The 288,358-nt window shown below is 44.5% G+C and overlaps 1 protein-coding gene and 1 non-coding gene across 2 annotated transcripts; both read left to right on the top strand.

Moving 5' to 3' along the window:
- The first annotated feature begins 80,537 nt into the window (after positions 1-80,537).
- On the top strand, positions 80,538-273,881 carry LOC124716877 (ATP-binding cassette subfamily C member 4-like). Its single transcript, XM_047243429.1, has 23 exons — positions 80,538-80,689; positions 81,359-81,493; positions 95,916-95,986; positions 111,158-111,589; positions 122,781-122,937; positions 132,260-132,398; positions 149,073-149,183; positions 159,819-160,028; positions 161,784-162,088; positions 167,594-167,777; positions 171,557-171,694; positions 173,199-173,383; positions 185,041-185,332; positions 196,770-196,920; positions 213,104-213,210; positions 224,589-224,712; positions 238,942-239,115; positions 242,698-242,822; positions 245,214-245,462; positions 258,841-259,007; positions 264,035-264,164; positions 267,715-267,825; positions 273,592-273,881. The coding sequence occupies exons 1-23, from the start codon at positions 80,538-80,540 to the stop codon at positions 273,640-273,642; spliced, it is 3,900 nt and encodes a 1,299-aa protein (XP_047099385.1). The 3' UTR covers positions 273,643-273,881.
- On the top strand, positions 257,134-257,208 carry Trnap-cgg. Its single transcript has one exon. It is a non-coding gene; the product is annotated as a tRNA-Pro (tRNA).
- Positions 273,882-288,358: the final 14,477 nt, after the last annotated feature.

The following is a 288,358-nucleotide window of genomic DNA, read 5'->3' as shown; positions in this document are numbered from 1 at the left end:
GTCAAACTTATGTTTTGATGATCAGTCAGTTCTTAAACGAGTGAACTGTACACGATTATTCGTGGGAAGAAGTAAGATTTTTCAGAGTTAGAGGAGTTGAACGTTTTCAAAACAGTCCACGTTATGTTATTATATAAATAACTTCCGACACCCGACATTTTCTGTAATTGATTTAGAAGATATTTATCAGTTATTTATTTCCAAGGTTTATTTTATTTTCCCACGAAGGCTCTCTCAATTTCGGTTCCCATTTGAGGCTCAAGGCAGTTTCCGCCTAACACAACATTTTGTTTTTCTTTTCTTCCCTGGCGCAATGAGTCGCTGTAAAGCACTTTCTATAAGGGAAATTGTAAATGATCCCAATATGTTAGATTCTTCTGTGGTGAGGGTGAAATGAAAGAGACTGTTGACACTGTTGCGCTCCCTCCAGATGGCGAGTGTGAGGATAACACACCTGTAGATACCCTTCCCCCCCATGAACCATGGACCTTGCCGTTGGTGGGGGAGGCTTGCGTGCCTCAGCGATACAGATGGCTGTACCGTAGGTGCAACCACAACGGAGGGGTATCTGTTGAGAGGCCAGACAAACATGTGGTTCCTGAAGAGGGGCAGCAGCCTTTTCAGTAGTTGCAGGGGCAACAGTCTGGATGATTGACTGATCTGGCCTTGCAACATTAACCAAAACGGCCTTGCTGTGCTGGTACTGCGAATGGCTGAAAGTAAGGGGAAACTACAGCCGTAATTTTTCCCGAGGACATGCAGCTTTACTGTATGATTAAATGATGATGGCGTCCTCTTGGGTAAAATATTCCGGAGGTAAAATAGTCCCCCATTCGGATCTCAGGGCGGGGACTACTCAAGAGGACGTCGTTATCAGGAGAAAGAAAACTGGCATTCTACGGATCGGAGCGTGGAATGTCAGATCCCTTAATCGGGCAGGTAGGTTAGAAAATTTAAAAAGGGAAATGGATAGGTTAAAGTTAGATATAGTGGGAATTAGTGAAGTTCGGTGGCAGGAGGAACAAGACTTCTGGTCAGGTGATTACAGGGTTATAAATACAAAATCAAATAGGGGTAATGCAGGAGTAGGTTTAATAATGAATAAAAAAATAGGAGTGCGGGTTAGCTACTACAAACAGCATAGTGAACGCATTATTGTGGCCAAGGAGAAAATATAAAAATGCAGCAGGCAAAAAGGAATACAAACGTCTCAAAAATGAGATCGACAGGAAGTGCAAAATGGCTAAGAAGGGATGGCTAGAGGACAAATGTAAGGATGTAGAGGCTTGTCTCACTAGGGGTAAGATAGACACTGCCTACAGGAAAATTAAAGAGACCTTTGGAGAGACGAGAACCACTTGTATGAATATCAAGAGCTCAGATGGCAACCCAGTTCTAAGCAAAGAAGGGAAGGCAGAAAGGTGGAAGGAGTATATAGAGGGTTTATACAAGGGCGATGTACTTGAGGACAATATTATGGAAATGGAAGAGGATGTAGATGAAGACGAAATGGGAGATAAGATACTGCGTGAAGAGTTTGACAGAGCACTGAAAGACCTGAGTCGAAACAAGGCCCCGGGAGAAGACAACATTCCATTAGAACTACTGATGGCCTTGGGGGAGCCAGTCATGACAAAACTCTACCATCTGGTGAGCAAGATGTATGAGACAGGCGAAATACCCTCAGACTTCAAGAAGAATATAATAATTCCAATCCCAAAGAAAGCAGGTGTTGACAGATGTGAAAATTACCGAACTATCAGTTTAATAAGTCACAGCTGCAAAATACTAACGCGAATTCTTTACAGACGAATGGAAAAACTGGTAGAAGCGGACCTCGGGGAAGATCAGTTTGGATTCCGTAGAAATGTTGGAACACGTGAGGCAATACTAACCTTACGACTTATCTTAGAACAAAGATTAAGAAAAGGCAAACCTACGTTTCTAGCATTTGTAGACTTACAGAGAGCTTTTGACAATGTTAACTGGAATACTCTCTTCCAAATTCTGAAGGTGGCAGGTATAAAATACAGGGAGCGATAGGCTATTTACAATTTGTACAGCAATCAGATGGCAGTTATAATAGTCGAGGGGCATGAAAGGGAAGCAGTGGTTGGGAAAGGAGTGAGACAGGGTTGTAGCCTCCCCCCGATGTTATTCAATCTGTATATTGAGCAAGCAGTAAAGGAAACAAAAGACAAATTCGGAGTAGGTGTTAAAATTCATGGAGAATAAGTTAAAACTTTGAGGTTCGCCGATGACATTGTAATTCTGTCAGAGACAGCAAAGGACTTGGAAGAGCAGTTGAACGGAATGGACAGTGTCTTGAAAGGAGGATATAAGATGAACATCAACAAAAGCAAAACGAGGATAATGGAATGTAGTCAAATTAAGTCGGGTGATGCTGAGGGAATTAGATTAGGAAATGAGACACTTAAAGTAGTAAAGGCGTTTTGCTATTTACGGAGTAAAATAGCTGATGATGGTCGAAGTAGAGAGGATATAAAATGTAGACTGGCAATGGCAAGGAAATTGTTTCTGAAGAAGAGAAATTTGTTAACATCGAGTATAGATTTAAGTGTCAGGAAGTCGTTTCTGAAAGTATTTGTATGGAGTGTAGCCATGTATGGAAGTGAAACATGGACGATAACTAGTTTGGAAAAGAAGAGAATAGAAGCTTTCGAAATGTGCTGCTACAGAAGAATGCTGAAGATAAGGTGGGTAGATCACGTAACTAATGAGGAGGTATTGAATAGGATTGGGGAGAAGAGAAGTTTGTGGCACAACTTGACTAGAAGAAGGGATCGGTTGGTAGGACATGTTTTGAGGCATCAAGGGATCACAAATTTAGCATTGGAGGGCAGCATGGAGGGTAAAAATGGTAGAGGGAGACCAAGAGATGAATACACTAAGCAGATTCAGAAGGATGTAGGTTGCAGTAGGTACTGGGAGATGAAGAAGCTTGCACAGTATAGAGTAGCATGGAGAGCTGCATCAAACCAGTCTCAGGACTGAAGACCACAACAACAACAACAGATACCCTTCCAGCTGATGTGCCACGTACTTTGGAAGTTCATACTAATGAGGAAGGTCTAGAGAGAAAAATGAAGGCCATCGTAAGAAGAAAATGAAAGCTAATTTCACGCAACAAATGATATAACTTACTGTAAAATCTATCCAATCTAGCAGAAAATGAACCAAGCAACTAACAGCGCTAAAAGGAGAATCTGCAATTGTTTGCTTTGTAAAATTTTTTTATGAACTAGAACACAGCTTAGGTGCAGTGAAAGTGTCCAATATGCTAGACAGAAGAATAATCACAGATGGAGTTATACAGTAAACGCATAAATAAGCTCTTAGATTTACTGCTCTCCACTGGACAACATGCTCTTCCACATGAACAGTTATATTGGGATGAAGATGATTACATTGACGCAAGGTGTGAGGGGCAACAGATCTCTGGAAATGAACTGCCACTTTCACTTCCATGATAACACACATCTGAACACAATATCAGCTGACGAACGGGATAAGTTTTCAAAATTCGTCGAATGGTGGACTTGCTGAATAAGAATTTCATGAAATTTCAGTGTTTTCTGAGAGCCTGATCACTTATAATCAAATAGTTCGAAATTATTGACACCATTATTTAAAAGAATTTTTTCGTGGGAAACCAAAGAGATTGGGATTCAGTGCGCCATGTGCTGTTCCCGTTTCTATTGCCTCACGAATGAACATATTCTACTGTTCCAATTCAGAAGGATGGTGACAAGGCGCACATCTTAGTCAGTCAGCCGCTCCTTATGACCCAAAATGGGCAGGACGTCCATCATACCCGAAAGCATCTACTTCACGTGCAACAGTTGATGTAAGGAGTTCTGGAAATGGATCCGCGACTGAACACACGACATTTGGGAAACAAAATAAACCTGTTAATTTTGCAAGAAAAATGCAAGGAAGCAGCGATCTGTGTACAATGTGGCACTCCATTTGGCATACTTTATTTGGCACAAAAATAGAAGAAAATTTAAAAAGAGACTGGCAGGGGCCATGAATCCCATCTGGAGATCGAATGAAATACATTATTTCAAGCTTATTTCATGTTTTGACTTTAGATTCTTTTGCCCAGTGTCTATGTTCATCAGGTAGCCCAGAAATAAATGTAGATCGAGAAAAAAATGGGTTAGTAAAAATCTGAAACCAAGAATAAACAGCAAGATACAAGTCGAATACATTCAGTGCACAAAGAATCTAGTGCAAAATTTTACTTTTATGTTCAAAGTAGCATGTAGCACTTACATACAGGGTGACAATTTTTGAACTATATGAAAAAATGTAAATTAACTGCAACTACGGCGTACACACCCTTTATTCGACATGTAAACGTCACAACAGATATTCAGATTTAGGTTATGACATGTTCGATATGCCTGCCATCATTGGCGATGATGTGGCGCAGACGAATAGCGAAATTCTGCATGACCCGCTGAAGCGTCGGAACATCGATGCTGTCGATGATCTCCTGAATGGCTGTTCTGCCGAGCACTGTCTTTAATACAGCCCCACAAAAAGGAGTCGCATGTGTTCAGATCCGGAGAATATGGCGCGCAAATTAAGGCCCATGGCAGTGGCCTCTGGGTACCCCAGAGCCACAATGCGGTCCCCAAAGTGCTCCTCCAGGACATCAGTCTCCTGCTTCGACGGGGTCGAGCTCCGTCTCGAATGAACCACATCTTGTAGAAATCGGGGTCACTTTGGATAAAGGGGACGAAGTCATGTTCCAAAACATGTGGGTACCGGTCGGTAGTCCCCGTGCCATCAAGGAATTTCGCACCGATTATTCCGCGACTGGTCACTGCACATCACACAGTCACCCGTAGAGGGTGAAGGGACTTCTCGATTGCGAAATGCGGATTCTCAGTCCCCCAAATACCTCAATTTTGCTTACTGACGAACCCATCCAAATGAGAGTGGGCTTCGTCGCTAAAATAAACCATACTAATTCCCCTCGCGGCCAGACGTGCAGTTTGAACGCCCTAGCGCAAACCGATCAGAAATTACGACGATTTTATTTCATATAGTCCAATAATTGTGAACCTGTATATTCTTCTTCAATATGTGAATATATTATCAGGGCTGCCACAGGTTTCACTGATTTCCAGACAAGTTTTAGTATTTTTCCCTGAAAAATTCTGAGATCTGAAGGGTAAATAAAAACATAAGTTGACAAAAAATATGACTTTCTTATTTCTCATCCGTGTGAGCAAAAATCTCAAATACTAACATCAATGTCTTTTGTAATGAACCGTTTTTAGATTGAGAAAGGAAGCCGGATGGTAGATGTGTATCATTAAGACAATTGTTGTTATTGCATATCAAGAAAACAAAACACGATTGGTGACAAAAATACTCATTTCGTTGGAGTCGCAAGACGGATTAAAAATACCGTCACCGATTTCAGAAATAGCCCCTGAAAAAAGTAGACCTCTTGAAAGAAGTGTATAAGGCAGTGAAGGGTTGCGTAAACCAACACTATGGGTGACTAACAATGAAATGTTGGTTCTACTACGTTCGTTATTGTCGGTCAATAGTCACTGTGTTATGTCTATTATTTTAGAGGTATTGTGTGATTTTTCTTCCGACTACCACCATTTTCTTCTTCTTATCGTGGATACTTTCTAATATATAAATTATTAAGTGCCAAAATGTACTAGAATAAATGAAATGTCTATAAAACCCCGCACTGTACAACGTACGTGCAGTGAGTCACAGTTCCTGAAATCCATTGCCCGTGGCCCCTTGCCCTTTCAAGGAGCCCGCAGTCCTGCGTCCACGAAAATCCGCCGCATCACGCCACACAAAAACAGACGCTGCCTACGGGCAGATCGGCAGGCCAGATCCGTTAGAGATATCCGCAGAAATGGCTCGCGGTTTTGGCTCGCCATGGAAGTCCACTCTTGTGGCCAGCTATCAAGGCGTCACAGACACCATGTTGATGAAATGAGACTGAGTGGTCACATACGGAACAGAAAAAATGCGCAAATACTCAGAGAAATAATACTAATGAGGATAGGTAGCAGCTCACCGTGAAGAGGACCACTGAGTCGCAGACAGGCACTTAGCAAAGACAATCACACTCTCACAACTAAATTTTCGGCCATGGTCTTTGTCTGAAAACGAGAACACACACACACACACACACACACACACACACACACACACACACACACAGTCACAACTCACGCACACGTGACCGCCTCCCCTGGCCGCTGCGTCTACAGTCTCTGGGAATCAGATCCAAACAAACCACTCCTCACGGCTTCCTGCCTCTCGTCGGCAGCTGCTATTTTATAGGCTAGCGGCAACAACTGATGTCAGCGCTGACTGCAATCTAAGGGGAATGTTAAGGAGGGGAGAAGCGGTAAGAATGAGGGAATAGGGAAGCGGAGCACGTACTCAGATTTGCCCAGCCACTGACGATCCGTGACATCTCAGTAAACAAACAAATTCATCTACAGACACAAAAAGCGAGATTCTCCCAGTGTTTTTCTTCAAATTCCCATATATTTCTCTGATTTCGCAGACACGTTTGAAATTCCCTGATTTCCAGAACTTGTGGCAACCCTGAAAATACTTGTATCATTGAAGCAATGCACACTACTGGCCATTGAAACTGCTACACAACGAAGATGACGTGCTACAGACGCGAAATTTAACCGACAGGAAGAACATGCTGTGATATGCAAATGATTAGCTTTTCAGAGCATTCACACAAGGTTGGCGCCGGTGGCGACACCTACAACGTGCTGACATGAGGAAAGTTTCCAACCGATTTCCCATACACAGACAGGAGTTGACCGACGTTGCTTGATGAAACGTTGTTCTGATGCCTCGAGTAAGGCGGAGAAATCCGTACCATCACGTTTCCGATTTTGATTAACGTCGGACTGTAGCCTATCGCGATTGCGATTTATCGTATCGCAACATTGCTGCTCGCGTTGGTCGAGATCCAATGACTGTTAGCAGAATATGTAATCGGTGGGTTCAGGAGGGTAATACGGAACGCCGTGCTGGTCCCAACGGCTTCGAATCGCTAGCAGTCGAGATGACAAGTATCCGCATGGCTGTAACGGATCGTGCAGCCACGTCTCGATCCCTGAGTCATCAGGTGGGGACGTTTGCAAGACAACAACAACCTGCACGAACAGTTCGACGACGTTTGCAGCAGCACGGACTATCAGCCGGGGACCACGGTTGCAGTTACCCTTGACGCTGCATCACAGACAGGAGCGCCTGCGATGGTGTACTCGACGACGAATCTGGGTGCACGAATGGCAAAACGTCATTTTTTCGGTTGAATCCAGGTTCTGTTTACAGCATCTTGATGGTGGCACCCGAGTTTGGCGACATAGCGGTGAACGCACACTGGAAGCGTGTATTCGTCATCGCCATACTGGCGTATCACCCGGCGTGATGGTGTGGTGTGCCATTGGTTACGTCTCGGTCCCCTCTTGTTCGCACTGACGGCACTTTGAACAGTGGACGTTACATTTCAGATGTGTTACGACCCGTGGCTCTACCCTTCATTCGATCCCTGCGAAACCCTACATTTGAGCAGGATAATGCACGACCGCATGTTGCAGGACGGGCGTTTCTGGATACAGAAAATGTTCGACTGCTGCCCTGGCCAGCACATTCTCCAGATCTCTTACCAATTGAAAACGTCTGGTGAATGGTGGCCAAGCAACTGGCTCGTCACGATACGCCTTGATGAACTGGGGTATCGTGTTGAGGCTACATATGCATCTGTACCTGTACTCGCCATCCAAGCTCTGTTTGACTCAATGCCCAGGGGTATTAAGGCCGTTATTACGGCCAGAGGTGGTCGTTCTGGGTACTGATTTCTCAGGATGTATGCACCCAAATTGGGTGAAAATGTAACCACATGTCAGTTGTAGGACAATATATTTGTCCAATGAATACCCGTTTATCATCTGCATTTGTTCTTGGTGTAGCAATTGAATGTTCGAACAACTTACGGGTTTGCTGCCGAGTGACGTCGTCGGTCACCGCCGATATTTCGACAGGAGCACACCCTGCCATTCTCAAGGCACAACTGCAAGGAGGAAGAAATGTGCAAGGAAATTTAATACTTCGGTTCACAGAGGAGATACAAGGAAGATACCACACACAGAACAAGTGTCAACACAAATAAAGATGACCAACACCAGAAATATCGATAGTGACTAATCAACAGGTGAGGTAGCAGTAATTCTGTCCCTCTGTTTTTTGATGAGAGACAGAGCCGGATTCCAAGCAGCATTTAAACAAAATGGACGATCTCTGTTAATAAGGTTGGTTGTTAGTTTGATTTCAAGAGCTTCCTTAATAACACTGTCCCAATAGGTGGATGTGCAAGCCAGATTCTCCGTGTTGTGGTATTCCATAGGATGACCGGTGTCAAGGCAGTGTTCTGCAATAGCGGATTTGCTCGGCTGTTGTAAGCGTGTGTGACGCTTATGTTCAATACACGGGTCTTCCACAGTCCTGATTGTCTGACCAATATATGACATGCCACAGCTGGAAGGAATACGATAGACCCCAGCCTTACGCGAACCAAGATCATCTTTTACGGACGCCAACAGGGCCTTAATCTTGGAAGGTGGTCGAGAAACGCATTTCACATCATATTTCTGCAAAAGACGGCCAATCCTGTTGGAGATGCTTCCTGCGTGAGGCAAAAAGGCCGTAGGCTTGGGTGCCACTTCGTTGCTATCGTCACTCACCCGTTGCACAGAAGGCTGATGGCGCAACGCACGTTTGATCTGCCTCTCACTATAACCATTCTGACGAAAGGTGACTTTAAGATGTGATAGCTGTTGGGATAGTGTTATTAAGGAAGCTATTGAAATCAAACTATCAAGCAACCTTATTAACAGAGATCGTCCATTTTGTTTAAATGCTGCTTGGGATCCGGCTCTGTCTCACATAAAAAAAACAGAGGGACAGAATTAGTGCTACCTCACCTGTTGATTAGTCACTATCGATATTTCTGGTGTTGGTGATCTTTGTTTGTGTTGACACTTGTTCTGTGTGTGGTATCTTCCTTGTTTCTCCTCTGTGAACCGAGGTATTAAATTTCCTCGCACATTTCTTCCTCCTTGCATTTGTGTCTTGAGAATGGCAGGGTGTGCTCCTGTCGAAATATCGGCGGTGGTCGACGACGTCACCCGGCAGCAAACCCGTAAGTTGTTCGAACTTTGGGGGGAAATTTTTTCACGTAAGTAACTATTCGGCAAAAGCTTTGCACCGGACGGCGCAAACGAGCGTTACTAAGAGAGCGGCCGCGCCGCGCCACCTACCGATCCTGCAGGCGGCGTGTAGGAAGCTGAGCAGCGTGAGCGCGAGGGCGAGGCAGAGCGGGGTGTGGTGTCCGCGCGGCACGAACGCCCGCAGCACGCAGCAGGCGGCCAGCAGCGGCAGCAGCGCGCGCCACAGCCCCGCCTCCACGCAGGCGTCGCGACGCTCACAGGCGCCGCCCCCGCAGCGCCGCCACCCGCACGCGTTCACCACGGTCACCAGCACCAGCGCCACCACCTGCTCCGCGTCCATGGCCCGCACTGCTGCACACTCTGCTCCCACGGCTGTCTCGCAGTGCCGCGCGTCTGTCAACTGTCTCGCAGCGTCGAGCCTCCCTACCGAACGGAGAGCAGCCCACCAATCACAGGCGCTCCTGCCCTCCCCTCCCCTCCCCACCACCGGCCCAAGTGCGTGGAAACTAGAGATGGGCAAACTGAAACACGTAACTGTTTCGAAACAGATGAAACAGTACAGTGTAATGTTTCGATACGCTGTTTCGATACAGTGAAACAGTTTGTGTTTTGTAATCTAATAAACCTACACATTTTATCATCTTGAATGTCTACTGTGTAAGTATGTCCATATACAGTAAATACAAATGAGGTGCGAGAGCGCTAATCATTTCGCAGAAAGTATGAAACTACCACTTGGGCGTCTCTGCAGTTTCGTATTTCCTGCAGCAAATGCGCTGCTTTCCTGTTGTGTGACTGTCATACTTTTCAATTGGCTGAGGACAGCCATAGCTGAAGACAGAAGAACCACCACGAACGGAACTGGAGGTGGGAGCAAACTGCAGAAACAACGGATATGCTACTGGGATTCCCACATTCCGTTAGTATGGGTAATATACCCATCCTGCTAATTTCGATGCACACAAAGGGAATCATTGTGGATAATAGGCACAGTGACTATAGACTCACAAATAACGCCAAATAATTCGAATAAATAGCAAAATATAACAGAAAAACATTTTGTCTTTCAAGGTGTTTCGAACCGTTTCTATAAAGTGACCATGCTTCCCAGCCCTTCCCGTTCACCATTACACTATCAGTGATATGTCAAACAGATTGCTTGCAATTATACCTACATCAAATTTATGTATATGTCTAATAACTGTGACTCTACGCCTTACTTGTAGGCTTACTTGCGTTTCTTAATACGATTACTGTACATGAAAAGAGAAGCGTACGTTATCAAAAAAAGTGTAATTTAACTGAATGATTTTCACATATTTATTATTTTGAATGTGAATAGTATGCGTTGCTTTATTGTTTGGTTAGTGTTTATAAAGCAGATTTTACGCCATTTCGTAATAGGACAGTCAGCTAGAAACGAAGCTTTATTTTCGGATATCTTAAGCTTCATTCTATTGCCTGTCAAAAAGATTTCGAAACTCTTGAAAGTGATTCATGAGGTGTTATGTTGTGTTTCAGTATCTGTGCCGAGCCCGAATCTCGTACGACACAGACCGGAATGAAACATCACTGTTTCGTTCCAAGCACAGGTGGACTGAAACAGCCTTATTTTGAAACAACGATATAGTTTCTGTGTCTGGCTCGAGATTGAATCTGGTCCGGTCATCCGAGACAGGGGCGGAATGAAACGCCACAGTTTCGAAACAGTGAACCACAGCCGTTCCGAAACAATGAAACAGTTCCACGTATCGATACAATGTATCGAAACATAGGAACAGTGGCCAAGTCTAGTGGAGGCGTTAGGTTCCGCGTTCAACAAACGCCCCCGCACATTGTTCCAAAACGCAGAGAACAGCCTCCTACGTTTTCACGTGTGCAACGCCGATTTTTTTTTAACAAAATCAGACAAGGATTACAGTCAACACATTGTTCTGGGTTTGTGACCGCATTGTCAGCGTGTAGGACGTCAGAGTTTCGGTCACTTGCAACAGTGACCGAAACTCGGACGTTTTACACACCGACAATGCAGTCACTAACAAGACAGATAATAACATACTGTTACTACCACATAACTCATTTGTTATACTCGTATGTATAAATATGTATGTATTACAGGCCACTGAAGATGCTTCGCAAATAAAAGAAGTGAAATGCATATGGCAATAAACAAACTGCCTTTTATTTTCTTAGACGGGACACACCACCATAGACGGAACGTACCTAAACGAAAAATGAAATTCAACCTCTAAGAGGCTGAAATAGCAGACGACATGTTTTGTGAAAATATTTCACTGTGAAAGCACTTTTAAAGCTAGATCTTTGAAAAGTGGAATTCGCTTCTCAGTTAGACATGAAAACATACGTGTTTAACTATCTTTAGAAACTCAACCTCTAAGGCTGGTATTACACTATCATATTTCTTCGTCAAAGTGGGTACGTCAAATATTTATGTCAAAGGGTGTTTTTGTTTACAGTGACCAAAAACACGGTGAAGAAGTTCACTTGCAACAGTAGCCGAAACTCGGACGTTTTACACGCTGACAATGCGGTCACAAACCCAGAACAATTGTGTTGACAGTGACAATGGCCGCGGAAGCCTACGTTTATATTTACTTTAGCCAGAATTTGTGTGGCTGCAAACAGTAAGCAAAAACACCCTGGTAGAGGTTACTTACAACAATGTCAGAATCGACGGTAGTTTTACATACTGACAATGCGGCCACAAACCCAGAAGAATTTTATTGTCTGTGAATTGGCCGCGGAAGCCTACGTTTGCATCAAACAAGGATTAGTTTTAAAAAATTGTGCAGCTGCGAGTAGGGGCCACGCACTGAGGGTTCCGTACAGACTTAATCTCTGTGTAACGCGAGGCACTGACCCACTCACTGACTCACCGTCACCGAGCCCGAACCACCAACCATAGAAACTTGAAATTTCCGGAGGGCGTTGATTTTATACTGTAGCCGTCTTTTAAGAACGAATTTTTCCAAATTCCATCCCTATAAGGATGAAATAGGAGATCCAACGTCTTTTGAAAAATGTTGCTATTAAGGCAATTTTGAAGCTACACCTACGAAAACTGGCATTAGCTTTCTCCGTCAGAAGTAAAGAAACACGTGTTTCAGCATTTTTGAAAATTTAACCACTTTGGGGGGCGGGGGGGGAGGCCAAGGGGAAATAGCAGATGAAAGTTGTTTTTGAAAATAATACATTATTAAAGAATTACTAAAGTATTTTATACCTACTTCTATGAAAACTGGTATTTGACTTCCTGGTTCCAAATAAAAAATACGTTACGCCTTTTTTCTGTTTTCCGTCCTTCCTTAGGTGCTTCAAAATTCATGGCGATGTGTGCAGTCTGTGCAACAAAATGAAAGGCAGTTTGTTTATTGCCATACGCATTTCGCTTCAGTGACCAATAATACAGGGTGATTCAAAAAGAATACCACAACTTTAAAAATGTGTATTTAATGAAAGAAACATAATATAACCTTCTGTTATACATCATTACAAAGAGTATTTAAAAAGGTTTTTTTTCACTCACAGACAAGTTCAGAGATGTTCAATATGGCCCCCTCCAGACACTCGAGCAATATCAACCCGATACTCCAACTCGTTCCACACTCTCTGTAGCATATCAGGCGTAACAGTTTGGATAGCTGCTGTTATTTCTCGTTTCAAATCATCAATGGTGGCTGGGAGAGGTGGCCGAAACACCATATCCTTAACATACCCCCATAAGAAAAAATCGCAGGTGGTAAGATCAGGGCTTCTTGGAGGCCAGTGATGAAGTGCTCTGTCACGGGCTGCCTGGCGGCCGATCCATCACCTCAGGTAGTTGACCTTTTTCGTAGGACTCTCCATATAGTTGATTGCGGAATTTGCAGCTCTCTGCTAGCTCTGCGAGTCGATTTTCCTGGGCTGCGAACAAATGCTTGCTGGATGCGTGCTACATTTTCATCACTCGTTCTCGGCCGTCCAGAACTTTTCCCTTTGCACAAACACCCATTCTCTGTAAACTGTTTATACCAACGTTTAATACACCACCTATCAGGAGGTTTAACACCATACTTCGTTCGAAATGCACGCTGAACAACTGTCGTCGATTCACTTCTGCCGTACTCAATAACACAAAAAGCTTTCTGTTGAGCGGTCGCCATCTTAGCATCAACTGACGCTGACGCCTAGTCAACAGCGCCTCAAGCGAACAAATGTACAGCTAAATGAAACTTTATAGCTCCCTTAATTCGCCGACAGATAGTGCTTAACTCTGCCTTTTGTCGTTGCAGAGTTTTAAATTCCTAAAGTTGTGGTATTCTTTTTGAATCACCCTGTACATGTTTCTCGTATCATATATAATAAATATATATTATGGGGCAGTTACGATGTGCTACTGTGTTACATTTTGCCATGCTTATTTCTTGTTGATTCTAATCTGAAAAAAAAACAAGAGAAAACGATGGGAAATGTAACATAGTGACATATTGTTACTACCACATAATACATTTATTATATGTATAAATATGTGTGTATTACAGGCCACTGAAGATGCTTCACTAACAAAAGAAGCGAAATGCATATGGCAATAAACAAACTTTCATTTTCTTGCTTAGACGGAACATATCTCCATGAAAAATGAAATTCAACCTCTAAGAGGCTGAAATGAGAGATTGAATGTTTTATGAAAATATTTCTTCGTCAAAGTTGGAGTGTCAAATATTTATGTCAAAGAAATTTGATGGTGTAATAGGGAAATTCGTCAAATCTCACCTGTTGTCAAATAAATGTGATCAAATCTAGGGCCACAGATTGACCAGCGAAGTCGTTCGTCTTCTGTTCACTGCAATGTGCAATATAACCGCTTGGAGCGCTGGCGTCGCTAATCCACCTGGACACATCCAGGCAGCTTTTCAGGAAGCCAGAGTAGAGGATGTGGTCACATTCTAAAATAAAAAATTGTTTGTTAGCTTTCCATTCTACTTTGTCTATTTTTAAACTGTGGGTGCCACAAGTTAAAAAGCGCTTCATCTGTTTCGTACGCTTTATTAATTTTGTAGTTGTTGGAGCACTAATTCCATTAATTAAATTATTCAAAATTAAAAATATTTCTTATTGCCCGCACGGTGCACTAACCATTTATCTATTTTTATTTCCCCTTTAGAGCTTTCTAAATCGCTTCACACATTTTTGGAATTATTTTGGTTAATTTACAATGTGACATTCGAATGCTGTGCTGTAGACGAGAGTAGCTCTGTCACGTATCAAGAAATCGCAGTGACACAGTTTGCCTGTCTTCCACACGAATAGCAGAATACTCTCGTGAGTATTCTGTTTCCTAATATGAGAAGCCACTTTACTGAGCAAATATTGAAATACACTCTCATCCATTCGTAAGTAATTTATATATAAGACTTAACGTCCTCCACTTGTAGCTCTCGTAACAAATTTTCTGAAAGTTTTCGCTATCTCAACGTAATACCTATGGCTTCATCCAAGTATGTTTCCTTTTTGCCGCCACTTTTCTTCCAGTTGTGGTACTAACAACTGCAGCGCATAATAACCAGTTGTTATTCGCCATCTTGATATTTGACGAAAAATATACCGACAGTGTACGACCCCTTTTTAGCACCACTTCAAAGATCTTGTCAAAGAAATATTATAGTGTAATACCGGCCTAAGGAGTGAAATAGGTCCATCGTCGCCTAGCCGAATCTGCTTAGGATAGAAACGTGAAATTTGGAGACGGTGCTGATCTTATACTGTAGGTATCGTTTAACTAGTGATTGTTCGAAATTCCACTCCTAAGGGGGACCAACAGAGGATGAAAAGTTTTATAAAATTATTTCGTTATAAATGCATTTTCCAAGTTAACCCTACGAAAATTTGTAATTCGCTTTCCTGTTACAAATAAAATAATATGTGTTTCACCGTTTTAGGAAATTCAACCCCCTAGGGGATGAAATAGTGGATGAAAAATTTTAACAACATATTCTGTTATATTAAAAAAGCTAAACCTATGAAAATTAGTATTTCATTTCTCCGTTAGATGTAAAGAAAATGTGTGTTAGGGGATGAAAGTTTCTACGGAAATATCACCACAAGAACGCAAAAGCCATGATTAACAAAAACCTCCAGCTACCAGAATCGCTTTTCGACCAGAAGCACATTCGGAAAAGACGATGCTTAATTAGTGTGAAAAGTCTGGAAGATGTTGTAATTTGCGAACAACAGGAAAGTTTTATTAAAAAAAGAATCTTTGGAGACCATACAGTCCACGAGAGCGACGCAGCAGGTGCTAAGCTAGTTACGTATGTACACCATCCATTCCGGCAATCGAGAATCGAGACGATTTTTGCCTGTTGTCGACATTTATACTCGCAAGGTTTCGGTCCCATGGATTTCAACATTTTTCAGAATTTTTTAATTTTAATCTTGAAGTCGGATAACAAATGACGAAAAACATAGTTTTTCGTGTGATATCATTAAAAAATTAACAATTTACTCATTTTTTTCTTTATTTGTATTGTGAAACCTTGCTTCTTGCCTAATTCCATGATTCCAGGTCAACAGAAAGTACGCTATAAGTTTTGAGCAGTAAGTTTTCGCGTATCAAAATAATGACATAAATGGCCAAATCCTTTGATTCCGTTGACTCAGACACTTAAAAAACTTTTAGAGTTTTTCACCGCCAAGGAAACCTACTCCTTAATATGTGATGTAAATTTCAAATTCATGCCTGTAACCATGTTGAGAAAATGGGATCTCAACAGTCTGACAGACAGAGACAGACAGATTGGCAACCAAATAGACCTATGAGGGATCCGTTTCCACCGATTGAGGTACGGAACCGAAAAAATTTAAATTATTTTCTTGTTTTCCAAAATATTCCCTTTTAACAGCAACACATTTTTGCATTCAACGAAACCAGTGCTTAAGAGCAATGGTATCGCCTTTCCTGAGTAATTACAGAAAGTGGGTTTTTGTAATGATCTTCATCTCATTACGAAAACGTGATTTCACGCATTCCATCTTTAATTTTTCGAAACGAAAGGAAATCACAAAGTGCTAGGTTAGGGCCGTACGGTGGAGGATACACCGTGCTGGTCTTTACAGCCTCCAGATGCTCGGCTGTTAGTTTTGCGGTATGCAACGACGCGTTGCGTCGTGAAATTGTTTTTCCGTTCGGTGTTTTTCACTATCAGTGGCAAGAAATAGAGTAACGAGCTCTGTGATGAGATTAAAAGACACAAGCGAGGAAAGTCGAAGCGACCACAGTGTAACAGATGTTGACCTGATGTAATTCTCTTTGATCTTATGTGAACGTTATGTGAACATCCAGATAATATTGTCGATATGTGACTCTCTTATACTAATAGGTGACGATGTTGTGCAACGAGAAAATGTAATGGACAGGAATTACTGAAACAGCCTCTATATGTGCACAAGATACTAGTGAATCGACACCAGTGAAAGCATTTCTTTTAATTTTTTTTTTTTTAAGAGAACAGACATTTACTTCGCATTAGTATCAAACAGACTCATCAGTAGCCTGAAGTAATACTGAAATATTTATGGCTCAAACTGTACTGCGGAACCACATTCTTTTGTAATAAACAGGTATACAAAGACTTCAGTTGGAAAACAACACAGTTACGAAAGAATACGCTGTCCAGTATAAAAACAAAGAAGTAAATATATCTTATTCGAGGTCATGAGGGCTCTTAGGAAACGTATGACAGAAAAGTACGCATTATTGCATAGTATTCTATATTCCATTGGTTCACCGCAGCAGATGTTGATATCAGAAAAAGGTAAGTGGTTATGACGAAATAAAAAAAAGTAAGAGTAATTTACAAAGGTGGTAACACACAGTGTTAGGGCTAGTACATTGTCTCGTGCCCATTAAAAAGTGAAGGTTGTGTTAAGTATGAACAATAGTGTGCTGTTATATATAGGGTTTATTAGGCCACCTGTGTGTTGCCAACGTCTTGTTAGGTTGATGTTTACAGGCAAAGAATGGTCCTGCCAATGATATTTATGGGGTACTGAAAGATTTATTAGGCGATAAAGAGAAAGAGAAGCTGTATTTGTGGAGATTATTTGAGGCGACGTGGAAGTCGGACAATTAATTACCGGAGATTGAGACATGAAGAGATATGACGCGCCGTCGTTCTCGCCAAAGAACTAGCGCAGTATTAGGGAGCAGATATACAACTGGTAAGTACGAGCTAGAACATTAGCAATATGAAGGCCACACGCAGGTCAAAGTAAAACATATATAGACGATTTATTACGATTTTTTGTAAAACTCTGTGATATACTGTAGCATTAATGTGACTTGTTAGGCAAATAATGCAAACAACAATCGCGACGTGGGATGTGGTTACGATTTACGGTACGGTGCAATGTCGTTAGAAATTGTTATGATTTATTTCAGGCTTTGACTGTGTGAAACCAGGTTAGTAATTAGAACGCTTTGCCTGTATTTTCATGTAAATGTAAGCTGTCGGTGGAGACTAGAGGAGGGAGAAAGAGTGCTCATTCCTGTAAGCAAGTTGGGTCACGCAGCTGGCGGCTGATTCACGTCCAGACACCACTGACTCATCTTAGCCACGCCCCAGTCATCTGTCAAGTTAAGGAAATCCTTCAACTCGCGTACAAAAATCCTACTGTGTACTGCAATGTTTAATGAAAGAGAGCGTCAATGCGACCTCTGAAAAGAGAACGTCAACGAGACGACAGTAAAAGTCCATAAGAGTAAATGGTTTAAGTGTACTGCTGCGAAAGAGAACGTCCGAGTAATGAGTTTTACCTGTGTTAGAGTGACAAGACGGCACTGAGCCGAGGAAAAATGCTTTGGAGTAAATGATATTTGTGTTAGAGGTAAAATTTTCGATATGTATGACTGCAGGACTGCTGTATTGAAATTCCAGCAGAAACATAATTTGTACGAGGTTGGTTCAAGTGTTAGCTGTAACGTTTCTGCAGTACAAATAAACTTTCTTATGAAGCACTCCAGTCTTGAAAATTATTTTAAAAAAGAGTGATTCATCAATGCACTAGCGCAAAGTTGCTGGCTGATAAGGCACTCTAATCCTGAAAGTTCTCCATTGAAATAATAACCCGCTGGTATTAGAGTGATTTATCATGATTAATTACTTAAATTTATAAAAAGTTGAATTTCAGCGTTAACCATGATCTCGTGTTTCCTGAACGAATTGCTTCCATTTTGACTACGTGTAAGGAGAAAGCAAAAATGTTCAACGAAATCTTGCTTCAAGGTATAACGCATGTGTAATTGATTAATTAACAACAATTAGTAATTTCAGTGCCTTATGGACAGTGTCTTGAAAGGAGGGTATAAGATGAACATCAAGAAAAGCAAAACGAGGATAATGGAATGTAGCCGAATCAAGTCGGGTGATGCTGAGGGAATTAGATTAGGAAATGAGACACTTAAAGTAGTGAAGGAGTTTTGCTATTTGGGGGGGCAAAATAACTGATGATGGTCGAAGTAGAGAGGATATAAAATGTAGACTGGCAATGGCAAGGAAAGCGTTTCTGAAGAAGAAAAATTTGTTAACATCGAGTATAGATTTAAATGTCAGGAAGTCGTTTCTGAAAGTATTTTTATGGAGTGTAGCCATGTATGGAAGTGAAACGTGGACTATAAAGAGTTTAGACAAGAAGAGAATGGAAGCTTCCGAAATGTGGTGCTACAGAAGAATGCTGAAGATTAGATGGGTAGATCACATAACTAATGAGGAAGTGTTGAATAGGATTGGGGAGAAGTTCGTGGCACAACTTGACTAGAAGAAGGGATCGGTTGGTAGGACATGTTCTGAGGCATCAAGGGATCACCAATTTAGTACTGGAGGGCAGCGTGGAGGGTAAAAATCGTAGAGGGAGACTAAGAGATGAATACACTGACCAGATTCAGAAGGATGTAGGTTGCAGTAGGTACTGGGAGATGAAGCAGCTCGCACAGGATAGAGTAGCATGGAGAGCTGCATCAACCCAGTCTCAGCACTGAAGACCACAACAACAACAATTTCTATATTGTTTAACTATTTGATTATCATTTTCAGCAGTTTTGTGTTATCTTTGCATACTGATTAACTAATTTCATTATTGTTTTCTTAGAACTATTTGTTTTGTTGAAACATTTTGCAATTAAATTTTGGGGATCAGTTAGGGGCATTTTCTAACTGTTATAAAACTGCTATTAAGACTTTTTTCTTACCTTTAGTTCATTTTGTCTTAGCACACCTTATTTTCAAAATTGTCTATTGTGTATGAGAACACTCCCATTTTGGATATCTCGTAAAGGTGGAGATGCGTAGCATTTCTGGCTCTGTGAGCCACAGCATTCACTCCCAAATCTCAGTTAGCCGTTATGAACGATACTGTCAGTTCACGTATGACATAAAGCAGGGGTGTCCAACCCGCGGCCCGCAAGTGGTCCAAAGCAAATCAGTGTGGCACAAGAGGTGAGCACCTATCCTACGATCGGTGAAAAAAAAAATCTATAAAATACGTTTATGTAAATTTATGATAAATTGAATACTTTTATTTTGGAACTCCAGCCACACGATGGCATTCTCCGGTTGGTCATTGGTAGATTACGTGTTTTTTTTTTAACTATTGTTAAGACGGTGACAAAAATTAAGCCAACCAGTACATTCTAATGTACCATCACGTGATGCAACAAGGCCAACTTCTTCTGAAGAAGATATCATTAAAAATATCGAAACCTAGGTCAAGAGCTAAAAATCTTTGCCATGTTTAAGATTTCCAGCTATTATTGTTGGTGTTAAGTATGCTAAGTGCGGGCCAAAAATATTCGATTTCTTCCTATGTGGCCCTGTAAGATAATAGATACGACGCCCCTGACGTAAAAGAAGGGGGGGGGGGCTCACATACAGACATACTTTAATTTGTTAACGTTTCTTTATAGCCCAATCAACGAAGACCATAAAAGGTCGATCAACAGAAAAATCGTGTAGTCGCAAATTTCTGCACTGTTGTAGTGTCATGAACAATATCCTACAAATCGCCACCGGTGGGTGTGACTCTGGAGTTGGTGAGGGGGCGGGGGGGGGGGGGGGGTCTTTAAAGATCACTTTTAGTGTTTTTCGTAACTAACCCGAAAATTGCATCTCGTAGCTAAAATGTTTCCCAGTGCAAAATCAAACTACATTAAAATAGCTACTACAAAAATGCTATTCATTTTTTTTGTCTAGGACTAGTATTTTTTGCGTTGCTGGGGTTGGAAAAATTTTGAAGATTACAAAGAATAGAGTTTTAACGGTATAAAATTAATGTTTACTATTAAATGAAGTGTGTTAAGAACGAACATTAACTATGTGTGTACCACAGCAGAGCGGTATTAAGGGATAAATAGTGTTCTGTGGTGTAACACCGAAGGGGGGGGGGAGGAGGGTGGGAGGAGGGGGGACGAGTGGAAGCTTGAAGTGCGAGCGAAGGTCGGTCTCCGGATTGTGATGATGTAATTCCCTACTCCACAGGCCCGCAACTTGAAGCAGGGCACGTGACTCCCCTACTCTTCTGCCCCACTACGTCACAGGAAGCATTTCACAAAGCTATACCGACACTCCACAGCGCGCCTTATCGATGAATCACTGGCGACACATTGGGCAGGCACGCTCGGGAGATACTGACTTTCCACATGGAATGCAGATATGAGTTCCTAATAAAACTAACCCAAGAAATGTATATCGACAGTATCTACGTAAATGTCTGCACACTGTTAGAGGGGACACTGTTTCTTGGTCGTCGCGTACGGCAGGCGTAGCGCTCTTCCGGAAAAGGCAACTTTCCCCCACAACGAACGCTGTTCTCTTTTCATTTTGTAGAGAAACTATTTCTTCCCGGCATTTCCTGTCCAGTTTTGTTATTTAAGCAGACAAAATAATTTCACTGAGCTTGTGGTTATATAGTGGGTTTGTTTTCACTCTATTAAATGAAAATTCAGTTGCATTGTAGAGAGACATATTGTAAAGAAATCTTGTGCCTGAGCTCAAAACAAGTGGAAACACAAAGCAGATGCAAAAACAGCACTGGCTGAGCTACATCATCACCAACTTTAATTAAAACGAATAGCTGTCACATTTTTGGAGCGTTCTGGTTGCCCAATTGTTTCGCTCAGCGGGGTATCTCAATAAACGATTTTTAGGCGATCTTCGCTAACAGTCTGAAGCAAATATTCTCTGTCGACAATATGGTGGGGCAAGTTCGTGGGACTTCACAGCTGACCATGGTGCAAAAGAGCATGTAAATAAATCTCTTGTGGCAATCTATTGCACGTATAAAGTGGTTTAAGGGGGGTAGGACGTCAAACGGGGCCGACTTGGAGCAGAAGAGGCATCACAGGACATTTTAATAACCAGTGTCTATACTTATACAAATAAATTCATAAAACTTTGTGAGCATCACCAGGAAGGATTCAAGATTCACACTCATTGTAGTGAAAGTTCGAAAACATAACGAAATAAATTTTTTTACTTGCTAATTTTTTCACTTGCTAATGGCAGCATTTGTTGCTATAGGTACACTTTTATTCGTAAGTTAGAGAGATTGTTCGATGAATTTTGCGCAGCATACATACCATACTTACAGGTGTATGAAACTCTAGAATTTATTTAATTTATGAAAAAACGAATGAGCTGTTATATTTTAAACTTAATGTTTAGAAAAAACACAAATTTTGTAACTAATTACCTCAATTTTTACCGCACTTTTTAATAGATTTTGAAAATCCTAGAGTTTCATACACCTTTAAGTATGGTTTGTACGCTGTGCAAAATTCATCGAAGAATCTCTCTTACTTATGAAGAAAAGTGTTCCTATAGCAACACATGCTGCCATTAGTAAGTGAAAAAAATGATTAAATTTCACACGTAAATAAAATTATTTCGTTATATTTTCGAACTTCCACTGCTATGAGTGTGAATTCTGAATCCTTCCTGGTGATGCTGACAAAGTTATATGAATTTATTTGTAAAAGTATAGACAGTGGAAATTAAAATATCCTATGGTGCCTCTCCTGCTCCAAGTCGGCCCGTTTGACGTCCTACCCCCTTAACGAAGTATAAGTGCGTCGAAAATACATACAATTTTATGTCAGTACTGTGTCATTTCCAGTGTTTTAAAAGTGCTGCATAACCATACATACACAATCCTAAACAGTCTTATTATTTTAAATTTAAAACTGCTAACGGTTAATTTTACCGCAAGAAAATGGACAATATCGGTGCTGTATGAGTAAACCGTGAAACATCCCCTTTGAAAAATTATACATGACTGTGCTTAAACTGACACACAATATTTTTTAGCGCAACGCAATCTGACTTTCAATAATCCCTACAAAAGAATGGTCCTGACTAACATTAACCTATACCTTTCTCAAATCACTTACCTCATAAAAATCTTCGCTACTCAAGCTACAGCAATACAGCGAGCACCACTACTGCCAGCTAAATAGAAGATTCAAACTACGGAAGGCACTAACTACTGATAGGCATAGTTAGCAAATGAAAGATTTTAATAGGGAACAAACAATGTATTTACCTTAATAGTGTTGAAAAATCATAATATACATAGCAGTTCATGACATCCAGTCCTACAAATTTCAAAACTCCGCCATCTCTCTCCCCACATCCACCACTGCTGGCGGCTCACCAACTGCGCAACGCTACGCGCTGTTCACATCCAGCTGCCCAACACTACAATGGCCAACAGCAATGCAAACCAGCCACAGACTGCACACAGCACAGCCAGTGATTTTTCATACAGAGCGCTACGTGGCGTTACCAATAAGAAAACCTAAACAGCCTACTTACATAGCCCCCATGCTCCCCACAAAAAATTTTACAAATTGTTTTGGGCTCTGGCCAATACATATTTGTTAAAATTTTTTCACAATTACAGTAAGAAAGATATCAAATGCACACACTTATTAATACAATGTTGGTCAAAAGCTAAAATTTTCTCACAGTCCATAAAGACAGTCCTGATCATTCATCACAGTAAAACTGCCGTTTCTTTTCTCAAAGTCTGAGCAGTAAAAGACAATGCACACGGAAGTAGTGGATTTCCATGCAGTCTTGAAGAAGTAGTGTTGTCCTTGCAACGGAAAGACAGTGCTGACTCTTGACATGCAGACAACAGAGCAAACCCACAGCCGAGTCAGTCGAAGTTTTGAAGAATATTGGTAGGTAGGTCATCACAGAGTACACCCACTGTAGTCCTGGTAGAGATTACGTTATTGGTGGGCCATCAATGATGCAGACCCATTGCAGTCCTTGTAGAAATAATGGTATTGGTGGGTCACCAATGGTGCAGACCCACTGCAGTCCTTGTAGAGACGGCCAGCAGCCATCTGTTGCACAATCACCATCAAAGAGTCTTGCGAAGAATATAGCAAGTCCACAAACCACCACTTGTCCACTCACAAAAAATTTGTTTGAAATGTCCTTAGAACCAGCAATGCTGTTATCCAGTCCCTTGCTGAATTACCAACACAAGTGCAAACCCTAACAGTCCCTACTTCTCACATATTGTCCATATACTATGACCAACAGAAACGTGTGCAGTGAAATGTAACTTACAAGTTACTTAATTTGATGAACTGGTGTCAATTACAATTTTATAACATAAAAATACAATAACAAAGGTACAAAATACATCATGAACATAACAATACAGATAACATTTGTAGTACAGGCTTTACAAAAGAATCGAAATAACATGTACAAAAATAATGACATAAGTACATACATAAAGATCAGAATAACTTTTGAAACATCAACTTCACACATGAGCAACAAAACAGAATAAATAGTGTCTAAATATCTTTACAAAGAAAATAACATATTAGAAAAATTCTACAACATAACTCTCATCAGAGAAACACATGAAGACAGGAAGAACACAAATACCCAAGGGTACACAAACACATAGTGGGATAACACAAGGTAAGGACAGGGTTTGCTTTACTGCAGTATTTTGCAAACAAAACTTTCTTTACTTCTCGGAGATCTCCCTTCGTTCTTCATTATTTCCAAAAAGTCCTATCTATACCTGCTTTCTGTACTTTTTCGTATAACTTCTCAATGCATTTCTTCCAATTCATCGCAACTCATTCCCTTATATAGTCTACCCCCTCTTAAGCTAACTTAAATCTACTGAGCTCAGATGCTAAACTAAGGGACAAGGCAATGCAGCAGCATAAAACAATTAATACAAACAGCAATGAAAAAAAATGGAAATTGTCAAAGCAAGCTACAGTAAATCTAAATTACCAAGCAAATGCAACATTACAACTAATATGAGCCAATGTGCAGCAACAAGAAAAATAAATCAGTAGTAAAACTGGCTTAACAGAGTAATACAAAGTGAACTTCAGTAGCACTATGCATGGCAAACAGCAGCAGCAAATGCAATAACTTATATCTAATCATGAAAAAGCTCAAGCAGAAAAAATATTACAATAAAGATGGCCATGTCTAATACCTATGTCACATCTTAACACTAGAGTGATGCATCACTGTAACTTGCTCTAGCAGACAAGTTACCAAGTCACTGACAAAAATTATGTATGCAATTCCTGTGAAGTGGAAATGTTTTTTTGTGCTCCCTTATTTTTTGGAGTACATCCATCATAAAGTTATTTTTTTACTGGATCTGTAGGCATAAAATATTTATATTAGTGCATCTATAAAGTTTTATTTTAACCAATGCCTCAGTGCAGCTAGGAACTAGATATTAAACAAAATAGGCAAAACAAGGCGTGATACGTCATTCACTAGCCATATGGCATTTCATAATGCAGTAAACAATCTTTCAACTAGCAAGACAATAGACATGAAATGTTTCTCATCATTTCATTTCAATAAATATCATAAATTAAGAACTCTACAGTGTAATCATATGTTTTCAAGTTCGACCGTGTCGTTTTTGCGATGCTTTCTACAAAGGAATGTCAATAGCGAGGATAATGGCCTCTTTTTTTCTCCACCTGTCCCTCTGAAAGGCACTCACTAATGACTTCTTTCCAGGCGACTGTCGCCCATCTGGGTGCCTACGACGCATTACGTGAAGGTCACTTAACTTTCTTACCGAAATATTTACGACACCAGTTTGCACAACAGTGACAGTCTCACACAAAAAATTTCACAGGTCGAGAATTTGCGTTGCAAATGTGTATAAACAAAATCCTATGAGTATAACGGTGTCCAAAAAATTTTCAGTGGCATTGTGATACATTCACACATGTACACACATTTCATAATTCTAAAGTAAGCTTCTTGGTTTCCAACATCCTTTTCCACAAATCAGAGTCGCTAACCACTACTCATTATTCCTTACCTCATTATACATATACGTATTTGTCACACTTCTTCAATATTTCATCATGAGAAATACATAGCATAATCAAATTCCTCATATACGGTATCATTATCTTATTGATCATAAACATACCTCAACAGCATAATACATATTGTCATCATAATAATATCATAACGTCTCAGTCAATTCTCAAAATCGTCGTAGCTTCCTCCAATAATTTGAAAACCTAAAAAAAATTCTCTGCTCATTTCAATAGTGTCATCTACCTCAAACGTACTTTAAAATCATGATCCCATACCAAATACATCATTCAACACTCTCATAGTATCACAATGGTTCCGAAAAATATGAAAGGTTCACACAGTACAGACAAAATACAATTTCATAAGTGTGAAGTTATCCAGCTGTGTAATTGCGTAAACATCTGTCACTGATGTAGAAAAAAAAATGTTTGTCTCTCTCAGTTAAATGATCAGATAGCTGTGTAATTCTGTCTTAGAGAAATATGGTACCGATGTGCAAAGTTGTATAAGCAAATACCATATTAGCTAGGGCTCCTTGTGCTTGCCAAACACATGATACACAAAGTAAGCGTGTACCCCCCTGAGGGTTAATGTAATATACCCTCAGGTGTTACAGATTACAGCAATGGAGTGAAATGTATCACGGAAAGCCTTTGTATCATTGTACTTCAAATATCTTTAAAAATAAATGATTTAAGTGCAAAATTAATCACTCAAATACGTGTCCTGTAGCGCTAAATGTGCGTCTTGTTGTAAGATAATCTCTGTGGAAGTGTCGTAGTTATTGTCCTCCAAAAGCTAAGTTCTGCAGAAGCCAATGTACTTACCTCATGATAAACAAAAGTGAAATGCTTTGCGTATAGATATCTTAGTTATTACGCTTATTGCTGTGATGAAGAAAGTACTGTGCTGTAACGTATTGTTGTGCTACAGAAAAGGCAGTCTCATTGTAGCTATACCACAAAAGTTACTACTAAAACATGTTTTACTTTCCAGAATAATACAGAAAAACTGTGCAGATATAAAACAGATACACCGCAAAAGCAACAATGTAAATCGTGTCACATATCAGTAGCGTCGTGATATAATCGTGTAGCTGTCAAAGAAACCAAATGCTAAGTCATCTTTAATCTCACAGAAAGTACTTCAAATCCAAAACGTATTTTCAAGTAAACCAAAATGTTGCATTAAAATCCTATTAGCAGTACCAGTATATGTTCTAAGTATGTAAGCCTTATAGTCGTTACGTAATCGTGCAACTAACAAGCAAGAATGTACACACACAATAACACTGTGACGTCTGTTCACTATAACAATGCATTCGTAATTTCTGTTTAAATACGTTCTCTTGGTTCTTGATTGGATAGTTAACTTCAAACATTGTTGCATGGTAACAGTTTCTAAGTCTGACAATGCATACTATAAATGTGAAGTGAAAAGTTTTATGGCAAAGACAAAGTTAAAAAGCAGATTATCTTTTAATAAACGGTTTTACATGTGAAATGTTGTGTAAACCTTTACTCTTCCTAGTACGCAGAGTTTCAACCTGAACACAATTATCATGCGGTATACGTCGATAAAGAATACTGGAATTTTTCTCAAGGTTAGCGTCTATGTTATTTTTCCCTGAGCCAGCCGGCTCACGCGGCTGCCTGCGGTGCGAGTCATTGTCTGTTTCTTTGTTGGCGCGCGTCGTTATTGGGATTAGGAGACCTAACTTCTACACATTCAGCTTGGCGAGAAGGCCCTGCCCTGTTTGAAGCTCGCCAGTTCTGATGGAATTCAGGTCTGTCGTTTTGTCGGTAGTTTACATAGTTTCTTTCTTGTCGGTCACGTGGTGGAGAATTTCTCCCTGAATCGTAACTGCGCGCTGGACCGTTGCATCTAAAGTTATTCTGTCTCCCTTGATAAGAATTATTTTGGTTTCCATATTGTCTGCTTCTCTGATTGTCTGTGATAGTCATTACCGCGGAGAGGTGATCTTTCCCTGTAATTATTACTACTGTGCCAACGGTTGTCATACGGGTGGTGTCTCTTTTGGTCACAATTTGTGTTGTGAGAATAGCCTTGTCGCGTCCAGTTATTATTTCTTTCATCGCGGAATTGCGACGGATGTGACCTTTAATTGTTGTGTTTCCAATTCTTGTAAGAGTCCCTGAAAAGCTTCAATGTTGTCTTTGCAACGTCCTGCCAAAATAATATGTCGTAAATGTTCAGGCAGTTTGATTAAGCAAATGCGGATGAGTTCTGAGGGGCTGTATGGGTTTGACAGGTACTGATTCTTGTGCAACATATCTTCAAAATATTTCACAAGACTGGAAAATTCAGATTGTTCGAAATGTTTCATCATTATGATGCCATGTTTTACTCGGTCTTGTGTGGCTTGAGACCAATATGCTGAGAGGAAGGCATGGTAAAACTCTCCTTCACTGTGGCAATCGTGAATGACCGATCGCATTCTTACAGCTGGTTCATTCTCTAAGTAGCCACACATAAATTCTAATCTGTGTTCTAATGACCAGGTGGGAGGAAATCAATGAGAGAATTGATGAAGCCATGCTTGTGGATGAATGTCGTTGCCAGAATTCTTAGATGTTTTGAATTTACGTGTAGTAATGAACAGCTTATAGTCAAAATCATCATGTCGGCGAGTCGCATGTCGGTCATTGTTACGTCGTTTCGGCGGTTCCACCTCAAAATTCGGTGTACCTTGCCAATTTCTTTCATAATTTCCAAAGTGCTCTGTGTTATTATTTTGTGGCTGTTCCGTATTTCTATGTCCCTCTTCCTGTATTGGAGCGCAAATGTCCTCTGAAATACGTAATTGTTGTATTACCAGTGTCCGCTGATCTTGTACTTCCTGGATTTCTCTTTGGTGTTGTGTATTAATTTGATTCTGATTTTGTTTGAATTTCCTAATTTGTTCGCACTCTTCTGTGTCATTAAAGACTACCGGTTTTGTGTCATTCAGATTATCATCTACCTTCGTAGATAAATTATTTAGCTGATCCGAAAGTTCAGCTACTTTCTCTGATAATGAACTAATTTCCTCCATGTGTCTTTCTGAACCAATTTTCAGAGTATCTACTGTGTCCTTTTAAGTTTTCTTGAGTTTTTGCAAGTTGCGTAACCGAATCGGTAGATGCAACTGAGTCAATTTTAGCTTGCAAGGTCTCATGATTTTCATGAACAATAGTTTGCAGTTCTTTTATGGCTGCTTCGTGATTCTGTAATGCATTTCCATGACGCGAAAAAATAGGTTGGAAATGCTCACAAATTTGTGTTTTTACGTCGTTACAGACTTTTTGACATTTCGATTCAATGTTATGTAACTCAGTAATTAAATCTTCACGTGTTTGTTCAAGTGTGGTGTCTAACTTCCGAAGATTTTGTTCCATTGTGTCTAACTGTTGCTGTGTTTGTCTCTGGTATTGTTCCATTGTGTCTAACTTTTGAAGATTTTGTTCCATTGTGTCTAACTTTTGAAGCTTTTGCTGTGTTTGTCTCTGATTTTGTTCCATTGTGTCTAACTTTTGAAGCTTTTGTCCCATTTGTTGCATTAATTGTAATAACAATGCACTGGTGTCTGAAACATGTTCCTCAGTGCTTTTCGGCAGTGAATTTGCACCGGCAACATTCACATTTTGACAAGCGGAAAATATGTCTTGACTCATTTGAGAAAACGGTGAGAACCCAAAACCTGAGTCTACAGTATTTGCAATATTGCGTTCTGTCATTCCCGATTCCTGAGGCGAGCTGTTGCCGACCGATCGATCGATAATGCTTCCCTGTTCACTACCTGTTTCACTGTCTACACCATTATTTGCCGCCCGCTCCATTTCCCTATGCACAGTTACCAAATTACTGCTTTGAATGTCTGTTAATTCATTACACAGTGATGCTGATAAGCTACGCTCGTCGTCACTATTATTTCTCAGTTTACTTAGGAGCCTAGTGTTACGTTTTTCACACGCCATTATTGTCACAATATTTCACACGATAACACACAAAAGCACAATTTGAAGAGCAAAAATAAGAGAACACATTAACATAGAGCTGAAAATAGTATCTAGTTCATTGCAAGCGCAGCTGTGAAATACTTGGTGCAAATCTACATGGATGCCACACCTGTTTTACTGTACAACAATGAAAGACTGAAACTACAAAGGAGATTCTCTCTACAATTACGCACTAGCAATAAACAAAATCTACACTAATTACACAAACTACAAGAAAAAATCAGAAGATTCCAGTGAGGTATCCTCGGCTAAGGGTCGACATATGAAACGTCCCCTTAGAAAAATTATACATGACTGTGCTTAAACTGACACACAATATTTTTTAGCACAACGCAATCTGACTTTCAATAATCCCTACAAAAGAATGGCCCTGACTAATATTAACCTATACCTGTCACAAATCACTTACCTCACAAAAATCTTCGTTACTCTAGCTACAGCAATACAGCGAGCACTACTGCCAGCTAAATAAAAGATTCAAACTACGGAAGGCACTAACAACTGATAGGCATAGTTAGCAAATGAAAGATTTTAATAGAGAACAAACAATGTATTTACCTTAATAGTGACGAAAAATCATAATATACATAGCAGTTCATGATATCCAGTCTTACAAATTTCAAAACTCCGCCATCTCTCTCCCTACATCCACCACTGCTGGCGGCTCACCTTCTACTGCGCAACGCTACGCGCTGTTCACATCCAGCTGCCCAACACTACAATGACCAACAACAATGCAAACCAGCCTCAGACTGCACACAGCACAGCCAGTGATTTTTCATACAGAGCGCTACGTGGCGTTACCAATAAGAAAACCTAAACAGCCTACTTACAAGCGTTTCTGGTTTTGTTTCTTTTAAAATAAATAAAAGAGCATGTTGCAAATTGCTGTGTGCTTGTTGAGAACAAGTGGAATTAGACTATTAACTTCCATACACTTGTGATGTAGCCTTAGCATCTTCTGGTGCTTGACACGCACTGGCCTGGTCTAGACTCTCCCATAAATTATGTTCTTCATCTGGTCCCGTGTTTCCACGTTGGATCAGATTGTCATCTTTTCCCTCAAAGGCCTTCCTCGTGGGTTTCCCGTGGGATTCATGCATCGCCTACCTCCATCCCGTTTTCGTTACAGTCATCATGACACCGTCCCCGCCAGTCTGCCCACTGATCCACGACTCAAGAGGTCATTAGAGACGTAGCATAGGCTTAGATTATGGAAGGATGGAGCTGGAAGTCGGCCGTGCCCTTTCGAAGGAACCGTCCCGGCGTTTGCGTCAAGCGATTTGGGGAAATCACGGGAAACCTGAATCAGGATGGCCGGACGCGGGTTTGAACCGTCGTCTCCAGAATTCAAGTCCAGTGTGCTAACCTGTACGGTCCACTACTCGGGACTGTCAACACATTCCGACTGTCAACGTTCTTTTCCGTCAGATCGGAAGCTTTGTGTTAAAAACTGTAATTTGTTTAGACAGAGCCTTGCAGACTAATTTTACTCTCCTGCTGATTTACATCTGTATCTACATACGAACTATGCGAACCGTCGTATGGTGTATGGCGCAGGGCACCTTGCACCACTAAAGTCATATCCCTTCCTGTTCCAGTCGCAAACGGAGTGATAAGACACACAGCTGTCTGTATTCTCCCATACAAGCCCTAGTCTCTCTTATATCCTCTTCTCAGTACTTACACAAAATGTGCGTTTGCGACAGCTGAGTCGTTGTGCAGTCAGCTGCAAACACCTGTTATCGAAAATTTGCTCAATAGTGTATCCCAAAGAGGACGTTGTCTTCCCTCCACGGATTGCCATTAGACTTCAAGGAGCATCACTGTTAAACTCGCATGCCGATCGAACCTGCCGGTAATAAATGTGCGAATTGTTTCACTGTCTCTCTTTAATCCGACCTGGTGGGTATCCGAAACACAAGAGCAAAACACTCAAGAGTGGTACGCACTGATGTGCTATACATCGTCTCCTTCACAGATGAGCTACATTGTCCAGGAATTCTCCCAATACACTGATGTGAAGCATTCTCCTTCCCTACTGCCGATCTAACGTGCTGTTTCGATTTCATATCGCTTTGCAATGTTATGCGAATGGGTTTGATAGAAGTCACTGTGTCAAGTAGCACACAACTAGTACTGTATTCGAACATCACAGGATTGTTTTTGCTACTCATTTGCGTTAACTTACGTTTTTCTACACTTAGATCTAGTTGCCTTCATCACACCAAATAGGAATTTTCCTGTATTCTTTCGTAGTCATTCAGCTACGACACCTTCCACTACACCACAGCATCATCAACAAACAGTCCCGAATTGTTACGTACCCTGTGTGTCTGATCATTTGCGTGTATAGAAAATAATAGCGATCCTATCACACGTCCCTCGTGCACTCCTGACGATACCGTTGTCTCTGATGAACACTCGCCGTCGAGGTTCTGTTACTCAAGAATTCTTCCAGCCACTGGGGTAACTTCCCTTGTCCATCCCGTCATAGTCTTCGACTACTTTGTACACAAAACTCATCCTCTCTTTCTATCACAACGTTGTCAATTTCTAATACATTTTTAATCGTTGGTAATGCATTATCGTAGTCTTAGTCTGTTTGAATCCAAAGTCTACTTTCAAACTTGCTCTATTACATTCCTTCATTCGCTGTTACAGTCAGCCCTAAGGTGTTTCAGATGTGTTCCAATACACGTATCGTATATCTCTAGTTTTCTTAGTTAAACCATCTGAAAACTTCCTCTGCTCAGAACACGTCTGGTGAAACCAAATCTCCTTTCTAACTCTTCTTTCGGTTCTGTCCTTCTGAAGTTTAATAGGAGCTGTAGCATGGCCTGCATACTCCTGAGAATACGAGAAATACCGAGTAACTGTATCGTCCCTAAACAGCTGTCCGCGCACGATTCCTCTAAACAGAGCCAACATCTTCTCTGAAAATACAAATCACAGACAAAGTGACAATTACAAGCAATATGAGAGTTTTTACAACTAAGAAGCAAATCACATTCATAGCTGATGTCTATAGTTTCGTTTATGGGTTTCAGCAGGTCCACCGTGTAAGGTGTCAGGCAAATCCAACACCTTCCATGAAAACCCTGACAAGATAAGCAAATCCAGCAGTATGTCACATAGCTCCGAATAAATCGTGACATTAAATTAACCAAAGTAATACGAGTAACGAGTGATCAAATGGAATACCACAGACTAACACAAGAATGCCTAAATGCATGTCATACCTTCCCACCGTGAGACAGACGCAGTTCCGAGGGGAGAAACGAGAACAGAAGCCGAGAGCAGAACCGTATTAAGCTAGAAGGCCCTACGATAAGGGGCGGACACCCACGTCGCCAGCCAACCGTCAGGACCACCTCCCAGCCCATGTTAAAAGATACAGCCCTCCAGAAGAACAGTATAGATCTTACGATAACACTAAAAGGGCCACACCAGCTGCAAGTTTTACCGTGAGACTTTTTCGCGTCTCTGTTACGTTGCAAACGTTAAAAACATTACCCCACCACGAAAAGTATAACGTTCGTCATTGGATAGACAGAATTTTTGTAGGCGGATTTTAAGGTTAACATTGAGACCCTGATTGGTCAGTTGAAAACACAGCCAGGTAGGTTTTTTTTTAAACCAACTTCGGTAAATTGTAGTAAGGAGAGGTTAGGACAGAGTTGCTTCCGAGACGGCGAGCTGGATGGAGCTGCGCCGACCGCCGCCCCCTGACACTGCCTGAACACCGACAAGGTAATGAACGCACACGATGCCGCTCAGAACTGCAGAAGTCTCATCTGTTACAACCCCTTTTTGCGTAATACTAGTGTCGATCGTCAATTAAAGCTCATGGTATTCACATTTGCTACGTAAGTTAAAATCTGAAACGCGATGATTTTTCTGTTATATTATTATTGAGAAGCCACATCAGCCACTGTAATTTACGACAAGTTAGATAAGTAATTAAAGATAATTGAGGGTCACTGTAGACCATTTTGATAGTTTTCTCTCTTGTGAAACTTAATTTAAACCTAGATTATAGATGTGATATGGCGTAGGTCATCCTTCGATCCATTGTAGAACTTGGAAACCCATTCAGGGAACATTCGTTAACATTTTTGTTGAACGCAGTTGGTTTTTATCATCCTATAGTAAAACATTTCCTTTTATCAATAGTGCAATTTATAAACAATGTTTTGTGAGTAGAATAAAATTTCCAATGATAAACTTAACTGCTTTTTCGACGTTATTTTACCAGATAACTAAAAATAGGAAAGCATTGAACCCCTTCCACTAAATTTAGTTAGTATTAAGATTTTTTTACAGAGAGTGCAGTGGAGCTGACGCTGAAATCATTAAGTATTTGGTTATATCATCGCTAGTCTCACTGAACTCTTCTGAACTCTACATGTCATGTGTGGTCTGGCGTCTCCTTACCAGCAACAAGTCCCAGGTTCAAACTAGTCAATTCCCTGAAAAACACGCTCAGATCGTCATTGTGCGAAAGTGGTAGGGAGACACGACTTAGAACAAACAGACACCACGCAGAATGTTAGAACCGTGCTTTTTCCACGTGAAAAGCTACCTCTTAATCCTTGCTATGTCTTTAGAAATATGTAGGACAATTCACCTAAAACTTTCACCGCAAATATTTTGAAAATCATAACTGCTGCTGATGAGCAGTTCTCATAGAATGGATTGATAGTCAGGGACTCGTATTCTTCGTAAATAGATAATAATTATAATAATATTGGGAAGTGTATTTTTGTGCAAATATACACTTCTTTTTAAATGGAACACTGCCTAACAAACGAAAAGTAGGATAAATTACAATGTCAGTGGTGTTTGTTGCAGGATTCTAGTCTGAGTCGTTTCGAGATCGCATTTTGAAAAGTTACCACACGGACAATTGTTTGTGCCATTCGACCTGCGTAGTTGGTAGGTACGATGTTCTTATGTTTGCTTACAGTGTACTTGGGTGTTCTTCAAAATGGTTCAAACGGCTCTGAGCACTACGGGACTTAACTTCTTTGGTCATCAGTCCCCTAGAACTTAGAACTACTTAAACCTAACTAACCTAGGACATCACACACATCCATGCCCGAGGCGGGATTCGAACCTGCGCGGCTCCAGACTGTAGCGCCTAGAACCGCTCGGCCACTTCGGCCGGCGGTGTTCTTCCAGTTCGTTGCTACTTGGTAGTTAGTGTGTGATGGTCCAAGCAGTAGGTCGCTAGTCATCGATGGGATTTACCAATGCAGAAAAAGCCGACATGCACTTGATTGTTTGGAGAATGTAGGGAGAATGCAGTCCGTTCTAGTACGGCGTATGCGGCAAGATATCCCAACAGACATCAACCATCTCAGCAGTTATTTGTCATCCTTTTCAATCAGTTATGTAAAACGTAATGGAACATCTTGACAACGTAGCAGAGGAAACAAGTGCCAAAGCAGAAGAGGGGGAAATCAATGGCCTTGCTCTTGCTGTTGTTGCAGTTGATCTGCACGTTAGCTCCTGCGCAATAGCACAAGGAGGTGGCATGAGTCAGGCAAGTGTCCCACGCAATCTCCATAGACATAGGTTCCATTCCTATCACGTCTCACACATTAGGACCGATTACGAGAATCGAATTAACTTCTGTACTTGGGCATTAAGACAGGATACTTCACATGTTTTTAAGTGATGAAGCCACATTTACCAACCACGGCCACATAAATCGCTGAAATATGCACAGTCGGTCTATTCACAATCCAAGCTGACATCGTCAGGTGGAACGTCAGGGTCCATGGAATGGTGGTGGTGGTGGTGGTCATCGGTTCCTAGGCTTACACACTACTTAATCCAACTTACGCTTCGAACAGCACACACACCTATACCAGAGGGAGGACTCGAACCTGTGACGGTGGGAGCCGCGTGAACCGTGACAATGCGCCTTGGACCACGTGGCTCCACGGAGTGTAAACGTGTAGTGGGGGATAGTGAACCATCAGCTCATAGGTCAGATTTCATAAACAGAACACCAAACGAGCACAGCTATCGCAACCTCCTAACAGACCACCTTCCACGGATGCTAGAAGAAGTTCCTCTGCAGACTAACAAGAACCTTTGGTACCAACGTGATGGCTGTCCAGACCATACCGCAGCACGTCTTCAGAGTCGTTTCCATCGCTGGACTGGACGCAGAGGTTCTGCACCTTGGCCAGTCTGTTCCTTGGATTTCACGTCAGCCTTTTTTCCTGTGGGGGAAGCCGAAAGACGCTGTCTACAAGGACATACCAACTTCATCCGATGATATGCAACGAGATATTGTTGCAGCCTGCTCGGACATCTCCAATGAAATGCTAGCACGCGTGCGCTAGTTGTTCCATACCTGACTGCCGATGATCATTTTGAACACAACCTTTGCTGGTCAATTGTCTCGTTACTGGTCAGAATACACATAACTAGTGTATGCATTTGTGTGGTTCTTTAGTGTGTGCTACCGCTTGTATTTTCGGTGCGGGAACGTATCAAAATACGGTATCTCGTGAACGACTCGCACTAGAATCCTGCAACAAACACCACTGACATTCTTATTTACCCTACTTTTAGTCTTTTTAATGTCAATAGGCGTTGTTCCATATCAAGAAAGTTTATATTTGCACAGAAAACACACACTCGACATGTTACTACAATCTGTTTATTGGCTAGCAGTACGGGCTCCTGACTACCACGCCATTACGTGAAAAACCGCACATCAGTAGCCCTCTCCATTCCCGGAATATCTGCGGTGCAGGTTTTGCGTGATTCGTCTTGATTGTTAGTAATTAAGAAAACGTCCCTTTCAGTAGCAGTGGTTGGTTAATATATAGACTCGTAAACATAAAATAGGAGTAATTCAACAATCGATATTGATGAAACTATGAAATGAGAACAATACTAATCTTTTACTTTTGGTTTACTATCGTAACTTGATGGCGCAGTTTAAGTATTATTGAAAACTGAAATAATAAAGTCAAGGATCTAATACCAGATGGTTTCGATGTAATAAAAAAAAAAAACAATCCTAGGCGTAGCAGCCAGATTTCTGCCGCCCGTCTACCAGATGACAGATGACTGAAGAATTACTTTACAACCAGCTATATAATAATGGTTCAAATGGCTCTGAGCACTATGGGACTTAACATCTGTGGTCATCAGTCCCCTAGAACTTAGAACTACTTAAACCTAACTAACCATGCCCAAGGCAGGATTCGAACCTGTGACCGTAGCGGTCGCGCGGTTCCGCACGGAGCGCCTAGAACCGCTAAGACTCTCGATCTTAATCAAAGAGATATAATGTCGTCATACAATTCAGCAAGCAAAATTATTTGCGCAGAAACGGGTACTACATTCTTTCCTTGACTGAAATCTGCTTTTATTTGTCTGGTCACCGATGACTTTAGTGGGTGTCTTGTACATCTTGTGGACAGGAGAGTGGTAGGCTGTCCTTTGTTGGGAACAAGAGTATTTACACAGCACTGTTGCAGTTTTTGGGAAACCGTCTTCTTCGGGGCATGACATGCATCGTGCTGATCTAAAATGGAAATTCGATTGTGAGTGACGGCGGATTTTTTCTTCATACTTTACGAACAAAAATAAACACTTTCATAATTATGATGAAGATTAATTACCGACTGTCTGCAGAACCGCTCCAAATAGAACGTATGTTTATTCAACGCTTTCTGCTTCATGTGAGCCTTCAGTTATTGGGTTGGTTGGTTAGTTGTATATTCATCCAAAGATGTACATGTCAGATTAATACAACAATAAAACAGAATTAAAACTTTTGCCCTCTTAGGCGAAAAACTAGTAAGAGGTTTACTTAATTAAAAAATTGATTTTATACTGATTGTTAAGACGCCATCACGGGTCACTGGACACATTGTTGAATGACCAAGTACACATGCCAAGCAAGTCTTTATTTACACTAATAGATAAAATAATAGAATAACGCCGCACGGGATTAGCCGAGCGGTTTGGGGCGCTGCAGTCATGGAATGTGCGGCTGGTCCCGGCGGATGTTCGAGTCCTCCCTCGGGCATGGGCGTGTGTGTTTGTCCTTAGGATAATTTAGGTTAAGTAGTGTGTAAGCTAAGGGACTGATGACCTTAGCAGATAAGTCCCATAAGATTTCACACACACAATAGAATAACGTTAGCAAAAAGTATTAATATAATAATACTACAGTCCAATGTAATAATAATAGCCGGCCGCGGTGGTCTCGCGGTTCCAGGCGCGCAGTCCGGAGCCGCGCGACTGCTACGGTCGCAGGTTCGAATCCTGCCTCGGGCATGGATGTGTGTGATGTCCTTAGGTTGGTTAGGTTTAAGCAGTTCTAAGTTCTAGGGGACTGATGACCACAGCTGTTAAGTCCCATAGTGCTCAGAGCCATTTGAACCATTTGTAATAATAATAATAGAACCCAACATCTTTACAGTCACTCATCCATGAACCGCTCCACAGAATATTGAAACGAAAAGTCAAATCAGCTTTCACCAAAGTTTTCAACCACTCGCTAACAGCTAGTAGACCCCCCCCTCCCAAAAAAGAAAAAAAAAAAACACTCGTCGGCTCTATCCCCCCCCTCTCTCTTTCACTCATACACACACACGCGGTGTAAACATCATAAATACAAATTAGTCTCGAACATATACTTCGTTCGGTTGGCAACAAATAGGTAAACATGTCAAAGAAGGTGAAACACGTAATGGAGTCGCCATATTTACGTTGAGAAAAACAGTATACGACGAAATAGTTCTATCGAGTGACAAAAGAACAATACTACTGCACAAAAAAAGAGTGAGAAACATGATGAGCAGTGTGAGGAAGGCCAAAACACAAAGTTGTGATTATATGGCAGTAATAAAAGTGACAGTGTGACCTCCAGACCAGATGCGAGGAATGCAGATCATCAAATCGTAAGTAATTACTTCTTTTTACAAAAAATCGCAAAGTGAACTGTTTGATAATCTATAACTAACAAAACTGTATCGTTATAGACCCCATTGATGATGTCTTAGAACCGGAGAAGGCGAAACGAGTATGGGATAAATAAAATAACTAGCAGCAGGAAAAGGCAGTTTTATTGAAAAAGAAGTATTTATATACTTGCTGCGGAGGATGGCCACACAAACGAACTTGTTGGACACGCTTCCCTTCTACTGACATGAGGTCCTGGTAATGGCCCTGTCTCTCCATTACGTTGTGTGTGTGTGTGTGTGTGTGTGTGTGTGTGTGTGTGTGTGATTTCCCATTGGTCTCTGAGTCGGCGTTCCCCCGTGACGAATAACACGTTGGACTCAGGAACATACAGGTACATGTCGTGTGACTGGGGCCTCCCGTCTGGTAGACCGTTCGCCGGGTGCAAGCCTTTCGATTTGACGCCACTGCGGCAACTTGCGCGTCGATGGGGATGAAATGAAGATGACTAGGACAACAGAACACCCAGCGGAAAATAAAAGGACGTTGGCATTTTCCATCGCACATCTTGGTCATCAAATTCTCCAATAATAAGTATTATGTTCTCGAAGTGGATGACATGTATTATTTCTAGAATTGTTGCCAAACCTAATTGTGCCACCAACATTTCGTGTTATTTAAGTAATCATTTACTGAATAACATGCATTACCTAAGTGACATAATTTAACTGTCTATTTAAACGTGCTGGTGTTAGCTTTACCTATCATTTCCTTGAGCAGTTTATTCAGCATACCGATTCCCTGCTAGTAAGTACTGTTTTGAATGTTCTGTTCAGTACGATCAAAGACATACTGACCATTTCTCGTACCTTTGTACTGCAAGTATGAGAGTTGCCAAAATTTTTACAATGAACCAGCAGATGGCTCTATTGAGAAGTGGCTACTAGAGAGCCTGTATAGGGAAAGAGGCCAACCGGACGATACGGCGGCCATTTTTCTGCCAAACTGCGGGCGGGACTTTTGAATGGCCAGTAGTGGAGTACACACCGAATCAAAAGCACAAGACAATATGGCGAAATCATTCGTTAAATGCCTTTCTTTATAAGAATAATGTTTTATAATAATTTTCACAGAGCCAATTTACAGGTCTGTTTTCAAACTTAACTATGTATATTGCAAGTTGTTTTATATGCAGTAAAAAGCAAAAACGACTTCCTTCGCATAGATAAGAGTACTTGGTTGGTTTCCACGAGGCTCCTGTTTGATTTATGTCAGCCCTGTTGACTGCAACTGCCCGCTGCTTTCGTCTTTCTCCATTGCGTGGAAATGCTAACATGCGAAATCCACCTTCGCCTCTATTGGAACAACCAAATGCAGCACAACCTGGCATCGTTTACGAACGTCTGCAGAACGAATTACAGATGTCAAAAACAATACTGTACAATTGCTAACGTGTTTACTTCAAACATGTAGGCCTACCGACTTCATCACAAAACGCTTCATTATTTCAACTCGTATTTAAGATCGCAAAATAAAAACGATATACAACTAAATCGAACATGCATGCACAACGCATAACAAGTCTCTCAATAATACAAATACCTTTTAATCGTTTCCAAAAGTCCTCTGAACTTCAAGTCAACTCAAAAGCACGGAGAACATAGGAAGCGGGGGAGACGTTTGGTGCCATTTTTCTGCCAAAGCTAATCAACCAATCAGGGGTAACTTCACCTATGGCCACTCTCTCTGTACAGAGGCTCTCTACTGGCCACGCCTCGCATACAAGCGCGCGGGAGGTAACGCTCGGGCATTGTTTAACAGACAGTGAGACAATGACTGCTGGTGGGAAATGCGGGCTTAGCTCCGAATGTTGCAGAGACCCTGCTATGCATAAAGGGGATCTCTAACGCGCTCAGTATTTATTGCGCAATAATAAAGTGTTAATGCATTGCGCAAAAGTGCGGAGTCAAATGCCGTACAATATTACTACGCAATATTTACACTCGGGACGCGTCAGTTAGAGCTGTGTCTTCGTAGCGAATATGTCGACGTTCCACGATGTGAAACTGTTATATGTATTACGTTACTTGGCTTGCGAAATACGAGCAGAATTTATGCAGAACGGACGAAATGTCTGAAAAGCTTCCAGTATATTTCAGTGGACCGTGGGCTCATTCACTGGAGCATAGATTCGTAAACCACAATAGCAACTACTTACAAATCAAGCACGTGAACTCCGTAATTTACCGTGTACATGTGCTGTTTTCTGTGTACACTATAAGACAAGAAATAACAAACGACGCCCCGCGAAGGAATTATGCGAAAGTGACGGAAATCGAGCCGGCCACTGTGGCCGAGCAGTTCTACGCACTTCTGTCGGGAACCGTGCTGCTGCTCCGGTCGCAGGTTCGAATCCTCCCTCGGGCATGGATCTGTGTGCTATCCTTAGGTTAGTTAGGTTCCATTACTTCTAAGTCTAGGGGACTGATGGACTGATGACCTCAGATATTAAGACCCACAGTGGTTAGAGCCATGTGAACGATTTTTTCTTTTTTTTTTTGCGGAAATCGATAGATACGATGAACTTGTACAGACAAACAAATGATGGCTTATTCAATAGAAAGAGTTTCACAAATTGAGTAAGTCGATAACACCTTGTCCAACCTGTGGTCCTTATGCAAGCAGTGATTCGGCTCTGCATTGACGGACAGAGTTGTTAGATGTCCTCCTGAGGGAAACTGTGCAAAATTCTGTCCAATTGGTGCATTAGATCGTTAAGAACGCGTGCTGGGTGTAGGCCCCTGCCCAGGAGGGAGATCCGGCAACCTTGCTGGCCAAGGTAGGTTTCGACAAGCACAAAGACAGTCACTGTGTGTGGGCGGCGGTAGGATGGCTCGTCATGAAGGGCGACAAAACAGGATGTAGAATTACGCCGACGTACCGCCGTGCTGTAAGGATACCGCAGATGACTACCAAGGGGGCGCTGCTGTTAGAAGAAACGGTACGTCAGACCATCACTCCCGACTGCCGCACCGAACGGCGGGCGACAGCCCCGTTAGTATCCCACCGCTGTTCCAGGTCGCCTCTGGACACCTCTTCGGCTGGAATTCCACTGACTGGAGTAGAATTGTCTTCAGTGACTAGTGTCGCTTCGAACCGACTCCCGACGGGCAGTGCAGAAGTGTGTGGAGACGCCACAGAGCCCCGGTGGGACACCAACCTGACTCTCGCCCACCACACAGCCCCAGTATGCAGGAGTGGTGGTCGGGGCTTCCATTTCTTTTCAACCTCTGGTTGTCATCCGCGGCACCTTTCAGCGCAGCGGTACGCCTACACCCCGTTTCCTTGCCCTTCATGGCAAGCCATCCTGGGCACACATTTCAGCAAGATAATGCCCGCCCACACTCGGCGAGAGTGTCTACTGCTTCTTTTAGTGCTTGCTAAAGCCTACCTTGGCAAGCAAAGGTCGCCGAATCTCCTCCAAATTGAGAACGTTCGCAGCATTATTGTCAGGGCCTCCAACAAGCTCGTGGTTTTGACATTGTAACGTGCCAGTTGGACAAAATGTAGCGCGACATCCCTCAGCACAACATCCAACAGCCCTGTCAGCAAATGCACGCATAAGGGTCAGAGGTGGACCAATGAGTTACTGACTTGCTCACTTTGTGAAACACTTTCTCTTGAATAAATCACCCAGTTTTTCTGCTATTGTAATCATTTATTGGCGCAGACATGTACGTCACATCTACACCGATTTTAATCGCATTCGTACAAATCCTTCGTGGTGCTCAGTTTCTTTCTTTTAGTTTTTGTTTCAGTTATTTATTTTTGTACAGTGTATTTCTCTACCGTAACACCGGTTGCAGACGAAATAAAACAATTATTTACTGATTACTGATCGAAAGCTTATGTGATATTTCCATGGTCAGGCAACTATTGACTATATATGCGAGGGTTGGAACTTAAATAGTGGCAACTATTTATTCACAACCAAAACAAAAGACTTACACGTTTGCACCTGTTACTGTCCTTCAAAGTAGTCACCAGCGTTGTGTGCAACCCGTTGACAGAGATATGGAAGGCGCAGTATACCGTTAGCAGAGCCTGTTCTGTTGATGGTGCGAAAGGAACACATTACTGCCTGGAACAGTCCTGAAGCGAGTGCCACGAAGTGGTTCCTTCATCTTCGGAATCAAATCAAAGTCAAAGGAGTTAAGACCGGGCCGGCCAGAGTGGCCGAGCGGCTTTAGGCGCTACAGTCTGGAACCGCGCGACCGCTACGGTCGCAGGTTCGAATCCTGCCTCGGGCATGGATGCGTGTGATGTCCTTAGGTTAGTTAGGTTTAAGTAATACGTTCTAGGGGACTGATGACCACAGCTGTTAAGTCCCATAGTGCTCAGAGCCATTTGAACCATTTTGAAGACCGGGGAGTATGGTGGATGGTACAGTACTTCCCAGTCCAATCGACCGAACAGAGCAGCCACAGCTTGCGCTGTATGCGCCCGCGCATTGTCGGGCAAAATGATGGGTGGGTTGCGCAGAAAGTGTCGGCCGCTTCTTTCGCAAAGCTGGTCGCAGGCGATGCTCCAAAAACGAACAGCAATACTGTGCATTGACGGTCTGCCGTGGAGGAACGTAATGCGTTAGGGTAACACCATCACAGTCGTACACGAGAATCACCATAACTTTCACCATACTGGGGCTCTGACGCACTTTCGACGTTCACGGCGACCCATAATGACCCCATTCGTTGGACTGGCGATTCAGGTTTGGCTCGCTCGGTGGCCCGCGTGTCATCCAGTGTTACGATACGGCGTAAGAAAGCCTCTCCTTCGCTCTCATAGCGCTCCAATTGCGTCTGAGCAGCGTCGTAACGCATCCATTTCTGCAATTCATGCGGAACCCATCGTGATGCAATTTTTTGCATGCCCAGGTGTTCCTTGAGAATGCGAAGCACAACCATATGCACTAATCCGGTTTCGTGGGCGAGCTCACGAATCGTATGGCGTCGATCACTGTCCACTAGCGCGGAAACAGCATGAACTTCTTCAGAGACGCTAGGACGGCCTGTCTGCCACAGTTTGCCGACCTTCGTTGAAGGCTTTTACCCAACGTACCACTGTTATGTGCGGCAATGCCGATTCCCCGCACGCCTCTTGAAGGCCTTGAAGACACTGTCGTGCTGTACGACCTCTGGCACATTCAGTCTTGATCCAACTCCGTTATTCCTGATTCGAAAACATAGTGACGCCGTTACGTTAGATCGCTCGCTCGCAAGTGACTCTGTTTCCCTCGATTGCGACGTGGGACGGGCGAGTCCATTTGCTCGGAGGTAAGGTAGGTATGTAAACAACGTGTGCTATCAGCGACAATAGTAGATTCCATTGCATAGTGTCTGCACAGCAGTGTTGCCACTATTTAAGTTCCAACCTACGTATATCCCCACTGGGCAGGAGACCTGATCAAATTTGCCAATTCTAAAACTGCTACAAGGAAAATAAACATCTCTACTTACTGTTCTGACAGCATCATCCTGTGTTTCCTCTCCTATTTTGTACAAATGGGTATCTGGCGTTTCTTAAAGAGGTCAGGAATTTCATTTCTGAATCTACTGCATGGTGCTTTAACATACAGGGTACGCGTGAAGTTACCGTAGCCTCGTGTATCGAACGCTAATTGATGCATTTGTCTTAGCGCAATTACTTACTTTCTTGTTAAGTGTACAATATATCAGTGTGTTCCCCGTCTGCTGCAAACACATTTCCACACCCCTCTGTGTTATTTTTGACATATTTTTGAGCGTGTTCGGTGTCACAGTGAAAAATGCATCCTCAACAGGACTGCGCAGTTCTTCGTTTGTAGCATAACGACGTGCAGATACAGCCACCTTAATTACTCCTCATGACGATACGTCAGGGACAGGGTGGTGTCAGGGAGCCGGTGTTGCTGGTGATAAGCAACTTGTCCACCGTCCTGGAAAACGTCCATTTGCAACTCGCGTACTCCGAGGGCTTGGTGAGGAGGCAGTCCGTCTTGGTGCAACCATATGCCTCTGTGGGGCCCATTTCCTGAAGCTGAGCTCTTAACCATGGTTGTAACATGTGTAAACAATCTGCGCCATTCACAGAATTTTCAACGAAGTACGGTCCATGCAGATGATGTGATGTCATCGGTGCGTACGTTATTACGCCACTGTGAAATGAGGAATCTGTTTGGCCCAAACAACAGTATGTCTAGTCCGTGAGCTGTGATAAATGGCACAGCCATCTGAAAACATAACGTTGGCACGGCTGACCGCATTTGGGAATTAACAAAGCACGGCGTGCTAAAACGCCCTGATGCGGTAACTCGTTTACGAACATCGGTCGAAAAGCTCTGACCTTAGGGTCTTTTTTTTTTTTCATGTGATCTCGCATTGGTATGCCGACTTCCGAAGCACATCTACGTGTTGACTACATAGCAGATAGTTCACGGGAATCAGAGACTCCGGTTCATGTTTCTCCTCGTGTCTTCGTCCTTCCACACCTCGGCCCGTCTTTAACAGTGGCAAACGCAAAGGCACGTCTTTCCCGATCCAGGAGTTTTGCCTTTCCCGGTGGAGCTTCATCAAATCTTTCCCACAATGCTCCCATAACCTGTCTCACTCTCTGCCCTGTGTGTTGTCGTTCGTCCACCATAAACTTGTCACTAAACGCTCATCAGTGGCGTAGCTATAGCCGTGGCCACAAATTAAAACTCGACTGCCACTTCGAAAGCAAGTAAACATGAATTCCAACAGTTGATTCCAGCAATTCATAAGAAGTAACATAGCTACCAACCAGCATAATAACATTTGATACTAAACAGGGGTTGCATTATACGGGGACTTCTCGCCCACCCCGTACATCGTCCAGCGCACTCTCCAATCTTTTCTCGTTTCCTTTTACAGTTCTTCGCCGAAATTCGTTCAGACCGAATAGAATTCTTCTCGTTCTCGGCTGGACCTGCCGTTATTTGCGCATTACTATCCTTACAAGGCAAATACGAGGGTTGGAAGTTTAATAGGTCCAACTACTTACTTACAGCTCGTACAAAATAGATACGAGTTTCAAAGTTTTACTGCCCTTCAAAGTAGTCACCAGTATTGTGTATAACCCGTTACCAGCGATGTGGAAGTCGTAGGATACTCTTAGCAGTGCCAGTTGTGTTGGCAGTTCGAGCGGCACTGTCTATTGCCCGACGAATTTCTAGCAGTTCTAAAGGGAATGCCGTGAAGTGTTTCGTTCAGTTTAGAAATCGAGTTGAACTCACGAGGGCTTAAGTCAGGGGAGTGCAGTAGGTGGTACAGCACTTAGCAGCCCCATCAGTCAAACAAATCAGTAACAGCTTGCACTGTACGTGCTTGAGCATTGTCCTGCAAAATGATGCTCAGGTCCTGCAGAAAGTGTCATCACTTCTTTCTCTATGCTCTTCGTTTTTGAAACACAGCCTACGACCAGCTACAGAACTGCTACAAATTCGTCGGGCAATAGACCGCGCCGCTTGAACTGTCAACACAACTGGCACTGTTAAAAGTATCCTACGACTACCACATCGCTGGCAACGGGTTATACACAATGGTGGTGACTACTCTGAAGATCAGTAAGACTCTGAAACACGTATCTATTTTGTGTGAGCTGTAAATAAATAGCTGCCACTATTAAAGTTCCAACTCTCAGATCCAGTATTTCGAAATATACACTACTGGCCATTAAAATTGCTACACCACGAAGATGACGTGTGCTACGAAATTTAACCGACAGGAAGAAGATGCTGTGATATGCAAATGATCAGCTTTTCAGAGCATTCACACAAGGTTGACGCCGGTGGTGAAACCTACAACGTGCTGACATGAGGAAAGTTTCCAACCGATTTCTCATACACAAACAACAGTTGACCGGCGTTGCTTGGTGAAACGTTGTTGTGATGCCTCTTGTAGGGAGGAGAAATGCGTACCATCGTGTTTCCGACTTTGATTAAGGTCGGATTGTAGCCTATCGGAATTGCGGTTTATCGTATCGCGATATTGCTGCTCGCGTTGGTCGAGATCCAATGACTGTTAGCAGAATATGGAATCGGTGGGTTCAGGAGGATAATGCATACTGAACGCCGTGCTGGATCCCAACGGCCTCGTATCACTAGCAGTCGACACGACAGGCATCTTGTCCGCATGGCTGTAACGGATCGTGCAGCCACGTCTGGATCCCTGAGTCAACAGATGGGGACGTTTGCAAGACGACAACCATCTGTACGAAGAGTTAGACGACGTTTGCAGCAGCACGGAGTATCAGCTCGGAGACCATGGCTGCGGTTACCCTTGACACTGCATCACAGACAGGGTACACCTGCGATGGTGTACTCAACGACGAACCAGGGTGCACGAACGGCAAAACGTCATTTTTTCGGATGAATCCAGGTTTTGTTTACAGCATCATGATGGTGGCAACCGTGTTTGGTGACATCGCGGTGAACGCACATTGGAAGCGTGTATTCGTCATAGCCATACTGGCGTATCACCCGGCGTGATGGTATGGGGTGCCATTGGTTACACGTCTCGGGCACCTCTCGTTCGCATTGACGGCACTTTTAACAGTGGACGTTACATTTCAGATGTGTTACGACCCGTGGCTCTACCCTTCATTGGATCCCGGCGAAACCCTACATTTCAGCAGGATAATGCACATTCTCCAGGTCTCTCACCAATTCAAAACGTCTGGTCAATGGCGGCCGAGGAACTGGCTCGTCGCAATACGCCTGTCACTACTCTTGTTGAACGGTGGTATCGTGTTGAAGCTGGATGGGCAGCTGTACCTGTACACGCCGTCCAAGCTCTGTTTGGCTCAATGCCCAGGCTTATCCAGGCCGTTATTACGGCCAGAGGTGGTTGTTGTGAGTACTGATTTCTCAGGATCTATGCACCCAAATTGCGTGAAAATGTAATCATATGTGAGTTCTAATATAATATATTTGTCCAATGAATACCCGTTTATCATCTGCATTTCTTCTTGGTGTAGCAATGTTAATGGCCAATAGTGTATTAAGCGAGCGTCAATATTTTTGAAGCTCAGCAGTCTCGTTCAGTATATTGCGCAAGCCGTCAACACTGCTCTCAGAAGGTGAAAATTTTTGAACAATACTCTGAACTGAGCGATAAATATTGAGCGTGTGAAGGTCCCCTAACGGATAAGACCGGCTGCGCCGTAGCGCTGTTCTTGTCAGCAGGAGGTCGTAAGTGGACCGAATACGATAGCGGGAGCCAAAGCACAGCAGTTACACAGAGACGAAATTTTGAGCACACCACAGGAGACGTCGGTGGGCAACATAAAAACTGCCGGAACACTGCTGTCGTAGATAAATACTGAAATACAGGGACCCAAGTAGGTTAAAGTGATAAGGAAAAGCCAACGAAAATTTTTCAATAGTAATGCGATTGTGTTATCGCCATGCGACCCTGGAGATTCCGGTTCTTGTTAGGGGAGAGCTCTGGCACGAAAAAGAAAAAAATCGCGACAGCACGGCAGATATCGTGAGTGGGGCCGGAGCAGGTGCTAGCTGGCGGTGATAGCGGCTGGCCGGGTCTGCAGACTTCACAGTGCGGCCAGGCAGCTCAGTCACGGAGGGCTGGCTTACTCCCACACAGCGGCCGTGTCTGTGTGCCCAGTCCAGGAGCGAGCGCCTGGCTGTGCGTAGTTCTGAACGGCCGACGTCACGAGCGACTGCCACCTACTGCTGCGCTGGCGCTGCCTGCCGAGGTACGTAGGTAACTCCAGGCTGGCCAGCATCTCGTCACTGTGTTAAGGGGGGTGGGACGTGAAACGGGCAGACTTGGAGCAGGAGAGGCACCACAGGACATTTTAATTTACACTGTCTATACTTTTACAAGTAAATTCATAAAGGAAGGATTCAGGATTCACACTCGTAGCAGAGGAAGTTCAAAAACATAATAAACCAATTTTTTTTTTTACATGTGAAATTTCATCATTTTTTCATTTGGTATTAGCTGCATTTGTTGCCGTAGGTACACTTTTCTTCATAAGTAAGAGAGATTCTTCGATGAATTTTGCACAGCATACAAACCATACTTACAGGTGTATGAGGCTCTAGAATTTCCCAAATCTGTTAAAAACTGTGGTAGAAATTGAGATAATTAACTATAAAATTCGAGTTTTCTCTAAACACGAAGTTTAAAACGTAACAGCCCATTCATTTTTCCACAGATTAAATAAATTCTAGAGTTTCGTACACCTGTAAGTATGGTTTGTAAGCTGTGCAAAATTCATCGAAGAATCTCTCTTACTTATGAAGAAAAGTGTACCTACGGCAACAAAAGCAGCCAACAGTAAGTGAAAAAAATAATGAAATTTCACATTTAAAAAATATTATTTTTTTGTATTTTTGAACTTCCACTGCTATGAGTATGAATCCTGAATCTTTGCTGGTCATACTGACAAAGTTTTATGAATTTATTTGTAAAAGTATAGACAGTGCAAATTAAAATGGCCTGTGGTGCCTCTCCTTCTCGAAGTCGGCCCGTTTGACGTCCTACCCCCCTTAAAGGAGGCGACCGACATCTGACCACGATTTTAAGGGGTCCTGGACGTGACGAGGGCCCAAAAAATGCGATTTTTTTATTCACTAAAGTTGTGTGATTCTTCCTGATTCTAAAAATATGCACATTGTACAGGGTGATTTTTTTCCACCGTGTGCGCCGCACGGGGTAGCCGCCTGGGTTATAGAGTCTTGTCACTGTTCGCGCGGTTCCTCGCGTCGGAGGTTCGAGTCCTCCCTCGGGCATGGGTGTGTGTGTGTCGTCCTTAGCGTAAGTTTCTTTAAGTTGGATTAATTAGTGTGTAAGCCAAGGGACCGATGGCCTCAGCAGTTTGGTCCCATACTCCTCACCACAAATTTCCAAATTTCCACCATGTGCAAACTCTAGAGACTGATCGATGAGAGGATATGGAAGAAAAACAGTCTAATGAACTTATGTCCAGAAATGCGTTGTTTCCAGGCTAGAGACCTTCTATTCAGTCATACTTTGTTATAAACACTGTAGTCTAATATGCGCTGCACCACACAGCCGCAGTTACAGTACGTGTTGAAAATGGTTTCCATGTACCTCAACGCATGGGTGTACGCGACGTAGCATGTTCTGTCTCATAAGTTCACATCGGCCAGGCTGCATCCGAACACTGTCAAAGACAACATGAATACTCTGCTCGAAAGTCTCCACATCTGGAATTGGCTCTCCATACACACTTTTGAGATGGCCCCATAACCAAAAATCGCACGGGTTGAGATCCAGTGAACGAGAATGGCATGCAACTGGACCCCTTCGTCCGACCCGTCGACCAGGGAAGACACGACTGAGATGCATCCGGACGTTAACGGCGAAGTGGGCTGGACCACCATCATGTAGCAGCCACATCAACGGCTCTTCTTCCAGTAGGGGAGACGAAAGTCACCCGCAACAGACGTCGATAGTTCCGGCCTGTTAGGCGACGTGAAAGGAAGACCGGTCCCAAAATACGGTCGCCAATTTCCCGGCCCAAACACGCCGGCTGCACCGATGCTGCTGACTCGCTGTCACCATACCGCGGGGGTTCTGCAAGCTACTCCACAGATGACTGTCACGGAAGCTGAACGTACCACATAGCCGCGCAGGATTAGCCGAGCGGTCTAGGGCGCTGCAGTCATGGACTGTGCGGCTGGTCCCGGCGGAGGTTCGAGTCCACCCTCCGGCATGGGTGTGCGTATTTGTCCTTAGGGTAATTTAGGTTAAGTAGTGTGTAAGCTTAGGGGCTGATGACCTTAGCAGTCAAGTCCCAGAAGATTTAACACACATTTTTGAACATACCACTCCGTGCAAATGTCGCCTCGTCAGTGAACAGGGTGGATGACGCAAACCGCGGAATTGTGGTGGCCTGGTGAATAAGCCAGTTGCAAAACTGCTCCCGATGAGGAAAGTCTGTCGCTAGTAAGTCCTGCACACGCTGTAAGTGATTAGGGTGGTAAAAATTGTGATGGAGAACGTTCCACACGGTCCTCTGTCTTACCCTGTACTGGCGGGCCAACTGCCTGGTACTGACACAGCGGTCGCCTTCCACAGTCTCATTCACAGCCGACCGCGGTGGTCTAGCGGTTCTAGGCGCTCAGTCAGGAACCGCGCGACTGCTACGGTCGCAGGTTCGAATCCTGCCTCGGGCATGGATGTGTGTGATGTCCTTAGGTTAGTTAGGTTTAAGTAGTTCTAAGTTCTAGGGGACTGATGACCTCAGATGTTAAGTCCCATAGCGCTCAGAGCCATTTGAACCATTTTCTCAATCACATTTCCCTCCAAGTCTGTTGTCCGAACATTTCGGGTAGGTCCTTCACGATTACCTGCCTCCTGAAACGATCCTGTCTCAGACAAACGGCGAAACACTGTTGCAAACACTGAACACTGTGGTTGTTGTTGTGGGGGATAGGTCTCCTAATACAACCTTGCTGCCTGACGCCCGCTGCTGTTTGCCTTTCCGTAAGTAAACACAATGTCGGCAAGCTCTGGATTCGCATACGGATCGATCCTGTACAAAGCTGTATCACATCCTCTACAAGGTGAGTCAGCAAGAGAAGTGAATCTACCACAACGTTATCTATTACTACGGCAGGAAATGGCTCTAAGGCATGACGTATGAGCAACAATACCACCCTCTTCGGCCTCCACACAGGCTACTGCATGCTTGACAGCCACGCTTGCGCAAGCGTGCATGCTCCGGCGTGCACAAATTCCTCACGCCTCCACTCGGCTCAAGCACGCACGTACGAGCATCAGTTTGTTTACCACAGAACATGTCTGTAAAGTTCGTCTGCTGTAGCCCCTGATTTGTAAGTTCTGTCACGCTTCCTTTTTTCTCGTCTGTAATTCGTTCGTAATGTATTAATTTTCTTAATAACAGTATATTTAGTCGCTGATGGCTCTGTTTCTTCGGACTTTGTGAGAAGCACCTCATATGCCGCGTCTCTTTTCATTTTATCGTGATATTCTTTACTTTTAATGTTCCATAAACATGGGATTTTTCGTAGCACCTAATAAAATCCTCGAACATTTCCCGGTCCGACATCAGAACGAAGAAGGAAACGACGCAAAATCTAAATTAACGAGCGCTCTCCACAGTCTGTGTCCGAATGACAGATGTGTGCTTGTTCAAGCCTGCCTACTCTAGACACACACGAGCAAGCATGGACACGCTTTGAGGTTTGCACAAGCACGCATATTCGAAATTCGGTCAAGCGTCAAGCTGCTTGTGCAAGCCTGATGCTTGCGCTAATTTACCCCACACACGGTCAATCAAGCTTGCACAAGCACGCTTGCGCAAGCGTGACTGTCAAGCGTGCAGTAGCGTGTGTGGGGGCCTTTGGACCGCAGTACCTGTAACAAAGTATGATGGAATAAATGGTTGCTAGCATGGAAGGTATGCATTTCTGGAAATACGTAAATTAGACCTTTTTTGTCCGTATCCTCTCATCGATCAGTCCCTAGAGTCTGTAGACGGTGGAAAATATCACCCTGCGTACAGTACCTCGTCATTTTCGTGTTTAAATGCATTTCTAAAATAGATGCGTGCCAACAGCCTTGCCGCAGTGGTAACACCGACGTTAAGAGCGCTGTCGGGCTTGGCTAGCAGTTCGATGGGTGACCATCCGGTCTGCCAAGCGCTATTGGCAAGCGGGATGCACTCAGCTCTTGTCAGACCAATGGAGAAGCTACTTGACTGAGAAGTAGCGGCTCCGGTCACGAAAACGACAACGGCCGGGAGTGCGGTGTGCTGACCACACGTCCCTCCATATGTGTATCCAGTGACGCGTACTGCCTGAGGATGACACGGCGGCCGGTCGACAGTGTTGGGCCTTCCGACGCCTTTTTGGACGGACTAAAGTACATGGCGGCGCGTGAACGCCTAGCTCTTTTACACTACCGTCAACCACAATTAATTCGTTATTTAACTTTGGCGCTGCTCTTTCCATAGGAACTCGTCTGTGTAATATCCTTGAAAAACATGCTGACTGCACTATGAGCAGGTATTCATTGGAATCGATCTTTCTCTCAATACAAATAGCTTACTTGAGTTTACTTACGTTCTTCGCGTGCGTCTGTGTTGCTGTGAGTCCGTATTTCGCCCATTTTACAATCCTAAAATGACAAAAAGAAAGAAGTTTATTTGCAGTCGTAATTTTTACGGTAATCATGAGCAGAGTAGGCATCAAAACTGGGGACAGCGCGAAAGATCGACTGCTGCGAGTAGACAGGCAACGTGTAACTGAAGCTGAAAAAGCTGTTGAAAGCGTGACAAAGGAGTCTCGAATAACAAATAAAAGAAAGAAAACTGAACAAGATGAAAAGGATATCCTGAATGAGCAAGATTATGGAGCTGGAATGTTTTGACACGTTATCATCTTCAGTTTCCAATTTCCCGTAACCGACAGTTTTCCATACTTAGTTATCAATATCCCATGCAGTATTAAAGCTACAATACAATTTTTTTGTGAATAATAATGCAGTACTTGCCTACACAAAAAATGGTTCAAATGGCTCTGAGCACTATGGGACTTAACATCTGAGGTCATCAGTCCCCTAGAACTTAGAACTAATTAAACCCAACTAACCTAAGGACATCACACACATCCATACCCGAGGCAGGATTCGAACCTGCGACCGTAGCGGTCGCGCGGTTCCAGACTGTAGCGCCTAGAACCGCTCGGCCACCCTGGCCGGTTTGCCTACACAGTGAACCACATTATTCAACAATGTAATAAATATTTCAAGCTGGACCACATCAAATCTTCTTAAATTATTAAGAGAAAAATTAACTTCTAGCCGGCCGATTGGCCAAGCGGTTCTAGGCGCTTCAGTCTGGAACCGCGCCACCGCTATGGTCGCAGGTTTGAGTCCTGCCTTGGGCATGGGTGTGTGTGATGTGATGTCCTTAGGTTAGTTAGGTTTAAGTAGTTCTAAGTTGTAGGGGACTGATAACCTCAGATGTTTAGTCCGATAGGGCTCAGAGCCATTTGAACTACTTGAGCCAACTTCTAAAAAATATTTTTTAAAAACACACAAAACAATAAGTTGGCAAATATTCCTCGTTTACTGTTTCAAAAAGGTAATAATTAAAAGAATAAAATTTGGTTCGACTTTTTATTTTGAATTGTGTGGAAGTACACAGTACTTAAAATAGAAATTACACGTAAATCAAACATAGGATAAAAATCAATATTCACTCCACTCTGTACTCCAGTTTTTCTTTTCACCCAGAGGTCAGAATATACTAGTTACTTGATTAGAGTTTCGTTCCAATAACCTATTAAAGCTGTTGAGTTGTTAAAATTCAAAATACTAGTAAAAACTATAGGGACGACGTCCAGATCCCTTTCAGGGAGGCTTAAGGGAGATTTAATAACAATAAATGTGAGCGGCACAAATACATCGTATTTTGTTAGAATGGGTGACAACAAAGAAATAAATATAAAAGAAACTGGCATACTTCGCTTACGTTTACACTGTTGTGTCATACAGTATCATATTTTGTGAGTAACTCCACAATCCGCTTATGACCTTGTACGAGGTGCATTCAAGTTCTAAGGCACCCAAAATCTATGAAACTGGCGTTACTTCTCGACGTAATCGCCCTGCAGACGTACACATTTTTCACAACGCTGACGCCATGATTCCATGGCAGTGGCGAAGACTTCTTTAGGAGTCTGTTTTGACCACTGGAAAATCGCTGAGGCAATAGCAGCACGGCTGGTGAATGTGCGGCCACGAAGAGTGTCTTTCATTGTTGGAAAAAGCCAAAAGTCACTAGGAGCCAGGTCAGGTGAGTAGGGAGCATGAAGAATCACTTCAAAGTTGTTATCACGAAGAAACTGTTGCGTAACGTTAGCTCGATGTGCGGGTGCGTTGTCTCGGTGAAACAGTACATGCGCAGCCCTTCCCGGACGTTTTTGTTGCAGTGCAGGAAGGAATTTGTTCTTCAAAACATTTTCGTAGGATGCACCTGTTACCGTAGTGTCCTTTGGAACGCAATGGGTAAGGATTACACCCTCGCTGTCCCAGAACATGGACACCATCATTTTTTCAGCACTGGCGGTTACCCGAAATTTTTTTGGTGGCGGTGAATCTGTGTGCTTCCATTGAGCTGACTGGCGATTTGTTTCTGGATTGAAAAATGGCATCCACGTCTCATCCATTGTCACAACCGACGAAAAGAAAGTCCCATTCGTGCTGTCGTTGCGCGTCAACATTGCTTGGCAACATGCCACACGGGCAGCCATGTGGTCGTCTGTCAGCATTCGTCGCACCCTCCTGGATGACACTTTTCGCATTTTCAGGTCGTCATGCAGGATTGTGTGCACAGAACCCACAGAAATGCCAACTCTGGAGGCGATCTGTTCAACAGTCATTCGGCGATCCCCCAAAACAATTCTCTCCACTTTCTCGATCGTGTCGTCAGACCGGCTTGTGCGAGCCCGAGGTTGTTTCGGTTTGTTGTCACACGATGTTCTGCCTTCATTAAACTGTTGCAGCCACGAACGCACTTTCGACACATCGATAACTCCATCACCACATGTCTCCTTCAACTGTCGATGAATTTCAATTGGTTTCACACCACGCAAATTCAGAAAACGAATGATTGCACGCTGTTCAAGTAAGGAAAACGTCGCCATTTTAAGTATTTAAAACAGTTCTCATTCTCGCCGCTGGCGGTAAAATTCCATCTGCCGTACGGTGCTGCCATCTTTGGGACGTATTGAAAATGAACGCGGCCTCATTTTAAAACAATGCTCATGTTTCTATCTCTTTCCAGTCCAGAGAAAAAAAATCGGCGGCCTTAGAACTTGAATGCACCTCGTATATAAGAATGTTGACAATGGTCAGCACTACCCCTTCGAGTGAGGCCCAAGTCACGCTTACATAGCAAGCACTACGGTCGGTAAACGTTGGAGGCTGTGGGCTTTAACCAGTAATACTCTTCCTCCCACTTCTAGACGAGTTTTTAATCGTCTTGCTTCGCATCTGAATTTTCACTGGAAGAGCATGTAATGAAAACTGATTCACTTTAGAAGCAAATGAAGACGCAAGTGAACGCAGAACAGCACAGTACGTACGGTTACGGAAAGAAGACCACACAAATCGAAACATTTCGTGTTGATTGTCCTCTGTTCTCGACTGCCGCCAACTTAAGCGATCTGTTAGTACTGTCTCGTTGTGAAACGTTGTTGCGCCGTGTGGCTCAATCAGAAGTAAACAGTGTACCGAGTGTGTTTAAACATAACGTCAGTGTAATTCGATTTCCCGACTTCTTGTTACTGCCGTGTGTTATTTACACCACAGCTCCTGATCGCTATGAGACGAACGCATCCGTGGGTTGCCAGTGCTGGCGGAGAAACAAGTGAACACGGCGCCTGTCACGATGCCTCTAGGCGAGTACGCTATGTAATGTTATCTCTGCTGATCGCACATCCTCGAATCAATTTTTTTTTTTTTTGCTCCGTCGAAGCACGTAACTGAAAAGGGACTTCAAGTCGACAACAGTATCAAGTACTATCCGAAAACTTATCGAGATTGTCCGCCGGGAACCTTGAACGTTCGACAGTACTTCGCGACGTTAATAGCAGTGGTCATTGAAGAAATATAAGGGAGAAACAGGCGGTCAGTAACAGAGCCAGGAGAATAAAAAAATATCCTATAATACGGGAGCTCGCGGAAAATATGGGACAGTTCGTCACCCACGTAGCTGCTACATTGCATTAACTAAACTAACTAAATTAATCTAACTTAAACTAACTTACGTTAAGGGCAACACATACACAGACACACCCATGCCGGAGGGAGGACTCGAACCTCCGACAAGAAAGTCACGCGAACCGTTGCAACGCGCCTGAGACCGCGCGGCCCAATTTAATATAATATTTATTTACACAGTCTTTCCTTGTTCGTGCATTTCAACCTGTTTATGACAGTTTGGCAGTTTGTACGTAGTTTAGATACTTCACCTAATATCTCCATGCCTTCATCTACATCTACATGTACATGATTACTCTGCAATTCACAATTAAGTGCCTGGCAGAGGGTTCATCCAACAAGCTTCTTAGAATTTCTCTTCTGTTTCACTTTCGAACGGCGCGCGGGAAAAAACGAGCACTTTCAAATTGGTTCAAATGGCTCTGAGCACTATGGGACTTAACTTCTGAGGTCATCAGTCCTCTAGAACTTAGAACTACTTAAACCTATCTAAGGACAGCACACACATCCATGCCCGAGGCAGGGTTCGAACCTGCGACCGTAGCGGTCGCGCGATTCCAGACTGTAGCGCCTAGAACCGCTCGGCCACCCCGGCTGGCAAACGAGCACTTTAATATTTCTTTCCTTTTAAATCATGATAATCATTTCATCTTATGTATTTGGGCACTAGCTGAATATTTTCTAAATATGAGCAAAAAGTTGGTGAGTTATAAAAAAAATGGTTCAAATGGCACTAAGCACAATGGGACATCTACATCTACACACATACTCCGCAATCCACCATACGGTGCGTGGCGGAGGGTACCTCGTACCACTACTAGCATCTTCTCTCCTTGTTCCACTCCCAAACAGAACGAGGGAAAAATGACTGCCTATATGCCTCTGTACGAGCCCTAATCTCTCTTATCTTATCTTTGTGGTCTTTCCGCGAAATGTAAGTTGGCGGTAGTAAAATTGTACTGCAGTCAACCTGAAATGCTGGTTCTCTAAATTTCCTCAGGTGCGATTCACGAAAAGAACGCCTCCTTTCCTCCAGACACTCCCACCCGAGTTCCTGAAGCATTTCTGTAACACTCCCGTGATGATCAAACCTACCAGTAACAAATATAGCAGCCCGCCTCTGGATTGCTTCTTTGTCCTCCCTCAATCCGACCTCATAGGGATCCCAAACGCTCGAGCAGTACTCAAGAATAGGTTGTATAGTGTTTTATAAACGGTCTCCTTTACAGATGAACCACATCTTCCCAAAATTCTACCAATGAACCGAAGACGACTATCCGCCTTCCCCACAACTGCCATTACACGCTTGTCCCACTTCATATCGCTCTGCAATGTTACACCCAAATATTTAATAGACGTGACTGTGTCAAGCGCTACACTACTAATGGAGTATTCAAACAGGATTCTTTTTCCTATTCATCTGCGTTAATTTACATTTATCTATATTTAGAGTTAGCTGCCATTCTTTACACCAATCACAAATCCTGTCCAAGTCATCTCGTATCCTCCTACAGTCACTCAACGACGACACCTTCCCGTACACCACAGCATCATCAGCAAACAGCCGCACATTGCTCTCCACCCTATCCAAAAGATCATTTATGTAGATAGAAAACAGCATACTTACCACACTTCCTTGGGGCACTCCAGATGATACCCTCACCTCTGACGAACTCACCATCGAGGACAACGTACTGGGTTCTATTACTTAAGAAGTCTTCGAGCCATTCACATATTTGGGAACATCTGAGGTCATCAGTCGCCTAGACTTAGAACTACTTAAACCTAACTAGCCTAAGGACATCACACACAACCATGCCCGAGGCAGGATTCGAACCTGCGTCCGTAGCAGCCGCGTGGTTCCGGACTGAAGCGCCTAGAACCGCTCGGCCACAGCTGCCGGCTGGTGAGTGAAACTTGTGTAATAGAATACATTTACTTCAAATACTGGATCTAGAGATTTATGGTTACATCATTACATTACATTAATACTTGTTCCATAGATCATGAATGCGACATTTAGTAATAATGTGGAAAACACTGAATACATCACTGCGTCGTATTTGCTGTTTTGTGTCCACGTCAAATGGGAGCACTGCGATTTGTATTTTTCGTATCGATGCATAGCCTACAGCCCGTTACATATCTTCGGAAGTAATAGTCTTTGTACAGCCAGGAGCTCTCGCTCATTTGTCGACTGCCTGTTCGATCATAAGTTGTCAGGTGGTGGCCTAGAACTCCCAAAGCCGGTTCATAAATAAGCACAAAATAAATGTCGCTGTGGAACGTTAACTCTGTGTGTTTCAGTTTTTAATATGTCTGTGTTCCTAGAGGTAGCGGTGGGACATTCCATGACTGAAGAGAAAAATTTATGCCATTTACGATCAGGGACGGAGGTTGAAAGCAGAAAAGCAGCGGTTCCGGTGCGGCGTGGCCCTGACCTTGAGAGAATGTGAGAATGCTAAAACTGAAACGTATCGGAACTCGTTTGCAATTTTATCATATTTTTTAGGGAACGAATGTCAGGAGGCTTGGCTGAAAAGGAAAATGTCCAGAAAACTTTCGTTCACACAAATGAGCTGATAAAACAAGTATGTGGCCGTGGCTAATTACATACAGCATGTTCACTTTGGAGAAGGTAAACTATGGAACGTACCTTTGGCACAGATGAGCGGTTGCGGTCACCTACCATTGGGTTGGTTTGCTGCACTTGTTCATTCGTGTCGGTCACCAGCTATCCTCTCGTAAACTCCAGCTCAGATTCTCTCTCCCACGTCATGTATACACTGTATGATCAAAAGTATCCGAACACCTGCTGGTGGACGTTAATATCGGCAGCGTCCACCCGTCACGTTTACGTCGGCCTGCACGCTGCTGGGGTCTTTCAGTGAGGTGTCTGAATGTGTGTGGAGGTGTGGCAACACATTCCTCCTTGAGAGCCGAGACCAGACAAGGGGTGTGTGTGTGTGTGTGTGTGTGTGTGTGTGTGTGTGTGTGTGTGTGTGAGAGAGAGAGAGTGTATGTGTTGGGGCGTATGGGCGCTCAACGTCGAGGTCATCAGCGCCCTGACACACAGTAAAGGGAACGAATGGGGACAGACCAAATAAAACCGAAGCACACACGCAAAGAAAGCAGGAAAAGAAGGAAAATGCTACATAAGAAAGTAAAACGTAAGGAAAGCGAAAACGCAGTAGCAAGAATGCCACAGGAAAGTCTCATTGGCTGGCCACTTACATAAAATATGGGCGAGCTTGTCACACAGTGAGAAAATTAAGACCCTCTCCCTAAAATCTTTGTAAAAACATTTGACAAGGCACAGCACTTTAAAACTTTAACCACATTCGTCCGAGTGTTTCCTAAAAGAGATGGGAGATCCGCTGGTAAGGCAGCCGCGGCCTGCTAGTCAGAAAATAAAACTCAGTCCAATAAAACGTGGCGTACAGTGACCTGGACGCCACAAGTACCAAGCATTGGAGGGTCATCTCGCCGGAGCAGGAAGCCATGCGTCATAGGGCTGTGGCCTATCCGAAGCCGAGTGAAGAGAACCTCGTCTCGTCTACGGGGCTGGAAGGAAGTACACCAGACACGCGTTGTGGGCTTGACTAAACGGAGCTTATTGTCAGTCACTTCCAGCCACTCATCCTCCCACCGACGCATGAGCTCAACAGCGAGGTGAGTGCGTGCAAGGGGATAGCACACTGAGATACTTGTGGGGCGAGACACGCCTCCTTGGCTGCGAGATCTGCCCTTTCGTTCCCAGCAATGCCGATGTGCCCCGGAACCCAGCAGAAAGCTACAACCTTCCCCAGTCGCTGTAGTTGGAAGAGGGCACCCTGGATGGGCTGGACCATTTTATCTGCTGGATACAAACGTTGCAATGAGTGAAGGGCACTTACCAGGCAAGGTAGGGATGTTGCGCGCTCGGGTCTGGAGCGAAGCCGACGTTCTAACTCATCCCAAAGACTCCACTGGCTTCACGTCAGGAACCTGGTCGGCCTGTCCATGACAGAAGTGTTACTGTCCACAAACGACTGCCTCACAGGTGCTGCCACATGACAGGCTGCACTGTCACGCTCATACAATCACCTTCTCCGCACTGTTCCTCTACTGTAGGCATAACACGATGCTGTAGAAGTTGCTCGTATCCTTTAGCATTTAGCGTTTTCTTGAGCGCTACAAGAAGACCACGATGAAAAACAAACCCATACCGTAACACCACGCAATTCACTCATGGCACATAACATTCTCCAGGGATTTCCACGGATTGTCGCAGGGTATAGTGTAATTCATGACTCCAGATCACTTGTTTCCTGTTACCTACTGTCCAGTGGCGTCGCTCTTTAACCTCTCAAACATCGCTTAGTACTAACTGCGGACCATTTTATACCCTCCATTTTAACACCCGATGCACAGTCGTCGTGCCAGCTGCACTACTGTCAGCACTTCGGAACTCGTGAGTGATTCCTTCCCCTGATTTCAGGCGATTTTTTATTTACAGCTAGACTCTGCAGTGCTCGACGGTACCTGTCAGGTGGTGCGTGAGGTCTATTTGGTCTCGGTTTGCCTGCGTTTGTCGCTTCGCGTTTCCATAGCGCAGTCACATCAGCCACAGTCGACTCGGGCAGTTTTAGAAGGGTTGAAATGTCCCTGATGGATTCGTTACTCGATGACATCCAGTGACTGGTCCACGATCCAAGTCACTGAGGTCTCCTCACCGACCCATCACGCTGCTTCTGTACATACAGCAGAATACTGCCCCCACCTCCTTTTATAACTGGTGGGTCCGCCCCGGCCAATACCACGTTACACAACAGTGTCCGGATACTTTTGATTAGACACCCGTATCTAGGACTGCCTCGGCCGTTCTTCCGTGCCTTCAGGTACAGTCTACAGCAATCACTTACGTCGTAATACATGCCCCACCGTTCTCTCTCTTCTAGTCATTGCAACACTTATTAGACATTTTTTAGTAGCTGACTCGTTGCATCCCATTTTTCTTCCTTTCTCGATCAATTTTTTTTTGTTGGCAACAGTCCTCTGTTACACCAGCCTCTAGTCGCGTCATTCCTGTTTTTCCTGTTGTCTGCCAAGGGGCTTCAAACGAACCTTGTCATGAATGTTTTTATGGTCTCGAGGTACAGGGTTTTGGTTGTCAGCAGCTGCTTATTTTCACACAAAGTCATTTTGTCGTGTCCATTCCTCACTACTGCACATTTCTTGCAATTTCCTCCTGTATCTACCCGCCTTGCGAACTACCAAAATTCCTCCGTCTTGTCAAGAGCCTCTTACCTAAGCTTAACATTTAACCACCGAGAACGGCCACTTCCTGTCCACAACAGTGCCGCAGTTCCTCCCTTTGGTTAAGTGCGTACTGAAGCCACCAGCTGTCGCAGACTTCATTTCATTAGCCACCTTCTGCGACCAGGTCTGTGTGGTCACTGGACTGTATCATGCTCATTTTCTGTCCGTGACTTCCCAAATCGAGAAAGTGCTTAGCGTCCCTCACCGCTTTTACAATACACCATTTTAGTATCAGGGTTTATTTTGGCCTCTCGTGTAAGTGCGTCAGTGCTAGCTACTTCAAAAGATACTGGATTGTACTACTTGCCCTGTACTTCGTATCACACTGACTGACAGCGGGAAACAAATTGTTGTATCCCACATTATCGAAAGCCTTGTCCATTCTACGAATACAATGTATGTAACATCTGTCGTCTGTTACTGCCCGAATTTCTAAAATCGTTTGACAGGTGTCCTTGCTTTTACTAAACCAAACCTGTTGGTCTCCTAATTTAGTTCCAATTTTCCCTTCCATTCTTCGACGTAATAGAATTGCGAGTCTTCAGTTGAAACATCCGGGCTGAGAGGCCGTGGTCGATGTATAAAATTCCCTCCTGACGTTTCATCTCCATCTGCGGGAGACATCTTCTGAGGTCGTCCGGCTACTGCCACTGACGCTCCAGGTACTCTCGCTTTTATAGAACGCATTCCATTTACTCAACATTTATCGTCGCAACAGTGCATACGGAGTACATGAAATGATTACACTTACAGATCAGATCAGTAGCACAGGCGGTTCAGAGGTGCCAGGTATTGACCCGTGCTGAAACACCCATATTAGTACGTGGTGTAGCCTCCATGGGCGGCAATGCAGGCGCTGAGTCTGGCATCCAGGCGACCGTACGGATGGCGAGTACTGTCCTGGAGTAGCCGGCCGGTGTGGCCGAGCGGTTCTAGGCACTACAGTCTGGAACCGCGCGACCGCTACGGTCGCAGGTTCGAATCCTGCCTCGGGCATGGATGTGTGTGATGTCCTTAGGTTAGTTAGGTTTAAGTAGTTCTAAGTTCTAGGGGACTGATGACCTTAGAAGTTAAGTCGCATAGCGCTCAGAGCCATTTGTCCTGGAATAAGTTATGCCACGCCTCCTCGACCTGTCCACGTAGGTATGTAAGATTTGTTGGCTGACAAGTCGCACGAGTCACTTCTTCTCCCATTATATCCGACAAATCCGTGATTAGGAGGAAGTCCTGAGGTCTTGGTGGACAGGGCAGTTGATGCGCGTCTTGCAGAGCACGCCCACTTTCACGGGCAGTGTGCGCATGAGCGTTATCCTGTTGGAACAACATATCACCTTCTTGTTGCAACAGCAACAAAATAACGGGTATAAGAACGCTGTGCACGCCCCGAGCGGAGGTTAGCGCCCCACAGGTGTCGCTTACAGCACCCCTCACCGTAAAGCCTGTGGTGGGGCCAGCGTGTTTCGGACGGATCCACTCTACGAGCCAGTGCTCACCAGGTCTACGTCGTACGCGCAAACGACCATCAGCTGTGTGCAGGCAGAATCTGCTTTCATCGCTGAAGACCAGAGCGCGCCCTTCCATCTTCCAAGTGACCCTCTGACGGCATCAGTCCAGCCGTGCACGTCGATGCTGTTTCGTGAGTGGAATATGGGTTAGATAGGTGTGCTTGCCACTAGTCCCACCGCTAATAAGTAGCGAGTTGCACAATGCTTCCAGATACTTCGCTCCCTACTGGCGCTCGAAACTTTGTAAGTGCACTTTCGCGAAATAGTCGACGCCTGTCCGATAAACTTTTATTTATTTTTTTTTTATTTTTTATAGGACCACTACTCACTCACAGAGACCTTGAGTCAACAGAACAGAATATATAAAGCGAATAATGCCGATGGAGGTAACGGCAGTAAAGGAATTTTGAAATGCTACAGCATTCCTGTCAAGAATAATTGAAACAGAGTGGCACGTATCATGGATTCTACAGAGAGAATCTGGAAGGAGAAGAAGAATAAGGGTGCCGCGGTATGTCCCAGCCTCATTAACTGGTAAGTAAGGCAGAGCTCCTGTGCAGAATTATAATTTGCGTGTTGGCTGTAATATGCTTATAAACAATCAGATTATTTAATGACGCTCTAAAAGTAGTAGACGAGCTTTCACGATTGGGTATGAAAATAACTGACTGTGGCAGAAATAAAGAGAGTATACAAATGAGACTAGCAATAGCAAGAAAAGCATTTTTACATAACAAAATAAATCTATATAAACAAAAATTTAAATGATCGTTTGTTCAAAATCGAGTGCCTCCGAAAGTTCTTGACCGATTGGTTCGAAATTTTGACGCAACGTTGGATTCTAACTCAGACATGTTTCTGGGTGTGTATGTACACTACTGGCCATTAAAATGCTACACCAAGAAGAAATGCAGATGATAAACGGATATTCATTGGACTAATGTATTACACTAGAACTGACATGTGATTACATTTTCACGCAATTTGGGTGCATAGATCCTGAGATATCAGTAGCCAGAACAACCACCTCTGGCCGTCATAACGGCTTAATACGCCTGAGTATTGAGTCAAACAGAGCTTGGATGGCGTGTACAGGTACAGCTGCCCATGCAACATCAACACGATACCATAGTTCATCTAGAGTAGTGACTGGCGTATTGTGACGAGCCAGTTGCTCGACCACCATTGACCAGACGTTTTCAATTGGGGAGAGATCTGGAGAATGTGCTGGCCAGGGCAGCAGTCGAACATTTTCTGTATCCAGAAAGGCTCGTACGGGACCTGCAACATGCGGTCGTGCATTATGCTGATGAAATGTAGGGTTTCACAAGGATCGAATGAAGGGTAGAGCCACGGGTCGCAACACATCTCAAATGTAACGTCCACTGTTCAAAGTGCCGTCAATGCGAACAAGAGGTGACCGAGGTGTGTAACCGATGCGCCCCCCCCCCCCCCCCATATCATCAAGCCGGGTGATACGCCAGTATGGCGATGGCGAATACACGCTTCCAATGTGCGTTCACCGCGATGTCGCCAAACACGGATGCGACCATTATAATGCTGTATAGAGAACCTGGATTCATCCAAAAAAATGACATGTTACCATTTGTCGTTGAGTACACCACCGCAGGCGCTCCTGTCTGTGATGCAGCGTCAAGGGTAACCGCAGCCATGGTCTTCGAGATGATAGTCCATGCTGCTGCAAACGTCGTCGAACTGTTCGCGCAGATGGTTGTTCTCTTGCAAACGTCCCCATCTGTCGACTCACGGATCGAGAAGTGGCTGCACGAACCATGCGGATAAGTTGCCTGTCATCTGGACTGCTACTGATACGAGGCCGTTGGGATCCAGCACGACGTTGCGTATTACCCTCCTGCACCCACCGATTCCATATTCTGCTAACAGTCATTGGATCTCGACCAACGCGAGCAGCAGTGTCGCGATACGATAAACCGCAATCGCGATAGGCTACAAGTCGGAAAGGTGATGATACGCATTTCCCCTCCTTACACGAGGCATTGCAACAACGTTTCACCAGGCAACGCCGGTCAGCTGCTGTTTGTGTATGAGATATCCGTTGGAAACTTTCATCATGTCAGCACGTTGTAGGTGTCGCCACCGGCGCCAACCTTGTGTGAATGCTCTGAAAAGCTAATCATTTGCATATCACAGCATCTTCTTCCTGTCGGTTAAATTTCGCGTCTGTAACACGTCATCTTCGTGGTGTAGCAATTTTAATGGCCAGTAGTGTGTATACACTTTGAGATTATGTTTGTAACAACGTTTGCCTGTTGTTAAATTTATGAAAACGCCGGTCCCCAGGTCCTCCGCTGATACGCTTACACCGCCTCTTAGTGCGGCTACTGAAACAATTAACTTTGTCACTCAGACAATCGGTTTTTCACTTAATGACGTCACTGACGAGCAGAACTAATATAAAATATAATATAGTAAAAGACAATGTACCGTATAAGATTCTGTACTATATTTGCCGTATAAAACTGACGGTAATTTAAGAAAAATGTTTTGTGGTTGTATGTAGATGACGATTTTGCGACGTGTCTTTCAGACCTATGAAACATTTATTCTTTCAATAAATTTCTTGCAGGTAATAAAAACTTATTAATAACAACTATAAGAAAGCTGCTTCCACGCAAAGTGCTTCCCCGACAGCACTTGTCCACCTAATCGTTAATGCCCTTCCTGTTTCATTTTCTGGGAAAACACTGATACGCTACGTATTTATGATTAGCTTCCCTGTCGACGCAAAGCACCCTGTGGTGTTAGCACGGTGCGAAATTCCTGCTCCTAACAAGGGAACCTCCCCATCGCACCCCCCTCAGATTTAGTTATAAGTTAGCACATTGGATAGGCCTTGAAAAACTGAACACAGATCAATCGAGAAAACAGGAAGAAGTTGTGTGGAACTATAAAAAAATAAGCAAAATATACAAACTGAGTAGTCCATGCGCAACATAGGCAATATCAAGGATAAGGTGAGCTAGGGAGCGCCGTGGTCACGTGGTTAGCGTGAGCAGCTGCGGAACGAGAGGTTTTTGGTTCAACTCTTCCCTCGAGTGAAAATTTTAGTTTTTTATTTTCAGACCTGTCCGTCCGTCCGTCCGATGCGAGGAAACTGCGCTGTAGAATGGGGACGCTACACCGAAACAAACATCGAAACACACGACGTCAGTCGACTACAGCGCACGGAAGAGAGAGAATTCCTGCTAACGAGGCTCCCTGGCTGGCTGGCTGTTTGGACGAGAGTGCATTAAATACGTGAGATGTATTCCGTGGGCAATATGAATCCAGCAAATATAGCTCGCGACTACAATAACAAGGTTCCCATCGCAAAACAGAGACACTAAACTTATTACAATGAACAGGGACGTCTATGAACGAACGGATAGATCATAACTTTGCGAAAATGAAGAAAATAAACTTTTCACTCGAGGGAAGATTTGAACCACGAACCTCTCGCTCCGCAGCTGCTCACGCTAACCACGGGACCACGGCGCTCCTTAGCTCACATAGTCCTTGATGTTGCCTATGTTGCGCATGGACTACTCAGTTTGTATATTTTGCTTATTTTTTCATAGTTCCACACAACTTCTTCCTGTTTTCTCGATTGATCTATGTTCAGTTTTTCAAGGCCTATCCACTGTGCCAACATACAACTAAATCTGAGGGAGGTGCGATAGGGAGGTTCCCTTGTAAGTAGTAACCCCGGCTTTACTCCGAAACGTTTATTGGCCGACACGGATTTGTTCTCCGCACTGCCACACTATCGAGCCAGTAAATATAAGGGTCAAAAGCTACTCTTTGTCCAGCGAGACAGGACTAGAACGTTCTGTACTCATTACCGCTATTTGGTGCCCTCTAGCTATGCAACTACGCGGGCAGGCTGAAAAGTTATACCTCCGAATTTTTATGTTAACACCTTATTAACATTCTACAACTTTATTCTTCATATCTACATATTTACACTACTGGCCATTAAAATTACTACACCACGAAGATGACGTGCTACAGACGCGAAATTTAACCGACTGTGATATCCAAATGACTAACTTTTCAGAGCATTCACACAATTTTGGCGCCGGTTCCGACAGCTACAACGCGCTGATATGAGGAACCTTTCCAACAGATTTCTCATACACAAACAGCAGTTGACCGGCGTTGCCTGGTGAAACGTTGTTGTGATGCCTCGTGTAAGGAGGATAAATGCGTACCATCAACTTTCCGACTTTCATAAACGTAGGATTGTAGCCTACCGTGATTGCGGTTTATCGTATCGCGACACTGGTGCTCGCGTTGGTCGAGATCCAATGAGTGTTAGCAGAATATGGAATCGGTGAGTTCAGGAGGGTAATACGGAACGCCGTTCTGGATCCCAACGGCCTCCTATCACTAGCAGTCGAGACGACAGGCATCTTATCCGCATGGCTGTAACGGATCGTGCAGCCACGTCTCGATCCCTGAGTCAACAGAGGGGGACGTTTGCAAGACAACAACCATGTTCACGAACAGTGCGACGACGTTTGCAGCAGCACGGACAATCAGCTCGGAGACCGTGGCTGCGGTTTCCCTTGACGCTGCATCACAGACAGGAGCGCCTGCGATGGTGTACTCGATGACGAACCTGGGTGCACGAATGGCAAAACGTCATTTTTTCGGATGAATCCCGGTTCTGTTTACAGAATCATGACGGTCGCATCCGTATTTGGCGAAATCGTGGTCACCTCTTGTTCGCATTGACGGCACTTTTAACAGTGGACATTACATTTCAGATGTGTTACGACCCGTGCCTCTACCCTTCATTCGATCCCTGCGAAACCCTACATTTCAGCAGGATAATGCACGACGGCATGTTGCAGGTCTTCTACGGGCCTTTCTGGATACAGAAAATGTTCTACTGCTGCCCTGGCCAGCACATTCTCCAGATCTCTCACCAACTGAAAACGTCTGGTGAATATTGGCCGAGCAACTGGCTCGTCACAATACGGCAGTCACTACTCTAGATGAACTGTGGTATCGTGTTGCACGGACAGCTGTACCTGTACACGCCATCCAATCTCTGTGTGACTCAATGCCCAGGTGTATCAAGGCAGTTATTACGGCCAGAGGTGGTTGCTCGGGGTACTGATTTCTCATGATCTACGCACCAAAATTGCGTGAAAATGTAATCACATGTCAGTTCTAGTATAATATATTTGTCCAATGAATACCCGTTTATCATCTGCATTTTTTCTTGGCGTAGCAATTAAATGGCCAGTAGTGTATTTCTCAACACAGTCACCCTGGCGACACACACATGTCTCCCAACGAGAGTCCACTTTTTGATACGATTACAGTGGAATATTTTGAGTTTCTTGATGGAGCCACAACCTCGCTTCTGCTTGCACGGCTTCATCACCTTCAAAGTGACGTTCTTGAAGGTGTTCTTTGTTTTCCATTGATTCTCACTGGTTTTCGGTGCCCAGCTTTCACCACCTGTCAAAAAGCTGTTAAAGAATCCACCTTCACCACGCTCGAAGCACAATGAAGTTGTTGACAGGCGTCCAACCTCCCCTGTCTGTTATAATTCTTCATGCTTTCCCGGCGTTCGGTTGACGGATATTCGGGAATCCAGCCGCATGTTGGCGTCGTTCTCGCACGATATTTCAACAGCGTGCACCCCTGTCTTCTTCAGGTGCTACCTCAGACTGGTGCTTGGTCCGATCGAGTCCAGTACTGATGCCTGGAAGAAGCTGGGCGTTCCCTAATCGGTCCGCGCAGGGTCGAGTGTTCCATTCTCAAGTGCTCAAAACACTGGTCCACGTAGGAAAAACTATGCAGATCCTGATAGTTTGGCCACAGAAATAGAACACTTACGATCTGTGTTCATCAGGAATGGGTACTCCTCTGGAGATATCCAGAAGGCACTTCAACCCGCCAATCAGCCAAAGTATCCAGAAGAAGAACCAGAAGAGGCAAAGAAGGTGGCATACTTGCCATACGCCGCACCTATCTCTGCCACAACCAGCAGGATTCTCCAGAAATATATCAAGAGCATATTTTGCCCGCCCATCAAAATCGGATCTATGCTGGGAAAAGTAAAAGATGGTTCAAATGGCTCTGAGGACTATTAGACTTAACTTCGGAGGTCATCAATCCCCTAGAACTTAGAACTACTTAAACCAGACTAACCTAAGGACATCACCCACATCCATACCCGAGGGAGGATTCGAACCTGCGACCGTAGCGGTCACGCGGTTCCAGACTGACGCGCCTAGAACCGCACGGTTCCACTGGCCGGCCAGTAAAAGATGACTTGGGGCTACCCAAGCCAGGTATTTACAACATACCGTGCCAGTGTGGGATGTCATACATTGGCCAGACCACCAGAACTGTGGACGTCAGGTGTAAAGAACACCAGAGACACACCAGACTCAGACAGGCAACTAAATCAACGATAGCAGAGCATTGTCTGGAACTTGGTCACTCAATGGATTACAATGACACCAAGATTGTGTCACAGACCTCAAGAGTTTGGGACAGTGTCATTAAAGAAGCCATTGAGATTAAGGTCACAGACAATCTAATCAACCGTGACTTGGGATAATAAATCAGCACTGCCTGGAATCCAGCGCTTGAGCTCGTGAAAACTCAAAGCAGGACACTCCGGGGTTCTACAAGAAAAAGAAGTGGAGACCGAGAGAACAGCCGTGAGACAAGTTGTCGGACATTAGAGACCAGATCTGACACAGCCCAGACCATGAACTCGATTTCAGAAGACGGCCAGGCCAGGCTCGGACGGCTGTTGGAACAGAGGCGACCAGAGAGGGCCAATGTAGCCGCGTCTGGCGGGCGCGGACCGCAGACGGAACACACGACGCGGCGCGGACCGATTATGGAGCGCCCAGCACGAAACAGAAGTGGAAATAATAGTAACAGTCATGAGACAGAGTACCCAGCGTCTCAGATCGGGTCTGATACACCTCAGATGACGACCACAACCGTCGAGGACGGCCAAAACGGGCGCGGACGGCAGTCGGAACATCCGCGACTGGAGGGGTCCATTGAAGCCGAGTCTGGCGGGCACGGACCACAGACGGAACACTCGACTCGGCGCGGACCGATTAGGGAACGCCCAGCATCTTCCAGGCATAAATACCGGACTCGATCGACCCGTACAACGAAAGACACAGACCTGCCTACAAAGACTGGAAACCTGGCTGGAAAAATGGAGAATCCGTCCAAACCCAACCAAAACCCAAATGGTTTTATTCAGACACAGACAGCTGACCAAAAAACGACAACAAAACACAAATGACATAGAACTGACGTTGTGGGACAGAGCACTAAGACTTAACGACACTGCCAGGTACCTAGGAGTGTACCTAGCCAAGTAGTTAAACTGGAAACACACATAACTTACCTGCTAAATAAGACGAGAAAAAGACAATGCCCTAATCAGACAAGTACAAGAGCGATTCCATGGATGTGACGACCAAACGGCGATCCACACCTACAAGACGCACATTAGACCAGTGATAGAATACGCAGCAGCCCCCTTAGGAGGCTTGCACAAACCGGTAGCAGAACGACTTTACTCGACCGAAAGACGACTTTTACGCAGCATCTGTAGACTGCCAAGGCTCGCGCCCAGTGACGATGTATATGACATCACAGGCGTGGAGCCGCTACAAAACAGACTGACCAAACTCAGAGCAAACTACGGGAGACACAACGAAACGCCCAGAGATGGAAGACATTCTGACAACAAGACCACGAGTGAACAGACGACCAAAATTTAAATATACCCAACCAGCGCGTACAGTAGCACACAACATGAGGCAAGAATACCCAGACCTCGCCCCCATCGTGGAACCACTAACACAAGACATCCCACTTCCCCCACACCTGACCCAAAGACACGGGAACTAACTCCCAGGAGATGCAAACACACACACACACACACACACACACACACACACACACACCTAAGTTGGACTGTTGTGTACATAGTTCCGCGTAGTCAGCGCGTACACAACTTTCCCACTAGAGCGCATCCCGCTAAGCACAACAGCGCAGGCGCAGCGCTCGTCCGTCTCTGCACTATGAGGTGGCGCTGCCTTAGAGACGGACCAAATTCCGGTTCCGCCGATCCGCGTATTAATATGTAACGCAGCCAATGAGATTGCTGCTAACGTAGAACCTTTTCTCCTCGCGGATCACACTCACGCGGTGATACCTGAACACGCGAGGTATTAAAACGAATGTATAGACCTCCGATTAGGCAGTCTGCATTAGTCTGTAGTGAAGTTTCAGTCTGCGCCTAATGAGATTATCATATTCCTGTACATAGCCATGAAGAGAAATGTATATACACTTTGTCAAGTATCAGAGATATGTGAGAATAAGATTAACGTACCAAGACCAAAGGAACTTCAGATTGTCAATTGTAAACAGCATCCAGAATCAAGTTACGTTATGTATATGTTATTTATTATTTTAATAAATGTGTGTGAAAATAAATCAAGTTCTGTTTAAAGTTGGTCACCGTCAATCTGCTACTCTAAGCGTGCAAGTGGCATTTCTATCGTCTGACCCAACGGCAGAAGATAAACACGCCACGATAAGACCACGAGACATATTGCTGACTCTCGCCTACTTCGTTAGAACGACAAGTCGAATAATCTGATGGTGTGTGTACCAAAGGTCTTACAGTACGCACACCATGTGGACATAAAAAACTAGTATAGAAATAATAAGTTAGACATAAAAAGTAGCACACCCATCAAAATAAATGTATTACTATCGTATGCTACAAACTCTTTGTATTCTAAAGCATTCAAAGAGAATTTATGGAATAATCATAACGGAAAATATTGTATAATCTATAAAATGTACACTTCATTTCAATATGAGTTAAAATCTTTAATCTTTAAACTTCAATTTCTAACTTAATTTATTTTTGATATACCTTATTTTATATAAAAATTTTGTATATATTTTATATTTTTGTAGACTCTATGCTGTAAATATGATCAAATGCACTTTTGCAAGAAATATTGAAATAATAAATAAATGAATGTACTTGTACAGCAATAGGCTGAAAAAGCAGATTCAGAAGGATTTAGGTTGCAGTAGGTACTGGGAGATGAAGAACCTTGCACAGGATAGAGTAGCATGGAGAGCTGCATCAAACCAGTCTCAGGACTGAAGACCACAACAACAACAACAACAAGAGATGTTGGTCGATCACGATACACTTCCGACTTCAGGTAACCCCAAAGCCAATAATCGCACGGACTGAGGTCTGGGGACCTGGGAGGCCAAGCATGACGAAAGTGGCGGCTGAGCACACGATCATCTTCAAAAGACGCGCGCAAGAGATCTTTCACGCGTCTAGCAATATCGGGTGGAGCGCCATCCTGCATAAACATCGTACGTTCCAGCAGGTGTTTATCAGACAGGCTGGGGATGATGCGATTCTGTAACATATCGGAGTACCTCTCACCCGTCACTGTAGCAGTTACAAAACCAGAATCAAGCATTTCCTCGAAGATAAAAGGCCCGATAACGGTAGATGTGGTACATCAAACCCATACCGTGACTTTCTCGTCGTGCAATGGAGTTTCAACGACAGTTCTAGGATTTTCGGTAACCCAAATTCTGCAGTTGTGGGCGTTGACAGACCCTCGGAGCATGAAATGAGCTTCGTCGGTCCACAACACGTTACTCAACCATCTTCCGCCATCTTTTGAAACGCCCACTCCGCAAACGCCCTCCGCTTCACTAAATCGCCAGGTAACAGTTCATGATGCCAATGGATTTTGTACGGATAGCATCGGAGGGTACGCCAAAGTGCCAACCAAACAGTAGTGTATGGAATGCCGGAGCGACGTGCGACTGTACGAGCGCTGACTTCCCCGTTGATAGACGAACCCGCTACAGTCTCCATTTCTTCCTTCAACTGTTTCAGCAGCATTACGCCTTGTGCTCGGTCGGCCACTACGGGGTCTATCGTCTAAACAACCCGTGGCTTCGAACTTCGAAATCATTCTCGCCACAGCTGCATTTGTCAATGGACCTTTACCCGTTCGAATCCTCTTCCTGTGGCGATAGGATCGTAACGCTGAACTAGGACATTCCCCATTCTGATAATACAGCTTCACTAAAAGCGCCTTTTCAGGTTACGTCAACATGCTGCGACTGCTGGCGCATCTGATTCTCTCTCTCATTAGAGCTCCTTTTATACACGATTGTCATGTGCGGTCACTGACTTTTCCTGTCCAGCGCCATCTGTTGGACATTTTGCGAACTTTTTTTGGTTCTTATAAAACCCCATGTCATTCCAAGCATGTGTGTCAATTTTTACCTCTCTATCTAAGTTATTCCGTGGTTTATTAAATTTTCAAATTTATACTGACTTTTTGATCACCCGGTATGTCTGCGATCCCGATTATTAAAAATCCACAGTTTTAACGCAGCAGATTGCCTATCTTCAAAACTGACCTTAGGCACTCCTTTACACGATCGCATAGATTTCGGGAAACCGTGCGGTTCTAGGCGCTGCAGTCTGGAACCGCGAGACCGCTACGGTCGCAGGTTCGAATCCTGCCTCGGGCATGGATGTGTGTGATGTCCTTAGGTTAGTTAGGTTTAACTAGTTCTAAGTTCTAGGGGACTGATGACCTCAGAAGTTGAGTCCCATAGTGCTCAGAGCCAGATTTCGGGAAAGCAGAACTGCGTCTCAGGAATAGAATTCAAAAGTTTCCTTTTGTCTCTCCAACGGCTTCTTCCTAGCGTATCCCGGAACTTGGACCCTGGCTTATACAGTAGCGACTGGACCCCGGGAAAAAGGTGCCACCATGAAACGGTGCGTCACATACTCTGTTGCGTAACGAATCAAAAATCAATAAAGATGTGTTCAAAGAAAACATTGAAAATTAAACTAAAGTCATCAACAAATGACACTGTTCTAGAGAAACGGCTAAACAGTTCACCCGTATCACGGTAAAGTCTTAACATAGCCCAGACTTCCAAAAATACGAAAATCTCATTGGATTACGCAGCAAAAGCAACAATAAAAGTATTATAAGACACACAACCGATAGAACGGAACCGCCAAATAAATCTGGAATATATGAATTTGGATGTGACAGCTGTGACAGAATATTCATTGCACAAACCGGAAACATTTTTCGGATTGGACTCACAGGACACAGGAAATCTAACTAAAATAATCAACGTGCATTCGCAATGCCTCTCATACACAACAAACACACGTTACGAAAAATTTCCGATGAACTCCAAAGATTATATCACGCAAAGAAAGGCAAGCGAATGAATATTATGTAACAAATCAAAATTTTTATTCATTTTAAAAATCAACCAGATACACGTATCAACGATCAAATTGAACTACAGGTCAGAAGGTACTCGGTAATTTTACTTGTATTCCACTTACACCTAATATAATCCAAAGTAGCAATTCTGCGCGTGTTCTCACGTCGTCATATAGAATTAGTCAATGTAGTTTTCCACACTAACGGTAAAGCTTATTCACACAAACTGAAATTTTACAGTTTCCATCTTCCTATTTTCTCTATCTTTTCGATAGCTCTACGTTTATTAGCTCATTTGTCTTTGCACACACGCGGAAGCGTGCAAACACACACACACACACACACACACACACACACACACACACACACACACACAGACACACATACATACAATTGCTACACCAAGAACAAATGCAGATGATACATCGGTATTCATTGTACAAATATATTATAGTAGAACTGACATGTGATTACATTTTCACGCAGTTTGGGTGCATAGATCCTGAGAAATCAGTACCCAGAACAACCACCTCTGGCTGTAATAACGGCATTGATACGCTGGCCGTTGAGTCAAACAGAGCTCGGATGGCGTGTACAGGTACAGCTGCCCATGCACCTTCAACACGATACCACAGTTCATCAAGAGTACTGACTGGCGTATTGTGACGAGCCAGTTGCTCGGCCACCATTGACCAGACGTTTTCAATTGGTGTGAGATCTGGAGAATGTGCTGGTCAGGACAGCAGTCGAACATTTTCTGTATCCAGAAAGGCCCGTACAGGACCTGCAACATGCGGTCGTGCGTTATCCTGCTGAAATGTAGGGTTTCGCAGGGATCGAATGAAGGGTAGAGCCACGGGTCGTAACACATCTGAAATGTAACGTCCACTGTTCAAAGTGCCGTCAATGCGAATAAGAGGTGGTCGCGACGTGTAACCAATGCCACCCCATACCATCACGCCGGGTGATACCGCAGTATGGCAATGACGAATACACGCTTCCAATGTGCGTTCACCGCGATGTCGCCAAACACGGATGCGACCATCATGATGCTGTAAACAGAACCTGGATTCATCCGAAAAAATGACGTTTTGCCATTCATGCACCCAGGTTCGTCGTTGAGTACACCATCGCAGGCGCTCCTGTCTATGATGCAGCGTCAAGGGTAACCGCAGCCATGGTCTCCGAGCTGATAGTCCATGCTGCTACAAACGTCGTCAAACTGTTCGCGCAGATGGTTGTTGTCTTGCAAACGTCCCCATCTGTTGACTCAGACGTGGCTGCAAGATCCGTTACAGCCATGCGGATAAGATGCCTGTCATCTCGACTGCTAATGATGCGAGGCCGTTGGGTTCCAGCACGGCGTTCCGTATTACCCTCCTGAACCCAGCGATTCGATATTCTGCTAACAGTCATTGGATCTTGACCAACGCGAGCAGCAATGTCGCGATACGATAAACCGCAATCGCGATAGGCTACAATCCGACCTTTATCAAAGTCGGAAACGTGATGGTACGCATTTATCCTCCTTACACGAGGCATCACAACAACGTTTCACCAGGCAACGCCGGTCAAATGCTGTTTGTGTATGAGAAATCGGTTGGAAACTTTATTCATGTCAGGACGCTGTAGGTGTCGCTACCGGCGCCAAACTTGTGCGAATGCTCTGAAAAGCTAATCATTTGCATATCACAGCATGTTCTTCCTGTCGGTTATATTTCGCGTCTGTAACACGTCATCTTCGTGGTGTAGCAATTTTAATGGCCAGTAGGGGGATATATATATTGTAACTGTTATACGCTCTCACTTTGGCTCTTTCCACACATCCTGTTTTATTTGCAAAAACTGTCGAAAGATCAAGAACCATTACACCTCAGTAAACCTAAACGAATAAAGTAGAAACAAAAAATCTCAAAAAAAATTGTCATTTTTACAAGCATGGCAACTTGTACAATTTTTATAGGTAACTATTCCTCCCTTAAAATACTTTGACATCATTGTATTCCTATTTGATAGCGGTAATGCAGTGTGTTTTTCAATACATCTGATCACTAGATAAAGGTTCAAAAAGTCGGAACCAGTGTAATTGATCCCTTGTTTGTAGATAAGAGCGCATTTTACTTTATTTCCAGTTTTGCTATTCCGCATACGTGAAGTGACTGCATCAGCGCTGCAGTATATCGTGACGTCAGCAAAGAGATATATAGCGAAAGTCCATATATTCTGGCGCAATCAAGTAATTGTTATTAATAAATATTTGCTAACAAAAGTTCCGTTTTGACACACAGGCATTAGGAGGAGTCTACGCGTAGTAAATTTTATTAATAAATAAATGAATAAGTTTCGCATAACCGAAGATTTACGATCTTAAACGAATTACACCGATTGCACGCTCAAACTACAGACTGTGCCCCATAGTCGGAAGTTGTAGAGAGGATGCCTTTCGATTTAGTCATAGACCATACTCTCGTATTGTTAACAGTTAACTTATAACCAGTGTGAACAAGTCCATTTTACGATGTTGCATAACTAAACGCACTATAATGGTATCCCGTGTAAAAATTATTTGCACAAAAAAAGAAACTTCTTCCCGCTTCATTACGTAAAACTTAGATAGTAATACTGCCATTTTCAGAATCCAACGGCGCTGCTACAGCTCAGCTATTAATTACGAGGAAGAATTCCTAGGCGGCGGCTCACTAAGGCAGTTCGAGGACGGACTGACTTAAATATCGCAAAATTCGGATGGGTAAACGTGCCAGTTATACTGTACGTCCCTTGTATCACCATCTACGGACTCACCGACTAAACTGAGACATTTCTGGAGGTTTAGTACGAGTGTGGAGAGGGGGGGGGGGGAGGGGGTGGGGGCTTCTTGGACCAGTTGTGAAACGAATAAGACGTTTAAATGAACAACAGCCTTATAGGAGAAAAAGGCGGCATCCTTCAGTAAGTACACTTGTAAGTAGGCTGTATAGGTTTTTTTATTGGTAACGCCACGTAGCGCTCTCTATGAAAATCACTGGCTGTGCTGTGCAGTCTGTGGCTGGTTTGCAATGTTGTTGGCTATTGTAGTGTTGGGCAGTTGGCTGTTAACAGCGCGTAGCGTTGTGCAGTTTGAGGTGAGCCGCCAGCAGTGGTGGATGTGGGGAGAGAAATGGCGGAGTTTTGAGAGTGAATGATCTGGACGTGTGTCCTGTCATTTCTGAATCCTGAGGCGAGCTGTTGCTGACCGATCGATCGATAATGCTTCCCTGTTCACTATTTGTTTCACTGTCTACGCTATTATTTGCCGCCCGCTCCATTTCCCTATGCAGAATTACCAAATTACTGCTTTGAATGTCTGTTAATTCATTACACAGCGGTGCTGATAAGCTACGCTCGTCGTCACTATTATTTCTCAGTTTACTTTGGAGCCTAGTGTTACGTTTTTCACACGCCATTATTGTCACAATATTTCACACGATAACACACAAAAGCACAATTTGAAGAGCAAAATAAGAAAACACATTAACATAGCACTGAAAATAATATCTAGTTAATTGCAAGCGCAGCTGCGAAATACTTGGTGCAAATCTACATGCATGCCACAACTGTTTTACTGTACAACAATGAAAGACTGGAACTACAAAGGAAATTCTCTCTATAAATACGCGCTAGCAATAAACAAAAGCTACACTAATTACACAAACTACAAGAAAAAATCAGAAGATTCCAGTGATGTATCCTCGGCTAAGGGTCGACATATGAAATGTCCCCTTAGAAAAATTAATGAATTATTGTGCTGATAAACCTCTTACATTATTTGATTTTCAAACAGCTGAGCAGAACTGATCGTACTCAGACATTTCGCTCTTTACCTAATCTGATCAACACTAAACTGACACACAATATTTTTAGCGCAACGCAATCTGACTTTCAAAAATACCTACAATAGAATGGCCCTGACTAACAATAACCTATACCTTTCACAAATCACTTACCTCACAAAAATCTTGGTTACTCGAACTACTGCAATACAGCGAGCGCCAATACTGCCAGCTAAATAAATGATTCTAACTACTGAAGTCACTAACTACTGATAGGCATAGTTAGCAAATGCGAGATTTTGATAGAGAACAAACAATATATTTACCTTAATAATGTTCAAAAATCATGATATATATGTATCAGTTCATGATATACAGTAATAAAAATTTACTGTCTCTGACGGGCACACGTCCTGATCGTCCGCTCTCAAAACTCCGCCATTACTCTCCCCACATCCACCACTGCTGGCGGCTCACCTCAAACTGCGCAACGCTACGCGCTGTTAACAGCCAACTGCCCAACACTACAATAGCCAACAACAACGCAAACCAGCCACAGACTGCACACAGCACAGCTAGTGATTTTCATACAGAGCGCTACGTGGCGTTACCAATAAAAAACCTATACAGCCTACTTACACACTGTTGTGGGGAAACTTAAGGACGATAGTAACTTGCACAAGACGTGTCATGGTCAAGCAACATATCTCGATGAAACTTGGGCAATACATTGAAAGAACTGCTACAGTATTGTACAGGAGGTAATACAAAAAAATAACAACGCAATGAGACGAGCAGAAATGACACTTTTATTCCAAGACAATGATTACACGGAAGTCACCGCGATTTGTGATGGTTCCTGGACAGTACAAAAGGCGGGACAGAGTGTGTGATCACGGAAATGCATGCTCTGCAACACGCTCCCATGCTGGTCGTTAAGGAGTTCTTCTGGAGTGACTTCCCATTTCGCCACAGCACCGGCCACACATGTGTATACTTTGTATAATGGTTCAAATGGCTCTGAGCACTATGGGACTTAACATCTGTGGTCATCAGTCCCCTAGAACTTAGAACTACTTAAACCTAACTAACCTAAGGACATCACACACATCCATGCCCGAAGCAGGATTCGAACCTGTGACCGTAGCGGTCACGCGGTTCCGGACTGAGCGCCTAGAACCGCGAGACCACTGCGGCCGGCATACTTTGCATATCTTGGATGTTGCGTACCTTATATGGTGCGCTGAAAAGGCGTCAGTTCCCATCCTGTTCACACGTACCAAGCCACACCGACGGATACATGGAGATCCCTGTCACGAACTGATGTGGATATTTATTGTGTCAGTTACTAAGCTGTAACTGCGTAACCCCTTTGATTTATGACCGTCGTTCAGTTGTATTGGCTACAAACGATGAAAATCTGTTTATGTACGGATGTCGTTATGTTAAGAAAGATTTTAACGGTGTGTAAAGTCATAATGGCACCAACACCAATCAAGAATCTTTTACGATTTGAAGATGGCTACATTGTTAGCCGAAACTAGTAATCAATCCAGATGAAGATTTCATGCGCGAGCTTGACTTGGTGGGTTTTTAGCCCCTAACATAAATTAAAAAAAAATTAAGTATAGTTATTATATCTGAATAAATGTGTCATTTCTGTTCGGCTCATTGCGTATTTCTTTCAGTTACCCCCTGCACTATACTGCAGCAGTTCTTTCTATGTATACTACAAGTTTCAACGAGTTATGTTTCTCGCCACTGACATACAATGGCAAGTTAATTTCGTCCTTAAGGTTTGCACAACAATGCGTATTGCTCCCGTACTCTCAACGAAGAAGATTCTGCGAGGAACTTAAAAGTGAAGGAATCAAACGTATTCCACTTCATTCGATACCAGAGTATCTCATTCTGAAGTTTTATTCAAAGACAGTGATAATTATGGGTGTATGAGGTGTGTAAAAGGTTATGCGGCTGCACAGGGCAGTTATAATTAATTCCTCTTTGTTTACTTTTTCAAAACATCAAAAATATTTGCAGTTACTCAGTTTATTAATTGATAAACTAACCATTCTCCCATTCTAAAATAAATTTCAGTATTGAAAGTTAATTATTTACTACTTTGACAGTAAAATAACTTTATATTACATCATATGTACGATGATCGTGGACTTCATAATGGTGTTACATTTTCATGTGAGGCGCCTCAAAAAACTAGTGTGGAAAGGATATAAAAACACCCTCACCGAAGATGACTTACGGAACACCGAAACTGCAGAAGGAACCAAGGAGATCGGGGAAGAGTTACAAAGGTAAGTCAACTAAGTAGAATAGTTTACTTTGCTGTCTCTGACAGAATTACAATGTCATCTGCGAACCTCAAAGTTTTTATTTCTTCTCCATGGATTTTAATACCTATTCCGAATTTTTCTTTTGTTTCCTTTAGTGCTCGCTCAAAATACAGATTGAATAACATCGGGGAGAGGCTACAACCCTGTCTCACTCCCTTCCCAACCACTGCTTCCCTTTCATGTCCCTCGACTCTTATAACTGCCATGTGGTTTCTGTACAAATTGTAAATACCCTTTCGCTCCCTGTATTTTACATCTGCCACCTTCAGAATTTGAAAGAGAGTATTCCAGTCAACATTGTCAAAAGCTTTTTCTAAGTCTACAAATGCTAGAAACGTAGGTTTGCGTTTCCTTAATCTATTTTCTAAGATAAGTCGTAGGGTCAGTATTGCCTCACGTGTTCCAACATTTCTACGGAATCCAAACTGATCTTCCCCGAGGTCGGCTTCTACCAGTTTTTCCATTCGTCTGTAAAGAATGTATTCGTGGATATTTTCTCGCCATGCATATTGTTCATCTCATTCAGACCATTTGTTTTAACAGCTACCTTTTTTCTACTTTATTGTTACATGAGAAGTTCTAGAGATTAATTCAGTAGGCAGAAATGTGTTGGTTGTCGGCTGTCTGAAGGAACTGGTCCGCGGAGGTGTCGGCGTCGCAGACCTCCGGCAGGGAACCCAGCCTAGCTCGGGCCGTGGCCAGGACGTACGCCCGAGACTTCTGCCTGCTGGCCGTACCACTCGTCATAGAGGCGGTCTTCCTAAGGTAAGTACCAGCACCAGAAGATCCGCAAGGCCCCAAATCGTGAAATAGACTACGCGAGACTCACAGAAGTAGCTTACAGTCGTAACAGATTGTCATCACGTGTCTGATGACTAGTGGATCGAGTGAAATCACACATAAAGGATCTGAAAGACGCTGCAAGAGATGTCAAGAGATCACATAATCTACTATTTCTCCGGACGTCAAGAGCGTACGAAGAGCGACTGTTGTTACAATTAACAATTTTTATAGGCATATGGCTGAATCCCTAGGTGTGATAAATTTCTAGTTGAGTAAACTACCAGCAGAAGTCCTATATTGACTATCATTCAGCTGCCAGACTCGTAGTCTAGCGTCAGGTGGTTTCCTGCAGCCTATTCCACTATTCCACTAAATACAGGGTGACAATTATTGAACTATATTAAATAAAATCGTCGTAAGTTCTGAACGGTTTGCGTTGTGGCGTTCAAACTCCACTGTTGGGGGCGGGGGACGATCGGAATTAGTATGCGCTGTACCGTTGGTTTAGCGACGAAGTCCGATTTCATTTGGATGGGTTCGATAGTAAGCAAAACTGGCGCATTCGGGGGACCCAGAATCCGCACAGGTGACTGTGCGGTGTGCAGTGTCCAGTCACGGAACAATCGGTGCGATATTCCTTGATGGCACAGTGACTACCGATCGGTAGCTATTGGATAATGATTTCATCCCAATTATCCAAAGTGTACAATTACAAATTTGTACAGAAACCAGATGGCAGTTATAAGAGTCGATGGGCATGAAAGCGAAGCAATGGTTGGGGATGGAGTGAGACAGGGTTGTGCCCTCTCCTCGATGTTATTCAATCTGTATATTGAGCAAGCAGTAAAGGAAACAAAAGAAAAATTCGGAGTTGATATTAAAATCCATGGAGAAGAAATAAAAACTTTGAGGTTCGCCGATGACACTGTAATTCTGTCAGAGACAGCAAAGGACTTGGAAGAGCAGTTGAACGGAATGGACAGTGTCTTGAAAGGAGGATATAAGATGAACATCAACTAAAGCAAAACGAGGATAACGGAATGTAGTCGAATTAAGTCGGGTGATGCTGAGGGAATCAGATTAGGAAATGAGACACTTAAAGTAGTAAAGGAGTTTTGCTATTTGGGGAGCAAAATAACTGATGATGGTCGAAGTAGAGAGGATATAAAAAGTAGACTGGCATTGGCAAGGAAAGCGTTTCTGAAGAAGAGAAATTTGTTAACATCGAGTATAGATTTAAGTGTCAGGAAGCCGTTTCTGAAAGTATTTGTATGGAGTGTAGCCATGTATGGAAGTGAAACATAGACGATAACTAGTTTGGACAAGAAGAGAATAGAAGCTTTCGAAATGTGGTGCTACAGAAGAATGCTGAAGATTAGATGGGTATATCACATAACTAATGTGGAGGTATTGAATAGAATTGCGGAGAAGAGGCGTTTGTGTCACAGCTTGACTAGAAGAAGGGGATGGTTGGTAGGACATGTTCTGAGGCACCAAGGGATCACAAATTTAGCATTGGAGGGCAGCGTGGAGTGTAAAAGTGGTAGAGGGAGACCGAGAGATGAATACACTAAGCAGATTCAGAAGCATGTAGGTTCCAGTAAGTACTGGGAGATTAAGAAGCTTGCACAGGATACAGTAGCATTGAGAGCTGCATCAAACCAGTCTCATCACTGAAGACCACAACAACAACAACAACATCCAAAGTGACCCTGATTTCGACAAGATGTGGTTCATGCAAGACAGAGCTCGACCACATCGAAGCAGGAGACTGTTTGATGTCCTGGAGGAGGAATTTGGAAATCGCATTTAAGCTCTGGGGTACCCAGAGGCCACTGGCATATTGGACGCCATATTCTCCGATCTGAACACATGCGACGCCCTTTTGTGGTGCTGTGTTAAAGACGAGATGTACAGAAATAACCCCAAAACCATTGCTGAGCTGGAAACAGCAATTAAGGAGGTCATCGACAGCATCGATGGTCCGACACTTCAGCGGGTCATGTAGAATTTCGCTATCCGTGCGCATCGCATCATCGCCAATGATGGCAGGCATAGCGAACAAGTCATAACCTAAATCCAAATATCTGTAGTGGCGTTTACATGTTGAATAAAGTGTCTGGCGGCCGTAGTTTCTAAGTAACGTATCTTTTTCTCGCATAGTTCAATAACTGTCACCCTGTACATGCTGGTCGTTAATACTGATAGAAGAGCACGGATAAAAAAATTATGAAATTTTACTTTGTCTATTGGGTGCGTGCAGTATAACAGGAAGAATACACGATTGAATTTCTGGACTATTTTGCGATAGACAGGCTGAGGAATGTAGTGCACAGTCTGAGTTAACGAGCACTTCGCTCTCTATTAAGTATGTGGCCGAAAGAGGCTGCCTTCCAGGAATTGTGAAACGAATCCTGTCGCCCAGGACCGCGTGCCACAATGAGATCAGATTCGCCACGAGATGGGGAAAGTCCACATGTTTCTATTGTGCTGAATGAGGCAGGCTGATGAAGCCTAAGCTCTGTAGTGAGCGAGTGAGACAGGCGAGAACGTACACCATAGGGAAACTCCGTAGGAGCTGTTTGTGCCCACGGAGACGTTGTTGTTGTTGTGGTCTTCAGTCCTGAGACTGGTTTGATGCAGCTCTCCATGCTACTCTATCCTGTGCAAGCTTCTTCATCTCCCAGTACCTACTGCAACCTACATCCTTCTGAATCTGCTTAGTGTATTCATCTCTTGGTCTCCCTCTACGATTTTTACCCTCCATGCTGCCCTCCAACGCTAAATTTGTGATCCCTTGATGCCTCAAAACATGCCCTACCAACCGATCCCTTCTTCTAGTCAAGTTGTGCCACAAACTTCTCTTCTCCCCAATTCTATTCAACACCTCCTCGTTAGTTATGTGATCTACCCATCTAATCTTCAGCATTCTTCTGTAGCACCACATTTTGAAAGCTTCTATTCTCTTCTTGTCCAAACTATTTATCGTCCATGTTTCACTTCCATACATGGCTACACTCCATACAAATACTTTCAGAAACGACTTCCTGACACTTAAATCTATACTCGATGTTAACAAATTTCTCTTCTTCAGAAATGATTTCCTTGCCATTGCCAGTCTACATTTTATATCCTCTCTACTTCGACCATCATCAGTTATTTTGCTCCCCAAAGAGCAAAACTCCTTTACTACTTTAAGTGTCTCATTTCCTAATCTAATTCCCTCAGCATCATCCGATTTAATTTGACTACATTCCAGGGAGACGCAGCAGTGTTAAATATGGCGGACCTAAGATCGGCCATAAACGGGAACATTTATGAAAGCTATTTAACTCTGTAGTAATGCAGGGAATGAAGCCATAGTAATTTTAATCTGTCATCCTCCATAAATTTTCATCATGATCCCAATAAAACTTGAATATTGATCATATCTATAATAGTTTAGGATTTACTGTTAAAGTGAAATTAACAAGTTTTGTAACAAAGACCTGAATGCTAAAATCTGAACGCTTTGGCCAATCTTAACGATCGACATTTCACATAAAAGGGCATCATTAAAATGACAAATGTCATAAATATCAACTCTGTAACTTCATTTGTTTAAAAGATATATTAAATTTAAATTATCGGTATTTCCAGTTAAGTATGAGATCATCATTTCCTTCGCACACAACACATTGAACGATGACAGCGTGACACCTTATTGAAGCATTAGGTAATAGGATATTTGTTGTAAAGTTTAGTGCATAATAGTTACTTTTGTTCTTTGTTTATCTATCAGAAAGCACATTGGTGCAAGGCTACTGGGCGTGACATTCAAAGTTAAGAAGGAAATTGTTTGGTTTTATGTAAAAAGAATTTAACGTTTCTTATGTACATCTACATCTACATCCATAGTCCGCAAGCCACCTGGCGGTGTGTGGCGGAGGGTACTTTGAGTACCCCTACCGGTTCTCCTATTCCAGTCTCGTATTGTTCGTGGAAAGAAAGATTGTCGGTATGCCTCTGTGTGGGCTCTAATCTCTCTGATTTTATCCTCATGGTCTCTTAGCGAGATATATGTAGGAGGGAGCAATATACTGCTTGACTCCTCCGTGAAGGTATGTTCTCGAAACTTCACCAAAAGCTCGTACCGAGCTACTGAGCGTCTCTCCTGCAGAGTCTTCCACTGGAGTTTATCTATCATCTTCGTAACGCTTTCGCGATTACTAAATGATCCTGTAACGAAGCGCGCTTCTCTCCGTTGGATCTTCTCTATCTCTTCTATCAACCCTATCTGGTACGTAACCCAAACTGGTGAGCAGTATTCAAACAGTGGGGGAACAAGTGTACTGTAACCTACTTCCTTTTTTTCCGGATTGCATCTCCTTAGGATTCTTCCAATGAATCTCAGTCTGGCATCTGCTTTACCGACGATAAAATTTATATGGTCATTCCATTTCAGATCACTCCTAATGCCTACTCCCAGATAATTTATGGAATTAACTGCTTCCAGTTGCTGACCTGCTATATTGTAGCTAAGTGATAAATTATCTTTCTTTCTATGTATTCGCAGCACATTACACTTGTCTACATTGAAATTCAATTGTCATTCCCTGCACCATGCGTCAATTCGTTGCAGATCCTCCTGCATTTCAGTACAATTTTCCATTGTTACAACCTCTCGATATACTACAGCATCATCCGCAAAAATCCTCAGTGAACTTCCGATGTTATCCATAAGGTCATTTATGTATATCTTGAATAGCAACGGTCCTACGACACTCCCCTGCGGCACACCTGAAATCACTCTTACTTCGGAAGACTTCTCTCCACTGAGAATGACATGCTGCGTTCTGTTATCTAGGAACCCTTCAATCCAATCACACAATTGGTCTGATAGTCCATAAGCTCTTACTTTGTTCATTAAACGACTGTGGGGAACGGTATCGAATTGATATTATTGTTACTTCACTTAGAACGTGGAAGTTGTCAAGCTTTGATTATTTAAACATGTTAAAATGTAAAATAACGTAAAATAAGCTGTAGCCAATCAGATGGACGGCTTCAGGGAAGGGAACTGCACTAGTCAGTTGAGCGACGATGTTCGGCACGCGGCCAAAGTGAACAGTGGTGGTGCAGACGCGAAAGCGGACAGTTCTGGTCTAGACCCCAAAGGGTACAGTTCACACAGTGACGCGAAAGCGAACCGTCGGTCTTTAGGTAGCTAGGAAGTGAAACGACTTACAGTGCGTTTAAAAGTAGTTGCGACTTTTGACGTTTGACACAGCGGCGGGGATGTAATGCCGTTGCCCAGGTAACACCAATGGCGAGCCGGCTTTCCCTACCAGCTGTTCAGTTGTTGAAGCGCAGATGTTGCCACGCCGTGGGTAAACAGTACGATTTTGTGTTGCGAATCAGAGACACGTACGTTCATTAGCTCTCGTTGTACAGTGGTATTTTCTGCCCTTGAAGTGCTCTGCAGTGGTCGGGTATTGTGAACGAGCGTTTCGTGTTGGCGCTGCATTAATAACAAACAGTGCAGTACGTCTGAAAACACAAGATTCACAATAAAAGTGAACGTTCAGGAACACAATCACTGGCTCTGAAAATAATGTTTTTCTGCAAAATATTCCTCTAAATTCGACAATAATAATGGACATTGTGCCGAACCACTCTGCTGTGATGGATAAAGCTACAACAATGCAGGGGATGAAAGCGGATATTTGTTTCTGGGTACAAGGAAATAAAATTGAAAGTAGCATGTATAAGGCGAAGTCAATAGAACATCAAGTGCTGTACAAGCTGAAAACGACACGGTACCAGATCGACAAACTGGCTGACGCTAAACGACAGTTTAAACAGGTTTAGTCCGTATCGCGCTGATTTAAATCCGACTGCGATACGCACAGTGAAGCTAAAATGCCGAAAGAAGAAGCCATTGGAAATGTTGCACCACAGGACGGATCTCGAGTTATCTGCCATACCAAGAAGGTAGTGAAGCGAGATGGATTCACCAAGGACTATGACAAGTTTTGTGTAATACGTACACTACTGGCCAATAAAATTGCTACAGGAAGAACAAATGCAGATGATAAACGGGTATTCATTGGACAAATACATTATACTAGAACTGACTTGTGATTCCATTTTCAAGCGATTTGGATGCATAGATCATGAGAAATCAGTACCCAGAACAACCACCTCTGGCCGTAATAACGGCCTTGATATGCCTGGGCATTGAGTCAAACAGAGCTTGGATGGCGTGTTACAGGAACAGCTGCCCATGCAGCTTCAACACGATACCACAGTTCATCAAGAGTAGTGACTGGCGTATTGTGACGAGCCAGTTGCTCGGCCACCATTGACCAGAAGTATTCAATTGGTGAGAGATCTGGAGAATGCGCTGGCTAGGGCAGCAGTTGAACATTTTCTATATCCAGAAAGGGCCGTACAGGACCCGCAACATGCGGTCGTGCATTATCCTGATGAAATGTAGGGTTTCGCAGGGATCGAATGAAGGGTAGAGCAACGGGTCGTAACACATCTGAAATGTAACGACCACTGATCAAAGTGCCGTCAATGCAAACAAGAGGTGACCGAGACGTGTAACCTATGGCACCCCATACCATCATGTCGAGTGACACGCCAGTATGGCGATGACGAATACACGCTTCCAATGTGCATTCACTGCGATGTTGCCAAACACGGATGCGACCAATGATTTGCATATCACAGCATCTTCTTCCTGTCAGTTAAATTTCGCGTCTGTAGCACGTCATCTTCGTGGTGTAGCAATTTTAATGGCCAGTAGTGTATTATAATTACTGTTGCTATATGTTATATTAACGTTGTATGTTTCGTTCAATTTCACAATCTTGCCATCAGCCAGACAATTTGACCAAAGGGTCACAAGTGTCTAATTTAAGGCGTGTAATGCGAGAAGTGCGGTTCAACCCCTAGACGAGTTTGAGCCAAGACGCTTTGACGAAGAGGAACCGATTGTGAGCCCGAACATCTTTGGGATGTTAACTCGCAGCAGGGCTGCCAACTCCAGTGAAAAGAACGCTCAGACACAGCTTGAAGTCGAGACGAACTGAGTTTGGACGACAGAGACAGGTACATTCCATGCTGCTCCTACTCTGTCCCAGCGTTTATAACGCGGTCGTCCGGACCTAATGTTTAAATACCCTAATTTACTAAAATTTTGACCGTGAATACATCGGACTACCCAACGCCGTGTTATGTTGAGCTGGTGCATAAGTTCGTAGCTTTTCCCTGTACTTTTAATAAATACAACAGATACGCATATCAGCAATAATATACCCTCCTTTACTATTTATAACAGTCTTCTAACGCTGCGTACCTTTTCGATTCAGCGACTGTAGAAATCACGTGATTTTGAGGCGAAGAACCCGTCTAGAAATGTTTGGAGCTCTTGTTCATCTGGAAAGCAAGTTCGTTCAAGCTTGTTCAATAAGAGCGGAAAAGGTGGAAATCTGAGAGCGCAAAACTAGACGAATAAGGTGGGTGCGGAATGACTTCCCAACCAAGCTTCCGTATATGTTATAGATAAAGAACAATTGGTTGATTGTTTTGTGGGGGTTGAAGGGACCAGACTACAAAGACCATCGGTCCCTTTTTCCACGATCATGAAACACCCACAAGGAAAAAAATGGTTCAAATGGCTCTGAGCACTATGGGACTTCGGAGGTCATCAGTCCCCTAGAACTTAGAACTACTTAAACCTAACTAACCTAAGGACATCACACACATCTATGCCCGAGGCAGGACTGTAGCGCCAGACTGTAGCGCCTAGAACCGCTCGGCCACTCCGGCCGGCACCCAGAAGGAACAAAAACAAGCAATGGAGATGACAAGGGATGACACAGAACAAGAAAGACATAGACAGAGACTAGAAAAGAGGAATTAAAAACACAAAGAATGTTACAGTGATTGGCCGACCATGGAAAAAAAGAAAAAAAAAGCCAACCACCAAGAGACACACTAAAAAGCCCAATCTAAAACCGTAGACCAAAAACCTGACTCAACACAAAAGAAACAGAAAAACCCTCAGATCGAGCGATAAAAGCCCCCTGCACGAATACAACTCAAAACTAAGCCTGCCACGGCAGCATCATCCGTTAAAAGCGCAGGGAGCGAACCAGGCAGCGCAAATATCTGCCTGAGCGCAGTTGAAAGCGGACAGTCCAACAAAATGTGGAGCACTGTCAATGCTGAACCACAGCGACAGAGATGTGGGTCCTCGTGTCGCAATAAATACCGTGCGTCATGCGGTGTGGCCAATACACAGCCGGCAGGGTACAACAGAGAGGACCGCCACACACCGGTAGTCTCCTTAACGATCCGAAGTTTGTTGGATGAAGGCAGGGTGCGCCATTCATCACCGCAGGTGCCAAGAACCCTCTGTTGCAAAACTGAATGGAGACCACACTCTGAAAAGTCAATCTCCAAAGCCAGTGCACTGACAGCCCGTTTGGCTAGCATGTCAACACGTTCATTACCCGGGATGCCGACATGACCCATGGTCCACATAAAAACCACAAAGCAGCCGCAACGGGCAAGAGTATGGATGGACTCTTGGATAGCCATCACCAGACAAGAGCGAGGAAAACGCTGGTCGATAGCTCGTAAACCGCTCAGGGAGTCACTATAGATAATGAAGGACTCACCTGAGCAGGAGCGGATATACTCTAGTGCGCGAGAGATGGAGACCAGCTCGGCAGTGAAAACACTGCAGCCAGCCGGCAATGAGCGTTGTTCAGAATGATCCCCAAGAGTAATAGTATAATCAACTCGACCAGCAACCATGTAACCGTCGGTGTAGACCACGTCAGAGTTGTGAAACGCGGCAAGGATGGAAAGAAAGCGGCGGCAGATGGCCTCAGGAGGGACTGAGTCATTCAGGTCCTGTGCCAAATACAGCCGAAGGCATGGGCGGGGCATACACCATGGGGGTATACGTATATGGGCCCGGAAAAGAGGTGGGAGAGGGAAAAATCTCAAGCCCAGAGAGAAGAGCCTGGACACGAACTGCGATCATACACCCTAACCAGGGCCGCCATTCTGGAAGATGGATGACCGAGTTGGGAAACAGGAGACAGTAATTTGGATGCCCAGGCAAGCTACAAACATGTGTAGCATAAGCGGCCAGTAGTCGTTGGCGCAGGATCTGCAATGGAGGGACAACAGCCTCCACAGCCTCTGCACAGGGCTTGTGCAGAAAGTTCCAGTTGTGAGTCAGATCCTGCAGTGAGTGGTCAAGCAACTGCAACTTGGAAGGTGATGCCGAAGTGTAGGTCAGGCTCCCATTAACGAGACAGGACTGAATCAACGCCTGGTACAGCCGTAGAAGGGCAGACCGATCGGCACACCAGCTGGTGTGGCTCAAGCAAAGAAGAGTGTTAAGATGGCGCCACAGCGTTTGTTTAAGCTGCCAAATAAGAGGGAGCCAAGTCAACCGGGCATCAAAAAGGAAGCCCAAAGACCGATGCTTCTCCACCATAGCAAGAGGTTTGCCGTCAAGATAAAGCCGTGGCTCAGGGTGGACAGTGCAGCACTCGCAGAAATGCTGAAGCAGGTCTTGGGAGCCGAGAACTGGAAGCATTGCGTCACAGCCCACGACTGCACCCTGCGGATAGCACCCTGTACCTGCCATTCAGCAACTGCAATGCCAGTGGTGCTATAGTACAGACAAAAGTCATCAGCATAAAAAAAAGCCGATACAGACGTTCCCACAGCTGCAGCTGGCCCATTGATAGGAACTAAAAAGAGGCAGACACTCAAGACAGAGCCCTGCCAGACCCGATTCTCCTGGACTCGGGAGGAACTATGAGAGGAATCAACTTGCACATAGAAGGAACAAAGTTACAGGAAATTTTGAATAAAAAGAAGGAGCGGGCCCCTAAGACCCCACCCATGAAGCGTGGTGAGGATATGATGTTGCCACGTCGTATCATATGCCTTCCACATGTCAAAAAAAATGGCAACCAGACGTGGACGGTGGGCAAAATTCCATGTGAATTGTAGACTCCAGGCAGATCACATTATCAGTGGCAGAGCAGTCCTTATGGAACCCACCCTGGGATGGAGCCAGAAGGCCCTGAGACTCAAGTAGCCAACTCAACCTCCAGCTCACCATGCATTCGAGCAACTTGCACATAACGTTGGTGAGGCTAATGGGGTGGTAGCTGTCCACACCCATGGTGTTCTTGCCAGGCTTCAACACTGGGATGATAATGCTTTCCTGCCATTGAGAGGGGAACTCACTCTAAACCCAGATACAGTTGAAAAGGTGTAGGTGGTGTCACTGGCAGTCCACCGAGAGGTATTTGAACATCTGACAGTAGATGCAATCTGGCCTGGGGGCCGTATCAGGGCAAGCCGTTAGGGCACAGTGGAATTCCCACTCACTGAATGGAGCATTTTACGATTCGGGCTGGCGCATATGGAATGTGAGGTACTGACTTTCCAGTCACACATTCAGGTAGCAGAAGGCCAGTGAGCAATTCATAGAAGCGGAACTCTGAGCATAATGCTCTGCTAAGAGTTCTGCAATTGTGTCTGCTCCATTCAGGGAAAGCCAAGGTATGCTGATGGGTGTCTGATACCCATAGAGTCGCCTACTCTTGCACCAAACTTGCGATGGAGAGATACAGGTGCCAAAGGTGGAGACATACCATTCCCAACACTCCTGCTTCCATCAGAGAATAATGCATCGGGCTCAGACACGAAGCCATTTAAAGGTAATGAGGTGTTCCAATGCTTGGTGCCACTTATGACTCTGGAGGGCCCACCTGCGATCTCTAATCGCCTCAGTGATCTCCGGTGACCACCAAGGCTCAGTCCTCCACCGAGGGGTCCCGGAAGAACAGGGAATTGCAGATTCCATGGCAGAAACGATGACAGTGGTAATCGTGTGAACCACCACGTAAATAGTGCCATGAGAAAAAGGCTCAAGAGTGGAATTAGAGGTGAATGGGTCCCAGTCAGCCTTATTCAAAGCCCATCTGGAAAGGCGCTCAGGTGAGTGACTGGAGCAGTGACAGAAAGATCAGAAAGTGGCCACTACCGCACAAATCGTCATGCACACTCCAATGGACAAACGGTAGAAGGCCAGGGCTGCACACTGAAAGGCCAATGGCTGAGTACGTGCCATGTGCCACAGTGAAATGTGTGGAGGCTCCATTATTTAAAAGAGAAAGGTCGAGCTGTGCCAACACTTGCTCAATGACAGTGCTTTGGCCTGTTGCCACCAATCCACCTCACAAAGGGCTATGGATGTTAAAGTCGCCCAATAACAGAAAAGGTGGCGGCAACTGGGCTATAAGTGCAGCCAATACATGCTGCGGGACATCACCATCCGGTGAAAGATAGAGACCGCAGATAGTAACAACCTGAGGCATCCACACCTAAACAATGACAGCCTCTAAAGGTGTTTGAAGAGGGACACACTTGCTGTAACGAGAGTTAAGGACGTAGACACAGACTCCACCAGGTACCCTCTCATAAGCTGCTCGATTCTTATAGTAACCCCGATAGCCGTGGAGGGCGAGGGTTCACATTGACACAAACCAAGTTTCCTGTAGAACAATGCAGAAGAAAGGATGAAGGCTGTGAAGTTGTCAGAACTCAGCAAGGTGATGGAAAAAACTGCTGCGACCGAAAAAGGCGTGAAGGGATCGAGGAGGCAGATTACGCCACTGGATCACCTGCTGCCACTGATTGAGTACCCATTCCATCGACTTCCACGGCGTCTGAGGGTCCAGCGAGATCTAGGTCCTCAGAAGAAGCCAGAATCTGCACTCCATCCTCAGATGCAGAGATTGTAGATTGCTGTGGAGTGGGCGCCACCGCAAGTTCCTTGGTCTTAGAGGTCTTCTTCTTGGACTTTTCTTGCTGCTCCTTGGGTTTCACTGGCTGGGAGGGCTTCAGTGATTCAGTCTCTGGGACTGAGGAGGATCGTGAAGTCCTACGAGCGGCTGCTTGTGGGAACTCAAGCCACTGGCGGGTGTCACCCTTCCACTGGTGGAAACCTGGGAAGGGAGGAACACAAGGGACCCCTTCCAAGCGAGAGGAGCCAAAGAAGTTGGACGATTCTCCAGCTCGAAAGTGGGGACAGATGGCCCCGATGGGGGGGGGGGGGGGGGGTGTTGCTCCCAAAGTAGGTGGCACAGAGCAATAGGGAGGGTAGTGCCCCCTGCGGTCAAGGGGGCAGGAGCCGACTGGAATTCGCTGAACTGATGGGGCTACGACTGTTGTCGTAGCGGCGGCATAAGAAAAAGTCATTCACACAGGATGGAGTCGTTCATATTTCCTCTTAGCCTCAGTGTAGGTCACTCGGCCCAGGGTCTTATATTCCAGAATTTTCCCCTCTTTCTGTAAAATCATGCAGTCTGGTGAGGAAAGTGATTGATGCTCTCCGCAGTCGACACACATGGGAGGCGGGACACGGAGTATTGGGATGTGATGGGCATCTTCAATCTCGACATGCGAGGCTGTAACTACAGGAGGAAGACCTATGGCCAAACTTCCAGCACTTAAAGCATCGGTGGAGGGATATAGGGCTTGACGTCACAGTGGTAGACGATCACCTTGACCTTCTCAGGCAGTGTATCACCCTAGAAGGCCAAGACGACGGCACCGGTGGCAACCTGATTATCCCTCAGACCCTGATGAACGCGCCAGACGAAATGTTTATTATCTATTCGAAGAAAGTTGTAATGATCGGATTCTGAGAGCAATATTTCCTTTAGTATATATTTCACAGGTAAATCTCTAATTTCTAACCATTCCCTGGACCAGAGTCTGGTTTTCTTCTTCTTCTTCTTCTTCTTCTTTAAACACAGTGCCAGGACTGCTTTGCTTGCATTTGTGGCCGTACTCGCTACGCTCAAAATAGAGGGTGGTGCACGAAATGTGTTACCAATTGTTTCTCTCACAATTTACGACGCACATTAGATATCCCACTGGGATCTCTACAGCAGTGCCAGCAGAGCTTGGAAAAACAAATGAGCTACGGAATGACGTGTAATTCACGATACTACCGCTAGGAGACTAGTAAGCAGCAATGGCTGACAATCGAAGACTGATGACACAGCAACGATCGGCAATTGTGTTACTTTTTCATGAAACGAAAAGCCTTGTTGTGACTCAGAGGCGTTTTCGACAACAGTTTGACACAAGATGGGTCCCTTGCAAGAAGACCATCCATAGGTGGTACGATCAATTTTTACAGGAAGGAACGGTATTGGAAGCGAAGTGACCTCGGCCTAAGCCTGTTTGTACGCAGGAGAATATCGAAGTGGTACGAGTTGCTGTACAGAGAAGTCCCGGGAAATCATGTAGAAAGGCAGCAGTGCAACAGGGAACATCCATACATTCCATTCAACGCATTGTTAAAAGTGACCTCCATATGTACCCATACAAGGTGACCTGTGCACAGAAGCTCACTGAAGAACACAAGCAGCAGAGACTGCTGTTTGCTCAGTGGGCGGAGGATAGGGAAGAAACTCTCAACAACGTTTGGTTTTCAGACGAGGCGCATTTTCATTTAGACGGTGTGGTTAACAAACGAAATGTACGCTTTTGGGCCTCTGAAAACCCACAAGTGCTTCATGAACGACAACATTATGCTCCGAGGATTACAGCGTGGGCAGCAATTTCCAGTCACAGACTTATTGAGCCCTTTTTCTTTGAAGAAACTGTGAACAGGGAGCGTTATTTGAGTATGCTTCGCAATAGCTTCATTCCACAGCTTCTTGCTACTGCCTTGCCCTTCAACACGCAGTGGTTCATGTAAGATTGAGCAAGGCCACATACTGCAAACACTGAGTTGGAGTTTTTACACGAGTATTTCGTCATGCGGATCATTTCACTCAGGTTTCCAGGTCGCTTCAATGATGGACAAAATTGGCCCCCCAATAGTCCAGACCTCAATCCATGTGACTGTTTTCTTTGGGAATACCTAAAGGAAAAAATTTTCCCGAAACGTCCACATGATTTAATGGAGCTCAGAAGACTTATTCTTCAAGCTTGCAGTGAAATTACGGACCACATGTGCCATAGGGTAATCACTAACTTCGTTTGCAGGAAGTTAGGAAACGAAATGGTGGACATATTGAGCATGTGCTGAGTTAGAACAAATCTCCATGGACGGCTCTTCATTGCAATTTATGTTCCTTTCAGGTTGTATTGACAATGAGGTTTATATTCAAAGACAAAATGGTAACACATTTCGTGCGCCACCCTGTACACGCAAACACGAACTGCGTCTGCTTCAAAGTCAGGTTATACCGGCATACACTGTTTGGACACGTACGGTGTTGTTCGGCAAATCCGTGGCTAGATAAGAGCGATTTTGTCAGACACGTTGGATCTGCAGTGCCTCGATACGTGTCTGCAGGCTCGCCGTCTGCTACCTGGGCGGGTCGCTGCTGGCGGTCATCTCTCCAGGAGGGGCGGCGGGGCGGCGCGGCGCGCTGGCGTGCATCGGGGGGCTGGCGGCGGCCATCCTGCTGAGGACACTCCTCAACGACCACCACCTGCGGGCAGCGGCGCGGCTGGGGGCGCGCGTCAGGGTCGCCTGCTCCCTGCTGCTCTACCGCAAGGTGTGTGTATGTGCGTCAGGGCTGCCTGCTCCCTACTACTCTACCACAAGGTGTGCGTATGTGCGTCAGGGCCGCCTGCTCCCTACTACTCTACCGCAATGTGTGTGTATGTGCGTCAGGGCCGCCTGATCCCTGCTGCTCTACCGCAAGATGTGTGTATGTGCGTCAGGGCCGCCTGCTCCCTACTCCTCTACCGCAAGGTGTGTGTATGTGCGTCAGGGCCGCCTGCTCCCTACTACTCTACCGCAAGGTGTGTGTATGTGCGTCAGTGCCGCCTGCTCCCTACTACTCTACCGCAAGGTGTGTGTATGTGCGTCAGGGCTGCCTGCTCCCTACTACTCTACCGCAAGGTGCATGTTCCTGCACAAAACACCTGCGGGTGCACGAGGTCGAGACTGGTGTTCATTCTGGCGCGACATTCGTGAATAGGGGCGGCGACAGACAGTGGCAGCAGACGTAACCTCCGCCACACACCGTAAGCTGCCTTCGAATGAAATGAACAACGCCATTAGTGAAGTTTCGTGGCAGATCAAAATTAAATGTGCACCGGTACGGGAGTCGAACCTCGTCCTTTACAGGAAAGAGTCCCATTCTGACATTTCACTCTGGAAATAACGGTACCATTTTTGTTGGGCGGTAAAACCTATTATGGTACTAATCTTGAGATTCTTGCTCTGTATACCTTCTATACCACCACTTGCAAAGTAAAGACGCCTGAAGATTACCGGAGGTGACACGATGTTCTATTCCTTTGCGAGGTGTCGTTTCTCTGCTGCGGCGGAAGTATATGCAATTGTGGGAGGAGGAATGGCTGGCGGCGAGGGAAAATAAGCTGCGGTTGGTGAAACCCACCACCCAGCCGTGGTTTTCCTCCTGCCGGTCACCTAGGCGGGACGAAGTGACTCTTACACATCTTCGCATAGGGCACTGTCCACTTATGCATGCCTTCTTACTACAGCGAGAGGAACCCCCGCTGTGTGATGCCTGTGGTGTATGAATCACTGTACGCCACATTTTAGTTGAGTGTGATTTATATCGTTCTGTCAGGGCGGAAGTTAATATTAGTGGGGATCTGCCCTCGATTTTAGCCGATGATGAGGTGAGTGTCAAGAAAGTTCTAAGGTACTGTGATGTTTCTGGGCTTCAGCCTAAAATTTTAGGTTGGAATTTTTAGTGTGTTGTCGAGTGGCTGACCACTCCTTTTTATTCTTGTAATAGGCCAGTTCCAAACATGTGCTATGTGTTTTATTGTAACCCCTTCCCCTACGTTCTCTTGCAGTTCTCTTTACATGCTGCTTTCCATTTTGCTACTGTTGACGTGCACACTGCCTATGTAGACTGTCACCGTTAGTTTTAGTCTTACTTTTGCACTTGCTGCATTTTAGTGACACTCGTCCGTTATTGTTTCTGTTCGGGCGCTAAAGACTACACTGTTGAGCGTCCATAACACCATATCCATCCATCCACTTGCAAAGTAGGTTATAAATCAGATTAATAATGTTGCTCACGCAGCATATGTTCGCTTTATCGGGCAACAACAAAGTTATTGGCTATGGATGGTATAGTCAGAATCGAAATAATGAAGTCACTGTAAAAATGTCATTAATTTTGGCATTTATCTTGAATGGATTCCCACGTACATTTCGTCGAAGTTGTTGTGGCTCATCTTGTCGATTCTAGGGTGATTCCACTTTGACTGCTAGAAGGTCCAGATCTGTATTTTAGCAATATTTGAAGACCTAACAAATGCGTTTTTCAGGAAATTCTTAATGATCAAACAATCCCAGTTCAGAACAATGGTATGGTAGAAATAATTTTTGACTTGGTGTTCACGATCCACATTTTTATCAAACTTCTTGTAAATTCACTTACACTGAATGATCAAAAAGTCAGTATAAATTTGAAAACTGAATAAATCACGGAATAATGTAGATAGAGAGGTACAAATTGACAAACATGCTTGGAATGGCATGGGGTTTTATTAGAACCAAAAAAATACAAAAGTTCAAAAATGTACGACAGATGGCGCTTCATCTGATCAGAATAGCAATAATTAGCATAACAAAGTAAGACAAAGCAAAGATGATATTCTTTACAGGAAATGCTCACTATGTCCACCATCATTCCCCAACAATGTTGTAAAGCATGTCCGGAGTTATGGTGAGACATTGGCGTCGGATGTGTTCTTTCAGCATCCCTAGAGATGTCGGTCGATCACGATACACTTGCGACTTCAGGTGACCCCAAAGCCAATAACCGCACGTACTGTGGTCTGGGGACCCGGGAGGCCAAGCATCACGAAAGTGCCGGCTGAGCACACGATCATTACCAAACGACGCGCGCAAGAGATCTTTCATGCGTCTAGCAATACTTTTTTTTGGTTCTAATAAAACTCCATGTGATTCCAAGCATGTGTGACAATTTTTACCTCTCTATCTTCATTATTCCGTGATTTATTAAGTTTTCAAATTTATATTGACTTTTTTATCACCCGGTACTTCTTAATTGTCACATCATCAAGAAAACAGTTTTGAATCAATCTTCATATATTTAATTTCCACTTTAACCAAACACAAGACTTGACTCTTCTTTTACAAAGCGAAATAACAACTTAACTTCTGCAAAGTGAAACAAAGACTGCTCTGTGCGCATTCGCACCAGAACGGTTACAAGTAAGTCAAAGATTATGACAGTCTCACAGAAATGAATACACACAAGAACCATATCACTGTAATATATCGATACATCGGCGTACGTATACATTAATAAAACCAAATGTGAATATTGTCACATAAATATGTCTGTTATTTCGCAGAAAAGTAGTATAATATTACTGGTATCGAGAACTGGGGTGGCAGTGCGGTAATGGTCACGTAAATAAAGAACCATTAGAACCTGAACTTAAATAAATGTAACGCACTGCACATACATGGGAAAGAAATCCTTCACTGTGAGACCTCAGTTCATCCCGGCGCACACAATGTTGAAATAACTTACGTGAAAGCAGACGGGTGACGTCGTCGACAACTGCAGATATTTCGACGGGTGCACACCCTTTCCGAGAGGAAATTCCAGTAAGTACGCACTATGCAAGGGAATTTAAAACCTCCGGTTGCAGATCAATTCCGGAAAGACATCAAACACATACACACACATAAATGTACATAATGAATCCACCCCGCCGGCTGTTGTGGCCGACCGGTTCTAGGCGCTTCAGTCTGGAACCGCGCGACCGCTACGGTCGCAGGTTAGAATCCTGCCTCGGGCATGGGTGTGTGTGATGTCCTTAGGTTAGTTAGATTTACGTAGTTCCAAGTCTAGGGGACTGATGTCCTCTGATGTTAAGTCCCATAGTTCTCAGAACCATTTGAATCCACCCCAATATTCGTTTCATTATAGGGGTGGAAAAGGCCGGTTGCCTTCCCTTCCGTGACGTGTGGGTCAGGAGGAAGGTGGGCGGTACTGTGTGGCATGCCGGTTATAGGGAACCTACTGACACTGACCGGTATCTACAGCCCGACAGTTGTCACCATCCGGCTCAGCGTGAAGGCGTGCTTCGTACCTGGGTTCGCAGGTCGCAAGTCATTTCAGACCTTGACAATTTGTCAGCTGAGTTCGCACCATCTTGAGGTCACTTTGCATCAGAATGAATAAAGTGGAGAACAAATCAGGCTTGTGCTTCGCTACCGACCAGCTGTGACACCAGGAGAGTGACGCGCTAATATCAAACTGGTAGGAAGGCCTGCGGCCTTTCTGCCTGACGGAGGAAGCGTCTCCAACAAGATCAGTCGCTTTCTTCGCAATTATGATCTGAAATGTTTCCCGACCTCCATCTAACATTGGGGTACTTCCGCGTTCGGTTAAGGATCGTCTTGATTTCGTAACGTGGATGTCTACAATATTTCTTCCACTTGCGGCACGTCGCATATTCGTCAGACTATCACGACTGAGGAGGACCTGTGTGCCGAGTATAAGCGGCACACACACACACACACACACACACACACACACACACACATCAGACGAGCGACTTGGCCAGTGCAGAGTATTCTGTTGGCAGCGGTCAGCCTATGGAATATAACAACACAGGCATGCAGTTCCCGCTATTGGGATAATGTTACACTACTGGCCATTAAAATTGATACACTAAGAAGATGACGTGCTACAGACGCGACATTTGACCGACAGGAAAATGATGCTGTGATGTGCAATAGATTAGCTTTTCAGAGCATTCACACAAGGTTGGCGCCGGTGGCGGCACCTACAACGTGCTGACACGAGGAAAGTTTCCAACCGATTTCTCATACACGAACAGCAGTTGACCGGCGTTGTCTGGTGAAACGTTGTTGTGAGGCCCCGTGAAAGGAGGAGAAATGGGTACCATCACGTTTCCGACTTTGATAAAGGTCGGATTGTAGCCTATCGCGATTGCGGTTTATCGTATGGCGACATTGCTGCTCGCGTTGGTCCAGATCCAATGACTGTTAGCAGAATATGGAATCGGTGGGTTCAGGAGGGTAATACGGAACGCCGTGCTGGATCCCAACGGCCTCGTATCACTAGCAGTCGAGATAACAGGCATCTTATCCGCACGGTTGTAACAGATCGTGCAGCCACGTCTCGATCCCTGAGTCAACAGATGGGGACGTTTGCAAGACAACAACCATCTGCACGAACAGTTCAACGAGTTTACAGCAGCATGGACTATCAGCTCGGAGATCGTGGCTGTGGTTACCCTCGACGCTGCATCACAGACCGGAGCGCCTGTGATGGTGTACTCAACGACGAACCTGGGTGCACGAATGGCAAAACGTAATTTTTTGGGATGAATCCAGGTTCTGTTTACAGCATCGTGATGGGCGCATCCGTGTTTGGCGACATCGCGTTGAACGCAGATTGGAAACGTGTATTCGTCATCGCCATAATGGCGTATCACCCGGCGTGATGGTATGGGGTGCCATTGGTTACATGTCTCGGTCACCTCTTGTTCGCATTGACGGCACTTTGAACAGTGGACGTTACATTTCAGATGTGTCACGACCCGTGGCTCTACCCTTCATTCGATCCCTGCGAAACCCTACATTTCAGTAGGATAATGCACGACCGCATGTTGCAGGTCCTGTACGTTCCTTTCTGGATACAGAAAATGTTCGACTGCTGCCCTGGCCAGCACATTCTCGAGATCCCTCACCAACTGGAAACGTCTGGTCAATGGTGGCCGAGCAACTGGCTCGTCACAATAGGGCAGTCACTACTCTTGATGAACTGTGGCATCGTGTTGAAGCTCCATGAGCAGCTGTACCTGTACACACGATCCAATCTCTGTTTGACTCAGTGCCCTGGCGTATCAAGACAGTTGTTAAGGCCAGAGGTGGTTGTTCTGGGTAATGATATCTCAGGATCTATGCACCCAAATTGCGTGAAAATGTAATCACATGTCAGTTGTAGTATAATATATTTGTCCAATGAATACCCGTTTATCATCCGCATTTCTTCTTGGTGTAGCAATTTTAATGGCCAGTAGTGTATTAACGGAGCAGTTGAGATTAAATTAATAAGTAACCTGGTAAGTTTTTGCTTAAATTATACGTCAAATCCTGCTGTCTCCCTTCTCTGAAAACAGAGGAACAAAGTTAATGCTACCTCATCCGTTGTTTAGCAATTTTCACTATCGATAACTTCTGGCGTCGATCATCTTTGGTTTCTGTGATGGTGCTAATGTTTACAGTGTGTGTGTGTGAGTGTGTGTGTGTGTGTGTGTGTGTGTGTGTGTGTGTGTAATCGACGGTTGCCGACGACTTCGCCCGGCTGCATTTCCATAAGTTATTTCAGCAGATCCACTGCTGCACAGCTACACTACTGATGACCACTTGCTGGGAACAGTACCCACCGTAAACGAAGAGCGGTGCGTTTCGTAGCGGGATAGTTTCGTCGGCGCGAGCCGAGGTGCTCAACGAACAACAGTGACAGACGTTACAACAGAGGCGTTGTGCTTCACTGAGAGGCTTACTATTGAAATTTTGAGAGAGAACTTCCCGAAAAACGTCCTACAACGTATTGCTTCCTCCTACATACCTTTCGCGAAATGACCACGAAGAGTAAATTCGAGAAATTAGAGACAATACAGAGGCTAATTGACAATCATTCTTCCCACGTGTCATTCGCGAATGGAACACGGAAGGCTGCATGAGACAGCTGTGCCGAAAGTACCCTCCGCCACACACTGTCGTGTGGCTTGTGGCGTATTGATGTAGGTGAAACAAGACCAAAGAAGTAGAAGGCACGCAATATTCAGTTCTGCAGAATTTACTGTGGATATATCCAAAAAATGTTCAAATGTGTGTGAAATCTTATGGGACTTAACTGCTAAGGTCATCACTCCCTAAGCTTACACACTACATAACCGAAATTATCCTAAGGACAAACACACACACACCTGCGCGAGGGAGGACTCGAACCTCCGCCGGGACCTGCCGCACAGTCCATGAGTGCAGCGCCTGAGACCGCTCGGCTAATCCCGCGCGGCGTGGATATATCCATACACTGGTTGACCGCAGGGATTCCTCATCTCATTGAGCATATTACTCGCTAGCAGTTTTCGTTGCTGTTGAACAACGCCCTCTTTCCCCTCGCTGAGGACATTGTGTCCATCCCCACTGTCGAGAAATGCTGTGGTGTGGTTTGTTGTCCTACATACGAAAAGTTGTAAAAACTTACCGTTTCGACAGAGTGCAAAATAATTCTAGTATCAGGTCTAGCGAAGCTATTGCACAAGTGAAAGTCACTCACTGTTAATTCCGATACAGTGTCACTTTTATGTACAAATTACGCCATGAAGTCCATGCTAGTTTGCTGTTTACCAAATAAATCACCAAATCGAATGCAACCACTACTAATTCATTCACACTTACAGTACAGTCACTCTTTAGCAGCCAGCTGAAGATATTCACCCTGACCTGATACTGAAAATACACACGGATTACAATATTTAGAATGCTCCCACAACTTCTTTGTGAATGTTCACTCCGGACGTACGAAATTCTTCGTTACGACTGCAGAGCACGCCACATGGAATTCCAGTTCTTCGAACTAAGACCAGTGTCAACAACAACAAAATCTGGGATTTGCGTAATCGTCATGTGTGTCTGTCCTTAAACATTTTCCGGTACTCTACAATCTCTTAAATTTCACACTTACTCGTAAGTAGTACACTTTTACGGAGCTCAGCGCAGCACTTACGATGACTACAGCAGCTAAGCCTTACTCTCCCTCACTTACGTGCGAAGTCTCGCTCCTAGTGCAGCCCGCGTGAAATATCTTGCTTCCGATTGGCTGAATTCCAACGTAGCCAATCAGCTGTTGATTTCGTCCCGCACAACTCGGTATTTTCGGTTCATGGACCGATCCACTCCCGACGTTACTTTTTCGAAACTAAAAAAAAAAAGTTGAATAACTGATTGCAGAAACAGAATTATTCCATGCATGTTGATTTTGAGAAAAACGGAAAAATAAGTTTGTGGGCCTCAGTATTCTATTTTCTTTGACAGCTCTTTTTTACTTTGAGCAGCACAGTTTCTGGTGATGTCCAGTCACTATTTTCAATGACGTAATGATATGATTATATAATGATTTAAATACGCAAAGTTCGTGGACATGTGCTGTTTCTGAAACCAGTTGGTTGCCAGAAATGTAAGTCTGTGTTATTCAGCAGTTTATTTGTAAATTTATTATGTTCAATACAAAAATTGTTATTATTAGACTACATAAAAGTTCCTGAAATCAGCTATATAATTTCTTATTACCAAAATTCTTATTTTATGTGTACATAACAGATTCTGAACAACTACTTTTAACTACAAATTACAATCAGGTAAACAGCAAGCTTAGTGAAATATTGCTTGTACCCATGTCAGGCCCTCTGCTGTCTACTGAAGGCCAGTTGTAGAGAGCTCTGTAAAAGCATAGGTGCTCTTCAGGGATATACGGTTCCAATTTCTTGAGGTCAGCTATTTTCTTCTCACTTAGTGGTACACATTTTTCGTATGCTGCAGCCGTAGAGTTGCTGTTGTTTTTAAATCAAGAAGTAAACGAAAAGTGCGCGTTACCAGGCTTCCAATGTATGGTTTTGCAATGACGTTCACATTACACTCACTGTTGTACTCAAAGTCCATGAATTCTGAAACGGTGAAGGATTGTTTCTCATTCCTTGTCAGCACTTTGCTGTTCATTGTTTCCAAAGACAAGGCATTGCGTTTGTAAAATTTAGGCCATCATTGTTTGAAAGCCAGTACAAACTCTGTTGAAACAACTCTAAAGGTACTTGCAGTAACAATAAGTTCTACAAACTGCATGATGCTTAAAATCCTATCGAAAGCTCGAATTTTCCTCTTAATCACTGCAAATTCCCTGTCACAGGGTAAGAATGAATGGCCTCTGACCGGGAAATGATGATAAATTCTGAGTAAGCGCTGAGATACAGCAACTGCCATGAGGAACCTGACCATAGTATTATTCTTATTCTGCCCTGGGCAGCAATCTGAAAATATATGCAGGTATTTTATGTTTGGTGGCAACTCGTTTCGTATGTAATCCAGCAGAAACGTGCAGACTTCATCGGGATCCTTCTTTGCTGCACCTTCGTGATAAACGTAGAATGTTGCATATCCTGTCTCCAGGTTGTGGATATTGAATACATTAACATTGAGTTGCCGAAAGTAGAAAACTTCCTGAACTGGAATGGTAGGAAGGGACAGATTTTGCATAAAATCTGTGGCAATACCTGAAACATCCTCGTCTTTTTGACACAATACTTGTACTTCACGAATACGAGCAGAAAACTTTGCAGCCCTGCGTTTATGAACCATCATTTCTGCAGCGGCAATCCTCTCAGCCGTTTCATTCAGTGTTTTGTTTCGTAATTTATCTTGAAGCGCTTCACAAGTACCACATGTGTCAACTTGTGGTCGACCAAATGTAAGTGAAAAACGTTCTTTGAATATTTTTAAATGAAATTCGTATTTAATATTACTTGCTTGGGGATGTCGTAATCTGAACTACTCATGCATGATTTTGGCATTAAGTTGGCTATTTAAATAACGCTGTTCTCTTGTGCCATAGTGAGTAATTTTTTGGGGATAGGAATTTATGTGATCAATTATCACACTTATTTCTGCACCACCGATTTGGTTTCCCGATGCATTTTTACCCCTCTGGTCACTGGGCGACTTTCCACAAGCAAGCGGATTGCTTATCCTCCTTACCCTTTGGTTTGTGACACGATGGATACTTAAGAAAGCTTTCTTGCATTCCTCTGATCGTCCAGTGCTGGAATGAATAAAATACTGAAAGTTGTTGCATCTTGGTTTGCAGTTGGCTCCTTCTGGTACTCCTCTTCGTTTTCTGGAAATATTACCAACAGTAGTCAGCCCTTGGAGATAAGAATCTTGTGCGTCCTTTGATATCATGTTGTAGAAAAGTGAAAATACTTCATTTCTTTCCTCTTCAGGAATTCTCCCAAAGCAGTTTCTATGACATCTACAAAATTAGACAGATATTTCAGTCACGCAATAAATCATTAGTTTACTATTTTACTTACGTATAACCTCCCGTATTAGAACATTACTTACTTGCAGTCCACACCAATGCTTTTCTTTGAAACTAACTTTCCAGTGTAGGTTTTGTACTCTAAAACTTTAATTCGCGACCTTTTTATGCTTTCACGCTCATAGTCAACATTCTTTACACCTTTCTTCCTCTTTTCACTTTCACCACCATCATGTACATCCATATCTTCCCTGTTCGACATTGCTGTGCTTCACAAAGAAAAACCGTGCGAACACAGATATGATATTACACAACAGGCTAGCCAACGTTGGCTGCAGAAATAGCACTAGTCCTGGACAAGTGTTCTTTCTCCTCTCACTCCTAACGTCGGGATCTTGTTTGTCTCATTAAGAATGATGGACAAATGTTGTTTCTGCATTCATTCGATGGAGGGAGCGCCATAACATGGAAATCAGCTCCTAACTCAATTTAAACAAAAAATGGACAAGTGTTGTTTTTTCAATCAGCGATTCAGTCATAGAAAACAAATAGAAGTAAATTAATCTCATTTTAAGTGTCTGAACTACTAAAATCTGTTGAAAAGCATCGTAAAACTAGCTTCTTTAAAATTCACAATTTCTCCAATGTATGTGACACACACATGTCAGAAACCCAGAAACCCACGCTCTTACAGTTACAAAAATTCGCTCGTCACATACAGGGTGTAACTAAAATGTACGACACAAACTGCAGGGCACGTTCCTCACACGTAGACGAAGAAATTACGTTATATGAACATTAGTCTGGAAACGCTTTGTTTGCATGATACATCTCATTTTGTCCAACTCATTAATCGTGGGGAACACACTGGAACAGAACGTTAGAATCATTAGAATCACGGTGAATATGGACCGGTGCCCTCTGGTTCCGTTGTGCACCGCCAGTGTTTTGTTTAACATGTCCCTGTTGCCACGCGACGTACGTCATTGCTTGTCTGCAGGCAACATCAACCGTTCCGGCGATCAGTACGACCGCTGCAATCACACGGGTTACTACGTAGAGTTAATAACAGACTTGTCTCGTGCACCGGCAGCGTACACAAATGCAGGGGTGGCAGATGCCCATTTGATGTACGGATTATCTGACGGCAATGGAGATCGCACTCAACGTTTGTACCGGGAGAGAATTTAATAAGGAGGTACGCTATTAACGTTACAAAATTTAGCATCACGTTTTAACTCATTGGATATGTGGCAAAGACCTAATTTAATTTATTATTATTAATGCTACACATTTTGCCCCGTAAGGCAGTGTTTGACTTGAAAGTTACGTGATTATTCAATTTTTTCTTGTCTCCTTTTTCCTCTTTCCTAAATCTTTCCAGTTTCTGACTGTATTCCTCTTTCCTTTGCTCTGTCCACATATTCCCTCCTTCCATTCATTCTTTCACTTCAAATGTCGCGCTTATAATTTATTTTAATTTTATTTCTCGGAGCGCGGAGTGGCCGCGTGGTTTGAGGCGCCATGTCACGAATCGCACGGCCCTCGGGCATGAGTGTGTGTCTTGTCCTTAGCGTAAGTTATTTTAAGTAGTGTGTAAGTCTAGGGACCGATGACCTCACAGCAATTTAGTCCCTTAGGCATTCACACACAAATTCTGAAGTTGTGTCTTTCATTTATCTGTTCCCCACTGATTCCTGCTTGTTTTGTGTTTTCTTTTATTCCTCTAAATTAATTAGTTTTTTTTATTGAGCTGTTTACTACATCAAAAATACTTTGTGTGTCTGTGGCTGTTCATTCTATGTACGTGTCCATGAGTGTCCGCATTTCCTACTCGTGTCTGTGAGTCTGTCTGTGAATTTGTGTAATGCTTTGGTTGGTGTCTTCATCCACATACTATAACTCTTTACTGCTCCAAAAATTTTATTGTGGGTTTTGTGCTCTATTTTTTCTGTCTCTGGATGCCTGATACTCCGGTTGTGGTCGTTTCTGACGCGTAGAGTGCTTCTGGGTGGTAGAACTGTACTGCAGTGCGTGAGTTCGGCCCATCTTGAAATATTTGTTTTACTGCAGTGCGTCAATGTCAGTTTGTATTCTTTTCGAAGTTGTCCTGTTCGTTCCTTGTTGAGTACCTTTTTTTGATCCTCCTATTTGTATATATTCCCCAAGGCATTTGAGTTTTTCACTTTGTTATCCATTCTATATTTCGTGCGCATGGCTTGTGTGCTGATATTCTTTCTTTCCATCTGCTGCATTTTTTCCTATGATGTCTGTAGATCTGTTTTTGCAGAGTCAGCATGAAAGTATTACAGTGCTTCTTCTCTATTGTTGTTTAGTATTGCCAGGTCATCTGCGAATGCTAGGCATTTTATGATTGTCTCATTTGCATATGTTCTTCCTAATTGAATCTATTTTATCTGTTCTTCCCATTGTTTGCTAATTTTGTCCCAGATAACATTGAATAAAAACGGTGACAGGTCATGTCCTTGTGTGACCCCTGTATGTATCTCGAATAGTTCTGAGATTTCACACTCAAATTTTACTTGGATGTGGTGTCTGTGAATGTGTTGCAAGTGCGCCCCAGTTTTCCTGCCTATTCCATATTTTATAGTGTATCACAGAGAATGTGCTGGTCTATGGAGTTGTAGGCCTTCTGAAAGTCCACGAATGTGACTACAATTTTGTCCGTCTACCTGACCTTGAGGCGCGTTGACATGTTCAAAATCTGTTCATTACATTACCTTCCTTTTCTGAAGCCTCCTTCGTATTCACCCATCTTTTTATCAGCTTTCGGTGCTAGTCTGCTGAGCAACGCCTTGGAAAGAACTTTGTAAGTGAACGGTAATAATGAGATACCTTTGTAATTATTAGGATCTCTCTTGTCGCCTATTTCTGGAAATGGTTGAATCAATCCACATTTCCATTCTTGAGCAATATTCTTCATAATACATATTTCTGTGAGAATTTTATGAATTTTTTGTGATTTTTTGGTTTAGTAATAGACAGCATAAAAAATAATTGTAAAAGAGAATTAGCGTACACAAAAATTAGTAGCTCAAAGAATAAATGTACTAAATAAATATACATTACTCTGCAATATACCATCCGCGTTCCACGCTTCAAATAAACGCACAACAAAACAAATGAACAGGAAACAGCCACAGTAACACGCTAGTAAACTTCGTTTTTGTGACAAAACGAATAAAAATACGTGTGAAACCATCAGAACTTCCATTATGAAGAAAATAAGTATCTTAACATATCTAGAATATCGGGAAAGAAGGCTATATGAACAAAATACATAGGTAACACGCTAAGTAATGGAATTTTTGATCTAAAATGGAAGAGAACCAATAAGTCGAAACTGTTTTGTCTGTCTGCAGATGGCAGGCTGTACAAAAATTTGTGGTAGCTGAGAAAACCTAACACCATAAAAAGAATTTGTTAGCGTCATGTAAGGTATGTTTAAAACTATGCAGATATTTTGTTCTCCAAACTAGAATGCTAGGCTCAATTTTCGCCGTAGCGTAAAGGTGCAATATTTACGGTATCATTTAGGTGGCGAGTGCGGTTAACTACAGAGCGTGTCCCAAGAGAAATGGTTAGTATGTAGGGATACGATAGGAAGAGTATTCGAAGCAAATAGGTGCACTAAACATGGGCTCTTAATATGCATACCTTAAGAACTATGAGGACTTATTGATCTTCAGTACTATAAAGGACATCTTTTCTACTTAACATTTGCTGATACCTCTTAAAGTATGTATTTTAGAGCTCATGTTTACTGGTATGTCTTGCTTCGAATGACTGCTTCTGTTACATCCGTGAGTACTGGCCGTTCCTCCTGGGACATACTGTACCTGTAAACCAAACGCATTATTTGACCCTTAATTATCACTGGTTTCAGCTACGTAAATAATTTCAAGCAGAGATTCAAATATTACAGTATTATAACAGTTTTGAGATCGAATAAAAGTATCGCACCGAAGACCGCACAATAAAATGCTGAAACATGTTAGCAAAAGGTGAAACAATGTCTCGAATTAGGCGGAATATCTCTATTACTTTTTTTTATTATTCCTCCAGAGGCCCCTTGTATTTCGTGATTACAAACACAATGGTGTCCTCAGAGAAAATACACTACTGGCCATTAAATTTGCTACACCCAGAAGAAATTCAGATGATAAACGGGTATTCATTGGACAAATATATTATACTAGAAGTGACATGTGATTACATTTTCACGCAATTTGGGTGCGTAGATCCTGAGAAATGAGTACCCATAACAACCACCTCATCATACGCCTGGGCATTGAGTCAAACAGAGCTTGGATGGCAGCTTCAATACGATACCACAGTTCATCAAGAGTAATGACTGGAGTATTGTGACGAGCCAGTTGCTCGGCCAACATTGACCAGACGATTACAATTGGCGAGAGATCTGGAGAATGTGCTGGCCAGGGCAGCAGTCGAACGTTTTCTTTATCCAGAAAGGCCCGTAAAGGACCTGCAACATGCGGTCGTGCATTATCCTGCTGAAATGTAGGGTTTCGCAGGGATCGAATGAAGGGTAGAGCCACGGGTCGTAACACATCTGAAACGTAACGTCCACTGATCAAAGTTGGCGATAACAAATACACGCTTCCAATGGGAATTCACCACGATGTCGCCAAACACGGATGCGACCATCATGATTCTGTAAACAGAACCGGGATTCATTCGAAAAAATGACGTTTTGCCATTCGTGCACCCAGGTTCGTCATCGAGTACACCATCACAGGCGCTCCTGTCTGTGATGCAGTGTCAAGGGTAACCGCAGCCACGGTCTCCAAGCTGATAGTCCGTGCTGCTGCAAACGTTGTCGCACTGTTCGTGAAGATGGTTGTTGTCTTGCAAACGTCCCCCTCTGCTGACTCAGGGATCGAGACGTGGCTGCACGATCCGTTACAGCCATACGGATAAGATGCCTGTCATCTCGACTGCTAGTGATACGAGGCTGTTGGGATCCAGCACGGCGTTCCGTATTATCTTCCTGAACCCACCGATTCCATATTCTGCTAACAGTCATTGTATCTCGACCAACGCGAGCAGCAGTGTCGTGATAGGCTACAATCTGACCTTTATCAAAGTCGGAAACATAATGTTACGCATTCCTCCACCTTACACGAGGCACACGAGGCATCACAACAACGTTTCACCAGGCAACGTCGGTCAACTGCTGTTTGTGTATGAGAAATCGGTTGTAAACTTTCTTCATGTCAGCACGTTGTAGGTGTCACCACCGTAGCCAACCTTGTGTGAATGCTGTGAAAAAGTAATCATTTGCATATCACAGCATCTTCTTCCTGTCGGTGAAATTTCGCGTCTATAGCACGTCATCTTCGCGATGTAGGAATTTTAATGTCACGTAGTGCAGTACTGTATGCGGTATCTGATGCGTAGCACGACGCACAGTGTTTTCTCGTGAAATAAGTGCTGCATTTTGACTTTTAAGTGCTCAGAGGATGGGATGGTTACTGCTCACCCATGGCCGCCTTTGCCTCGGTCAGACAAGATGACGTTATTGCCAGCCGCTGCCTCGCTCGCCTGTTCCCGGGCCCCCTGCCCCCTGCCCCCTGCCCCATGCCCCCTATCCTACCCCTACCCCCGCCCCTACCCCTACCCCCGCCCCTACCCCCGCCTCATACGTGGCTGCTGTGTGTGCGGCAGGCGCTGCAGCGCCGCGGTGGACCTGCGCAGCCGGAGCGTATGGTGTCGCTGCTGTCGGGCGCCGCGGCGCGGCTCGAGGCGTCGACATCGGTGTTGCACTGGCTGTGGCTGCTGCACGTGCAGGCGGCGGCGGGCGCGGCCCTGCTGTACCACGTGCTGGGGCTGCCGGGCACTCTGGGCCTCGCCGCCATCTACGTCGCCTTCACTCCAGTCCAAGGTAACCACAGAACGTGGCATTCCCACGCCTGTGTCGTCCACAGAAGTGGCAGCTGCATATCCTGTGCTCTCCCTATCCCCCGGAATGGGCTGTTTATCACTGTGTCACCTTGCCTTTCAGCTTCTCGCTTGTTTTTATAATACTCCTTTTGCTGCCGGAGGCTCGACGAGTCCTCCCTCGGGAATGGGTGTGTGTGTTGTTCTTAGCATAAGTTAGTTTAAGCAGCGTGTAAGTCTAGGGATCGATGACCTCAGCAGTTTGGTCCCTTAGGAATTCGCACACATTTGAACTCCTTTCCCCTTGAGATCGTATGCTGCTTTCTCCCACCATACTAACGTTCTCCCTCTCTCTCTCTCTCTCTCTCTCTCTCTCTCTCTCTCTCTCTCTCTCTCTCTCTCTCTCCCCCTCTCCACCTCTTTTTCCTCCTTTTCCAATGCTACCCCTTTCTCTGAACCCTCTCTCAATATCTCCCCCTTCTACCCTTCACTGTCTCCCTCTCGATGTGTGTCTTGTGTCATCTGCACTCTGAACTCCTTTCACCCTAGAATGAGATTTTCACTCTGCAGTGGAGTGTGCGCCTATATGAAACTTCCTGGCAGATTAAAATTGTGTGCCGGACCGAGACTCGAACTCGGGACCTTAGCCTTTCGTGGGCAAGTGCTCTACCATCTGAGCTGCCCGGGCAAGCGCTCTACCATCTGAGCTACCCAAGCACGACTCACGCCCTGTCCTCACAGCTTTATTTCTGCCAGTATCTCGTCAGTGGTAGAGCACTTGCCCGCAAAAGGCAAAGCTCCCGAGTTTGAGTCTCGGTCCGGCACACAGTTTTAATCTTCCAGGAAGTTAAATATGGGCGCACACTCCGCTGCAGAGTGAAAATCTCATTCTGGAAACATCCCACAGGCTGTGGCTAAGCCATGTCTCCGCAATATCCATTCTTTCAGGATTCGCAGGAGAGCTTCTGTAAAGTTTGGAAGGTAGGAGACGAGGTACTGGCAGAAGTAAAGCTGTGAGAATGGGGCGTGAGTCGTGCTTGGGTAGCTCAGATGATAGACCACTTGCCCGCGAAAGGCAAAGCTCCCGAGTTTGAGTCTCGGTCCGGCTCACAGTTTTCATCTGGCAGGAAGTGTCCTTTCACCCTATTGTGCACCCACTAAGTCTTCTGCTGAGAGAGCTGCCTCTCTTTCCTGCTATCACCTCCTTGCATCATAAGTCTTTCCCTGCCCTGACTACACCTCCGTCGGTCCACACAACTGATTCCAGTAATCGATAATCAATAATCAGTCTCGCCGCCGCTGTGCGAGTGTGTGTTTGAGTGTCTGTGTGGTGAAAAACGTTTACTAGAAAAAGAGTGACAGCTCGAAAGGTTGTGCACATACTTTTTCTGTTCCGTGCGTCTATGCTCAACTATGCAGTGTAGTCATATTCTGCCTCTGTATGTCCTTTAATCTCTCTCATCTTATTATCCTCGTCTCTACACGAGATCTACCGCCATGGCAGCAAAACTGTCGCACAATATGCATAAAATATCGATTCTCTAAATTTATCCAACAGGTTTTCTGGAGAGCATTCTTGTCTCTGGTCCATAGTTTCCCATTGAAATTATCTCATGATCTCCGTTACAATGTCGAATGTGCTAAATCCTAGCAGTCTGGCCAGTTCACGAATTTCTCTCCTGTGCCAACATTTTCATCTCAAAGACGCAGTTGTAGCCTACGTCCTCAGTTATTTGTTGCATGTATTCCAACATCTGGCTTCCTGTACAGAATTTACCCGCTACAGCTCCGTATAGTATCATGGGGGTTATTTCTTGATGTCTTAACAGCTCTCCTACCATCCTGACCCTTCTCCTTGTCAGTATTTCCTCGACGACTCTGTGGAGAACATCCTCATTCCTTACCTTACCAGTCCACCTAATTTTCAACATTCGTCTGTAGTACCACATCGCAAATGTTTCCATACCCTTCTGTTCCGGTTTTTACACAGTCCACGTTTCACTACCATACAATGCAGTCTTCCTAACGTTAAGTCTCTCGCTCTTCCCATATCTGCTGTTTGTCATTACTTTCATCTACCTTCGATGTACTCCTAGTCCATATTCTGTACTCATTAGACTGTTCATTCCTTTCAACATATCCTGTAATTCTTCTTCACTTCCACTGAGCATATCAGTGCCATCTGCGAATCTTAGCCGGCGATGTGGCCGAGCGGTTCTAGGCGCTTCAGTCTGGAACCGCACAGCTGCTACGGTCGCAGGTTCGAATCCTGCCTCGGGCATGGATGTGTGTGATGTCCTAAGTTTTTCTTTCCAACTGTTGTGACTGTCATTTTTAGAGATGTCCTTTCCTCTTCAAGTGAACTGCCTACAGAACTACTCATCATCGCAGTATCTATAGCCTCACGGAACTTCAAGCATCGCGCTTCATTTTTTAGTACTTCCATACCCGCTTCTTTCGCACTGATTCTTCGTGACTGATCTCTCAAATTTCAGCCTGCCTATCATCACCACCAAATTGTGATCTGAGTCTACGTGTCTATCCGTGTATGCCTTGCAATCCAATATCCAACCGAAATCTCCGTGTATTTCCCAGTCTTTTCCAAGTACACCCCCTCCTCCTGCCATTATTGAGCAGAGTATTCGCTGTTAGTAGCTAAAATTTATTGCAGAATTCAATTAGTCTTCGTCTTGTCTCATTCCTATTAGCAAGCTCATATCTCCCATAACCCTTTCTTTACTCTGTAGCCTACAACCACATTCCAATCCTCATGATTCTTAGATTTTCATCTTCCTTGACTTACTAATATACTCATTTATACTTTCTCTGTCTCCTCATTTTCTGCTTGGGACGTTGGATGTCGGCATGTGTACCTGAACTATTACCGTTGGTGTTGGTTTACTGTCGATTCCGATGAGAACACCCCTATCACTGAACTATTCACACTAACACACTCTCTGCCCTATCTTCCTATTCATAATGAATCCTACTCCTGTAGTACCATTTTCTACTGCTGTTGATATTACCAAATACTCGTCCACCCAGAAATCCCTCACTTCGTTCCGTTTGACTTCACTGATTCCCACTGCACCTAAGTACTGGAGCAAGGGCAAATCTGGAACACTCTGCATTGTTCCCAGATGTATACAAGATGGCAGCGATGACGTTATCCAAGATGGAGTCATGTAGATGTGGCAACAGCACATGACATCATCCAACATGGCGGATTTTGGCAGGAAGAATAATAGCGGGAAGTTCAAATTCCAACAGAATAATGCAGCACACCACGGTTATCAAGAAGAATCAAAGAAAATCGTGGGAATATAGCTCACTTGGGCTACCTCCACTAACCTAAGTCACCTGATCGCCACTTCCTCTTATGAACTGGTGCCAAGTTTGAATTTTGGCAGTAAACAAAGTTCACTTCGAGTTTCGCTGCTAATCTAAGAAAATGGCGCGAAAGAAAGGACACTTGTACTAACCTCAGTGACCTGACCGCCGCCACCTCTGAAGAATTCGCGGGAAAAGGACTTGGACATAAGTCTTTATTTAAACAATTGCAAGCAGTACAGCCATCAGGTGTGACCATCAAGAGGTCCAAACTCCAACTGACTTAGTACACATCTTCACCACCAGAGGGCGCTCTCATTTGTGACATAATCCAAGATGGCGGCAAACAGCGCGTTCACCACGAGGTCTGGACTTCAACTGACATAGAAAACAGCCCCACCACCAGAGGGCTCTACCGTGATGTCAGGTGATGACGCAAGTACTGTTCTCCAAGATGGCGTCAAACAGTGTGCTCACCACAAGGTCTGGACCTAGTACACAGCACCACCAGCAGAGGGTGCTGTCGCCCGTTTCGTCACGTAATCCAAGATGATGGGTGTAAATGGCGAGAAAACGACTCTGCCTGTGTTGGAGAAAAGTTTTTATTATGCAGACAGTGTCTCCATCATGAGATCCAGACTTCAACTGGCCCAGTACAAAATACTGCCATCAGACGGTGCTGTCGTCCATTTCGTGAAATAATCCAAGATGGTGGGGGGAAATGGCGGGAAAACGACTCTGGACAGAAGTTTTTATTTTGCAGGCAGTCTCTCCACCACGAGATCTAGACTCCAACTGACATAGTACACAGTACTGCCTCCAGATGGTGCTGTCATTCCTCCTGTGATGTAATCCAAGCTATTGGTCTGTAGGGAGAAACTGGTGTGAAAATGACTCAGACTGCATTGGGCTGCTGTATACAGTAAGGACGGAGTGCACTCTGTTTATTTTGGAACATTTTATTTAGGGATGGAGTACATTTACCACACTCATACAAAACACTAGGCCTGATGTGCTTGGGGCCATGTCACACAGCCCACAGACCTGTAAGCTACTTCTAAATAACACTCTCAAGACACGCAAATAACTATTAAATTAACGAAATAAGTTCATTACACGCTGGCAAACTGATCCTAAATAATGCAGCACAGTTATTTGTAGAAACACTCAGTACTCATAAACTGTTCAAATAATGTATAACACAGCCTACAGACCTGCTCGCAAAATAGTGCAAATCAACACACTCAAGCACCCCCCTGCCAACCGCGGTCCCCCCATGTGTGGTCGACGCGTGATGTGAATGGTCGGGAGTGCAGACGCTCCAGGGAGTGCGCACAGATATTAGTCGCTGCTGGACTCAGGGGAAAGTAGTCTCTATTCCAGAGTATACAGTCACGCATATACCGACGTCACAGGACTACAAGGCGCGTTGACGTCTGTCTCATACTCGAGACACCTCAAGGCAGCACTTGTCATTAGCGCTGATGACAGAATAGCACACGCTGCTTTCCCCTTAGTGTTTGTAACGGGCCATGCGTGACAAGTTCAGCCGTTCATACCCACCCCAGCGTGGCTCACCACGAAACATCCGTGTGGCGAGTCGCCATCTAAAATTTTCTCATGGCTTTGTACAAAATAACAGCCAAGTCGACCTCTTGTGAACTGTATAGTGTCCCAGATATAATTAACAGGCGCTTTCTTGATGTCTGTTTTCGAAAATAAAGCCGAATGCAGTGTTCCTCGCGAACCTAACGGGGTGGTCTTCCTGCTCTCAACATACGCAAATGTTGTAACCGCTATGTAGAGGCTCCAATATCCCAACACAAAGGATGTGAATGAATCGAGCATTATGATTGGCTCTTATCGAATTTACCCGCAGAATTACTGATGCTGCCAAACGCAAACGGCTGCATTTCGAGAGGCATCATGATCGGGAAGCACTGTGTCCAGCGATGAATCGTGGTTTTGCAGTACACAGGAACACCAGTGTCGGCGAATGTGGCGTGACGGCATTTTTCCAAAATGTTTTAGAGAGGCTCAGCGGTGCTACTCCTGGCAACTGTGGTTTCACGTCACAGCTGACTGAGGGAACCTTCCAGAGGTCACTAGCACTGCGGACTTGAAATGCGAAAGTTAGGCTTTACCGTGACTGTTATTGACAGTAAATGAAACAAAAAGTTTACTGTTACCAATCACCGTTAACAACACAAGTATTAGCATCCTACACACCCAACCAAAAGGCAGAAAACTAGAGATCCTCGAAACACACGAAATATACAAACACCAAACGAAACAACCGGAATCCATCTTAGATGACAAAAATGACACACACACACACACACACACACACACACACACACACCTTAATATTGACCATAAATATTGACAGCCGCCAAGAGTATAAGAGATTGACCTCATTTACAGATAATTCATCACACCAACAGCTTGTACCCCTTGTCAGCTTGAAACTGTATGTACGTCAACTACTCGCATAAACTTTATATCTATCGGCATATTTTATAGCATTAACCAATGTATTACCCCAACATTTAGGCAGCTAATATATGTAACATGTAATCTTAAGACACCTTGCTCTCATATAACCACTCTTTCCACCCTCTCTCTCTCTCTCTCTCTCTCTCTCTCTCTCTCTCACACACACACACACACACACACACACACACACACTCACACTCACACTCACACACACACACACACACACACACACACACAAACACACACACATACACACACACACACACACTTTCTCTCTCTCTTCCTCTCCTTCTGCCTCCAGCCTCTAACATCTGTCTATTAATCCCAATCAAATAGTGTCATCTATGTATGATTTTACTGCTGTAGCCATTATGATTATTGTACTTCAAGTCTGTAACATCTCACCTGATTGTTATTAACAAGTATGAAGTTTAAGCCATTTTAACATTTCACCTGATTGTAATAAACGAGTACGAATGTTAAGCTGTTTTAACTTGTCAAAACTGAATTTATATGCCACCTGAAGTACACACCATATAATTGACACCTCAAAACAAGCACCTCCTAATGCTTTAAACAATTATTCTGTAATAATGTTGTTACGATGTATATTCTTTATGTCTTCTCTTCTGCTATACGAACCTTGCACCCAGCAGTTTCCAGACGCCATATTTGTTTACAAATGTGACAGTATACATGTGATGTGTTACGACAGGAACCTGTGACCACTGGAGGTACTCTATTTTACTTATTTTATGTTCACCGTTAGATATCAGTTTAATTTTTTGTCAGAAGAAATCCAAAACCATGTTCTAAAATAGTGTTGCTTCTGCACTAGGCAGTGCCACAAGTTCCTCCAAAAAATCGTAACACAACACACACACAAATGTCATATTAAATAATGTAAATCCAGCCGATGATGGAGGTTTCAACCTTTGAAACGCGTCGTGGAAATAAATAAAACGGTGACTGCTAACAGTAAACTTGTTGTTTCATTTAAGGGACTGCGGACCTTTTGTCCTCTGCAAGCCAAAAGTAGTAACTTCAATACCCTACCAGGTGTACCGGTATGAAATGAGCGTCTTTTTGTGAAAATGAAACACGAATTTTGAATTGAAAAGTAAAAAAATTTTATTCAAAGTACTGACCATTGCTTTCTATACATTTTAACCACCTTTCTGGCAATTTGTGGACACCACGCCAAAGAAATGTTCGTCTTTTGAAGCAAACCAATCAGACACCCAATTTTCGACTTCTTCGTAGGAATCGAAGTGTTCCTCAGCCAATGCGTGTCCCATTGATGAAAACAAATGGTAGTAGGAAGAGGCCAAGTCTGGTGAATACGGCGGATGGGGTAGCAGCTCCCAGCCAAGTGTTTCGATTGTATCCTGAACCAGTTTTGCTTTGTGTGCAGGTGCATTGCCGTGCAAAAAAATTACTTTGCCATGTCTTCTGGCCCATTCTGGTCTTTTTTCGATCAATGCTCAACAGTTTGTAGTTCAAATTGATCATTTGTTATCTGTAGCGATTAGTATTCACAGTTTCACCAGATTTTAGAAGCTCATGATACACCACACCTTTCTGATCCCACCAATCACAGAGCACTGTCTTCTTGCCGAATCGATCTGGTTTTGCAGTCGATGTTGATGGTTGTCCCGGATTAATCCATGATTTTTCCCGCTTAGGATTCTTAAAATAAATCCATTTTTCATCACCAATAACAATTCGATGCAAATTTCATTTTATTTCATGTCTTTGAAGCAAAATTTGACAAATGGTTTTTCGGTTTTCCATCAGTCTTTCATTCAATTCATGTGGAACCCATTTTGCACACTTTTGGATCTTTCCCATAGCTTTCAAACGGTCAGAAATTGTTTTTGTGCAACATTTAGCATTGATGCCATTTGCTTCTGACTCAAAGTATCATCTTCATCCAAAACTGCTTGTAATTCGGCGTCTACGAACTTTTTTGGTGGTCTTCCACGTTCTTTACTTCTTACATCAAAATCATTATATTTGAATCGTTGAAACCATCTTTTGCATGGTGCTTCTGATAGAGCATGATCACCATTTGCCTCGTCAATCATTCTATGCGACTCTGCAGCACTTTTTTTTCAAATGGAAACAAAAAATTAATGCTTTCCGCAAACCATCACTTTCTGGTACAAAATTCGATATTGTTAACACGATGAAAACATATGATGTTGTTTGTTCCATGACTCGATGTATACTAAATAACTTTGACAGATGTCATACCAACCAAACAAAAAAGAATTAAGGCTCGTTCACAACAAATGTTCCCTATCGACACATTTGTACCTTAACGCTCATTTCATACCGGTACACCTGGTAAATTCTGAGCAGTATGTAGGCTGGTGCCTGGGCTACCCTCCAGAATTTCGCTCCGCGTGAGTTTCCTGCGCCAGGCGCCAACTGGGAAAGCATTCCTACAATCAGAATCTCACTCTGGAGCAGCCGCCACCACGAGACAGGTGTTCACAGCGACTTTCACCTCAAGGAGCTGCCCGCTACAGACCGACACCATCCATCACCTCTACACTGAAGAGACGTGGGCTCAGACGACTGGCAACTGGACTTTGTAACATCCGTCTTTGTTTTGCATCGGCACTATGACGTACTTAAACTTTCGTGTGTCCCTTCAGGACTAACTTTCACTCATATGCTTGCGCTTCTCTTCCTGTCTTTTACTGTGGCACTCTTAGCGTACGGACATTAGATTTTTGAAGTTTTCAGTTTACTCTGACAATTTCGGTCCTTCATCGTTCAGCTGTTATTATTGTTCTTTCAATCATTAGGACGTGACTAGGTTTCAGTTAACCCATTTGTGCCTGAATTATTTTTTCTTCTGATTTCTACAAATTAGATATTTATGTGTTTATTATCATCCAAGAAATGCAGTACAACAATCGAAACAAAAAAATAATCAATAATTGAAACCAAAAAGGGCAAAACATATATGTCACGCTAGGCAGAACATACATTTTAGGTAGAATATACGACAGCAAGTAAAATAATACACTGTATGTGATTTACGTCAAGTTCAGGCGACAGTACTCACTTTCTGTGATATGGCACAAAACATTCTATGCACAAGCCAACATCACATTTGCAGCACATTGTTCTTGGGGTTCCTTTGCAGTTTTCCGCCGCACAGCGTCTTCTTTTTTTCTGTGGCATCATGGCTACCAGATGATTTGTTTCATCATATCTAATATCATGCAGCACTCTGCCTTGGTTTGAATTACCTGCAGGGCGTCCAGGACCTCTTGGTACTGCAGCATTGGAAGTCAGGTAACATTTCACAATGTGGCGCCGGAAGTGCAGTTGAGACATATTTATACCAGTCTTTCTATGAAGAAGCCACCCATTATGTACAGAGATATTTAGAAGCCATGTAAAAATTGGCCACCACCATTTCTTTCCTCTGACACTCACTCTATATAACGCTACATTTTCATCCATTCGGTCAGTTCCTCCCATGTTTTTGTTGTATTCTCCAATCACATTAGGTCGAGGTACAAGTATTCTTTTCTTCTCTAGTCTAGAGTATCGGGCAACGGTGCTGACTGGACTGTTACAATGGCTTGCGGAAGCAATTATTACTGTAGAATTATCTAGCCATCTGGCAACGATTATTCCACTTTCCTTGCTGCTCTTGTAATCAAAATCTCCTCTCTTATTCTTTTTGGGCATAGTGTTAGAAGGTATGAAATGACACTCTTTAGGCAGACGATTTTCACGAATAGTCCCAGTTGCACCAACACCTCGTTGCTTCAGGTAAATCAACAATGTTTGCGATGTAAACAGGTTGTCAAAATAAAACCTGTAGGAGAGATGTTTGTTCTTTTCAGGAAGAAAATCGATCATTTGAACCAAAGGAGCAGAACATTTTCCAAATGCTTTCTCATATTTTTCATTCCTCTGAGGATCAGTTCCTTGGTATATTTGAAAGTCCACTAGATAACCCATAGCTGCGTTTAGACACCATGCTTTGTACCCAAATCTAATGGGCTTACCTTTCAGGAACTGTTTATATCCATGTCTGCCAAAATACTTGCTCTTTCTGAAAGTGGAGAGCATACTTTTTTCTTAGCGTATTTATTAATGGACGAAGTTTCCACATTCTGTCATTAGCATCTATTTCTGTGTTGTCACGCGAGTGAATGAATCTCATAATTGTTTCAAACCTGTCCTTTCTCATCGTGCTGTGGACCATTTCATTTCTCATGTCCAATCCAGAGTCCCAGTAATATCTTCTGCTAGGTAAAGGATTATAGCCAGAAAGAATTAGAATTCCTAGAAAACCTTTTATCTCTCCATGTGTTATTTTTGGATCTGAACAGTTCTTGAACAAAGCATACTTCGTCGATTCAGTGAGAAGAAATTCAATTACTTCATCGTTCCAAAATAATTCGAAGCACTGAACTGGAGACAAGTTTCTATATTTACTATAAGCGCTTTCAGGAAATACAGAACTAACACTAAGCAGATCGTCTTTTTTCCAGTCTCTGATTACAGTTTTAAGATCTGTGATTTTTCCTGTTCATCTGGTTTATCATCAGGAGAGAAATTAATCTCAGGTTCACTACCTCACCTGTTTTTACTTGCTAAAACCACCTCTGCACCAGCCTGGAGTTGCCTTGGTCCAAGATTATCGACGTTTCCTCCCCCATCTTCTTCCCCAGAATCTTCATCCGAATCCACATTAGCTTCATGAGGTTCAATAAATATGTCTGATGCATCTTCTTCCTCCCCTTCAAGAATAGCCAGGATCTCATGGAGAGATAGACCTTCAAAGAGAACGAATCGTTATTTTCACTGTTTTGTCTAGCGTGACATATATGCAACACAGAATAAAAACTGTGTTTGGAGCCACAAAAATAAAAATTGCATTTTGTAGATAATCATTAACATAAATTTCAGTACTTTTAACATTATAATCAACCATAATTTAAACAAATTGTATTATAATTTGCGATAAAAAATGATACTTACTTCTTATTGCAAGACATAATCTCACTCAGAAAAGTCTTCCGTACTTGAAGCACCAGTCACTGACCACTTAATGCTTGCAACTGACTGAAACCTACCTAAACATGAACAACAAAGCCTCCTTATCTGACAGCCATACAACAATAGCCACTCCAAACGCAGGCATTGCTGCCAACGAGAGAAAACAATGACAGGGTGTTCCGTAACATATATGTTACGCTAGGCAGAAATGGGTTAACGTGTTACAAAGTAACTCCCATCAGATAGAATGTTCATGTGTCTTGGAATAAACTTCACATTCATCTTGCACCTGGGTACTTTCCCTGTACCACCCGTGTGACTGTGTCCTCCTGCAGCGTTGCTGGCGCGCGTGTTGCTGCGGCTGCGCAGGAGCGTGGCGCCCCACACGGAGGCGAGGACGCGGCTGGTGGCGGAGCTGGTGGCCGGCGTGGCCGCCGTCAAGGCCAACGCCTGGGAGCCAGTCTTCCAGGCCGCCATCCAGGCGGCGCGCAGGTGAGCCGGCCTACCTCCTAGGCTGATGCAACTTCATCACTGGAGCTACACCTTTTAAAATGTAAAAAAAGTTGACTCACTATTTCTGTGTTCACTCACTCACTAATGTCCTTGTGCCTCATGTGAGTTTCTAACTGCATAAATGGATCTCATCTGCTCCACCTTCGATTAGCAGATGACAGTATCCTACACCAAAGAGCCACAGAAAGTGGTAAACCTGCCTAATGTCGTATAGGGGGCCCCGCGAGCACGCAGGCGTGGACTCGGCTAATGTCTGAAGTAGTGCTGCAGGGAACTGACACCGTGAGTCCTGCACGGCTATCCGTAAATGCATAACAGTACAAGGGGGTGCAAGGCATCCCAGATATGCTCAATAATGTTCATGTCTGGCGAGTTTGGTGGCCAGCGGAAGTGTTTAAACTCAGAAGCCACTCTGTAGCAATTCTGGACGTGTGGGTGTCTTATTCTCCCGCTGAAATTGCCGAAGTCTGTCGGAATGCACACTCGACATGAATGGATGCAGGTGATCAGGCAGGATGCTTTCCTACGTGTCACCTGTCAGAGTTGTATCTAGAAGTATCTGGGGTCCCATATCACTCCAACTGCACACACCCCACACCATTACAAAGCCACCACCAGCTTAAACAGTCCTGTGCTGATATGTAGGGTCCATCGATTCATGAGGTTTCCTCCATACCCGTACACGTCGATGCGTTCGACACGATTTGAAAAAAGACTCGTCCGACCAGGAACATGTTTCCAGCCATTAAGAGTCCAATGTCTGTGTTGACGGGCCCAGGTGACATATAAAGTTTTGTATCAGGCAGTCATCAAGGGTACAGCAGTGGGCCTTTGGCTCTGAAAGCCCATATCGATGATGTTTCGTTGAATGATTAGCACGCTGACACTGAAAAGTGCTGCAATTTGCGGAAGGGTTGCACTTCTGTCGCATTGAGCGATTCTCTTCAGTCGTCAATGGTCAAATTGTTCCAGGATTTTTTTTCCGGCCGCAGCGACGTCGGAGATTTCATGTTTTACCGGATTCCTGATATTCACGGTACAGTCGTGAAACGGTCGTACGGAAAAATCCCCACTTCATCTGTACCTCGGAGATTCTGTGTACCATTGCTCGTGCGCCGACTGTAACACCTTGATCAAACTCACTTAAATCTTGATAACGACGGCAGAATTAACCGGAACCTGTGTCAGACAGTCTCTAAAGGCCTACCTTTTCTTTACCTTCCAACTTTAGTACGCAGTAATTGAGCAGGCTAATAGTGAAACTACAGTAAAAAGATGCAAGATGACCTAATAGCGAATGTTGTAGGGATGATGTGAGAACATGTTAACCAATGAGGGTATCTGAGAACAGTGACTAATATTGATGTTTCAGTAACAGCACACACAGCATTGTCCTGTAGGAAACAAAAGTCTGTTGACTTCCTCAGATCCGAGAATCGATTCACCCAGCCTGTTATAAGCGAACCAGATGTTTAACGTGCTGTATTAGCTGAGCGAAGGTATCTGCACACCGCTATGTGGTATGCAGCTGACGACGAGAGGAAGACCATCTAGTACTGAAGAGGGCGGAGATTATTGTGTTGTCCATACAGATTCCATAACAGGAGAATGGATCAGTCAGGAGTACATAGTGAGTTCCAGTGTGCATTAGTCATTTCGGGCCACCTGAGTAACAGACCCATCAGGAACATTTCACCCATTCTAAAGCTGCGTAAATCGAAAGTTGCGAATGTGACTGTGAAATGGAAACGCGAGCGAACAACCACAGCAGAACCAAGACGAAGCACAGCTCATGTACTGATGGATAGGCGCCATTGAGTGTAGAGGACGGTTAATGTCAAATGAAATCAGAGGAAGGAATCACTCACGAGTTCCAATGTGCTATCGACAGTCCATCTAACGCAATGTCCGTTGAGAGTTATGACGAATGGAGGTACAATGGTCAAGCATTTCCTCAAAAGCCACATACATTTGTGCAGTCAATGGTAAGCGACATTTGAAGAATTGTGAAGAGCGACTCCACTGGACGACTGGAAAAAGCTGATTTGGGATGATGAATGATGGTATGGCCTGTGGCACTCCGATATAAGAGACTGAGTTTGGTGACTGCCTGGAGAAAGTTAGCTGCCATCATGTATAATGACGACAGTGAAGTACAGAGGAGATGGTGTTAGAGTGAAGGAGTGTTTTTCGTGGCTAGGGCGTGGCCCCCTTACGGCATTTAGAAAAACGCCAGAGAATGCACCCTCTCATAAAGCATGATCTCTGAGGCAATGGTTTGTGACCAGCAACATTCCTGAAATGGATTGTTTTTTGTGCACCGTCTCTTCCCGAACTGAAGTTAGGTCGACCTCACTCAAAACCCAGTGTCGAATGTCTGCGGTTTCTCTGGCTGTGGATCTTGTGCAAGAATGGTCTGGCATTCCTTTGCTTACATTCAGACATCTCGCTGAAACTATCTCCAGCAGGGCTCAAGCCATCCTAAAGGCGAAGGGTGGCCACATCTCATATTAACTGTGCTGGCATAAGCAGTCGCCAGCACACCAGGCGGAAAAGAGGTTGCGAGAAGATCGATAGAGGCCAAAGACAGACTCATAGGAAACACGCCGCCACCGCCCTCTCGGCCGCCGGTATTCAGATCGCCGCCGCACACCAGAGAGCCAGTGTGTCTCACCGACTGATCTGAGTTCCGGTCGGCCATCATTTGTAGCCCCTAGGGAGTCGCAGCAGCAGTTAGCTTCACTGTAAGCTCAGAGAGAATGGCAATTGAATCTCAATGTAGACAAGTGTAATGTGCTGGGAATACATAGAAAGATAGATCCCTTATCATTTAGCTACAAAATAGCAGGTCAGGATCCCTTATCATTTAGCTACAAAATAGCAGGTCAGCAACTGGAAGCAGTTAATTCCATAAATTATCTGGGAGTACGCATTAGGAGTGATTTTAAAATGGAATGATCATATAAAGTTGATCGTTGGTAAAGCAGATGCCAGACTGAGATTCATTGGAAGAATCCTAATGAAATGCAGTCCGAAAACAAAGGAAGTAGGTTACAGTACGCTTGTTCGCACACTGCTTGAATACTGCTCAGCAGTGTGGGATCCGTACCAGATAGGGTTGATAGAAGAGATAGAGAAGATCCAACGGAGAGCAGCGCGCTTCGTTACAGGATCATTTAGTAATCGCGAAAGCGTTAATGAGATGATAGATAAACTCCAGTGGAAGACTCTACAGGAGAGACGCTCGGTAGCTCGGTACGGGCTTTTGTTGAAGTTTTGAGAACATACCTTCACCGAACAGTCAAGCAGTATATTGCTCCCTCCTACGTATATCTCGCGAAGAGACCATGAGGATAAAATCAGACAGATTAGAGCCCACACAGAGGCATACCGACAATCCTTCTTTCCATGAACAATACGAGACTGGAATAGAAGGGAGAACTGATAGAGGTACTCAAGGTACCCTCCGCCACACACCGTCAGGTGGCTTGCGGACTATGGATGCAGATGTAGACAGGCAGCACATAGCGACCAGAGTAGTGTACAAAGCGGACTGTGCACCAGCAGTGAGGCTGACGTGGACTAGAATGGAGGAGCCTGTACCATAACAACTATGTAGAATTAAGTAATTTTCTATTCTTGTGAATATAGAACACAATTAACACACATGTGCAGTTTTTGTTATAGAAAGTGGATACTGGCAACCAATGAACATCCTCTCCTTGCTTCCCATGGTACAGATCTACAGCGACAATGGAATGACAAAATTAATGACCAGTAATAGGTGTCTAGATAGTTTTCAGCATTTGCTATATTTGAACCACAGTAACATTTTCCACATGCACATAAACATATTAATACACTTAATCATGCAAAAGTAAGCAAGGAAAAAAGTTACAGAAGTGCTCTTCATGAATGAAGGCAAATGAAATTAATTTTTAATCTATTGCTTTAATCGCCGTCGTGCCATTAGAACATGGAGGGCGGGGAGGGACTGGAGATTACAAACATTATGCTCTTCAGTCTAATGGGTTTTAAATACCTAGATTAATAGAAGGAGGAAATACTTATATAGTTTTTAATTCCTCAATCAAAGTCAGTTTGTCAATAAACAAGTCCCTGTCGATTATTTTTCGCGATTTTAAATAAAAAGAAAAATGGCTTGCGCAGAGAGGAGGTATGTCTTGAAAAGAAGTACTGAACATTCACTGAAAATTAGTGTGATGTAGTTGGCTCTAAATGTAGGATAATATAAGATCCGTGGATAAGTATGGGCCGGCCGCAGTGGTCTAGCGGTTCTAGGCGCTTCAATCCGGAACTGCGAGACTGCTACAGTCGCAGGTTCGAATCCTGCCTCGGGCATGGATGTGTGTGATATCCTTAGGTTAATTAGCTTTAAGTAGTTCTAAGTTCTAGGGGACTGATGACCACAGATGTTAAGTCCCATAGTGCTCAGAGCCATTTGAACAATTCGGTAAGTATGGAAAACAAACCCTCAACGTTCGGGTATAGCATTAGTAGCTCATGCCTGACACAGTCACGTTGTTTACATATCTGGGTGTACCGTGTAAAGCGATATGAAATGCAACGAACGTGGAAGGACTGTGGTAAGGAAGGCAAATCGTCGACTTCGGTTTATTGGGAGAATTTTGGGAAAGTACTGTTTATCTATAAAGGACACTGCATATAGGTCTCATGTGCGAACTGCTCTCGAGTACTACTCAAGTGTATGGAATCCGCACCAGATCAAATTAGAGGAAGACACGGAAGCAATTCAGAGGCGGACTGCTAGGTTTGTTACCGGTAGGTTCGAGCAACATCCAAGTATTACGGAAATGCTTCGGGAACTCAAATGGGAATCCGTGGAGGGAATGCAACGTTCTTTTTGAGAAACAATATTGAGAAAATTTAGAGAACGGGTATTTCAACCTGACTGCAGAACGGTTTGATTGCCACCAACGCATATTTCTCGTAAGGACTATGAAAATAACATAGGAGAAACTAGACCTCGCCCAAAGTCATACAGACAGCGTTTTTAACTCGCTCTGTTTGCGAGTGGAAGAGGAAAGAAAATGAGTACTAATTGTACAGGGAATCCTTCGCCACGCACCAACGGTGGCTTGTGGAGTAGGTACGTAGATGTTGATGTAGAGTGATACGACGATCACTAGGAAGGGACGGAGTTAGGAGGACACAGATTAGATATTATGATGGGGTCGTAGGGCGTGGGTGTAAAAAAAGGGATCAGGTGGACTGTAATGTGACGCTGAAGGTAAGTGGATGGTAGAAGGCTCGTGTGTGGGCAGCGTCTTGGCGTGCAGAGCAACGGAATATCAGAGACATGATTAGTACTGGCAGGGCAGGGAGGGAAATGTTGGAACTCACACGAACGGTAAATATCGGCGCAGATTTCACTGGCTGTCAGAGGCAGGGCTCTGAAGGTAATGTTGGGAGAAGGTGTGGGGTGTGGAAGTGTAACGATGGTGAGGTATGCCGGTATGTGTATAAATGAGACCAACCGGCTCAGAAACAGGAAAATTAAGCCTGACGCCACAGAAAAGCAATTAATGCTCTTTAAACACGACAAAGCAACAGGAAATGCGAAGGAACAACCAGAAGACACAAAGCAAGGAAATATGTTGGTAAACAGTCCTAGCAAAAGACACCGCGAAATATCTGGGGATCGCCCGAGATGAACGTATGTCGTGGAATCAGCACACCAAAGATATCGCAACCATAGCCAAAGAAAGATGCCATATATTTTCACAATATATATAAGTGACCTAGTAGATAGTGTCGGAAGTTCCATGCGGCTTTTCGCGGACGTTGCTGTAGTATACAGAGCAGAGCAGAGTATACAGAGCATTAGAAAATTGCAGCGAAATGAAGGAAGATCTGTAGCGGATAGGCACTTGGTGCAGGGAGTGGCAACTGACCCTTAACATAGACAAATGTAATGTATTGCGAATACATAGAAAGAAGGCTCCTTTATTGTATGATTATATGATAGCGGAACAAACACTGGTAGCAGTTACTTCCGTAAAATATCTGGGAGTATGCGTGCGGAACGATTTGAAGTGGAATGATCATATAAAATTAATTGTTGGTAAGGCGGGTACCAGGTTGAGATTCATTGGGAGAGTCCTTAGAAAATGTAGTCCATCAACAAAGGAGGTGGCTTACAAAACACTCGTTCGACCTATACTTGAGTATTGCTCATCAGTGTGGGATCCGTGCCAGGTCGGGTTGACGGAGGAGATAGAAAAGATCCAAAGAAGAGCGGCGCGTTTCGTCACAGGGTTATTTGGTAACAGTGATAGCGTTACGGAGATGTTTAACAAACTCAAGTGGCAGACTCTGCAAGAGAGGCGTTCTGCACCGCGGTGTAGCTTGCTCGCCAGGTTTCGAGAGGGTGCGTTTCTGGATGAGGTATCGAATATATTGCTTCCCCCTACTTATACCTCCCGAGGAGATCACGAATGTAAAATTAGAGAGATTAGAGCGCGCACGGAGGCTTTCAGACAGTCGTTCTTCCCGCGAACCATACGCGACTGGAACAGGAAAGGGAGGTAATGACAGTGGCACGTAAAGTGCCCTCCGCCACACACCGTTGGGTGGCTTGCGGAGTATAAATGTAGGTGTGGATGTACACTTACTAAGCAACTGTCCGCCCCATCGTGGAACACGCTGCCCCAGTGTGGACGGTAAACACAACTGACACAAAAGAATAACGAGGACAGAAAGTAGAACACTAAGAATAGCCTCGGAAATGAATCCCAGGACCGGCAAAGAATGGCTTACAGAAACGCAAAAAAGAAACCAATTAGAACAAGATGACTAGCATTAACAGTAAATGTAGGCGCCAACAGATGCCGTAAAAAGATAGATCCGATACTACAATATCTGAAAAACAACATAAACAATTTAATCATCCTAAAACGAAATACCCCTATTAGCTGAAAAATCATCAAAACCTGCAATACAACAACTGCCACAAAGATAATTGTGACGTTAAACGCCGCATCATAGACGAGGAGAAAATACAGCACCTAATAGAAAATTGAAAACAAGATGAAGTTACAGCTAAAAGTAATAAATACACACAAAACACGATGAAATACAAGGTGAAGAAAATAAGTAAAAGTAAGAAAAAAAAAAGACCTGAGATGCTTGATTTGGTTTGAGGGAAGTTACTCTCAGTGCCCATTAGAAAAGAAGCGATAAATAAACGATAGATGCCGGCCGTAGTGGCCGTGCGGTTCTAGGCGCTACACTCTGGAGCCGAGCGACCGCTACGGTCGCAGGTTCTAATTCTGCATCGGGCATGGAAGTGTGTGATGTCCTTAGGTTAGTTAGGTTTAATTAGTTCTAAGTTCTAGGCGACTGATGACCTCAGAAGTTAAGTCGCATAATGCTCAGAGCCATTTGAACCATTAAACGATAGATGCTCAGAAAGGCAATACGAAAACCCCACTGAAGAAAGGAAATATTATAAGGGACAAAGAGTAATAGGCACTCCACTTTCGCATCTGGGAGAGAAGTGAAACTTATTTAAAAAATAAATAGAAAAACGCAGCAGGTCAAGAAATTAGAGGGGAAACAAAACGGTTCTTACAGCACAGTTCTTGAGTACAGAAGGAGCGTGTTTTTCAATTTAGGTGGTGATAGGTGGGAATTTGACTACGTAAAAACGGAAAAAGGATGGGAGGGGTAGGTAAGCGGATGCGGAAGTCAATGCAAAGTACATGGCCTTAAGGGTTTTGCCGGCAGTGATGGAATTCTGGTGGTGAGAGTATGACTGCAACATCGACATAAGAGAGGAGAGCTCAAATCTGGATTATGCAGGTGAGGTAGATAATGGAGGGTAGCAATACCCACGTTCAGTCGCTTCGTAGTGTCAGTCTTCTGCAGGCTGTCTGCTGAATGATGGGCAGGTCGGTTTCCGTGTTAGCTGCTCGTCCAGCGTCAGTCTGAGGCGATTCAGCGTGCGAGTACAAATTAATCGCAACTGTATCAAAGCAACATCACGAAATTACTATTAAAACAGGAACTGACAGACGATTGTAAGGAACACATGCACACAAACATCAGTTACGTACACCAACAATTCACCGAGCAAATAAGCAGCAGTCAGTAAATACGGTAGAATGCTCCAAAGATTTGGTTGTACATTTTGGTGTAAACTTGAAGTGGAAGAAGTACGTAACTAAGCTTCTTAAACAGTTAAGTTCAGCTATTTTTGCTCCCCGTATAGTTGCTAGTCTTCGAAACAAACGAATGAACCTCCTGCATATTTTTCATATTTCTACTCAGTAATGTCTTATGGAATAACTTCTTGGTGTAACTCACCATTTAGAAATAAAGTACTGATTGCGCAATAGCAAGCAGTGACAATAATATGCCGAGTTCACCCGCAGTATCACGTAGGTACGTTTTTAAGGAGCTAGGCACTTTTACTGTGCTATCATAATACAGATATTCGCTAATGAACTTCGACGTACATAATAAATTACAATTTGAAAAGAACAGTGATATCCATTCCTACTACAGAAAAGGGTAAGTGACATTTATTATCATTATTCAAGGTGTAAAAGCTGAAAAGGAGTTCAACATGCAGCAATAAAAATGTTTGTTGATTTGCACAGTAACACAAAATTTCTGACACGTAGCAAATCACGTCTTAAATCTAACTGAAAACCATTTGTCCTGGCGTACTTCTTCTAATTCACTGAGAAATTTGTATTTAAAAACTGTGAGGCAGTAAAAAACTTGTTTTTAAGTGCATTTACATGAGTTGGACTATAAAAAAGATGATGTGTCGATTAATGTTAACATTAATCATGTATAGATATCTTGTAAACTCACCCGCTTCACACTATTTCGATAAAAGAATCGTTCAGACGATCTATGGTTAGAACTAACTAACTAATTAACTAAATGATGCTTCTTGAGGATACCAGGCACCACTTGTCTGGATTATTATCTCTTGAGTTTTTACTCTTATCATAGTGTGAAACCATTTCTTGGGCAGAACCTAAGTCATAAGAATAGCAGCTAAAACAAGTGGCAAAAGTGTTTATTTCGAGTAATCACGATTCTCTTCTCGATTCATCAAGTACTACAGCGAAATCGATAGAAAAATTTAAACTTGCTTCTTTCTGCATGCTTCAACTGCAGCGTACGTAACTCCCACTACCTTTGCATCACGCTGTCCTCTATGTTCGGAACCTTTGGATATTCATGAAGTGACGTCCGACTTGTCTCCAGGGAGGGTAGTCAACCGCTCGCTCGTCTTTTCCAGGTCCGAAATGTCCAGAGTGGCGATGGAGGCGATGATCTCCGGCTTCTCCAGGTCCTCCGTCATCATGGTGGACAGGCTGGCCGTCTTTGCCACTCTCCTCCTCTGCACGCTCTTCGGGTACAGGATGGTCGCGTCCAAGGTACGAGCGGCGAATGTGCTTAACACAATTTTATTACAGACTCACACATTTTGAAAAAGGAAAGAGAGTTCCAACAAAATCTATACTGACGTGATTTGGTAGCGAAAGGTGCTCTGTTTCTTACGACTAATAAAATTAATATTTAAGCTGCGTATGAAAAAGTAGACGGTCGGGTAAAAGTGCAGCCTAGTAGAGTTCTGGCTCGACAGCATGTCTAAGGGGTGTTTTCACGCCGCTCGGTTTATCAGCATTTGAGCAACGTGGATGTAGAATCGATAGATTTTACTGAGTGTCCTCTTAATTGACGAGAATCGCAAAATACAGCGACATTTACAAATGAAACTGATTTAATAGGAAATTCGAATAATTGAAGACGACAGGTATTTCTGATTAAAATTGAATAAAGTTTATTTTATTCAAATAAAACTGAATTCACTAGTGAATGGCGGTCTCACAAAAGAGAGATATATTAAAAACAGTTTTGACGAGTACGCTTCTTCAAAAATACATTTCAAACCTTCTTGCAACATTAATTTACACAAAGAAAAAACGTTTATTAATTAAAATAAAAATTAAGTGGCGATTTATTCTGAATCGTCTTTTGACGACGTTTGACCTAACGCACTCATAATTTACAATATATACGCCTTACTCACATGGAAGAAACCTTCAGTAATTGCCAAATTAAATAAATTTAATGTAAATATCAAAAACACTTAATACTGTGAAACAACCAAGACAGAAAACAGGTCGTCGACGTGCCGATACTGCGTTGATTTCATAGTACATGGGCGTGCGGAAAAGTAATGCCTCTGAACTTTCCTATAGGTAAACTGAAAGCTTTTTAAATAACACAAACGTCATTACCATTATAAGTTTACTCTTCAAGTCTACGTATTTATTGTTCAAAACAGGAACCTGTGAAGAACACATTTTTCCCAACGAGATACCAGTTTGTTCGTGCCGTCACTGTAGAACAGAGTCCAGCGCGACCGTGCAGGCGACCACAAAGAGTGAGATCTGCCGAGCACCGCCTAACTGGGTAGGCTGCCCGTACTACACTCTGTTCGTCATAAGAATATACCTGATGTAAATAAACACAACCGCGACGATTGGTCAGCTGCCGTAGCTCTCGTACACTGGTGTCGTTACGCTCCTGGAAGTAGGTCCTACTTATGTATTAGATATATTATTACTAAGTTACGTTGAATGAACCTTGAATATCTTAAAGTGAATTAACAGCCATCAACGTTTTTCTTAATCACCCTTTAGCTACGTAGTTTTTATTTCAAAAATCGTGTAGAGTCAGAGTCTCTGTAACGGGCTTAAACGCTACTTGTGCTGTTCTTACGTACCGTGAAAGTGCTTGACACTGCTTCCTGATTTGTAGTGAATCACGCGCGCGGAACACCATTCATGGCTAGAAGCAAGTTGTTGTTAATGTTTTCACAAGATTACAGAATAAAATAAGCTTTGACGTTTTCTTGAGAAACAGTATGAATTAAATATAAGGGAGGGAGGATAAATCTGGTGTGTGGCGTAACCGATAGCATCATGGACTCCCACCCATAGTTAATTATGAGTGACAGTTCGAAATCCGTCGGAGAACACAATTTTTTTTTGTTCGGTTTGAATACCTAAATCCTTTAAAAGCGAAACTCATCAAATATATGGTAATTAACTCATACTTGGCCATCGTTCTCAAGGAAAATGCGCGACTTCTAGATTCAAATAACATATCGCATGCAAAATTCTGGTTTTCATTGAAATACACATTCTTAATTATTGATCTTTTATAAAAGATTACTGAAGTTAAGATACCATTACACAATTAAATTGTTTGGAGAAAAATGAAAAACCAAACGCTCTTTGTTTGAATATGCCCATTGTTTTGTAGGACAGATGTGGTCTCACATGAGCCGGAGTGATATGCATCGTAGAAACACGGAAAACAATAGTTTTTCACGGCGTCGAGCACACTGTCCACTTGCTGCATTTTTACAGTTGCCACTTGAACACTGCAATCTGAACCCAACAGAACTGATCTGGAGCCAAGTTAAGGGATATGTCGCGAGAAATAACAAGACATTTAAGCTGCCAAACCTACAGGAACTAATGCACGAAACTCTGTGGGACGTCTCTGCCTATCGATGGCGAAATGCAGAACAGCGCCTCATAAAAGAGGAGGAGGAGGAAATGTGGACTTTTGGTGGCTTGGGATTCTGTTGATGATGATGATGCTGATTGGTTTGTGGGGCGCTCAACTGCGCTGCCATCAGCGCCCATACAATGTCCATATTTTTACATAGTCCAAATTTCTACACAGTCCAGTCGAGCCACTGTCACGAATGATGAAGATGATGATGAAATGATGACAACAGAAACACCCAGTCCCCAAGCAGAGAAAATCCCCAACCCGGCCGGAATCGAACCCTGGACCCCGTGATCCAGACGCAGCAACGCTAGCCACTAGACCACGAGCTTGGGACTCTGTTGCTGATCGCCTCGTTATCAACGAAGCAGTACTCAAATGTATTTCTCGCAGTCCGATATGGAAGGAGTTCAGAGGTTACCAGACGACTGAGTGTAATACCATCAGTGGCTTCAATATTTAACGATGTGGTAAAATCCCATCAGTGCGCTTTTGCGCCGCACATAGCCCATGTAGAAAAACTACCATTGTTAAAGTCAGGAATTCTTATCACTCTTGTTTTTAATTACAACACTATGTTAACTAAGATCGAGAACTTGTTGTTTTCTGTCCGATCACCTAACAAGCGTATAGCCTGAGTTTTACCATATATTATTACGGCGTGTTTCAAAATTAAATGACATTCAAAGCTATGTTGTTCTCTGCTCGTCTCTTTTTACACCTTTACTACAACTGTCCACAACACTGGAGGTTAGTTGGATCACTTGCCTGCCCTGTGCTGTCCAAGTTAAATGCGCCAGTAAAACTTAGTCTATGTGGGCGTAACGCACAGCATAAAACGTATCCTCATTATCGTATCTGACTGTACTCGAGACAGCTTGGCTTCCGCTCCACGTGAAACGAAATCCAATGAGGTTCCAGCATACGCGGAGGAATACATAGTGTATTGCTTACATCAGGTTTATTGTTATGATGAACGGTGTATAGTTACTTTTGGCCGAGTATAGAAGCCAATACTGAACTCTAGGCAATGTTAGACTTCGAAAACGTTAAACGAGTCTTTATCTCTGCATGACTACGTCCACCACAGACTTCACGTTCGTTGTCTGCTTGTAACCGTGAAGCGTGAGGAAGTGAAAGAAGTAAGAAGTAAGACTGAGACCAATGCGTACGCGTAGAGGAAACGAGAGGATGTAAAACGTATGGAATAAACATCTATCTGTTGTTGACGAAAACAGAATCTCTACTGGGAACATATCGTACATAAACTGATGTACGCAACTGTGGTTCGAGTTGTGAACGACTCATTCAGACAAACACAGTTCTAAGAAACCCAGTATAGGGACAGGTCCTTCAGGAATACCGACAGTATACAAACGGTATAACACTGAAGTTTGTTCCAATGAGTGCTAAAGATATGACACCTTTTAATTCTGTTTCTGGTGAAGGTTTCAAAGAACAAGACCAAGAATTAATTAATCTAGATGCACATCATCGAGAAGTCTGTGTTTCAAATGTCATGCCCATCCTTCTACTGTAAGCCGACATGTGAAAGAACAGCCCTATGCAGTTCGAAACAGCATAATACTTTGGCTTACTGAGGAAGTACTTCATAAAACACGTTCCACGACAGATGGTATGTGGACAAACGCGTACAAGAAGGTGCATAACTTGACGCTGACAAGCACATTACACAAATACTAATCAAATATACAAAAGACAATGACTGACTAGAACATTTCGCCAGGTATGTTGCATTTTTTTTCTCCTCCGACCAGGGTGCCAATTAAATAAAAGCTTTGGAAAATCACAAAAGGCTTTCTTCTGCTGCTCATTGTACAACAGCACTTACCTACGCTTCCGATGAAGGTTACTTCTCGTTAAATGATGCCGCGAATATCGCAGCGACAATAAACACTGCAGAATACGTTATACGGTACACGAAGGAAAGTGATTCCCTGCTCATCTTTGAAACAAGAGGTCAGCAGACGCCGGAACCGCTTGTGTACCCTATACTAATACACTCCTGGAAATTGAAATAAGAACACCGTGAATTCATTGTCCCAAGAAGGGGAAACTTTATTGACACATTCCTGGGGTCAGATACATCATATGATCACACTGACAGAACCACAGGCACATAGACACAGGCAACAGAGCATGCACAATGTCGGCACTAGTACAGTGTATATCCACCTTTCGCAGCAATGCAGGCTGCTATTCTCCCATGGAGACGATCGTAGAGATGCTGGATGTAGTCCTGTGGAACGGCTTGCCATGCCATTTCCACCTGGCGCCTCAGTTGGACCAGCGTTCGTGCTGGACGTGCAGACCGCGTGAGACGACGCCTCATCCAGTCCCAAACATGCTCAATGGGGGACAGATCCGGAGATCTTGCTGGCCAGGGTAGTTGACTTACACCTTCTAGAGCACGTTGGGTGGCACGGGATACATGCGGACGTGCATTGTCCTGTTGGAACAGCAAGTTCCCTTGCCGGTCTAGGAATGGTAGAACGATGGGTTCGATGACGGTTTGGATGTACCGTGCACTATTCAGTGTCCCCTCGACGATCACCAGTAGTGTACCGCCAGTGTAGGAGATCGCTCCCCACACCATGATGCCGGGTGTTGGCCCTGTGTGCCTCGGTCGTATGCAGTCCTGATTGTGGCGCTCACCTGCACGGCGCCAAACACGCATACGACCATCATTGGCACCAAGGCAGAAGCGACTCTCATCGCTGAAGACGACACGTCTCCATTCGTCCCTCCATTCACGCCTGTCGCGACACCACTGGAGGCGGGCTGCACGATGTTGGGGCGTGAGCGGAAGACGGCCTAACGGTGTGCGGGACCGTAGCCCAGCTTCATGGAGACGGTTGCGAATGGTCCTCGCCGATACCCCAGGAGCAACAGTGCCCCTAATTTGCTGGGAAGTGGCGGTGCGGTCCCCTACGGCACTGCGTAGGATCCTACGGTCTTGGCGTGCATCCGTGCGTCGCTGCGGTCCGGTCCCAGGTCGACGGGCACGTGCACCTTCCGCCGACCACTGGCGACAACATCGATGTACTGTGGAGACCTCAGGCCCCACGTGTTGAGCAATTCGACGGTACGTCCACCCGGCCTCCCGCATGCCCACTATACGCCCTCGCTCAAAGTCCGTCAACTGCACATACGGTTCACGTCCACGCTGTCGCGGCATGCTACCAGTGTTAAAGACTGCGATGGAGCTCCGTATGCCACGGCAAACTGGCTGACACTGACGGCGGCGGCGCACAAATGCTGCGCAGCTAGCGCCATTCGACGGCCAACACCGCGGTTCCTGGTGTGTCCGCTGTGCCGTGCGTGTGATCATTGCTTGTACAGCCCTCTCGCAGTGTCCGGAGCAAGTATGGTGGGTCTGACACGCCGGTGTCAATGTGTTCTTTTTTCCATTTCCAGGAGTGTAGATTCCTTACACAGTCAGTATAACGAGGTTGCTGTTTTACTGAAGGAAAAGGATTTTGCTTACAAGTTACAGGGATACGACAATGAACTTGTAGGAAAAATTTAAATTTTCCCGAACCTATTTGAAGAGGGCACAGATGAATTTGTAGACAACAAAACAACCTATAGTCCAGTTAGTTCTTCATTGATTTCATGAAAGTCAACACATCTGCATTGTCAAAGATAATGACTGTGGGGCGAGTTTAATTACAGCAATTGCAAGTAAGGTCCCATTATGATACGAGGAAAGTATAGATTTTTAATTAAAAAGTTTATCAGATATATACTGGCAGTCCTGTATTTGTTAACAGGTTATACAGGGGATTAAAAACCGAGACCTGACTTTTGTACGTGAGAAGGTTGTAATCACGTCCAAAAATAAAACTGCTAAGTTCGTTTGGCCTTCTTCCCGTATCCCAATATTTACGGCACAAATCAAAAGCAGGAAAGTCCTATCAGTGTGCGACGAATGTGTGCAAGCTGTTCAGGCACAACACTCAACCATTGACGTAATCGTTTGTATAGTTGGTGCATACTGTCTTATAGCGAAACTGAAATATTATAATTCGTATAATACTTCATCAACGTAAAACACATTTCTTCCGGGTGCACTTTCGTGGTTTCCAGATTACATTAGTTTTGTATTACTTCTCAATCTTTCGTTTATTAAAGAGGACCATGAAGTGCTGTGCCATCGCCAGCCAGAAGGAGAGATTTTTTTCAAGGATTGGAAGAACAATACATCCTCCGCAGCAGGTGAATTACATTACTATATTTCACCCTGGTGATGATTGCATCTTAAAATGGTGGAGCAGACATGAAAAGGATCTACCAAGGGGGGCTGCAGTCGCAAGACGTATTTTATGTATCCCAGCAACAAGGGCACGTTGTGAACGGTGCTTTGGTAGTACTGCAATAATGTTAACAAATCGCCGCACCAAAAAAGTCCAGAACGAGGTAGTGATCTACTGCTGATCAACAGTAGCTATAAAACTTTCTTTTCTTGTAAAAGAAGAGAAAATTGTGAAAAGTTACAGCTGTAAGAATACGACGTTCTTCGTATGTTATCTTCATAAACACAGTCGTCTCCTATATTTCAGGCATAGTGTTTGTTTAATGTGTACGTAGTTTCCTGTTAATAACAGGGAGAATAAGTCTTCTGTGTGGAAATGTGTCTTTATCTTCTGTGATTGCTCTGGTCTACAGCAATGGGTGACGTCGCAGGGCGCCACGCTTTTACACCATTAGAGACTATAAAGTTGTAGGGGCCTTTTGACGCAAATCTCAAGTTTGTCTCTAAATGGGAGGCAATTACGGGATTTCGAAAATGTGACGTGATAACTGTACTTTGCAGTGTATATGCGCTTGAAGTATTGTAGAGACAACTGTCGTGATATATTGAAAGCAACATATCGTGGTAACATATCAAACCGCCAAATGGACAGGCAAGTTTCAAGGTCACAGAACCAGTAAATTCTTGAAAACGACAGCGACCAGATCGACAGGAAAAAGATACAGACTGAGAAATGAAAATAGCGCGTATTCTTTTCGGGAAAATAAACAGGGTATTGTAAGCTAACGTTTCCATGTGGTTAGAAACTAAAATTTACTGTTAATGTGTAATTTGTCTTTGGACCCACACTACTGACACATGGCCTTGTGAAAACCTTACATACAAAAAGTGATGGATTGCGCAGTGAGAGATGGATGTGGGACATTGCTGGTAAATTGACGGATACAAGCAAATGTATGAGGGATTCACCTGGAGAAGAAGTTGTGATCATGACTGTAATAAAGGTGAAACGGAAGCGTGCAGGACGTGTATCCAGGGGGAATGGGCAGCAGATGGACCGAGGGATTTCTCTGCTCGTTTACACGAGAGCTGACAGAATGAGGTGATAGCGGGTATGAAGACGACGAGGAAGCTTGCGTGTGAAATACGGCTGCGTACAGCTGACGGCTGTAATTGGTGGAAATGTGCAGAAGCAGCCTGTGCACAGTATCAGATGTCAAATGACGCTGAAGATAATTAAAGGTAGGAGACCCACAGCAAATAGTTGGGCAGGAATCGATGAATGAAAGCCAATTTAAACATTGTGACCCTGTAATGGGACGGAGAAATGACTAGAAAGACAGCCAGTTCAGTGTCAGGTGATGGGGTTGCGATGAAAACTGTCGAGATGGCGGACTCTGGAGTAAAAATCAATGCCGCCAGCCACGCATGGCAGGTGTCTGGAGACACACGATAGCCCTCTGTGGGAGGGTGACTGGGTGGAAGTGGCGCTGACGAGTCGGAACAGGCTGAAAACCGTCGACTGCTCGGAGGGCACGAGGCAACTGTCCTGCCAGCCTTACGTTGCTGAAAAATTCTAGAATTTGGCAAAAAACGGAGTCAACGAATCACAGCCCTGCATTTAAACTGAGCATGTTCAGTTTACTACATACACTGAAGAGCCAAAGAAACTGGTACACCTGCCTAATATTGTGGAGGACCCCGGCGACACGCAGAAGTGTCGCAACACGACGTGGCATAAGGGGGGGGGGGGAGAGAGAGATCTGTTCTGAACAGCACGTCACGAAGCGTCCCAAATGTACTCAATAATGTTCATGTCTGGGTAGTTTGGTGGCCAGCGGAAGTGTTTAAACTAAGAAGAGTGTTTCTGGAGCCACTCTGCGGCAATTCCGGACATTTGGGGTGTCGCATTGTCCTGCTGGAATTGCCCAAGCACAACAGACACGAGTGGATGCAGGTGATCCGACAGGATGCTTACGTACGCGTCACGGGTCAGAGTCGTATCTAGACGTGTCACGGGTCCCATATCACTTCAGCTGGACACGCCCCACGCCATTACAGAGCCTCCACCAGACTGAACAGTCCAGTGATGACAAGCAGGGTCCATGGATTCATGACCTTGTCTCCATACCTGTACACGCCCATCCGTCGATACAGTTTGAAACGAGACTCGTCCAACCAGTCAATGTGTTTCCAGTCACCAACAGTCCAACGTCGGTGTTGACGGGCCCAGGCGAGGTGTAAAGCTCTGTGCCTCGTAGTCATCAAGGGTACACCCGAAAGCCCATATCGATGATGTTGCGTTGAATGGTTTGAATGCTGACATTTGTTGTTTGCCCAACATTGAAATCTGCAGCAATTTGCGGAAGGGTTGCAGTTCCGTCACGCTGAACGATTCTCTTCAGTCGTCGTTGGTCCCGTTCTTGCAGGATCTTTTTCCAACAGGAGCGATGTCGGAGATTTGAATTTTACCGGATTCCTGATATTCACGGTACACTCGTGAAATGGTCTTACGGGAAAATCCGCACTTCATCCGTACCTCGGAGATGCTGTGTCGCATCGCTCGTGCGCCGATTACAACGCCGTGTTCAGGCTTGCTTAAATCTTGATAACGTGCCATTGCAGCAGTAGTAACTGACCTAACAAGTGCGCCAGACACCTGTTGTCTTATATTGGTGTTCCCGACCGCAGCGCCGTGTTATGGCTGTTTAAGTCTTTCTGTATTTGAATAGGCATGCCTATACCAGTTGGCGCCTCAGTGTATAATACTAAGGGGCTAACACGGGCATGGTGTTCTGTGCCAGTTGCAGGTTGCCTACCTAACAACAAAACTTTGATTCTCAGTATTTCATATAATTTTAGGACTCACCCACTCGCGGTCTAGAAACTCCTATTGTTTCCCCAGGATATGTGTCCTGAGGACTTCCGGGGCGGCTCTTGACAGTAGTAAAACAAGATGAGTTATAACTCAATTTATTGTTCAGTATACAGGGTGTTACGAAAAGGTACGGCCAAACTTTCAGGAAACATTCCTCACACACAACGACAGAAAGTATGTTATGTGGACATGTGTCCGGAAACGCTTACTTTCCATGTTAGAGCTCATTTTATTACTTCTATTCAAATCACATTAATCATGGAATGGAAACACACAGCAACAGAACGTACCGGCGTGACTTCAAACACTTTGTTACAGGAAATGTTCAAAATGTCCTCCGTTAGCGAGGATACATGCATCCACCCTCCGTCGCATGGAATCGCTGATGCAGCCCTGGAGAATGGCGTATTGTATCACAGCCGTCCACAATACGAGCACGAAGAGTCTCTACATTTGGTACCGGGGTTGCGTAGACAAGAGCTTTCAAAAGCCCCCATAAATGAAAGTCAAGAGGGTTGAGGTCAGGAGAGCGTGGAGGCCATGGAATTGGTCCGCCTCTACCAATCCATTGGTCACCGAATCTGCTGTTGAGAAGCGAACGAACACCTGGACTGAAATGTGCAGGAGCTCCATCGTGCATGAATCACATGTTGTGTTGTACTTGTAAAGGCACATGTTGTAGCAGCACAGGTTGCGTATCCCGTATGAAATCATGATAACGTGCTCCACTGAGCGTAGGTGGAAGAACATGGGGCCCAATCGAGACATCACCAACAATGCCTGCCCAAATGACGTGATTTCACAATTGCTTGCGGATTCTCGTCAGCCCACACATGTTGATTGTGAAAATTTACAATTTGATCACGTTGGGATGAAGCCTCGTCCGTAAAGAGAACATTTGCACTGAAATGAGCATTGACACATTGTTGGATGAACCATTCACAGAAGTGTACCCGTGGAGGCCAATAGGCTGCTTGCTGATAGTGCCTGCACACCCTGTACATGGTACCGAAACAACTGGTTCTCCCGTAGCACTCTCCATACAGTGACGTGGTCAACGTTACCTTGTACAGCAGCAACTTCACTGACGCTGACATTAGGGTAATCGTCAACTGCACGAAGAATTGCGTCGTCCATTGCAGGTGTCCTCGTCGTTCTAGGTCTTCCCCAGTCGCGAGTCAAAGGCTGGAATGTTCCGTGCTCCCTAAGACGCCGATCAATTGCTTCGAACGTCTTCCCGTCGGGACACCTTCGTTCTGGAAATCTGTCTCGATACAAACGTACCGCGCCACGGCTATTGCCCCGTGCTAATCCATACATCAAATGGGCATCTGTCAACTCCGCATTTGTAAACATTGCACTGACTGCAAAACCACGTTTGTGATGAACACTAACCTGTTGTTGCTACGTACTGATGTGCTTCATGCTAGTACTGTAGAGCAATTAGTCGCATGTCAACACAAGCACCGAAGCCAACATTACCTTCCTTCAATTGGGCCAACTGGCGGTGAATCGAGGAAGTACAGTACATACTGACGAATCTAAAATGAGCTCTAACATGGAAATTAAGCGTTTCCGGACACATGTCCACATAACATCTTTTCTTTATTTGTGTGCCAGGAATGTTTCCTGAAAGTTCGGCCGTACCTTTTTGTAACACCCTATATATCTCGCTGCTGTGGCGTCAGTGACGGGTGCTTAGACTGTAGCGGAACCTGCTGTCACCCGTGGCAAACTCTATGCTGTCCTGAGTTCGCTGCGTCAGCCGAAGCGTGAGCCGGCGACTCCTGGTGTGGCGGGTTGCCTGCACGCCGGTCCGTAGGCGCTTCCCGTGCGACACGTCCACTGCGGAGGAGGAGTAACTGTGGTGCGTGTGTGTCTTGACTTACACGCCGCCCTGACAGGGGTCTGTCACTGCGCTCGTTGTCCCATCAGATGGTCCTCGATGTCGGGTGCAGTGAAGTCTGATGTAGTGATGTAAACCGTTCCTGGGCCTCTGGCTGCGTAGGCCTTCTAGTCCATACAATGCAGCTCTCGATCTTGAACGGTGTTAGTGGACCCGTCGACTGCCCTACAGTGACAGCTCCCGTCTTGGACTCTGGCGTCAGTTATCCGTCGTCATGGAACCGCTGTGATTACGCCAGGCAGTGAAATTACAACTGGCACAGTGTGACAGTAATGGATCAATCTTTACGTAAGACGTTACAACACAATCATCAGACAATCGAGTGGAAATGACGTGTACACCGTCGATACTACTGGTCGACTCCGTTTAAGCTAGTTCCTTGGAGTATTTATAATGAACTGAGGAGAAGCTTCGCTGTGAGACGTGATTCGTTATGACATCTACATGATTACTCTGCAATTCACATTTAAGTGCTTGGCAGAGGGTTCATCGAACCACAATCACACTATCTCCCTACCATTCCACTCCCGAACAGCGCGCGGGAAACACGAACTCCCAAACCTTTCTGTTCGAGCTCTGATTTCTCTTATTTTATTTTGATGATCATTCCTAACTATGTAAGTTGGGCTCAACAAAATATTTTCGCATTCGGAAGAGAAAGTTGGTGACTGAAATTTCGTAGATAGATCTCGCCGCGACGAAAAACGTCTTTGCTTTAATTACTTCCATTCCAACCCGCGTATCATATCTGCCACACTCTCTCCCCTATTACGTGATAATACAAAACGAGCTGCCCTTCTTTGCACCCTTCCGATGTCCTCCGTCAATCCCACCTGGTAAGGATCCCACACCGCGCAGCAATATTCTAACAGAGGACGAACGAGTGTAGTGTAAGCTGTCTCTTTAGTGGACTTGTTGCTTCTTCTAAGTGTCCTGCCAATGAAACGTAGCCTTTGGCTCGTCTTCCCCACAATATTATCTATGTGGTCTTTCCAACTGAAGCTGTTCGTAATTTTAACACCCAGGTACTTAGTTGAATTGACAGCCTTAAGAATTATACTATTTATCGAGTAATCGAATTCCAACGGATTTCTTTTGGAACTCATGTGGATCACCTCACACTTTTCGTTATTTAGTGTCAATTGCCACCTGCACACCATACAGAAATCTTTTCTAAATCGCTTTGCATCTGATACTGGTCTGCGGATGACCTTACTAGACGGTAAATTACAGCATCATCTGCGAACAACCTAAGAGAACTGCTCAGATTGTCACCCAGGTCATTTATATAGATCAGGAACAGCAGATGTCCAAGGACGCTTCCCTGGGGAACACCTGATATCATTTCGGTTTTACTTGATGATTTGCCGCCTATTACTACGAACTGCGACCTTCCTGACAGGAAATCACGAATCCAGTCGCACAACTGAGACGATACCCCATAGGCCTGCAGCTTGATTAGAAGTCGCTTGTGAGGAACGGTGTCAAAAGCTTTCCGGAAATCCAGAAATACGGAATCAACTTGAGATCCCCTGTCGATAGCGGCCATTACTTCGGGCGAATAAAAAGCTAGCTGCGTTGCACAAGAACGATGTTTTCTGAAACCATGCTGATTACGTATCAATAGATCGTTCCCTTCGAGGTGATTCATAATGTTTGAATACAGTATATGCTCCAAAACACTACTGCAAGCCGACGTCAATGATATCGTTCTGTAGTTCGATGGATTACTCATACTATCCTTCTTAAACACTGGTGCGACCTGCGCAATTTTCCAATCTGCATGTACAGATCTATCGGTGAGCGAGCGGTTGTATATGATTGCTAAGTAGGGAGCTGTTGTATCAGCGTAATCTGAAAGGAACCTAATCGATATACAATCTGGACCTGAAGACTTGCCCGTATCAAGCGATTTGAGTTGCTTCGCAACCCCTAAGGTATCTACTTCTAAGAAACTCATGCTAGCAGCTGTTCGTGTTTCAAATTCTGAAATATTCCATTCGTCTTCCCGGGTGAAGGAATTTCGGAAAACTGCGTTCAGTAACTCCGCTGTAGCGGCACAGTCGTCGGTAACAGTACCATCGGCACTGCGCAGCGAAGGTATTGACTGCGTCTTGCCGCTTGTGTACTTTACATACGACCAGGATTTCTTCGCATTTTCTACCAAATTGACCGAATTGCCTCAGCTCATTACGAGTGATCAGTGGTTTATGGCTCTGCTACATCTGCTTAATGGATTCGTTTCAATTCTGTAAATGTTCCATCAAGTCCCTGACAGGCGTCGTTGCGTAGTGTCTGGGGAATCTCACCTAATGTCAAGAGGGCAACGAAGATAGTTTGCTGTCCGCTTGTGTCGCACTTCCCGGTGAACACATTCGCACTTCCACACAGAAATTTTTGTCTCCCATTTCTGTACTGCCTTCGTGTGCAACACAATGATTAACTGAATTTAAAAGTTTAAATGCTATCATAATCTTTTCATTAAGAGGTATAATACTGCATTAAAAGTTTGTCACAGTAAGAGAAGTATCGCAATTAGACATGGTGTATATGTGTTGAGGCAACATAATCACGGGACTCGAATTACCCACATTATATTCATCGGGTATTCGAGGAGAAATTACTTAGCGATTTACGATAAACTTTAGACATATTTTCAAACCTTTGGATATATTTTCTCACTGATATTCCCTACAGGGTAACGAAGGAAAAAAGTTTGTCGCTTACTACATTTTCATTGTTGACGCAGTAAAACTATAGCATCAACCACGTCTTTTTAATTTATTACTCCTGTGTTACTATCTCTGTCCGCAGCTCGAGGTCTACTGGCTAGTGTTGCTGCCTCTGGATCACGGGGTACAGGTTCGATTCCCGGCCGGGTTGGGAATTTTCTCTGCCCAGGGACTGCGTGTTTGTGTTGTCCTGATCATTTCATTTTCATCATCGTCATCATCATCATTCGTGACAGAATGCAGAATCATGCGTGCTAGATTGGACTGAGTTAAAAATTGGACTGTGTAAAAATTGGGACTTTGTACGGGCACTGATGACCTCGCAATTGAGCGCCCCACAAACCAACCATCATCATTACTATCTCTTACAATGTAAGCTTTCACGGCCGGTATTGTCTTCGCTTAAAACTTCCGGGCTGATAGGCCATGGTCAAAGTATAAAACTCTCTCCTGACGTTTCGTCTCCGACTGCGGGAGACATCCTCGGAGGTAAACCGGCGAACTGGTCACACAACACGCTGTAGTTGCAGGTGAACATTGTAATAAAAATATGGACTATCTCTATTTGCAACACATTTTGCAGGCAGTATTCACGTATAGCATTAAAAGTACCTGCCACATTAAATCATTATAAGACACATAGTTTAAGACATACGACGTCACAAACGTTGAGAAAACCAGCTTTTCTTAAAACAGACCGCAATTTCCCCAGACTATACTGATCCAGCGTTTGATAACAGCGGCTTCCAACGAACTTTAAAAACGTAATTTCAAATGTTTTCTGGACATTTTCGTTAGCATATGGTGAATAATTCTAAACTAATAAAGCCACCATAATCAGGATCTCGCATCTTCAACACTCAAGGTTTTACATGCTTAACATGAAACATTTAACACATCAACTAGTTGGTAAAGCAATCAGACTTTTGGCACTGTTTTATGCATGTGGGTTCAATTCTTTAAATAATTGAAGTGGTGGATTATGGGTAAAGAGTAATTCGTAAATTCAAGACATATAGGCATTGGAGGTGTATCTCCCACCGAACCATCTCGGAAGATTAATTCCTTTTTCAAGGTAACTGTCAGTATAAAATGACATTAAAGCAGCATGGAGGGAAGTACCAGCCCCTGAATGGCTGGCACGAACAGTTGTTATGTGAGCCAGTATGGAGACGATGCCACTCAACAAAGACACTTGCTGCAGGGCGCACACAAGACTTCACCGACAGTCATGAGCTACTGGACAGGTTTCAGCACACTGATGTGCAACACTGGTGGTGAGGTGTTTGGATAGACTACTTTGCTCCTTGGCGTTGATCTTCTTCATCCAGGAACAATTCGTGGCCTAGCCATTGTAGTGTCAGTAATGAACATAACATGTGAGTACTGCTTCCTAAACGTAATTCAATAATCCACTGTGTGGTATCGTCTGGAGATCGCGGTGGCACACCAAAGTCGGCAACGCATATCGACACCACGGACGTCAGCGAGGGCTCGCTGCAACCCACAACAGCGTATGGGAGGCGCCTGTGAAGGCCACACCTCCCATGTCAGCACAGCAGCGCCCTCGCACTGGGTGTCAATGTAGAGCCCAGCACAGAAGCGCTCTGTAACATCACAGTATAGGACCGAAAAGTTGTTAAAGCTTCTGGTGAACTTGTTCTTTAGTACAGGTTGAAGACTGTACCTGAAGATAGCAGTTTCTTAATTAATGAATCAAGTGATGCTTTGCTAGTCAATGACCATTGTAAATTATCCAATACTCTTGCGGCAAAGAACGGTGTCCAAGTTAAGTAACTCTTTTATTCATTGATATAATAAAAGCACTCCGTCTTGAGGCCACAAGTGTCTCATCGGGACCATCCGACCGCCGTGTCATCCTCAGTTGTGGATGCACATAGGAGGGGTGTATGGTCAGCACACCGCTCTCCCGGTTGTTATGATGGTTTTCTGTGACCGGAGCCGCTACTAACCGATCGAGTAGCTCCTCAATTGGCATCACGAGTGCACCCAAAAAAATGGAAACAGCGCATGGCGGCCGTATGGTCACCCATCCAAGTGCCGACCACGCTCGACAGCGCTTAACTCCGGTGATCTCACGGGAACCGGTGTATCCACTGCGGCAAGGCCGTTGCCCGTTTATATAATAAAGCAAACTAATATTTCATGAGTTATAGTTCCTATGTGACTACAAGCAGTCAAAGATCCCACAGTTACGGCCAGACGAAAGTAATTTCGTCTGGTCACACAACACGCTGTAGTTGCAGGTGAACATTGTAATAAAAATATGGGCTACTTCTAACTCGCCATTTTTTAATCCCAGTTTGGGAAGCCGGTGGCCAGTTTTGATGTATTTATTAGTTCCCGCTCATGTTTCTTCACACACTGTATGCAGAGTGCCGAGTGTATCAGATCGGCTGCAAGGGACAGGGGTGAACTTGCACGTGGGGGCCCGGCGTACTCGAGCAGTACGAAGCAAATCTCAGTCCACTGAACTCCACAGGACGCGTACTCTGCATGAGTAAGCAGAGTACAATAGCAGTTTTTAAAACCTCTGACACTACCGGCAATTTATACCATTTCGACACAAATTTTCTTTCGACGTAGTTCTTCAAAACTAAAGGGTGAGAAGTGTCTACTTCACACGCAGTGAATCATAGGAGTGTTTCATTCTCAAATGCTTGTGCACCGCTTAGATGTGGTATACGCACGTTTCTGTTCCTGTTGCAGATCTTCACGGCCATCATGTTCTACTTCGACTTCAAAGTGTCGCTCGCCGTCTGTTTCCCTGCCGCAGCCTCAGCGTGGTCCGAGTGCAAACTGGCTGTAGAAAATATGCAGGTATACAATATCACGTTGTGGTTAGCCATACGTATGTTTGTGCTGGTTACCTCTCATTGCTAATGCAGCGCAACTGCGTAGATGCTTTGTCTACGAGCCAACATCAAAGTGCCGAAACATTACCACCCGCTGCTCACTAGCGTATCGCTCCTCCTCCAGAGCGCCATACAGCAGCCATTCTGAGCGGCGTGGATTTAGGCTAGACCTCGGTAATTTTCTGGAAGTACGTCGAAACAGATATTTACGTAAATGTTACGCAATTACCATCAATTACAAGCCAGTGGTTTTTTGGCATGGAGCTGACTCCTCACAGCGTCCCATTATAGGTACGGACCAGGCGAATGTGGTCACCATGGCGTCGACACGAGTTGACCACCTTGCTCCTCAGACGACGTAAGTGAGATTCTGGCTGTGTGCCAGGCGCATTTATCCTGTTGGGAATATGCCGTTTTGCTGTGGCGGACAGCAGGGAATTTACTATATTTATTAAAGTAACGTTTACAGTTTGCCTCCACATCACGAAATCGCAGAGAATGATATACACTCCTGGAAATGGAAAAAAGAACACATTGACACCGGTGTGTCAGACCCACCATACTTGCTCCGGACACTGCGAGAGGGCTGTACAAGCAATGATCACACGCACGGCACAGCGGACACACCAGGAACCGCGGTGTTGGCCGTCGAATGGCGCTAGCTGCGCAGCATTTGTGCACTGCCACCGTCAGTGTCAGCCAGTTTGCCGTGGCATACGGAGCTCCATCGCAGTCTTTAACACTGGTAGCATGCCGCGACAGCGTGGACGTGAACCGTATGTGCAGTTGACGGACTTTGAGCGGGGGCGTATAGTGGGCATGCGGGAGGCCGGGTAGACGTACCGCCGAATTGCTCAACACGTGGGGCGTGAGGTCTCCACAGTACATCGATGTTGTCACCAGTGGTCGGCGGAAGGTGCACGTGCCCGTCGACCTGGGACCGGACCGCAGCGACGCACGGATGCACGCCAAGACCGTAGGATCCTACGCAGTGCCGTAGGGGACCGCACCGCCACTTCCCAGCAAATTAGGGACACTGTTGCTCCTGGGGTATCGGCGAGGACCATTCGCAACCGTCTCCATGAAGCTGGGCTACGGTCCCGCACACCGTTAGGCCGTCTTCCGCTCACGCCCCAACATCGTGCAGCCCGCCTCCAGTGGTGTCGCGACAGGCGTGAATGGAGGGACGAATGGAGACGTGTCGTCTTCAGCGATGAGAGTCGCTTCTGCCTTGGTGCCAATGATGGTCGTATGCGTGTTTGGCGTCGTGCAGGTGAGCGCCACATCAGGACTGCATACGACCGAGGCACACAGGGCCAACACCCGGCATCATGGTGTGGGGAGCGATCTCCTACACTGGCCGTACACCACTGGTGATCGTCGAGGGGACACTGAATAGTGCACGGTACATCCAAACCGTCATCGAACCCATCGTTCTACCATTCCTAGACCGGCAAGGGAACTTGCTGTTCCAACAGGACAATGCACGTCCGCATGTATCCCGTGCCACCCAACGTGCTCTAGAAGGTGTAAGTCAACTACCCTGGCCAGCAAGATCTCCGGATCTGTCCCCCATTGAGCATGTTTGGGACTGGATGAAGCGTCGTCTCACGCGGTCTGCACGTCCAGCACGAACGCTGGTCCAACTGAGGCGCCAGGTGGAAATGGCATGGCAAGCCGTTCCACAGGACTACATCCAGCATCTCTACGATCGTCTCCATGGGAGAATAGCAGCCTGCATTGCTGCGAAAGGTGGATATACACTGTACTAGTGCCGACATTGTGCATGCTCTGTTGCCTGTGTCTATGTGCCTGTGGTTCTGTCAGTGTGATCATGTGATGTATCTGACCCCAGGAATGTGTCAATAAAGTTTCCCCTTCCTGGGACAATGAATTCACGGTGTTCTTATTTCAATTTCCAGGAGTGTAGTTACGAGGAGAGTTAATATTTGGTAAACTGTAGTATCTGATGTTGAAAGACGATTCCGGTTAATGTAGTAAAAATCCACGCAGTGGACACCAAATGAAAAAGCTACTCCTTATGTATCTGATCTAGACTGCCATAAAAATGCGAAGGAACAGTTAATCAGAACTCAGGGAGAAGTTGTAGTCTAATTCACAATCGATTTATTGATCTTAAACAAGACAAGACAACACAATTATTAAAGAAACATCATACAAAAATATTTATTTAACAAAAGCCTTACCAAAATGGGATCTATGGTGGACAAAGTGGTCTACTGGGGATCGACACATGGCACTAACCTGAACACTAACCGCTTTATCTGACTTCATACACGTGCATCCAGGTTATGGCATCAAACTACGCCACCACCAAGCATCTTTATTCTACCATACAAAAAAAGGGAAAAACATGGTTCGAAAGAACAGGGTGCTGAGAAATAGATATTAAAGCCCTACTTCGCAGCAGCGACTACTTTACCCTCCTGCTGGTCAAGGCGGCACACCACGATGCATTCGGCGACTGAAGTCATGGACGGCGGCAATCTGTTATTCTGTTATTAGATACTCGTTCCCGAAAAATGCAAGTACGCTGTCTCATATTCGGTTAATTCAGAATGCAGGTACTTCCCTAAGAGCCTCTGAAACCCCGACGACTTCCAGTGTGCAGGTGGACCCGTTTGCTGGTCTGCCAAACCAATTTGACTCTGTGCCCTGACTATGCATGTCGGAATACGACAAATTTTTAGACGGCCGACTCAAGACAAATAAGTACACCCACACATCACTCGTTGTGACTGTGATGATGTGAACAGTACCTCTGCCGGTTCAGAAGGTGACTGGCACAGGCTCTAAGTCGCGCCCTAGCAAAGGACACAAGTCTCACCGTTTAGGTAGAGACCTGCAGTTCTTTACTAGCGAAGCGCCAGTACAAGAGACTTGTACAAGAGTGAGAGACGATCTCCCTGTCTCTGTTTTGCCTCCTCAGCTCGGTTCCAAAAGCACATTCCTCTTTTTTGACTTCCCACAATTTCGCACAACCCAATCACGAGCTGGGGCCCGGCATTCTAAGCTTTGTGAATGGTCTTTGCACTGCAAACCGATTTGACCAATCACAGACTTAAAGTTAATTGGCAAAAAATGGAAAAAAATTCTGCTTTGCAGCCTCTTTCCCACACGTTTACCATGTCTTTTGTTAACACAATACAGGGTGGAAGCACAGCCCTCCATAAACAGCGTGTTATCTCCCCTGTTGCGTCCATTTCAAAGTTTGCAGGAAACGGCCATAAACTCGCATTGACAAAAGATGTTTTGTAACAGGGTCTGCATGTTTGGGCGCCAGTTTTCCTGTCCCAGGGACATTTGCAGAACATTTACATTTCTTTTGTCGGCTTGCTCGCTAACAAGGCCTACAATGCGCTGTCGGCGACTTTTTGGGGCTAGGCCGTATACCTGGATGTCTGGCGCCAAAGCTAATGTGTTTCTGCACAAAAGGACTGCGGCATGGGGCCGTCTGGAAATGTCTCTTTATCGTTCCTCAGAAAAAACGCGCTTTGTTGCCCCACCAATGCTGTGCTTTTACTGGAGTCGTTTAAGTCGCCACCCTGTTCCTTTGAACGCAGGTAAAGCTTACCATATTTCTTTCCCTAGAACACGCAAACAAGACTATAAACTGCTGCCCACCATTTCATCACAATGTATGAAGTCAAATCGCCGTAGATCGTATTCCCTACACCAAATCAGAAGTGAGAGTTCCTTGCAATCTCTCAATGTCATTGCTCCCAAGAACCAGGAGCAGTGGGGAGACGCCCATAGGTAGAAGAGGCGCCGCTCTTGCATTGGTTGGACAAGACTGACACGTGCTGAGTGTCATTCAGTCAGACTTGCACTACAAGCTTTGCTGACGCTCGTACTGTGCTACTGCAGTTGTCTAAGTAAAACTGCGTGGGCAGTGAACTTCATGAACGTGTTTCGAGTACATTTGTGCTGGTGACAAATTGCTCAGGCTTAGATGCAAGTAGTCAGTGAGCAAAGTGTATGTCATGTGTGGTGCATCACTCCCGAGTATGAAGGTTGCTTGTGTGCAGCGTACTGGCAATGTGTTAACTAATCAAATGCTGTGGTGTTGTCGCCACTGATGACATTTTGATCACCACTCGTAATTTAATGGAATCAACGGCTTGTAGAATATCGTTACAGTTCAAAAATGGTTCAAATGGCTCTGAGCACTATGGGACTTAACATCTGACGTCATCAGTCCCCTAGAACTTAGAACTACTTAAACCTAACTAACCTAACGACATCACACACATCCATGCCCGAGGCCTAGAACCGCTCGGCCACCCCGGCCGGCTTTCTAGCTCAAGCAATGTCCATAAAACATTAGTTTACTTTGAATTCTTGACTGACAAGAAGACATTCGAATGCGGCTTATGTGTCGCGTTTAGCGAAGATTTTTGATGCCGACTGACAAACGTTGGTTCTTCGATAAAAATGAAGATTGGATATTTAAGGAGGGCAATGACCCGAAACAACGCAACAGGCTTTGCAGCGACTGGAAAAAGAAGAAAGGTGTGCAGTTACTGGATTGACCCTCACAGTCGCCTGACGCTAACCCTATTGAAAATATACGCCCTTACATAGAAAAAGATATTGCAAAGAAAAAAGATATTCACCTCGAAACAGCAGTCAACGCCAATTCGACGTATTTGGAGGTCTCTTCCACGTGAATTCTCGGGAAACTCGGTTTCAAGCATGCCTTGGAGATGTGAAACAATTATCAACGCTGGGAGTGACTGCACGTATTTTTAACTGTAATTGCATTTTTCTCTAGTCCGTATGTAACATATGTATTTGTTTTAGTTTTTTGTCGAATACATTTTTCTACTGATATCCTGGCGAGTCTAGTGTGGAAAACAGCATTGATTAAATATCGTCAACATAGATTAACATGTTGTGGCGTTTATGAAACTTAAATCCTTACGCGAGTGCATTTTCGTTGGCGGCCTTTGTGCCACTTGCATCGGCACACTCGCATTTGATCAAGCTCTATGAATTGTAATAAGCGCCATCTTTGACTTTGATTCGATGTAATTATGAATGTACAACGAGTTATTTTAAAGAGACTTGGCTTCCACTATACATGAGAGGCAGTGAAATTGAAACCGAACACTAGACATAACTGGCCGGCCGCGGTGGTCTAGTGGTTCTAGGCGCGCAGTCCGGAACCGCGGGACTGCTACGATCGCAGGTTCGAATCCTGCCTCGGGCATGGATGTGTGTGATGTCCTTAGGCTAGTTAGGTTAAAGTAGTTCTAAGTTCTAGGGGGCTGATGACCACAGTTGTTAAGACCCATAGTGCTCAGAGCCATTTGAACCATTTTTGAACTAGACATAACTGACAGTGCGCGCGACACATGGCTCCACTGTTGTTACGTTTCGATACTGTCCCCGACATGTTGCCTCATCACAGAGGTACGTAGTTGTTGGGTTACGAGCCCGGTTGTTGGCGGACTGGTCCGTTGTGTTGCTCCAGCTGTCACAGCGTTGTACAGGTAGCGCTTACGATTCGACACCCCTTCAGACGTTTGCGTAGCGGAGGCGGCCTGCATTCCTCGCCTGCTCGCTAAACTAACTCCGCCTATCACAGTGAAACAAATTCCCCGGCGTGAAATGACAATCAGAGGGAAACACTGCAACATCCGCCGTACATCCAGGATCTTTCACCGTGTGATTTTTCACATCTTTGGGGTCCTGAAGGAAAGAAAGATGCTCGTGGACGTCGGTTTCATTCGGACGAGGAAGTGGAAGAATGGGTGTGATTGTGGATCCGTCAGCGGCCGAGCGCGTTCCACGTAACAGGAATTGATCGTCTCGACTCCCAGTGGGGTAAATGTCTAAACTCGTGTGGTGATCAGTTACGAATGGGACCATTCCACGATCCCACTGTAGCGGGTGTTCTGTTCTCATCTGATTGCCCCTCGCAGATAACTTTTACAAGAAGTCTTTAATCCTAGGTGTAGCTAAATCTCCGAAGTGTGATTGTTGTAAATTTAATCAGGCACATTTCACATGTTGAATCGTAGTGTAATGATAAGTGCACTGGCGATGAAGACAGGCCAAGGGAGTGTGGCTGGCCTCTAAGGACGCAGAGCTGGCAGATAGAGGGGCAGGCACAACTGTGAACTGTCAGAGTGTGTTATGGCCGGCAGTACGTTGTCAATTAGGGTTTGCCGTTCCAAGTTCTCCCAGAGGTGCCCCAAGTAAATTTTGGCGTGTTCGTTAGCAGCAGCCCGCAGCTCGTGGTCGTGCGGTAGCGTTCTCGCTTCCCACGCCCGGGTTCCCGGGTTCGATTCCCGGCGGGGTCAGGGATTTTCTCTGCCTCGTGATGATTAGGTGTTGTGTGCTGTCCTTAGGTTAGTTACGTTTAAGTAGTTCTAAGTTCTAGGAGACTGATGAACATAGATGTTAAGTCCCATAGTGCTCAGAGCCATTTAGCCGTTAGCAGCACATTTACACTACTGGCCATTAAAATTGCTACGCCACGAAGATGACGCGCTACAGACGCGAAATTTAACCGACACTAAGATGCTGTGACATGCAAATGATTAGCTTTTCAGAGCACTCACACAAAGTTTGCGCCGGTGGCGACACCTACAACGTGCTGACATGAGGAAAGTTTCCAACCGATTTCTCATACACAAACAGCAGTTGACCGGTGTTGCCTGGTGAAACGTTGTTGTGATGCCTCGTGTAAGGAGGAGAAATGCCTACCATCACGTTTCCGACTTTCAAAAAGGTCGGATTGTAGCCCATCGCGATTGCGGTTTATCGTATCGCGACATTGCTGCTCGCGTTTGTCGAGATCCAATGACTGTTAGCAGAATATGGAATCGGTGGTTTCAGGAGGGTGATACGGTATTCTCCAGTGGCGACGAGGATGGGATCCACTGGAGAATACTCAGTATTGTAGAACACTCAGTATAATGTCATTGAAACTGAACTACACTTCTCGAACCATCACTGTATACACACACAAAAACAAATAACTTGCAGACGACCATTCATCAAGAGCGTCGGTGAGGTCCGTCAGAGCTGGTCCTAGCTTGGCGAGGAACTGGTTGTACTGCTGCTGCGCTGGCCTTATAAAGCCGGCGGAGGATGGCGGAATACTTCAACTTTCCCTGTGTCTGTGAGGCGACCTCTGCAGAAAAAGGTTCGCATTAGTCTCTAGCAAGTTCTGTTTGTTTTTTTAAGAATTTTTTTCCTCTTGGTTGCGCCTGCAACTGCTTGTGTATGTTATATGGTACACAGGGGTGTCTTGAGTGTAGTCTCCCATGCAGGGGCCGTCTCTGGTAGACGTAACACATTGGTTAACAGCAGTCGGATATGCATTCCTGTCCTAGGCCTTCCTCTTGAGAGCGGTATAGGTGGTCCCAGCTGGTATCCTCTACAATTTGGTTGATGTAATCTCGGTCTGCCTCTTGTACCTTTCCCTTCTACTGTCCCTCCAATGACACTTTTAACGATACCGTCACGTATCAGCAGATGTCCAACCCACGTGTCCCTCTTGTGCTCGATTATTTTCAGGAGACGAGGCTCCTCTTCCCCCACACCTTGGACCACCTTTTCGTTTGTTATATCCACGCAGGAAATCTCGAGGATTCTGCGGTAGCACCATATCTCGAAGGCTGTTATTTTACGTTTTTCTGCTTCTCCAGGTGTCCTTGTTTCACTTCCGCACACCACCGCACTCCAAACAAGGGTCTTTCCGGTTTTTTTCCCCGAGATGTTTTTGTATGCTGCTGGATGTAAAAAGGTTTCTTCTCTTGTTTCACTAGCTTGTGCATAATGGATTCGGCTTGCAGTATCTTTCCTTGATCTTCTGTGTAATGTAATTTACTCCCTAGGTAGGCAAAGGATTCGACAGTCTCCAGCCGCTCGTTGTTAACTGATCATTGGGCAGCGGTGTTTTGTGTGCTCGCAACTAAGGTTTTTGTCTTATCTGTATTAATTTTAATATTGTAGGAAGTTAATACAGATAAGACAAAAATCTTAGTTGCTAGTACACGTTTTAATATTGTAGGAAGGGAAATAGAAGAGGATGAAGATGAAATGGGAGACACGATACTGCGTGAAGAGTTTGACAGAGCACTGAAAGACCTGAGTCGAAACAAGGGCCCCGGAGTAGAAAACATCCCATTAGAACTACTGACGGCCTTGGGAGTGCCAGGCCTAACAAAACTCATCCATCTGGTGAGCAAGATGTATGAGACAGGCGAAATACCCTCAGACTTCAAGAAGAATATAATAATTCCAAACCAAAAGAAAGCAGGTATTGACAGGTGTGAAAATTACCGAACAATCAGTTTAATAAGTCACAGCTGCAAAATACTAACGCGAATTCTTTACAGCCGAATGGAAAAACTGGTAGAAGCCGACCTTTGGGAAGATCAGTTTGGATTCCGTAGAAATATTGGAACACGTGAGGCAATACTGACCTTACGACTTATCTTAGAAGCTAGATTAAGGAAAGGAAAACCTACGTTTCTAGCATTTGTAGACTTAGAGAAAACTTTTGACAATGTTGACTGGAATATTCTCTTTCAAATTCTAAAGGTGGCAGGGGTAAAATACAGGGAGCGAAAGGCTATTTACAATTTGTACAGAAACCAGATGGCAGTTATAAGAGTGGAGAGGCATGAAAGGGAAGCAGTGGTTGGGAAGGGAGTGAGACAGGGTTGTAGCCTATCTTCGATGTTATTCAATCTGTATATTGAGCAAGCAGTAAAAGAAACAAAAGAAAAATTCGGAGTAGGTATTAAAATCCATGGAGAAGAAATAAAAACTTCGAGGTTCGCCGATGGCATTGTAATTCTCTCAGAGACAGCTAAGGACTTGGAGGAGCAGTTGAACGCAGTGGACAGTGTCTTGAAAGGAGGATATAATATGAACATCAACAAAAGCAAAACGAGGATAATGGAATGTAGTCGAATTAAGTTGGATGATGCTGAGGGAATTTGTTTAGGAAATGAGACACTTAAGGTAGTAAAGGAGTTTTGCTATTTGGGGAGCAAAATAACTGATGATGGTCGAAGTAGAGAAGATATAAAATGCAGACTGGCAACGGGAAGGAAAGCGTTTCTGAAGAAGAGAAGTTTATTAACATCGAGTATAGATTTAAATGTCAGGAAGTCGTTTCTGAAAGTATTTGTATGGAGTGTAGCCATGAATGGAAGTGAAACATGGACGATAAAAAGTTTGGACAAGAAGAGAATAGAGGCTTTCGAAATGTGCTGCTACAGAAGAATGCTGAAGATTAGATGGGTAAATCACTTAACTAATGATGAGGTATTGAATAGAATTGGGGAGGAGAGGAATTTGTGGCGCAACTTGACAAGAAGAAGGGACTGGTTGGTGGAACATATTCTGAGGCACCAAGGGATCACAAATTTAGCATTGGAGGGCAGCGTGGAGGGTAAAAATCGTAGAGTGAGACCAAAAGATGAATACACTAAGCAGAATCAGAATGCTGTAGATTGCAGTAAGTACTGGTAGATGAAGAAGCTTGCACAGTATAGGGTAGCGTGGAGAGCTGCGTCACACCAGTCTCAGGACTGAAGACCACAACAACAACAACAACAACAACAACCATCTGTGCCAACATCGCTTCTAATTGTTCTGCATCTTCACTAAACACATCGGTACCACCAGGAAAACGCAGCATGTCTATTTTCTTACCATGAATTTTGATTCTTCCTATAGATTATCGTTTCCCTTTAGCTTCGTCTATTGCCCTTTGAATGCATCCGTTGAAAAGACAGAAGAGATTGAGCAGCCCTGTCGAGCACTCTTCTTACCAGTGGCTTCGTCTTGATGTTCTCCACACCTTATTACGGCGACATGTTCTCTGTACAGTCTCTTAATTAGTCTTCTGTCCCAACAGTTTATGTCAGTCACTCTCTCAGCATGTTAAAGAGCTGTCCCAGTCTACCTAGTCAAATGCTGTTTTCTAAATTAATGAACGCAATGTATTTGTCCTGACCCTTCATTAGTCTCTTGTCAAGAATTAATCATAAGCCGAGTATTGCGTCTCGCGTTCCTTCACCTCTTCTAAACTGGGTGTCAGTGGTCGTTGTATCTATCCTGTATTCCATCACCCTTAGAATGACACAGGTTAAGATCTTTGAGGTGTGGATTACCCAAGTGATGGTCTGGTATTGTTTACGCATGTTTAAAGATGCTTTCGTCAGTATCAGCAGTGTGGCATATTTTTAAAAGTCTGCCAGAAGCCCCCCAGTTCTGCATACAACTTGTATGAGATGGAACAATTCTTCATGTATCTCTTCTCTAGTAGCCTTTATGAGTTCTGCTTGTTTATGATCAACTCCAGTGGCTTTCTCAGGATTTAGATGTCTGACTGCTTCTCAGCTAACAACACAAAACTCACTGTCTCGTCTTTATATTGAAGGATTCAGCTGTCATGACATCTGATTGTCAATACCACACTACATAGCGGTGTCCTGACACTTTTGATCATATAATGTATGACAGAAATGAGCGGGAGCGTCGCGCCTGTATGTGGCAAACTGTGGTGGTAACCTACCCAAAAAGTGCCCGGATTGCTTTGTGTTGACAGAAATTCCTGCTGGAGGAAGATCGTGCTGCCAACTCGCAGCAGGTGGGACCAGTCGCACAGGCAGAGGCAGAGCTTCCGGTGGGCGCTGTGGAGGCGCGCGAGGCCAACTTCCGGTGGACCTGCGACGGCCCAGATGTCCTCGAGGGGATCTCCTTCAGCCTGCCACCGGGGTCTCTGTGTGCCGTGGTGGGCCCCGTAGCCAGTGGCAAGGTAGGTCCCCCTGAGCTCCCGGCCCCGGGGCCCTGCTCTTCCACGCCTACACTGTACTGGCACACTGCACATCCCTTCAAAGCTGCACTCGTAGCTACCACCGTGGATTGCTCCAACCTGTTCTCAGTGTAACATTCTCTCGGATGACGAGACACTATCGCAGACCCTGTACCTATCAGAGCATTCTCTGACCATAACCATTTTTCCTTCAGACTTTCCTTGAATGATCAGTGATCTGAATCTGTAATTCTTTTCTCAATTTCTGCCCCAGCATACACTTTTTACCTGGTTTTGGTGCCTTTACTATTCCAACATTTTAACCAGTTTGGTGAAGTAGCAGACCACAAGTTTCGCCAAATATTAAAACTAGCGCCTAACTGGACATAAACAAAAGTACAAACAAATGAGCAGTGGCAATAAGATACCACCCCTCTGTTAGTTTGCCGATACGGGTTGCCAACACCCTCTTTGTTACTTGTTAGTTCTTTTGGCTATCGGTCAAACTGGAGAATGGGATTGGCGATTACGTCGAGATATGTAGCCACTTTTGGATTCTATAGTCTTCATGAAACCAACATATGCATTGCTTCTTAAGCTTATAAAGATAAGTATATTTAACAATATTTTTGAAGTAACAGAAATCGCTCTATTATTCTTGAGATAAGTAAATTATCCGTAATCCATCTCATACAGAAATTGACAGCTCCCACTCCCACTAGCCACAACAAAATACTTACCTCGGAATTTACGTTCTGAAGGGTTAAACTCTCATTGGCTCTCAGGATCACTTCCTCCAATATCCAATGATATAAACACTCACCTTATTAATATTGAAATACCCACATGCTATAAATAGCGGCAACGCACATAATACTGTGTGAGCTCTCTTCGACTTATAACTTTCGATACCTTGCAAAGCTATCGTCAAAATTTCTTCCACACATGTATGTGTGTGTGTTAAATATTCACTACTGGCCATTAAAATTGCTAGACCACGAAGATGACGTGCTACAGACTCGAAATTTAACCGACAGGAAGAAGATGCTGTGATATCCAAATGACTAGCTTTTCAGAGCATTCACACAAAGTTGGCGCCGGTGGCGACACCTACAACGTGCTGACTTGACGAAAGTTGCCAACCGATTTCTCGTACACAAACAGCAGTTGAACGGCGTCGCCTGGTGAAACGTTGTTGTGATGCCTAGTGTAAGGAGGAGAAATGCGTACCGTAAAGTTTCCGACTTTGATAAAGGTCGGATTGTAGCCTATCGCGGGTGCGTGTTGAAGCTGCATGGACAGCTGTACCTGTACACGCCATCCAAGCCCTGTTTAACTCAATGCCCAGACGTATCAAGGCCGTTATTACGACCAGAGGTGGTTGTTCTGGGTACTGATTTCTCAGGATCTATGCACCCAAATTGTGTGAAAATGTAATCACATGTCAGTTCTAGTACAATATATTTGTCCAATGAATATCCGTTTATCATCTGCATTTCTTCTTGGTGTAGGAAGTTTAATGGCCAGTAGTGTATAATAGAGTTAGGTTCCCAAAAACAAGGCCAAAACATGTGGTGAAGAAGTTTCAGAGGTAAATGATTTGGAACATACATACATATACATTTTTGTTTACATAGACATATCTGAGGTAGTCACCAATGTGCCTTCCATTCTTTTCCGTCCGCCACTGCCGCCAGATATCTACTAGCAGGTCATCCCCATTTTTCCGCGTGAACTCAAAACGAGTTGTGCCGACAGACGTCGCTGCTGCTGGCGCTGCTGGGAGAGCTGCGAGCCTCAGGGGGCCGCGTGTCCGTGTCGGGCACGACGTCGCTGTCGCCACAGGAGGCGTGGGTGTTCAGCGGCAGCGCGCGCCACAACGTGGTGCTGGGGGGCTGCGGTGGCCGGCAGCCCGACGCGGACTGCGGCCGCTACGGGGCGGTGCTGGCGGCGTGCGACCTGCTGGGGGACCTGCGCCGGCTGCCCAGGGGGGACGAGACCCCCGTGGGTGAAAGGGGGGCGCGCCTCAGCGGGGGGCAGAGGGCCCGGCTGGCGCTCGCCAGGTATGTTACTACCTGCCTGCCGGCAGCTACCTCTGCACTTTAACCCTCCAGTCCACCAGCTTCTCAGGTCGGATCAAGAAGAATAACACCATCGAGTTTTTGGTCCCTGACACAAACACCTTCATCAGGTTATCCTGGTGGTGGTAGTGGTGGTGGGAGCTACTGAAAGCTTGAGAGATTTAGTCATTCCAGCACTACAGGTATAGAAGTGCACCTTGCATTTCTAGTCGGTCAGTTGGTTGATTCGGGGAGGGGACCAAACAGAGAGGGCAGTGGTCCCATTGGATTAAGGGAGGGTGCGGAACAAAGTGCGCTGTTCTCTTTCAGAGGAAGCACCCTGGCATTGACCCGAAGCGATTTAGGGAAACCTAAATCAGGATGGCTGGACATGGGTTTCAATCATCATCCTCCAGAATGCGGGTCCAGTGTGCTAACCACTGCAGCACCTAAAAAATCGTTCAAATGGCTCTGAGCATTATGGGACTTAACATCTGAGGTCATCAGTCCCCTAGAACTTAGAACTACTTAAACCTAACTAACCTAAGGACATCACACACATCCATGCCCGAAGCAGGATTCGAACCTGCGACCGGAGTGGTCGCGCAGTTCCAGACTGAAGTGCCTAGAACCGCTCGCCTACACCGGCCAGCTGCACCACCTTGCTTGATGCATTTCTGGCAGTGTACATTTTAGGCATAACTAGAGTTCTAGTGGAGAACAGCTCTCTGCCGCTATTTCTCAGTAATCATGGCAGACACTTCAGCAGTGAAATACTCTTAGTTTTCTTGCTACACTAAATACAATAAAACGTCTGAGTTTCTGATACATTTTCAAAGCCAGCTTCATCAGATGAAAATCTGTTTCTGATGATGTTGACGCAGTCAGATATGAAAAGCTTGAGACATTTATTCTCATTGATGATAAGAGATTACACACATTCCTTAAACATTTCACAGACATTTTCTTCGTAACAGGGTTTTCACCAGCAAGCCCATCTGCGCTGCCATTTGTCTTTATTTACCATGGTAGGCTACTCTTCATTAATATACTACAGGTTTGCCACATCCAACAAGTACAATAGCATCCTTGAGCTTTTGATGCTTGTCGCAGCCATCAGACAAAAACCGCTCGTGATGATGGTGACATATATTGAAAGTTTCAAGAATTTATTCCATACGTCACTCAGAAATTACATGCATGAGGGTGCATCTGATGACCACAGATGTTCAGTCCAATAGTGCTCAGAGCCATTTGAACCATTTTTTTTGTAAAGAAATCAATGTGATCAAGACGGACTTGTGAAAATAAAAGTGCTATAAATAAAATGATCGCGGACTCATATACAGACTTCGTGTCTTCAATTGATAAATTACGTTCATATTGGTTGCTTGCCTGTATAAGGACTTTCAGTCTAATTTAGAAAGCATTGCATCATAACAGTGGAGGTTTAGCAGAATTAGTGGCTGCACAAGTCTAAGTTTTACATCTTGTGAAAATATGTTCCAAAATTTCTGAATGGGAGTGTGGCAAGTGAATATCTTAGTGCACGTAGCAACGGTATTTTTTTCGCCAGTTGAGGTACTCAGAGTTGTTCACAGTCTTCTATTAAGGTGTAAGAGTACTCGTGAGACCAATAGAAGGCTCTTTTTTCCGAAATAATTAATTTTTGATGAGAAGTTAAAATTACTTGCGACTTATTCACATATAGTTTTAGTCCCAGACTTTCTACCCATCTTCCCACTAAAGACAGATGACTGAAGCGTTAAAATTAAATATCTACTACACACACTCCCACAACATTTGGTAGCGCTAATTTCTTTACATAAGATAATCTCTTTTTTGTTTTTGTAAGTAATCACTTCTGTTATATGTGCTTACTGGACCTTCGATCACGATCAGATAGTGGCTGCCCATCATCATGATGCCGAGGTAGGCAGTTTTAATGAAGAACGATTTGCCAGAAGCGCATCTGAATATCTACAGTTCACAGTGCCAATTTGTTGCAAACGTGATTTCTTATTCTCAAACATCGCCGCTGAGATTATGTGAGTAGTATTCCTCATAATTTTGCCAGTAAGACAGAGGAACGAAGTTTTGTGTTCAACATGTCATAAATTGTGTGTCGTTCAAGATGGAGCCCAACTTGGACAGAACATAAGTGGGTCTGTGGTGTACATTCTGATGTTCAGCGAATTTCTTGATTCCATTTGAATATATAAAATAGAACACCAAACTCAATTACTTCGGCAAAACCAGAGGTATCACAATGATGGGGTTTTGTCAAACAAACTACGTAGACATTGGACTTTATTGATTTAAGGAAACTATTTAAAACCCGAAACTGGACATTCAGATGGGAACTGTACTTCAAACTTGAATGAAATACCTGTGGTTTAAACTCTGCCACAAATAGTTCTGTTATGAAGCACACTTCACACAGTCTATCACCTTGAAAATATTCTTCCCTAATGACCAGCCTCTACTTCATCTCAGCTGATGAATGGTAATGTGTCCCTCTGTTGTACATAAAACAGAATGTTCAAACTCATTCGTAGTCCCACATAAAGTCCCCAGGGTGATCGAAGGATATAATGAAGCCGCTATTGACATTTAATTTATAGGTCCAACTTACTTCTCTTGTTTGGATGTAAAAGCGATACTGAAAGACTTACCTAACAATCACTGTCAAATTTTAACGATGCAATGTTCTGACCAGTTAGCTGGCATTGTGAAATAATAAATAATACACTTTATTTTATCCATTGCTACCAGTGTTGCTTCCATGACTGAAATACGTTCGCAAAATGAAAAACATACCGCCTTCAGTTACCAACCATTCATTTTCAGCACTGGTGGCTCATCCTCAGATGCTTGATCAGGCTACATCATTTTTCTAATTTATGTGAATATTGGTCTGTATCCAGTCTGAATTGTTTTTAGATATGTGACATACGACGGAAAGTGTGAATATGTATATCAATATCTTACTCAACCTGTGCTTGATAACCATGTAACCACTACTGAAACAGACCAGTAATGATGTAAATCCGAAAAATTTTGGATCAAGTACCTGATGATGCGTCCTGCAGGACTGAAGTGCATCGTGCATTGAAATAAAAATCACAATTTATCATTGATGGCGGTTGGTTTTTCATTTTAAGAAATATGAAAGATTGAATCTATCTTAGGGGTGAGAGAAACATACTAGGAAGAGATTTATGAACCAGACAGTGTAAATGGAAAATTTAACTTTTTTTTAAACACGTCCCTACAGCACTGAATTCTGTATTTCATTGGAAAAATCACCGGTAAACTCACGATTATTTGCAAAATCGAACTCCCAAGTGTGAAATACTCTCAAACATTTGGTTACTTTACAGATGAGTTAATGTGTGAAATAAATGTCTGACTTTAAGCATGCACGCGAAAATTTTTTTAGGAAAGGCTTGAAATTATACTTTCAATTTGTTGGAAGTCGTTAAGTGTACTCATTATGAAACACTACATGAATGTAGTCTGGGTAATTCGCACTCAGTTTGAAGCAAAAAGTTATTTTTCACTCATTTAAATATTTAAGTCTTCATATCTTTTGATCTACGTGCCATAATGTGATATAATTTTGCAGGTATATTCAGTGGCGCACTTGGATACTGCCTGCAGACGGTGTTGCCAATAAAGTTGGTACTAAAGGAGAAATAAAATAAAACGCCTTGTTTGATGTTCAAGTTTGTACGAACGGCGAAAATGTAGCAACAAATAAACTGTTTTCCTTTCATCATTTTGTGGGAGGTGTCAGTTTCAAAAAGTTTCGTAGTGGTTTGACATTATATATAATATTTGATGCAAGTTGCTTAGTGCTCTCATTCACAAATCGTGAATGAATATAGTCTGGACATATGCTCGCTGTCACTTATGCTGCATCAAGACACACTCTAACTGTAATACTTCTCTTACTTTTTTACACCTTTAACATAAGATCATCTATCTTAATGAACAGACTATCAAAACATTTTACATGTTTAAATTCGGACAATAATTATAGGAAATACTGAAAAAAAATGATTTTATCCCTGGATCCCATTATATACGCAACTAGCAACTGGCATCGGGTTAAAGGAAAGCGTTTTAATAGTATAGATGTGTAAAAAAATCCAGGATAAGGGACAAGGGGTCGCAAAACAGTGATACTAGGGTATACTGTGCTAGGAAGAGAGTCTTCGATCTTTATCATAGGGTAAGCTGTAAACAAGACTGAAACATTAAAAGATGAGCGGACATTCGTCCTCACACAGTGAAAGAGCGAGAACGTCATTCGATATGATGTAGAAGATGATTTAATCCAAACATGGCAGTCAGTGACTCTGTGGACACTATTTATCATGTTCTGTGGCACCTTGTGACTATGAGCACCTGACAGAATCCAGAAAGACAGTTGTTTGCAGCTCACTAGACAACTGACTGCTACCAAGTATGTGCCAGTGGGGATCATACCGGATAACAGCCACCAGGAGACGTCCAGTGTGCAACACAGGACGCATGGTAGATGTCCTGTAGAACAACAGATTTGTTCCCATTGCTGTAAAGTATGGATGAACTTTGGCGAACTGTTGCAGGAACAAACAAATTCGGAACAGCTGAGCACACTCACTATTTGGATGTAGGGATGCCTGTCTGCATGTGGCAAGGTAGTCTACCTCTGTGATGCTTCCATTCATCCACAGAGCGGGTAACAGTTGTGATGCACGATTGTGATATTCGAGGCTAGATTTGTAATGTAGTTTTCAGCAGTAGCCACGTGGATTAATGTTGCCAGATAATGCTTCGAAATCTCTCTCTCTCCCCCTCCCTCCCCCCCCCCCCCTCTCTCTCTCTCTCTCTCTCTCTCTCTCTCTCTCTCTCTCTCTCTCTCTCTCTCTCACTGGCACACACACACACACACACACACACACACACACACACACACACACACACACACCCGCGCGGGCGCAGAGATTAAGCCAAACGTCCTCAGAAATTAAGACAGATTGCTACACTGAAACTCCAATTGCATGCTTGGCACAATTCGCAAACTGCCCCACAGAGTCACTTCTGCCACTACGGCTCTCCTACTTTCTAAACTTGCCAACAGTTGCTCTGCACGTCTTGCAGGACTAGCACTCATAGTGGAGGAACAGATAACGTAGAGAACGCAGTTTGTTTCCACGAGTCACTGCCAGACACTCTGTTTTCTTCTGACAGAAAATTACTATTATAAAACACATCTGCTTCTTAAAGATGTTCACTTAATTGAGGTGCTACAATCTTTTTACATTCAGGAGCTTAGGGTAATAATATTTGAAAGTTCTCGCTGATATCGTTTGGATAAATTCCAATGTAAATGCTAAAAGCTACAAATTATTTTATTGTAACTGATTTCCTAGCAACTTTTAAACCTAGCCTATTAACTTAGCAGCCATATAGAGACTGTAATTGTGGCTAAAGCTCTGCATTGCTCTATATTGGCAGGGCGGCATATCGGGATGCGGATGTCTACCTACTGGATGACCCGCTCTCTGCTGTGGATCCGCACGTGGCCAGCCACGTGTTCCACGAGTGTATCCTGAAGCTGCTGGCTGGCAAGACGAGGCTGCTTGTCACACACCAGCTCAACCTCTTGCCCCTCTGTGACCACATAATCGTCCTCAACAAGGTAGGAATGCCAGCTCAACCTTCTATTACTCTGTAACCACATCATCATCCTGAACCAGGTAAATCTACCAACTCAACCTGCTGCCACTCGTTGACCATGTCCTATCCTCAGCCAGGTACGCCTACCAGCCCAACCAGCTACCACTCTGTGATCAAGTCACTGTCTTCAACCAGGTAGGCCTACCTCTTCAACTTGCTGCCACTCTGTGGCCACATCATCATCCTAAACCAGCTACACCTACCAACTCAACCCGTTGCCACTCACTGACCATGTCACCATCCTCAACCGGGTAGACCTACCAGCTCAACCTGATGCTGTTTGTGGTATCATCGTCCTCTGCCAGGTAGACCTACCTGCTCAACCTGCTGTCACTCTGCGACCACATCATCATCCTAAAACATGGAGGTCTACCAGCTCAACCCACTGCTGCTCTGTGACCACATGATCATCCTCAACTAAACAATCTTGCCTGGTCAATGATACCATTCTGTGACCGCATACTGTCATCAACCACATACGCCCGCCATATTAACCTGCTGCAGCTCTGCGGCCATATAATCGTCCGTAAACAGGTATGCCTACCTGTAATTGTCCTCTGCTTTCAGTGAATCTTTCTTCCAACATACTATGAGGATAACCACAGGTTTATTTGAAAGTGTAGCTTTTATTTAACAAAAATCTCTGTGCAATGAAAAGTCCCTCACGACTGCAAAAGAATTCAGTGACTATATAGAAAACAGGTAAAATATGGGAAACACAAAATAACAGAGCAATATCAGTGACTTGTGTCTGTGCCAGGCTCATACAGAACAAAACATGACGTTCTAAGAGGAAAAGAAGATTCTCTCAAGAAACCAGTGAGGGTTTGAGAAAGGCTACGGCCGAGCGGTTCTAGGCGCTTCAGTATGGAACCGCGCGACCGCTACAGTCGCAGGTTAAAATCCTGCCTCAGGCATGGAGGTGTGTGATGTCCTTAGGTTACTTAGGTTTAAGTAGTTGTAAGTTATAGAGGACTGATGACCTCAGATATTAAGTCCCATAGTGCTCAGAGGCACTTGAGCCATAGAAAGGCTACTCCGTGAGAAATGCTACTTCCTTCCTTCCTTCCTTCCTTCCTTCCTTCATCTTTTTGCATATACTGGATACAGCACAGTTTGTACCTTCTGTCTTCCTAGTCTTCTTTCCGCAAGTCATCCAGTTATATATCTGACTAATCACCACCATACAATCACGTGAAATACCTGCACCAATATGTAACTGTCTTGTTGAATATTTGACTAACAGAACGCAGAATTTATACTGAATTGCGAATGGGCAACAGAAATGAATACACATTGAGGGTACCCAAAGAAACGCAATAGAACCTTTAATATCTGAATATACGTAAAAAATATATCGAATAGGATCAGCAGCAGTAGCAGATTGTTTTCGGATAGTATTGTTATCTAGAATGAAATTTTCGCTCTACAGCGGAGTGTGCGCCAGAAAGTTTCAGTATTGTTATCCATTGGAAAATACATTGTTGGACAATCGAAGGAACTGCACAAACAATTGGAAACTTTTTTAGTTCAATCTAACAAATGGTAGCTCTCTTCAAATGTTGGTGAATGCAACATGATGCCCATAAAAAAGACAAAGAAAGACTTAGTACCCCATTAGAAGATTAATTAATGGTGAACATCTTGAGCAGCAAAAAAAAAAAAAAAAAGAAGAAAGATGAAATTAGTGCCCAACAGCAAGATTAGTAATGAACATCCTAGGCAATAACAAAGGGAAAGAACCAATTAGTAACAAATTAAAAAGGATTAGTGGTGAACATTCTAAGCAACAAAAAAGAAAAAGTGAATTAGTACCCCGTTACAAGATAAGTGATGAACATTTTGAGCATATCACAACATCTTGAGCGCATCATATCATATACACACACAGTTGGCCATTAAATTTGCACTACCATGAAAGAATCTTCAAACTAGCACCAAGTGCAATAAATACGTGGATGCTTGAATTATTGGTATACCACACAAAGAAGGTGGGAGTAATGCCATCTACATTCCACTTATATGGAAACATTCCATAGCGTGTATCTTATCCATAAATTGCATTAAAATGTTGGTTGTTATTGAGAAGATTGCGTTAAGCCTCATGTGCAAGGTACGTTTCTACAAGCATGCGTCAGAATTCGACAATGGCAACAACATCATCTATATAGAGCGCAGTTTACCGTTTTGTGGTATTGCTGGCCACATCGGTTGGGAACTCACAACTTTGACACACATATGGAATGAATGGGTTCAGGAAGGTGGTCTTCAACGCTATACGAGATGTCAAGAGCCATACACACACCCAGCGACCCCGAAGACAGGGATATTGTTTGTTCGGGTGTGTAGGATTGTATTAGGTACGTCTTGTAACCTGAGTCAGGACATGAGTTGTTTTTTTCCAGTAAGACAAGTACCAACAAGAACAGTTTGACACCATCTGGAGCACCAAAGTGCTAGCACGGCAACCATTGTTGTGGCTTCCCTTGATGCTGCAGCAGAGAGAGGCATGGCGACAATAGCGCGCTAAATCAAAACACTGTACATAACAATGGCAGCGCACCATCTTTTCCTATGAGACGTACAGTATCACAATGCATGTAGCCATGTGTGAAGGCTCTGACAAGCGGAAACATCGCCGAATTAAATTTATCATCGTCTTATGGGCCTACCACCAGATGTGATGGTGTTGGGCACCACTGGGAACACAACACCATCACCTGTGGTTCATGCAGATGGTAGTTTAGACAGTACCTGTTACATTTCTGACATGTAGCTGCAGTATACCTCCAAGATCTCTGTGACATTATCTCTATCTGCCCACGCTGTTCCCCAGGTCTCTCACCCACTGGGAACAACTGGTCACAGGTTGCCGAGTCACTCACACACTGTCTCCCACCAGCCTCTGTGACTGGTGGACCCTGGCTCAGAGTTGAAGCAGCACAGTACAATGCACCTGTGTCTGTCATACAAAGCTCAGGTTAACTCAATGCCGAACCAAGCTGGAGACATTGTTACTGCCTGTAGTGGCAGTTCTGTGTACTGAATAACACACACTCCCAAATCATTCACAAATTTATTCGTGTATTTATTGCTACTGTATTTGTTCCTAATATATGTCAATATGTGTCCGGCATCAAAGCAGTGGTGCTTGAACATGTCAATGTTTGCGGGAAATAATAGATCTCACTCTCAGTTAATGTGGTCTTTTTATTTCTTATGATGATGCTGCATACCTGCATATCATATGTCTATGAATAAATCATTTTTACTTTCAGCCAAGTATATACCGGGTGATCAAAAAGTCCGTATAAATTTGAAAACTTAATAAACCATGGAATAATATAGATAGAGAGGTAAAAATTGACACACATGCTTGGAATGACATGGGGTTTCATTAGAACCAAAAAAATACAAAAGTTCAAAAAATGTCCGACAGATGGCGCTTCATCTGATCAGAATAGCAATAATTAGCATAACAAAGTAAGACAAAGCAAAGATGATGTTCTTTACAGGAAATGCTCAATATGTCCACCATCATTCCTCAACAATAGCTGTAGTCTAGGAATAATGTTGTGAACAACACTGTAAAGCATGTCTAGAGTTATCGTGAGGCATTGACGTCGGATGTTGTCTTTCTGCATCCCTAGAGATGTCGGTCGATCACGAGAGGCAGTAAAGAGAAACTGAGAAGGTATCCAGACACCTTACATGCATTACTTTTTTTTTTTTTTTTTGCAGGGTCGCATTGAATTTCAAGGAAGATTCAACGAGATTCAAGAAAACTACCAAGTCCTGACAAACATTATTTCCCTCAGTGCAACTGGAGGGCACATCTTGGAAGAGGCTGATGACGAAGAAGCTGAAAGTGAAGCTATGGTGAGTGTTGCAATTGGTGTATTTTGGAAGATGTGATACTGAGACATCCTATATACTCAACACTGTTGCGAGCAGAACTTTTTTTTCTTGTGGCATTAATCTGGCTCTAAGAAGGGTTCGTACTGGTGACATCTACATCTACATCTACATCTACATGATTAATCTGCAATTAACATTTAAGTGCTTGGCAGAGGGTTCATCGAACCACAATCATGCTATCTCTGTACCATTCCACTCCCGAGCAGCGCGCGGAAAAAACGAACACCTAAACCATTCTGTTCGAGCTCTGATTTCTCTTATTTTACTTTGATGATCATGCCTATCTATGTAGGTTGGGCTCAACAAAATATTTTCGCATTCGGAAGAGAAAGTTGGTGACTGAAATTTCGTAAGTAGATCTCGCCGCGACGAAAAACGTCTTTGCTTTAATGACTTCCATCCCAACTCGCGTACCATATCTGCCACACTCTCTCCCCTATTACGTGATAGTACAAAACGAGCTGCCCTTTTTTGCACCCTTTCGATGTCCTCCGTCAATCCCACCTGGTAAGGATCCCACACCGCACAGCAAGATTCTAACAGAGGACGAACGAGTGTAGTGTAAGCTGTCTCTTTAGTGGACTTGTTGCATCTTCTAAGCGTCCTGCCAATGAAACGGAACCTTTGGCTCGCCTTCCCGCAATATTATCTATGTGGTCTTTCCAACTGAAGTTGTTCATAATTTTAACACCCAGGTACTTAGTTGAATTGACAGCCTTGAGAATTGTACTATTTATCTAGTAATCGAATTCCAACGGATTTCTTTTGGAACTCATGTGGATCACCTCACACTTTTCGTTATTTAGCGTCAACTGCCACCTGCCACACCATACAGCAATCTTTTCTAAATCGCTTTGCAACTGATACTGGTCTTCGGATGACCATACTAGACAGTAAATTACAGCATCATCTGCGAACAACCTAAGAGAACTGCTCAGATTGTCACCCAGGTCATTTATATAGATCAGGAACAGCAGAGGTCCCAGGACGCATCCCTGGGGAACACCTGATATCACTTCAGTTTTACTCGATGATTTGCCGTCTATTACTACGAACTGCGACCTTCCTGACAGGAAGTCACGAATCCAGTCACACAACTGAGAAGATACCCCATAGGCCCACAGCTTGATTAGAAGTCGCTTGTGAGGTCCAGTGTCAAAAGCTTTCCGGAAATCTAGAAATACGGAATCAACTTGAGATCCCCTGTCGATAGCGGGCATTAATTCGTGGGAATAAAGAGCTAGTTGCACAAGGACGATGTTTTCTGAAACCAATGTCCTCATATAGAACCAACCATTGATACCAAGTTTTTGTGATTTTTATCATGTGTGAAAATCTCAGATTTATTTAAAATTCCATTACTCTTACCACACATCACTTGGCAACCGTCATGTTCGTGGTTCTACACCTTCGATGTTGGCTGCGCCAGTACTGTGTGCACTATAGCTGCGGCTGACGTGTGCAGGCGCCGGAGGCGTCGCCCTGCGCAGAGGACCTCCCGTGGAGCGAGCAGAGGGCAGCCCCCTGCTGGAGCCTGCTGTGGCTCTACCTGCGGGCGGGTTCCAGTCCTGTGGGTCTGGCTGGGCTGGTCGTCTGGCTGGTCGTCTCCCAGGCCGTCGCGCACGGAGCAATCTACTGGGTGGCCATCTGGTAACTAAGTCCACCTCACCACTAAAGCACTGAGGCCTTCATTTTCTGGAAGACCAGTAAAGAGTGCACATCTGCAGCGTTGGCTCGATCTTAACTGATACGTTCTCATCCTACAATAGTTGGAAGTATGGAACAACAAGTGGTCTTGGGTGCGTAGTAACAGTTACGAGCTAGAGGAAGACAGTCGGGAGAGGGACTCCCCCTACCCTCCTACCCTGCCTACCCTGCCTCCAGGTCACAAGGAGACAGGCTTGGCCGTCTATCCCTGGCAGACAAAGCACTCCACAACAACTTCGGCTGGTACATAAGTTCGTCGTCTTTTTGTTTTGCATCTTGGTATTCCGGTTGCTATGGCTTTACTTATCGATTGTCATTTTTTATGTGTACACTACTGGCCATTAAAATTGCTACACCAAAAAGAAATGCAGATGATAAACGGTTATTCATTGGACAAATACATTATACTACAACTGACATATGATTACATTTTCACGCAATTTAGGTGTATAGATCCTGAGAAATCAGTACCCAGAACAACCACATCTGGCCGTAATAACGGCCTTGATACACCTGGGCATTGAGTCAAACAGAGCTTGGATGGCGTGTACAGGTACAGCTGCCCATGCAGCTTCAACACAATACCACAGTTCATCAACAATAGTGATTGGCGTATTGTGACAAGCCAGTTGCTCGGCCACTATTGACCAGACGTTTTCTATAGGTGAGAGATCTGGAGAATGTACTGGCCAGGACAACAGTCGAACATTTCCTGTATCCAGAAAGGCCCGCACAAGACCTGTAACATGCGGTCGTGCATTATCCTGCTGAAATGTAGGGTTTCGCAGGGGTCGTAACACATCTGAAATGTAACGTCCACTGTTCAAAGTGCCGTCAATGCGAACAAGAGGTGACCGAGACGTGTAACCAGTGGCACCCCATACCATCACGCCAGGTGATACGCCAGTATGGCGATGACGAATACACGCTTCCAATGTGCGTTCACCGCGATGTCGCCAAACACGGATGCCACCATCGTGATGCTGTAAACATAACCTGGATTCATCCGAAAAAATGACGTTTTGCCATTCGTGCACCCAGGTTCATCGTTGAGTACACAATCGCAGGCGCTCCTGTCAAGGGTAACCGCAGCCGTGGTCTCCGAGCTGATAGTCAATGCTGCTGCAAACGTCGTCGAACTGTTCGTGCAGATGGTTGTTGTCTTGCAAACGTCGCCATCTGTTGACTCAGGGATTGACACATGGCTGCACGATCCGTTATAGCCATACGGATAAGATGCCTGTCATCTCGACAGCTAGTGATACGAGGCCGTTGGGAACCAGCACGTCGTTCCGTATTACCCTCCTGAACCCACCCATTCCATACTCTCCTAACAGTCATTGGATCTCGAACAACGCGAGCAGCAATGTCGCGATACGATAAACCGCAATCACGATAGGCTGCAATCCGACCTTTATCGAAGTCGGAAACCTTACGTGAATGCTCTGAAAAGCTAATAATTTGCATATCACAGCATCTTCTTTCTGTCGGTTAAATTTCGCGTCTGTAGCACGTCATCTTCGTGGTGTAGCAATTTTAATGGACAGTAGTGTAGTTTATTATTGCTAGTTGAGTTTAATTACTGTCATTTTGTAATTTGGAGAGTGGGGGAGGTGTGTACGCCATAAAATGGACTGCCAAGTGGAGAAATTGGAAGATTTCTGACATATTCTTCTTTTTGAGTTTAATAGAGGGTTGGCAGCAGCGGAGGCAGCCACAAACATTTATGCTGTGTGTGGGGATAATGCCACTGGATGGAGCATGCAAGAAAATGGGTTCCGCGTTTTAAGGAGGATCGTTTCGACATTAGTGACTCTCCGCATTGAGGAAGATCTTTGGGGATTGATGAAAATCGTTCAAACGCGTTAATTCCCAATGATCCACTTTAATATACACGAGAACTGGCAAATGTGATGAACTGTGAACATTCCACCATCGTCCGACATTTTCAGGCAATGGGAAAGTTGACAAATTGGATGTATGGGTACAATATTCCCTAAGCGAAAATCGCTAAAATCGGTAGGTGGCCACATGTGCATCTCTGCTTGCTCGTCATGAATTGGCTCGTGACCAACACCGACCATTCCTACCCCGTATTGTTGTTGGTGTCGGGAAATTGTGTCTTTATGCTAACATAACGAAAGGAAAGGAATGGTTGGGCCCAAGCAAAACGTCAGCTTCCCGTACAAAGACCTGCGCGCGTCCACAAAAGATGACGTTACGCATCTGGTGGAACAACGCCGGTGTGGTGTACTACGAATTGCTTCCCTGAGGTGTGACCACTACTGCTGACATTTATTGTCAACAGCTGAGACGTCTTGCATACGCAATCGAAGAACGACCAGGAAGACTGTGCGAAGTGATACGTCTCCAAGATAACGCACCCCTCCCCCTAGCATCCTGCCAGACTGGCAAAAAACGCTATGCAGGAGTTGGGTTGGGAAGCCATTCCGCGCGCGCCCTCAGGTTTTCACCTTTTCAGCTCTCTAGCGAAGAACCATCAAGGAACTTTCTTTCCAAATGAAAATGCGCTCCGAACATGGCTCGACGAGTTCTTCGCATCAGAACCACGTCACTTCTACAGATGCGGAATCGAAAAGTTACGCCAGCGTTGACAGACTTTTGTAAATAGTGAAGGAGAATGTATTATCGCGGTGGTGATTCTTCAGGAAAACCTGGAATTTTCAGAGGACTACATTTTACATTAAAAAATCAGGGAATTCAGAAAATCTCAGGGAATTCTGTGTTGTTAACCTAGCACTGACACTGAATTTTAATTAGTTTTATAAATCACAAATTTTAAAATACTTAATATCTCAAAAGTGTATTAATTATAAGTATTATTCCATATAAATCATCGATGTTTAAGAACTGTTGTTAAACTACTGCTTATGGCCAGTATATAGCTCAGCTGAGAAAAAAAAGTCTTTACAGTGGTGTGCTGACCCCCACCCCCCTCCCCTTGCTCCGCTCACCATTAATTAATCGGGAGTTCCTTGACACACCTTTCTCCTAACATCTGGAATTCTCAGGGATTTTTTTTCCAAGTTTGAGTCGCCACCGTTATTTCTTATGGCTAAAATCTCTCTTATTGTACCGGTTGTATTTATCAAACTTAGGGAATAAATTATGCACCAACCCAATAACAGAAAAATTAAATATTGTTAGGATTTAATCATTAATTCATAGAGTAATGTAGAATGATGTAAGATGTACTAAGTTAGAGTAAAAGTGAATAAGCAGTTTCCACGAAAGACGATAATTTTTATAGTTTTTAACGGTGACAGGAAAAAGAGATAAAAGGCTGGATAATATACGAATTTCAACCTAAAAATAAGATGTAGAAGGTCTGGTGAAATTTTCTTTAATGCTTTTCGCTATTTTTAACTAAATGTAAATTTTGACCAAAAACCGATATAAGTTAAGATATAAGGAAGAATGAAGAAATTACTGAACAATATTTGATTAGAATGGTTGATGGTGATTTACCATACTACAGTGGTGTTACTGGGCTTTACAAAGATACAGCAGTATTACAAGAGACAGTTCAGAGACTAGGGCCCACTCAAGATTCCATGCAAAAAATCATGTTGTTGTTGTGGTCTTCATTCCAGAGACTGGTTTGATGCAGCTCTCCATGCTATTCTATCCTGTGCAAGCTTCTTCATCTGCCAGTACCTACTGCAACCTACATCCTTCCGAATTTGCTTAGTGTATTCATCTCTTGGTCTCCCTCTACGATTTTTACCCTCCACGCTCCCCTCCAATACTAAATTTGTGATCCCTTCATGCCTCAGAACATGTCCTACCAACCGATCCCTTCTTCTGGTCAAGTTGTGCCACAAACTTCTCTTCTCCCCAATCCTATTCAATACCTCCTCATTAGTTACGTGATATACCCATCTAATCTTCAGCATTATTCTGTAGCACCACATTTCGAAAGCTTCTATTCTCTTCTTGTCTAAACTATTTATCGTCCATGTTTCATTTCAATACATGGCTACACTCCATACAAATACTTTCAGAAACAACTTCCTGACACTGAAATCTATACTCGATGTTAACAATTTCCTCTTCTTCAGAAACGCTTTCCTTGCCATTGCTAGTCTACATTTTATATCCCCTCTACTTCGACCATCATCAGTTATTTTGCTCCCCAAACAGCAAAATTCGTTTACTACTTTGGCTCATTTCCTAGTCTAATTCCCGCAGCATCACCCGATTTAATTAGACTACATTCCATTATCCTAATTTTGCTTTTGTTGATGTTCATCTTATATCCTCCTTTCAAGACAATGGCCATTCCATTCAACCGCTCTTCCAGGTCCTTTGCTGTCTCTTACAGAATTACAATGTCATCGGCGAACCTCAAAGTTTTTCTTTCTTCTCCATGGATTTTAATACCTACTCAGAATGTTTCTTTTGTTTCCTTCACTGCTTGCTCAATATACAGATTGAATAGCATCGGGGAGAGGCTACAACCCTGTCTCACTCCCTTCCGAACCACTGCTTCCCTTTCACGCCCCTCGATTCTTATGACTGCCATCTGTTTTCTGAACAAATTGTAAATAGCCTTTTTCTCCCTGTATTTTACCCGTGCCACCTTCAGAATTTGAAAGAGAGTATTCCAGTCAACATTCTCGAAAGCTTTCTCTAAGTTAACAAATACTAGAAACGTAGTGCTTTTCCTTAATCTATTTTCTAAGATAAGTCGTAGAGTCAGTATTGCCTCATGTGTTTCAACATTTCTACGGGATCTAAACTGATCTTCCCCGAAGTCGGCTTCTACCAGTTTTTCCATTCGTCTGTAAAGAATTCGCGTTAGTATTTTGCAGCCGTGGCTTATTAAACTAATAGTTCGGTAATTTTCACATCTGTCAACACCTGCTTTATTTGGGATTGGAATTATTATGTTCTTCTTGAAGTCTGAGGGTATTTCGCCTGTGTCATACATCTTGCTCACTAGATGGAGTTTTGTTAGGTCTGGCTCTCCCAAGGCTGTCAGTAGTTCTAATGAAATATTGTCTACCTCCCGGGGCCTTGTTTCGACTTAGGTCTTTCAGTGCTCTGTCAAATTCTTCACGCAGTATCATATTTCCCATTTCATCTTCATCTACATTCTTTACCATTCCTATAATATTGTCCTCAAGAACATCGTCCTTGTACAGACCCTCTATATATTCCTTCCACCTTTCTGCTTTCCCTTCTTTGCTTAGAAGTGGGTTTCCATCTGAGCTCTTGATATTTATGCAAGTCGTTCTCTTTTCTCCAAAGGTCTCTTTAATTTTCCTGTAGGCAGTACCTATCTTACCCCTAGTGATATGCGCGTCTACATCCTTACATTTGTCCTCTAGCCATCCCTGCTTAGCCATTTTGCACTTCCTGCCGATCTCATTTTTGAGACGTTTGTACTGCTTTTTGCCTGCTTCATTTACTGCATTTTTCTATTTCCTCCTTTCATCAGTTAAATTCAATGTCTCTTCTGTTACTCAAGGATTTCTATCGCTGCACGCCTTCAAACCCCTACGACACTTCAGGAGCTCCGACAGGCACTGGTGTAAGAATGGGAGGCTATACCCCAGCAGCTGCTCGACCACCTGATGCAGAGTATGGCAACCCGTTGTGCGGCCTGTGTACGTGTGCATGACGGTCATATCCCATGCTGATGTCGGGGTACAAGCGCAGGAAACAGTGGCGTTTTGTAGCACATGTATTTCGGGACTGTTTTCTCATCTTATCACCAATGCCGTAGACTGTATTCTTCTGGGAAGTGAACTTTTCGTTTCGGTAGCAATAGGATTTCAATATTCCATGCTATGATGTCACCAGTAACTATGGATCGGGTTCAGATACATAATTTCACTTCATGCAGCTGAATATTAGCTCCATACAAACCACGGAAGAAGAGGTACAAAGACGAGGCAGCCACCAGAAATACTGGAACAGGAAACTGGAAAAGTCGCAGAGAATCGATTATTGGACGGCTTACGCTGTCACGGTCAGCACGAGGTCGGTGACACATCGCTGGTGTGCATCAGAGTCAAGCAGTTCAGCGCCTTCTGCTTCACTCGCGTAAACAGTACGATTTTTTTAAATCGAATTTTTATGTTGTTCACATATTTCACCACGTTATAAGACTTTCCACGGTAATTAAGTTCACAGAAGAATAGACTTTAGCGAATGTACTTCTCGCCAAAAAGCGATTCTGGCAGCTGGAGTCAAAGGTTTTTGTCACACATTTCTCTTTATCTAATTGAGAAGTGAAATACCAATTTTCATAATGTAGCTTTAAGAATGCTGTAGTAGTTCTTTAATAATGATTTATTTTCGAATAAACTTTCACCTAGTATTTTACCCCATTAGTGGTGGGATTTCCAAAAATGCTGAAACGCGTATTTTTTAATTTTTCGCAGAAAAACTGAATACCACTTTTCGTAGTTATACCTTCAAAGATGCTTTAGTAGCATCGTATTTGTTTATCCTGTATTTCACCCGTTTACGGGTAATTTTGAACATCGTGTTAAACGATGGCTGAAGTATAAGATACACACCACCGTCTGAAAATTTCGAGTTTCACCCGTTCAATAGTATTTTTCAACAATCTGTTCTTAGACTATGGCTACAGTATATTTCGAATTTTTATCCATGGCGATTTCGGCTGGGCATTGCCTTTTATGTACACACTGAGGCGACGAATGTGATGAGATACCTCCTATGTCCTGCTGGACTTTGCTTTGCCCAGCGTAGTGCAGCAAATGGACTTGACAAGTCATTGGAAGTCCCCTTCACAAGTACTGAGCCACGCTGCCTCTATAGCCGTCCATGATTTCGAAACTGTCAGCGGTGCAGGAACTGACCTCCCCATTATGTCCCAAAAATCTCCTATGGGATTCACGTCGGGAGATGTGGGTGGCCAAATCATTCACTCGAACTGTCCAGAATGTTCTTCAAAGCAATTGCGAACGATTCTGGTCTGGTGACAAGGCTCAATGTCATCCACAAAAATTCAATGTTGTATAGGAACATGAAGTCCATGAATGTGTGCAAATGGCCTCCAAGTAGCCAAACGTAATTATTTCCAGTCAATAGCCGGTTCATTTGGACCAGAGGACGCAGTCCATTTCACGTGGACGTAGCCCACACCATTACGGAGCTTCCAACGGCTTGGACAGTGCCTTGCTGACCAATTAGGTCCATGGATTCGTGAAGTCTCCGCCACAGTCTAAGCCTACCGTCAGCTGCTACCAAGTGAAGTCGGAACTCGTCTGACCAAGGAACGGTTTTGCAGTCCTTTAGGGTCCGACCGATATGGTCGCGAGCCCAGGAGAGGCGCTGCAGGCGACGTCGAGCTGTTAGCGAAGGCACTCGCGTCGATCGTCTGCTGCCACAGCCCAGTAACGCCAAATTTCGCCGGCCTGTCCTAACGCCTACATCCGTCGTAAGTCCCACACTGGTTTCTGCGGTTATTTCACGCAATGTTGCTTGTCTGTTAGCACTGACTCTGCCCAAACGCCGCTGTTCTCGGTCGTTAAGTGGACGCCGTCGACCACTGTGTCGTCCTTGGTAAGAGGTAATGCCTGAAACTTGGTATTCTCGCCATACTTTTGAACTGTGGATCTCGGAGTATTGGATTCCTTAAAGATTTCCGAAACGGAATATCCCATACGTGTAGCTCCAACTACTATTCCGCGTTTAAGATCTGTTAATTACCATCGTGGGGCCATAATCAAGTCTGAAACCTTTCCACATGAACCACCTGAGTACTTATGACGGCTCCGTCAAAACACTGCCCTTTTATACCTTGTGCTCACGATACTGCCGCCGCCTGTGCTGTGGCCTTCTCCACCAGACATCACGGCGCCTACAGTATCGGCAACCAAACTGACAGCCTGCAGCCGCGGGTTGCCCTCTTTGCGGGCACATCGAAGCTCTACCCAACCGACAGGCTATATTGATGAACGCCCACAACAGCAATAACAACAAAAACACCACCACAGCAAAGACAGCAGTGGCCACCAGGGGCCACTACTGGGCCACATAAACATAAGGAAGAGGTCGCTGCAGATCCCAGAACTATTTTCACACGTCAAACCACGTGATGGAAAATAGTTCCGAGGTACTTATCCACCGAAGTGCTATAAAGGCTGGCGCTCGGTCGCACATCGGCAATTCATCGAGCGCCAGCAGACGTGGATAGCTGCCGCCCCGGCAGCCCGGCTTGGATCTCGCTGATCTCTGGATTACGCTGGGTAGATCGGAGAAGTCTCTGGCGGAGACTGGTAGGAATTTATTTCAGTTGTTTTCTGTATTATCCCTGTATGTAGTTGTGATCGAAGACGGATCTCTATTTTGCGTTGGAGAATTTGTTTTGGTTAATTGAACAGCCCAATCATTTGTTTCGGACTTTGATCGTTAGTTTCTTCTGCTTACGCACACATAGCAACCTGTATATGTAAATATCGCTCTCCCATGACTTTTGTCAGCTCAGTGTATACATAGATTTCGTCAGCCATGGTGCTGCCACCTGTAGACCTTTCTCGCAATGAATGGTGAAACATTTGAGCAGTGGTTGGTGGTAAAACTCAAGTTATTTAAAATAATACTTTAGCCTCTCACTGCATTCTCGAACTGTTATCACTTCATCTTCTAGCATTATATTGCGGATTTTCCGAGGAATCTGTGAGGTATGGCAACCCTACATTTATGGAAAATCAGCTAGTAACTTTAACGGATGCTTCTTTGCTCATCAGGGGAAGGGAGCGAACGTACTCACAGAAGATCTGGAGTCCTTGAATTCCTATTATAAAATATGGCGACTCTGCCCTAATCCAACCAAGACTGAGGTGTGTGCTTCCCACTCGAACAATAAAATGGCCCACCAGGAACTGAATGTGAACTTCTGTGAACAAGGAGTCAGACACAATTTCAACTCCAAAGAACTTGGCATAAAACTAGACCGCTCCGTGACTTACAAAAAAAAATCTAGAAAACGTAAGCCAAAAGCTAGAGTCGCAACAACATCCTGAGAAAACTGGCTGGCTCGACTTGGGGAGCTCAAGCGTCCACCTTATGTACTGCCGAAATAGCCCTGGTATATCCTGTTGCCGAATATTGCTCTGCTGCATGGCATTCGAGCACTCATACTAAGAAAATCGACGTCCAGTTGAACGAGTGTATGAGGATGATAACGGATACTACTGAATCTACCCCAGTCCCTTGGCTGCATACTCTAAGCAATATCCCACCTCCACAATTGAGAAGGCAAGAAGCAACAGCAAGAGAGTGGTCAAAAATTCATGACTCAGATTACCCACAGAATCTACCAATCCATGATGTTTAGAACGAAATACCATCGACCCACTTGAAGTCACGGAAGCCTATATGGGTTAATGCATATCAACCTGACATCAAGGAGCAATGGCGGCACTTTCGGAATGATTCTTGAATTAATAAACAAGGTATCCAAGATCCTACTCTGGAATTACCGGGCTTTGACCTGAAGAGATGTACCTGGACTAAATTAAACCGTATCAGAACTGGCCATGCAAGATGCAATATATACATGGTGTTACAAAAAGGTACGGCCAAAATTTCAGGAAACATTCCTCACACACAAATAAAGAAAGGATGTTATGTGGACATGTGTCCGGAAACACTTAATTTCCATGTTAGAGCTCATTTTAGTTTCGTCAGTATGTTCTTCCACCTACGCTCAATGGAGCACGTTATCATGATTTCATACGGGATACTCTACCTGTGCTGCTAGAACATGTGCCTTTACAAGTACGACACAACTTGTGGTTCATGCACGATGGAGCATGCACGATGGAGCACATTTCAGTCGAAGTGTTCGTACGCTTCACAACAACAGATTCGGTGACTGATGGATTGGTAGAGGCGGACCAATTCCATGGCCTTCACGCTCTCCTGACCTCAACCCTCTTGACTTTCATTTATGGGGGCATTTGAAAGCTCTTGTCTACGCAACCCCGGTACCAAATGTAGAGACTCTTCGTGCTCGTATTGTGGACGGCTGTGATACAATACACCGTTCTCCAGGGCTGCATCAGCGCATCAGGGATTCCATGCGACGGAGGGTGGATGCATGTTTCCTGTAACAAAGTGTTTGAAGTCACACTGGTACATTCTGTTGCTGCGTGTTTCAATTCCATGATTAATGTGATTTATAGAGAAGTAATAAAATGAGCTCTAACATGGAAAGTAAGCATTTCTGGACAGATGTCCACATAACATATTTTCTTTCTTTGTGTATGAGGAATGTTTCCTGAAAGTTTGGCCGTACCTTTTTGTAACACCCTGTATAAGGACAAGTCTGTGCGACTCGTCAGCCTGTGACTGTGGAGCACCAGAGCAGAACGTCCACCATATTTTCAAGGAATGCCCCTTAAGAAGATATGCCGGACCTGTCTCTGAGGTTATACGAAACCCTCTGCTTTGGATTGGCTGTGCAATTTACATATTGAGCTTTAAATACATGAATGAGTTTGTAGTCAGGCTTGCCAAGCTTTTAACGTGTAGTTATTTTGTCTCGAGTGTTTGTGCTTTATCCTTTTGTGCTAATGCTTGTTTGTTACACGTATACTTTTTACGCATTGTTTTGTTTTATACATTTCATTTACATGTTGTTGTACTTATATAAAATATTGTCATACGCAAAATAAATGAAATAAAATAAGGACTGTGTTGTGTACATAGTTCCGTGTAGTCAGCGCGTACACAACTTTCCCACTAGAGTGCGCCCCACTAAGCACAACAGCACAGGCACAGCGCTCGTCCGTCTCCGCACTACGAGATGGCGCTGCCATAGAGACGGAAAAAATGCTGCTTCCATCGATCTGCATATTAATATTTAACGCAGCCAATGAGATTGCTGCTAACGTAGAACCTTTTCTCCTCTTGGATCACACCCGCACAGTGATACCGGAACGCATGAGGTATTATAACGAGTGTACAGACCTCCGATTAGTCAGTCTGCATCAGCCTGCATTAGTCTGTATTTGTCTGTTGTCAAGTTTCAGTCTGCGCCTAATAAGATTATCATATTCCTGTACATAGCCATGAAGAGAAATGTATAGATACTTTGTCAAGTATCAGAGATATGTGAGAATAACATTAATGTACCAAGACCAAAGGAACTTCAGATGGTCAATTGTAAACAGCATCCAGAATCAAGTTACGTAATTTCTATGCTTTGTATTATTTTAATGTGTGTGAAAATTAATGAAGTTGTGTTTAAAGTTGGTCACCGTCAATCTGCTACTCTAAGCGTGCAAGTGGGATTTCTATCATCTGACCTAACGGCAGAAGATCAACACGCCACGATAAGACCATGAGACACATTGCTGACACTCGCCTACTTCGTTAGAGTGACAAGTCATATAATCTGATGTTTGTACCAAAGGTCTTACAGTACGCACACCACAGACTGGCTAGTGATTAGTGTACAATGGTAGAATATAAACACAGAGAATGAAATAATATTGGTCCTACGATGGAACCCTGTGGAACGCTCGTTGTAGTAATTATTTTCCGCCCGCGCAGCTGCTGCAGGGGATATGGACACGGTGGGTTGTGCGCAGGTCTGACCTGGAGGCCGACGGGGGGCCGCGGCCCCCCCAGTGGCTGCTGCTGGGGGTGCAGGGCGGGCTGTCGCTGGCCAACGTGCTCCTGCTGGGCGCGCGCGCCGCGCTGTTGGTACGCCTGGCGCTGCGGGCGGCGCGCGGCCTGCACGACGGCGCGGCTGGCGCCCTGCTGGCGGCGCCCCTGCCCTTCTACCAGCGCTGCCCGGCCGCCGCCCTCGCCGCCCACTGCAGCGAGCACGTCGCCACCGTGGACCGCGCCCTGCCGCCCAGCCTCGTGTTCGCCACGCAGGTGCGTCTCTCTCTCTCTCTGTCCGTCTGGTTACCTCTCTCCCACAGTGTACAGGGGCCTACGAAATCTGTTCCACAACGAAGCGGAGCAAAGCCGCCGTCAGGGTACCGCTGGATATGGTACTGTGCGCTGAAGATACACTGAAGGGCCAAAGAAACCGGTATACCTGTGTAATATAACGAAGTACGCAAAAGTGCCGCATGGACTCGACTAATGTCTGAAGTAGTGCTGGAGGGAATTAACACCACGAATCCTGCAGGGCAGTCCGTAAATCCGTAAGAGTGCGAGGGGGTGCAAACCTCTTCTGAACAGCACTTTGCAAGGTACCCCAGATATGCTAAATAATAATCACCTCTGTTGAAATGGCTCTAAGCACTATGGGACTTAACGGCTGAGGTCATCAGTCCCCTACAACTTAGAACTACTTGAACCTAACTAACCAAAGGACATCACACACATCCATGCCCAAGGCAGGATTCTAACCTGCGACCACAGCAGCAGCCCGGTTCCGGACTGACGCACCTATAACCGCTCGGCTACAGTGGCCGGCTCACCTCTGCTTAGTTTGATGCGCAGGCAGAGGTGTTCAAATTCAGAAGAGTGTTTCTGGAGCCATTCTGCAGCAGTTTTGGACGTGTGGGGTATTGCATTGCCCTGCTGGAATAGACCAAGCCCGTCGTAATGCAGAATGGACACGAACGGATGCAGATGATCCGACAGGATGCTTACATATGTGTCACCTGTCAGAGGTGTACCGAGACGTATCATGTGTCCCATATCACTCCACGACCCACGCCATTACATGGTCTCCACCAGCTTGAACAGTGCCCTGCTGACATGCAGGGACCATCGATTCATGAGGTTGTCTCTGAACCTGTACACGTCCATCCACTGCATTGTTGTTGTTGTTGTTCTGGTCTTTAGTCCTGAGACTGGTTTGATGCAACTCTCTATGCTACTCTATCCTCTGCAAGCTTCTTCATCTCCCAGTACCTACTGCAACCTACTTCCTTCTGAATCTGCTTAGTGTATTCATCTCTTTGTCTCCATCTATGATTTCTACCCTCCACGCTGCCCTCCAATGCTAAATTTGTGATCCCTTGATGCCTCAGAACATGTCCCACCAACCGGTCCGTTCTTCTTGTCAAGTTGTGCCACAAACTCCTCTTCTCCCCAATTCTATTCCTCCTCATTAGCTATGTGATCTACCCATCTAATCTTCAGCATTCTTCTGTAGCACCACATTTCGAAAGATTCTATTCTCTTCTCTTCTCTTCTTGTCCAAACTATTTACCGTCCGTGTTTCACTTCCATACATGGCTACACTGCATACAAATACTTTCAGAAACGACTTCCTGACATTTAAATCTATACTCGATGTCAATAAACTTCTCTTATTCAGAAACGCTTTCCTTGCTATTGCCAGTCTGCATTTTATATCCTCTCTACTTCTACAATCATCAGTTATTTTGCCCCCCAAATAGCAAAATTCATCTACTATAAGTGCCTCATTTCCTAATCAAATTCCCGCAGCATCACGCAACTTAATTTGACTACATTCCATTATCCTCGTTTTGCCTTTGTTGATGTTCATCTTATATCCTCATTTCAAGATACTGTCCATTCCGTTCAACTGCTCTTCCAATCCACTGAATACAATTTGAAAAGAGACGGGTTCAGGCGAGGCGTAAAGCTTTGTGTCGTGCAGTCATCAAGGGTACATGGGAGGGGCCTCGGCTCCGAAAGCACGTATCGATGGTCTTTCGTTGAATGGTTCGCAGGCTGACACTTGTTGACTGCCCAGCATTGAAATCTTCTGTAATCTTCGGAAGAGTTGCACTTGTGTCACGTTGAACGTTTGTCTTCAGTCGTCTTTGTTCGAGTTCTTGCAGGAACGTTTTCCGGCCACAGCGATGTTGGAGGTTTGATGTTTTTTTTTCACGGTACACTCGTGAAATGGTCGTACGTAAAAAATCTTCATTTTATCGCTACCTTGGAGATGCTTCGTCCTAACACTCGTTCGGCGACTATAACACCACGTTCAAGCTCACTTAAATCTCGATAACCTGCCATTTTATCAGCAGTAACCGATCTAACAACTGTGCCAGACACTTGTTGTGTTGCCGAGCGCAGGGCCGTATTCTGCCTGTTTACATACCTCTGCATTTGAACACGTATGCCTACAGCAGTTCCTTTGACGCTTCGGTGTAAAAGTTGCTTCATTCCATAACCAACATGTTATAGTGTTACTGTTCCCTGCTCACCCTGCCTACCAATCCTGGGGCGGGTTTGGTTAATTGTCTGAACTTCAGTTTTTGAGGCGTCTCGAGAGTCTTCCTGTTGTACTCTGAGTTACTTAAGTAAACTCTGAGAAAGGTTGAGTGGTCCAGAATGAGATTTTCACTCGACAGCGGAGTGTGCTCTGTAAAGTTTGGAAGGTAGGAAACGAGGTACCGGCAGAAGTAAAGCTGTGAGGACGGGTTCGTGAGTCGTTCTTGAGTAGCTCAGATGGTAAAGCACTTGCCCGTGAAAGGCAAAGGTCCCGATTTCGAGTATCGGTTTGACACACAGTTTTAATCTGCCAGGAAGTTTCAGGTTGAGTAGTGTCGGATAATTCGCTTTTTTAAAATTGTAACATTTTCTGAATGTTCTATGGGAACATTTTTCACACTAAACAATAGTATCGAACGAATCTTAAGTTTCTGGTGGCGTATTTCTTGACTGAACAGTCCTCGGGTGTACTGCCGGGCCATAGTGTCAAACGGGCACATCACAGACATCATTCGCGTAGCACACATATGCAGTACATTCATAATATGTAATGAATGTCACTGCCTAAAAGAAAAATAAATCGACTAGATATTAATATCGAGGCTTGTAATCCATTGCACTAGTGCCACTGGCATTCATAAGATCATTCTACATACCCTTACAGCCTCATGCGATTCATTCCTGCCTCATACGTCTGATATAGTGTTTCAGTGCACCACAGCCACATTTCGGAACTCCACAAAACCCCACTTATAGAGTGAGTCAGAGCTCCGACCACACCCAGTGCGGATTCTGTTGGACACACAGTTTCCTGACAAGTTCGACACCTACAGTATCACAGTTGTATTTCACGCACCACACTCGTTCTTGGTGATTTTCGACGTGTTGGCAGTTCTTGTTCCAGAGATCTCTTACTCTGGTGTTACTTGTAGCTAGCTGTTCAGCGTAGAGCAGTGATGGGTGTCTCTTTAGAAGCCTATTTCTTCGTAGGACAGCTATTTGGTGATGAACGGTTAGTTCCGTATTGCGGAGTCTTGCTCACTCGCCGCTAATAGGGTGCCTAAGGACGTAACGTTCTTAGAATGAAATACAACAATTCAAAGAAATAACATCAGTAGTTTTATTTGTAGAAAGTAAATAGACAATACTTAACTCCGATTACAGCAAATGTCGCTAGCGAGAGGCGGCATGAAAACAGTAAACTTCTTGCTATACACAAAGTCCACGTAAGCACTTGACACGGATCACGACAATCTGATAGCGCAGCACAAATGTCCGTTGAGACTGGGCCGATCTGAGCGGCCGAGTCCAGCAGGAGCGACGCTTATATTCACTTCTTCCAGGTGTCGCTCTTGACGCGGTCCAGTTCAGCGCGCCATTGGGCGTATCCTCACAGCCTTCTCTGGTCTTGCGTTCTGCGTCTTCGTTCAGGTGCTTCTGGTTATGCCAGAACACATATTCTCTCGTATACTGAATTAATCTCTAAGTAGGGTCTCAGTTCTACGAATCCGTGTTGGTAGATATTGCTTAGCAGGAGAAGCCAGGAGATAGGAGTTCTACCAATAATCAGACGCATCGTGTTGCTGAGCTGTGCATCGCCGAGGCTGATATGACAACTGTTAGACCACACTGGAGCATGAGACTCTACGGCCGCAAAAAACAGTGCAAGAGCCGATGTACGCAAAATCTCCACTGGTGCCCCTCAGATGGTGCCATACAGCTTCTCCTGAAGTTTCTGAGAGTTTTTTTTCTTGACTGATGTGTTTTCCAGATGTTTCTTGCAAGATGAAGTGCAGTCGTGTGTGCTGCCAAGATACTTGGGGTTCTTGTCATGACGGAGAATACTACCATTGAACTGCACCTTGAGCTCAGTGTTTTCGCAATTGCAGGTTGGTTTCAAATGGCTCTGAGCACTATCGGACTTAACATCTGATGTGTCACTCCCCTAGATTTTACTTGAACCTAACTAACCTAAGGACATCACACACATCCATGCCCGAGGCAGGAATCCAACTTGCGACCGTAGCAGCAGCGCAGTTCCGGACTGAAGCGCCTAGAACTGTTCCGCCACAGCTGCCGGCAGCAGGTTGGGACTTCATCCAATATGCACGCAATACGACACAGCACGAAGAGATTATACGAATGGACATTAAATCGGTAGTTGTGATGTAGATGTCCAGACAAACAGATGGTTACATTTTCAGGAAAATTGGATGATTTATTCAAGAGAAAGAACTTCATAAATTGAGCAAGTCAATAATGTGTTGGTCAACCTCTGGCCGTTACACAAATAATTATTCACGTTCGCATTAATTGATAGACTGGTTGAATGTCCTCTTGAGGAGTATCATGTCAAATTCTGTCCAACTGACGGGTTAGATCGTCAAAATTCCGACTTGGTTGGGGGCCCCAGCCCATAAGGCACCAAACGTTCTCAGGGGGGAGAGGTCTGGCGACCTGGCCGGACAAGGTAGGGTTTGGCAAGCGCAAAGAAATGCAGCAGAAACTCTGGCCGTGTGCGGATGGGCATTTCTGAAAACTAAGACCACAACGGCTTGCCACGATGGGCAACAAAATGGGGTGTATAATATCTTCGCAGTATCGCTGTGCTGCAGGTTTCTGCAGATGACAAGCAAAGAGAAAAGACATGGAAGCCCAGACCATCACTCCTGGTTGCCGGCCCATACGATAGGCAACAGTCAGGCTGATATCTCACCACTGCGTAGGGCATCTCTAGACTCGTCCTCGCTGCTCATTGAAGCTCCGTTAGAAGCGTGATTCATCACTGAAGACAGTTCTACTCGAGTCAATGAGATTCCAGGCCAAAGACGTGTCCGTCGATACAAACTCCGTGCTAACAGTAGAAACAGTTGAGGGTCGCTAGTAAAGAATAATATGTATGTATCTATGGACACAAAGTGTAATATTACTTATTTGCAGACAAAGTACAAGATTCCAATGTGATCTTCGTGCACCGGAAAACTCTATTGGAAACAGACGATGTACCGCCAGTGGTGAACGCATTGTTATTTTGATTCAAAGTTGGGTGAGGTGGCGTGTTCCTCTACGGGTCACGCCGCAGAGACGCGAAATGTGCCACCATCCGCGCTAGACTTTACAAATAGCTCTTGTTCGATACAGTCTACCGTCTGATACTACTTTTACTTGACATTCTGCTATCTAATATTCTGTGAATGAAAGGGGGCAGTGTGTTGTTGGAACTTACACTTGCACTGGTTCATTTCACGAGCTCCCGGACGCTCCATGATACTGTTTCGACGTCCACGCGTTTCAGCCAGCCATGCTCAACAGCAGAATGCAGGCATTTCCAGTGGCCATGTCCTGATCGCGCCAGCAAGTGCTGCTTCCTATCTGGCCCTCTCAGAAGTCTGTTTCCAACGGGTGCTGGGAAACACCTGCAGTCAAGGGAAAATCGTCACTGCTTTGGCCAGCAACAGCAAGCCCAGACCCCAACCTACTCACAAGTATTACAGTAAGACTCGCGCGTCATCTGCAGGCTGAACAAAGGCTCTGAGTTCTCAAACATCGGTGATCGCAGCCAGAATGACCAGGGGAGGACCCCGTGGGCGCACCCAAGGATAGTATGCTACACAGTATATGGGACGACTTTAGGGGGACCATTTTTGCACAAATCTATCTCACACCAAGATCTTCAGTTATTACACTACTGACCATTAAAATTGCTACACCAAGAAGAAATCCAGATGATAATAGTACACTAGAACTGCTTACATTTTCACGCAATTTGGGTGTATAGATCCTGAGAAATCAGTACCCAGAACAACCAACTCCGGCCGTAATAACGACCTTGGTACGCTTGGGCATTGAGTCAAACAGAGCTTGGATAGCGTGTACAGGTACAGCTGCCCATACAGCTTCAACACGATACCACAGTTCATCAAGAGTAGTGACCGGCGTATTGTGAGGAGCCAATTGCTCGGCCACCATTGACCAGACGTTTTCAGTTGGTGAGAGATCTGGAGAATGTGCTGACCAGGGCAGCAGTCGAACATTTTCTGTATCCAGAAAGGCCCGTACGGGACCTGCAACATGCGGTCGTGCATTATCCTGCTGAAATGTAGATTTTCGCAGCGGTTCAATGAAGGGTAGAGCCACGGGTCGTAACACATCTCAAATGTAACGTCCACTGTTCAAATTGCCGTCAATGCGAACAAGAGGTGACCGAATGGTGTAACCAATGGCACCCCATACCATCACGCCGGGTGATACGCCAGTATGGCGATGACGAATACACGCTTCCAATGTGCGCTCACTGCGATGTCGCAAGCACGGATGTGACCATCATGTTGCTGTAAACAGAACCTGGATTAATCCGAAAAAATGACGTTTTGCCATTCGTGCACCCAGGTTCGTCGTTGATAACACCATCGCAGGCGCTCCTGTCTGTGATGCAGCGTCAAGGGTAACCGCAGCCATGGTCTCCGAGCTGATAGTCCATGCTGCTGCAAACGTTGTCGAACAATTCGTGCAGATGGTTGTTGTCTTGCAAACGTCCCCATCTGTTGACTCAGGGATCGAGACGTGGCTGCACGATCCGTTACAGCCATGCGGATAAGAGGCCTGTGATCTCGACTGCTAGTGATACGAGGCCGTTGGGATCCAGCACGATTTTCCGTATTACCCTCCTGAACCCACCGATTCCATATTCTGCTAACAGTCATTGGATCTCGACCAACGCGAGCAGCAATGTCGCGATACGATAAACAGCAATCGCAATAGGCTACAATCCGACGTTTATCAAAGTGGGAAACGTGATGGTATGCATTTCACCTCCTTACAGGAGACATCACAACAACGTTTCACCAGGCAACGCCGGTCAACTGCTGTTTGTGTATGAGTAATCGGTTGGAAACTTTCCTCATGTCAGCACGTTGTAGGTGTCGCCACCGGCGCCAACCCTGTGTGAATGCTCTGAAAAGCTAATGATTTGCACATCACAGCATCTTCTTCCTGTCGGTTAAATTTCGCATCTGTAGCACGTCATTTTCAGGTGTAGCAATTTTAATGGCCAGTAGCATATTAGATGAACCGTTTCTCGGTTGATGTTCAGTTCTTCAGCAATCATTTTCATGGATAATCTTCGATCCGATCGTACGAGTTCACGCACCCTTGCCAAGTTGACATCCGTCTGTGAGTTTGATGGTCGTCCACTGCTGTCTTCATCTCAACATCCGTTCTGCCTTCACTGAACATTTTATGCCCAATAAAAACTTGAGCTCTTGACATAACCTCCTCTCCAAAAGCCTTCTGAAGCTTACCGTATGTTGTCAGCGCGTTTTCACCCAATTTAGCGCAAAAAAGAATGGCATGCCGTTGCGTAATATTTTGCGTTTCCATTTCCTTAACTAGAGACACAAACACGTGTTATCTTACTGCAGCACAACTTAGGACTGAGCAGTTGCATCGATGTGCCGCTTGTACGAGAAGCAGGTTATAGACCAGGGTCAAAGATATTGTGCCTATGCAAGCCTGCAGGGTTGCCACATCTTGCAAACAAAATCAGTCTCATTACTTTATTGTTGCACCTCGTATTTGCATTTAGTTGCCCCTGCTGTGAAAGCTAACCCCATGTATACGACCAAACATTTCAGCCTTATCTCCTGTGTTGTATTTCGTAATTATACAACTATAGCGAGTGGAGTACTGCTTTGCAATTGCTGAATACTTGTGGGAATTGGATATACACCCCAAACTCCTTTCCCCATTCTCACTGCCCGTCTCCTTCTCCTCCCTCTCTGTTTCTGCCTCCTCCTTCTCTCTCCCCCCCCCCTCTCTCCCACTCTCTCTCGTTCGTCTCCTCTCTCCCCTACCTCTGGCCGTGAGCCTTCTATATTTCCAGTGCTAACCAAACACTGACTGGTAACTGGTGTCGGTTAAAATGAATGCGTAAAGCAGTGCTCGACCTATGACCGTCAATGTAGCTTCAATGACAGTTTTTCTAATACTTTTAATATGCGAATGTCTAGCATTACAAATTTTTAGACAACACAGACTCCATAGTAGTATTTTAATCATAAGCTGGTAAGCCATAAATACAACTTCCCTGTTCTCCGTAAAACCGACGGCGCCGAGGAAAGAAGACAGAACATTGCTGTGTATACAATGTTTGTTTAAAATTATATATGAGGAGAAGGAATATATATACTGTATATATGAGACAAACAATCTGTCTATTGGTTTACATGCCGTTGCAGTAGTTAAAAGTAACTGCGAGAAAGAAAACTAAATCGCACATTTTCATAGCACAGCATGCCATTTTATTTCTCGAAGTCGCTTTAACAGAAAACTTGTGTCTTTTCGTTTAAAAAATATATAGCCTACGTCCATCCGAATTTTTATTAGTGTATCGTGTAAAACTTCGAAAGAAATGGTTCAAAAGCTTTTCGAGATTACAGGAAACATTGTTTCCCGTTATACACTGTGTTTCAGTAAGAGCGTGCAAAAATTTAACATGAGATAGAGGATGCCCCACTGAGATTGAGGTAGAGAGCTGGGGTCGGAGAAACCAGCGGAATAGAATGACATTACTGTGGACTTTTTTATTTACCTTACTTAAAGGAAGCTACTAATACCATTGTTGACACAATGAACGTACCATTTGTACTGTATCTCACAAAATGTGCTGAAAATGACGGCCATCAACCTCAATGCAAGCACTGACATCGGCGAACAAGATTGTCACGCACCCTGACGAATACTCCTGCCGCGTTTCGAATCACATCACATACCGCTACATATCTGGCAAATAATTCCATCTCCATATCCACTGGGGGCTCTTACACAAGTGATTTTAGATATCGCCATAGGCAATAATCAAGAGGATTCAGGTCAGGTGATCTCGTAGGCCGTGGAATGGGCTCTCCTCTTGCAATCCATTGAGCACGAAATATTGTACCGGAACTGCTCCACCGTATTGTACTGTACGTCTCTGAATAGCATTGAGTAATGGATGGGTCTGTCTTTGATTCATACCACGTTCTGTCATGGAACATACGATACAACAAAGCCAACTTAGGGGCAGGTAAAGTAAACAAAACCTGCATCATGACTTCCTGGTCCTCCTTGTTTCCTTGCAGGAAATAAAGAATGTCCATGTAAATAAACAGCATAGTACATGTAAACTCGTACGCCTCCTAGTCGTAAATAAGCTGAAAAACAGTAATGTTAGACAAAGTGCTAGAGAACTTTACTTCCACATCTCCTTAAGCTGGCTTGTCCGACCCCAGGTTCCCTACCTCAAACTGTTCAGTGGAGCAGTTTCTACGTCCTGCTACATTCCTGCACATTATTACGGAAACATCCTGTACGTTGTACAGTATGGTCGGGACGTCGCGCGCGTGCATTCAAGCTTCTGCTGACCCAAATAAGCCCTCGTGGGGCAACATTGCATATGGCAGGCCGGTTGAATGTCAGCGAGCGACGCCCCGATTGGCTAATTTTTGTGCTACGTAGCTTGGAAACGGCTCAACGTATCGAATTTTTTTCTTAACATGTATGTCCCAGTATAACCTGCCCTACATTGTTCCCCTCAAGAGTTTCAGAGATTTTCTGACCACCTTGTGTATACTGTAAAATATATGGCGTATGTCTGTCCGCATGTTTATTAGAGCATGGTGTAAATATCCGAAGTTTTGGTAACAAAATTAAACAGTTGCTTCTCTTTACATACACTACTGGCCATTAAAATTGCTACACCACGAAGATGACGTGCTACAGACGCGAAATTTAACCGACAGGAATAAGATGCTGTGATATGCAAATGATTAGCTTTTCAGAGCATTCACACAAGGTTTGCGCCAGTGGCGACACGTACAACGTGCTGACATGAGGAAAGTTTCCAACCGATTTATCATACACAAACAGCACTTGACCGGCGTTGCCTGGTGGAACGTTGTAGTGATGCCTCGTGTAAGGAGGAGAAATGCGTACCATCACGTTTCCGACTTTGATAAAGGTCGGGTTGTAGCCTATCGCGATTGCGGTTTATCGTATCGCAACATTGCTGCTCGCGTTGCTCGAGATTCAATGACTGTTAGCAGAATATGGAATCGGTGGGTTCAGGAGGGTAATACGGAACGCCGTGCTGGATCCCAACGGCCTCGTATCACTAGCAGTCGAGATGACAGGCATCTTATCCGCATGGCTGTAACGGATCGTGCAGCCACGTCTCGATCCTTGAGTCAACAGATGGGGACGTTTGCAAGACAACAACCATATGCACGAACGGTTGGACAACGTTTGGAGCAGCATGGACTATCAGCTCGGATACCGTGGCTGCGGTTACCCTTGACGCTGTATCACAGACAGGAGCGCCTGAGGTTGTGTACTCAACGACGAACCTGGGTGCACGAATGGCAAAACGTCATTTTCGCAGATGAATCCAGGTTCTGTTTACAGCATCATGATGGTTGCATCCGTGTTTGGCGACATCGCCGTGAACGCACACTGGAAGCTTCTATTCATTGTCGCCATACTGGCGTATCACCCGGCGTGATGGTATGGGGTGCCATTGGTTACACGTCTCAGTTACGTCTTGCTCGCATTGACGGCACTTTGAACAGTGGACGTTACATTTCATATGTGTTGCGACCCGTGGCCCTACCCTTCGTTCGATCCTTGCGAAACCCCACATTTCAGCAGGATAATGCACGACCGCGTATTGCAGGTCCTGTACGGGCCTTTCTGGATATAGAAAATGTTCGACTGCTGCCCTGGTCAGCACATTCTCCAGATCTCTCACCAATTGAAAACGTCTGGTCAATGGTGGCCGAGCAACTGGCTCGTCACAATACGCCAGTCACTACTCTTGATGAACTGTGGTATCGGAAAGCTGCATGGGCAGCCATCCAAGCTCTGTTTGACTGAATGCCCAGGCGTATCAAGGCCGTTATTACGGCCAGAGGTGGTTGTTCCGGGTACTGATTTGTCAGGATCTATGCATCCAAATTGCGTGAAAATGTAATCACATGTCAGTTCTAGTATATTATATTTGTCCAGTGAATACCCGTTAACATCTGCATTTCTTCTTGGTGTAGCAATTTTAATGGCCAGTAGTGTAATAGTGTAGATATAGGCAATTGCTTCGCCAACAGATTAGTAAACGGAAAAATTGACGAAATTCCAGCTGCTGCTGAACATCTTGGGCCACTGCGTGGTCATCGCCATAGTGGACTATCAGTCGCTGCTGCCGATGGCCCTCGCGCTGTGCGCCATCTTCTGCGTCGCTAGAGTGTACGGCGCGGCCTCCAGGAGCGCCAAGAGCCTCGAGAGCAAACGTGAGTCCAGCTGGGTTGATTGAGTGGATTGTGTGGGGCAGGGGACCAAGCAGCGAGGTCATCGGTCGCATCTGATTAGAGAAGGAAGGGGAAGGAAGTCGGCCGTGCCTTTCAAAGGAACCATCCCGGTATTTTCCCGAAGCGATTTAGGGAAATCACGGAAAACCTAAATCAGGATGGCCGAACGCGGGTTTGAACCGTCGTCCTACCGAATGCGAGTCCAGTGTGCCAACCACTTCGCCACGTCGCTCGGTGTGAGTCGAGCCCTCCTGCTGCAGTCGTAGGGCCCTCCTTCCCAGCTGAAGTTGAGTTGGTGAAATAAGTTCAAACACAGCACAGTACGTGCATTTTGGCAACGCGTAAACGTGAATAGTTAACTTCTGTTAGTGTTAATACCCAGCGACCTTTGCGTCTCGACAGCTGACGCTCAGAGCAGTGGTTGACGGGTGTACCAAAATCGGTTTAGAGCTGGCATATTAACATGACAGCGGGGATCGAAATTTCAGAAATTTCCTCCAATCCTCTCAGCCGTCTGTCCCTCGGTCTTCCCTTTGATTGTTTCCTTCACATTTCCATTTCATGTACCTTCCTCGAAACTCTCTTGTTTTGCATTCTTTTTAAGTGCCCATGCCATCTTAGTCATGATGTTTCTGTCCTGCTCTGAAAGGGTCCCTGTTTCACTGTTTCCGTTACCCTTTCATTCTTCATCCTATTTGTCCTTGTTACTCCTAACTACTTCTGGGGAACCTCATTTCACGTGCCAATAATCTGCTTACGTCTCTTTTTCTTCATTAACCGCGTTACAGATGCGCAGGTCGCTATTGGGAATTACATATTTGATTTTTTTGTGAGACCTCTTTGTTCCAAAACAGGCTCCTAACACTTCGCAGGAATGCTTCTGCTTGACTGCTAACCTCTTTCTCATTTCTTCCATTTGATTCTTGTATCTCATTGACAGGAAGGACACGAGGAGAAAAGTACCACTTCTCTCTACAGTCGACATTGTTAATATCTGAAATTACATCTGTCTCTGGCCAGAAGAAACTAAGAGCCACTATTTGTTTCCACCGACTATCCTCAACAGTTCGTGTGCTTATACCGTCACATCAAAGGGACAGAGCTATTTTTCAGCCGTACTTATACGAGATTAGTCCGTAACTTCGTAGCGTTTTCCCATAAGTTTAATGGGAACAATAGGTGTACATAATAGAGACTTTAGTCACCAGTAATATATTCCCCTTCACTAGTAATACGTAGTACACCACACAGTCGCTCTTCCACCAGATGCTTAACATTATCTTTTGTGGATGTGGGCAGGTCTTTATACGGGCAGTTATTACTTTGTTAGAGCTCAATCATTCCTTTCTTTTCCTTACGTTAGCATAAAGACATCATTTCTCGTCACCAGTAGTGATACAGGACATTGATTTATTTCATTAACAGTACAGAGTAACCGACCGCCTTCAAATGTAAGGTGCTTTGGATGCTTCTGAATCTAATAGCAAAGACTTCTCACTGTTACAGTCTTATTGGTATACATTTGTTAATGCTTTTTAAATAATATAAAGAATATAATATATATATAGATTTCTCTAGGTTACAGCGAATTGAATACTTAACAATTGTTAAAATGGTTCCATATAATTTGTTACCACCTAGTTGAGGAGAATATAATTTATACAATGCAAATCTCAAAGAAAAATACAAAAAAAGAAAATGAGCGTGGTTAAGAATAATTTGTAATATATAGAGGGAAGTGATATGCTGTATTTGGATGCGTAATACAGTCTAAGTAGCATGTTGGTTAGTAATGGCCTATTTCTATCTATTTCAGATGAGAAGGTCTCGGTACAACCTCGAGCTATTCTCACCTGAATGGTTTGCGCTAATGTATGTTTACACATATTATACAGATTAAATGTTGATTGAGCACTTCATACATGGAACACACGAATTTTAACTTCACATGAGAAATACACTTATGTTTGTAACTTGTTTGTTGAAACAGAATATAGTTCATTGCTACTTGAATGCATTATTCCTTAAATAACTTAATGCAGTCCTGATATATGAAATTCACTGATTATAGTTTTGAACAGAGAAGAGAATATACTTCTGTCTGCACACAATAAGACGAGCAGTACATTACTGCTTGTGTGCAGTGTACTTTAAACACTATGCAGGATGCTGTTGGGGTGGAGGAGCCTCGGAATAGAAGTTCTTCGAGCCTTCTCCTCCCAAGCGACATTACCTCATTACTACAGTCTCAGTATGCGGTGCCGGTGATTACTTGTTTTATGATCGTTGCGTTGTTTGTGACTGTATTGTGGCACGCAGTGTCACACACTGTTGGTTTTGGTTCAAAAATGGCTCAAATGACTCTGAGCGCTATGGGACTTAACTGCTGTGGTCATCAGTCCCCTAGAACTTAGAACTACTTAAACCTAACTAACCTAAGGACATCACACACATCCATGCCCGAGGCAGGATTCTAACCTGCGACCGTAGCAGTCGCGCAGTTCCAGACTGAAGCGCTTGGTTTTGGTCCCTTACATGTTGATCCCTTCTGAATCATGTTCACTTAGTGTTCCTTCCTCCGTTTCGAAATCTGTGCTCGTGTATGTGTCTTCCCATGTGGTTGGTTGTGTTGTTTGTGCTTGTCTACGCCTCCTTCCATATGGGTTTTGGCGCTTGTATTCTTCGTGCAGAGTGCTCGATACAGTCGGTGTTGTTGACGACGGGCAAGCAGAGTTGCACATACGGCCACCCGTTGAGTTTTGTGTGCATGCTGTACCCTTCCACCCGATTTTTGAACCTTCCCCATTGCATGAAAATGTCGCAGTATCGTGGAATGATCGTAATTCACCACGTATGCTAGTTCTGGAGTACTCTTGCGAGGATTATTATGGATCAATGCGTTTAAACGATCTTCATTAAACCCCGAAACTGTTCCTGAAAGTGGAAAGTCGCTGTTGTCAAAATGATCCTCCTTAAAACGAGGGAGCCGGCCGTGGTGGCCGTGCGGTTCTAGGCGCTTCAGTCCGGAACCGCGAGACTGCTACGGTCGCAGGTTCGAATCCTGCCTCGGGCATGGATGTGTGTGATGTCCTTAGGTGAGTTAGGTTTAAGTAGTTCTACGTTCTAGGGGACTGATGACCTCAGATGTTAAGTCCCATAGTGCTTAGAGCCAAAAGCTGTTGTCATTCCGCTATTGAACGCAAACACAAAATTGTGTCAGAAATTTTCCGATTTCACCACTTGGCACTCCATACTCTATCGTCCACATCATCACTCACTATCTCCGATTTACAAAATGACAATACGTAAACAAACATAGCAACAGTGAACTAACATTAAAAATGACAATCGATAAATAAAACTGGAATAAGTGGTTCAAATGGCTCTAAGCAGTATGGGACTTCAACATCTGAGGTCATCAGTCCCCTAGAATTAGAACTACTCAAACCCAACTAACGTAAGGACATCACACACAACCATCCGCGAGGCAGGATTCGAACCTGCGACTGTAGCAGCAACGCGGTTCCGGACTGAAGCGCCTAGAACCGCTCGGTCACAGCGGCCGGCTAAAACCGGAATACCAACATGCAAAACAAAGACGCTGCGAACTTACGCACCAAGCTAATTCGTGCACAGTCCACGAGCCCCCTCATAGTGAGTGACGCACGGAGCACCAGGTACCACTCCCTGTCGCCTTCCTCCCCCCCCCCCCCCCCTAACCGCGTCCCTCACAGTCCCATTCTTGATGAGCGCGTCTAGAGAATGGCGGTCAGCAAAGCTTCGCAGGAACTCTAACTTCTCCGGTTTTTTCGTCATGATCATTTATCGAGATGTGTACCACCCGACAAAAATAGTGAAGCACTGGAAACAGGGGGAGGGCACGAAATGAACTTGAGAGGGAAATGACCACACATATCTGATGGCGTTACTCCAAATGTGGCCTTTGCATACATACACTGATTCGCTCGTGAACCGTTGCATCCCGTCTCGAGACAAATTGACTCACTTACAAAACTGCAAATAGCTCCACTACATGAACACAAGCTCGGTGGGTTAGTTCGCATACGCACATAACAGACCTGGACAGCAATTGCTGCGGAGGTACAGGCAGTCTGCAAAAGTTTCTCAAGAAGCTGCGGTTTTCGAGCTAGTTGAAAATGACTAAAAAAAGGTGACCTTTAAACGTCGTGTCACCCCTCGCAACACTCACACCACGTGGGGAGTATTACAATGTTGTTCGTAGCACTACATAGCCCTACAAAAATTTGAGACGACACGAAATTTTTCCCTTCCTCCCCCCCCCTTTTTCTCTTCTTTGGTTGGGTGGGTTAAAGATTAAAGGGACCAAACTACAAAGGTCATCGGTCCCTTGTTTCATAAAAACACAGAGCAGAGTGAAACTATCCACCAGGCAGGCGAAGCACTAAAAGAAAAATTCCGGGGGAAGAAAAGCCCCATAGTCCATTGGAAGACAACACGGAAAACAGAGCACAGCAACAAAAACAACAGAGAGAAGAAAGGCAGAAGGAATTAAAACTGCACAGCAGAGGACTGTGGCTGGCTGATCACGAAAATAATAGGATGAGCCAGCCACTCTGCAACACGTTAAAACCTCCGGCCTAAAAGTTTAGGGCGGAGTCGAATCACAACACAAAACTAATTAAAAGAGAGAGCTCAAAAGAGGGTGATGTTAAAAAAAAAAAAAAACCTAAATGGACCTATAAAAGTCGCTTGCGCGAATAAAACTTAAAACCCGATCTGCCATAGAGACATTGTCACCTAAAAGAGATGATAAAGCACCCTGCAGATTAAAAGTTCGCCTGAGGGCGGTTAAAAGAGGACATTCCAACAATATATGGGCCACCGTCATAATCGCACCACAGCGACAATGAGGGGGGTCCTCTCGACGCAGCAGATGACCATGCGTCAGCCAAGAGTGACCAATGCGGAGCCTACAGAGAACAACAGAATCCCTGCGAGAGGCCCGCATGGAGGAACCCCACACGGTCGTGGTCTCCTTTACTCGCCGCAGCTTGTTGGCTGCAGACAGAGTGCGCCATTCCTCTGCCCTCATCCCAAAGACCCGACGGCGCAACACCGATCGGAGATCAGTTGCCGGGAGGCCGATCTCCAACGGCAGTTTGCGGGTGGCTTCTTTAGCTAACTTGTCGGCGTGTTCGTTGCCCGCTATCCCAACGTGTCGCGGGGTCCATAGGAACACCACTGAACGGCCACGTTGTTCAAGAGCATGAACGGACTCCTGGATGGCAACAACAATGGGATGGCGTGGGTAGCACTGGTCAAGAGCCTGCAGACTACTGAGAGAGTCACTGCAAATGACAAAAGACTCGCCAGTGCTGGTACGAACACGCTCAAGGGCACGAAAAATAGCTGTTAGCTCTGCGGTGTAAACACTGCAGCCGTCCGGCAAGGAGCGCTGGTCGACATAATCCGCATGAGCGTAAGCGTACCCCACACGGCCATCAACCATCGAGCCATCGGTATAGATAACCTCCGAGTCACGGGATGCGTCGAGGAGAGCAAGAAATTGGCGGCGCAAGACTGCAGGAGGAACTGAATCCTTTTGCCATTGGGAGAGGTCCAGCTGAAGCTGCGGCCGACGGATACACCAAGGTGGTGTATGTGGGCGGACCTGAAAAGCAGATGGAAGAGGCAAAGACTCGAGTTCACTAAGGAGTGACCGAACACGGATCCCAATTGCGTGGCCTGATCGTGGCCGCCGGCGTGGAAGATGGACTGCCGCATCGGCGAAAAGGAGACGGTAGTTAGGGTGACGGGGAGAACAACGGACGTGGGCAGCATAGTTGGCTAAGAGTTGTTGACGCCGAATGTGGAGCGGAGGAACCCCAGTCTCAGCAAGTAGGCTATTAACAGGACTGGTGCGGAATGCTCCCGTCGCCTATCGAACCCCACAGTGGTGAACGGGGTCCAGCAGTTGCAACGCTGAGGGCGACGCTGAGCCATACGCCACACTCCCATAATCCAGTCGGGACAGCACAAGGTCTTTGTAGAGCTGCAGCAGCGTGTTACGGTCTGCACCCCAAGTTGTGTTGCTGAGGCAGCGGAGGGCATTCAGATGCTGCCAGCACTGACGCTTGAGCTCACGAATATGTGGAAGCCAAGTAAGCCGGGCATCGAACAGCAATCCCAGAAAACGGTAAGTGTCAACAACCCTGAGCTTAGCATCCTGAAGATAGAGCTCAGGGTGGGGATGGACAGTGCGACGCCGACAAAAGTGCATAACACAAGTCTTCGCAGGAGAAAACTGAAACCCATGGGCTAGGGCCCACGCCTGCGCCTTGCGTATGGCTCCCTGCAACCGACGTTCTGCAACACCAATGGTGGAGGAGCTGAAAAAGATACAGAAATCGTCAGCATATAACGTGGGTGAGACAGACGACCCTACTGCTGCTGCAAGGCCATTAATGGCCACAAGGAAAAGGGGCACGCTCAATACAGAGCCCTGTGGAACGCCGTTCTCCTGGATATGAAGTGAACTATGGGATGTGCCAATTAAAACGCGGAAATTCTGAATAAAAATGGGGAGAGAGCCCCGGAGACCCCACCTGTGCAACGTGGCGAGAATATGGTGCCGCCACGTCGTGTCATATGCTCTGGAGAGGTCGAAAAAGACGGAGACGAGGTGTTGGCGCCTGGAAAAAGCAGTGCGGATTGCAGACTCAAGGAAGACCAAAGTATCGGCGGTGGAACGGCCCCGACGGAAGCCACTCTGGCACGGAGCCAGAAGACCCCGAGACTCGAGCAGCCAACACAGCCGTCGACTTACCATGCGTTCCAGCAGCTTGCACAGAGTATTTGTTAAGCTGATGGGCCGATAACTATCCACAGTAAGCGGGTCCTTACCAGGCTTCAGCACCGGAATGATGGTACTTTCTCGCCACTGCGACGGAAAGACACCATCACCCCATAGGCGGTTGAAGATGGCAAGAACACATCGCTGACAGTCCGGGGACAGGTGTTTGAGCATCTGATTGTGGACGCCATCTGGCCCAGAGGCTGTGTCGGGGCACTGTGCCAGGGCGCTCTGGAGTTCCCACAAACTAAATGGGGCGTTATACGCCTCAGGGTGGCGAGAAGCGAAAGAAAGCCGTTTGCCTTCCTCCCGGCGTTTGAGTGCGCGAAACGCAGGCGGGTAATTCCCCGACGCAGAGGCCCGAACATAGTGCTGTGCGAAATGCTGGGCGATTGCATCGGCATCGGTGGATACTGCCCCGTTGATGGTAAGCCCTGGGACACCTGTAGAGTACTGCAATCCAAAGAAGCGCCGAATCTTCAGCCACACCTGGGAGGGGGAAGTACGGGAACCAATGTTGGAAACGTACCTCTCCCAACACTCCTGTTTCCGCCGTTTGATAAGCCTCCGTACCTGAGCACGGAGACGTTTGAATAAAATGAGGTTCTCCAAAGACGGGTGCCGCTTATGTCGCTGAAGAGCCCGCCGACGTTCTTTAATGGCGTCAGCGACCTCTGCAGACCACCAAGGCACCGACTTTCGCCGGGGGCACCCTAACGAACGAGGAATGGTACGTTCCGCAGCGGAAACAATCGCTGCAGTCAGTGTCTCAACCGCCACATCGATGGTACCATGGGGGAGAGAGTCAACAGTGGCAGCAGAGGAGAACGTGTCCCAGTTTGCCTTGCTAAATGCCCATCTAGGCGAGCGCGCAAGGGAGCGACGCTGTGGTAGTGAAAGGAAGATCGGAAAATGGTCACTACCACACAAGTCCTCGTGGACTCTCCAGTGGACCGATGGTACAAGCCCTGGGCTGCACAACGACAGATCTATGGCCAAGAACGTGCCATGCGCCACACTGAAATGTGTGGCGGCGCCAGTGTTTAAGAGGCAGAGGTCGAGTTGGGAGATGAGATTCTCGACCTCCCTGCCTCGGCCAGTAACCTTCGTTCCACCCCACAGGGGATTGTGGGCGTTAAAATCCCCCAGGAGAAGAAAAGGCGTGGGGAGTTGGGCGACAAGTGCAGCCAATTCGGTCAGGGAGACTGTACCACCTGGAGGGAGATAGACACTGCAGACGGTTATGTCCTGGGTAGTCCTTACACGGACAGCCACAGCTTCCAATGATGTTTGAAGGGGCACAGGAGCACTATATACAGAGGTAAGGACATACACGCAGGCTCCACCTGACACACAATTGTAAGTGCTACGGTTGCAGTAATAGCCCCTGTATCCATGAAGGACAGGGGTCCGCATTGCCGGGAACCAGGTTTCTTGGAGGGCAATGCAGAAAGCAGGTGTCAGGCTTAGAAGCTGCCGTAGCTCAGGGAGATGGCTAAAATAACCGCCACAATTCCACTGGAGGATTGTACAAAGCGTGTCCGGTAGGGGCATTCAGGCACTGAAAAGGCAAATTACTTGGCAGGGTCACATGCTGCCACCGACTGAGCGACAGACGTCACTACGGCCATCGTTTCTGAAGAGACGGCGAGATCAAGGTCATCAGGGGACGCAAAGAGCTCGACCTCGTCCTCAGAGGCTGAGCTGACAGGGAGCGTTGGTGCGGGAACCACTGGGTCCTTATCCTTCTTGGAGAGCTTCCTCTTCTCTCTCTTGTCTTTGGGAGGAGGGTTGGCATGCTGGGAGGGCTTTCCTGACGCAGTATCAGGAACAGAGGAAGAGCGTGAAGCCCTTCGACCAGCAGCTGGTGGCTTCTTCAGCCACTGGCTAGTGTCTTGTGAGACACTGGGGAAGTCCTTGGAAGTGACGCCCCCAAGGGATCCCTTCCGAACAAGTGAGGCCGGAGGAGGCTGTTGCTTCTCCAGCTGAGCAGCCGGAGAGAGCCGTCGCTTCTCCAGCTGAGGAGCCGGAGAGGGCTGTCGCCGCTCCGGCTGAGAGTTGGGGACTAACGTCCCCGGTTGCTTGGGGCGCACTGCTCCCAAACTCGGTGTTTTGGGAGTAGTGGAAGAGAGAGTGGCCTGTCCCAGCGGTGAGGCAGACGTTACTTGATTTCTCTGTGGGCCAACAGAGAAGGTAGTCTGTGCAGGAGCTGGTGGCGGCAGTGTGACGTTAGCATAACTCCTCAACAGAGGTGTAGGGGCGAGTCGTTCTAATTTCTTCTTTGCCTCTTGGTAGCTTAAACGGTCCAAGGTCTTAATTTCTTGTATCTTCCGCTCTCGTTGATAGACTGCACAGTCTGGTGAGCAGGGAGAATGATGCTCCCCACAGTTAACGCAGGTGGGAGGCGGAGCACATGGAGCATTACGATGTGGAGGTCGTCCACAATCACGACACGTGGGGCTGGAAGTGCACCTGGAGGACATGTGTCCAAATTTCCAGCACTGGAAGCATCGCATAGGGGGCGGAACATAGGGCTTGACATCGCACCGGTATATCATGACCTTGACTTTCTCAGGCAAGCAGTCGCCCTCAAAGGCCAGGATGAAAGCACCGGTAGCGACCCTATTATCCTTCGGCCCCCTAAAGACACGACGGACAAAGTGTACACCTCGTCGTGCCAGGTTCTCACGTAGCTCGTCATCAGACTGTAGCAGAAGATCTTTATGAAAAATAATCCCCTGGACCAAATTTAAGGACTTATGGGGAGTGACAGTAACGGGGATGTCACCGAGCTTCTCACAGGCGAGTAATGCCTGGGACTGTGCAGATGAAGCTGCTTGTATCAAAATGGCCCCGCTCCTCATTTTGGATAGAGACGCCACTTCCCCAAACTTATCTTCGAGATTGTGCACAAAGAAAAGAGGCTTAGTCCCCAAAAACGAATCCCCATCAGTTCTGCTGCATACAAGGTATCGTGGCGAATACGGCTCCTGTCTGTCTGCAGCCCTACGTTCCTCCCATGGTGTGGCTAGGGAAGGGAACGACTTCGGGTTATATGTCACAGCGTTAAATTCCACCTTACCACGCTTAGAGACATTGGCGGTCGGACGACCACCAGATTGAGATTTCACCCGCTTCATTGCGGGGCATCCGCCCCGATGCCACCCACTCCGACCAGGGGCTCTCCCCACGGGCGCCACCCAGCCACAGCAAAGGCCACCTGGCAGGACGGCCGCTGCTGGGAGTCCCGATGCCCCAGAGAGACGAGCATCTACTCCTTGGCTTACGTGGGAAGGTGTCAGCGCAGGCATCGGCAGTACGATCCCTGTGTTGTCAGGGGGCTACAACCTAGAGGGTACATGACGACACCACCACAACGGGCTGGCTACCGTGCTGGATTTTGGGTGCCATGGGTAGTCCATAGTGATCGTGGGTGCTGGTGGTGACGCACTAAGGGCGGTACATACACAATACATCAGGTGTCTATGCCCAAAATGAGGGATGGAGGGTGCAGGTACGACGCCAAGACGATCAAGAGTGCCAAGGTCGTAGGGCACAGAGGACTGATGGTGCACCACGTAAGGTGTCCTTCCCCAAAAGGCTCGTACTTCTGTGGAATTTGGAAAAATGGAGGTCAAACCCTAATGGGGACCATCACATTAAGGCCAAAACGTTTGAGACTCCTTTTAGTCGCCTCTTACGACAGGCAGGAATACCGCGGGCCTATTCTTACCCCCGAACCCGCAGGGGGTTTCTCTTCTTTGCGTGAGGTACTTGATATCGTTGACAGCAGCACTGGACGGAGTTGACACCCGAGCTGGTCGCAGACGTGCTCCATCAGGGACAGATCTGGGGATCTCGCCGGCTGCTCGAGGCCATTCGTAGGCCCACGTGCCTACTGAAAATTGACACCACGAGACTGACATGTGAGAGGTGACGTACGAGGATCCACGATGTCCGTGACGTACCATTGTGCCCTCAACCACTAGCAGGCGTGATATAAAATCGTACCAGATTGCTGTCCACACGATCAGGCCAAGGGTAGCCCCAAACTGCCAGTTTGAAACATTGGAGCAATGGGACTTCTCCACAGGTCGCTGTCATACTCGCCAGTGAAGGTCATCCGGTGTGGTACAGAACCGCCATTCGTGGCGAACACAATGCGACGCCATTCACCAGCAGCGCACACTTCCCGGGCACTGTATCAAGCCAAAAGCAGTCGTTTGGCTTGTGGTATTAACGGCGGCCTACGTGTGGGACGCTATCCCCAAGTCCATCTGCTGCTGGTCTCGAGTTACCTGTGCGGCAGGACACACAATAATGCGGGGACTCCATTACTTGTCCTCAGATGCTAGGAGGAGCTGTGAAGGGTCACCGTGTGCTCGGTGCAGAACACGGTGATCCTCTCTCGAGGTGGTCACACGTGAACGAGCGCAGCCTTGACAGTGAGCGTGCCTACCCTCAGGTTTCCATGCAGTCCAGCATCACTCAACATAAGATCCGAATGCCCCACAAATCTGGATATTGCTAGACCTGGCCATCCGGTCCAATGGAGACCTCCATTTCAAACTCTGATGTGCTGATAATGCTGTCTCACACGAGTACTCAGCATGTCCGTGTCCTTGACAGTGATCACTCAACCTCTAACGTTATTCAGGGCCTTACGTACTCCATCACGCCCCTTAACAACTTTAAGCACAAACAACACTAATGCACTCTAGTGGCCGTTCTACGTGTCGAAGGGAATTGTAGCTCTAACCGTTTAAATACCCGCTGATGGTATGTGCGTGTACGAAGTTACTTTCACTTCTGACCATGTCTTCTGGGCGCTTCAGCTTTTTGCCAGCATAATGTTGTTGTTGTGGTCTTCAGTCCTCAGACTGGTTTGATGCAGCTCTCCACGCTACTCTATCCTGTGCAAGCTGCTTCATCTCCCAGTACCTACTGCAGCCTATATCCTTCTGTATCTGTTTAGTGTATTCATCTCATGGTCTCCCTCTACGATTTTTACCCTCCACGCTGCCCTCCAATACTAAATTGGTGATCCCTTGATGCCTCAGAACATGTCCCACCAACCGATCCCTTCTTCTAGTCAAGTTGTGCCACGAACTTCTCTTCTCCCCAATCCTATTCAATACCTCCTCATTAGTTATGTGATCTACACATCTATCTTCAGCATTCTTCTGTAGCACCACATTTCGAAAGCTTCTATTCTCTTCTTGTCCAAACTATTTATCATCCATGTTTCACTTCCATACATGACTACACTCCATACAAATACTTTCAGAAACGACTTCCTGACACTTAAATCTATACTCGATGTTAACAAATTTCTCTTCTTCAGAAACGCTTTCCTTGCCAGTCTACATTTTATATCCTCTCTACTTCGACCATCCAGTTATTTTGCTCCCCAAATAGCAATACTCATTTACTACTTTAAGCGTCTCATTTCCTAATCTAATTCCCTCAGCATCACCAGACTTAATTCGACTACATCCCAGTATCCTAGTTTTGCTTTTGTTGATGTTCATCTTATACCCTCCTTTCAAGACTCTACCCATTCCGCTCAACTGCTCTTCCAAGTCCTTTGCTGTCTCTGACAGAATTACAATGTCATCGGCGAACCTCAAAGTTTTTATTTCTTCTCCATGGATTTTAATACCTATTCCGAATTTCTCTTTTGTTTCCTTTACTGCTTGCTCAATATACAGATTGAATAACATCGGGGATAGGCTACAACCCTGTCTCACTCCCTTCCCAACCACTGCTTCCCTTTCATGTCCCTCCACTCTTATAACTGCCATCTGGTTTCTATACAAATTGTAAATAGCCTTTCGCTCCCTGTGCTGTACCCCTGCCACATTCAGAATTTGAAAGAGAGTATTTCAGTCAACATTGTCAAAAGCTTTCTCTAAGTCTATAAATGCCTTTCCTTAATCTAGCTTCTAAGATAAGTCGTAGGGTCAGTATTGCCAGCATAATATGAGCTGTATTTGTTTATTACAGATATTTTTGTATTTTTGTTTCTCATTAATTGTGTCAGCCTGATTAGCTGAGTGGTAACGTGATTGCCTACTGTGCAGCAGGCCAGGGCTCGATTCGCGGCCGGGTTGGAGGGTTTCTCTGCTCGTGGACTGGGTGTCGTGCTGTGCGCATCATCAGCGACACCCAAGTCGCCAGATGTTGCGTCACCTGAAATAAGACTTGTCACTCGCGGGGGGGGGGGGGGGGCGAACTTCCCCGGATGGGGCCTCGCAGCCATCAATGCCACACGATTATTTCATTTTTTTAACGTCACACACATTTCTAAATATTCCATTTTAAACGAATACTTTCTTCTAACATTTGTATCGTACTGAACATAATGTACATTACGTAGAATACCTGGTTCGGTGCAAGATAGGGTCTGATTGCTCTAGTCTTGCCATGGTGAAGTCACCATCACGATCTTTTCATCTTCAACAGTTTCCAGCTCCAGGCTGGGTCTGTTTGGAAAGTAAGCGTCGCTATCGACTCCTGCTTTCTTACTCTGGCCTATTCCTCGCCTCTTTTTTCAACACACTCCTCTCAGCCGTCTGTCCCTTGGTCTTCCCTTTGATTGTTTCCTTCACATCTCCATTTCATGTACCTTCCCCGGAATCCTCTTGTTTTCCATTCTTTTTAAGTGCCCGTGCCATCTTAGTCATGATGTTTCTGTCCTGCTCTGCAAGGGTCTTTGTTTCACTATTTCCGTTACCCTTTTATTCTTCATCCTATTCCTCCTTGTTACTCCTAACTGCTTCTGAGGAACTTCATTTCACATGCCAATAATCTGCTTACGTCTCTTATCTACATTAACCGAGTTACAGATGCACAGGTCACTATTGGGAATTACATATTTTCTTTTCTGTGAGACCTCTTTGTTATAAACCAGGTTTCTAACACTTCGCAGGAATGCTTCTGCTTGTCTGCTGACCGATTTCTCATTTCTTCCGTTTTCCTCTATTACGCTTCCCAAGTACTTCACATACTTCACCGTCTTCAACTGTTCACCTCCAATCCTCATTCTGCTAGTTGGTCTGTCTTCCTTTCTAGTTGTGATCGTGCTTTTACATTTCTTATCATTAAATTTCCTTCCAAATCATTTCACAGTTTCTTCGCAAGCGTCCAGGATAAAGTAACTAAATTAAAAAAAAAATGAAATGATTGACAAGATACCTATATCCTTATTTTATTATTGCCGAGTGGCTATCTCCTTATACCCATCGACATAGTATCACTGTTAATGGCTATTCTACAGTACATTTCTTTAGTTGCTAATTACAAAAAAAAAATAAATAATTGAAAGATCAAATCGCTAGAGACAACTTGTAAAATTACTACAGTATAAGTTCTCAAATACCATAACGTTATACAAAATTTACAAACATATGTACAGCAGCCCTAGTTACACTACTGGCCATTAAAATTGCTACACCAGGAAGAAATGCAGATGATAAACGGGTATTCATTGGACAAATGTATTGTACTAGAACTGCCGTGTGATTACATTTTCACGCAGTTTGGCTGCAGAGGTCCTGAGAACTCAGTACCCTGAACAACCACCTCTGGCCGTAATAACGGCCTTGATACGCCTGGGCATTGAGTCAAACAGAGCTTGGATGGCGTGTACAGGTACAGCTGCCAGTGCAGCTTCAACACGATACCACAGTTCATCAAGAGTAGTGACTGGCGTATTGTGACGAGCCAGTTGCTCGGCCACCATTGACCAGACGTTTCCAATTGGTGAGAGATCTGGAGAATGTGCTGGCCAGTGCAGCAGTCGAACATTTTCTGTATCCAGAAAGGCCCGTACAGGACCTGCAACATGCGGTCGTGCATTATCCTGCTGAAATGTAGGGTTTCGCAGGGATCGCATGAAGGGTAGAGCCACGGGTCGTGACACATCTGAACTGTAGCGTCCACTGTTCAAAGTGCCATCAATGTGAACAAGAGGTGACCGAGACGTGTAACCAATGGCACCCCATACCTTCACGCCGGGTGATACGCCAGTATGGCGATGACGAATACACGCTTCCAATGTGCGTTCACCGCGATGTCGTGAAACACGGATGCGACGATCAGGCTGCTGTAAACAGAACCTGGGTTCATCCGAAAAAATGACGTTTTGCCACCCAGGTTCGTCGTTGAGTACACCATCACAGGCGCTCCTGTCTGTGATGCAGCGTCAAGGGTAACCACAGCCACGGTCTACGATCTGATCGTCCATGCTGCTGAAAACGACGTCGAACTGTTCGTGCAGATGGTTGTTGTCTTTCAAAAATCCCCGTCTGTTGACTCAGGGATCGAGACGTGGCTGCACGATCCGTTACTGCCATGCGGATAAGATGCCTGTCATCTCGACTCCTAGTGATACGAGGCCGTTGGGATCCACCACGGCGTACCGTGTTACCCTCCTCAACCCACCGATTCCATATTCTGCGAACAGTCATTGGATCTCGGCCAATGCAAGTAGCAATGTCGCGATACGATAAACCGCAATCTCTAGAGGCTACAATCCGACCTTTATCAAAGTCGGAAACGTGATGGTACGCATTTCTCCTCGTTACTAGAGGCATCACAACAACGTTTCACCAGGCGACGCCGGTGAACTACTGTTTGTGTAAGAGAAATAGGTTGGAAACTGTGTTCGTGTCAGCACGTTGTAGGTGTCGCCAGCGGCGCCAACCTTGTGTGAATGCTCCGAAAAGCTAATCATTTGCATATCACAGCATCTTCTTCCTGTCGGTTAAATTTCGCGTCTGTAGCGCGTCATGTTCGTGGTGTAGCCACTTTAATGGCCAGTAGTGTAGTTAGGTCGAACATATTTCATCAGATTTATTTCTAGTGTACTGTTTTAAGGTTACAATAAGACTGCCATCGAATTGAAAGGGGAGCTTATGTGAGAACGAGTGCTTGGCTAAAGATTTTTACCGTGTGTTGTGTGAGGTGCTCAAAAATAGTTGATGGTTCATGTCTTCTTCATTGTGTAAGTTCCGTAATGGAGACTCCTGCAGTCCAGTTCAGGACAGGCGGATTATGAATTTGTAGTAATTTAAGGGCACGCGCGTAATCGTTTTTATGACTCTTCTGCTTCTGCTCCAACTAGTAAATCAGCCGATAATAGTGCACCCATTTAGAGATGTAGGTCGAGTCCCATTGCGCGTGGCAGCCGTTTCTCACTTTTTCTTTGACCGTGCTCGTCATTTCTGGATAAGGAAGTCTCTCCAGCAGAGGCAGCTATGTCGGTGGCGAGTTTGTGCAGCAGGTGGTTGCTGATGGGGAAGCGTAAAGCGGCCGCGCCTCTTGCAGGCAGGACTCGGCTGTACGCCCACGCGGCCGACTCTCTGCACGGCCTGGTCACCATCAGGGCTCTGGGCAAGGCGGAGGAGGCGCTGCACCAGTTCCACACCCGGCAGGTAAGGCCAGCAGACTGCACGTGTCTGCAAAACTGACGCTGCCAACCTGCTTGTTTACTATCGATAATGTAATTAAAAACGACGTACGCATCTCTTTATTTCTGCACGCGCGGGTTCTGAAAGCGTAACTGGACATAAACAGTTAAGACATAGAATTTGGCTCCTCTTTTAACCTATACTGTAGATCCCTCGAACAAATGCTATGCACAGTGGCTGGAAGAATGCACAGGTAAAGCGCCCCTATGCGGTGTGAGAGTGTGGGTGCTATTGTGTCATTCTGCGCAACGGATAAATCTGAGATGTACTCTTTACCCTGTGGCTCTTGCAAGATGCAATTTCCACCCCCACACTATTACAGAAGTCAGACAGACGCTCCTAACGTTCTGAAGAGAAATGCCTGAAAAACTTTCAGCAATAAATGTCTTCTGGAGTAGTCCGCTGTAAGCAAATGACACAAAATTTCACAAAAATTTCTTACATAACTAGTGGGATACTTGGGTACAGGAGTAGTGCTAGTTAGTGAAAGAAAAACATGAAACTAACGAAAATTATTATTTATTTTGCAAACATTCTGAGAAATCACAATGGCACTTTTAGTTGTGAACTGAAAGAGTTATTTCTGGGTTCTTTTCAGAATGCGAAGTTACCCCTTAAGGATAGGATTCGCTAATGAAATTTCTACGCAAAGTTTAAAATTGTTATTGACTTGGCAGAATGGCTGAGAGCCGCGCCTACCCAACTTGAATAATTACCCATTAGAATGTTGCTAGGTACGGTCGAGGCTGTTGCGTGTGAAATGCAGTGAAGTGTACTGTTGTGGAGGAAATATGGGGCTCGCAGTAGCTGTAGCACACAATGCCGTAAGCTGCAATGACTGCTGTCTGCGCTGCTCGCTGCTGACAAATAAGATAACTCTCGTTCCATCTGGATTGACCTTCGCCAATCAAACTCTCCCTACGCCTTGATGAAGTCGAGGACTCCTATTCTCCCCTAGTCTAACTATTGGCGTGGTACACCAGTCAGATAACCAGTCCACCGCGATGCCACTAAAAAATTCGCTCGCTGGCGTTTAACTGTAACTGTGTCCGTTCACACCGCACAATAAGTGTGGCAGCCGACAAAGTGAACAACGCTTAATCGCAAGGACTCAATATAGAGTCGCACTTCGATTCGCTCTCGACAGAGGTGCTCTCCCAGTGAAGTACTGAGGAGAGACTTGTTCCTCGCTCTTTGAGTACACATACGAGCGCACACGCTCTCGTTACGTGTTCTCGATCCAAGAGCGACAACAGAACGGCCCCTCTCCACGCCAGACGTGAAGGGGTATATCTTTCGGTCTCTTCCATTACTCCTTCAGCTCAAGGCATCAGAAATATCGTCTGCCAATAAGCATTGCTCGTCTAAAATGGGAGAATGACATTTCGTTTAAGGCGACCAATCCGGAAATCTGCAGCATCGGCGTTTGGCGTTTGCTGTCTCCCTGTGAAAACCTCAGAAACTGCGTGCTATGTTTGTAAAGAATGTGTGGGCTGGGTGCTCCCACACGATGTAGCGGAATTTGCTTTTAAGTCAAACACAGGGTCGTTCTTCCTTTCACTCGGGCAAACGCTGTGTGCTCTACAGACGGTCGCCGGCCGACGTAGATAGGCTGAATCGTCCTCTGAAGGGACCGGCCCCCCATCGTGCGGTTTGCGACCGTTGTGTCTTGAATGTGTGTGTGTACGCCAGCCTTGAGTATTTCAACCCCGATGCGCACTTGTTATTTGCGTATTGTTTACATCAATTCATACGAAATTGACTTTATCTTATCGAGTTTCCATTCGAATGAAGCGTCTTGATGTGCGGAATATGATTGTGAGGGCGAAATATGTAAGTAATGAAGGTCAGAAGACCACAACGTCTTACAGCAGAAAGTAGCAGAAGTGACCCCACTAAACAACCGTCCAATACCACCAATATACAATAACTGTAGAATCTTAGAATATCAACGAATTGGACAGAAATATGGAAAGACCGAACACATGGCACGTTACCACGCCTAATACAGTGTAGCAAACCAGATGACATTCGAAACAGCTTCCAGTCGTCTAGGAATGGATAAATACAGGTCCGAAAGGTTTTCAGGGGAATATTATACCTTTCTTTCTGCAAAGTAATGGCAAGTTCAGGCAACGATCGTAGATATGGATAGCTACCATACACCTTTCTTCCCGAAATGAATCATAAAGGCTGAATAACATTGAGATTGGTGACTGTGGTAGCCTTGATAGTTCATCCTCGGGCCCACAAAATCAGTCCTGGAAGATGTGAACTCTGTGAACAAGGGTCCTGTCATCTTGGAACACTGCATCAACATTGGGGACCAAACACTGTACCGTGGGATGATCCTCATAAGCTAACATGATCCTATACTCCTTGCAGTGTAACCATGGGGCCCATGGAATACTATGACATCACTGTCCAATTCAACACCGAGCCCACGCCGTGTTTCACTCTTGAGATATAACAGTGTGTAAAGAGTGTGAAACGAGATTCGTCTGAGCAAATGACTTTCTACCTTTCTCTATGGTGGAGGGTTTATGGCTTCGGTACCTCGTTTTCCTTTTACGGGCATTTTCATCGCTGATGGGTGGTGTTGCAATTCCAAATCGCCCTGCACTTCTACATCTACATCTACATCCATACTCCGCAAGCTGGTGTGTGGCGGAGGGTACCTTGAGTACCTCTATCGCTTCTCCCTTCTATTCCAGTCTCGTATTGTTCACGGAAAGAAAGATTGTCGGTATGCCTTTGTCTGATTTTATCCTCATGGCCTCTTCGCGAGATATACGTAGGAGGGAGCAATATACTGCTTGACTCCTCGGAGAAGGTATGTTGTCGAAACTTTAACAAAAGCCCGTACCGAGCTACTGAGTGTCTCTCCTGCAGAGTCTTCCATTGGAGTTAATCTATCATCTCCGTAGCGCTTTCGCGATTACTAAATGATCCTGCAAAGAAGCGCGCTGCTCTCTGTTGGATCTTCTCTATCTGTTCTATCAACCCCATCTGGTACACATCCCACACTGGTGAGCAATATTCAAGCTGTGGGCGAACAAGTGTACTGTAACCTACTTCCTGCTTATGGAGCTCCCTTCGTGTTGCTTTGATACTGACAGGGTTCACGAGTGCGACATTCGTGCTACATTGACTTTTTCAGCTATAGTCCCCTTATTTTTCACTACAGCCCTCTTCAATCAGCGTCCGTCACGATCAGTCAACACAGAATTTTGTCCGCGTTGTGACTTAGTGCATGCCGTTTCTCCGATTTCGCTGTATGTGGCATAAATCTTCGATACAGTGCCTCTTGAAATATCGAACACTCCGGCTACCTTTGTTACAGAAGTACCCCCATACGAGCAACAATTTCCTGAAGTTGAAATCCAGTACCCAGCGAGGTAGCGCAATGGTTAGCACACTGGACTCGCATTCGGGAGGACGACGGTTCAAACCCGCGTTCGGCCATCCTGATGTAGGTGTTCCGTGATTTCCTTAAATCGCTACAGGCAAATGCCGGGGTGGTCCTTTTGAAAGGGCACGGTCGACTTCCTTCCCCATCCTTCCCTAATCCGATGGGACCGGTGACCTCGCTCTTTGGTCCCTCCCCCAAGCCAACCAAACCAACCAATCAAATCGAGTAGCCTCCGACGTAATGCGCTCACATCTGCGCTCAACACGGCTCTGACCACGAGTCAGAGTTGCAACGCGTCGAAGCCGCTGCACGGGTGCTGCTCGTGGTCAAATACAACAGCGAGCCTCCAGGCGCATGTGTGTGTTCAAACACGCACGTCTCGGGATGTTTCAATATTCTTGTCCAACCCTCGCAGTCTGAGCTCGTACATAATGAGGGACACTTCGGTTTATTGGTAAAATGCAGGCCGCCTACAAAGGGGCTCGCCTGCACAACACTTGTCTCACTTAAACCCAGAAACTCACGGATCAAGGCATTCAGGTAGATGCAAAATTTCTTGACGTCCACAAACGATTTACCTCAGTACCGTGCCGACTCTATTATCGAAAGTACTACTGTATGGGGTACCACGCGAAATTTACGTCTGCGTTGAAGGTTTTCTGGCAGGGAGGACGTAACCTGTTATTTTGCATGGAGCGGCTGGTCATAATTAAAGTGCAGCTACCGACGGAGGTCCAGTTAGGGCTGTAATTATCGTACGGCAGCGAGACTTGTTAGATAATCTATTGCGTTACTGCGGAACCGATTACTGCTGCAAAAAAATATTTTCAATTTTAGCCACCAAGTGCAATTCTGGCGCTGTCAGTGCAAGGGTGACGTATAAAAATGTTTCCATATGTAACTGATTAGGAATGGGCAGAAAAGGCCAAACAGTGAGAGAGGCATAAAGTTGATATTATTATTAACCGCAGCTTACACAGTTTGTTCACCGGAGACGTCGACGAGATACTGTACAGCGCCAGATTCGCACGTGGTAACAACAACTGCAACCAATATTTTCCACCGTAAATCGCTTCCGCATTAATGCATTAGTGTCGCATACATTGGCAACTTAAGTTTAAATGCGATAATGATGGAAGCTGAAAGTCGGCAGTCTCATCATTATTGTAGATGAAGATGAGGAAAATTTAGTTATAAGAGCTAAAAGATTAACTTTAAATGTTCAGAAATGCCAAATTGTGCATTGCAAAAACACAGAAAAGTATTATTAGAGACATAATTACAACAGGTATCAGTAAGCTCATTCAAATAACTGGCTAGACAAGTAATTTCGAGCTATTATATAAGCCCAGTCGTGGGAAAAGCAGATGAGTCACTTTGGTTTATTGGTAAAATACCGGGGAAGTACAGTCCAGATACAAAGAGGGTTGTCTGAAAAAATACTCATGCGACCTATTCTAGGATATTGCCCAAGTGTGTTGGACCCGTACCAAATAGGACTTGTTGTTGTTGTTGTTGTTGTTGTTGTTGTTGCGGTCTTCAGTCCAGGGACTGGTTTGATGCAGCTCTCCATGCTACTCTATCCTGTGCAAGCTTCTTCATCTCCCAGTACCTACTGCAACCTACATCCTTCTGCATCTGTTTAATGTATTCATCTCTTGGCCTCCCTCTACGATTTTTACCCTCCACGCTGCCCTCCAATACTAAATTGGTGATCCCTTGATGCCTCAGAATATGCCCTACCAACCAATCCCTTCTTCTAGTCAAGTTCTGCCACAAATTTCTCTTCTCTTCAATTCTATTCAGTACCTCCTCATTAGTTATGTGATCTACCCATCTAATCTTCAGCATTCTTCTGTAGCACCACATTGCGAAAGCTTCTATTCTCTTCTTGCCTGAACTATTGATCGTCCACGTTTCACTCCCACACATTGCTACACTCCATACAAATACTTTCAGAAACGACTTCCTGACACTTAATTCTATACTCGATGTTAACAAATTTCTCTTCTTCAGAAACGCTTTCCTTGCCATTGCCAGTCTACATTTTACATCCTATCTACTTCGACCATCATCAGTTATTTTGGTCCCCAAATAGCAAAATTCATTTGCAACTTTAAGCGTCTCATTTCCCAATCTAACTCTCTCAGCATCACCCTACTTAATTCGACTACATTCCATTATCCTCGTTTTGCTTTTGTGGATGTTCATCTTATACCCTCCTTTCAAGACACTGTCCACTCCCTTCAGCTGCTCTTCCAAGTCCTTTTCTGTCTCTGACAGAATTACAATGTCATGGGCGAACCTCCTAATTCCACGTCGGACCTCCTTTCGCCCGGCGTAGCACAGCAAGTCAACGTGGCGTGGACTCAACAAGTCGTTGGAAGTCCCCTGCAGAAATATTGAGCCACGCTGCCCCTATAGCCGGCCATAATTGCGAAAGTGTTGCCGGTTTGTGCACGAGCCGACCACTCTCTTATGTCCCACAAATGTTCCATGGGATTCGTGTCGGGCGATCTGAGTAGCCAAATCATTCGCTCGTATTGTCCACGACGTTGTTCATACCAGTCGTGGACCACTGTGTTCCGGTGTCATGGCGCATTGTCACCCATAATAATTCCACCATTGTTTGGGATCATGAAGCCCACGAATGACTGCAAAAGGTCTCCGAGCATAGGAACGTAACAATTTCCAATCAATGACCGTTTCAGTTGGACCATAGGACCCAGTCCACTAGCTTGCACAGTACCTTATTTACAACATGGGTCCATGCCTTAGTGGGTTCTGCGCCACACTAGAACCCTACAACGAGCTGTTACCAACTGAAATCGGGACTCATCTGACCAGTCTACAGCTCTACAGTCGCCCAAGGTCCAACCGATACGGTCACGAGTCCATGAGAGGCGCTGCAGGCGATGTCGTGCTGTTACCAAAGTGACTCGGGTCGTAGCCCATTTTTCGCGCCACTGTTCTAACGGATACACTAGTCATAAGTCCCACATTGATTTCTGCTTGTCTGTTAGTACTGGTAACTCTCGCAAACGTCACTGCTCTTCGTCGTTATGTGAAGGCCGTCGTATTGTCCGTGGTAAGACGTAATGCCTGCAATCTGGTATTCTCGGCAAACCCTTGACACTGTAGATATCGAAATATTGAATTCCCTTGCGAATTGCGAAATGAAATGTCCCAGGCTTATAGCTCCCACTACTATTCTGCATTCAAGGTGTGTTAATTCTTGTCGTGCAGCCATAAACATACCAGTTAGCTTTTCACATGAATCACCTGAGTTCAGATGACAACTCTGCCTATGCAATGCCCTTTTCTACCTTGTACACACGATGCTACGCCATCTGTGTATGCGCGTATTGTTATTCCATGGCTTTTGTCGCCTGAGTCTATGTTATTTTCAGTCTTCGCATTTCGATGCTTGTTGTGGGTGTGCCGGCCGGACTGGCCTAGCGGTTCTAGGCGCTACAGTCTGGAACCGCGCGATCGCTACGGTCGCAGGTTCGAATCCTGCCTCGGGTACGGGTGTGTGTGATGTCCTTAGGTTAGTTAGGTTTAAGTAGTTCTAAGTTCTAGGGGACTGATGACCACAAATGTTAAGTCCCATACTGCTCAGGGCCATTTGAACCATTTTTTTGTTGTTGTGGGTGCTCAGAACTAACAGGTGTGGACCAACAGTCGGTACGGGTCGACCGAAGTGTCCGATCCACCCGTCGGCTTTGACCCGTGATGTAAGGCTGTTGTGGTGTGTGGCGTCACGACGGCGCGGAATTTAGTTTGTGAGAGCGGCGTGTTTGTAGGTGTCGTTTTGATGCGATCGGTGTTGCTCTCTGGAGGTGTGTTAGGTGATATTTTTGGTTTAGTTTGCGAGTGTGGCGTCGTGTGTGAATTTTGGTAAATTGCTTTTTTTATGTCTTTGGTAGGTATAGATATGACTGACAGGGTCAACAGTTTTCGGTTGTCGGCTATGATGGGGGACAGTGCATTGTCTCTAATAAAATTTCTTCAGCTATTCGGATTTTTGGACGAAGTCGCGAAGTGTTCGGTATGTCGTGAAGAAATGAGGCTTACTTAAAGTTCCGGCATCTCGGACCAGGGACGCTGTATGTGGAGATGTCGTAAGGATAACAGGTCAAGGGAAGTGTTCGATCCCAATTTACGAGGTCGGGAGCTGCTGTTGAGCTATTTAGGTCAAGGGAAGTGTCCGCTTCCAGATGATATTGTGTTTAGTGGTATTTGGGGAGTTTTGTGATGGTTTTTTCGTCGTTTTTCGTGGTTTTGTATGGGGTTCGGTGTCTAAATTTGTTTATATTTAGTTTGTCCCCAACCAAAAACCCCATATTTCCCGCGCTTGTCCCGTTAGTGTCATTAGGTCTTTTGTGGAACGTGCGTGTGTGTTTGTTTTTCGATGTATTTTCGTCCTCATAAAGTGTACGTAACGACTTTATATGCGCCATATTGGAATCGTGGTTTATGGTCGTTTCCGCCATATTTGTGGCGTCATGGGTGAAAGCAGACGGGCGGGATCGGACGCTTCCGTATTTCCCTCGGTACTATATAATGCAATTGGCCTCACCATTGTACGGTATATTTTTTATTTTAGGTGAATAGGCATCTCATGACAACAAACAGCAACAGGAAAGTCTCTGAATCGCAATCTGGTCACTCTGATTCTCGCTAACACACCCTCACTCGCATAGCCGTCGCTCTATAGTCGAGAGCCTCGGTATCAGAATGTTTCCATCTTGATGAAAGGAGCCCCATTAATTTGTATACTTCCAGGAGCTGGACTCGTCTCGGGGACTCAATCACGAGGACGTTTACAGATCTCTGCAGACCATCATTTCCATATTTATACTCGAGTTCAAAGTTCCCGCCGCAGGCATCACATCATGACACTGGTCACGGTACGCATTTCTGTACGACGTGCGTTAGGGCATTCAGAGAGCATTGGAGTCAGAACTGAACATCGATGAACGCCGACTGACGCAGGGAAGCTGTCAGGCAGTCTTGCCAGATGACCGCACCGGGCTGCTACTGTTGTGCAGCACTTTTACTCAGTTTATATAAGTTTCTGCCGCTTTGTGGTTGCGAAGAGGATACCAAATCACCTGCAATTTTGCTCCGACATAAGCGCTGTCCTCCGTGTAACCCCGCGAGAAATCATCTCCCTGCGTCACGTCCGGCAACCCTGATGGCGACTCCAGTGGTTCCAGGTCAGCGGCCGTGACGCCGTCTCTCCAGCGACGTGCTGCCGTCTCGCTTTCGTACACACTTGTGGAAACACTCACAGATGAAAGCCCAGCTATTAATTTCATGCTGCGGCACGAATCACTTGTGCAGCGTGTCAAATGGTTCAAATGGCTCTAAGGACTATGCGACTTACCATCTGAGGTCGTCAGTCCCCTAGACTTAGAACTACTTAAACCTAATTAACATAAGGACAGCACACACATCCATATCCGAGGCAGGATTCGAACCTGCGACCGTAGCAGCAGCGCGGTTCCAGAATGAAGCGCCCAGAACCGCTCGGCCACAGCGGCCGGCCAATCGTTAGTACCGTCACGAGCCACTACCTGCAGTTAGCCACACCCTCTGCTCTTCATGTCATCGGAAAGCACTCTTCCCACATGTGCAATGACACCAAGTATGTACACAGAGTGCACACTAATTTTCTTCACCCTCCTGGCAGCCATATCCACTGCAGCGGGTCGAGACAGCTGATAGCATTGATAGTTCTCTCAGCGAAGAAAAATGGTTTATAGACTGCCTTGTTGGGACATTCCATAGTATACTTTAAGTTTCTCGATATCCGGACGTGTTCGACTGTTGCATTTGGATTCTCTGTCCCCAGTATACGTGCTGTTGTGTCGGTTGACCATTCCAGAAAGATGAAAAGCGGCCTCGTGACTGAAGACCAATCTGCTTGCCAAGTCTTTATCTGTGTGTCCACACGGGTCTGGACAGCTCAATTTGTCGTCATGGTTTATGGCTAGCAGGAGCTGCCACTTGTATGGTTTCACACTCAATCGTTTACAAATAATTTTCCAAAGTTCTGGCTGAGGGATGTTTAGTACTGCACCCCGTAAAATCACGTCCCTCACAAGGTCCTCCGTCTACTGTGACACGACAGGTCGGCTCCAATTTTTTCCATCGCACAGCCAACCATCCTCACTGAATTTCTTGCAGCACTTCACTGTGCGGTAGACTGGTCGTGTCTTGCGAAAATTGCCGCGATAATCTCTTTGCACGCGCTCACTGCCGATTGGCAGCGGAAGAAATACTAACACATTTTGGGTTCGGGCCTAAGCTCATAGAGTTTTCAGTAAGTTTAAGAAACGCAACAGATACAATAACAGAGACTTTAGTCATCAATAATATATTCTCCTTCACAATTTACAACAGTCTGCAAATGTTGGGGTAACTTTTCGTTTCCGCGACTGTTGGAATCACGTGGTTTTGAAGCGAACAACTCGTCGAGACATGCTGGGAGCGCATTTTCATCTGGAGAGGAAGTTCCTTGCAGGTTGTTCGATGGAGAGCGGAAAAGGTGAAAATCTGAGGCCGCAACATCAGGTGAACGACGTGGGTGCGGCGTCACTGCCCAACCCTGCTCCTGTACAGTGTTCGCAGTCAGACTATCAGAGTGGGGGCGGGAGTTCCCGTGGAGAAGCACCACCTCACGCAGTCTTCCTGGTCGTTGTTCTTGGACTGCGTCTGTAAGACGTGTCATTCGTTAACAATAAAACTCAGCAGTGTCAGTCACACATCGAGGAAGCAATTTGTAGGCCACCACGCCGTTGCTGTTCCATCAGATGTATGACGTCATCTTCTGTGGGTGCTCACAGATATTTGTGTGGAGAGCTGCTGCCTTGTTTGGGCTCAACCATTCCTTTCTTTTCCCTGATGTTATACAAGAAAACACCATCCCTCGTCATCAGTAATGATACAGATAGGAATGGTCGGTGTTGTTCTCGAGACAACTAATGACGAGCAATCAGAGATGCAAATATGACCACTCGCTGATTTCTGTCATTTTAGCTTCTTAGTGCATTCTGTACCCATGCACACGATTTTTGAACCTTCCCAACCACAGGCAAATGCCGCACTATGGAGGGACGATCACAGTTCATCACATTTGCCAGTTCTTATGTATAATGACGTGGGTCATTGAGGATTAACGCGCTTAAACGATCTTCATCAATCCCCGAACTTCTTCCTGAATGCGAAGTCACTAATGTCAAAACAATCCTCCCTAAAACGAGAAAATAGTTTCCTTGCCATGCTCTGTCCATTGGCATTATCCCCGTACGCGGCGGAAATGTTTCTACGTGCCTCCACTCCGTTGCAGTCAGCCCTCTATTGAGATCAGAAGAATATGTGGGAAATGCTTCAATTTCTCCACTAGCTACTCCATTTTCTAGCGCGCAGCTCCACTCACTATCTCCAAATGACAAAACGACAATATATAAACTCAAATGGCAACAAGGAACTACAAATAAAACATGACAACCGATAGATAAACCCATATAAACTGGAACACCAACGTACAAAACAATAACGCTTGGTACTTGTGCACCAACCTAATAACATAGTGCTTTCTCTGCCCGGTTCTCTGCCATTATAAGCAAGTACGGTAGATTGCGCCCTTGGCAGCCATTCTCCAAACTGACTAGCCAGCACCAAGTTCACAAAACACTTTGAGAATCTGTATCACAACTTACGGTATCGTTTTTTACGTTACGTTTACACGTTTCCTTACAGCAATTTCTCGAATTGTTTCCCAGACTTTCTGATTGTCCTCTAGGAACTGAAATATAAAAACCATGAAAACATTTATCAGTAAACAAAATTTATTGGAGTTCTATGTGTGTTTTTGCATTAGTGCACGTCCGACATGAAGTGATCTTTCGGTTTCTTTCAGGACGACTACATGTGTTCGAAAGCCGTGTCTGCCGAAATAAGCAGCGAAGCCAACCTGTGGATCGACGGCACGGTCGCTTTCTTCGCACTGTTCACTGTAATAATAATCATCATATTCGGAGAAAGTAAGTGAAACTTCTTTTTAGTGTAAATACCACGGCTAATGAACAAACGAGGATAATGGAGTGCAGTCGAATTAAATCAGGCGCTGAGGGAATTATATTAGGAAATAAGACACTTAAAGTAGTAAATTAGTTTTGCTATTTGGGTAGCATAAAACGGCCGATGGCCGAAGTAGGGAGGATATGAAATGTAGACTGGCTGTGGCAAGGAAAGCGGTACTGAAGAAGAGAAATTTGTTAACATCGAGTATAGATTTAAGATTCAGGAAGTCCTTTCTAAAGGTACACTACTGGCGTATCACCCGGCGTGATGGTATGGGGTGCCATTGGTTACACGTCTCGGTCACCTCTTTTTCGCATTGACGGCACTTTGAACAGTGCACGTTACATTTCAGATGTGTTACGACCCGTGGCTCTACCGTTCATTCGATCCCTGCGAAACCCCACATTTCAGCAGGATAATGCATGACCGCATCTTGCAGGTCCTGTACGGGCCTTTCTGGATACAGAAAATGTTCGACTGCTCCCTGGTCAGCACATTCTCCAGATCTCTGACCAATTGAAAACGTCCGGTCAATGGTGGCCGAGCAACTGGCTCGTCACAATACGCCAGTCACTACTCTTGATGAACTGTGGTATCGTGTTGAAGCTCCATGGGCAGCGGTACCTGTACACGCCATCCAAGCTCTGTTTGAGTCAATGCCTAGGCGTATCAAGGCCGTTATTACGGCCAGAGGTGGTTGTTCTGGGTGCTGATACCAGTTCTTGTATAATATATTTGTCCAATGAATACCAGTTTATCGTCTGCATTACTTCTTGGTGTAGCAATTTTAATGGCCAGTAGTGTATTTGTCTGGAGTAGCGAAGTATAGAATTGAAACATGGATGATAAATAGTATAGACAAGAATAGAAGCTTTCGAAATGTGGTGCTCAAGATTAGATGGGTAGATCAGGTAACTAATGAGCAGGTACTGAATAGAATTGGGGAGAAGTGGAATTTGTGGCACAACTCGACAAGAAGAAGGGATCGGTTGGTAGGACACGTTCTGAGGCATCAAAGGATCACCAATTTAGTACTGGAGGGAAGCGTGAAGGGTAAAAATCGTAGAGGGAGACCAATAAAATGAATTCTATAAGCAGATTCAGAAGAGCGTAGGTTGCAGAAGCTACTCGGAGATGACGAGGCTTGCACAAGATAGAGTAGCATGGAGAGCAGCATCAAACCAGTCTCTCGACTGAAGCCCATGACAGCAACAATGAACATTACTTTAGATAGATCTAGTTTTGGTCTACGTTACAGAAGACGCAGAAAACTCGTGGCATGTTGGAACGACTGCCGCGGCCTCAGGAACTCCCGCTTCCAGCTCTTCAGAGTGTTTGAGTTTGACACTTTCGTCTCTTTTGGCCACCGCTTTGTGGTCATTACTTCACGACGGTGCAGCACTCCACTACAATCTGTCCTGTGGGGGCCTCTTCATGTCTGCGTAACTACCGCACTCCACACGGTGTCCGTAACTGAAGTTCTAGTCTCAAAACCGATACGACTTCATTCTGCAAAGCCAATTGTGTGGTGCTGGTTAACGAGATCCTTCACAGCAGGGCCGTTTTCATTCGAGGAGACGACTCCTGCGAGTCCTGTTACCTGCACCGTCACTGGTAAACGGCAGGAGGGTCTTTTATGGACCAACATCGCCGGCCGTTGTGGCCGAACGGTTGTAGGCGCTTCAGTCCGGAACCGCGCGCCTGCTACGGTCGCAGGTTCGAATCCTGCCTCGGGCATGGGTGTGTGTGATGTCCTTAGGTTAGTTAGGTTTAAGTAGTTCTAAGTTCTAGGGGACTGATGACCTCAGATGTTAAGTCCCGTAGTGCTCAGAGCCATTCGAACCATTTGGACCAACGTTACTCCAAGCCACGAACAACACGAATGCGTGGGTAGGATAACTTTTGTGCAGGATGCCGCTCCTCCGCACATTGCACAGCCAGTGAAACGGCTGCTGCAGAGATAATTCGGGAATGTTAGAATTGTCAGCCGTCATTTCCCCCTCAGCCGCCGCCCACATCACCTGATCGTACCGTGTGTGACTTCTGGCTGTGGGGTTATCAAAAGATGTTGTGTTCAGTGCTGCAATAATAAAAGTAGCTGAACTGAAGGCACGCATTGCGTAACGCATTCTGAACTTGGTCCTCGAGATACTCGACTCTATTGTCGGACATGCTGTAAAAACCGATGTCATTTTGTCTCTTATGCGGTTTTTGGCCCCAGTACGATTGAAAACAGATGTCATTTTGCTTCTTATCCGGTTTTTGGCCTCAGGACAACCACCAATCGATTTTTCCTATCCGACGTGGCACGATCTTGTCGTGGTAGATGGGCTTTATTAACAGCGCCATGTAATGGTACTTGAATTACGTAACCATTACGGCACCTCACCTCAACCTCTCGATATCAGCAATATTTTACTGTGTTTCTATAAAATAGTTAACATATTTCTGTGACAACATTCAGATTTGATTTCGTTAATGTAGAGGTACTTTGATACATCGATATGTTTATATTGCAATGATATTATTCTTATGTGTATTCTTTCTTTTGTGACTATGATCTTTGACGTACTTGTAACTCTGATTTTTGGGCGCGTAAGCGGTTATTAGAAAGTGTCATGTTGCAAAGACGCAAATGGTAGTCAGTTTACAAAATGTGAACTTTAACAGTGAGGAAGATATTTTCAAGTATGTTTCATAATGTGATGTTTTATGTGTTACGTGATACTGCAACAAAAGTAATAAAAAAGAAGTAACTTAAATTCGGAGTGCTGATTACTTTTTTTACATCACCATTGTACTAACTTGCGTAAGTTCAATCTTCAAGAATGGTTTATGAAACACATCTATAAAACTTTTGAATATCGCAGAATAACACCTAGGCCTCTTTGCATTCAAGCTTGGAGTCATCATCACTTAGATTATCGACGATTGAGCCATTATTTCCAACAAGACCAGCGTGGGAAACACGAAAAGATGAGTGCCTACTTTATCCATTATTTCATGAAATTACTTTATTAACTTTGCTCTAATGACACCTGCCATGTAATATAACTTTGTTGTTGCCCGAAAATGCACTATTTAGCAGCGTGAGCAATAATCATAATTAATTTTTGACTCTTGTTGTGGTAGGGTTGTAAGAGCCACCACTGCTGGATGGCACACCTGTGCAGTCGTGCACACTGAACAGTACGGATGCTGTAACGTGGAACTCAGAAAATGGTCATCATAGTGCGATCCATCTGTCATTTGTAGCCGAGCCCATTTAAGTTAAGACGCTTACAGCGCCAGATATTCGTAAAATTTACGTTACCTTTTTTTTGGATTATAACCTTTCTCCCTGCGTCAATAATACGGTGTTCAAATCTGAAGTCATTCTATTCAGTGGTTCTCTTTAAACAGCTTTTTGAAACTGGAATTTTAATTATGGACACCCTGTATACCCACCTCAACCTGCTTACTGTACTGAAGCACTGGACTGCCACGACAAATTCACCTCCAGTTCCACATTATCTACTCTTTGATGTCTCAGGATGTGTCCTATAAAACCATGCCTTCTTTTAGACCAGTTGTACAATTTTTTTTTACCTCCAATTAAAGTCGTTACTTTCTCGTTAGCATTCGATGTAGACCTGTAATCTTGAACACAATTCTGTATTCGCCATATTTCCTTCGACTATGTCACCTGCCCTCATCTGATGCTTTGCCTTTCCCCTTTGCCACGCTGTACATCCTTTTACTTTTCGTCTTTCCATTCTAAGGAGTGGTATTTTATAAACGGGCATGCAAACAGGCAGCTACACGTCTACAGTGCTGTCCGATGTGAGGGAATCGTGCACCCACGAACAGTTCAGTCTCCCACGTTAGCCCCTACATCGAGTCCATTGGGAATAAAAGCGGGTGTTTCATCAAATCTACAGCTCCATACGTTCCCACATCTCTTCCTTTACTGCGCACAGTGCCTAAGTTGTCGTCCGCAGCTCGTGGTCGTGCGGTAGCGTTCTCGCTTCCCACGCCCAGGTTCCCGGGTTCGATTCCCGACGGGGTCACGGATTTTCTCTGCCTCGTGATGACTGGGTGTTGTGTGATGTCCTTAGGTTAGTTAGGTTTGAGTAGTTCTAAATTCTAGGGGACTGATGACCATAGATGTTAAGTCCCATAGTGCTCAGAGCCAGAGCCGAAGTTGTCGGTACACTGGACCGCCACACGGATTTTCTGTGGTTTTCGTAAAAGGGTAAAGAGAATGCCGGGTTGGTGCCTTTGGAAAGACACCCTCGATTTCCTTCCTTGTTACGTTCTACCTGAGTCTGTGCTCCGTCTGTGATGACCACACCGTCGACAGCACGTTAAAACCCACCCTCCCTTCTTTTTCCGACAAGTTCTAATTTTTTTTTCCGCTTGTAATGATTTCACTCTAGAATGAAACTACGAAGGTGAAAACAACGCTGGTAATAACGCGTACCGACCACAGTTGAACTCCTTTCGCTTTTTACCGATTAGGTATCAAAGTTAATACCCTATGCAAATGTCAGAGCACGAAGAAAGAAGGAAAAGTTAATTACTCGCTGTTTCCGTACAACTTTTTCGAAGCATACAGCGTTTACTCGAAAATCTTATGAAAATCAGCGTGACTCAGTATTATCTTTCATGAGGCCCTTTGTGATTTTCTGTGGGATGCTAACAGGTGTTTGTGAATCTTGTTCTATTGTCTGTGGTTATATTAATACTCTAGTTTCCACACTGTTAACTGATTTATTATGTCTTCTCTTACAGGTACATTTGGCGTCGTGTCTTGATTCCTTAGCTTTAAGTTCCCTTTTTGACCACGCTGTGGAACAGTTTTTATGTATTAAGGAGATTACTTCTATTTTCATATTTCTATTTTGGTATTTTTATATTACTTTTGTACGATGTCGTTGGCAAAATGGTTAATTAAACCCAAGCAAGCACAGCAAGGTTTTACAATGTATTTTGTTAAAAAGTTTTGGATAAACCTCTTCATTGCTGCCGATCGCTCAATTCTCAGATGCCTTTAATATTATACCAATGATTTTTTTCGTTTTGACCGTAACTTTGCAACACAGTACAGGTGATATTTGTTGTGCCAGATATACTGTATTTCGCCGAAAATTATTTGTGCAATATCACTGGTTGTGTATTTTGATAATAATGGTTTTAAGTGTCAGCTCCACCAGCAGTTTATCAGCAACACGTGTAGAACACTGCCCCCCCCCTCCCCCCCCCCCCACACACACACACACAGACACACACACACACACACACACACACACACACACACACACACACACACACACACACACACACACACACACACAGGCGTTGACGGTGCCCTAATAGATTGAGACGATATGCGTCTGGCAAGAATAATGTTCCCTTCAATCAGCTACAAAATGATGGTAATAACTAAAAAAGATGATTGATATATATTGCTGGAAAGAAATACAACTGGCCATTAAAATTGCTACACCAAGCAGAAATGCAGGTGATAAACGGATATTCATTGGACAAATACATTATACTAGTACTGACATGTGATTACATTTTCACGGAATTTGGGTGCATAGATCCTGAGAAATCAGTACCCAGAACAACCACCTCTGGTCGTAATAACGGCCTTGATACGCCTGGGCATTGAGTTAAAACAGAGCTTTGATGGCGAGTACAGGTACAGCTGCCCATGCAGCTTCAACACGATACCACAGTTCAGCAAGAGTAGTGACTGGCGTATTGTGACGAGCCAGTTGCTCGGCCACCATTGACCAGACGTCTTCAATTAGTGAGAGATCTGGAGAATGTGCTGGCCAGGGCAGCAGTCGAACATTTTCTGTATCCAGAAAGGCCCGTACAGGACCTGGAACATGCGGTCGTTCATTGTCCTGCTGAAATGTAGGGTTTCGCAGCGATCGAATAAAGGGTAGAGCCACGGGTCGTGACACATCTGAAATGTAACGTCCACTGTTCAAAGAGCCGTCAATGCGAACAAGAGGTGACCGGGACGTGTAACCAGTGGCACCCCATACCATCACGCCGGGTGATAAGCCAGTATGGCGATGACGAATACACGCTTCCAATGTGCGTTCAGCGCGATGTCGCCAAACACGGATGCGACAATCATGATGCTGTAAACAGAACCTGGAATCATCCGAAAAAATGACGTTTTGCCATTCGTGCACCCAGGTTCGTCGTTGAGTACACCATCGCAGGCGCTCCTGTCTGTGATGCAGCGTCAAGAGTAACCGCAGCCATGGTCTCCGAGCTGATAGTCCATGCTGCTGCAAACGTCGTGCAGCTGTTCGTGCAGATGGTTGTTGTCTTGCAAACGTCCTCAACTGTTGGCTCAGGGATCGAGACGCGGCTGCACGATCCGTTACAGCCATGCGGATAAGATGCCTGTCATCTCGACTGCTAGTGATACGAGGCCGCTGTGATCCAGCACGGCGTTCTGTATTACCCTCCTGAACCCACCGATTCCATATTCTGCTAACAGTCATCGAATCTCGACCAACGCGAGCAGCAATTTCGCGATACGATAAACCGCAATCGCGATAGGCTACAACCCGACCTTTATCAAAGTCGGAAACGTGATGGTACGCATCTGTCCTCCTTGCACGAGGCATCACAACAACGTTTCACCAGGCAACGCCGGTCAACTGCTGTTTGTGTATGAGAAATCGGTTGGAAACTTTCCTCATGTCAGCACGTTGTAGGTGTGTGCTGCAAACCCGGTGAACTGCGTGTTCCAGAGCTCATTCGTCCACGAGATGTGGGGCAGAAACCCAGGCTTCATGGTTTGGAGGGCCATCAGTTACACCTCACGGTCACATTCGGCGTTCCTTCAGGGTAGAGTAACCACTGCACACGCTATTATCCCCGGGCTGCTGCCATTCCTTCGACAGGAAGGCGCTGTGCTTTCCAGAAGCACAGTGGATGTCCACATACAGCTACTGCGATGCGAACTGCTCTTTGTGGTGTACGACTCCTGCCCAGGCCAGCACCATCACCACATCTCTCGCCAGTCGAACACATCTTGGACACGGTGAAGTGGGAACACGGTCGTTCTCCAGGGTCTGCAACAACCACTGCCAATCTGCAGAAACACGTGCAAGACCCTCGGGACAGCCTGTCGCAGGTCGCCATTCGGCAGCTTTGCGATGCTTTGAATGTGAGAAAATACGCCTCAGTTGGCGCCAGAGGGGGTTATGCTGTTTACTTACCCGACTGTTTCGACTCCCTTCACTGTCACGTGGGTCACATTTGGTCTGAATTTGTTATTATATACTCTAACGATGGTGAACTACCTCTCACTTTAGCTCTGAATAACGGGATCTTCTCCTTGAGGGCGTTGTCTTCTTTTTCCAGCAGTGCAACATGGAGGCAAATTATTAACGACCAGAAGGATTTACTACACTATTCATCTTGAGAATAATTTCACACTAATTGCATTTATTATTTGGAAACAGTACATGTAGTAACGGCAGACTGCAATTAATTGAAATTAACTGGTGCAATGGACTCGAGTGCACTATTTGCAACGAATAAAATAAAGGGATTATCCTACTGTCTACAGCAAAAGTTCAACATAATTGGTTTTATTTCCACACGAAGTAGGCATCAGGAGTGATTTGAAATGGAATGATCATATCAAGTTGATCGTCGGTAAAGCAGATGCCAGACTGAGATTCATTGGAAGAATCCTAAGGAAATGCAGTCCGAAAACTATGGAAGTAGGTTACAGTGCGCTTGTTCGCCCGCTGCTTGAATACAGCTCAGCAGTGTGGGATTCGTACCAGATAGGGTTGATAGAAGAGATAGAGAAGATCCTACGGAGAGCAGCGCGCTTCGTTACAGGATCATTTAGTACTCGCGAAAGCGTTACGGAGTGATAGATAAACTCCAGTGGAAGACTCTGCAGGAGAGACGCTCAGTAGCTCGGTACGGGCTTTTGTTGAAGTTTCGAGAACATACTTTCACCAAAGACTCAAGCAGTATATTGCTCCGTCCTATATATATCTCGCGAAGAGACCATGAGGATAAAATCAGTGAGATTAGAGCCCCCACAGAGGCATACCGACAGTCTATCTTTTCACTAACAATACGAGACTGGAATAGAAGGGAGAACCGATAGAGGTACTCAAAGTTCCCTCCGCCACACACCGCCAGGTGGCTTGCAGAGTATGGACGTAGATGTAGATGTAGAAATATCTACCTTGCACTAGGACTAACTAAATGGTATCAAACCTTAACATGTTGCTTAGCTCCTTATTCTGACGCGTTTAAACAACAGTTTTCGATCACGAAATAAGGATACAGAATAGTAATATGGTCATGAGGCTTCGGGACGACACACTGTTTTCAGAGAGGCAAGTCTCGGTTATGTCTTAATATTTTGACCACTGTCCGATCTTGGTCTATCGTCAGTAAATGAAGTATATTACTTACTAGCAAATTTGACAATTTTTTTTACATTGCCCTGAACCAGTGAGATTCGTAAGTACCATGAAGAGATGTTATGAACAATACAAATCACATACTTCCGCATATATCGATAGCAGTCCACGGCAGAAACACTGAAAAGAGGAAGTAAAACGGCAACATAGATACTTAGCAGCCAATTAGGCTGACGTTTTGTTCCCTGATGATGGGCTAAGTATGAACAATGTCTAGAGAATAAATTTATTTAAACGTAGCTGAGTGTTGTCTCTTTGGAAGTAAGACATCATTCATTAAATTTGTAGAAACTACAGACAGTCGTGCACCCAAAATATATACATTTTATTTGCGGTAACTGCAGTGTTCTCGTCTATCAGTTGCAAATGACTGTTGAACGAACAGAAGACTGGCTGGCAGACTTTTATTTGGGTCCTTCAGCTCACGGTATTATTATGAGGCACTGAGCTCTGTACTCACCTTTCTTTCTGTTTACTGGCTCTCGGGAGGTGCCCATTCAGCCTGTTCAACAGTGTACTGTTACCTCGCAGTTTGTATGTGGATAAGATGTATGGTCTACTAAGTAATTCTGCTTACAGGAAGATTGATAACGATCCTACAGGACGTGTGCAACGGAAGACATCTATACTCCTGAATCCTTCCTCGTTGCCTCCAGAGACGATGAAGCGCTTAAGACCTCATGGCAGCGTACCTCCAAAACTGTATGGCCTTGCGAAGGTACATAAAGACGGACTACCCTTACGGCCAATAGTGAGCAATATTGGGGCCCCCACTTACGATTTAGCCAAACATCTTTCATCCCTGCTAAGGCCATTTGTGGGCAAATGTCCACATCACGTACGAAACTCGGCCGATTTTATCAACAGACTGGGGGCTCTCCGCCTAAGTACTTCTGATCTTTTACTTAGTTTTGACGTGGTGTCTCTTTTTACAAAGGTACCTCTTGCAGACTCCTTGGCACTGATTGGCAATAAGTTTCAGGTGGGAATCACTGCTTTGTTTCGCCACGCGCTCTCCTCAACATATTTTATGTTCAACGTAGAATATTTTGAACAGATTGACGGCGTCGCCATGGGTATCCCCTTGTCTCCCTTGGGGGCCAAGCTCTTTATGGAGGATTTTGAGGAGAGAGCACTTGAATCAGCAGCCCTCAAACCAAATGTTTTTTGGAGGTACGTGGATGATACTTTCGTAGTGTGGCCTCTTGGAGAACACAAATTAATGGAGTTTTTAGATCACCTCAACTCCATTGATGACAACATTCGGTTTACCATGGAATTAGAGAAAAATGGTTGCCTCCCTTTCTTGGATGTGCTAGTTAGACGGAAGAGTGATGGCTCTCTGGGGCATTCAGTTTATCGAAAGCCCACACATACTGATTTGTATTTAAATTCGTCCAGCTGCCATCACCCATCGCAAACAATGGGTGTACTTAAAACACTTGTTCACCGAGCTCATGTAGTGTCAGAGGCAGATAGTTTTCCTGAAGAGCTTGCCCATCTGAAAAGGGTGTTCAAAGAGAATGGATATACTGCCCGGCAAATTAGCAAGGCACTTGCAATTAAGCCAAAGAAACAGGGAGTGGAGAAAGAAGAGAGCACTCGTACTAGAGCTTTAGCTTTTCTTCCCTTTGTTTGCATCATTTCCTTCAAAATTGCAAGAAACCTCCACGGTTTCGAAATGAACGTGGTTTTCCGTCCACCATCGAAGATTTCCGACCTGTTGGGATCAGTGAAAGACGATCTGGTATTGCGGAAGGCGGGAATTTATAAAATACCTTGTCAGTGTGGCATGTCATATATAGGACAAACATTGCGAACAGTGGAAGAACGTTGCACTGAACATCAACGCTGTACTCGCCTTTCGCAACCTAGCAAGTCTGCAATTGCTGAGCATTGCATTTCCACTGGACACTCAATGGAGTATGACAAGACAACAATTTTGGCCACATCAACATCCTTTTGGGACTCCGTCATAAAAGACTCAGTGGAAATTCGCGTGACAGACAATCTTACGAACAGTGACAATGGCTACCAGCTAGATAGTGCGTGGAACCCCGTCATCTCTAAGATCTGCTCCATACGAAGACGTCAGAGTACTCCGATGGCCGCGGCAGTTGACAACGCCGAAGGCAGCTGAGTTCTGCAGTTCCACCAGCGAGGGCGCTGCCGGCGGGCAGTGTGGTTCGTCTGTCTATACGATTTTGACGCATGCGCGGAATACTCGCTGCACGCTATATATTGCAGAACGGAGGGCGTCTTCGTCAGTCTTCGATGGCTCACCTGAGGATGACTGGAAGTTGTCCAGTCGAAATGTCGTGGATGGGAGCTAACGACGACGGGCTGCAAGCCCGAAATCTTTTTGAATAGTGGAATGTCAGTTATTACAACAGAACACCCAGTCCCTCAGCGGAGAAAATCTCTGACCAGGCCAGGAATCTAAGAAGATTCAACACAAACAAACACTGACAAGCAAAGACTTTCACACACACACACACACACACACACACACAAATAAATGCACACGCACACATACAAAAACAATTGCAAACAGAAATAAACGAACACATACAAGCACAGATGTACGTACAGAACCCAGTGGAGAAATGACCAAAGCAATACGAGACAGTTCATCATGTACAAGATTAGATTAGATTAGATTAGATTAGATTAGTACTTGTTCCTTAGATCATGAATACACTTCGTAATGATGTGGAACGTGTCAGGTTAATAAAAGGTGTCTGTACAAGGTATTACATTAGACAGAATATTACATGACACTCAATATTTTTTAATTTTTTTGTGGTGTTGGGAAATTACCCACTTACTATATCCAAAATTTCATCTAATGAGTAGAAGGAGTTGCCATTAAGAAATGCTTTTAATTTCCTTTTAAATGCTATATGGCTATCTGTCAGACTTTTGATGCTATTAGGTACGTGACCAAAGACTTTTCTGCCGGCATAATTTACCCCCTTCTGAGCCAAAGTTACATTTAACCTTGAGTAGTGAAGATCATCCTTTCTCCTAGTGTTGTAGCCATGTACACTGTTATTACTTTTGAATTCGTTCGGATTGTTAATAACAAATTTCATAAGTTAATATATATAAATTGTGAGGCTACAGTGAAGATTTCTAGCTCTTTAAATAAGATTCTGCAGGATGATCTTGGATGAGCTCCAGCAATTATTCTGATTACACGCTTTTGTGCAGTGAACACTCTTTTACTCAATGATGAGTTACCCCAGAATATGATGCCATACCAAAGCAGAGAATGAAAATAGGCGTGGTAAGCTAATTTACTCAGATGTATATCGCCAAAATTTGCAATGACCCTAATAGCATAAGTAGCTGAACTCAAACGTTTCAGCAGATCCTCAGAGTGTTTTTTCCAGTTCAACCCTTCATCAACGCACACACCTAGAAATTTTGAATATTCTACCTTAGCTACCGATTTCTGATCGAAGTCTATATTTATTAATGGGCTCATTCCATTTACTGTGTGGAACTGTATATACTGTGTTTTGTAACAGTTTAATGAGAGCCCATTTGCAGAGAACCTCTAAATGATATTCTGAGAAACATCGTTTACAATTTCACCAGTTAATTCTTGTCTGTCGGGTGTGACAGCTATACTTGTATCATCGGCAAAACGTACAAGCTTTGCATCTTCGTGAATATAGAATGGCAAGTAATTAATATACATGGAGTTACAAAAAGGTACGGCCAAACTTTCAGGAAACATTCCTCACGCACAAAGAAAGAAAATATGTTATGTGGACATGTGTCCGGAAACGCTTACTTTCCATGTTAGAGCTCATTTTATTACTTCTCTTCAAATCACATTAATCATGGAATGCAAACACACAGCAACAGAACGTACCAGAGTGTCTTCAAACACTTTGTTACAGGAAATGTTCAAAATGTCCTCCGTTAGCGAGGATACATGCATCCACCCTCCGTCGCAAGGAGTCCCTGATGCGCTGATGCAGCCCTGGAGAATGGCGTATTGTATCACAGCCGTCCACAATACGAGCACGAAGAGTCTCTACATTTGGTACCGGGGTTGCGTAGACAAGAGCTTTCAAATGCCCCCATAAATGAAAGTCAAGAGGGTTGAGGTCAGGAGAGCGTGGAGGCCATGGAATTGGTCCGCCTCTACCAATCCATCGGTCACCGAATCTGTTGTTGAGAAGCATACGAACACTTCGACTGAAATGTGCAGGATCTCCATCGTGCATGAACCACATGTTGTGTCGTACTTGTAAAGGCACATGTTCTAGCAGCACAGGTAGAGTATCCCGTATGAAATCATGATAACGTGCTCCATTGAGCGTAGGTGGAATAATATGGGGCCCAATAAAGACATCACCAAAATGCCTGCCCAAACGTTCACAGAAAATCTTTGTTGATGACGTGTTTGCACAATTGCGTGCGGATTCTCGTCAGCCCACACATGTTGATTGTGGAAATTTACAATTTGATCACGTTGGAATGAAGCCTCATCCGCAAAGAGAACGTTTGCACTGAACTGAGGATTGACACATTGTCGGATGAACCATTCGCAGAAGTGTACCCGTGGAGGCCAATCAGCTGCTGATAGTGCCTGCACACGCTGTACATGGTACGGAAACAACTGGTTCTCCCGTAGCACTCTCCATACAGTGACGTGGTCGGCGTTACCTGGCACAGCAGCAACTTCTCTGACGCTGACATTAGGGTTATCGTCAACTGCACGAAGAATTGCCTCGTCCATTGCAGGTGTCCTCGTCGTTCTAGGTCTTCCCCAGTCGCGAGTCATAGGCTGGAATGTTCCGTGCTCCCTAAGACGCCAATCAATTGCTTTGAACGGCTTCCTGTCGGGACACCTTCGTTCTGGAAATCTGTCTCGATACAAACGTACGGCGCCACGACTATTGCCCCGTGCTAATCCATACATCAAATGGGGATCTGCGAACTCCGCATTTGTAAACATTGCACTGACTGCAAAACCACGTTCGTGATGAACACTAACCTGTTGATGCTACGTACTGATGTGCTTTATGCCAGTACTGTAGAGCAATGAGTCGCATGTGAACACAAGCACCGAAGTCAACATTACCTTCCTTCAATTGGGCCAACTGGCGGTGAATCGAGGAAGTACAGTACATACTGATGCACTAAAATGAGCTCTAACATGGAAATTAAGCGCTTCCGGACACATGTCCACATAACATCTTTTCTTTATTTGTGTGTGAGGAATGTTTCTTGAAAGTTTGGCCGTACCTCTTTGTAACACCCTGTATATTAAGAATAGCAGAGGACCCAAGGTAGAACCTTGCGGCACCCCATTCTTGATTGTTCCCCAGTTTGAGTAATCAACAGTTTTTTTGCATATTATGTGAACTGCTTATTTCAATTTTCTGCACTCTTCCAGTTAGGTATGACTTAAACCATTTGGACACTATCCCATTTATACCACAGTACTTGAGCTTATCTAGAAGTATTCCATGATTTACACAATCAAAAGCCTAAAGGAGTGGAAGCACTCTGCTGAACGTCACGGCGTGAGGAAATCCGCGGAAAGAAGCAAGCAGACCAGGCAGATGACGCTGATAGCAGGGAACACAGTTTTGTGCAGAGCAACATTATTCCGCTGAGGGCTGCCAGCTCGTCGTCGACTCGGAGAGCCAGGTAAGCGAGGGAGAGGAGTGGTCAGCTGACCGCCCGGCCGTGCTGCAGGTGTGGGCGTGACGGCCGGGGGCGTGGGCATCGCGCTGACGCACCTGCTGGGGCTCTCCAGCATCGTGTCCAAGCTGCTGGAGGAGGCGGCCAGGCTCCAGCAGCACCTGGCGGCCGTCCAGAGCGCCGCCGCCTTCGCCGCCGTCCCCCCGGAGGCTGACTACGGCGCCGGCGGTGAGCTGTTTACCTCCTCTCTCACTCACACGCGGCTTCCTCTGTCGTTCAATTCCGCGTATCTTTAGCAGGCATTTCATACCCACTGCTGGATAAAGGCATCTCGTACATCACTCCTCGTGCTCCCTGTAGGTCTTACCTGGACTCTTAACATCAGCCTCCACATATCAATAAGGTCATCTCGCTATTGCAATTTTGTCATATGATGACATGATGGAGACCGTGGCTGTTGTTTGAAGACAAATGTTGATGGTGTTAGGACAGCAACCAGCCACAAATTATATACAGGGTGAGTCACGTAACGTTACCGCTGGATATATTTCGTAAACCACATCAAATACTGACTAACCGATTCCACAGACCGAACGTGAGGAGAGGGACTAGTGTAATTGTTTAATACAAACCATACAAAAATGCACGGAAGTATGTTTTTCAACACAAACCTACGTTTTTTTAAATGGAACCCCGTTAGTTTTCTTAGCACATCTGAACATATAAACAAATACGTAATCAGTGCCGTTTGTTGCATTGTAAAATGTTAATTACATCCGGAGATATTGTAACCTAAAGTTGACGCTTGAAACCTCCGACGTTCAGTTGCGTGTTGTAACAAACGCGGGCCACGGTCGGCGAGCAGTATCTGCAGGGACATGTTTACGATGACGACCGTTTTTACGAGTGTGGCTGTAGTGCACTGTTGTGGTTTGGTCTAGCTGTCGCAGTGTCCGCATCTAGCGCTTGCTGCTATTGTTATTTTGCATTCGTCTCGGCACGCATACCAACTGTAGTACACCGTGTTACCAGACGTCTGTGATAGTGTAGTGTTGTAGGAACTGTGACCATGGTGTATTCGAACTCTGAAAAGGCGGAGATGATACTCATCTATGGCGAGTGTCGACGAAATGCAGCTGAAGCCTGCAGGGTGTATGCAGAACGGTACCCCGACAGAGAGCATCCAATGTGCCGCACATTGCAAAACATCTACCGCCAAGTGTATGCAACAGGTATGGTCGTAGCACGCAAACGGGTCCGTAACAGGCCCGTCACAGGAGAAGCGGGTGCAGTTGGTGTGTTAGCTGCTGTTGCCATGAACCCACACATGAGTACACGCGACATTGCGAGAGCCGGTGGACTGGGTCAAAGTAGTGTCATGCGCATACTGCATCGTCACCGCTTTCACCCATTTCATGTGTCGCTGCATCAGCAATTACATGGTGATGACTTTAATCATCGAGTGCAATTCTGTCAATGGGCATTAACAGAGAATGCGTTGCAGTTCTACCTGTTTACCGATGAAGCGGGTTTCACAAACCACGGGGCAGTGAATCTACGGAACATGCATTACTGGTCCGTGGACAATCCTCGCTGGCTCAGACAGGTAGAGCGACAGCGACCGTGGACTGTAAATGTATGGTGCGGAATCACTGGCGACCACCTCATTGGTCCTCACTTCATTGCAGGGGCCCAAACAGCTGCAACATACATCGCGTTTCTACAGAATGATCTGCCGACATTTCTCGAAAATGTCCCACTGGAAACGCGTCGACGTATGTGGTATCAGCATAATGGTGCACCTGCACATTCCGCAATTAACACTAGGCTGACCCTTGACAGGATGTTCGACGGGTGTTTCATAGGACGTGGAGGACGCATAAATTGGCCAGCCAGTTCTCCTGATCTTACACCTCTGGACTGCTTTCTGTGGGGTACGTTAAAGGAGAATGTGTACCGTGATGTGCCTACAACCCCACAAGATATGAAACAACGTATTGTGGCAGCCTGCAGCGACATTACACCAGATGTACTGCGGCGTGTACGACATTCATTACGCCAGAGATTGCAATTGTGTGCAGCCAATGATGGTCACCACATTGAACATCTATTGGCCTGACATGTCGGGACACACACTATTCCACTCCGTAATTGAAAACGGAAACCAAGTGTGTACGTGTACCTCACCCCTCATGGTAATGTACATGTGCGTCAGCGAAAAATACCAATAAAAAGGTGTTAGCATGTGGACGTAATGTGCTGTTCCAGTCTCTTCTGTACCTAAGGTCCATCACCGTTCCCTTTGGATCTCTACGTAATTCGGTGCTCTCCGATACACACGATCGAACAGCGGAGGAGTGGTACTCAAGCGTCAACTTTAGGTTACAATATATCCGGATGTAGTTAACATTTTACAATGCAACAAACGGCACTGATTACGTATTTGTTTATATGTTCAGATGTGCTAACAAAAGTAAAGGGGTTCCATTTAAAAAAAGGTAGGTTTGTGTTAAAAAACATACTTCCGTGCATTTTTTTATGGTTTGTATTAACCAATTACACTAGCTCCTCTCCTCACGTTCGGTCTGTGGAATCGATTCGTCAGTATTTGATGTAGTTTACGAAATATATCCAGCGGTAATGTTAGGTGACTCACCCTATATATATATATATATATATATATATATATATATATATATATATATATATATATATATATATATATATAGCACACTGGACTCGCATTCGGGAGGACGACGGTTCAATCCCGTCTCCAGCCATCCTGATTTAGGTTTTCCGTGATTTCCCTAAATCGCTTCAGGCACATGCCGGGATGGTTCCTTTGAAAGGGCGCGGCCGATTTCCTTCCCAATCCTTCCTTAACCCGAGGATGAGCTCCGTCTCCAATGACCTCGTTGTCGACGGGACGTTTAACACTAACCACCACCACCACCACCATACTTTATAATTAATTTAGCAATATCAACACACAAAAAATTCAATGACTCTGTACTAGTGACAAAAGGCATTACAGTTGTGTAAATGAATATATGATCCTTTCCAAACATAGGGCATCATCTTCAAATGTTACGATATATCATAGCATTTGTGATACTCATATGTTTGCAAGCTCTTTGTATGTATCAAAATACGTGGTGCTTGGTAGAAATCATCTGTGACAAATCTTAAGTGTTCAGTGGGAACAATTTACGTATGCAACAATAAGAATGCAATGGGAATGCTTTTACATCTGTTGGACGAATTTTATGAAAACAAACACTCGAAACCGACGTTTCACGTAAGTCACATGCAACGAAAATCTGTAACGCAACCATCGGTGTGTGGCGTGTTTATAATTATGTATTATTTATATTTTAGGACAATTAATCTGTAAAAAACACACCACATGTCATAAATAAAGTATTTAAACCGTCTGAGGATGAATCACAATGATTCGAAACCGGTAACGGTACCCTTTGAATAAAGGAACTGAAAGTAAATTTGTGGCTGGTTGCTGTCCTGACACCACTAACATCTCGCTATTTCCTCATCTTTTCACATCCACCAAAGAACTTACTTGATCCACATACCAACTATTCACTCGCTTACGTCTCCTCACAACATTTACGTTTAACTTCGCCCCTGGTTTCCCCGTATCGATTAAGGCAAATTATGACGCCAGACCTTTGAAATGGTCGACTTTGTTCTGCGCCTGCTCTTGAAACCAGCTTAAGGATAAACAAGAGATAATCTCTTTTAAAAATGTATTACGTGAAAGGTTCAACATTATTATTTGCTTACAAATTTCAGAGAAGTACGTACAGAAGCAGTGGTCGCTGGGTGGGTCCATAGAATTCCAGCAGGTTTCCCTCAAGTATGAGAGAGGTCCAGTGGCCCTGAAGGACGTCAACTTGCGGATAATGGATGGCGAGAAGGTGAGTGTGAACCAAAGCTTCTTTCCCACTGTTCGTTCTGCACTCCAAAGGGCATGTTATAGTTGTTGTGCTTTGATGGTCTCATGCCTGCTACCAGTAACACAAATACACCTCCATCCTGTCAGTCATGTTAATGGTTTCTGCACTCCAGAAACAGGCAGTGCTCAAATTTAGAGAGTAGGAAATAGCTTGCGTGAAAGAAAAGCAGCTACTACGGAATAGGTCGCATTAAAACAAGCAAATCCATTAGTAATTTGTATATTCACTCAAAAGGGAAATCAAACATTTGCCTGTTACATGGCAGAGTCCTATGACGTGGCTGGCAGATAAACTATAGCACAATTAAAACCGGTGCCTTGAAAGTGTTAGGCGACAGCGACACACCAGACAGTGTAGGGTCGAACCCAGGCCCATTACTGGCCCCAGGGAATGTTCAGTGTGAGAAAACCGCCTATAGCGATTATTTTGCATGTCCTGCAGAAACGTAATTAATTCTGGCTGTGCGAGAGAGTGACTGATAAATTACGGAGAAGTAACAAGTTTTATTAAACAGTAGCCCCTGAGAAAGGTAACTGTTACACAGGTGAAACAACACTCCAGTATTTTAAATATTCCAGATGCTAATGTAGCAGAACAAATAAAAGGATGTTAGTGAAACTCCAAGAAATAGCATCACTACCTTGGCGGCAGTGTACTTCGATTTTCGTTCCATTTCGTATTTACCGTTGGTGGGACAGCAGCGAATTGCATGTACTTGTGGTTGAGTGTCCACTGTCAGGATGTCATTATGTAGCAGAGACACTTCCATCACCCCAGTCACTTGTCTCTTGAAAATAAACATGGTACCAATCTTCGAAAGTTAGAGTTTCTACTAAAACATGCTGCAGCCAGAACAACAGGAAAATTTTATTTTAGGGTACCGCTGTCAAATATGTTTGTGGCGGCTCGTCACTGAGTAATTTTGCTATATGATGACAAACAGCAGGAGAATGTCACTGACAGGAGCAGCATCTGAAACGGTCATATGGACACTTGGCCGAAAATGCATTCCTACTGGAGGTGGAGATAAAAGATTTTTGACAGTGACCCCAGTATCGGCACCAGATAGGCAGGGGTACGCCACACAGCCACATGGGACATTCTCCATGCCAGCTGGCACTGTCCGTATTACTTACAATGCGTACAGGCCTTGTTACCTAGGAACCCGTCTCGACAGCGACGGAACTCTTGTCCAGCCTCATCAAGACGATATCGACCTTTCCCGCAATTGGTAAACGGTCCGTTTTAACAAGGGTAATGTTTCACGAAGCAAATACCGTCCGCACTGGCGGAATGTTACGTGATACCACGTACTTATACGTTTGTGACTATTACATCGCCGCCGGCCGTGCGGTTAAAGGCGCTTCAGTCTGGAACCGCGTGGCCGCTACGGTCGCAGGTTCGAATCCTGCCTCGGACATGGATGTGTGTGATGTCCTTAGGTTAGTTAGGTTTAATTAGTTCTAAGTTCTAGGGGACTGATGACCACAGATGTTAAGTCCCATAGTGCTCAGAGCCATTTGAACCATTACATCGCCAACTATCACAAAGCGAAAAAAGTGGTCCAACTAAAACATTCATATTTGTTTATGTACTACTCGAATATGAAATAAAAAATGGGGGTTCCTATTTTAAAAAAACGCAGTTGATATCCGTTTGACCTATGGCAGCGCCATCTAGCGGGTCAACCATAGCGCCATCTGGTTTCGCCCTTCAAGCTGGACAAGTTTCGTTCAGTGTAGTTTTTCCGTTTGACGCTTATTGTTGTGACTTGGCAAGACAGCCAAGCCACTAGGAGAGCAAACCGAAAGGCACGCGTTTAAGCTCACGCAGGCTGGCGTGAGGTCTGGAAGAGGTAAAGTAATTATACTAGCAAAAAAGGTACGTAGCTTCTGGAATACTTAACTTTAATCCATAATTGGTAAACATCTGTCTGACGGTACATGCATCACAAGATAAATAGCAAATGATAATGGTGCCTTGCTAGGTCGTAGCAAATGACGTAGCTGAAGGCTATGCTAACTATCGTCTCGGCAAATGAGAGCGTAATTTGTCAGTGAACCATCGCTAGCAAAGTCGGCTGTACAACTGGGGCGAGTGCTAGGAAGTCTCTCTAGACCTGCCGTGTGGCGGCGCTCGGTCTGCTATCACTGACAGTGGTGACACGCGGGTCCGACGTATACTAACGGACCGCGGCCGATTTAAATGCTACCACCTAGCAAGTGTGGTGTCTGGCGGTGACACCACGCTTATTTCGTGAGATATTTCTCCCCGGTCACTGTGAATGGACCACGCTGTACACTTGTGTGCTTCGTCGCCGGCCTGCACACGTGCGCCTCCACGTGCGCGCAGGTGGCGGTGGTGGGGCGGACGGGCGCCGGCAAGTCTTCGCTGGGGGCGGCGCTGCTGCGGCTGGCTCCGCCCACCTCTGGCCGCGCCCTGCTGGGCGGCGTCGACGTCTGCGCTCTGCCGCTGGCCGCGCTGCGGCGCCGCGTCTGCCTCGTCCCCCAGCAGCCGGCGCTGTTCGCGGGGACCCTGAGGAGCAACCTGGACCCCACAGGGGAGGCGGGCGACGCCGCCGTCTGGCGGGCGCTGGAGCACGTGAGTAGCAAGCGTCCGGGAGGGACCGGGAGCGGTGGCCGCTGTCCACTGCTCACCAGGCTGACCTCTCCCGTGAGGGGCCGGGCTTTGCCTGTTACAGTCTACATCTACATCTACATGTTTACTCTGCAATTCACATTTAAGTGCTTGGCAGAGGGTTCCTCGAACGACAATCATACTATCTTTACCATTCCACTCCAGAACAGCGCGCGGGAAAAACCTAAACCTTTCTGTTCGAGCTCTGATTTCTGTTATTGTATTTTGATGATCATTCCTACCTATATAGATTGGGCTCAACAAAATATTTTCGCATTCGGAAGAGAAAGTTGGCGACAAATTTCGTAAATAGATCTCGCCGCGACGAAAAACGTCTTTGCTTTAATGACTTCCATCCCAACTCGCGTATCATATCTGCTACACTCTCTCCCCTATTACGTGATAATACAAAACGAGCTGCCCTTTTTTGCACCCTTTCGGTGTCCTCCGTCAATCCCACCTGGTAAGGGTCCCACACCGCGCAGCAATATTCTAACAGAGGACGAAAGAGTGTAGTGTAAGTTGTCTCTTTAGTGGACTTGTTGCATCTTCTAAGTGTCCTGCCAATGAAACGCAACCTTTGGCTCGCCTTCCCCACAATATTATCTATGTGGGCTTTCCAACTGAAGTTGTTCGTAATTTTAACACCCAGGTACTTAGTTGAATTGACAGCCTTGAGAAATGTACTATTTATCTAGTAGTCGAGTTCCAACGGATTTCTTTCGTAAGTCGTGTGGATCATCTGACACTTTTCGTTATTTAGCGTCAACTGCCACCTGCCACACCATACAGCAATCTTTTCTAAATCGCTTTGCAACCGATACTGGTCTTCGGATGACCTTACTAGACGGTAAATTACAGCATCATCTGCGAACAACCTAAGAGAACTGCTCAGATTGTCACCCAGGTCATTTATATAGATCAGGAACAGCAGAGGTCCCAGGACGCTTTCCTGGGGAACACCTGATATCACTTCAGTTTTACTCGATGATTTGCCGTCTATTACTACGAACTGCGACCTTCCTGACAGGAAATCTCGAATCCAGTCGCACAACTGAGACGATACCCCATAGGCCCGCAGCTTGATTAGAAGTCGCTTGTGAGGAACGGTGTCAAAAGCTTTCCGGAAATCTAGAAATACGGAATCAACTTGAGATCCCCTGTCGATAGCAGCCATTACTTCGTGCGAATAAAGAGCTAGCTGCGTTGCACAAGAACGATGTTTTCTGAAGCCATGCTGATTACGTATCAATAGATCGTTACCTTCGAGGTGATAAACGGAGAGTGGAGGAGGAGTAGCACTTTAGACATCGTGGCCCAGCTGCTATTACCCTTAAGGGGGGTAGGACGTCACACGGGCCGACTTGGAGCAGGAGAGGTATCGCAGGACATTTTAATTTCCACGCTCTATACTTTTACTAACAAAATTCATAAAACTTTGTCAGCATCACCAGGAAGCATTCAGGATTCACACGCATTGCAGTGGAAGTTCCAAAACATAGCAAAATATATATATATATATATATATATATATATATGTACACATATATATATACTAAGATGGTATCTGTTCTTTCGGACATGCAGCTCATTAGAATGAAATTACAATGAAATGAACACCCTTAGCTGCTTACAGGCATTGACATACGTCAACGGGGACAGGTGAAAATGTGTGCCCCGAGCGGGACTCGAACCCGGGATCTCCTGCTTACATGGCAGACGCTCCATCCATGTGAGTCCCCGAGGGCACAGAGGATAGCGCGACTGCAGGGATTTATCTCTGGCACGCCTCCAGCGAAACCCACATTCTCAACGCATTGTCCCGCACCACATTCGTAGTGCCCCCGCCCATTATACTCAATACTCGCGGCGCGTTCCCGATTCCCGTAAGAGTTCGGGCACTGTTTGTGCATTCGTACAGAAGAAGAAGATGGTCAAGTGGCCGGTGAGCCTTGCCTATGTATATACTAAGATGGTTGGGAATGTGGGTTTCGCTGGAGGCGTGCCAGAGATAAATCCCTGCTGTCGCGCTATCCTCTGTGCCGTCGGGGGCTCAGATGGAGTGCCAGCACGGTGTAGCTCAGCGTGTTCGGTAAGAGGGTTAGCAGCCCTCTGTAAAAAAATCTGAGCTAATCGAACAACAACAACCTTAAACGGATGTCTTACGACGTCCGCCCCGAGCAGATGCAACGAACAAAAGCGAACAAAACGAGATTAAAGAAAAAAAAAAATGGATGGAGCGTCTGCCATGTAAGCAGGAGATCCCGGGTTCGAGTCCCGCTCGGGGCACACATTTTCACCTGTCCCCGGTGACGTATGTCAACTCCTGTAAGCAGCTAAGGCTGTTCATTTCATTGTAATTTTTTTTACATGTGGAATTTCATCTCTTTTTCACTTCTAATGGCTGCATTTGTTGCTTTAGGTACACTTTTCTTTATAAATTAGAGAGATTCTTCGATGAATTTTCCACATCATACATACCATACTTACAGGTGTATGAAACTCTAGAATTTATTTAATTTATGAAAAAACGAATGAGCTGTTATATTTTAAACTTAATGTTTAGAAAAAAACACAAATTTTATAGTTAATTACCTCAATTTTGTACCACAGGTTTTAATAGATTTGGAAAATTCTAGACTTTAATACACCTTTAAGTATGGTTTGTATGCTGGACAAAATTCATCGAAGAATCTCTCTTACTTACGAAGAAAAGGGTACCTATAGCAACAAATGCTGCTATTAGTAAGTTAAAAAAATGATGAAATTTCAAATGTAAAAAAAAATTATTTTTCTATGTTTTACAACTTCCACTGCTATGAGTGTGAATTCTGAATCTTTTCTGGTCATGCCAACAAAGGTTAATGAATTTATTTGTAGTCCACAGCTCGTGGTCGTGCGGTAACGTGCTCGCTTCCCGCGCCCGGGTTCCCGTGTTCGATTCCCAGCGGGGCCAGGGATTTTCTCTGCCTCGTGATGACTGGGTGTTGTGTGATGTCCTTAGGTTAGTTAGGTTTAAGTCGAATCAGTTCTAGGGGAGTGATGACCACTGATGTTAAGTCCCATGGTGCTCAGAGCCATTTGAACCATTTTTCAATCTCAGAGGAGCACTTGCAACCTGCGTCATCAATTATTTGATGGATCTATTCCAATCTGTATCTTCCTCTAAAAATTTTACGCTCTACAGCTCCCTTTAGTACCGTGGAAGCTATTCTGTGATATCTTAACAGATGCACTACTAATCTGTCCCTTCTTCTTGTCAGTGTTTTCCATTTATCCCTTTCCTTGCTGATTGTGTGCCGAACTTCTTCATTCCTTACCTTATCAGTCCATCTAACTTTCAGCCTGCTTCAGTCGCACCACATCTCAAATGCTTTGATTCTCTTCTTTCCCCCTTTTCCCACAGTCCATGTTTCACTACTATACAATGCTGAGCTCAAAACGTACATTCTCCTAAATTTCTTCCTAGGCTTGATGTCAGAAATGCCCTCATTCCCTGTGCTAGTCTGTTTTTTATGTTCTCCTTCCTTAGGTCGTCGTGTTGTATTTTTCTTCCGCTGAATTCCTTCACTTTGTCCACACTGTGAAGACCAATTCTGATGTTACGTTTATCGCTATTCTCATTCCTCCAATTTCTCATTACTTTCCTCTTTCTTCAATTTACTCTCGATCAGTACTCTCTACTCATTCGAACGTTCATTCCACTCAACACATCCCGTGATTATTCTTCACCGAGGATAGCAATGTCGTCAGAAAATCTTACCATTGAAATCCTTTCACCTCAATTTTAATTCCACTCTTAAACTTCTCTTTTATTTACGTCGTCGTTTCTTCGACGTATATATTGAACAGCATAGGTGAGAGATTACATCCCTGTCTTACTCCCTTTTTCATCAGAGCACTTCGTTCTTGGTCTTCCACTCTTATTGTTCCCTCTTTGTTTTTGTACATATTACATATCACCCATCTTTCCCTATAGCTTACCACTAGTTTTCTCAGAAATTCGAACATTTTGCACCATTTACATTATCGTACGCTTTTTCCAGGTCAACAAATCCTACGGACCGGTTCTGATTTTTCTCCAGTCTTGCTTCCATTGTCAACGTCAACGGCAGAATTGCTTCTCTGCATGTTCTGAACGTCACTGGTGTAAGTGGAATATACACTCTTGATGAATACCGGTTCACGGCTCCTAGTTATTGCATCGGTCCCGTGATTCGTGAGTCACTGACGAACTACTTATTTGGTTTATAGGAGGACCTGAGTATGACGCAAATGTAGCGTCTGAATAAGAATTTCTTTGGAAATACCGGTCTTTTGTTCCATTTCCATTATTTATATTGCCAGCCCGTGTCCCAACTCCAGAAGAATGATAAATTTTCATGAGCTGAATATACAGAGCGCCTAAATAGCAAAAACAAAATTTAAGGGAGAGAAAATACACGGAGGTTGAGACATATAGTAGTGCGACATGACTGTCGGAGCACTGCAAAACTTAAAATCCAAACAAGACTCCTGAAGTGAAGGAAGATATGGATATGCTTGGGAGAGTCGGCCAGACAAAACTATTGCACGTGGTTTGTAACATAAAGAAGACCGGCAACATATCCTCAGATTTAAAGAAAAACGTAATCATTTCTACTGCAATAAAAGCAGATGCTGACAGGTGGATATATTACCGAACCTTCAATTTCGTAAATCACGTTTACAAAATACTGGTCAAATTAATTTTCAAAACTGACCTCGGAGAAACTCAGTTTGGGTTCCGGAAAAATTTGAGACACACGAGGCAATATTAGTCGTTCGACTTATAAGATCGTTTAAAGAGAGACAAACCTACTTTTATAGCATTAATAGATTTAAAGAAAACTTTTCACAATATTGACTAGAATACGCTGTTTGAAATTCTGAAGGTTGCAGGAAGCTGGAGCAGAATGTTAGGTACAACTTTCACACAAACCAGACTGCAGTTTTAAGAGTTGAAGGAAAAGAAACGGAAGCTGAGAAGGGCGTGAGACAGGGTTGCCGCCTATCCACGATGCCATTTAATCCGCACATTGAGCAAGCAGTAAAGGAAGTCAAGGATGTATTCAGGTGACACCGAGACAAGAGGATTAGGAACTGAGACACTAAAGCTAGTCGATCAATTTTGTTATCTCGACAAAAAAAAGAATATGATGGTAACTGAAGTAGAAGGGCTGTTCTGAAAATGAGAAATAAGAATATAAATTTAAAAGTTAAAACTTCATTTCTGAAGTTATTCTCTTTACAAAGGCGTCACGTCGAAGACAAAAAATTCTGAGAAAAATAAATAAATAGAAGCTCTGGAAATGAATTTTGAAAATTAGAAAGTTAAATAGAGTAACTAATGAAAAGGGACTGATTCGAATTTGGAATAAAAGAAATTTATGGTACAACTAAACTAAAAGTAGGAATTGGTTGATTGGACGCATCCTGAGAGACCAGGGATTAATTATTTGGCAACGGAGGGAAGTGGTGGAGGCGTAGAAGTTGTAGAGGAAGACCAACAGCTGATTACATGAAGCAGGCTCAAATGGATGCAAGTTACAGTAGTTAATCTGATATGAAGAGGTTTTCACAGAGTAGAGTAGCGTGGAAAGCACACTGTAACAGTCTCTGGCCGGAATAAAGGAACAGCATTAACAATGGCCATCAATATATCATAAATATCGGCATTTCCAAAGCACAGCAATAATCACAAATTAATATAATTGTTCGAAACAGTGAAAATGTACCAAATGGTAGAAGAGAATGTGAAAACACCAACAAAGAGAGAGTCAGCACAGTTTGGCCTTTGATCATACCGCTGTGTCTTTCCCTTTGCTTTGTCTGTCTCACGAGAAGCATCGAATAGCCTCTCCCCACCTCCCCATGTCCCGCAACCCATCTCTCCCTTAACCTGCTCCTGACCTGGCCCATTTTTATTCCTTCCTTCGACGAGTCCTCGTTGCGGACAGTTTGTTCCAAATAGTGGTCGATCATTTCAAGTTGGATTATTTCCTCTACTATTGTTCGAAGCACTTCACTATTCCTTATTCTCTGAGCCCATCTCTCTTCGAACATCACTCCACAACGATGAACGATGATTTTTGGCGTCAACAAACCTTGCACTTTTTCGAAATCTCTTTTGTCCATACTCTAATTCTTATTTCCTCCTTCATTTTCTACCAACAAACTTTCTCGGCAGCTAAACCATTGTAATTGTCCCACGGTCTTTCATTCCAACCATATTTTTTCAGAACGATCATATTTGGTATCTCTCATCACTTTGTTCTTTCCAACGTGTGTCCTCATCATGTACTATTTACCTACTTTTGTGAACTACCAGAATCATAAATTGTAGTTCCTCGTCTGCGACAGCCAACACTGCTTAATTATTTAGTTCTTTATTATACACACACATCAGAAAAAGGTTTTGCATCACCACGGTTCCCAGAACTCCTGAAGATAGACGTTGACTGTGGATACTGTATCACAGACACAGTCCCTCTGACTGTTCAGAGACGTCACTAAACCCGCCCTAAGATGTAAACAACCATGCATGAGCAGCGCCTGTTAGACGGAGGGGGTCCGACAGCCGATCAGTGCAAGTCATTCCACCAGGAGGGAGGTACACGGCTTATGTTGTCTGTAGTTCAACCATGCCTAGACGGTCAATGCGGCGGTTCGATCGCGTCCGCACTGTTATTTTGTGCCAGGAAGGGCTCTCAACAAGGCAAGTGTCCAGGCATCTCGGAGTGAATCAAAGCTATGTTGTTCGGACATGGAGGAGATACAGAGAGACAGGAACTGTCGGTGACATGCCTCGCTCAGGCCGCCCAAGGACTACTGCTGCAGTGGATGACCGCTACCTACGGATTATGGCTCGGAGGAACCCTGACACCAACGCCACCATATTGAAAATACTTTTTGTGCACCCACAGAACGTCGTATTACGACAAAAACTGTCTGCAATAGGGTGCATGATGCTCAACTTCTCTCCCGATGTCCATGGCGAGGTCCATCTTTGCGACAACGACACTATGCAGCGCGGTACAGATGGGTCCAATAACATGCCGAATGGACCGCTCAGGATTGGCATCACGTTCTCTTCACCGATGAGTGTCGCATATGCCTTCAACCAGACAATCGTCGGAGACGTGTTTGGAGGCAACCCAGTCAGGCTGAGCTACTTTGAAACACTGTCCAGCGAGTGCAGCAAGGTGGAGGTTTCCTTCTGTTGTGGGGTGGCATTATGTGGGGCCGACGTACGCCGCTGGTGGTCATGGAAGGCGCTGTAGAGGCTGTACGATACGTGAATGAATGCCATCCTCCGACCTATAGTGCAACCGTATCGGCAGCATATTGGCGAGGCATTTGTCTTCATGGACGGAAATTCGCGCCCCCATCGTGCACATCTTCTGAATGACTTCCTTAAGGATAACGACATCGCTCGACTAGAGTCACCAGCATGTTATCCAGACATGAATCCTGCCGCACATGCCTGGGATAGATTGAAAAGGGCTGTTTATGGACGACGTGATCCACCAACCACTCTGAGGGATCTAGCCGAATAGCCGCTGAGTAGTGGGACAATCTGCACCAACAGTGTCTTGATGAAATTGTGGATAAGATGCCACAACGAATACAGGTATGCATGAATGCAAGAGTACGTGCTACTGGGTATTAGAGGTACCAGTGTGTAAAGCAATCTGGACCACCACGTCTGAAGGTCTCGCTGTATGGTGGTACAACATGCAATGTGTGGTTTTCATGAGCAATAAAAAGGGCGGAAATGATGTTTATGTTGATCTCTATTCCAGTTTTCTGCATGGATTCCGGAACTCTCTGAACCGAGGTGATGCAAAAGTTTTTTTGGTGTCTCTATTTATCATTTTTGCTCCTCGTGTAACGCCTCATGCTCCTCAAAGTTTTTTCTAATGCTTTAAATGTCGGTATCAAATGTTCAAATTTGTGTGAAATCTTATGGGACTTAACTGCTAAGGTCATCATTCCCTAAGCTTATACACTACTTAACCTAAATTATCCTAAGGATAAACACACACACCCATGCCCGAGGGAGGACTCTAACCTCCGCCGGGACCAGCCGCACAGTCCATGACTGCAGCGCCTTAGAGCGCGAATGTCGGTATCACAGCATAAATATTGGAAAGCGCTGGTGACAAACAACATCCTTGTCTAATAATTCTTCAGGTATCAGTCGCAACTACACTGATGGAAAAAAAACCGTAATACCAAAAAATAATTGACCTAGAGTAATGAAATTTTGGGAATACATTTGTATACGAAATATATTGAAGTGATTACCATTGCAAGATCAGAGGTTAATGTAAGCACGAAATATGCCATTGAAAATGTGAAATGCTGGTACATTAATAAACGGTGGAACCTTCCAGAATGTTGAATGCTACCAAGAAAACGTGCATGCATGTGTTGTGTCACGTGTCAGTTTGTGAGATGGACTTCCATGCCTGCTGAATTTGGTCAGTCAACAGAGAAGGGCGAGATTAGTATTTAACGTCCCGTCATTGGAGCACAAGGATGGAGAAGGAAATAGGCCATGCTCTATCAAAGAAACCATCCCAGCATTTGCCTGAAGCGATTTAGGGAAATCACGGAAAACCTAAATCAGGATGGTATGATGCGGGTTTGAACCGTCGTCACCCAAACGCGAATCCAATGTGCTAACCATTGCGCCAATTCACTCGGTCCAGTCAATACAGGGGCGGTTAATGCTCGTTGTGGATGACGGTGCAGCTATCGTCCGACAGTGTCCCACATGTACTCGACTGGAGACAGATCTGGTGATGGAGCAGGCAAACGCAAATGCCGACACTCTATAGAGCATATTGGGTTGCAACAGCTGCTTTCGGGCGAGGGTTATCCTGCTGGGTTCAAAATGGTTCAAATAGCTCTGAGCACTATGGGACTTAACATCTGAGGTCATCAGTCCCCTATAACTCAGAACTATTTAAACCTAACTAACCTAAGGACATCACACACATCCATGCCCGAGGCAGGATTCTCACCTGCGGCCGTAGCGGTCGCGCGGTTTATCCTGCTGGGAAGCACCCCCCAGGAAAGCTGTTCATGAAGAGCAGCACAACAGTTCGAATCAGCAGACAAAGCTGCAGTCAGAGTGCATGGGATAACCACGAGAGAGGTCATTGCACCTCACAAGGGAAACTCCCCATCGCAGCCCCCTCAGATTTAGTTATAAGTTGGCACAGTGGATAGGCCTTGAAAAACTGAACGCAGATCAGTCGAGAAAACAGGAAGAAGTTGTGTGGAACTATGAAAAAAAATAAGCAAAAAATACAAACTAAGTAGTCCATGCGCAAGATAGGTAACATCAAGGATAGTGTGAGCTCAGGAGCGCCGTGGTCCCGTGGTTAGCGTGAGCAGTTGCGGAACGACAGGTCCTTGGTCCAAGTCTTCCCTCGAGTGAAAAGTTTAATTTTTTTATTTTCAGACAATTATTATCTGTCCGTCTGTTCGTCCGATGCGAGGTAACTGCGCCGTAGTATGGGTACGCTACACCTAAACGGAAAAATTTGAAAACTTTAAAAACATATGTTTTGACAGAGCACAGGAAAAACTGTGCGACTGTGAAACTGTGGCATTCATTTGTTGCAGTTTATGTGACAAACTCTTATGATTTCATCACTTTTTTGGGATGAGATTATCACATCCACAAGAAAACCTAAATCGGGCAAGGTAGAAGAATCTTTTTACCCATTCGCCAAGTGTACAAGTTAGGTGGGTCGACAACATATTCCTGTCATGTGACGCACATGCCGTCACGAGTGTCGTATAGAATATATCAGACGTGTTTTCCTGTGGAGGAATCGGTTGACTTATGACCTTGCGATCAAGTGTTTTCGGTTCCCATTGGAGAGGCACGTCCTTTCGTCTACTAATCGCACGGTTTTGCGGTGCGGTCGCAAAAAGACAGACACTAAACTTATTACAGTGAACAGAGACGTCAATGAACGAACGGACAGATCATAACTCTGCGAAAATAAAGAAAGTAAACTTTTCACTCGAGGGAACACTTGAACCAAGGACCTCAAGTTCCGCACCTGCTCACGCTAACCACGGGACCACGGCGGTCCTGAGCTCACACTGTCCCTGATGTTGCTTGTCTTGCGCATGGACTACTCAGTTTGTATATTTTGCTTATTTTTTGATAGTTCCACACAACTTCTTCCTGTTTTCTCGATTGATCTGTGTTCAGTTTTTCAAGGCCTATCCACTGTGCCAACTTATAACTAAATCTGAGGGGGGTGCGATGGGGAGGTTCCCTTGTCAGACCGTACCTCCAGCTGCAGGTCCAGTGTGTCTGGTGAGCAGACACGTTGGCTGCAGGGCCTAAACTGGCCACCTCCTAACCAGCACTCGGCTGTCGCTGGCACCACGATAGAGGGCAGAGCAGACCAGCTATCATCTGAAAGTACGACAGACTTCCACCCACCCCTCGAATGAGCTCTCGCTTGACTCGACTGAAGTCGCAAATGACGGTGGTTTGGGGTCAGTGGAATGCACACTACAGGGTTCTGGTTCGGAGCTGTCTTTACAGTAACCGATTTGCAACCGTTCGTTGTGTCACTGTTGTTCCAACTGCTGCTGTAGCTACAGTACGATGCGCCAGATCCATACGCCGAACACGGAGTTCTTCCCTCTCCGAAGCGCCACATAGCCGTCCGGGGCCCGAGCTTATTGCGACAGTACATTCTCCTGACCACCGCTGGCTATATTCCTGCTAAGTCTTTCTGCAGTATCGCATAAGGAACATCCAACTTCTCGTAGCCCTATTACACGACCTTGTTCGAACTAAGTGAGTTGTTGATAATGGCGTCTTCGTCACCCTACACGCATTCTTGGCTAACATCAACGCACCACGTCCAATCTCACAAGTAACTAACGCTCACGACCGTTACTGCGCGCATTTAAAGCAGATCTGATTTGCATCCTCGTGGGATGGGCATGAAATTCAGACATACATCGTCTTTCAGATGTAGAAACACGCCTAACAACTGTCGTTTCTATCTCATAACTTCTTCCTGGTGTTCCGATTTTTTTTTCCGGCAGTGTATTTCCCCATCACCAATCACACGACAAAACATAATCAGAATGAGATTTTCACTCTGCAGCGGAGTGTGCGCTGATATGAAACTTCCTGGCAGATTAAAACTGTGTGCCCGACCGAGACTCGAACTCGGGACCTTTGCCTTTCGCGGGGAAGTGCTCTACCGACTGAGCTACCCAAGCACGACTCACGCCCCTCCTCACAGCTTTACTTCTGCCAGTGCCTCGTCTCCTACCTTCCAAAGTTTACAGAAGCTCTCCTGCGAACCTTGCAGAACTAGTACTCCTGAAAGAAACGATATTGCGGAAACATGGCTTCGCCACAGCCTGGGGGATGTTTCCAGGATGAGATTTTCACTCTGCAGCGGAGTGTGCGCTGATATGAGTGGCTAAGCCATGTCTCCGCAATATCCTTTCTTTCAGGAGTGCTAGTTCTGCAAGGATCGCAGGAGAGCTTCTGTAAAGTTTGGAAGGTAGGAGACGAGATACTGGCAGAAGTAGAGCTGTGAGTACCGGGCATGAGTCGTGCTTCGGTAGCTCAGTTGGTAGAGCACTTGCCCACGGAAGGCAAAGGTCCCGAGTTCGAGTCTCGGTCGGGCACACAGTTTTAATCTGCCAGGAAGTTTCAAAACATAATCAGTTTTCTAATAATAGTGTAGTGGTGTCAGTGTCGTATACGACACATTCCTGTGATATTGTACACTACTGGCCATTAAAATTGCTACACCAAAAAGAAATGCAGATCATAAACCGGTATTCATTGGACAAATATATTATACTACAACTGACATGTCATTACATTTTCACGAAATTTGGGTGCATAGTTCCTGAGAAATCAGTACCCATACCAACCACCTCTGGCCGTAATAACGGCCTCGATACGCCTGGGCATTGAGTCAAACAGAGCTTGGATGGCGTCTACAGGTACAGCTGCCCACGCAGCTTCAACACGATACCACAGGTCATCAAGAGTAGCAACTGGCATATTGTGACGAGCCAGTTGCTCGGCCACCATTGACCAGACGTTTTCAATTGGGGAGAGATCTGGAGAATGTGCTGGCCAGGGCAGCAGTCGAATATTTTCTGTGTCGAGAAAGGCCCGTACAGGACTTGCAACATGCGGTCGTGCATTATCCTGCTGAAATGTAGGGTTTCGAAGGGATCGAATGAAGGGTAGAGCCACGGGTCGTAACACATCTGAAATGTAACGTCCAATGTTCAAAGTGCCGTCAATGCGAACAAGACGTGACCGAGACGTGGAACCAATGACACCCCATACCATCACGCCGGTAGATACGCCAGTGGCGATGACGAATACACGCTTCCAATGTCAATTCATCGCGATGTCGCCAAACACGGATGCGACCATCATGATGCTGTAAACAGAACCTGGATTCATCCCAAAAAATGACGTTTTGCCATTCGTGTATGCAGGTTCGTCGTTAAGTACACCATCAGAGGCGCTCCCGTCTGGGACGCAGCGTCAAGGGTAACCGCAGCCACGGTCTCCGGGCTGATAGTCCGTGCTGCTGCAAACGTCGTCTAACTGTCCGTGCAGATGGTTGTTGTCTTGCAAACGTCCCCATCTGCTGACTCAGGGATCGAGACGTGGCTGCACGATCCGTTACAGCCATGCTGATAAAATGCCTGTCATCTCGACTGCTAGTGATACGAGGCCGTTCGGATCGAGCACGGTGTTCCGTATTACCCTCCTGAAGCCATGCGGATAAGATGCCTGTCATCTCGAGTGCTAGTGATACGAGGGGATCCAGCACGGCGTTCCGTATTACTCTCTTGAACGCACCGATTCCATATTCTGCTAACAGTCATTGGATCTCGACCAACGCGTGCAGCAATGTCACGATACGATAAACCGGAATCGCGATAGGCTACAATCCGACCTTTATCAAAGTCGGAAACGTGATGGTACGCATTTCTCTTCCTTACACGAAGAATGATGACGACGTTTCACCAGGCAACGCCGGTCAAGTGCTGTTTGTGTATGAGAAATCGGCTGGAAACTTTCCTCATGTCAGCACGTTGTAGGTGTCGCCACTGGCGCCAACCTTGTGTGAATGCTCTGAAAAGCTAATCATATTGAATATCACAGCATCTTCTTCCTGTCGGTTAAATTTCGTGTCTGTAGCACGTCATCTTCGTGGTGTAGCAATTTTAATGGACAGTGTTATAGTTTGCAGGGTCACCGAGTTTGCAGCAGCTGGTATGCTTCTAGGTGGAGCTCAGCGGTCTGATCGCTGGGACCGGTCTGGAGACTCCAGTGGGCGCTGGAGGCAGCGGCTGGAGCGCTGGACAGCGGCAGCTCATCTGCCTGGCCAGGGCGGCCCTGAGGAACGCCAAGGTGCTGATCATGGACGAGGCGACCGCCAACATCGACCACGAGTGAGTACAGTGCCCAGCTGTGCCCTACGCGTCTCGTGTACTGAAGCAGACGAGGGAAGGGCAGAAACCTGCATGGGATGTCGGGGAATCGATACAGTTTCATATCCGGCATAGCTGAAGGTTATATGAGTACATAACACAACCTGTGACGCTATTTACGGCTTATTACTTTTATAACAGAGTACAATGAAACATTCTTGCATCGCAAAATATCTCTTTTGTTCTATGGCCAATTGAGATCTGTATGTTCACCGTCAGACATACCTTTCATTCCAAAATAGTGTATAAGACAGAAAAACTTGTACGCGAGATGTGCGCAGTCAAGAGATGCAATAAGATAACAAAACTAACAGTATTCTTAGTCACCCTGCAATATAGGTCAGTTGTGTTTATAATAGTGTCATTATGTTCTTACATCTGTTGACGGTACTTGGTATTAACTTTTTTGAAATTACAATGAAATGAATACCCTTAGCTGCAACAGACGTTCATATAAGTCAGCGGGGACAGTTGAAACTGTATGCCCCGGCCGGGACTCGAACCCGGGATATGCTGCTTACATGGCAGACTCTCTATCCATCTGAGCCACCGAGGACACAGAGGATAGTGCGACTTCATGGACTTATCTCTGGCACGCCTCTCGTGAGACACACATTCGCAACTTATTGCCCCGCACTAAATTCATAGTGCCCCTGCCCATCATACTCATTACTCGTGGCTTTACCGCCGATTCTGTGTCCTCGGTGGCTCAGATGAATAGAGCGTCTGCCATGAAGATGACGTGCTACAGACGCGAAAATTAACGTACAGGAAGAAGATGCTGTGATATGCAAATGATTAGCTTTTCAGAGCATTCACACAAGGTTGGCGCCGGTGGCGATACCTACAACGTGCTGCACGAGGAAAGTTTCCAACCGATTTCTCATACACAAACAGCAGTTGACCGGCGTTGCCTGGTGAAACGTTGTCGTGATGCCTCGTGCAAGGAGGAGAAATGCGTACCATCACGTTTCCGACTTTGATAAAGGTCGGATTGTAGCCTATCGCGATTGCGGTTTATCGTATGGCGACATTGCTGCTCGCGTTGGTAGAGATCCAAAGACTGTTAGCAGAATATGGAATCGGTGGGTTCAGGAGGGTAATACGGAACGCTGTGCTAAATCCCAACGGCCTCGTATCACTAGCAGTCTAGATGACAGGCATCTTATCTGCATGGCTGTAACAGATCGTGCAGCCACGTCCCGATCCCTGAGTCAACAGATGGGGACGTTTGCAAGACAACAACCATCTGCACGAACAGTTCGACGACGTTTGCAGCAGCATGGAGTATCGGCTCGGAGACCATGGCTACGGTTACCCTTGACGCTGGATCACAGACAGGAGCGCCTGCGATGGTGTACCCAACGAAAAACCTAGGTGCACGAATCGCAAAACGTCATTTTTTCAGATGAATCCTGGTTGTGTTTATAGCATCGTGATGGTGACATCCGTGTTGGGCGACATCGCGGTGAACGCACACTGGAAGCGTGTATTCGTCATCGCCATACTGGCGTATCACCCGGCGTGATGGTATGGGATGCCATTGGTTACACGTCTCGGTCACCTCTTGTTTGCCTTGACGGCACTTTGAACAGTGGACGTTACATTTCAGATGTGTTGCGACCCGTGGCTCTACCCTTCATTCGATCCCTGCGAAACCCTACATTTCAGCATGATAATGCACGACCGCATGTTGCAGGTCCTGTACGGGCCTTTCTGGATACGGAAAATGTTCGACTGCTGCCCTCGCCAGCACATTTTCCAGATCTCTCACCAATTGATAACGTCTGGTCAATGGTGGCCGAGCAACTGGCTCGTCACTAAACGCCAGTCACTACTCTTGATGAACTGTGGTATCGTGATCAAGCTGCAAGGGCAGCTGTACCTGTACACGCCATCCAAGCTCTGTTTGACTCAATGCCCAGGCGTATCAAGGCCGTTATTACGGCCAGAGGTGGTTGTTCTGGATAGCGATTTCTCAGGATCTATGCACCCAAATTGCGTGAAAATGTAATGACATGTCAGTTCTAGTATAATATATTTGTCCAATGAATACCCGTTTATCATCTGCATTTCTTCTTGGTGTGGCAATTTTAATGGCCAGTAGTGTATATCAATGCCTTATGCAGCTAAGGGTATTCATTTCAATGTAATTTCATTCTAACGAGCTGCTTGGTCACATGTCCGAAAGAACAGATACCATATACATATATATTTAAGTTTTTTGTTTCGTTTTATGCAGGGTGTGTCAGCAGCCAGCGGGAATGATCAACACTCACGGATACGATCAGAAAGATCTATCGAAGCAAAAACGTCTAGGAAACATGGGCTCTAATGTGAATACTTTAAGAGCTCTTCACTAGAAGAGAGCAGTTTCACAGTATCGAAGATGAGCAAGTGCTCATAGCTGTTAAGAACTGTATTTTAGAGCCAATGGAATGATCGTTTATGTTGTGTCCCTGACTACTGACCATTTCTCCCGGGGAATGACAAACGTACCTGATGATAAAGATCGAAAACGATTGTAAAACAAATGAAAATGGTTTGTGATCGAAGATTTATAACAGTTTTGTAGGTGAGTACCTGGCGTTGCTCAGGTATGTATTCACTCCACTTCTATTAGCACAATTCCTCCTTCCACCTCTCTTTGCTGTCTCCTCCGCCCTCCTATACGTCCATATCCTTCTGTCCTCTCTCTCTCTGTGTTCACCTCTTCCAGCCCCATTGTCTATCTCCCTCTGTCGGTCTCTCTGTCCATCTGCTACCCCTCCATAACTCTTTCCATGTGCTCTTTCCCAGTTTCTCTGCCCTTATGCTCCTGCCCCCTCTGCCTACCCACTCCTTCCACCGCTGTTCATCTGCTCCTTCCCCCTTTGTCCAACTCCTCCACCCCCTCCTCTGAATCAATCTCGTCCTGCCCCTCTATCTCCTCCTCTACTTCCTTTATCTCTTCCTCCACCGCTCTCTTTTCATATCCTGCTCTTTCCTTCCTCTGTCCACCTCCACCCCTTCCCTTTCTATGTTCATGCCCGTTCCCCTCTATGTGTCCATCTATTCCTCGCTCCTACCTATGTTCATATCCTCCTTTCTATCCATTTCTACCCCCACGGATGTGTCTCCACATTATGACCCCCTCCTCTATAGGACGTTGCTGGTTCTTACCCTCACAGTATTTCTTTCAACTGAGTAAGTAATATGAGTACCAAGTTTGGCCGAAATTGTGCCAGTGGTTTAGGTGTAGATGTGGTACATACATACATACATATGTACATCCATTTTTATAATATATATATTGTATGACATACGAAGTGTCTTGAGCCATTGATGTTTATCTTCAGCAATCAAGCAATTCGCTGCAGTACTACCTACGTTACTGAGGCAGCTACAGAGTAAAGTATCGTTAGTTCGTAGTGTTGTGTTGGCAGAAGAGCCAACACCGTGTTACTAGTGAAGGCCGAAATGCACGCGTTTTAGCTCACGCAGTCTGGCGTGAGGAGGGAAGAACTATACTGGTGTGAAGTCTGGAACATGACAAGGAATTAGAACTCAGAAAGCGGACGTAATTAGTTTGATACTTAACTTTAATCCATTAATGATGAACGTCGCTCTTGACGGTACATGATTCACAATATGATCTGTTCAGAATAGTAACTGAATATGGCGCCTTGCTAGGTCGTAGCAAATGACGTAGCTGAAGGCTATGCTTAACTGTCGTCTCTGCAAATGAGAGCGTATGTAGACAGTGAACCATCGCTAGCAAAGTCGGCTGTACAACTGGGGCGAGTGCTAGGGAGTCTCTCTAGACTAGACCTGCCGTGTGGCGGCGCTCGGTCTGCAATCACTGATAGTGGCGACACGCGGGTCCGACATATACTAACGGACCGCGGCCGATTTAAATGCTACCACCTAGCAAGTGTGGTGTCTGGCGGTGACACCACAAGTAGTCCAGTGGCGAGGCTGTTTATTAGTTCGACGTCATGTGGGTATTGCAGGTTTTACCTCCGGCTGTTGTGATATCAGAGCACCTGTCTCAGTTTCGTTGCACATTTTCATGATGATGTTAAATCGCATTTCAGTATTTAGTACATTATACGCGAGGTTTATTCAATAACATGAACACATGACAACTGCCACATATGCAGCGACGTTTTCTGCGAGTGTAGTGTGCTAACATATCAGATCAGATATATAGTGAGACGTTATCTATGAGTGTAATGTGCTACGTACAGACTCACCTATCACACAGTGAAGAAACAAACGCGACTCAAAAATAATGTAAAGTTTGAAACGGAAAGAATGCAGGTGTTTCACCATCAGTATCCTAAAAACAATTTGATCATCGTCTAATAGGTCATCAGAATATATTTAATGAAGTATAATTCCCGCTAAAAGGGGTCGTTTACAAAACTCCTTTTCCATCAGTTACTATCGCCCGTCGGTGTGGGACCCTTAAGAAGTTTATGTAGTCAAAGTGCGAGAGTTACAGAATTGCTCAGCAGACGCGATACAAGGAAGGCATTGTTCGACCAGGACAATTTTCCTAAATTCTTAGAAAAACAGCCCTCCATTAACACATCTCGCGCAACAACCGTGATCAGAGAAATCAGGTCTCATGTAGAGGGGTACCAAGATTTTTTCTCTTCTTCCCGCGTACCATACGTGAATGAAAGAGCAAGAGTCGTGAATGACACTGGTGCAATGTCATGCACCCTCCGCCACCTACCGGATGGTGGCTTTTGGAGTACAGACGCAGATGTTCACAGACAAAAGTCGTGACGGTGGAAACAAAAGTGCGAATCAATAGACGGGTCCTGTATCGGACGGCAGTCATCCGTGCATACAGGCCCTACTCCACCACTGCGGAGTATGCGCAATGAACTACAGTACGGTGTAGCTGCAGCGTAATTTTGTTGATACCTCACGGTGCTTCCTACTGTATAAGTGGAACCAGATGTAGCCTGGCGCCAGTGAACTGTTTTCTGTTTCAGGACGGATGCGATCATCCAGAGGACGTGGCGGAAGCTCTTCGCCAGATGCACAGTCATCATCATTGCCCACAGAATCCACACCGTCATGGACTGCGACAAGGTGCTCGTCATGAACAATGGAAAGGTTGAGGTAAGCGGCTGTTGCGTTCTTCTATACAGGGTAATTTATATCGCTAGGTGACTCTAAAGGGCGACGAGCTTTTTATTCAACTGCAACTGCATATCCCCACCTTCCGCTTTTACTTCGACATTTGTTTCACTTCCAACAAGGTTCACCGATGGTGAGCAATTGCCTATTCACGATTTTGTAATTAACGTCATTTTTATTATGTGGTTAAATACCTTTCCTACCACACAAACGTCACTTACACTAACCGAGAAGAGCAATGTGTGCCATCAGACTGCGTATTTGTATTGTGTGCTTCTTACTGTATATTCATATTTATGTTTTATGTCTGTGTATTTGTCCTGTGTCTTTTTATTTCGTATTTGTATTTTATGTTTTTGTAATACAGTTACAACACTAAGAAAAAAATGGCTCTGAGCACTATGGGACTTAACATATATGGTCATCAGTCCCCTAGAACTTTAAACCTAACTAACCTAAGGACATCACACAACACCCAGAAAATCCCTGACCCCGTCGGGAATCGAACCCGGGAACCCGGGCGCGGGAACGCTACCGCGCGACCACGAGCTACGGACGACAACACTAAGAGAGGACAGTCATGTACACCATACAGCTTGGTGTAGTTGTGTTTTTTATTCATTATTCTGTACTTATTTTTATACTGTGTACCACAAACGTCACTTACACTGTGGGGGAAATGGATACGCATTATTTGTCTTAGAAAATTCATATTTTGTATTCACATTCAGAATATTTTATCAGAAGTGTCAGTTATATTAAGGGAGATCAGTCTTGTGCATTATCCATCTTTGTGTATTCTTATTTTGTATTTTTTGTGAATTTTCTTATTGTGTGCCATGACCATTACTTACACTAACACGGGACATTGATCGCATTGGTAGTCTTTGTGTATTTCCATAATGTTATGAATCGTACTTTTATTTTGTGTGTTTGTACCACAAACGTCAGTTATACTCAATCATGTGTGCGCTACTTATCTATGTGTATTCGCATTGTACACTTCTTATTGATCTTTTGTATTCATATTCTCTACCACAGAGGTCAGTTACACTAAGTGTAATGTACCTCTGTATATATGTATTGTATATTTTGTGTTATATACCAACATTCATAATTAAATTACGTTTATAAACACAAGTGCCAGAAGATAATTTTTAAAGCACAGCACTTTCACTAACAGGAAATATATTTACGTTTCTACACTGAGCATGTCCAGTGCTATCTCGATGAATAATGTAACACGTGTGTAGGAGAACGTTGACCACTGAGGAAGCTTTACTACGAAGCGTAAAGCTTTTGGTCTTAAGATTTTCATTACTGTCGCAAGAGACAGCATTAACCTACATAACTTGTTCAGTCCTTCATCTGTGGGTCCGTAGTTGCTTTACTACAGGGATTTGAAATCCGTCATTGTAGGTACTGAAAAGTGCGGATTTCTTTCAGAATAAGCGTTTCGATTTATTGCTTTAAAACATCTTCAGTGATAGGGAATGAAACATAATTGCGACTAAGTTTCGCATCTACATCTAAAAACAGTTAGTTACAAAATGTGTTGTATGAGTTTTACATACAGCAACTTTGTCTGACTTACGAGTACATCTCCAAGAGTAGTCTGCATGCACATTTTCGAGCTATTCAAGCAGTTGGCACTGATATTTTTACCCTAATTTCACGTTTGCTAGCAGCACTCCACATTTCCTGAGGTGATATACGAAAAATATTTCACCGCTAGTATTTACAGTAGTTTGCGTTCTCCCAGAGACCTGTGATAAGTTAATTCGGATGTTTAAGAATACCCGCATACAGCATTAATGGCACTTTTCCTGTATCAGTTATGCCGATAAAATATCTAGGAGCGACACTAAGAAACGCCGCGAAATGGAACTGGTAAGGTCAGTTGTAGGAAAGGCGAGCGGTCGACTTCGGATTATTGCCAAAATTCTAGGGTAGCGCACCTTATGAACACGTGAACCAGAACTCCACCGACAAGCTTTCAGAGGCAACAAAACGTATCTAGAAAATAAGGGCTCTAAAAGCGTATTTTAGGAACCATGGAAGTGATTGCATTATTCTACTGTGACACTAATGGTGATTTCACGCAATGAAAGGGAGAATGTAAAGATTGAAGGACTCATTTATTTAACAGTTGAATATTGAACAACGCTTTCCTTGCCATTGCCAGTCTACATTTTATATCCTCTCTACTTCGACCATCATCAGTTATTTCGTCCCCAAATAGCAAAACTCCTTTACTACTTTAAGTGTCTCATTTCCTACTCTAATTCCCTCAGTATCACCCGACTTAATTCGACTACATTCCATTATCCTCGTTTTAGTTTTGTTGATGTTCATCTTATATCCTCCTTTCAAGACACTGTCTATTCCGTTCAACTGCTCTTCCAAGTCCTTTGCTGTCTCTGACCGAATTACAATGTCATCGGCGAACCTCAAAGTTTTTATTTCTTCTCCATGGATTTTAATACCTACTCCGAACTTTTCTTTTGTTTCCCTTATTGCTTGCTCGATATACAGATTGAATAACATCGGAGAAAGGCTACAACCCTGTCTCACTCCCTTTCCCAACCACTGCTTTCCTGTCATACCCCCGACTCTTATAACTGCCATCTGCTTTCTGTACAAATTGTAAATAGCCTTTCGCTCCAATTTTTTCCAATACACCATATTATTTCGCACTTTTCTTGCTACAAAACCTTAATTTCAACATTACCTCCGTTGAAATCGACGGCCCTACGCTACCCTGCTGGAAGTACATGTATGCCTGCACGGTACCACAGTATCGGTCGACGCCGGAGCCAACGTCTCGCTGCGGCAGTAACCTCCCCATCACCCACGTAATGCATCCCTCGGACTGCAGTCTTTCGGCGCTCCTTACGACCTTCTGTCAGACGGCGAAGAACACGGCGTTCACACACCTCTGAGCACCCCACCTGGTGGAAGAGTCTGTCAGCACTACGAACAGAGAATTCCAGTTGCGCAGCCAGGTGTCTGACTGTGATCGATCCATCACCTCGAATGACAGCGTCTGCGCGTTCCAATACGTCAGGAGTCACAGACGTGCGCCGCCGACCAGCACGCGGGAGCTCGCACAGGTTTGCGACGATGACACACGCCACGCCCAACGACTCACCGTGGCTTTGTTCACTGGCAGCCCTCCGTAGACTTCCCGCAAGCGCTCTGGTTGTCCGCCAAAAGAAACCCAGTGACGAGTGTCTGTTCGGGACGCGCCTCAGTTACAGACGCCACTTTGAACGCTACCCATAGCGCTGCCACCGACTGGAACTTCTCGAAAGTATAGGGGCTACAGCGGGAATATCGCACCGTGTCCCACTCTGCACTTCTTCTACCGAAACTGGCCGAGGAAAAAAAAAAATACGTCGCTTTACTTACTGAACGGCTCTCGTAACATTCATTTGCTGCTGTAATCGATGTTCGTTTCAGAGCCCTCCAGTAGGCTTGTGGGTGTCTGACGTCAGTGTGTGAGCCTGTCCACGTGTTGTGATGTTCGCAGCAATTCGGCCACCCGTACCAGCTGCTGAGGGAGCCCGGCGGCGCTCTGCACCGGCTGGCAGCGGAGGCCGGCGAAGACGTCCTCCAGAGTTTCCTGGAGCGCGCGAGGCAGGTGAGCGAAACAGGACGACGGCAAGCCAGCGTCCCTAACCTCCCCTCCCGTCCGCACCAAAGAGATAGTACATGCCTGACACCATTCCACTTTCGGGGCGATCGAGAGCGATATGAAAACAGAAGCAACGAACTTCAAAACGCCACCACCGCTCTAGTAGAACATTTATTCAGATTCAGTGCTCTGCAAAATTATGTTGCTACCTTCGGATCCGTAAAGAATTGACCGAGGAAGCACAAAACAGGGTGCTAGATATCTACATAAATTTAAAAAAAAATGCATACATAACGTGTTAATACTAGCACGAATCCTTTACAGAAGAATGGAAAAACAGGTAGAAGCGGAACAAACACTGGTAGCAGTTATTTATGTAAAATATCTGGGAGTATGCGTACGGAAAGATTTGAAGTGGAATGATCATATAAAAATAATTGTTGGTAAGGTGGGTACCAGGTTGAGATTCATTGGGAGAGTCCTTAGAAAATGTAGTCCATCAACAAAGGGGGTGGCTTACAAAACACTCGTTCGACCTATACTCGAATATTGCTCATCAATGTGGGATCCGTACCAGATCGGGTTGACGGAGGAGATAGAGAAGATCCAAAGAAGACCGGCGCGTTTCGTCCCAGGGTTATTTGGTAACCGTCATAGCGTTACGGAGATGTTTAACAAACTCAAGTGGCAGGCCCTGCAATAGATTCGCTCTGCATCGCGGTGTAGCTTGCTGTCCAGGTTTCGAGAGAGTGCGTTTCTGGATGAGGTATCGAATATATTGCTTCCCCCTACTTGTACCTCCCGAGGAGATCACGAATGTAAAATTAGATAGATTCGAGCGCGCACGCAGGCTTTCCGGCAGTCGTTCGTCCCTCGAACCATACGCGACTGGAACAGGAAAGGGAAGTAATGACAGTGGCACGTAAAGTGCCCTCCGCCACACACCGTTGGGTGGCTTGCGGAGTATAAATGTAGATGTAGATGTAGAAACCTACCTCGGGGAAAATTAGTTTGGATTCAGAAGAAACTTAACACGCGAGTCGATATAGACCCTACCCATTCTCATAGAAGATAGGTAAAGGAAAGGTAAACCTATATTTATAGCATTTGTAGACTTACAGAAAGCTTTTGACAATGTTGACTAAAATACTCTTTCAGATTCTGAAGGGGGCAGAGGTAAAATACAGGGAACAAAAGGCTATTTGCAATTTCTAAAGAAACCGGATGACAGTTAAAAGGGTCGAAGGGCACGAAAAGCAAGCACTGGCATTGGGACAGGGTTGTTGCCTATCCCCGATGTTATTCAATCTGTATATTGACCAAATAGTAAAGAAAACAAAAAAAATGGAGGAGGAATTAAAGGCCAGGGAGAAGAAATGAAAACTTCCAGAGCTAGATATATTTGTGAACCTGAGTTGCTCGACGCTGAGATGGAACATCTCCACAATGCATTAATGAAGAATGGATTTTCGTCCTCCGAAATAAAATGTGCGTTGAGGCAGCCACGCAGAAATCATACTGGCGTACAGGCTACTGCAAAATCTAAGGTTTTCCTGCCGTTTGTTAAAAATGTAACGGAAAGAATAGGGAGGATCTTGACGAAGCGGAATATTACCGTAATTTACAAGCCCACCAGGAAGATACAGGAATACCTTAGGTCTGCCAAGGACGCTCGCAAACCATTGGAAAAATCTGGAGTGTATTGGATCCCATGCAGCTGTGATGATGTTTATGTGGGTACCACCAAAAGAACTGTTTCTAAACGTTTGGAAGAGCACAAGGGAAATTGTAGAAGAGGAGAAACGGAACGATCAGCTGTTGCGGAGCATGCTTTCCAGCCAGGGAACCACAATATTCGTTTCGAGGAGACGCAAGTACTAGCGGCCACAAGCGAATACTACGAAAGGCTCTACAGGGAGGCAACACCCAAATAATTTCAACCGAAAGGAGGAGGGTGTGAAATTAAACGGTGTATGGATGCCTGTGTTAAAGAAGATGTGTACGACCCGTCCACTACTGGGTGATGGCAACGGCGATTGACGGTGACGGACAGCGGCCAATTGCACTGACGTTTTCAAAACACGTGACGTCACACCGCGGCGTGGGAGCGCGCGGACACGGAATTTAGCGGCAGTCAGTAGCGAGCCAGTGGGTGTGTTGGACCTCCCATCGAGATACGGACCCCCTTGAAGATGTCTCCCGCAATCGGAGACGAAACGTTGGGAATTGAGACCAAATTCATCAACCGACCACGGCATAACAGCCCGGATAATTATAATGGACATGATATTTCCGGCCGTGGAAGTCTACATTTTAGTAAATATAGTACAGTTTGTACATCGCAACCTTTATGGTTTTTAATAATAGACAAACTCTCAATAATTAGCTATTCTGTCTCTGAACAGCAGCACTCGGTTGAAATACCCCTGAAACCATAGCAGAAAAACTGATACCCTTTCATCCATTAAGCACATGGTCATATAATCATAATAATTAACTGTTTGGCGGCTTCGGTAAATCACAAAACCCAATAAAGGAATTTAAAAGGGGGTTTTTCAACCTCTCACCCCGAGCAATGCAGTGGCCGACGGCCTCCACTTAACGGCCGAGAGCAGCGGCGTTTGCGTAGAGTTGTCAGTGCTGGCAGACAAGCAACATTGCACGAAATAGCCGCAGAAATCAATGTGAGACGTACAACGAACATCTCCTTTTGGCATTATGGGCTGTGGCAGCAGACGACCGAAGCGAGTGCCTTTGCTAACAGCACGACATAGCCTGCAGTGCCTCTCCTGGACTCCTGACCGTATTGGTTCGACCCTGGACGACTGGAAAACAGTGGCCTGGTCGGATGAGGCCCGATTTCAGTTGGTAAGAGCTGATTGTATGGTTGGAGTGTTGGGCAGACCCCATGAAGCCGTGGGCCCAAGTTATAAACAAGGCACTGTGCAAGCTGGTGGTGGCTGCGTAATGCCGTGGGCTATGTTTACGACGAGTACACTGGATCATATGGACCAAGTGAACAGATTATTGGCTGCAAATGGTTATGTTCGGCGACTCGGACAACATCTGCAGCCATTCATGTTCCCAAGTAACGATAAAATTTTTATGGGTAGTAATGGGGGATATGATACTGTGTGAAGAGTTTGAGAGAGCACTGGAAGACCTGAGAACTACTGACAGCCTTGGGAGAGGCAGTCCTGACAAAATTCTACCATCTGGTGAGCAAGATGTTTGAGACAGGCGAAATACCCTTAGACTTCAAGAAGAATATAATAATTCCAATCCCAAAGAAAGCAGGTGTTGACAGTTGTGAAAATTACCGAACTATCAGTTTAATTAGTCACAGCTGCAAAATACTAAAACGAATTCTTTACAGACGAAAGGAAAAAGTGGTAGAAGCCGACCTCGGGGAGGTTCAGTTTGGATTCCGTAGAAATGTTGGAACACGTGAGGCAATACTGACCCTACGACTTATCTTAGAAGAAAGATTAAGGAAAGGCAAATCTACGTTTCTACTATTTGTAGACTCAGAGAAAGCTTTTGACAATGTTGAAAATGGTGGCAGGAATAAAATACAGGGAGCGAAAGGGTATTTACAATTTGTACAGAAACCAGATGGCAGTTATCAGAGTCGAGGGGCACGAAGGGGAAGCAGTGGTTGGGAAGGGACTGAGGCAGGGTTGTAGCCTATCCCCAATGTTATTCAATATGTATATTGATAAGCAATAAAGGAAACAAAAGAAAAGTTCGCAGTAGGTATTAAAATCCATGGAGAAGAAAGAAAAACTTTGAGGTTCGCCGATGACATTGTAATTCTGTCAGAGACAGCAAAGGACTTGGAAGAGCAGTTGAACGGAATGGACAGTGTCTTGAAAGGAGGATATAAGATGAACATCAACAAAAGCAAAACGAGGGTAATGGAATGTGGTCAAATTAAGTCGAGTGATGGTGAGGGAATTAGATTAGGAAATGAGACACTTAAAGTAGTAAAGGAGCAAAATAACCGATGATGGTCGAAGTAGAGAGGATATAAAATGTAGACTGACAATGGCAAGGAAAGCGTTTCTGAAGAAGAAAAATTTGTTAACATCGAGTATAGATTTGAATGTCAGGAAGTCGTTTCTGAAAGTATTTGTATGGAGTGTAGCCATGTATGGAAGTGAAACATGGACGATAAATAGTTTGGACAAGAAGAGAATAGAAGCATTCGAAATGTGGTGCTACAGAAGAATGCTGAAGATTAGATCGGTAGATCACATAACTAACGAGGAGGCGTTGAATAGAATTGGGGAGAACAGGAGCTCATGGCGCAACTTGACTAGAAGAAGGGATCGGTTGGTAGGACATATTCTGAGACATCGAGGAATCACCGATTTAGTATTGGAGGGCAGCGTGGAGCGTAAAAATCTTAGAGGGAGACCAAGAGATGAATACACTAAGCAGATTCAGAAGGATGTAGGCTGCAGTAGGTACTGGGAGATGAAGAAGCTTGCACAGGATAGAGTAGCATGGACAGCTGCATCAAACCAGTCTCAGGACTGAAGACCACAAGAACAACAACAACAACAGTAATGCGGCGTGACACCGGTACACAGTTGTACGTGACCAGAATGTAGAACATCCTGGACAGTTCGAGGGAATGATTTGCCCACCCAGATCGCCCAACATGGATCCAAAAAATGGTTCAAATGGCTCTGAGCACTATGGGACTTAACATCGGAGGTCATCAGTCCCCTAGAACTTAGAACTACTTAAACCTAACTAACCTAAGGACATCACACACATCCATCCCCGAGGCAGGATTCGAACCTGCGACCGTAGCAGTCGCGCAGTTCGAGACTGAAGCGCCTAGAACCGGTCGGCCTCTCAGGCCGGCCCAACATGGATGCCACTGAACTTTTATGGGATATAATCGATAGGTCAGTTCGTGCACAAAATCCTGCACCGGCAACACTTTCGCAATTGTGGCCTGCTATACAGGCAGCATGGATCAATATTTCTGCAGAGGACTTCCAACGGCTTGCTGAATGCATGTCACGTCTAGTTGGTCGTCACGCCGGACGAAAGGAGGTCCGACACTATATCAGGAGGTGTCCCATGTCTTTTCTCACCACAGTGTACGCGAAAATACTAGATTAAGCTGTTCACATAACACGCAGAAGTTCTTTCCGTGCTGGCGGGTAAGACAAATGTAGAGGACGACTAATGCAAAGTATCTGTAAGCACTACACCCTTGAAATATGAAATATTCAGTCTGCCTGCTTGTATGCGGGCGTTTGGGCGCTGCGCAGTTTGCAGGCATGATTTCGAAGAGACATGCGGCAACTACTTGTCTTCAAATATCTCCTTTGAGGTCCCTCGCTTTGAAAACAACCACAGTAAGAGCACACAGTTCTGGCGGCTGCCATCAGAGTGTGGCACCGCCCCACACGTCCGCAGCTCGTGGCCTACTGGCTAGCGTTGCTGTCTCTGGATCACAGGGTGCCGGCTTCGGTTCCCGGCCGGGTTGGGGATTTTTCTCTGCCCGGGTACTGGGTGTTTTGTGTTGTCCTCGTCATTTCATCCTCGCCATCATGCGTGACAGTTGCTAGATTGGACTGTGTAAAAAATGGGACTTTGTATGGGCGCTGATGACCGTGCTCTTGGGCGCCCCACAAATCAAACCATCATCATCATCACTGCGCAACAACCTCCCTCCTCCTCCCCCCCCTCTCCCTCTCTCTGTCTATCTGGCTCAGGCTGACCGTCCTTCCTCTCTCTCTGGTGTTCCAGACGTACCAGCGGAACGGCGCCACAAACGACGGGAACGAAAGGCCTGCGTAGTCCGTCGACTGACTGATTACCAAATGGAGCTGCAAACGCAGCATATTTCTGGAGCGGCTTACTACAAGGGCTTACCGAAAGGCCAACAAGTGGATAGATGGTGAAGCCGCGAACATAACACGAGACCAAATCTGACGACAGAACATCTAGATGATAAGATTATTTTCTACCTGCAACTTCTCAAGTGGCATTACATATAAGTTAGCTGACGTCTTGTCGATGCTTGGTTGTTTGTCCATTGCAATCTTAAATTACACACAAAAAGAATGCAACCTGTCAATAGAATAAGAAACAGATCCAGCTTGTTTACATGTTTCTAAAAGAATAAATATAGAAAGCCACATATATAGCAAATTTAGCTGAAATTTCTGCAGCGTTCAAGATCCATGCATCCATGGCACGCCTTAATCCATTCCATTCCTTTCCCTTCCCTTCCCTTCCCTTCCCTTAGCTTCCCTTCCCTTCCCTTAATATAATCTCCAGGAGTGCTAGTGCTGACCTACACTTATAGCACTTACAATACAAATTATATATTACAAAAAGAGAGTGAAATTTTCACCCGGCAACGGAGTGTGCGCTGAAATGAAACTTCGTGGCAGATTACAACTGTGTGACCCAGACTCGATCACGGGACCTTGGCCTTTCGAGGGTAACTGCTCTGCTAACCGAGTAGTGAGTTGTTAGAGCCACGAAAGGCTAACGTCCCGTGTTAAGCTGCTTTACGTCTAGTCACATACGTACCGGTTTTGTTTGAAATTGCTCCAAACATTCCCGCATTAGACTTCGCAGGTCACCCCCTCCTGCCGTCATCCACTCCCATAGGGATTAAATGTCATCAGGACTCAATCCCCATCGACTACTCTGAACACACACACACACACACACACACACACACACACACATACAGGGCTATTACAAATGATTGAAGCGATTTCATAAATTCACTGTAGCTCCATTCATTGACATATGGTCACGACACACTACAGATACGTAGAAAAACTCATAAAGTTCTGTTCGACTGAAGCCGCACTTCAGGTTTCTGCCGCCAGAGCGCTCGAGAGCGCAGTGAGACAACATGGCGACAGGAGCCGAGAAAGCGTATGTCGTGCTTGAAATGCACTCACATCAGTCAGTCATAACAGTGTAACGACACTTCAGGACGAAGTTCAACAAAGATCCACCAACTGCTAACTCCATTCGGCGATGGTATGCGCAGTTTAAAGCTTCTGGATGCCACTGTAAGGGGAAATCAACGGGTCGGCCTGCAGTGAGCGAAGAAACGGTTGAACGCGTGCGGGCAAGCTTCACGCGTAGCCCGCGGAAGTCGACGAATAAAGCAAGCAGGGAGCTAAACGTACCACAGCTGACGGTTTGGAAAATCTTACGGAAAAGGCTAAAGCAGAAGCCTTACCGTTTAGAATTGCTACAAGCCCTGACACCCAATGACAAAGTCAAACGCCTTGAATTTTCGGCGCGGTTGCAACAGCTCATGGAAGAGGATGCGTTCAGTGCAAAACTCGTTTTCAGTGATGAAGCAACATTTTTTCTTAATGGTGAAGTGAACAGACACAATGTGCGAATCTGGGCGGTAGAGAATCCTCACGCATTCGTGCAGCAAATTCGCAATTCACCAAAAGTGAACGTGTTTTGTGCAATCTCACGCTTTAAAGTTTACGGCCCCTTTTTCTTCTGCGAAAAAAACGTTACAGGACACGTGTATCTGGACATGCTAGAAAATTGGCTCATGCCACAACTGGAGACCGACAGCGCCGACTTCATCTTTCAACAGGATGGTGCTCCACCGCACTTCCATCATGATGTTCGGCATTTCTTGAACAGGAGATTGGAAAACCGATGGATCGGTGGTGGTGGAGATCATGATCAGCAATTCATGTCATGGCCTCCACGCTCTCCCGACCTAACCCCATGCGATTTCTTTCTGTGGAGTTATGTGAAAGATTCAGTGTTTAAACCTCCTCTAACAAGAAACGTGCCAGAACTGCGAGCTCGCATCAACGATGCTTTCGAACTCATTGATGGGGACATGCTGCGCCGAGTGTGGGAGGAACTTGATTATCGGCTTGATGTCTGCCGAATCACTAAAGGGGCACGTATCGAACATTTGTGAATGCCTAAAAAAACTTTGAGTTTTTGTATGTGTGGGCAAAGCATTGTAAAATGTCTCAAATAATAAAGTTATTGTAGAGCTGTGAAATCGCTTCAATCATACACTAATGGTGCAACTGGTGCAACGCTTGTCTTATAGAGACTGTATAATTTCCCAGATAACACATCACATCACATCAGGTAAAAGCGGGACTCATGAGGCGGTGGGGAGTGACGCTGCACATCTAAGCGCTGGTGAGATCAATTTACTCGCAAGTTTTTGTACTTCAAGAATGGAAAATAGAGGACAAATTGAGGGAATTAAAATTTCGAGACCAAGGTAAGTGAAGAAAATTTTACACGATTCCTTTTTAATCGTGGCTACTAGCACATACGGCTTCTTTCGCTAACATCATTGGTGAAAACGGGGGTGCGGCATCTGGCCCTATGAAAACGAGCAGATGACGCAACGTTACTGTGGGTCAGATGCCGCCATGCTTGCAACGCCAACAGGAGTCCTTCAGATTTCGTTTCACAGAAAAATTCCGAGAAAACGCATCAGGACAACAGACAGCGGAAAACAGACTACAGAAGATCTATCAGAAGCCGTGAGACTAATCCGAAAGGAAAGCAGCTCGAATGAAAAAATATACCAGAAAAAACGGCGCGGAGAAGATTAGCTACGCGCAGTTTCAAGAAAATAGATCGTGGACCGTTATCATACTTGGGTGAAGACGCAGAAAATAAATTAGCTGCCCGCCTAAAGAAATTGCAAGCATATGGCTTTGCTCCCAAACCGTCAGACCTCGTGCAGATAGCTTTCAATTTAGATGATCAGATGGGACTGAAAAACAAATTCAACCAGGGAAAGAGACGTGCAGGGAAAGATCGGCTTCTCTCACTTTTAGAACGCAATGTAGACTTAGGCACGAGAAAAGTGTAAGGGCTTTCTGTTGCCAGAGTGATTGGAATCCACAGGGACGAAGTCAGTTCTTATTTTGATATTTTGACAAAAACATTAACAGAAAACGGGCTTTTGTATAAACCATGTAGTACGTACAATGTAGACGAAACTGGTCTACAGTTAGACAATGAGCAATGGTAAGTTGTGGCGGCAAAAGGAAGCAGAAATGCAATAGTAATTTGTGTCGGCAAAAGGAAGCAGAAACGCTGAGAAAGCAGAGGAAATAACAGTTGGGCCTGCTGTAACGGTAAAGTAAATTTCTTACCACCGTAGTGCATTTACATGCATCCGGATCAGACATTGTTATGACAAGAGAATCCGCTTACGTGAGTACTGATGTTTACATGGATTGCTTCAAAATCCACTTCCTTCCGAGGAAAGCAACTGGGTGTGCTCTGCTACTGCCAGATGCTCATGTTCTCATAGGAATTCTCTCACCCTTTTGCCACGCGGGGCAGCCGCGCGGCCGCCCCGTCGGAGGCTCGAGTCCTCCCTCGCGTATGGGTGTGTGTGTGTGTGTGTGTGTGTGTGTGTGTGTGTGTGTGTGTGTGTCGGCCTTAGCGTAAGTTAGTTTAAGTTAGATTAAGTAGTGTGTAAGCCTAGGGACCGATCACCTCCCAGTTTGGTCCCATAAGACCTCACCACAAATTTCCAAAATTTCTCACCCTTTTGGATCTAGCTGTTGATAATGAAGTGTCTGCCTAGTCATACGACACACTTTTCACAGCCACTAGACCGATCATTTTTCAAGCCGCTAAGATCTTACTTTAAAGAGGCTCGCTCACTTATGGATTGTAGGTGATGCAAGCAATGACAGAAGAGGTACAAGGCAGCAGTTTGGAGAGTTGCTCTTAGGAGCAAGGGCTCGTGCTGCAACTGTCCAGATTGGTGTATCCGGATTTAGAGCCTATAAAATAAATAAAATAAAATAAAATATTAATTATGTATTATTGTATGATAGTGATTGGTTGTAATTAATATTTGCATGACGTTTAATTATTCGGTATCAGACGCTTGACAATGGCTTTTTCGTAAATGTAATGTTATTCGTAGTTGACCGTGAAATAAGACTCAAATAATCGGACTTCGTATTTAAATCGTTTCCAAAGACTGCTGCGGTAGGTGCGGACTCAAATCTAAATCTCAATATTAGAATAATTTGCCAGCCATGTCAATACGTCGTACAGAGGTGACTGTCTACTAAACATAAAAAGTTTACACAGTTAGTTAAAACAGATATATTCAACGAATAAGCCTACAGTTAAATAATTCTACTTACTTTCATAAATATAAATTCTTTACAGATTCGAGTGCCTAGTAAGATTGCAACTCGCAGTGATCTTATATAACATTAAATATGGCGGTGTGCCAGTCAATGAAATATACGTGCTTCCCGCACCACTTATCCAAGACCTCTCTTTCCTTAATCCAACATAAGAGTAACGTAATTGTGCTTTTGTTTTATCAGCGACACAGCGCTGCAGTTGTGTGCCATAGGCTTTATTTATTTGTCACTGATTATTTATTTAATTAATATCTCGCGTTTCCGAGGAAACTCACGCTCGGCATGCAAATGTGCCTTTATATTGCCCCCTGAATTGCGAGGCGAAAGGACACACCTGCAGGCGAGCAATTCACCTAAAGGCACAAGAAAATCTAAGTTATCTACAACTATTTACATGACCTACATTATACACATTATATACAAACTTTGAATGACGCGGGTGCGCCGTAAAAGTTCTTAAGTTGGCAGATAGAGTGCGCGCTTGCGCAGAAGCGTCTGTGTAACTACGGCACTGCCGTTATTTCGTAAATTTAGATCACGCGGCACAGTATTGCAGTTCATATTGTTCGTGTGCGCGCGCATTTCTTAGTCGTTGCACAAAGAAAATATTCCACCAAGATTACATATGAAGACTACATTCTATGACAGGTAACTTAGTTTTAAAATTACAATATTTGTTATAATACAATACAACTTTAGATTGTTGAATGTTCTTAGTTACATAGCATTGCAATGAAATGCTTCAACGAAAAATGTTCTGTTGTTTTAGGTGCGTTGACCTATACACATCGTGTCGTTATTACAGTTTATATTCATCTACTGCACAGTACTGTTTCACAGGTTAGTGTCGTCGTGGTAAAGTTTTTTGATCACAGTAACATCGCTGTATAACAACGTGATTGATACATAAGCATGTCCATTTCCTATTTCCATTATAGTCGTTGTGATGTAGTTCGTTGTGACAAAAAGCATTGTTTATTACAGATCAGACGTGACCCGTCGAGTAATTAGTCCATATGCAGTTCGTTTTCGATATTCCGTGGAAGCTTGGTTGCAGAACCTCGGACGGCACATAGCTGGCGTCGATCCTTGGACAGTCCAGGTAAGAGTGTCCGTCACATTTCGAGAACATTTCATTCCCTGAAGTTCCAACCAGAATTCTTCCACCCGTCGTGTTGTTTTCTGGACAGGCACTTTGTGTCCATTTAATCCAGTTAACATCTTGAAGTTGGGTACTGTAGTAATGTCACTAGACGATGCACGAATTATGCACTTCACATATTCAGTTTTTTTTTTTTTTTTTTTTAAATGTAGCTCACCTAAATGTTCGTAGTTACTCATCGAAGAAATCGTTCATCGCGTTTACAAAGGTACGATGCATCATGAATGTCATTAACAGTTTCTTTCACATAGGTTTCTGCGTAGTTGCAGACTTAGTAATGTACGTTAATGTCCGTGAACAGTGGTTCACTACGCATTTTTTTTTTTTTTAAAAAGTTTTTCACATTTTGGCACTCGTTATCGTTCAAATTTTCACACAGTAACAGTTACATTATACATCAGTTAAAAAAAAACATAAGTAATCATACATATACACGTCACCTATTTTCTTAGCATTAACATAATACAGTTACACATAAACATGTTTTCATCATTATTACATAGCTATAAATTATTACATTGTGTCACATTTGATTACATGGATTGCAGATATTTACGTCCTCTTTAACGGTTTTGCTGGGATTTTATCGATGTTTTTTGTGATGTCATCTGAAATTAAGATAGGTTAGACACAACATTCATTACATCAGTAGGCAAGACCAGGCGTTTTCACTACTCAATAAATATTCAAAATAGTAAGAGAGAGAAAATGTTCGATTCCTCGCGTTTTGTGCGTGTGTGTAGAGTGTATGTGTGGCCTTGACTACTGATAGATGCCTTTCGTGTTGAGAGATGTGCGTCTAATCTATTTCTCAAAGTAAAAGATCGCTTCACAGATGACGTCTGTCAGTTCGTCAGGTGTCATACCAAGTCAGTGGTACCTACAATAACAAATGTTCCGTGAAAAATTTAATATGTCATTCACTGCTACGTAATCATAAATTTTACTTTAATATTCAGTCTTCTCAGTGGAGCCGTGGCGTTCAAAGAAAAGTTCTTCTGTCTTCAACTGCGTCACTGGAACCGCTGAAATGAAAATTTCTATACTGCTTATTATCTGTGTTGTAGCAAACAGAGTTTTTCGAGTTGCTTAGCAATGTTTTCATGAGTATGACTTTGACATTATTTGGCATGAAATGCTCTAAGATCTCGGTGTGCGTATAGCCCAATAATTTTGTTAGTTCTAGGATGTTGTAACAGATACGCACCAGGATGCGGTATGTTAACAATTCTATAAGGTCCTTCATATAGCAGACGCCACTTAGCGTGGCGTCGTTTGAGTGCTACAGATTTATGATGAGTACGAAGTAGTACAAGCATTCCTACCTTGAATTTTTGTTTTCTTTTTATTATGTTTGTGTGATGTTTGTTTCGTATCTGTGCGTGATGTGTCAATGTAGTCAATACTTCTTTTATTTTCTGTTCAGGTGTGATTTCCTTGTCTGACAACTTAGGTAATGGTTCTATCCACTGATCGTTCTGTTTGCAATTGAACATGATCTCGTTAGGTGTGTAATTCGTATCGTAAATATTTAAGTTATTGTGTACGTCTTCGAAAAGACTTAGGTAGGACACCCAATTAGTATGTTTTGATGAAATATAGGTCCTCATGAATCGGTTTAGTTCTCGGAAAAGTCTCTCAGTCGCGTTACATTGTGGACTAAACTTTGAAATAAATATACTTTTAATGTTATTGTCCTTCAAGAAATTTCTCCATTTGTACCCAGAGTAGTATGCTGCATTATCTGACAGAATTGCTTTAGGTTTTCCCACGTGCGTCAGGTAATCACTTGAGAATCTTCGTATTATAGCATTTGCAGAGGCGGATTTTAAAGCATAAAGTTTTACATGTTTAGAAAATATATCGTAAAAAGCTAAGATATATTTGACGCCTCCAGAGCTTGCTGGATGCGGTCCACTGATGTCAGTACACAGAATTTCCAGGGGTTTACTAGGTAAAATAGAATGTAAATCTGTTTTTGTGGATAAATTCTGAGGTTTTGATTTTTGACATATGACACATGTTTTTAGTTCCCTATAAATTTTTCTTCTCATATTGCTAAAATAACAGTATGTACTGAGCTTTGCCAAACACTTTTTCGTCCCATAATGACCCCAAACTAAGTGTGTGTGCCAAATTAGATTACGTTCAGACTCTTTGGGAATGCATACACACCAGTTAGTAGCATTTGGATGTCGGCGGTAAAATAACACATCATTGTGTAACTTGTAATACTTAGTCAAAGGATGGTTGTGTTTTTCTACCAGTAATGTTATTATCTTATACCAGTGAGGATCAGATTTTTGTAATTCAGCCATGTTTCTGCACATATCAATATAATATTGGTGATACTGCTTGTCTTGCATTAAGAGAATCCTGTAGTCATTTATATTTTCTAAGTCACTGTTGGTATCATTCATACCTTGTGGAAGTCTAGACAAAGTGTCTGCAATGGTGTTGTCCTTACCTCTTATGTACTTAATTTCAAAACAGTAGTTCTGAAGTGTAACTGCCCATCGTGATAGTCTAGGATGTACAAGTTTACAAGTTAACAAAAATGTCAGGGCCTGGTGATCGGTGTAAATTACCGTATGTTTTCCAAATAAATAATAATTGAATTTCTTGAATGCCCATACTATGGAAAGTGTTTCTAACTCAGTAGTGGAGTATGTACGCTCACATTCAGTTAGAGTGCGACTCGCAAACCCAATAATTCTTATCTGTTCCTCCTCTTTATTCTTTACAACTTGAAATAAGCAACAGCCCAAGCCAGTACGTGAAGCGTCACAAGTCATACAAAAATCTAAATTGAAATCTGGATGGCTCAATATGTTAGCATTCACTAAAGCATGTTTAATTGTATTAAAGTCATTCTGGCACTGTTCCGACCAGATCCAAACTTGATTCTTTCTGAGTAGATTTAGCAGATGTTTACTGTTCAAAAGTGGTTGTGGCAAAAAACGTCTGAAAAATGAACATAGCCCAAGGAATGATTTTAACTGCTTTTTAGTTCGAGGGCTAGGAAAGTTTCTGATAGCATCTAATTTACTGGGATCCGGACGTATGCCCTGTGAATTAATGATATGTCCTAAATACTTTATCTCACTGCAACCAAATTTTGATTTTCTTAGGTTGGCTGTGACTCCAGCTTGTGCAAATTTTTTTAAAATTCTTTGAAGAGTGTCAACGTGTTCATTCCAAGATTGTGTAGCTATCAGTATATCATCTACATAGTGTGTGACTGTCTCAACTAAATCGTCGCCAAGCACGGTATCCAGGGCTGTAATGAATACCCCAGAGCTGACATTCAGTCCGAAGGGTAGAACACAAAACTGATAGGTTCGCCCCCCGAACATAAATGCAGTATATTTCCGAGAATCAGGAGTGATACCCACCTGCCAAAACGAATTAGCGAGATCTATTGTGGAAAAATATTTTGCATCTAGAAATTTCTGTAATTGCTCTTCTAAATTTTCAGGTTTTGTGTGAACCGGTAAAATTATTTCATTAATAGCTCGTGCGTCTAACACTAACCTAATGCTTCCATTTGATTTTTTGACAACAAGTAGAGGACTACAATAAGGTGAGGTGGATGGTTCAATGACCTTCCAGTCTAACATTTGTTTTAATTCTTGCCACACAGCAGGTCGTTGAGATAACGGTACGTTATATGTCTTATGGTAGAAGATCTTGTGAGGCTTAACTTCAATCTTGTACACATACGTGTTGATAACACCTAATCGTTTGGTAAAAACTTGTAAATATTTGGATAACACTTCCTGTAGTTTTATACGTTCATGTACACTGAGAGCTGTAGCTTCACTTATCTTATGATCAAGCAATGTTTTCAAGTCCATTAGCTCTGTGTCAGATGAGTGTGTTTGCATGTCTTGAATGTCTTTGTCAAGTACTAACTGAACCTTGTACCCTGTACAGTGTTTGTCATGCTTTAGAGTTCTCCTGTCCAAATCAATAATAATTACACTGCCTTTATCATTTAAAATACATTTACCTTTGGAGAAGTCTATAATGCAGTCCTTCTCGCTCATAATATCTATTCCTAATATGCAATTTGTCACAAGGTTTTGTACAACCAGGAATGGCCATTGTACGGTTCCATTACCTATTTTAACGTTTACAAAAACTTGCTTTGTAACCCTACATGACTTATTACCTAGTGCAGTAGTTATTTTACAGTTTTGGGCAGGAAACTCAGGCACAGGCTCCAATTCACACATCTTTTTATAGAAATTAAAAGACAAAACGCTCACAGCTGCACCTGTATCTAAGATAATAGTAGTTGGAATCCCACCTACTACACCAGTAGTAGATGCTAAAACAATTTCATTTGTGTTTAAACGACATTGTGTACTGTCTTGTAAAAGTTCATCTGATATATTGTTATTGTGGTTGTATCTTATAAATAAAACAGGTAGTTTTTGTTTAGAATTACTCGGCATATCATTATTCTGTTGTTCAAGTGTGGTGTCAAATAACTGATTAACATTGAAGCCGCCCCCCAAGAATTCTTCAGCCACGACCTGGGGCAAAGTAGTGACTGTTTCTAGTTTGTTGGATTATCATTTGTACTAGGTACTGACACAGATTGGGGTTGTGCATCAGGTGTCATTTCTATTATATTCACATTCGGATATTGCCTATTATGATCTCCAAACTTTTGCGGTTGTTGTTGCTGTTGCGCATTATAACTTACCTGTCGGTCGTAAGGTATGCTCCAATTTTGTCCTGGTGGCTGCTGTGGTAAAGCAGTATTTGAATGATAGTATTGATCGCTACGAGTCCAGCCTTGATGCTGTCTTGGCTCGTAGTTATTATTATTTCTATTTCTGTTTGTGTTTTTGTTGTTACATTTGTATCCGTTGTTACCGTTGTTGTTATTACCGCGGTGCCTTTTGTATGGATTGCCGCATGAAGTGTTATTACTGTTGTAACTATTGTTTGTATTGGAATACGCGTGTTGATTTTGATTTCCGTACTGAGACGGCATGTGAGTTTGCTGTTTTTGTTGTACCGCGTATCCAACTGTGGGCGCGCCAGAATTGTGTTGGCAAGCCTGCATGTTTTGCATACCACTAGTGTAAACATTGTGGCTGCTGTTTTGCCGCGCAAAGCGCTGATCTTCAAGTAACATGTCAACCGAATCTAAAGCTGTTAAAAAATAATCTGAATCGTCATCCGGGATATGTAGAAGTTTTTCCTTAATGTTGAAAGGCAATTTGGCCTTCAACGCTCGGAGTATATCACGCGTTGCGACTGGTTCGTCTAAAAAATGTCCCATGTTCAAGTATTTTTCAAAATATCTGCGTAAGTTACCATTTTTACTGTTAAAAGTTTCAGGTTCTAAAATTTGTCTTCTGAGTCGCTCCTGGACGGATTGCGACCAGAATTTGTTCAGAAAAGCACGCTCAAACTCACTGTACGTGGTACATACGTCAGCTTGACTGTATGCCCAGACAGCTGCATCGCCTTGGATGTAACCGACAATATATGAAATCTTTTTCCGGTCACTCCAAGTGCGTGGAAATGCGTTACTAAAAGATTTAAGAAAAATCACCGGATGAATGGTTCGTTTTTCTGGGATAAAAGCCTGAAATTGCCTGTGTTTTATTAAGCTTTCTTCTTCCTTTGCATTATGATATGGATTTGTTCCACTGTAATTACTGCAATGCTCAGCTGGCGAGTAATTACGATAATGTTGCTGTAGTTTACCATGATAATAGCTTGTGTTTGTGTTTGCACGTTGTGGTATGTGTTGTAGTCGTGGTGTGTTTTGTTCTTGTGTGTATGTTGTGTGCGGTATGTGTGCGTCACACTCGTATGTATATTGGTTTCTGAACTGTACATTTTGACTGATATTTTCGTTACATTCAGACTGTGGTTGATCGGTGAATTGTCTCATGGGTGCAGTGACGAATTGTACTGCATCACTAATCAGCTGTTTGTTATTAGTGATGTATTCCGCCACGGAGTCGTGCACAATTGTTGGTAAATTTTCACGTATGCATCTATCAAAATGTTTGTCTTTGTTCTCTACCCAATCATGAAATTCTTTATTAATATTTTGAAAATGAGCTGTGGCATCAGATTGTAAGATGTCAGTCAGGTGTTGTTCAACATCGTCAAATTTATTCTGCACGTCAGTAATTCGTTTTTCAAGGTTGTCGTGTACTGAAGGATATGTTTGAATTTGTTCAGTAAGAGCTTCACACGTGACATTAAGGTTTTTTAATTGTGTCTGTAAAAGTGCTACGTCATTTGTAGTCTTTTCTTGTCTCGTATTAAGCTTGGAAAATTTCGTACTGAGTTCAGTCATCTGTTTGGTCAGTGTGGCGTCTATAAGTTCCACACGTTTACACAAAGTGTCATTACATGCCTTGATTGCTATGAGGTCAGATTTAATTTCGTCATTTTGTGTCTTTAAGGTTGCCATGTTTTCCGCGTTCTGTTTCATTAGCACTTGTAACATGTTGGCAATGTTTACTGTTTGCAAGGTCTCTGCCCCCGCCGCGTCATTAGACGTGACGTCATGTATTAACATGGGCTCTGACAGAGACTTTGAATTTTTTGTGGTGGACGGCCTATTGTCAAAACTTCCGTTAACACTTGCGTCAATATTTGATGAATCGTCACTACCGGTTGCTGTCGTAAAGTCATTTTCTAACACTTGTCTCTCGTCCGAGTCGGATTGCGTCTGAATAGTATGTCTTTGCTGTTCCATCTTTGCGTATTGTTTTCTAGTTATGACCATGCCACACGTGATATATATTTCAAGAAATTAATGTTTGACACTGGTTTTAAAATAAAATGCAGTTGAGCATGACTCGCTCGTAGCAACAATGGCTGTTTGTTAATTTAAAAATGTAAACTGAATATGGGATTATTGTTAATGGCTGCTGTCCATGTTACAACGTATCGTACAGAAGTCGGCCATATTGTACACTCGTGTATTGGTATTGTTGCAGAAGTTATTGTTTAAGGAAAAGAACTGAGAATGAAATTTATCACTGAAAACTGCTACGCGCGAAAGAAATACTACAGAATCTACTGAAGAGCTAATACACTGAATTATGCGTCTGGTCAAGCCTGCCAATGCAAAGATGCTGCGTCTTACCTTATTTCGCTGGAAGCTTCATTGCGTCTTCCCGCAAAATTTTAGAATTGGAAAATATCTTCAGATCTTTGTTATTTCTCATACATTCACGTCCAGGTCCAGAAAGTTGGTTTTTCACATGAAACAAAGAGAACAATGTAACAAATGACAAAATAACAAGTCCGACACGCAGTCGCCAATATAAAATAAATAAAATAAAATAAAATAAAATATTAATTATGTATTATTGTATGATAGTGATTGGTTGTAATTAATATTTGCATGACGTTTAATTATTCGGTACCAGATGCTTGACAATGGCTTTTTCGTAAATGTAATGTTATTCGTAGTTGACCGTGAAATAAGACTCAAATAATCGGACTTCGTATTTAAATCGTTTCCAAAGACTGCTGCGGTAGGTGCGGACTCAAATCTAAATCTCAATATTAGAATAATTTGCCAGCCATGTCAATACGTCGTACAGAGGTGACTGTCTACTAAACATAAAAAGTTTACACAGTTAGTTAAAACAGATATATTCAACGAATAAGCCTACAGTTAAATAATTCTACTTACTTTCATAAATATAAATTCTTTACAGATTCGAGTGCCTAGTAAGATTGCAACTCGCAGTGATCTTATATAACATTAAATATGGCGGTGTGCCAGTCAATGAAATATACGTGCTTCCCGCACCACTTATCCAAGACCTCTCTTTCCTTAATCCAACATAAGAGTAACGTAATTGTGCTTTTGTTTTATCAGAGACACAGCGCTGCGGTTGTGTGCCATAGGCTTTATTTATTTGTCACTGATTATTTATTTAATTAATATCTCGCGTTTCCGAGGAAACTCACGCTCGGCATGCAAATGTGCCTTTATATTGCCCCCTGAATTGCGAGGCGAAAGGACACACCTGCAGGCGAGCAATTCACCTAAAGGCACAAGAAAATCTAAGTTATCTACAACTATTTACATGACCTACATTATACACATTATATACAAACTTTGAATGACGCGGGTGCGCCGTAAAAGTTCTTAAGTTGGCAGATAGAGTGCGCGCTTGCGCAGAAGCGTCTGTGTAACTACGGCACTGCCGTTATTTCGTAAATTTAGATCACGCGGCACAGTATTGCAGTTCATATTGTTCGTGTGCGCGCGCATTTCTTAGTCGTTGCACAAAGAAAATATTCCACCAAGATTACATATGAAGACTACATTCTATGACAGGTAACTTAGTTTTAAAATTACAATATTTGTTATAATACAATACAACTTTAGATTGTTGAATGTTCTTAGTTACATAGCATTGCAATGAAATGCTTCAACGAAAAATGTTCTGTTGTTTTAGGTGCGTTGACCTATACACATCGTGTCGTTATTACAGTTTATATTCATCTACTGCACAGTACTGTTTCACAGGTTAGTGTCGTCGTGGTAAAGTTTTTTGATCACAGTAACATCGCTGTATAACAACGTGATTGATACATAAGCATGTCCATTTCCTATTTCCATTATAGTCGTTGTGATGCAGTTCGTTGTGACAAAAAGCATTGTTTATTACAGATCAGACGTGACCCGTCGAGTAATTAGTCCATATGCAGTTCGTTTTCGATATTCCGTGGAAGCTTGGTTGCAGAACCTCGGACGGCACATAGCTGGCGTCGATCCTTGGACAGTCCAGGTAAGAGTGTCCGTCACATTTCGAGAACATTTCATTCCCTGAAGTTCCAACCAGAATTCTTCCACCCGTCGTGTTGTTTTCTGGACAGGCACTTTGTGTCCATTTAATCCAGTTAACATCTTGAAGTTGGGTACTGTAGTAATGTCACTAGACGATGCACGAATTATGCACTTCACATATTCAGTTTTTTTTTTTTTTTTTTTTTAAATGTAGCTCACCTAAATGTTCGTAGTTACTCATCGAAGAAATCGTTCATCGCGTTTACAAAGGTACGATGCATCATGAATGTCATTAACAGTTTCTTTCACATAGGTTTCTGCGTAGTTGCAGACTTAGTAATGTACGTTAATGTCCGTGAACAGTGGTTCACTACGCATTTTTTTTTTTTTAAAAAGTTTTTCACA

The sequence above is a fragment of the Schistocerca piceifrons genome, chromosome 9 (genome assembly GCF_021461385.2).
Source record: "Schistocerca piceifrons isolate TAMUIC-IGC-003096 chromosome 9, iqSchPice1.1, whole genome shotgun sequence".
NCBI classification, from domain to species: Eukaryota; Metazoa; Arthropoda; class Insecta; order Orthoptera; family Acrididae; genus Schistocerca; species Schistocerca piceifrons.
Note: the sequence above shows the minus strand (reverse complement) of the source record. Positions and strands in the feature narration are given on the sequence as shown.

Bases quoted from the DNA above. Each gene is read 5' to 3' on its own strand.
- LOC124716877 (XM_047243429.1), top strand. From the start codon at position 80,538: ATGATCGTGGACTTCATAATGGTGTTACATTTTCATGTGAGGCGCCTC. The intron at 81,494-95,915 runs GTAAGTACCAGC...ACGTGTCTGCAG, and splicing joins ATAGAGGCGGTCTTCCTAAG to GCTCGCCGTCTGCTACCTGG. The intron at 242,823-245,213 runs GTGAGTGTGAAC...ACGTGCGCGCAG, and splicing joins GGATAATGGATGGCGAGAAG to GTGGCGGTGGTGGGGCGGAC.